Source organism: Calonectris borealis, chromosome Z (assembly GCF_964195595.1).
Source record: "Calonectris borealis chromosome Z, bCalBor7.hap1.2, whole genome shotgun sequence".
Lineage (NCBI taxonomy): Eukaryota > Metazoa > Chordata > Aves > Procellariiformes > Procellariidae > Calonectris > Calonectris borealis.
The window spans coordinates 42972989-43182733 of NC_134352.1; the positions used below are offsets into that span (position 1 = coordinate 42972989).

The window sequence follows — 209745 nt, forward strand, 5'->3', positions numbered from 1 at the left end:
ACAACAATGTATGAACTTCTAAAAAAGTCTCTCATATAGCTTGAAGCTGCAGCCTTCCTCTCACAGAAGAGATGTGGTGTGTTTCTTTTCTTTTTTTAGGACTCGTCTATAGCAGGATTATATGGAAGGCAATTTTAGTAGAGTATATGTGACATCGCAGTACCTACACCTGGTCAAAGAGATTGCCCACCTGGTTTGCTGATGGCTTAATCAGAAGAAGGTATACATGGGACGTTGCATCCTAAATGTAGGGAAAAAAGCAGCGAAAGCAGGAGGGGATTGCTAACAAGTACCATCACGTTTCCAGGTGATTATTTTTCCTCTGTCCCTGTGATGGTGCTAGGAGTTCAGTGTAGAGGTCTTTGTGTCTCTTTTGACACAAAAAGGGAACCGTGCATTTCACCCACTCAAGGTTAACCTGGCAGCTTGGACCTTGAACTGTCAGTGCCCAGGAACACATTTCCAACAACACGATTGCCAGCGACAATGAACCTGCAACATAGACCTGAGAAGAAACATTTGATTTAATCAAATGCTTGCTAGCACTCTGTATTTGTATAGATTCAAAGCTCTATATGAACATTTTGGAAATAATGGATTAAATAACAAATGAAGCCTACCTGGAGGTATCCCTGTTTCAAAGGTCTTGCAAAAAAGGGAGAGCTTAACCTGCTTTGTAGCTACTGGCATGGCAGTGCACAATAGGTTGTAACTAATGCAGATGACAAGTTAATGAAGCACAGGTGGCGTGACTCAATCTGTCACCCCCAGAAGCTACCCACTGGATGTCAGTACATACCTAATAGCCTTGTGGAGCTTTGTACTGTAGCATTCACAGGGTGTTAGTTAGTCACTGAAAATCACCAATAATAATTCCAGGAAATGTTTTACACTGTTCAGTGTACAACAGTTCCAGGAAACATAGTTTAGCCCTTATCATGCTCAGACCATATACAATCAAAGAAAAATATTCTAATGTAAGACAAATTCTCTCTGCCCCCAATCTAGAAAAGCACTGAAATATGTAAATGAGGCAAGGGTGATGGGGAACAGGAATATTTCTATTTTAATTGCCTGAGAAGCATTTGGAAAAAACAAGCACGCTTTTAGAAACAAACTCTTTTTCCAGTTCTACATACCACAGCAGCACTTGCAACCCATATAACTTTGTGAACATGTGAATAACTGACTATGTCAAAGAGGCAAGTCATATACAGCAAGTTACGGAGCCAAACAAGTGTTCTCCAAACCAGGTATCACCTCTTTCTCACAAAAGACGTGAGTAGAGAGAGACAAGCTGCCAAACAGACAAAATATGAATACCAATTCTTTTCTTCTGCAGACTGAAACAGTTTTTGCTATGCAGTGGTTAGACTGCTTCCCACTACGTAGTGCCATAAATCCATGGTTCCCAAATTTTGTGAGTGTGAATCACTAACAGACCTCCAGATTTCAACTAGAACACAGGTAGCTCTAAAGTCACTTAAGCATGTTGCTCAGCAGTGGCACATAGCTGGGAAGGTGGCTCTAAACCTCAGCCCCACCAGCAGTGGTAGAAGACAAATCTGTGTCTAGGGCATTGGTGCAGGGCAAGAGAAGGTCTCTGCCCGTGTGAGGTACGTGGCACGGGGAGAACAGAGCCCTGCCTGGCAGCCAGCGGCACAGGCGGACATGTCCTGGGGGCAGCTGGTGTGAGGCCCCGAGCTTGGGGTTTGTGGGCACAGTTCACCCATGTGGCACCATCCCGACTCTGCAAGCAGGCCCACAGAATAAGTAGGCCTGCTGCCATCCTAAGCTGTTACGTGATATCAAACATCAAGTGGCAGGTTACAAAATTTTCATGTTTGAGAGGCTGAATCAAATTCTCCTCCCGTTTACGTCAGTCTAAACTTGGGGGATCTTCACTAAAGCTGGAGTTACCATACACTTCTACCAGTGTAAATCGGACAAGAATTTGTTTCCTTGAATTTGATACTGCTTTCAAGCTGGTTTTAAAGTCTATCAGTTCACAGGAGCCAATGGAAGTACTTCAAGTAATACAATATTGTAAAACGATCAGTGCAACTGAACACATGCTTCTGTTTTGCCTTGTGGAGCTCTGAATCTGAAACCTGAGAATATTTGGAAAAACAGACTGGTGAAAACGAGTTTACTCTTTAGCTCAGAACTACTTTGTGATGGTTTTACAGAGGAAAAAAAAAATCAAAGCATTTTCTTGTTGCTATAGCATTCTGCAGCATAGGGATTTGCTATAGCAACCAGTGCACTGCCTCAAAAGTCATTGATCAGAATGCACAGGTTGCCATGGTTGCCATAGTGAAAACAGATATTTTCTTTTTGCTATATTGATTGGTGCCTTTGGTGTCAGGGGACTAGAAATGTTGGGGAGATGGGAGCACTCTACACGAGATTGTTGCATGTTCCCTGGTGGCAAGCATAGACGGCAGTTCAGGAGCACGTTTGTCTAGATGAAATGAGAAAATCTTGAGTTTTATGTGCAAAATCTTGCATGTTACCAGGATTAAATATATGTAAGAAATATCATACTTGGGTCTTGTTGCTTACTTGTTTTCCACATGCTAGGGAAGTGTTCCTACCTCAGCAGCAATTGCATTGCAACATTTGGAGTCCCCATGTTAGGGAGAATGGCCCAGTGCGTGGGATAATAAACCTGGATTTGTGTCCAGCTGTGAGTTCCCAGGCCGCGTGTGTGCTTGGGAAAGTTTCTCAGCTCTGTGATGTCTCTGTTCCCGACTTGTAAAATGAAGCAGTAGCCTGGGGGTGTTGTTAGCAGTTGCAGTACAGCAAAAATTGTTAGACAGCAGAAGCGGGAGAGCAGGGCTTTTGCAGTTGTGGGATTATACACCTGGGAGCTCCCTCCAGCCTGATTCTGTACTGGAAAGTAATGAGGTACTATGCATTACATGCCTAGTTTCTGTCAGAGGCTCTTACACGTGGATCGACACAGATATAATTCCACCAATCTGGCACTTTTCCGAAACTAAAAGCTCTGGTTCAAATAAAGGAATAAGACTGTGGATAGGTTCATACCAATGTTATTTCCCCTCTCTAAAGAAACACTATTGCACTGCTGTAGTATCTGAGCTCAAATAACAGCAGGGACACAAAAAAATCGGTGCCCATACCAAATGACTGCTGTTGCATTGCACCATTCCAGATACCTTGCATAGCTGCTTTATTATCTCTATGACCCCAAATATTCCAAGTATTCTTAACTGCTGACTGAACTTGTCCTACAAAACTCTCATTTGACTCTAATTGGCTATTTGGCCATATTACACCAATTATTACACAGGGAAAGACTCCAAAGTCTCTTATCTGTTTAGCTTGAACCATTTCTGTGTTACTCCCCCAAGAAGCCGCTGAAAAAAGCATTTATCTATTTTTAATTCACAAATGCCATGTAAAAGACATCCAGCTCCCACAGCTTTTTGAATAATCAGGCCTAGGCATTTCAAAAAAGGAATTTGTCTCCTTGCAGTTACACACTATTCTTGCGAACAGCTCAACTGAAGTCAACTGAGGTACTCTCTGTACAATACATTTGCCTTGCATAAGTGATTACGGTATCTGGCTTGACCTGAAACCACCTGGCAAAACTTGCAGAACTCCCTCAGAGCTATCGGTTCTCTCCTTGTGCTACCTTGACTGCCGTAATAAAACCATGGCAGAGCCCAGACTGAGACTTCAGGTCAGGCTTCATTTACCAGGTAACTGTTGTACTCCCAAGCCTTTTGCCTCCCTCCTTTCATCCTTTCTTCCGACCACCCCATGGCTTTACAGTAGCACTGTTCACATCTTGCTTTCTGTATCTGCTACTTTTACTTGTTACAAAACAATCACCATTGTTTTGATTTCACATATCACCACAGGGGTGCTGCAATTTCTCCTTTCTTGGATCACTAGGTGGCAGAACACAATCAGTAAAAGCTCTTCCCAAGAAAACACGTAAGGATACAAAGGTTCTAGCCTTTTTATTTGTATATATATGGCCTACTTGGGGTTTTTGTTGCTCAAAATTTCAGGTTAAATACTTTTATTAACTATCCCCCATTTTCAGGAAATATAAAAATATGATATGTTTGGCCAAGGTGGTTTGCTTTTAAGGGGTCACTGTGGGCACTTTGAATAGCTCCACTTTTCAGAGTGCCACACAGGCATCCCTGAAAATAATTTTTTCCTAAAATGCTGCCTGCTGATGCCCCCAGATTTCTTATTATCTTTGTAGATTTTGTTGAAGGGTGTTAATGCCTGCCTGTAATAACCTCAGTGGAACTAATAGAATGAATTATGGAATTAATAAAGGCCTTAATAAAGGCAAAAACTTGCAACAGATGGTGTGGGGAGGGTAGTTGTGCACCCTGCTACGATATCCCCAGTCCACTTAGCTGCAGGTAATACGGGGCTAAAGGTTTCTAAAACTCATGCGTGGCCCAGAAAAACACCAGTAACAGTACCAAAGTCCATTTCACTGTAACCTCCACCACCGGCCCAGCTCTCAGCACGTCCTCTGCCTTGGGGCTTGCTGAACACAATAAGGCTTTTCACATGCTGGTATAGTTTTCCTTAGTTGCCTTGTAGGGATAAGGGGGAGCAGGAGGAATCAGCTCACTGTGGTAAAGAGGGTTAAGAAAAAACATTACTAAGGATGAGATAGACCATGAGTAGCAGCCCTAGAAAACGGTACCCTTGGAAAGGAGAGGGAAATGATGTATTGTGGAGAAAGCAATGACAAGACATCCTTAAGAGATGTGACTCAAATAAATGGCTTGTTTCTGGAGTATCAATTGTTGCAGTGTCTGGCAAACTCTTTATTTACACGGAAGAGGGAAGCACAAAGAGCCTCCCTTGCCTTCCAGAGATACTAGAACCACTACTCAAGAGCTTAAATACTTACTGCTAAATATGGCAAAGTAATCCACTTCGCAGAACAGTAACCTGCTCACAGTGAGTTGCAAGAGCTTGTACAGAATTTAAAAGGCTCTTTAAAAGAGACTGGATGGGCATAGTCTTCTCAAAACCTAAATAAGGAACGTCTCTCCATTACTTTCCCTCCAATTGAGAAATGTCTCATCAAATAATATGAGACAGCAGAGCACTTGCTACCTACTTTATGCTGCTCTTCATCTCTCAGATCTGTGATTGTGTTAATGGGAACATTCGGGAAAGCCGTACAGAAAGGCAAGGGGATGTGAGTACCCATCCTTCAGAAACCTGAACTGGAACCGTCCACAGAACACTCTCGAGAAACCCAGAGGGCTCAAAGCCAGAGGCAGTGTGCTGTTGAGACAGGCTCAGATAAATTTGGCTTTCTTACATCAGCTTTCCTTCATCTTTCCTAATGTCATTCTGTAAAGGCTGTTGTGTATGCTTATCGCCAGAGTTAACTAAAGCCCTTGTGGGCGGTAGTAGGGTGGGTGGTGGCGTTGCTCTTACCATCGATGCCCAGCTTTGAAAACACTCTCTCTTCTGGAACATTGCTCATAAAAGCATTTTCACTTGGACATGAAAGGGAGCATATTCTCCAAAGATACTTTCAGCTAGTTCCAAAACGTACGTTTCTGTCCTGCAGACTTTAACCTGGCCGTTTCCAGGGAAGAATTTGCCAAACAATGGCCAAAAGGAAAAGATTAAAGTGTTGGTCTAATTCACCATAGTGTTTTCTCTATATTCTTTTTCTTTCCAGGGAAATGCAAGACTTTAAATAGTGATAACTTTCCATTCCATGAAGCTTGCTGCCTAAAGTTCCTTCAAAATATTAGTGCCAACTGGAGGGACTTTTTTCTCCATGTCTGAGTATATTGCAATAACTAGAAAAATATAATTCTTTATCTCATCATTGCTATTCTGATCTATAGAGACATTGTCCTTTGCAGTTCCTTGAGGATTCAATAGGATGCTAAAATTGTACAGAACTTGTTCCTGCATTAGAAGTCACCCTCACCCGCTTCTTAGTCTTTAAACAGTCCTTAAAATAGCAATGGGAAGGTGCTTTCAGCTGCATCTAGATTTATTTCTTCTCTGGGAAAAGGTCTTTGGTCTGTGCAAACATCTCCCAAAATCCTACAACACAGATATCAGGCAAAAATGGCTTCTGCCCTATATATATGTTCAGTTACATGAGCTTAGTTATGTGGCAAAAAATATTTTTCAATGTATTTGACTCCCGCTAAAACTATATGAGGTAGCGGCAGATAGTGAACTGGATTCTTTTTGTGCTTTACGCTTTCTCAGATACAGCTGTTATAGTTCTGTGCAAATCCAGTCAGGTAATTACTCATTAGCCATCAAAGAGAGAAGTAGCCTGATTCCCGAGAACTATTTGTCTTTGCAGTACTAGTAATCAAGAAAAAAATCTTATCTGACAAGCTTGAATCTACCACAGAGTCCAGTTGAACCAGACCTGATAGTTCTGGTCAAAGCAGAGGAGAATGGTAATTCTTCCCCTGGTTTATTTTGAGAGGGGACATTGAGGAAACCAGTTTTCAAAAGACAAAAAATCTTCCATTTGCAGATTATCTTCGCCAATATAGACATTTCGGAGAAACAAGGCTGAATCCTGAGGTCTTGGTACAAATGACCCAGGAACTATTCTGGTGGCGTTGTGAACTATTAGTGTTCTTTCTCTAAAAATTATCTCATTTAAGATTCTTGGAAGAGCCTCTTATGCTTATATGCTCCAGAACAAACTGCTGCTAGATGTCTTTTTCCTGATTGTGACAAAATAAGACTTTGTTGATGATGGCTGTCTTGTTTGATGGCACTGTTTCTAGCAAAACATATTCTAAAATACAGTAGGTATAATTCTGAGTGTATTACTTTCACAGGGACCATGAATAGGCACTAATCTCCATTTTAGTCTGCATTGTACAAACAAATAGACCAAGCATCAGAGAGCTTTTGATCCAATATTTATGGAATAAACAGAAATTGCCTAGAGATCAAGGCAATAACAGAGACAGGTGCATAGAAACTAATCGTAGTAGCACTACCATAGATAAATTAAAGGCAGTACAAATTAAGCAGCCATTAATGATGTAATACAGAGCACAATACAAGTATAACCAGGCCTCTTTTCCTAAGCAAGGGTATGAATGTGTTACACTTTTATTCTATTTGTACAGTGTAGTCCTCAACTGCTGATAAAACAGTACACTACAGTCAGATAATCTCTTCCTTTTACTGCCATGCCCCAGGTTTAGTGGTCCATGGCTAGGTCTGTGTTGGTTGGCTCCGTCGCTGGCCCTGGATAAGAGCCAAAGTTCTCATTTGTTATCATAGATGGCACCGTGGGGCTTTGTTTCCACCACAGATAAACAACCACCTCTCAGTGTGTCGGTACTTGAGTTTTATATACATGTATCTTCTGAAGAGACCCATTGCTGTAGTATCGGTGAGATTATTTGGGGGTAGTTTTTTGTTTTAATCAGTGTTAGCACCAGCCTCTTCATCACAAGTCTAGATAAACCAGGACTGAAAATGTATGTGTCTGGCACTGCTGCTGGTAACACCTGTGGAGCTGAAAAGGGGCAACAAAGACAGACTTTTCACAAAAGTGTTTGTAAAGGGAGGGGGTGGGAGGCAATAGCTTTGTTTGGGTTTTTTTGTTTGCTTAGCTTATAAATAGTCAGCACGATAATGTTCAAAAGTGAAAGAATATATCAGTTTTGCAATATCCTATTCAGCTTTCTGCACTACATTGGGTTTAAGGACTGGCCCATGAGGTCTAAGTGGCTCTGCTAGGTGCGTGATGGCTCTGTGCTACATCTCCACCATAAACCAATGTAGGTGATGCCATTAGAGCTCTTCTGACATCAGTGGCAGAACTTACAGAGCTGCCGTTGCTGGAGCACTCCTGCACACGGGCTCACTGGACTGAGCCTGTTATGATGAAGTGGTGTATTGGGTTTACATGGCGAGGTTTTGGTAGCAGGGTCTGCAGGGTTGGCGTCCCGCTAAAAGAGATGAGGGCTGCCCCCATATCAGACACAGCTGGTTCCAGCCAGCTCCAAAACGGACCCACCACAGGGCACAGCTGAGACCATCAGCAACGCTGGTGGTGCCTCTGTGGTAACGTATTTAAGAAAGGGTAAAAGACACCGTGCATCAGTTGTGAGAGAGAGGAGTGAGAAAAACATGAGAGAAACAGCCCTGCAGACAGCAAGACTGGTGGAGAAGGAGGGGAGGCTACTCCAGGCACCAGAACAGAGATCCCCTGCAGCTTGTGGAGAAGACCATGGTGGAGCTGGTTGTCCTCCTGCAGCCCATGGTTGTCAACACCGGAGCAGCTATACACCCTGCAGCCATGCTACAACAGGTGGACATGCCCTGAAGGAAGCTGCAGCCCGTGGAAAGCCCACGCAGGAGCAGGTTTCTGGCAGGATCTGCAGCCCGTGGGGGACCCACACTGGAGCAGTCTGTCCCTGAAGGGCTGTGCCCCCTGAAAAGGACCCATGCTGGAGCAGTTCTTGAAGGGTTGGAGAGCAATCTTAGAGCTGCAGCTGTAATCTTTTCTAGAGGCAAAGTCATCACAACATCAAACCCCAGACTGCTAAAGGAGCAGCATGGGCTAAAAAGGAAAATTTTTATACCTCTCTGTTACAGAAAATCCTCACTTGCCTCTGCCTGTCCTTTATAGAAGTGAAAAACTGCTTTACTGCTTAAATATAACTTGAGCATGGTTCCCTACCTTGTTAAAGTACAAAAGGTAGGTCTTGTCCTATAACCGTGCCTTACAATGACTGTACATGAAGTCCTCATATTATGTATATGGAAATATTTCCATAGGCTGTCAATGTGTAGCCTGTGGAAAAGGTTCAGACTATGAAATTGGTTTGGATGTCCCAGAAGGCTGGACATGAAAAAGAAAACAGTAAACAAATACATTCCAAGGGCTGTCTATTAAAAAAGAGTCACGAACACCATAAATGACACTAATGGAAATATTACTGGCCTATCACCTTATGCTAACCTTCTAATTAGAAATATAAAACAACCCTATTTAGCTATTATTTAACAAAAAATGAGCTACATGAACCAGTCTGAGTCTTCTAGTTAGTGTAATCACAATCTATGTTATTTTTCTCATTCTTCTCATACAAACTCTAAGAACATTTAAGGATAAAGTTCATTATTTTTCATTTCAGCTACTTCAGTTACAATGTGTTCTTGAGTAGCTAAAATCTGCCCAGGAAAGTCTGAAGAAGGAAAAGGACATCTGCAGAGGCAGGCTTTATTTCCATTCCTGTATGTATTTCTACAGGGCTCAGCAGTGTCAGCAGCAGGGCGGCTCTGTGGTTCCACCCTCACGAGGACTGGGTGCACTAACGATAGAAGTGACTGAGCCCAGAGCTGCCACGCTGCTGTGAATGTGTTGGATGAGCTGGGTTTTGGGGACAGCTTTTCAGGCATATTGGACTTTCAGACAGCTTTCATGTGCTCAACATCAAGCTCCTTGCATCCTGGCATATGTAGCCAAAAAGGCCAGAGAGGTCAGAATCCAGTGTCTTGTACATCTTAAGAATTTGCTTCTTTTCTGATGCTGAAATGGGATCTGAGCCCCTTCAAAACTGACTATGTACCAACTCTGTCCCCTGGGTAAGCTTCTTCAGAACCCTCCATAGTGCTTAGGCTTGTGAGCTGTGGCAGGCTCTGCAGTCAGTCACGGTCTTTTTCAAATATACCTTCCTCTCCAGCATTCGTCTGCTTAAAAATGCCTTAAAATTTACCACTACATTGGAATCCTATGATTCTTCCACAAAAGTATGTCAGGAAAGAAAATAATTTTAAAGAACAACAAACAAACCAGCAAGGATGGCATGGGGCATGTTGGATTGAATGAGGAACATTCCCTGGGGTGAAAGGTCCATGTGACTGTTTTCTGCCTCTCATCCATCAGTAATGGAGGATCTCCAAAAAATTACTGCCTACTCCTCCAAATTTCAGGTCTAGGCAAGGACAAAGCAGCAATTCACAGGATTTCTGAAGGGAATGTAGAGCTTCCCTATGTTATAGGATTTATTATTACGGAATACTCTCTAGAGACGACTGCTACAAGTGAAAAAAAATGGCGTGAAATCTCCACACTGAAGGATCCTAACCACTAACGCCTCATATGTATGCTTTTAAGCTGTCTCTAGTCATTTACTACAAAGATCTGAAAAATCCCCGCGATGCTGTTTGCGCTGTGACATCGTAAAGATCCATATGGCATTGGTGACATCCTGGCATATGTTGTGGCATATGTTGTGAAAACATACAAGCTGCAGTCCTCCCTTAAGGAGTAAGAGGATGGAGAGGCGTGGAAGAACGTGCATCTCCAGGCATGACGGATGCCTTCCCCTACTTGAGTGTTTACGTTTCTGGCAGGTGTTTCTGTGAGTCTGTGGCACGGCGTTAAGCAGGATGGAGTGAGGGCTTTGTCCACATGCGGAGCACCGAAAATTGAAAGCTGTCTTTGCAAAACAAGGCCCTAAACACCGCCCGCAAGCTGAGGACTGTCATACCCCAAAGAGGTTTTTCAGTACCATGTCCTCTGGGTGTACGCAGAAGTATCTGCAATTTCTCACCAGCCCAAAGGCAGAAGATGAAAACACTTAAGAAAGCCTAGAAAGTGGAACTGAAATACAAAATGCAAAACAGGGGGAAATTAAAACCTTTGAGTGCTTCTTGTACAATTTCTGTGCGACTACTGTTTTCTGAAACAGGCTTTTCAGAGCACACTTTGTTTTTCTGTATGGGCTGAGACCACAATTCTCTTTTTTGTTGGTGTTCTGTGGTTGGACTTCCTAAGATTAAGAAATGTATGTATGTGACACATCTGGCATATGTGTGGCATATAATGCCTATCTGGCATATAATATGTTCATTGTTGTTAATTGACAAATTCAATTTGTTTAAAGCTATGTTTTTTCATGTAGCAAAAGGAAGCAAAGTTTGCATTTTAAAATTAGCTTTCGGACAATGTTTTAACAATAGGCATGTCCAGAAAATGTATAATAATTTGCATCAATGTTGAAAATTTGACTGCTCCATCTCTCATTGTGAATCTCCCATAGACATATGTATTTAATTTTGTCTGATGTTTTCCCCAGCTCTAGGGTCGTCTGGTTTCCGAAACATCATTTTTTACTTGAAAAGCAGAGAGAGACGTGACTGGGAATGTTTTCCAGAGGTGGAATGCATTTTCCTCTGTCAACTTTTACTTCACAGGTTTTGGGGTTTTTTTTTTGTCTGCTACAACATCTCTTCACGCCGCTGGAGTTTACCTACTGTGATGAGGAACACCCTAGAAAAGCTTGAGGCTGGTTTGTATCCGTAGGCCAACCGCTCTGAGAGTGATCTCTGCGCTTCCTGTTATTTCATTGTCAGTTTTCCAAGCTCGGGTTTTCAAAGCATCAGAGAATTGACAAACACAACATTTGAGAGAAGATGACAGAACATTAAGTGCACTCACTTTTCATCAGGTAGGTTTCCTGCAGTTCCATTCTTGAACCCAAAGAGGCCTACCACTGGAAACACCCATCACTAGAAAACCTGAGCTTCAATGTGACAACTAAATAGCCATTCCGACTTTTGCCTAGACTTTCTCAGAGGCATGCTTGCTCTATTGTTACCTCATTGTCTCTGGCTGATTGAAATCTCATCTCCACCCTCTTCACTCTCCGAGAATGATGGGAAATTCATCTACTTTAGAAACTCCTGCCACCTTCTCAAACTTCCTCTTTTTTTACCTATTGCCTCCTCGCCCCTCTTCCCTGGTTGCAAGCTGCTGTTGTTCCACTCATGTCCGACTGACTCAGCTGTGTGTTGTTTCTACGGTTCCCTGCTTTTAAAATCGCTTTTCTGAGCCCCTCAGCTACACTGTCTGCTATTTTCTAGCCCCTTCTCACAAACCTGTTTGACAGTTCAGCCTTTCAGACGATTAAGCACATGTTAGGGCTGTCCAGCCACAGTCATCCCTTGGTTCCGGGTTTTCCTTAGCTCACCGCTGAATTTCTTCCTCCTCCTGTTTTTCTAGTCTTAAACCCAGAGCACCTTTGAATAGGGAGTACATGATTAAATGTCCGTGTAACTAATATCTGCTGATAACAGGGCACGCCAAGCATTAGGAAGTTTTCCAGGCTACTGCCCTGTCAGAGAGTCACAGCAATGTAGGGCCTGGTTCAAAGGCAAGCAGAGTCAGAGGAAGTCACACCGACTTTGGAGAGCTTTTGGGTTAGACGGTACCTGAGGTGCGATGTGTCATCGTAAGACAATGAAGTAATAGATCTGTATACGCAAAACTTTGATTAAGTTACCTGTCATTTTGTAACTCTGCAAGCACATAAACGGAAAAAGTGTAATGCATGTGGGTTCTCGAGGTGTCACTGTCAGGGAAAACAGGAAGGAACAGGTTTGCATGTAGCAGGTACGGTGTAGGCTTAGATGTTTGACACAGTCTTTCCAAAGACACTCTGAGGTTGGATTTAAAACCGCAGAAGTAAATATGCTTTTACACAGGACCAAGCAGCTAACATATTCTGTTAATTGATCTACATTTAAATTAATGAATAAAAACTTATTCATAAAGATCTGAAGAATGAAGCTTTCAGGGCTTAAGTAAGGAGCCCTCTCTCTCAGGGTTTTTAAATGTAACTTTTCAGGGGCTGATTATATTTTACTGAAAGAGAAAAATCATTACTGGGAGCTGTAGCAGAGCAAAAGCATACCGAGGAGTGGATGACATGGTAACCACAAGAGTGACTCTCAAGTGGCTCTCCACACCGTGAAATCCCGAGAGGTTGAATGTGTGTCACTACCCTCGCTGGCAGTGCGGTTCACGGATTGGTGGCTTTTGTCATGCTTTAAGAAGAAATACTTGTCCCTCTTCCCTCTAATGTGAGCTGTACATATAATTCCCTCAGGCCAATTCAGTCTTCTTATTGCAGTTTGCTTTTGCCATTTCTGCCTTCATTTTTAATTCTGTTTGCCGAGGAACCCGAGCGACCTGCTCTCATTGAGGCAAGGATCAGACAACTACCGTATGTAATATCTGTGGTGCTTTTGACTGTAGAAAAAACATGTCAATTGAATGTTCCTTCCAGAATTATCGGTAAAAAGAAAGTTACTAGTATTGATACAAATAGTTTCCTTCAGGCATCAGACCTCTCAAAGGCAGTAGCACATGTCGTGTCTGTTACGCGTTATCTGCTGGTACAGGTTGACCTCACTGCACTGGCCACATTCAGTAGGTATTTGCAAGGTTTTCTTCATAATCACAAGTAATATACAAGTCTTCTGCAAGCTCTGGGTTAAGTTGCCACCTATCAGACAGTCTCAAATATTTAGAAAGGTAGGAAGCAGCTATGGGTAATATTAAAAGAAAAAGAGTATAAAAAGCATGTGAAACATACAGATACTTGTCACTTGGACAGCTTAATTTTGCTGCTCTTCTGATACACCAATAATTGGGGGCGGGGGAGAAAAGAAAATGGCAACAAATGGGATGACTGCCGTTCAGCTTTATATCTTACCAAGAGAGAAACATATGGGAGGGTGTGGGGAGAAGGGAATCCCATATAAGCTGGAGCATAAGGAAAGGAGTAAAGTTAGAATCGGAGGATGGGGAAAGAAATACAAACAGAAGAGAGAAGTGGGGAGTCAAGAAAGAGAGAATAGTGAGGGGGAGAAACAAAAGGGGATAAAAGAAAGGAAGGGAGAGAAAATAAACGGGGAGTGGGAATGGAGAGAGAGGTGAGTGGAAGAAACAAAGTGGTTGGAGTGACAGAAAAGTTAAAGAATGAATAAGAGCGTTAAATTGATAGGGCCAGGATGATGAAGTGGAAATAAAAATCAGAGAAGAAACTATAAGGACATTAAATAATTCAAAACCCCAGGAAAACAAATGCAATTACACAAAAACAAATCCAATTACACAAATGGATATTTTCCTATGCATTAATCCTCTTGCTGTGGTTATATTTCCCTGTGAGGAAAAAAAATGACAAAAGGATAGCAGATGGTCCAGATTAAGAAAACCTTGGCCCAATCCTGGCCTACACAAAGTGGGAGGAAAATCTTCAATCTCTTGCTATGGACAACCCATTGATCCGGTTCTCAGTCCTTCTAAGAAGGCCAGAAGGAGCTGCTTGTGTCAGGGTATCAGGGGCATGGTGCATGGTTCTAAACGGGTAACTGGGAAATACAGTGAGAGGATTCAGTCTGGATGCCCTTCAGTCAGGGAAGAATTTGGTTCAGGTCAGTTAAAGCATTTCTTGGGCATACTTCAACAATCTATTAAAACTGCCACTACAACTATCTTGTATTTTGCACACTAGGGAAAAAGACTGGATTTTGTATTTTGAACAGGCTATTTTGATAATTTTGAAAATTTTCCAAACATTTTTCAAGCTCAGGAATTTGTTGAAAGGAATGCTTTCCTAGCAACATTTTTTTTCCTGAGAAATTAACATTTTATGGGAGAAAAAGGGTGCTTTGACTAATTCCTGGCCCTCTGTACTTAAGGAACAATATTTCCTTTAAAAAACCTAGTGTGATTTGCTGATATAGATTTAGAAGCCTATTATCACTGTTTAAAAGCTAAGGCATTGCAATCAAATCCTTTTTGTACTTCATGAGTAATGATCCTTGTTACTTACTTTGATTAATACAAGAAAGCCATAAATAAGTTTATTAATAATCAAATAATCTCCGTTAACAAAGTTTAAGTAATTGTCATTTTTAATAATGGGAAGCATAGATTTAAGCCCTTTGAGAATGCCTTTGCAGATAGATGAAAGGATGCTGGATATGTGCAGTCTCAAGCAGAATCATGCCAAATGTCTTGGCTTGTCACCATATTCAAAGGCCGTGCTGAATGTTGCGCAGAAAATGGACCTCCAAGTTTCTTTAAAGACTTTATAGAATTTATATGGGAAATCATCCAAGCCAGCTGTTTTTCTATTATTTAGTGAATTAATAGTCTTCTCAACTAATGCTTTTTCTAAGACATCCCTTTGTATATGTAGGCATGTGGGGCATTTGGAGGCTGTTAAGGAGTCCATTAATTTTTTTTATGTGCATCAGAGTAGTCATTTTCAAAGTATATATCATCACAGACCTGCCTACAGGCTTTATCTTTTTGTTTGCTTAAAGTTATTTCCCTTTATCTTGAATTTAAACGGAACTTATTTTATTATTGTTACCTCACTTTCTAAGTGTACATTCCAGATATTTTTCCTTGCCTATTCTCCATTTTCCAGTGCTGTTTCCTTAAATGCTAATGTTCAGCATACTCTGCATTGGGGCTGGAGATCATTTTTATCTGTAAAAGCTGTAAAATGGAAGATTCGTCCCTCCACCACAATAATGTGTCCTGAGGTTTGATTTTTCACAAATCACAATTTGAGATGGATCAATAATAGTTGGCTTTTCTGTAACAACTTGCATTTCAGGAACTAAAAGCACTTAAAAAAACATTACCAGAGCCTGAGAAGGCCCTGTAAAGTTTTAGTAGTTCTGTGGTGTGTTATTTCTCCCACTTGCTGGGCTACACAAACATGATACTTTGGAACAGAAAGTACCACTGACAGCTCCTCATACTTTGGCTGTGGTACTAGGACTGAAGCAGATGGTGCTGACGTGGTTGTCCATAGTCCATGCACAACACCCCAGAAGGGTACTGACCAGGTTCGTGGGTGGCACTTATGGGGAGACGGGATTGCCAGGATCAGATGCAGGAGCCAAGGGGTTTTGATCAGGGTTATTATACAACAGTAGCAGAGTAAGGGAAAGCAGTTGTACAAAAAAAGCCTGCCATTTGTTAGAACGATATTATTTCAGCAAAATCCTTTAATTAAACCTTCTTCATTACGTCTGTAGTATACCAACGCAATATCTATGTTGTTTTCTGGTGCCCAGCTCCTTTCGCTAATTTTCTTTACCTGGAACTTTAAGTTACTTGATACTTCTAATCAGCTACTTGAGACCTGAAGATTATTTGATATGTGTCATTGCAAAAGATTTCATTGGGAGCTTTCAAATGAGAGCTGATCCACTGATAAAAAAATGACATGGTTAAAAAAAAAAAAAAGGTGTGGGGAGAAAAAAGCACATTTTTTTCTGTTTTTTAACTCAACTCCTTGATTTGAAAACAGCTGCTGAAAATATGAGTAACTGGGCCCACAGACCCCAGAAACAAAAGTGCTTTTTTGAGAGGCTTGGGACATCCAGCTTAAGCCATTTATTTTTTCATGGTTGGATTTCTTTACCCTGGATAATTTCACAGATCTGGAATAGAAAGCAGTTGAAGAGCCCCTATGTAGGGCAAATGAAAGGAAAGAAATGGCCTCGAGAATGGCAGTGATTACATCTTGAAATAGCTCTACTGGTGACAGGTTAATTCATTTGTGTTGCTTTTGAACACTCATGTTTGCTGAGCTGAACTTGGTGATTAGGTTCAGGAAATCCACACTTTTGCACTCAAACGTTTTTGCTTCACCCTAACACAAACTACCCATTAACTTCTGTAACTGAGATTTCTTGGGCAGTAATTCCTGCAGCCCTTATGCTGAACTCATTTTTTCCTGGTGAGCTGACTTGCTTTTGGTACTCACGTGCTCCTGCAGCAGGGCTTCAGGATACCCCTCAGACAGATCAAAAAACACATCCCCAATTATTTCCCAAGGGTCCAGTGTTTATACACTCACTTATTTTCTGCTCTTACAACACTACTCTAAACAGCCTCCAGTACCAATACTGACATTGTTCACACTGCATTATGAGAACTGTAAGGCTGATAGCTTGTCCTTTGTGTATGTGTTCATTTGTCAAACAGGAGGAGCATTCTGGCTGAGGTGTAAATATTTTGAAGCAATCATGATGCAGGGGCAGCTCAATTTAATAAACTAGCAAACTGAGGTGGGACTGAGAAATATAGTGATTATTAAACACATAGCATTCCCCCCCAAACAAAGGGGAAGTTACCTCTTTAAAATACTCCACTGCCCAGGAAAATTCCTGCTTTTGATCAGTCTTTGTCCAGTGAAATCCATTTAATAACGAGCTGGGCAAGCCTCTCTTTGCATGTTGTGGCTGTCTATTCCAAATGGCCGACTGCCAGCAGTTTTGCTGAGAGTGGGAGCCATCTGATATTCCAGAAGAGAGGAAGAGAAAGGAAGCATCAGCAGGACTCAGGGGTCAGAGAACCGAATGGCATTCAGTATTTTCTATGCAGTTTGAGAGACAGCACAAGTTGTACAAAAACATGATTTGGTTGGTAACCAGCTTTTGTCCAATGGGCTCTTTTTAAGCTCTAAAAATGTAAAAGATGTGCTCATTATTTACAGCTTGTTAAATAAGAGCTTGAACAGCTCCAATATGAATCAAACGGTCCTTCAAGACAGGAGTGAAAGTGAAGGACCTTACAAATCTTTCTGATGAGGGACTATAACAGGCTGGAATACCTTGTGCTGTGTGTTAGCCCCATGTTTGCACTTTCTGCAGTACCAGACTTCAGCACAATGTGCTCACATTTATTGACCTAGATGTACTTTCCACGTTCACTTCTCTTTGCCTGAACAGTAACAAAACTTCCCATCAGACAGTACGTACCCGTACATACCTTTACAAGGGTTAAATTGAGCATTTACTACACAGTTGACATAAATCTTCTTGTTCACCAGCTAAAACTTCGCCCAGCCTCACTGTGGCTCCTAAGCTGTGCTAGCTTGCTATCTAGGCTAGATGCTAAACCCTGAGCCAGGTTTTGGGCTCAGCTTTATAAGTTGTCCACTTTGCAGTGAGGTTGCAGCCGGTGTCAGTCAGTTGTGGGTAAGTCTCCGGTGCCTCCCATTGCATGCCAAAGAAGAAACATGCTCTTTTATGAGTCAGCATGGAGGAATCGCAGAACCTTTGAGTTTATTAGGGCACCAGGACATGTCTGCCTCTACGTCTGATGTGTGGGTGAGAAACACCAGCTACCACCGTGCCAGCGAGGGCTCACTGCTCACATCTGGGTTAGGCTGACCTGCATGGTCAAACTGAAGTAGAAAAAAATCTGGCTTGACTCTGCAGTGAGGACACTCCACTTGACATTAAAGTCTAGAGTTCCCAAGTCTGCTCTCAGATTAGGACCTCCACACAGCTCTGTGTAACAGTAGTGAGCTCTCAACCCTTTCCATTGCCAGAGAAACCCCTGCAGAAGGAGTCAAGTACCTTGACTCCCCTGCAGTCATTACTTGAAAATTATTGTAATCAACATCATTAAAGTCTTTGAAAACAAAATGCCACTCTTGTACACTCATATTGCAAGTATTTATGAGCAAAACTTGACGATTTCTGTATAATTAACAGAAAAAAGCAGGATTTAAATACAATCACTCAAGGTGAGTAATGTCAGACAGTTTGAAGTTTATATTTCTCATAACTCATGCTGTTAGTAGTGCACTCAGCTCAGTAATAACAGAGAAATTTCATCCCTCTAATATCATGTATTAAGGTGTTTCACTGGATTGTTATCATGTGCATTAACCCCAGTAGACTGCTAAGTACCACACAGCCGATCGCTCACTTCCCCCCCTCACAGCCATTGGGATGGGGGAGGAGCAAAAGAAGAGTAAAGGCAAAAAAACTCGTAGGTCCAGATAAAAATTGTTCAATAAGTGAAGGAGAAGTGGAAGAAGAAAGAAAGAAAACGAAACGAAACAAGTGATGCAAAAGCAATGACTCACCACCTCCAGGCAGACTGATGCCCAGCCAGTTCCCGAGCAAAACATGGCTAACCTCCCTAAATACCCTCCTCTCTGTTTCATTGCTGAGCATGACATTATATGATGTGGAATAGTTAGTTCGATTCATCTGCCTGGTTGTGTCTTCTCCCAACCACTTGCCCAGCCCCAGCCTCCTCACTTGGGTGGCAGAGGGAGAAACAGAGGAGGCCTGGATGGTGTGCAAACACTGTTCAGCAATAATTAAAACATTGGTGTGTTATCAGCATTATTTTGGCACAAATCTAAAACACAGCACCATACAAGCTGCTATGAGAAAATTAACTCCATTCCAGCCAGACTGTTGATTTTGTCAATAATCTCCAGCATGTATTTCCTTGACTGGGTTTCCATAGCTGGAGCCACAGTTCATATTCAAAAGGCAAACGCCATCACCCTTTCCATGAGTAAGGGGAACGGATAGCAGTATAAACCTGCTTTGGTCCCTCCAGAAGTCATGGCACAAATCCTACTTCAGAAGCCACAAGACCGAGCCCTTGCACAGTAAAATCCGTACCATGCCCGCTTAGGGTTATTAACAGTACCACAGAGAGTGAGGGGTAGGAGTGCACCGAATGAACCCTCAGCTGGTCCTGCTCAGCTCAAAAAAATTAAACTGAAATGAGTTTTCTGCTGATAATGGTTCCTCCAGATTCAGAAAGCACCATGTCATTCCTTGGAGGAGGTAGACTCTGACTTACGGCAGGCTTTGCTGAATAGTCTCTAAATAAGTGCTAGGCTGTAAATACATCTCCTTTTTGTTTAAACAAGTGTCTTTTTTGAGATGACCCCAAGCTGCCAATGTCAGCACACTTTATCAATGTCATCTCCGCACCTGTTTTCCAAACAAGACAAAAACCAGAAAAGAACACAGTTGCTCAGTGGAGGCCCTGCACAGCCGTGCTGAAACGTGGTAATGCTTTCCCATGGGGACCAGGGGATAAGCATGGTAGCAAGGAAGGGCCATGGTGACATGACCTCATGAGGTGTTGTGGAAGGGCATTCAAGGATGGAAATTTTTGTGTCAAGGTACTAACCTGTATCCTCAAAGTACTTCTCACTGGTCAGACTGGTGATGCACAGGGGATATTAATTTAGCTTATACCCTGATGTGTGTGGCAGTTTCAGTTCACTTACTCTTTTGAGAGTGGGTATATAAAAATACTAGTAGTAAGTTTGTCTAATTTTGTTTTCTTTTATTATATTTTTATAGAAAATTGTGTTAATTTTTGTGGGAGGGGGATAATTTGGGGAGTTTTTTGAATGAAATCTGAAATTACAGATAAGGAGATGGCACTAACAATAAAACCTGTCCAGTCACTGAAGCAATACCATACAGGAGAATTCAAGCTCCAGAAACAGGTGCTGGGGTAACTACCACTAATAATAATAATAGTTACAGCTCAAGAACTTTTGACTACATACATCTTAAGCAATAGTTTGATTTATGTGCCTGTGTGAGTTAACAGGACATAAATCTGTAACAGGGTGGCATAATTTTCTATTCAAATTATTGCATTTGTGTACATATGTTGCGTTAAAAGAGGCAGAGGTCAACAAAGGGAAAAAAAGTATGGCCCAGTTTAAATATTGCTTTCAGATTCACTCAGATAATGCCTGGGCTTCGATTATTTTATCTGGCTGCCAGGTAGGTGCTTGTAGGCACTTTTGGATTCAGTTTCTCTTCTTAAATCGTGAACAAACACGTTAAAGGCAAAAGGGAGAGGATAATTTCAATGTTTCTGTTGATTTAAAAACATAACAGTGGATGACGGGGGAAAAAAGGGGAGTCTGATTTCTTGAGTACATCTAAACGAACACAAATCACTTAAGATCAGGCCATCAAATGCCATATAAAGTGCCCGCACTTTATACTTATGAACATCATTGGTTGTTAGTATGATACAAGGCATGTTTTCTATAAGGAAGTATTAGGGTAATAAGGGTGTTCAATTTTGCAAAACGAATTGCTAACATTAACCATGCCAAACATACAAGTGGTTTCAGGTGTTCGAAATTACAACGGGATTTGGGGCTTCAAAATGGCAGAGGGATTTAGCCACATAACTTCCATTAATTTCGAAGATAGTCGAAATGGCTAGGTGCTTTGGTTAACTTTGTAAAACTTTTTGTCTTTTTAAATAAAAGCCTAACACTAACTAGTATTTGATCTCGGCTTAGTTTTTCTTGCAGATGTTTTAAATCAGCAAGGAAAGACATTAGTGTCTAACCTTCTGTTCAATTATTTTGCTTCTCCCCAGTTGCCTTTTCCTATTTATGCTAAAATTAAGCATAATACTAATAATAGCTTTTTAAGCATTATTATGTTCCTAAGAACCAAAGCGAGGCCTGTTTGAGTTTACTTAGCAAGACCCTTTTTAGTTGGGAACACATGTACATGCTGTTTAATTGTGAAACACAGCTACTGAAAGAAAGATCCAGCAACCAAACAAGTAAGGGTCTGAAATGGTCTATAAACTCTGCTTAGTCCAAATTAGCAATGTGGGCAACAATAGTGTGTTGTGTTTTCATCTTCAATTGCATGTATTAACAGCTACACATGCAAAACAAATTCCCCTTTGTGGAGAATGAATTATGTAAATGTAATTTATAGCATTAATTTGGACTTGTAAACTTAATCCACTCAAACATAAAAAGGTTTTCGTGCATTGAATATTCCTGAGGTGGTTTAATATGCTTAAAATAAATATTGAGCAGCTGACAGAAAAACATGCCCTCCATATAATAAAAGCTGTTTAAAAACAATAATTTAAGTGCCTAATTAATATTTACTACCCAGGGATTAAGCTCCTAAGTAAATTTTCTTTCTAAAATATTAATTGTACAGTTTATGCAGGTGGCAGGTATTGATGGGAATACATTGCAAATGGGCAAGGCAAAGGCACATTATAAATGCTGCTATATTCAAAAATATTTGCCATGAAATAAGAGCAGCTGATACAACAGAGAGTTCGAGTTTCAGGTCTTCGGCATATGAAGGGCATTTTCCACCAGCTCCCAAATTTTCTGAAAGTAAAGGTAATATAATTTCCCAAAAAAACTTTTGTTTGAAAGAGTTTATGTTAGTAATATACCATCAAATGCCTGTTCACCGAAAGAGAAACACAGCGAGGCTCAGCCCCAAACACAATAGTGAGGTTGACACACTGTAGCTGTTGGGCTACCCTGTTTTTCTTCGACCATCACCTACTTCAGCTTTTGAGCTGATCCATACCTCAGAACTTGTTAAACTCTACCAGATGAAACTAGCTTGTCTTTCCTTTTGGTTCTAAAATTCAAAAAAGAGATTTGTCTGGGTGAAGTAAGGTAAATCTCCCCAATGAAAATTGTACCAATTTGTTTCCTTTGTTTTTTAGAGCAGAGAGAAGAAAGGAGAACATCTCTGTAAGTGTGAGTTCTCCATGATTTCTCTCTCTGAAGTGCATCTTTAAGTATCTATCTCAGGGTCTATAACATGCTCTTTTACAATCAGTTGTTTTGCCTTGCTTCAGCCAAATCCTCCTTATCCTTAGTAATGGATTAGTTTGCATTTAGACTACAAACAAAAACCTTGTGTTATTTTTCTGAGCACTATCTTTATTTAAAAACTGTGTTTTGCAACTTCATCTTCATGCAAAGCTAGTAACTGAATAATATTAAACCTTGCTCTGTATCCAGCCAACTAGAAGCAAGTCTGAGGAAATCAAACCTCCCACCAGACATATGAGATCCAGGCTTGATGGAATTAAACAAAGCTGCTGGTGGGAGGACTTTTGTAATCTGATGAGGGTTTTTTAAGATTGAAGGTGGTGGGTCTGCTCATAAAGGAAATTAATTTATATGAAACAAGGGATCTATCATGACCACTGAAAAAAGAAAAAAATAAAGAGCCAGAGTGTTGTAGAGGTAGAAGGTCTGTTAGGTGTTTGACCGCTGGCCATCAGTGTATACCGATGGCAAGGCTTGAAGAGGGTGAAGTGATGCTTTGGAAACCCCTTCTGACCTGAAGGAGGTCCCCAGGGACAGTGGTGTAGCAGCATCGGTTTGTCTGTATTTACTTGCATGTTTGGTGTTTCAAGCCAGGCTGTGTGAAAGGAGTGTGGCCTATGCTGCCAAAAAACAAGAGGGTTCCCACACTCTCAGAGTCTTGATTAGCAGCCTGCCAGTCAATCACTATTAAGTGGAGAAATCTGACGAAGGCAATGAGTGATTTTTATATAAATATCTAAGTAGTTACCTATATAGAATACATTCACACAAATGTGAATTAATTTAAATTTTATAATACACATTCAAATAAAGGCAGGTGCTTGTGATAAGTTCATCTGAAGATGCAATCATTCAGAGGCTCTTGATTTCTTTTATTTATAAAGAAAGACAAAAATTACCTGCAGATGATCATAGTACATTGGAGGCACATTCGTATCATTTGCATGCGCTGATGCCAGGAGGCACAAAGTTGCTGTTTCTCTATCATGTTTCTCTAGACATGTTTCACTTTTTTCTAGGCATTGAAGTTAAATAAGTAAATTGTAATGACAAACTGCTTTATTGCTGTTTAGCTCCTAATATATACAAATCCAATCCTGGAACTTCCGTAATCTGTGAAAAAGAAAGACAAGAAAAAGATTAGTTTTAACTCAAGGCAATTCCTCACGGTTCACTGAAATTATTTAATGCTTACTAAACTACTCTTCTGCTAAAATTAAAGCAGAACTTTATGATTTTCCAGATCATGTTAAGAGTTTGGACAAGAGCTATAACAGCTTTTGGAAGAGTCTTTGAATGCTGCAGCAGCTAATTAATTCAGAAATAATTTTGGAATAGGGATCTGCACTATGCTTCTGAATTTTTTTCTGAATCACTGTTAGCCATCTTTTAAGTGGGGTTTATACAACTTTGTTGTATAGCTCACTTAATATTTAGGAAAGCTTTAAGAATTCTAGCAGAGAGCATTTTCAAAGAATTCAAAGTCTTTATAAGTTTTATATCTCTAAATATTTTTTTTTTCAATTATTGCTATCTTATAGCAGTTGTACACTTCCTCTGTACAATCTGTAGCAGGACTGTAAAGTGGGAAAAATGAGGGAAATTAATTCTAGCAAAGTAGTTTTGTTTCGAGTATGCAGCACATCTTATTGCACTGATGCAAAAAGAAATGGTAATAATACAGTGGCAACCAAGTGTATTGAAGTACAACACAGCAAATATTGCCAGCTGGCTCTTGCAAGAGTTTCTAGAATATACATTTCCCCATGTCTTTCCCTGATGTGACCTCTAAGCCAATTTTTTACAAACAAGGGTATATGGTGTAGCTCAGCAACATTTGACAGCTCAGCCCCTTTCTTCTCCAAAGAGCCTATGAAGGCTTTTGGCTGGTAATCAAGAAGACTCTGATATCTCCTTGTGGCTCTTTCAATTAAACATGGGGATAACAGGGAGTGACCTTAAAGATGCCTGGATCCTATCCTTTTAAGATAATTAATAGATATGGAGAGATGCCATCCATGTGATTCTGCTATGAAAATGATCCAGGGTGACTTAACAACCACCACACACGGCATCACATGGAGAGAAAGCTGGGGCATTAGCTGTTCTCAATGACTGATATCTGAACCTGCTGGACCGTTTCTTTTGGTGTGAGACACAGGAGGACAGAGGTGGCAAGCAGGAATCATCATCATCAGGAGTCCCCGGTGACAGGAGAACAGGATGCAATGCTGGATACCAAAGAGCAAGAGCTCACCTCCTAGCAGCAACCTGTCATGGGAGAAGGGGCACCCAAGGATCGGCCTGAGGATGAAGACCAGCTCAGGCACAGGGACTAACTGGGAGACTTGTCAAGGCTGACTATGTCCCAGGGAGAGGGGCATGCTCACAGAAGGAGTGTATGAAGGGAGAAAGAAGGGGTTCTCATTACGTTTCCTTTAGCTATTATAAAACTTACAATTTTACTTGTGCAAGAAAGAAACAGATTCTTCACAGAATGTGACTCCTAAGAATTAAAAGGCGTAATCAAGAAAATTTTTGAGGCAACAGTTCTGCCACAGACCTCATATTTCTTGCCAAAAGCCTGGCAGGAAATCTAGTGTTTTCCCAGTGAACTATCCTAATCCACTCCTCTGTGGCATGAGTGACCTAGTAAATTTGCTGTGTCCAGCAGCGAGTGGCATAATGCCACTTTAATGTGTATGCTCCTGTGAAGTTGCTGAAAAATGAGGCCATGCAGTACCTTGCTTTGTGTAACTCACGTTTTTCCTCTCCTCCCTACTCTCCACAAGCATCCTTGAGTCTCTTTGGCTATAGAGAGCAGCTGTCCTTCTCCATCCCTACCCTCCAGGACATGCCTATGATGTCCCTGCAAATCACCCTATACATAGGGACTGTTGGGCCTGGCCATACAATGCAGCAGAGATACAGCTCATCCTCTAAAAAAAGAAAAGAAAAAATCCAAAACCTTCAGAAACCCAAAGCTGCAGCACTGTATTTCAGCATTGTATTGCAGCAAACAATTTTGACATTGACTATTCCTAACTATTTTTTTATAGAACAGATTGCTTTGGAAGGTGAATAATACAACCACTTCTTTCCTTAAGTAAGGCCTTTAAAGGCAGGATTTGTAATTTAATTACAACATTCTTACTTTATTACCACTAGTGTGTCTGTCAGAATGAAAAAGTCTACTATGTCTTTCACCTAATATGTAAATTGTTCCTGGAACATAATAGGAATTCCATTTTACTCTTACAAATTCAAGCACAAGATACCCAACTAGCTTAGTTTTCATTCCTTTTAGTTAACAAAAATATACATTACCTCTAAGAGAGATGGAAATTTGGAAGTCAACACAGCGGTCTTCCAGCATGAGCCATAATTAGAAATTAATTAGAGTTCTATCTGAAATAAAAAAGCCTCATGTTTATTGGTGACAATGTTCAGCAGCTTCATCTTTGTTAACTGCAACAGCAACAGAACCCTTTTTTTCTGCTTCAAGACGTGTCTTTGTGTTTCAGAGTGTCTAACAGTGTTGTGGTATAGCTTTGGCATAAAAAATTAAGAATGGTTCTGTCATATCAATAATCATTTACACATCAGGAAAGGCTTGATAACAGCAGGAAAGACAGGATCCACAATGCAGCTGAGTAATTTTATTATTATTCCCAGAACTTTGAAGTTATAATACTGAAATACAGGAACCACTAACTCTGGCCATTACCTAAACCTATTTCCAGATAAATTGTACAGAAAACTACCTACTAAAATAAGTATGCCTTAAAAATCTTCTTTAAAAAACAAGTAGAATTGAAGGCAAATCATCTAAATCTCCCTCCAGCCCCAAATTTAAACAGCTATTTTTAGGTTTGTTTAAACCTCCGAGTTCCTCGGGAGAAGATTTGCCCAGGGAAACAAAAAATGCACTGCTTTTCTGTATCATTATCAGAAGAGCTTTCATAGAATAAACTATTTTATTTATAGTAGATGTAGTGCTCTTGAAACATGCCAGACTGCTAGATTTCAGGGCCACAAAGCAGGCAGAAAAGGAGCATGTAACATGCACATCATGGAGCCAGTGCATCTCTGCAGAGGAGAGTTTATACTTGCGCTGCCAGCTCTTTTGGCTCTTGCATTGATCCTAACCAGGAGCCTGTTGCATGGGAGCCAGTGACCCACAGCACATCTAACCCGGGCCGGAGACTCACGCTCAGCGTGTCCCTCGGGCCGTGCCGTGCCGTGCCGTGCCATGCTGTGCCGTGCCACACGCCTCCCTCGGCCGCAGGACCGACGCAGCCCATGCATGGTGCCGAGGAGCCTGCAGGCAGCTTCTGCTCAGCACCGCAGTTACACATCCTGTGTGGCTTTGCACTTATCTAACAGTAAGGCAAGGAGTTCTCATGGGAACATCCTCTAGAAACAGAGTTGCTTTCTTGTAAGGAAATTATACATGACCTTGAATGACCAAAATGGACAGTTTCTCCCCACGGACAGGATCTGCTCTGCGCAGCATGCCATGGGAAAATCCACCAGGGCTCCATCCGATGCTGCACGAACATGGGGTGCCCAGCGTCTGAGGGGGTATAAGATGTTACTTGCTACCTATATGCCTTTTCTTATTCTGTCTTATTAAAGCAGTTATCTTATTAAGTCATTTGTTGTTGGGCCTTTTTTACTGAGATTCAGAAAGACCCCTGCACCAGCTCGCTCTCACCTCACCCCACCTCCCACCCCGGTGCAGAACAACTCTTAGCTTAGACAGCAACAGACAGCTTAGACAGGTGGTGGTTTGTTACTTCTAAAAGGGGTATTTGTTACTAGAAATTGAAATAAAACTGCCTCAGTCTTTCCCATTAGACAGGCACCCACAGCTTCAGCTCCAGGCAGTCTGGACCGAATTCAGCACACTGAGATGGAGGTGAACGGTTCTGCACCCCATCACCAAGTGCCTAATCTATCCACTTCTTCCACACATAAACATTTGTGAGTGTAACAAATTACCCAGATGTGTCGTATCCTCGCTCTATTGGATGCTAGCAAAAGGGGGAAAAAAATGGCCCTGACAGGAATGTTTGATTTTTCTGCAAGCAGTTGTATTTGGGGGCAGTCTTTGACTCAGTAAATCTGTACCCTTTCAAACGTATGCAGCAACAGATCTTCATGTTTAGTAGCATGTTTAAATGTTGAGTATTGTTGGTATTGAAGAGAGCCCAGCCTCAGTAAAAGGGACCTGGAAGGAATTCTGTCTTCTGCATTTTCATGGGCTCTCTTACTTCCCTAGCTTTCATTTAGATCATTTTTGCTTTGGAAGATGCCAGGGGAAGGGGGAAACCAGCTCAGCAGTCATTTCTAGTTCAGGTAGTTCAAATGATTAAGTATCGACTTTCCTTTTCTTAGCTGAGCTCTGTTGGTCTGAAATCCCTGAGTGACAACATTAACAATGCTCTTTTTTAGAGGCTTTGCATTTACATATGCAAGAAATAATGGCGAAATTCCTCCGAAAACGGTGGTGAGAAATGCTGTCCTGGCATAGCACCAGATGAGGTCTTATTTTGAAGCTACAAGCCAGAAAGCAGAGTTCAGAGCTATCATTGTCTTCAGATTCCTCTCCAGCTGGCACCATTTGGGCATGATGGGAGAAAGCAGTCCAAGACAAAACTGAATATGGGTGTGTTGGATTCTGTCTTCCAAGAAGAGGACATTTCCTGTAAGGTAAGTACTGCTATCTTTATATCAGGTCCTCGGGCCTACAGCAAACTAGTACACTAAAAGTACACTGGTGTTGCAGATGCAACTTCAAATATTGATGATCGAGTTGGGAAATCTGCTTTAGTTTGAAACTTGAGGGCACAGGTCAATAGCTGCCTTAGAGAATGTGATTTGCTAATTTTACAGGAACTAAAATCAGCCTATAGAATAGAATAGAATAGAATAGAATAGTTCAGTTGGAAGGGACCTACAACGATCATCTAGTCCAACTGTCTGACCACTTCAGGGCTGACCAAAAGTTAAAGCATGTTATGAAGGGCATTGTCCAAATGCCTCTTAAACACCAACAGGCTTGGGGCAGTGACCACCTCTCTAGGAAGCTTGCTCCAGTGTTTGACCACCCTCTCAATAAAGAAATGTGTCCTAATGTCCAGTCTAAACCTCCCCTGTCACAGCTTTGAACCATTCCCATGCATCCTATCACTGGATCCCAGGGAGAAGAGATCAGCACCTCCCTCTCCACTTCCCCTCCTCAGGAAGCTGAGGTCGCCCCTCAGCCTCCTTCTCTCCAAGCTAGACAAACCCAGAGTCCTCAGCTGCTCCTCACATTCCTTCCAGCCCTTCCACCAGCTTTGTGGCCCTCTTGTGGACACATTCAAGGATCTTCACATCTTTCTGAGCCCTCCATGCTCCCAGGAGCAGTGTAAATATTCCCACTATCATTGCCACCCTTAGGCAATGTCATGTCAACCCGTTGCTTACCTACTGCAATCCTGTTGGTAACCCCTTCTCCCATCAATTCTAGTTTAAAGCTCTCTTGATCAGCCCTGCCAGCTTATGCCCAAAGACGGGTTTTCCCCATTGGGACAGGTGGATCCTGTCAGGCCCCAGCATACCTTGTCTTTCGAGGGCTCTTCCATGGTTTAAAAATCCAGAAGCACCACTCCCAGAGCCAGATACTGATACCTAGCGCCTAGGTTTGTGCTAGCAAGGAATCCTATTTGGTACACAGGGAAAAGTGTCTGTAAGAAGTCATTTGCAGAACCGAGGCCCGAGACTATTAGATGCTTACAAAGAGGATCTGTCTCTCTCTTTGTTTAAAAAGTGCCTAACAAAGTAACTCCATGACTCTCTAAATGCTACTAAAATTCAAACATTAAATTATAATTACGTTATGGTAATTTCTAGTCGTGATCTAATCTGTCTGTGTTTCTTTTTTTTTTTTACATCTGCAGTCTTGATAGTTCTTAGCCTAACACTTTACACTTTGTAGAATTTAAAGATTGGGACATTAAACTTTTTAAGTTTGTGCAATATTTTGATCTGTGTAAAGTCACCATTTACCAGTAAAATACATCCACAAATAAATAAATAAATAAATAACTTTTCCTTCATGATGCAGCATCAAATAAAAGGACAAGAAATGGAAAGGTAGGTCAAGTCTTATGTCACTCTTAAGATAATTGATTTTAAATGCTAGCCAGGACAGAGCGACATTGAAAAATGAGAATCAAGGGAAAATAATATGCAGAGGTTTCAACTGAAACCAATATTTACTGATATAAGTCCATTTTTTGATATGGCTTTAAGTATCAATTTACATTTTAATATGCAGGCCTCAAGTACAAGCTGTTGCGTTCAATTGATAGTATTGCCTTTGGAAGTTATTCTCTGGAAGTTATTCTCTGACTATCTGAAGAACAACAACCTCTTTAAGAGGAGCCTACATTTTACATAAAAATTTACTCATTATTTAGCAGTTAAATAACATCAGACCTCACTAACCTCTGCGCTTCCATGAGCTTAGAAATACCACGGCAAAATCTGCTGTTGCATAAGGTTATTACTCATTCTGACCACCTGCGTTCAAGATCCTTTGCCAAATCTCTTTATGGTCAGTTTTCCCCCTGAAATGAGCAAGAGTTAGGAAGCATCACTTCTTCAAAAGATTTTCATTACAAAGGTGGGGAAAAGAGTGTTTGCCATGCCATGTCTTGATTTTCTTTGTTTAATAGCACTTAGTACTTGCAGCTCTCTTTCAGTTCACTGATACAATACCTGTGCGTACTTGGAACTTCTGTAACCCAGGCCATCTTTACTTAGTTTCTTTTAAAAAAAAAAAGGATTTAAGCACTTTCCAGACACCGAGGTTTGAAGTCATCGACCACACTGAGTAGATTATTTTAATAGAAGGATTGAAAACCCACCAGTTTAGAAACTTGCCGCACTTACTGTTAAAATGATCTAAACTGTTTCAAGTCATAATGGCAATACCTAGCCCAAATGATTTATTTGCAGTATTTCATCTTATTGCCAGACAAGAACATAGCTGTGTTTCCTTACACAGGTAGTTATAGCTCTAAAAACCTTTGAAAAAGAAAAAAATATGTATTTACTAATTTGTGACTAACTCCTGTATATATGACAGCAAGATAGATCCATTTTCAGTACTTGCATATCACCTTTATTAAACTGCTATTAAACTGCTATTTCCTGCTCCTACGATGAGGACAGAAAGATGATGACAGAGCTACAATCTACTATTCTGCTCAGCAAAAGAAATTTCAGTGCTACGAGTTCCTCTTTTCATTGAAGTCAATATTATTTTGTCATGAACTGGAGTGACAGCAGTATTTTGCCCTTAGCAAATAAAAATGCTGTTAAGCAAGGAAGAAATCTAATCATGGAAGAGAACCAAAGAGGCAACGCATAATGATCAAATCTTCAATTACAATCAGCTATACAATATAACAATATAGGGCTTTCCCTGCCCTTTCCAGTAAGCTACATTAATAAATAGCCTCCCTTAAACAAATACAGCTAAGATGTGCTCCAAGACTAACTGGATCTAGTTAATGAAAGAGAATGTAGTATAACATATGCATGAGGAGATGCTCTTTGCATCTTAACAGTGATTTGAAATTGTCTGGTTCACCTGGATGTGTGTATTTTTTAAATGTCATTGGCGAAAGAAAATTGATTAAATGTAACGCTATAGTAAACAGGAGGCTGCTGTGGATGGGTCTATAGTGTAACAACAGATGGCATGGGTTAAATCTATTTATTAGCAGTCACTTGGCAGGGAGACTGAAAAAGAGAAAGAAAAGAGACAAACAGATGCCAGGTGTAACATAGCACTTGATATAATAGTTCCACAGCTTAAAACTGAAATACATTTCATTTTCCTGTCTCTCTCTCACTCAAATTTCCCTTAGTCTTCCACCAGAAACTTAAAACATTTACTGCTTCCAATTAAGAATTTTTTGAAATCTGCACAACTCTAGGATATTCCAGGACAGCTGGTTTTCTACTGCTGAAAAACAGGAACTTTATTATTACTCCAGTGGAAAATCAAGGACCAGAAGTAATGCAAAGTCATCAAACAATGAAGGAGAGCTAGTTTGCCATGCAAAGGTGGGTAACTTAACTGCCTGTCAAGTGCCTTCACACCAAACTTCCTCCCCTCTTCCTTTATGGTACTGCTGCACGGTAGTTCTTTAAGAATTAGGATCCCTTTTTTCACAGACATTATTCTTGTTTTCTCTGTGAAGTTTCTGAAGGGATTAAAAATATTTTTAGTGTTTTAATTTTGTTTTTAGCCTCAAAAACATAGTGGAAAATAGAGTGGTGTGTGTGTGTTCAGAAGATAATTATCCTATTATTGTTCCCTTAGAGCTCATTAAAATGGCAATGCATTTTTTTTTAAGGGCAGAAGGCTGCTAACGCTGGTGCTAATAATATGGTGATCATCTCTCTGTTTTTTTTCCCCCTCTTCTTTCAAAGGTTTGGAGTTCATGGGAAAAAGGGTAGCTTGGTTACCATTAAATCAATCTCACCTCATATCCTTTCATAAGTGTGAAATTAATTCTGAGTGATACTGATGATAGCAACTGTACCCTGGCCTGGTCAAACCTAATTACTATTTCATGTGGTGTCGCACTCTATTATTGTTTCCAGGTAATGTGGCCTCCTTTTCGCTCAGCAGCCTTTACGCCTTGTTAATGAATAGTATGAGCTGAAAAAACCTACAAAGAGTCAAATGACCTCTTTTGCATTGTAAAAAGATAGGTGGATTGATACATACACTAGGATGTGTTATTATCCATTATTCAGTTTTACAATTAGTGAACACCTGGCATGGGGAAGGTGAGATGGCTGTTTGCTTCCCGTCAGTATTAATGTTGATTTCCAACAGGCACCAGAGACTACACCAATTTCACCCTTTTAGGGGAGATAAAAATGTGAAACAAAAATAATTTTACCTAATATTAAGAGGTATGGATTTAAATATTAACTTTAAAGGTTGTGGATTATGTGCCTTTTCTTAAAGTATCATTTATCTGAGGCTTCCTTATGGAGTTGATAAGACTAACAAGGATTGTGAAAGGTCAGTCTATTTCAAGTCTACAAAATAATGAGGAGATAGGTCAAGGAGGTGTAACACTGCAGTTGGGTATAGCCACACAAAGAACATTTTGTTTTGTCTAGCTGATATTATCCAGTAAAGCTGAATCAAGTTGATTTTCAAATATAATTTAAAAAAAACCTCTTCTGTAAATCACAGATATGAAAGCTTGATAATGTTTGTTTGACCTCTGTTGGCTGTTGATTGGTTCTGTGTCTTTGGTCTCCAGATTTAACATTTTCCATTTTAATGTGTAAGCTACAAACTTCAAAGAAACATACAGATACATCAGGCTTGCCAATCAACAGTATCTTGTAAAAAAGAAATGTTGAACAGAATTAAGAGGAATAGAATATTTGCTTAAAACAGCCTTTTGAGCCTCCAGAAATTCACAGCTAAGAATGCAAGTAAAACAAATGGCACAGGTGAAAATATTAATTTTAACTTTGACTAGTCTTCATGGAATAAAGGAAAATTTGTGCACAAAGGTGTGGATTATTTTTCTTTAAAGTGTGAAGGGGTGTGTTTTCCACAGCACTGAATGAATTTCTTGATGTTTTATACTAAAAGCAACGTGACCCTCAAATACCGAGTAGTATATTTATCAAGAGCGTTGATCTTTTGATCTATATATATGTCAAAGTAACCCAGAATGCTTTTCCAGAGGGAATGAGCAGAGGAGGAAGAAAAAAGAAAGGCTTATTAAAGACTTACAAGGAAGAAAAAAGAAAGACGTGTTAAGGAATATGTTATAAATATAAAAAAAAGACTCATTTATAGCGCCAGCGTCCACATAAAGTCCTAACTGTCCGATGCATTAGTAAACAAGTAATAGTCAACCACAAAACACTAAGGCACAAAATGTTTTGCATAATAATCATCTTTTAAAATGACAGTGTGAGAAGATAGGCTGGAGTCTTTCAGTGCAACCTGCAGACTTTTTCACACCTGAGGATATTTCGGCTGACTTCAATGGGCTGCTGAGATTTGTTGTTCTGAGTTTGTGGTTAAAGGGTGTTGGTCATTAGAGGTGGGACAGGGCAACAGAGGCATTGATGCTATTCCAGCTCATAAAATGTACTGACTAAAGCCCAGCAACACAGCACTGCATTTATACCACCATCTCATAGGAGAAAGCATGTTTGTGTTTTCCTTTCCTGTTCCTGCCCCTCACTCTACCCTGTCTATAGGATCTATAGGATGCACAGAGCCTGGCAGCTGGACACAACAATGCTGTAAGGAAGGGCAGAAATCAATGTCAGTGCCTCTGGCTGGCCACACTGCAGGAGCCCTTGACTCAACATAAGTTGGTGTTCCTTTTTCCACCAGGTAAAATGTTTTTTGGACCAGGCTTTGAAAAACTCGATGCTGTCTTTTGAAGAACAAGTAGCAATAGCTGCTGTCTTCAGACATACAGTTGTATTTGACACGTACAGATGATTTTGTCTGCTGTTTTAGTGCTAGGATAAAATAACTAATACAAATATGTGAAGTTTCATTAGCCATGAAAGTCACATCTCCCACTGACACGTCAGATGCATATATATTGTCATCTTTATGGCTTTGGTATCAATGCAAGTTCACGAGACAATAAGTTTTTAATAAACCCTTTTTATTAACATCTGTTCTACGGATCACCTGGAGCTAATATATGCTTAGCAATGCTTCAGTATTTAGATGGTACCAAAAGTCTTATAGACTGATGTTCCCTGACTAAAATTAGTTCTTTGGCAAGTACCGTCCCAGCTTTTCTTTGCAGATGCTTGTGTCAATGGAAGAACTGCATTGCTGCATCTCAAAGCAGCCTTAGAACTGGGGAAAATGCTGCCACTTTTACAGTGAAAGCATATCTCTAAAGGTGAAAAAAATTACAGGACACACAAATGAACAGAGTGAGAGGTTGTTCCTGTGGCCCAAGGAGACAAAACAAGATTAGTGAAGATTAATTATGTGAAATACCTCTTCAGGATACAGACAATAGAAATAAATGTAGTCTCCAGACACTTAAAAACTTTATATAGTAATAAATTTGCTATAAACTGAGATGCAAGGTTGCAGGCACTGTTCTCCTAACCCTAAACATGCTTGCTGGGTGCTCAGCCTCAAATTCATGTGACGAAAGGCACATCAAGACATTTGCTTTCGATTGGTCAATTAATAAGCTTAATGCTTTAGGTATGGCTAAGTGTACCAAATGCTGCCCTTGGATAAACAGGTGTGATTGTCCTGAAAGACCTTGTGAATGACAATCCTGTGCAAGTCAATAGAATTCCATTTACTGTGAGTTCTGATGATCCTAAAAGTGCCAGGAGGCAAACAGAAACACTTCTTTTCCAGCCTCTACAAAGTTAAATAATGCTGCCTTTAATTGCTTTTTAAACTGGTCAGATCTGTTTGTGGTCATCTGTCATGTGTACTACATTTGTGTCTGGGCATTTAGGTTAACACCCGGTATGCACCTGCTAGGACCATGCAAAAGCAAGATGGGAAGCTGCAACCTGAAAGATAAGTGCCTCTATTTGCTGAAGTACATTCCACTTTAAAATGACATTTGAAAGATGAAATTTTCTAAAATTGTGCCTTTTCAGCATCTACTTGAAACAACAACAAAAAAACCCCATAGTATAAGATGAACATTCCTAAATGAATGCAGGGCTTTCCAGAGTCCTTGAAAATATCTCACTAGAGCTGCTGTAAGGGTTTATGTAACATAGTACGTTGAAGTATGTTCCAAAATAAGTTTTCTGGTTTGGGGCAATAAAAAAAATAGTACTCCATTTTTTTAAAGCAGTTATAGAATTCACTTTGACATACTAGTCACTATTTAAAACTTGTTAACCTTATCTTGACTATTACTTCATTAATATGTTTATGCATTCCTTGCTTGCTAACCACCACGTCAATATTTTACAGAGAGCTTTTAATCTCTAGTGTCATCTAATTGGATAGAAGTCCTGTGTTAAGATAACATCACATTCCATAACTTAAAAAAAATTGTAGGGCTAATAAGGCTTTAGATGTTCTCTGGTTAATTATATTTGGCATTAATTCAAGAGCAGATGTCTCCTTCCCTATTAGTGCTGAATATAGGGAACGTCAAGGGATAGAGACTGAGAGAAAAACGTAGTAGCTTCTCTTCTCTTTGACTAGTGAAAAGCCGTCAGTGTTGGAGGCTAAACATCAGCATTTAAATCAGTGTAGGTACATGTAGAGTCAGCTGGGAGTTTACTGGCATGTACAGATTGCTTAAGCAGAGAAGAAAAGGACTAAAACATACTAGCATAGAATAGACTAGACTATTTCAGTTGGAAGGGACCTACTACGATTATCTAGTCCAACTGCCTAACAGGGCTGAATCTGCCAAGAGGAAGGGAACAGCAGGCTACCCAGCACTGTTTTTTAATAAAAGATGGGGAGAAGGGTCTGAGCCAGACTTGTGCCAGCAGGTAACCAGAAATCATATATGACTTGACTTCTGCAAAATAAAATTCTCAAAGTTTATTGAATGTTTTTATGTGGGAGATTCAGGCCAGGCAAATAGGAGTTTCATTCTTACTAGTTCTACTGATTAGAGTCTGGGCGATGGTAAGTTTAAGGGGCCCTAGGAAAACATGGCTCTTTGCAATAATGTTTACAAGTTGTCTGGCTATTCTTTTAAGGGGAGGGAGCCAACAGTGTAACTGGTGCCATATGGTCCCAAAGGTCTCCATCAGCAACTAGGGCAATTCGGTCACCAACTAGGGTGATTTCACAATGTTGTGAGAATACTGTGAAACCAAAGGATCAATCAGGAAAGTAGATTTTGAAGGTGCTGCTGGGGAAGCTGCACAAGAATAAAATACCCAGCAGAAAAGAGTGGCTTTCTGCTACCTACAAAAGCAAAGAGGAGACCAGCCTCTTCTGCCATGCTGCTAATCACCTATAGATGACTCTTCCACTTTATTGCATACTTTTTTTACAAGTGGCTTTTCAAAGCAGGTGTTCCCATTTACAGAATTCCTCCTCCTGAGAGGTCTTTACTTTTCCGCCCACGATTAACATTGCTAGCATTATTTTGCTAGGTTCTTTCATTCTCATTTTCTTTCGGTCCTTATATTGTGAGATTTTTCTTTTCTTCTGAGTCTCAATTCTTTTCACCTTTCCATTTGGGATTGAGAATTTCTTTATGATTTGTTGCCAACCCTGTCTTGCTTTTTTTCCATCTGAGGTGTGTCCTCTGGGTGTACCCTCTTCTAAGAGAAATCTTACACTCCCAACATTTTACACAAATATACTTCCTATTCCATTCTTTTTTTCCAATTCTCCTTCTAATGAGGCTTGAAAGATTGTCACTCTGTTTACTACCAGGCCTGCTGTGTAGTAAGCATTGCCTACTTCCACTGAAGCAAGTTAAGGATACTCCACTCGTTTAAGAAGGTACTTAGAACTCTAAATTATATGTGCTCTGTAAGACTGTATTAATCTGTACTCTAGCAACCAGACTAGATTCATAAAACCAGTATAACTACACAGTAGCACATCTGTTAGAGTCCAGGGCATTTAATAACAAAGTACAAGTTTAGTTGTACAAATGTTACAGTGCCACAAATAAGGCATGTTTAATTTTCAGTGATTTCTTTTTAATCTGATACTAACATGGACAGAAGAATAAAATGTTATAACTGTGTTAGAGAAAAGACTCAAAGCTTAGAGGAGGAAACTGAAAAGCAGAGTGTCATCAAATTAGTGACAAAATTGGCTACATAACAGAGGTCTTTCTGTTCCCAATCTCAAACCTTATGCACTTACTTAGGCTGTAAGACTGTGAAATAAAAAGTGTTTGTTGTCTATAATAGCATCCCTGGCTTGCCTACATTAGTTGGCAAAAAACAGAGATAAATGGAGCTTACCCACCTCTACTTCAAGCAAAAATATTTGTCAAATGTTACTTACAACTTAAAGATAAAGTTGTGTTTTTACCAGTAAGATAGTGACTTGGCATGTTTTGTGACACTCTTAGCAGTGGAAAATCCACATATACAGTTCGGAAAGGCCCTGAGATTTACAAACCATTGCCATGAGTCCCACTGGTACCTCTTTGTACTTACAAAATATTTTAGTCATGGTAAGAAATTTTAGCCACTGATATAGGAAGAGATTAGACTACATAGACCACCTGCTCTGGAAGATAACACAGATTCTTCATTCTATTAAGAAGGGTGGGTAGGGGTGTGTTAGGACAGGGTAGTTTGATGCGATTATCCTTAAAATGCATTTTGCTGAAACACTGTATAGGAAGCATAATTTCTTCTTCTACGTACTTCCCTTGCCTATCATTCAGTATGAAACAACTAAGAAATGTCTCATTAAAATGTTTGCTGTAATTTAAAGCTAGGTCAATTTGGAAAAGATTTGACTCTTTGTCTTGCATATAATGTTGTGATTCATCTGTTTGCAATTCCTTCTTGTTTGTTTCAGTGTTGCCATAGCAATTCTTGCCTTTCAAGTACCAAGTAAATTGTTGAAGAGTACATCTTTTCTTGATTATGTAAACAGCGTGCTCCTATAGAAGGAAATACTTTACTATTATGTGCACTAACATTTCATCTATTGTAGCTACAGTCCCCCTTTTCAATAGAAGTATATCCATTAAGGTCTTATTTTTAAATTCTTTTTTTATCGTGACTTCAAAAGACTGTCTCCTCACAATGACATTAAAAAGATTTGCTCTTCAAAAAGTGCACAGTAATCAAATTATAAATGTTAATATATTTCCTTTTTCATAACTGTGCTGGAGTATCCTTGTGCAAGCCAAGTACTTAACAACAAAAATCTGTGACACATATGCCAGAATTCCAGTCTAGTATCTCTCTGTAAATGGAATTACTTTCAGGCATCTGAGCAACCCACAAAACAAAAAGAAATGCATTAGAAGACTACAAAGCTCACAAATGGTTCAGCATTTTCCTGCATATAAAAGCAATGTCTTGTCAGAACTGCAAATAAATGTAAAGGGAAAAGGAGAATGGATATTGAACAGAGTGATGTCATTGGTTCTTTGGGAATGGGGGTTGGCAAGTTTTTGTTTTTCAAGATCATAGGATAATCTAGGTTGGAAGGGACCAAAGACTCTAGTCCAACCTCCTGCCCAAAGCGGGGTCGGCTTTGACATCATACAAGACTTCTCAGGGCTTTATCCAGGAAAACCTTCAAGGCTAGAGATAGTACAATCTCTTCTGGCCCCTGCTCCACTGCTTGGCTCTCCTTGTGTGGAAAATATTTCTCCTGATATCCAGTCCGAACCTCTCTTATTTCAACTTATGCTTGTTGAGTTTGTCCCTCAACTTCCTGCCATGGACCGCTGTGAAGAACCTGGCTCCATTTTCTCAGTGACCTACCCATATGTACTGGAGAGCTGCTGTTAGGTGCCCCCCAAGCCATTCCTCTTTCAGGCTGAACTAACATCAGTCCTGCAACCTCTCGTCACAGGGCCTGTGCTCCAGCCTCCAACTGCCTTGCTGGCCCTCTGCTGAACTCCCTCCAGTTTATCAACACCTTTTCTCTATAGGGGGCCTCAAACTCACTGCAGCATCTAGATATGGTCTAACAAATGCTGAGTAGTGAGGAATAATCACCCCCCTCAAACTCCTGGCCATGCCCCTGTTCACACAGCCCAGAAGGCTGCTGGCCCTTGCTGCTGCCCAGGCACAAGTCTTGCACCTGCTCAGCTCACTGCCCATGAGATGCCCCCAGGCCATCTACCCAGTGCTTCTCCCCAGCTGGTCCATTCCCAGCCTGTGCCATTGCCAGGGTCTATGTCATTTCCAGGGTCTTAGCCTTCCCAGCACTTCAGCGTTTGTCCCTGTTGAATTTCATCAAGTTCCTGTCAATAGGTTCCTGCAGCCTACCTGGGTCCCTCTGGATGGCCGCTCTTTCCTCAAGTGTATCAACTGGTTCCCCCCAATTTGGTGTCATACACCAAACGGACAAAAGTCATGACAGACAAAAGTGTCCATCATCCCCGCCCCCTCATCACTGATAAAGATGTTAAACAGGACAGGTCCCAGGACAGACCCCTGCTGTACCCCACTTGTTACCAGCCTCTGGGCAGAGTAAGATTCGTTAACTACTACCAATCATTCAACCATTTTTTATCCATCTGATTGTCCACTGCAATACCCTAACTTAGATACAGGAATATTGTGGGAGACAGTGTTAAGAGCCTTGTTAAAGGTAAGTGACATCCACTGTTCTTCCCCTGTCCACAAATCCAATCATTTCATTATCAAAGGCAGTCAGGTCAATCAGGCATGATATATCCTTCAAAAATCCATGCTGACTGTTCACGGCTTCCTTCTTCACCTTCATTTGCTCAGAAACTGGCTGTAAGAAGAATCTGTGAATTTTCATAGAATCATAGAATCACAGAATCATAGAATAATTTGGATTGGAAGGGACTTTGAAGGTCATCTAGTCCAACCCCCCTGCCATGGGCAAGGACATCTTCAACTAGATCAGGTTGCTCAGAGCCCCGTCCAACCTGACCTTGAATGTTTCCAGGGATGGGGCATCTACCAGCTCTCTGGGCAACCTGTGCCAGTGTTTCACCACCCTCATTGTAAAAAAATTCTTCCTTATTTCTAGTTGAAATCTACCCTCTTTTAGTTTAAAACCATTCCCCCTTGTCCTGTCACAACAGGCCCTGCTAAAAAGTCTGTCCCCATCTTTCTTATAAGTCCCTTTAAGTATTGAAAGGCTGTAATAAGCCTTCTCTTCTCCAGGCTGAATAACCCCAACTCTCTCAACCTTTCTTCATAGGAGAGGCATTCCATTGCCCTGATCATTTTCATGGCCCTCCTCTGGACCCACTCCAACAGGTCCATGTCTTTCTTGTGCTAAGAACCCCAGAGATGGATGCAGTACTCCAGGTGGGGTCTCACCAGACAGAGTAGAGGGGCAGAATCACCTCCCTCAATCTGCTGGCCACGTTTCTTTTGATGCAGCCCAGGATACGGTTGGCTTTCTGGGCTGTGAATGCACATTGCTGGCTCATGTCCAGCTTTTCATCCACCAGTACCCCCAAGTCCTTCTCGGCAGGGCTGCTCTCAATCCCTTCATCCCCCAACCTGTATTGATACCAAGGGTTGCCCCGACGCAGTTGCAGGACCTTGCACTTGGCCTTGTTGAACCTCATGAGGTTCAGGTGGACCCAATTCTCAAGCTTGTCCAGGTCCCTCTGGATGGCATCCCATCCCTCAGGCATGTCAACCGCACCACTCAGCTTGGTGTCGTCTGCAGGGATCAAACTGAGGGTAATCACCTTGTAGTTCCCTGGATTGACTTTTGGCCTTTTTTGAATATGGGCACATGTTTTGCAGCATTTATGTTTCTTCATTTGTCAGAAAGCTTTCCCAATCTCCGTGACCTTTTGAAGGTGACAGAGAGCAGCCTTTCAAGGAATTTGGACATCTCCCTCAGCAACCCTGGGTGCAGTCCATTGAGTGCCAGGGACTTGTGTGGGTCGATGTCTCGCAAGCAATTCCTTACTCAACCCTCATCCCCAGCTGGTAGCCCCTCTCCTCCTTGAGCCCTGTCACTTAGCACAGAGGTCTGGCAGACCTTGCTGGTGAGATAAGGAAGGCCACAAGTACTTCAGCCTTACCTGTGTACACTGTCACTTAATCACCCCCACCCCATCTGTCAGCAGCAGTCTCACATTTCCCTTGTTCAGTGTTTTGCTGACAATGTCATGGTAGAAGCTCTTCCTGGTGCCCTTGGCGTCCCTTCCAAGTCTCAACTCTAGCTGAGCTTTGGCTTTTCTGGTAACATCCCTCCTGCAAGGCAACATTTCTTAAATTCTTCCTTTGTAGCCTTGCCCTCCTCCCCTCTCCTGTATGCTGCCTTTCTGAAATGAGCTGTGCCATGAGCTCTGCACTCATTCAAGCTGATCTCCCGATACATTTTCTTGATATCCTGAGTTTAGGGGTGGTCTGCTCTTGTGTTTCTGAATAAGCCAAAATCTGTTCTCCTGAAGTCCAGGATCTGTGCTTTCCTGCTCTCCTCCCTCACTCCTCTTGGGATCTTGAAAACCACTATTTCATGGTCACTGTAGCTGTAGATGCCGTTGATTACCACATGCCCAACCAGTGCCTCCTTGTTAGTGAACAGCAGATCCAGCTGTGTGTCACCCCTGCTTGGCCCATCAGTACCTGTATCAGGAAGTTATCCCTGCCACTCTCAAGATATTTTGATTGCTTGTGTCTTGCCAAACTGTCCTTCCAGAAGATGTCAGGGAGGTTAAAGTCCCCCAGAAGAGCTGCAGTCTGTGACACAGAGACTTCTTTGATTTGTTTAAAGAAGGCTTCGCCCACTTCCTCACCTGGACTGGCTGGTCTGTAACTCACTCCCATTATGTTGTCAGCTTTACTGGTCTTTCCTCCGACCCTGGCCCCTAAGCTCTCCTCCACCCGCCATCTATCCCACACATCTGACTGCTCCTTCACACAGAGAGCATGCCCCTCCTCCCTTCCCTGTGTGTGCCCCCTGAAGGACTTTTGCCTGTCCGCCACAGCACTCCAGTTGTGTGAGCTGTCCCACCTCCTCTGAGCCATCCCAGTGATGTCCCAGCTGTGTGACTGCGCATGGTGCGCTAGTCCCTCCTACTTGTCTCTCAGGCTGCGTGCATGTGTACTTACATGCTTGAGATGCCTCTCCCTTTGCTACATTTTACCTTTGACGTTTCTCTTCTTCTTGATCCAACACCTCCTCACTTAACTGTGGGTCACCACCTCCTTTTTCCATCATTCCTAGTTTAAACCTCTCCTCAACAGTTTGGCCAGCCTGTTGACAAAGATACCCTTGCTCTGTTTTGCTGGGTGGATCCCATCTCTTCCTAGCAGTCCTCAACTCACAAATTGGGTCCTGTGGGGTTAAAAGCCAAATTCCTGTCCTGCTGTGCAATGACATGTTGATTTGTGTTGATCTGCAGAATCCATCAGCTCCCCTCCAAGCCCTTCCCCTGAACTAGCACAGCAGATGAGACCCAACCTGGGCTATCATGCCCTTGACCCTCACCTCCAGAGCCATACCATCACTCTTGATATGCCTTGGCCATATCACTGAAGCCCACAGGGCTGAGCAGCAGGGAGGAATAGTCCAAGGGCTGGGCAAGCCACAGATTCCCAAATCTGAGCTCCTCACAAGCAGCAAACCTCCCTAGATAGCAAGTCAGGTTAGCAGATGTGGGCTTCTGGAGTCACCCACTATTACTCACTGATTCCTCCCAGTGCTCCTACAGGATTTGGGCTCTGATGTTCCTCCAGACAGGGCTTTCTGCCCCTTGCCTACTACCAGGGCCCTATGCCTACTGTGCAGCTGCAGATCTGCAGGCGGAGCAGCAGCTGTCCTGTTGCCAGAAGTCACAAGCTTCCAGCATTCCTCTTCACGGGAGTCTCTACGCGCGCCAGAGTCAGCCATAGTCTCTGCCTGTCTCTCCTTATGGGCAGTTGGCCGTTCAGGCTCTGCTCTCTGCAGAGTCTCTGTGAAGATCTTGTCAGCACAACACCTCCAACCGCCCCAGCCCTGGGACTGCCTGCAGCCCCGGGCACAGGGACCTGCCTCCTCCCTTGGGAGCTCTGCCTGAGTCCAGGCCTCCGACATGTTATACCCTCTATAGCTCAAGTAAACTGTCAGAACATCAAAGCAGGGGACAGTCAGTTCCAAACCCCAAAATATTTCAGAAAAATTCAACTGCATCTCTGTGAGTGAAACGTGTTGAAGGTAAAGGCCATTCTGCATCTGGTCTTAGTATAATACTTAGTACTTAGTACTAGTCATAGTATTACAGACTTTTCCCATGAATGCAGTATCCAATATTTCCAGTACTATCTGCCACCAGGTGGCTTGGACAGAATAGCCTTTTCCTGCAAGGCACCATGCTGCCAACCATTGAGGTGTCTTCTCACAGCAGCTGTTCAGTCTGGCGTTACCTCTGGTACACACGGCCTGCACCTGCAACCTACATACCTAGCCCCACGTTGAGGATCGCACCATAAAGGAAGATCTTGATGCTGTATTAGGCCTTATTTATTCTAACAATTTGCATGGACAAATCACACGGTCACATTCTGACCATCATAGTTTTCCACTCCTGTTAGCTAAACCTCTAGTGTTTACAAGCGGTCCCAACACCCAGTCTGAAGCCCAACAGCCTGGTGCCTTGTTGTCCCCCCTCAGTTCACACCCCTCCCACAAGGCAGTGGCAGCTGTGATTAGTCAGTGAATTTCTGCTGGGCCCACATTGGTAAAGAAAAGCATAGCGAGACCTTGAAGGACTAATAAATTTAATCAGAATCTGAATTATTTGACCCAGACCTGCCAGAAACTTCTGCTGCCTGACCACCAGCTGAATTATTTATCTTCTCTTGGGTATAAGAGTAGCTCACAGGAAATTCCAGACCTTTTGTCAGAAAAGTCTGTTGACTGAATTACTTGGAGAATTAATTTCCTAAGGGTAGATTCACCAATGTGCTCCTCCTATTCTCCTCTGCATGAGAGAGAGAGAGGCTGGTAAATACGATCCTTTCTGACTCCTACTTTTTCAGGGACTCCTCGGAAGACGTAGATCTGAGAAGCTCTCCTACACTTCTGCCTGTGAGACCAGTGCGGGGGACTGGAAGAGCATGGCTGTGGTTCAGCTGCCAGCCCCTGTAAGCCTGAGCCTCCAGCCAAGTCCTGATTAGTTTTGGAGTTTGGGAAGCAGATAAAGAGTCACAGACACAGAACCACATCTGCAGTCATTTCTGAGTGGAAGCTACGTGGGACGTAGCTTGATTTCAGGCACAGTATATTGAATTGCATCAGAAAAAAGCTGATGATTTTCTTTACAATGTGATACTAACCTAGGGCTGTGGCCAGAGTCTCTAAGAAACAAAACATACCACCCTTCCCAGAGGCTGATAAGAGCTAGCTTATAATAAGCAGGTCCAATATAATATAGACCTGCAGTCTTCCACCCTGGTGCAAGTAATGCTAATGTCACCTTATTTTTTACATTCCAAATTCTGTTTCAGCTCCAGTCAACCCCTTATCTGCACTCATAAACACCAACATTTTCCAAATATTTCTGAAAAATCCCTTCCCACACTCTTAAGCAATATAGTATCCTATCTGGAGCTGCAGGTGCACTCATTAAAGGACAACAAACGATATTTCTCATCTGCTGTTTGAGACCTAAATTTTGGGGCTGTGGGATACAACAAGTGAGCACCATGAGAATTTTTTGGTAACACAATCGACTGCTCAGCCTACATCTCTTTTCCTGGCGTTCTGGAGACCACATACATTCTCTGACCACAGCCAATCTTTGGGAATCCTGTAGAGCACTAATGGCAACTTTTATCAGTATTAGATATGAGGTCTTCACAGATTAGAATCTGCTTTTTTTTCCCAAGCCAGCTTTCACTGGCTGTGAAGATAAGTTTGGAAGCATATAGAAATCCCTGCTGTTGTTCTGGGACACCTTCACCTAAAAAGACTAACTCACCATAAAGTCCTATTCTAATCAGAAATTTGCCCTACAAAACTTCCAGCACAAATGTTCTTTTTCATTGGGTCCAAGAGACTTCCTGTCTATATCTTTTAGCCTTAAAAATTCAACCTGGAAGTTATGAATTTGGATTTTTTCCTTTACTAGCATGCTGTTTGCCAAGCCAACCCTGCACCTGAAATGTGAATTTTGGTTGCCCATATCCATCTACGAGTCAGAATGGAACCTGTTCACTTGCTCACTGCTCACTTCTCCCATGTCAGAAGCAATAATCTACTGCAGGCACTGAAGTCCACACAAGCAATTTTCACACGTGCTGTACAGAACGATTGCACTAATTTACTTCTTAAACAATTACAGAAGACATTTACCTATTTTAATGGACTTTCAACTTTCAAATATCATTATTACATACCAATAGGAAAATTATGACATTCTGAATATGATTTATTGGCGGTGCCACTGCTTTCAGCAAAATTAAAAACTGATACGGAAGCCACAGTTGAATAACCTGAGATCATAACTTCTTTGAGAATGTGTGCAGGTACATCACATGTAGGATATAGTTTATCAACAAATATTTAAATCCATAAATCTGGTTGCAACATTTTCAAAACACATTTTTGTGAAAATATCCTGCTTGTCCAAGCTGAAACATATGAAAGACACTAATTAGCTCTACGGAGTTAGTGTTGGGAAGATTTTACAGCATCGCAGGTCAGACAGTTATTTCAGATGAGAGAGGATGAAATTGAAAATCTGAATATTTTATGCAGAAATTGATATTTCAATGCAATTTTACTTCTGAAAGTACTTCACAAGTTTTGGTTTTATTTCAGCGCAGAACAGAAACAAACTTAAAAAGCTTGACTGTTATAATGAAATTGAATTCTCATCTTTCACCAACTCTAATAACTTTATTATTTTCCAGAGGATTACAAAACTGGACTCAAAATATTCATTCAGACAACAGTAGTTTCATCAGAGGATCTCAAGTGTAATTAATTAAGCCTTGCAATATTCCAGCCATGAACATCATGCCTACATACTACAGAAAATACAGCACAGAGATTAAATAATTTCCTGCTGTCAAACTAGCAGCCTGCCGTGGAAATCGTATCTCCTGACTCCCTTTTACCTGAACACAATGATTCTGTCAAGTTGTGGGAACTAATGACTATCATTAAACCAATCCAAAATATTACTGTCCACAAAAGCAGAAGTCACACTGTAGGTCTCAGAGTAGACAAAAGCTAAAAAGAACCTGTATTTAGTAAGTGAGTTGCTATCTGTCAATAAGAAAAGTTCAAAATAATTTATTTTCTTTTTCAAAAAATGAGCTATTTCAGTATTATTGTCATCAAGAGATGCATCTTTATTTATTAAATAAGAGACCACTATTACATCTGAAATGTGGACTAATTATTCTAAAAGCATTAACCAATTTGTTAAGAACTCTTCAGTAATAATGTAGTCTCTTTGTTGCTACCACGGTAAGATTTACCTCACATAACCATAATCTGCTTGCTGATACAAATACCACCTCCTTTCAGTTAATTTCAGGAAAACATTTTAGAAGTGCTCTAGGCTGAAAGGGATGATAAATAATTTTTAGACTGAAAGTTGAAGTGGATTGATTAGGAGCAATTTTTTATGTTTTACACAATAAAAAGATGAACTACATGGTTCACGGAGCTAATTTGCAGAGCAACCTCTTCTCTCTAATTGCTGCTAGACTAATGTAGAAGCACACTCCTAGGAAGTAGAGAAATCCATTTACCCAATCATGTCATTTAAGTAGCGAACACAAGTAGTGGATTTTCCCATTACCTTTCATATTAGCCTTGCTACATTCCACCTGTGACCCTCATTTTAAGAGTGCAATGCTCTTTTATACAATTTTGTAACCATAATAAAGGTCCACTTCAAAATTTTTCTAAGTAGACTAAGGACATTTTAAAAAAACCATAATTAGGGACATAACCAATCTCACTAATTCCTGGTAATGTATTGTAAAACCAAATTATTTGCTAAAAGGTCTAATAAATTCCCATCTTCAGGAGTAGAAAAGAACATTTCCTCTATTTCCTCTGGCACAAGAATCTAGTGACTGTTCTCTTCTGACTGCTTACTCTGTGGTTGTCCCAGCTACTGCAAAATTTATTTTAAGAATTGTTTGGGTTTTTTGTAACAGGAAATGGACAGACTTCTATTTAAATCAAGATAGGATTTTTTTTTAGTAGTGTTCACATCAAAATGGGTAATATATTGTTGTTGGAGAGAAAAAAGTCATGTCCTTAGCCCCGCCCATTATAGCAAGTCGGAGTACACAGAATAATTAGCTTTATGTTCCAGGTGTCTCCTCTAAGGACCATTTCTATTAATTGCTGGAACTGCATTAAAAAGGATAACATAAGCAAAAACAACCCTGGGAGCAGAAGTTGGTTCTGTGCAATGCTTCTATGTTTCTTTATTGAAATGAGAACATGTTTTAAAAGTTATTTTCATAAATACCTAGAAAGAAAATGCAAACATATTTGAAGAAAGTATTCTTCATTATTTCAGAATAAAAGCAAACAACATCATTGACAGTGTCAGGTTATAGAGAAGTTTCTTGCTAGACTGAAATACTTTTATACAGTGTTTTCTGATCTTCAGATGAAATGTATTGAATAAGTGCGAGGTGTTGTGACACTGTTACTGCAAAATATTTTCTATGTTATAGCAAGACTAAATTAAAAGAATGATTCAGGAATAACTGCTCTGATTCTGCATTACACACACAGAGGCCCCCAAAATCTGAAAAACTGCTACAGCTTTTGCTGCAGGATACAAAAGATCTGTACAGAGAAAATAGAAGAACTGGAAATGCCAGCTTACTTTTTTTAATGAGAGCAGCGCTACTTGTAACACGTTAATACAGCTAACAACAATCTCATTGCTTAACGTTCTGCTTTAAAACATAATTAGAGGAACCTGCCACTTCCTGAAATCTGTATTAACAACATTAACTGCAGTAATTCAAAACAAATGTTAAATATCTGCTACTTGTCTAAATACTGATTTGAGTGTATTATTTAGATTCCACAACAGCAAGGCTAGCATGAATACATTTGTGTTGTAGTACTTACTGGTTTTCAGCAGTACCTGGGGTTTTAAAACAGGCCTCGCAATGACCTGGTTAGGGTGTTTGGGAAAAAGAAAGGAGTTAGTAAATATATTTTTTACAAAGACACATTTTAATGAGCATATTGCACATACTGATAAAGACAGGGCATAACGCTTTTAAAATAATTAGCATCTTGAAAAAGAGTCAGTAGTCACAGTCTGCCTGCTCTGTGCGCTGGTAATCCCACTACAGATATGGGATTTACTGAAGATTTAGATAAAATGAGCTAAGTAACTCAATCTTCAAAAGAATATGACTTCTCCAAACCATACACAGCTCATGACCTGTTCCGGGGAAACCAAGGAACAAGTGAAAAATGGGCTATGATGTCCTATTTGAACAGCAGACACTGAATTAGCGAAGGCTGTTACAGCCAACCTCTACAAGTTACGTGGAAGCATGGCTGCAGGTTCAGCTCCACCATGTAACAGCGAAGTGGGATCTGGACAAGGTGGGTATAGTTTGCTGCCTATGAATTCCTTCTAAAGGCCCTTCTCTTTTGCTCTTTCCTGAGACCCTTCCTAGCATAAGTTTGATATTGACTAGGGAAAGTTGTGTCCTAAAGTATTTACTGATTTTTTTTTCCAAACTGTTACACTGTTGTAGCAGTGTAAATTCATTGTCTTTGTTAGATTTAAAACTGATTTATATAAGTAAAACTGGGAAGGGAAGCAGGCAAGCATATTTACTTAGCATTAATGTAAAAATCTTAAGCAAGAACAAACTTTTTTGCTTTTAAGAGGCAAAAGGAATTCTGATAAGCAAGGTTCAGACTTGCATTGTGTGGATAATAAAAGCATTTTGCCTACTGATTTTTTAAAACAATTTACTAAATAAGTAACTTTTGCAAAATAAGATATATAGTGTTTTAAAATCAGATTGTGATTTTGAAAACTGGAAAACCTCCAGTTTTCTAGTACTGGAGGAAGTCATCAGCAGTTAGCTTCTTTGTAGATTCAGTTCTGGATATCACAAAAGATTCCCTTTCTGCTACAGTGACCTTATCTACTTTACCATTTCTTGCTAATATATTGTACAGGTTGCAATCCTAAAGTTAAGACAACCCAAATAAACCCAGTTTATATCAGAGATGCCTGCTATATGTGAAATGGTATGATTGCTGAGCGACAGGAGTTGAGACAGCAGAAGTCCCTACCATGAATAGGACTCCACTGGCAAAACTGCATTGACGATTCTAAGTGGTAGATGCAGAAAGTATACAGCTGTGGATAAGCAAAGGTGGCACATTTGTAGACCACAGTCCACTTTTGCTAGGATAAAGACAAACCTTTTAGGTAAGCTCACTTTTTCTAGGTGTAACTGCATCCACCCCTGGAACAGCTTTAGAATATCTCAAGTGTTGGTACTCTTCAACAGAAAAGCACTCTGTATTTTAATCCTAAAAAACTTTACAGCTGCTTATAATTTTACAGTTATAGGAGAATACATTTGAAGGGATCTATCTCTGTTCTGTAGCTCTAAACCACATAGCCATGTTCAAAGCTTTCCCAGCTGATCTGGTCTAACCTGTTCCTAAAGACCTCCTGGCCATGGAGCCCACCAACTCCCCAGGTTCATAGTAGATTTATTTGAGGTGTCTGCAGATAGTACCTTTAAGAATATTTTCCTCCTATCTAATCTGAATCTTTTCTGCAGTAATTTAAGCCTGTTACTTCTAGTGCTACTGCAGACACAGAGAACAGGTTAATTTATTTCGGTGTGTAAAAATCTTATGTAAAAATCTTATATGTATTTGAAGACTATCATGTTTCCCCATTCCTCCCTCCAATCTTATTTCAGGTAAACAACCTGATTTCTTTCAATCTGTCCTCACCATGCATGTTTTCTCTACCAATGATCATTCTTGCTACTTCTCTGGATTTTTCCTGTTTGGTTCATATCTTCCCTGAAGCGCAGTTCCTCAGTCGGCATGGGGTAAATCTGTGCAGGCTTAGCAGTGCTGACCAGAGAATTACTTCATGCATTGTACTGGTTTTGGCTGGGATGCAGTTAATTTTGTTCATAGCCCTTCATATGGTGCTATGTTTTGGATTTGTGACCAAACCAGTGTAGATAACACAGGATGTTTTAGTTATTGCAGAGCAGTTGCTGAGCAGCATCAAGGTCTTCTCTGTTTCACTCCACCCCACCAGTGTGCAGGCTGGGGGTGCGCAAGAGGTTGGGAGGGCGTACTGCTGGGAGAGCTGACCCTAGCTGACCAAAGAGATATCCCATGCCACGTGGTGTAGTGCTCAGCAATAAAATTTGGGGGGAAAAAAGGAGGAAGGGGGGATGTTTGGCGTTATGACATCTGTCTTCCCAAGTAACGCATGATGGAGCCCTGCTGTCCTGGAGATGGCTGAACACCTGCCTGCTGATGGGAAGTAGTGAATGAATCCCTTATTTTGCTTTGTTTGCACGCAGTTTTTGCTTTACCTACTAAGATGTTATCTCAACCACAGGTTTTCTCTTTCACTCTTCGATTCTCTCCCCCATCCCACTGGTGGGGAGGGAGCAAGCGGCTGCGTGGGGCTCAGCTGCCCACCAGGGTTAGCCTACCGCACGCGTCTTTCAGGTTTTAACCCTTTTCATATTTCCCTGTCCAACACCTGTTGTTTTCACAGTCACAAGAGGCTGAGGCTCACCCATTCTGTGGTCCACTACCCCATAACTCCCTTCCTGAAGAGCTGCTGCCTAACCAGTTACTGCCCATACATAATTTGAGCAGTCTGTTGCTCCTCCTCAAGTGTAATATCTTGTACTTGTTCTGACTGAATTTCATTGTTGGTTGTTTTTAAACTGTATATCCAATTTGCCAAGGTTCTTTTGAATCATATTTAAAACATTCAAGTGTCATCCTAGATTCCTGCTCCAGGCTAAACTCAGAGAAATTTTAGCAGAAATGGTTAAGTAATTTCTGAGAAGAGGATGACAGAAAAAACGTACTATTTTGGCAGTGATTTGAAGGATGTTTTAGAAATACTAGTGCATATGATCCCATCTCTCTTATCTCTGTGCCCATAGGCACTATATCCCCAACCTGACTGCCTGTCCCTTTCTGCCATACCATCAAGCTTCCTTTTTCCAGCTCTGCAAGTTTCCAGTATCCCAACTTTCAGCTTCTGCCCATCTACCATCATCTTACAGTTCATGCTGAGACCCTTTCCCATATATATTCAAGTTTCTTATTTTAGCTGTCCTGTCCTTTTATCTCTGCATGCCTTCACATATCCAAATTTCCTTTTTCTCCATCTATCTTGCCTCCCTCTTTATGTAGCTCCAGTTTTTGCTTCCTGTTCTTCTGTGCAGGTACTCAGAAACTCAGGACTGTCCTCTGCCCCTGGACAACCCCTTACAAAAACATTATCTCCTGCATCTTTCATGCTTTCGCTTTGTCTAGCGTTTGCCTTTTACTTACTTTCTGTCTTCTGAAACCTCAGTCCCCTCTGCTGCATTTGCCCCTTTCTCACAGACATTGAGGTCTGCAGGGCAGGAAGACCTCCTGGTAGCTGGTGTGCTAAGTGCCAGAGTGCTGCTGGCACCAGTGACTGCAATTATAGGGAAAGTCCTCATCAGTCATTTCAGTTTTGAGAGGCAGCACGCAACGTGCAGTACAGTTAAAACAGCCTCTAAAGGGACGAGTTGTGTGTGTAAAGTGGTTACCATCAGATACCCTACTTTTAATAGAGTCTACAAATATAAAGGGTATACTAGAATGAGATGACAGTGCTGCCTCCATTCCAGCTGTTATGTGTTTACCTGAAATCATATAAAAACTAGAACCCTTGATTTTGGAGGAAAGTGAGTGCGGAGGAAAGTTTGAGAATATGCATCCTCAGGCTCAAATATCAGGAAGAAGGAAAAAAGTCTTTCTATTTTTGAGACGTAAAATAAAAAAATAGTTATGCCAGTCTCATGCTTCTTGGAGCAGAAATCCCTACTCTACCCCCACTATTGTTTTCCCATTGTCGTCTTATTCATCACTCAAAAGCCTGAAACAAAGAGGGAACATAATGGAAAAGTGTCGCATTCTGATAATCTCCATCTTGTGAAATTAGCAGCCGTATTGTCTTCAGGATTGTAAACCAAAGAGCAGAAAACCAGTTTTTTCTGACCAAATAATTTATTTTACTTGATTTCCTAAATCTGAAAGGGCAGACTTTGGAGGCAGCAATAAGTTGCCTGGGGTACCCAGCCCACTGAGCTGGAAGACAGGGATGGGGAGCAGAACGAAGTGCCCCTAATCTAAGGGGAAATGGTTAGCGACCTGCTAAACCACTAGACACACACAAGTCTATGGGGCCGGATGGGATCCACCCAAGGGAACTGACGGAGGTGGTGGAAGTGTTCACCACGCCACTTTCAATCATTTATCAGCAGTCCTGGCTAACCCGGGAGGTCCCTGTTGACTGGAGGTTAGCAAATGTGACGCCCATCTACAAGAAGGGCCGGAAGGAGGATCTGGGGAACTACAGGCCGGTCAGCCTGACCTCGGTGCCGGGGAAGATTATGGAGCAGCTCATCTTGAGTGCCATCATGCAGCACATACAGGACGACCAAGGGATCAGGCCCAGTCAGCACAGGTTTATGGAAGGCGGGTCCTGCTTGACCAACCTGATCTCCTTCTACGACAAAGTGACCCACTTAGTGGATGAGGGAAAGGTTGTGGATTTTGTTTACCTGGACTTTAGTAAAGCCTTTGACATTGTTTCCCACAGCATTCTCCTGGAGAAACTGGCTGCTCATGGCTTGGATGGGTGCACTCTTTGCTGGGTAAAAAACTGGCTGGACGGCCGAGCCCAGAGAGTTGTGGTGAACGGAGTTAAATCCAGTTGGCGGCCGGTCACGAGCGGTGTTCCCCAGGGCTCAGTACTGGGGCCGGTCCTGTTCAATGTCTTTATCAATGATCTGGATGAGGGGATCGAGTGCTCCCTCAGTAAGTTTGCAGACGACACCAAGCTGGGCGGGAGTGTTGATCTGCTGGAGGGTAGGAAGGCTCTGCAGAGGGACCTGGACAGGCTGGATCCATGGGCCGAGGCCAACTGTATGAGGTTCAACAAGGCCAAGTGCCGGGTCCTGCACTTCGGCCACAACAACCCCAGGCAACGCTACAGGCTTGGGGAAGAGTGGCTGGAAAGCTGCCCGGAGGAAAAGGACCTGGGGGTGCTGGTTGACAGCTGGCTGAACATGAGCCGGCAGTGTGCCCAGGTGGCCAAGAAGGCCAACGGCATCCTGGCCTGTATCAGAAATAGTGTGGCCAGCAGGAGTAGGGAGGTGATCGTACCCCTGTACTCGGCACTGGTGAGGCCGCACCTCGAATCCTGTGTTCAGTTTTGGGCCCCTCACTACAAGAAGGACATGGAGGTGCTGGAGCGTGTCCAGAGAAGGGCAACGAAGCTGGTGAAGGGCCTGGAGCACAAGTCTTATGAGGAGCGGCTGAGGGAACTGGGGTTGTTTAGTCTGGAGAAGAGGAGGCTGAGGGGAGATCTTATCTCTCTCTACAACTACCTGAAAGGAGATTCTAGCAAAGTGGGTGTCAGTCTCTTCTCCCAAGTAACAAGTGATAGTATGAGAGGCAACAGCCTCAAGTTGTGCCAAGGGAGGTTTAGATCGGTTGTTAGGAAAAATTTCTTCACCAAAAGGGTTGTCAAGCATTGGAACAGGCTGCCCAGGGAAGTGGTTGGAATCCCTGGAGGTATTTAAAAGACATGCAGATGTGGCACTTATGGACATGGTCTAATGGTGGACTTGGCAGTGTTAGGTTAACAGTTGGACTTGATGATCTCAAGGGTCTTTTCCAACTTAAATGATTCTATGATTTTAAGTAAAACATTGTTTTGTACTATTATATACTTAAAAGGTCCAAGTGAGAGCAGGACCAACAATATTAGACAATTTAGTTAATAAATACATAATTAAAAAAAATAGTACCAATCCTAAAGAACTTACAGTTCAAGTAAACAAGATGTAAAGAATAGGAGAAAATAGTACGAGCAGTATACACAGCAGAAAAGTGAGAAACTGGAAGACAGAATTGAATTGTTGCTGAGGATTCTGTGTGATTGAGATACTTGTTCTTAGCAATATAGCTAGTTCTGTGTATTTATTTCTCTAAACTAATGAAGATTTTCCTTAGAATGGCTCTATCTACCCTCACTAAAGTTAACAGTTCTCAAAAAGATCTTTCAAAGGAATACTATAATTACCATTTCATGTAGCATTGCTATGAATCCCAAACAATTATTAATTCGTATTATGATGATTAATCTAATGTTACTTATAAATGTTCAGTTAGTGTCTTAAATTAGTTAGTTTTTATGCTTAGACAGATTAACTTGTGCGGAGGTTTTTGGTTGTTGTTGGTTTTTTGGGGGATTGTTTTTACGGTTTAAGAACTACTACTGATACGGGGATTATGGCATTAACTGTACTTCTATTAGTGACTGTGAGCATATCAGATTTTTTAAAACAGATTATCCTGAATAAGGCCTGTGTTGTAACAAAAAGGGATAGCAGTGACAGCAAACTAGGAATACATCTTATATTGACAAAATATTTGTTCTTTGAATGTAAGTTTTGCAGTCCCTGAATCAGAGGCGATATACAAGAATCATATTTTTAGCCAACATTTTATGTTCACCAAATCTTCTGCTGTAGGTGTAGTCCAATTATTGCATTTTCTTAATTTCCACCAGGGACTATTAAGTGCAAAGCCACAACCTCTGGCTGAGGTGGTCCACGAGGCCGAAGCTGCTGAAAGAATCAGGCAGCTAGCATTATACGCTTGCCATGCTACCCTTGGCACCCAGTACTAGACATTTTCAGGGACAAAATACTGAATTACATAGGTTGTTGATGTCAACCTTTACAGGCTTCCTGTACTTTTGTTTATAGAAAAAAGATTTATTAAAAATTTCATGTAGTTGTCCTAGTATTCCAACATAAGTTAATAATTAAATTCTTGTGTATGAGTTTATTTTGTTTATAAATAGTTTTCTACACACGGGAGGTGTGGAAAATCACATTTTGTGTTCACCATATCATTTATATATTTTTAGTAATGTATTCTGAGAACTCGTTAGGACACATGGGTGGAAAATTCTCATTTAAAGTAGAATAGTTGTTAAGCAACTTTAAAATTTAATTAGAATCCTTTGCTGCATTTCATTATAAGGTTATTTCATAATTACTCAGCAGGTCCTAGGTATTTACTAATGCAGAAGTGACAGTACATGATACTGCTGAATTATAACTGCACAGCTGGAGAAGATACTTAGAGAAATAAAGAACAGATAAATGCATCATTTAAAAAGCATCAGGGGAAAACTCAGCACTGAGCATCCTCCCCCCCCCCCTTCACAGTTGTAAATAATGCTACAGAATTCAGCATGGTTGTCTGTCTTCTAATGACTTAACGAGCCAACCAAATAGAACCAGTTGGTTCTTTACTTATGCAACTTAAAGGAATTGGGATATTAGTACCCAGAAGAAAGCTGTGCTCTTAACCAATGAAGAGATGAGCAAACTGCTACAATTGGCCCTGTACTCACTGCATTGAATTTAGTACAGTGAGTCAACAGGATGGGGTAGAACTGGGTTCAAAATATGCTGAGACACACTATTCTTTTTTTCTTGGGGAAAAAACCCTAAACCTACCATTCCTTTTGATTGAGTAATACCTGCATTGCACACTCCCCCAAATTCTGCCCTGAAAAATGAAGTTACCATCATTCAAGACTGTTTAAATACTACGGTAATATGTTACTACCTCTCAGAGAGATAAAGACATTATTATTTTGCAGACACTATTTGTGCACTCATTCACAGAAGTGCAGTTTATATTTTAACACTTCCGGACATAAGAAATTAAAGTTCAATGGAATACTTATGAAAAAATAATGATTTGCTGTGCCTTCCTTTCTTTTTTGACTAGGAAAATTCCAACAGGAAACACAGTGTAGATACTAAAGCCCCTGAAATTAGGCAATTTCTTCCAATTATTTTGCGTAGCTTCACTGGTATCTTTAATCAGTATAAACACGTATGTTTTTCATTTTAACTTCTGCACTTGAATTGGGCTTTCTGCAATCACTTACTCTTTTTCAACATCCCGGACAGCTTTGCATTTCCCTTTTTTCCCCCTCCTCCTTTGTTTATTATTCCTTATTGCTCCTAACAAAGCTATTGTTTGATTAATGGAAGAAAACAGAGGATACAGTAAGCTTTTTCTTATTGTGATATTCAGCACTCAACTTCTTAGCTTCCTTCCCTTCTGTTCTTTACTTGGCCTCTTCCTATATTTTCATCCTATTTTCCTCCTGCTGGTTCCAAAGGATGCCTGTTGCTATCCATCAGCAGAACTGCAGCTGTGGCTGGGGTTTCACACACATTAAACCAGCATATGCAGCACTCCGTGACCCTCCCCCTGCTTCTTTCCACCCCTGCACCATTTCCTCCTCTGTACCTCAGGGAATTGATTCAAGCTAAAATCCAACCCAGCAACAAAAGAGAATTTTTAACCCAACAGCTCTATGGTGATATTTTTGATAGTTTTTAACCAGCACAAAGAAGATTGTGTGCAAGCATGAAAACAGGGGCAGGAAAGGTATAATAACTTCCTTTAATGACCAAGCTGGTTCATACAGATCTAAAGCAAATGCAGAACTACCATATGAAATGATCAGGTCCTTAATTTTTTTCAGTCAGCCAAATTCCACCTAAATCTTAAAGGGCAATACGGATACTATTTTATTAACTGGGGTTATTACACAGCTTCTGCAAACTGGCACAAATTATACCAGTTTAAGCATCTTTATACCAATACCACAATGTCTAATGATTGTCAGTCGCTGTCAATTGTATCAGAAGTAATGTAGTTGGCCTGAATCTGTCCCCCATAAAAACCACACAAATTCACTTTCTGTGCCTGAAAGACACCAGACATCTGAATGGTTTGCAGGCTTCCTCCGTAGAAGAAACATGCAAGTTTTTGCTTCTAACAATATGCTGGATGAGACAGTACTGCCAAAGAAAACCACAGCAGCCTTAAGTTTTGACACACAAAGTTTGTAAGTACTATGGGAAATACTAAGGAGTATTTCTTGTAGATGAGTTCTGCTGTGAGAGGGTCCAATAAAAATTTTGCTATTGATTGCTCTGTGCACACCACTAGCGCAACATCAAATACACCATATGTGTAAAGAACATTGCTTCCTTGCCGAGAACAGCAACCTTAGTTTAAATATATTTTTCTACAGAAATCAAATTAAAACAAAACCACCAAATGATGCTTGGTTTTTTTAATGTTGTTTTATTTAATCTTTTGCTTTTTTCCATCTACTTAAGGAAACATCTTGCTAAAATACACTTCCTTTAAGATACCTGACTTTCTCATCAACCACCCCTTCCTTTTCCACTAACAAATTCTCCTCCTCTAACAATCTCTTACACTCCCAACATGAAGTCAGAAATGCAGACGCACAATTTCCCAATATCAGACCAACACAAAATCTTAGCTGACAAAATATGAGAACATGCCTCTGTCATGATATAAATTTGGTTTGCTTACTTCCATCACAGAACATCTTTCTTAAACTTTTAATTTCTTGATATAATACATTATGAACAAACTGAATGTATTTCTCAGGAAGATCTAAAGTGGTAAGTTACGATAAAGACATAATATTGGATTTTTAGATTCAAAACTATTAATTTCACAAAATAATGAGTCTTCATAAATAATGTTGAACTGCGCATTTAAATCAGTTTGTTAAGATTATCAAAACATTACTATTTTTTCTTGCCACACATTTTCATGTATCTGCAGCTGAGAAAAACTTTTTTAAAGAAAGCTTCCCTCTACAAATAAGTGGCAATAGAGGCTGTAATATTTAATTCCTACCTACAAGACGGGGTTTGTAAGAGCTCCATCAATATATAGCGTACTGTTGAAGCATATCACGTTCTGTGTCACAATAAATTACTATGATAAAAATATATTAAAAATGGATAAATACATAGCCATATTGCATTTTGTACATTTGCTTCTGTCTATGCAGACTGATTAATTCTACTTATGTATGGATAAATAGTACTTAGCTGTGAGTATTCACAATTCTTTCACTTTTTAATTTTTGCACATGTACCCAGGGCCTAATTTACTGGTTATTATAAAGGCTGCTACGAAGATATCGTTAGATCAAACTAATTCCCAGTTCTGTTTTTTGAATAGCTGAAATGGAAGAATGATCACTGAATGATCACTGATTACCTCACAGGAGAAAACCAGACTTTGGGGTTTTTTTTGTCTTATGATTAGTCACCTACCATCACCAATACTAGAGACAGTAGATACAGAATTTTGCTGGAGATAGAGGATTATTTCACACCATTCTCTTATTTTACATTAAAAAATACTATAATCTATGTTCTACAACACTAGTATTAGAAAATAAAAGGTCATAAATAAAAGCTAATGTAGTTATTAAAGACATCATGTAGCATCAACCTCATGTCCTTTCATGAATAACAACAGACCCCATAGGTAAGACATCTGCTTTTCTCCTATTTTGGCTTTGCCTGCACTATCAAATGTGATCACATTATAGTATTTAACAGCTGATGCCTGTCAGCTTTGTATCTGACCACTTCTGAAACAAAAAGTAAAACTTGTTTCAGTGTTCTTGCATACCTTAGCATATATTTTAAAGTGGTAAAACATTTATTTTATATACGCCCTTGCTGCACACATGCTTGGCAGCATAGTCTTGGCAGCTCAACAGTATTTTTCAACAGTATTTGCATTCGAGTAACCGATATGTAAGTAAAAGGTTCCAGGCAATATACATGTGTTTTCACAAAAATGTATCTATTGAATGATTATTTGAATGTTTTAAATTACAAGTAGATCCTTATTTACACTTTCTATTTAATGGCATTTTCTAGTTTGGAGAAACTGTATGAGGGCAATTACACTAATAGCTGGTTACCAGGGGGTAAATTACCTAAGCATGTGCTTAGGTAGCCAGCAGCGCTGGGGCTGCTAAGTCTGTTTTTCTTTACAATAAATGCCAGATTTGTGGTTTAATAGCAATAATGCTTGCCCATATTTTCTATATAGTACACATCTGTTAAATTATGATTGTATCGTAATTGTAAATATTAAAAGAAATTGTCCTAAGTGCACAAAAGTTAGTTGTGAGTATTAGCTTGTAATTATATTTATTTCCTAAATGCTGTCAGTGGAATAAAACATTTCCTCTTAATCATTGTAAATCACACTCTTTTCCATCACAGATTCTTTGAACATACGCGTATTTTCACCTTAGCATTTTAAGATTTTTTTTTTAATCCAAAAGAATGCTTTGTGAAGGTTGTGATTCTGCCAATACTTTAAAAGCGAGATCAGACCATCATCTGCTGCAGATAATGCTACCATTGCCTCATACTTGTCCTGTAATTATCAACATTATTAAAGAAAGCCCTTGACTCTTTATGCAGAAATAATAACCTGCTTTTTTTTCCCCCCTAGTAAAGGCTGTTCTCATCCAAGGACAAAATTCGTAACTACCAAGGGTGCAAACACAAAGAAGTTGCTTAACATGTCAGGGTGGTCTATACCAGACAAGTTCACTGTACAAGCTCTCTGTGCAGTCTGTGCAACGAGTTAAATGCTTCTAAAAAGGCTAAATCGCTGGGCAGGGAAATGCTCATTCAGCTAGTAAGAAGCATTAAGTACTGAATGTCTCCCAGCTCCCACATCCACCTACAGATAAGGTGCTCAACAGAGCTGAAAATTAGATGCTTTCAGCCACTTGGATTGAAATTCCTACCACTCTTTGAGCAGCCACAGAATTGAGGCAAATTTCTTTTTCTTTGCCGCAATGACCTTGTGAGAGCTCCCTCAGGAAATCGGGAAATACCCTTGTCCTGAAAGGCCTCTAGTTGTAAGTTCTTCTATGAATGTTTCTCTCAGTTCATCCAACTTCAGTTCACCTCTCTGGTTCATGCTGTATTACCGACACAGATGATATTTGGGAAGCCTGCATTTTACCCTTTTTCATATTAATGGAACTTTGTTGAAATCAATGACAGCTTTGTCCTTGAAAATAACATAAAAGTTACATTTTTTGGTATTCATCTGTCACAAAACAATAGGCTGTATATTGCCGTTGCTTTTTAAGTAGTATTGTCTAGTCAAACAAGTTATGTTCTTCCACCATCCATACTACCAATATAGTAAAAGGTATTAAACTATTTTAAAGCCAGCATTAACAGTGACTTGTATTACAATATGAAAGCTATGATTCAGTCCTTCTCCTAAAAAACTTAGAGCTTTCACAGGCAATACAGATACCAAAAGAAGCAGGTGATCCATGAGCGGATGACAGGAAAAGCTCTGCGGGACCTGCCACTAGTGAACAAGAAAGACCTAGAGATGGAAAGGTTGAGGGCACTCCTGGCTGCAGTGATCTTGACCTTACGTTGTTTTAAATGCTCAGAGAAGTGAGCGAGTTAAATAACACATCTCTGAGCTTCAGGATATCTGACTGCAGCTTATTTAGGGATCTATTTGGATCCAATGGGAGACTGCCCAGGTAGGCAGAAAGGCCCAGGGCAGTGGGTTGCTTTTCAGGATAACCTCTTTGAAGCACACAAACACTGGACAGTGACGAAAACCAAGCTGGTGCGGCGGGACGCCAGCACGGATGGGCAGGCAACGCCTGGCTGAGCCGAGATGGAAGTACTTCCGAAAAAGGAAGTACAAGGAGAGAATTTCAGGAAGAATATAGGGACACAGGTCAGGCATACAGGGATGAGAAGGGCAACAAACAGGGCTTCTCTAAGTGCGTCAGGAGCAGAAGGAAGACTGAGGAAAATGGGGCTCGCTGTTCAGTGAGAGAGGGTACCCTCTGACAAAGGACAGACTCAATGCGTTGGTCTTCACTGGTTAAGGTCTCCTTTCTGGCCTCCCATTTCCCCGAGCCTACTAACAGGATCTGCAGAAAGGTAGTAGAACCCATGTCAGGGGAGGGGACAGGGAGTGCAGCGATCCTGACCAGAAGACCATTACACATGGAGCGGTCAGTGACCCTCATCAGGCTGACCAGAGCAGAGGCAGCAAGGCCTTCAGGCTGCATGGGACCGCGCAAATCCCGTGGTCGCAGGACAAGCTCAGGCAGCGCGTGGTGCCAGGGGAGCCAGCGGGCAGCTCCCGCTGGGTACCAGAGATTATGCCACCTGCGTGGCCTTGCCTTTATCCAAAAGCGTTACCTGTAATAACTAGCATTTTAAACGGTACTCTACAGAGCCCGAGTGTCTGACTTACTGAGAGCTTATGTACCAGCACCTCCTGGTGAGAAGGGAGTACTTTCCCCTGCAGACACATACAACTCTCCATGGGACCAGACAGGGTGCTGCTGAGGGCGCTGGCTCATGCCACCACAAGGCCACTCTCCGTGATATTGCAAAGGTCATGGCAATCGGGAGGACCCTGGTAACTGGAAAAAGGCAAGTGTCACACCCATCTTCAGGGAGGAGGATCCAGGGAACTACCGGCTGGGCAGCCTGACCTCAGTCCGAGGGGTTAGAAGAGTTCCTCCGTGAATCCAGACCGAGGCACTTGAAGGAGAGGGCAATTGGGAACAGCCAGCATGGGTCTACCAATGGCAAGCCATGTCTGCCCAACCTGATTCCCTCTAGGAATGTTTCTGATTGCATCGTTAAGGGGCAAGCCAGGGAGAAGCTACCAGACATGGCAGGGAGGAGCAGGGGGAAGAAAAGGAAAGAAAGCAGTCAGTACTAGAGAACCAGTACTGTATGGGCTGGACACATGGACTGACAGAAACCTCCTTATGTTCCAAAAAGGCAAATGCAAAGTCCTTCATCTTAGCAGGAACAATCCCATGCAACAGTATGGGTTGGGGGCCAACTAGTTAGAAAGCTTTTCAGAGTAAGACCTGTGTGCCCTGATGGACAGGTTGAACGTAAGTCAGCAGTGTGACCTTGCAGTGGCGACGACCAGCCACGTACCAGGCTCTATCAGAGCAGCATGCAGGTCCAAGAAAGCAAACCGCCTTCTGCTTTCAGCACATGTGAGACTGCATGTGTCCTATTTAGAGTTCCTTAGCATAAGAAAGCCACTGACAGTGAAGCAGGTGACCAGCTGACGGCTGCCAAGGTGGTCAGGGAGCTGGAGCACGCGCCACTCCCTGGAGAGGACGAGAGAAAGGGGTTTGTTCAGCCTTAAGAGAAGGCTAAGAATCAGAAGCAGGACAAATTCTGGCAGCAACACACTGCCCTCTTAGAAAACCCAGTGTAAACAGGGAAAAAAATCCTTAAGGAAGATTAAAAAGTGACACACTGATACAGAAGTGTGCTACACACAAATTTAGATGAGAAGCTGATTTGTAGGAAACTTTAATTCAACTCTTCTGTTGAATTAAAGGGTTGCAATGTCAGGCTGCCCTTAGTCTCTCATTTGCTGTCATTACTGCTGGCATTCTGGACCATAATGCAGAGATTTGGATCCGAAATAAGATCCAAACTATTTACATTTTAAAGTCCTTTTTGCCCTTTCCTCCCAGTTAAATACATTTAAGTTTGCTTGCCACCAGATAACTTGGAAGTACTGTACTATAAATCACTCTTTCCTCCCTATAACAAAAAGCTTAGTTATTACTTTTTTATTCTAAACAGAAATACTTGACATTATTATAGCAACACATTAAGAAATAGGGCTTTATATTTACAACTGAATGTTATGTTTACTGTTGTATCTACTCATGTTCTATACTCAGTTGCTGTGAAAATTTTTCCTGCTGATACGACCTGAAATATATAATTCTTCTAGTGTGAAGTCACAGTACTGGAGCAGTACAGCACACCCGCTAAGAAATCCTTTAACATTCCTAACTGATACTTTAAAATTACATTATCTGTTGCTTCCTTAGGACACTGCCTTCATTCGACAAGAACGGAAGTTGCTGGGTTATAATAACATGCATTGTTGTGGCAAAACCAGTATCCAGTAGGATTAGGAGAGTCCTCAAACTGTTCTTGCCAGCCCAGTTTATTTGGAAACCTGCCACACTCTTCAGCTCAGCCACTGCCTTGTTCTACACTTTGAGAGTGAATACCTTTAAAGGAAGTAGGGCGCAGCAAAGTTTCTGAGAACTTTGTTTTCTACTACCTTGCTTTAGTGACAGAGCTTTTAAATGGGATATTCTGATGCAGGTACCTGGCACCGCCACAGCCAAAGCATTGTTTTCGTTTTCTTTAGTAACTGTAAGAAAGGCAGGAGGAGCAAACTTTCATCATTAATATAACAACATCCAAGTCATTGTGTGAGAACATTGTAGGTTTCGTACTTTAAAGCTTAGTTGGAACTTTCCATTGTGATCAGCAATAAAAAAATGCAACTTATTTTTCCCGTTAATATGAAAACATTCCTGAAGAACAGTTTCTGAAACTGCACACAGTCAGATATACTGCAGGTGCAGAAGTCTACTTAGCAGCTGAAAAAATGTTAGCAAGAAAAAGCAAGTTTGTAAAATAGCATGAAGAAGAGAGGACAGAAAGTGCAGGAACTGCTTTCTGCTAGAAGGCTACGTGAAGCTCGTGAGAGCAGCTGCCATGACAGTTGCCTTCAGCAGCTCATACAGGAATTGCGTTGCACTCTCCAGCAGGCGCGTGGCCATACCTCTGCTCCAGATCATTACCACGGTGGCCAGTTGGGGTTGCAGCCTGTTCTCTGAATTCAGCCTGTAAGAACTCTGATTACCTGAAGGACTGCGACATGCACCACTGCTTGGCACACTGAGGCAATATACACACACAATACACACACAGAGCACTAGCTAAGACAAGTAGTAAAGAAGTAGGTTCTGAGAGCCAGTAGAGTGGGTAAGGCATGAACCAATGACTGGTACACAGAGCCACGTATGCCACTTTCGGTTTGACATACTGCTCTTAACTAAGCATGCTTTCTCAAAATCTCTTTATTTCATTCCTTTTCTTGTCTGAAAAACTATGCAATACTTTTTATTAATTCTGAAAGCTTAAACACAGATCTGGAATCACGCCAGAAAATTGCACTGAAATATCTACAGAGCAGTCAAGCTCTAAACAGCTAGCAGTACCAAGATTTACCTTTTTGCTTGCACTGGAGAACAGGCACAGGAGTAACCTTCCAGGAAGAACATCCTGAAAATGAAGTCAAGGACAACAGGGCGAGGGGGAGAAGGAAAAGTCAGACAAACGACAGTGCCTTTAAGGTGTGAATGGGAAGAGGACGGAAGACGTATGAACTTTTTAGCAGAGATGACTAAACCTTAAACACAAATGCAAAAAAAGAAAGGCAGGTGTGACTTCATCAGCTGAAACAAAGACAACACTTAATTTGATTCGGCACATTGAATGACATTCCTCTTGCTTTGCATAAATAGAATAAAATCTGTGGATTATTCATTCAGCTTGAACTTTAAGGACTCCTATCGTTTTACATGGTAAGGCCAAAACTTCAAAGGAAGTTTCCATAACTCATCATAAAAGAAATGTTTCCGTAAAACTGCATTAAAGGTTTACAGTCAGCTGTATTACCTTTTACAGGGATTACATGAGATGAAGCTTGGTCAGTTTCCTATTAATAAGCATTTTTTTCTGAAACTGTAACTAAAAATCCAGCAATATAGGTTCCACACAGGCAAAAGCTTTTGCTGTTACAGTTCTAAATGATGCACAATTCCCAACAGCCTCAGAAAATAAACCCAAAGATAACTCACAGGGTTATGGTTTCCTCAGGTTCTCTTCAGAGTGGGGAGGGAAAGGGGAGGGGAGGAGGGAAACGGACACAGGAATTTATGCATTTCTAAACTGTATAAAAGAAAGCCTAAAAAAGCTCATGCCTTGAGCCTGAAAAAGCTCAAGATTCCCCCTCCTCCATCTTCCTCCATTTTTACCTTACTTAGCAAACTACCTCTAGTTTTCCTTAGGTCACTTGGACTCTCAAAGGACACTTCTCAATTGGGGACAGGGCAGTAGGGCAATACTGACAGTCTCTCACAGCAATTCCCAACGGTCTAACAGACATTGTTCAGAGAAAGAAAAGGCTCTGAAAAAAGATACTGATAGTCCAATTGAAAAATCCCTCTCCTGGCTACCAATTTTACATTCTTTGCAAACACTATCAACACTGCGCAGACTTCTCCTGTTGTTGGTCCTCTACCCCTGGCAGAAATCTAATTCTTCTGATTGCAAAAAAAAAAAAACAAACAAGAGAAGGGAAAAGGATGGGAAGAAGGAAAAGGAAGAACAAAAAAACCAATCAAACCATTTCTGATACTCTATACACTCATCAAGGTATATATTTTTCTTTTAAAGTGACTAAACAGCTTCCACCAAAGTTTAAATGAAAACTTTCAATATATTTATTTTTATACATTCTAAAAGCAGAAAAAAAAAAATTTCAATCAAAATTAAGACCAACATTAAATATACGTATACAACAGGTTTGTAGCACAAGTATTTGACTACACTGTGAAAAGGTTAGACAAGTAATCGTAAGAGTTAATGAATAAAGTTGCCTGTGGGTTCAAAACTATTAGCAATGATTAATATTAACATAACAAAAAATAGATTCCCCCTATGTTATGATCATTCTGTTCTGTTAATAAAAGACTTAAAAATATTTGGCTTTTTTTTTTTGTTTGATTTTTTAAAATATACAGCTTTTTATCTCATTTATGTATAGGGTTGGTTTTTTTTCCCCACACACCTGAATATTTAGAAGACAATCTGTCATTTCTCCACACTTCAGGTTCTTGAACACTGAATATATATTCGAGTTTTCAGGTTGGCATAGTCAGAAGTGACTGCATTTAAACAATAACTCTTTGTTTAAATTTACTCAACTGCTTTCCACCAAGAAAAGAGTGATAGTCTCCTATAGCTACCTTTTAACAATCAGGTAAGTAATCATCCTTGAAAAAGTATAATAACGAAATGGTTTGTTCATTGTTATCCATTTCCTAACAAATTCTGCTACTCCAGATCACCAGTCAAGGACACGGAGGATTTTGCAGAATGAAAATGATATACGAGTATTTTAAATCAAGTCAGAAATATTTGAAAGCTTATTTCAATACTATTACCATAAAAAACAAACTGCTAAGCTTCGCTCCAACAAGTCATCTCCTCCTCTCACTTTTCCATTATAGTTCCTGATAAGAGAAAAGACATACCACTTAACTTTAAAATTTAAATGTTTCCTAATATACAGTCTGCAAGTTTGCACATGTTATTTATTCAAACGTTTCTTCAATTGTTCTAGATGCCTTGCATCAGCATCCTGGAGAATTAATACAGTGGCTTTAGACTGAAGTGGATTAAACTCTATAGTCATCAAACAGCAGAGATCTATCAGTTGTTTTTGACATTTCTCTAAACCATCCTTAAGCTTGAGATGTAAAGATGGATCCTTTTTCAGCCTATTCATTTCAGGCACTGAAAAGCCAATCAAACTTGTTAGAATATCATCAGCAAAATCTACTTCAAGATAAGCTGAACCATCAGAAATTTTTGCCTTTAAACCCCAGGACCCATTGCTGCTTGTGAGGTTTCCAGTGAGAGTAACAAGAAAACACTTAACTTTCAAAATTGTAACAGTTTCTGGTTTTTTTGCAAGGAGAAGGGAAATATACGTGAAAGGTGGAGAATCCAAATCCAAATTTGCCTCTACTGCACTGCAAGGAAAGGTCTGTGAATCATGCTTCTGCTGATCTGCTTCTGGATCCATTTTTGAGAAAAATACAAGATCATCATTTAACAGCCTGCTGTCAGAAGTGTGCTGGGATTTACAACTGCTGTCATCTAGGTCTGTATCATTCTGCCTTTCCTCAGGAGGATTTCCCAAAGAAAAATCTGCAGAACTGCAGGTCTGATGTACGCTCTCGTGCTGTAGAAAGCTACCCATGTTATTCCCATCTCCATCAAATACTGGTCTTCCAAAAGTCTTTTGCTTGCTGGTAGCTTCTACAGGCTTATCTTTTTCATTCACATCATCTTTTTCACAAGTGCCATTTAAAGATGAATTGCAGGAGCTTCTAGACGTCTGTGGAAGTCTCTCGGTAATTAAACCTATGTTTCTGTTCGTGACCACTGGCGGCACTTCTTCCAGCTCTCTTTGCATCTCTTCTTCCAGAAGAAAGTCATCTTCTAAAGGAAAGTAATTTAAAATGCCATCAACATATTCTATGGGAGGTGAAACTTGTTCATCTGAATGAGGCAAAGGACTTCCAGATTCCCGTAGCAAAACATTTCCATTGTGTGCAGTCAGTGAACCTGAGGCTGTACTAAAATTGTTGCTTCTACTGCAGTATCCGCTTTCTAAAGATGTTTCGTTGTTTAAAGTAAATTCATTATTTTGATCAAGACTGGCTAAAAGCTCTTCATCCGAAGGGCCTAGAGTTTGTTCTAATTCATCCACAGGCCTTGAAACAATTTGGTCGCGACCAACTTGTCCAACAGAATTAGGGTTTTCAGTTTCTCCAATTAATCTAGCAAGGACTCTTTCCTGAGAATACTCCTCCAAAAGAGCATCCGCTTCACCCCCCAACAGTTTCACATTTTCTGGTTTAAGCAGAAGGACTCCAAGACGACATGCAATATTACCCTGTACAGTGATTTTTGTTCCAGGAGGAAGATTACTGTGGAGGACAGGGACTGGTTGATACTCCATGCCTTGAATTTGATGTATCCCATCAGTTAGTTGCAGCATCAGCATTCGAGTAGGCTTTGCTTCCCAAGGCTTCTGGAATGCCTGAGTACTGGCTGTTACTTCTTCATTTACAGTATTTTTCCCTCTTAGCTTCTGCAACTGGGAATATGCTGGCTGGCTAACATCAACCAGTGAATCAATCTGTATGGAGTAGAAGCCTGACAACTCGCCTTTGGGAGCATCTAAGATGCAGTCAGGCAAAATGGGATATTCTAAATCTCTTAGATCGGTAAGAAGCCATTGCTCAAATACCTGCCTGTTAATCTGAGCTTGACTTAGGTTACTACCACTATTTTCCTCCTGGATCCAACTAATACATGCTTCCAGCCATGTCAAAGGAACTTTAACATGCCACGTTGATGAAAGCCAAGTTTCCACTCTTGCTGCAATGTTAGATGTAGACATTTTCTTTTAAGTTAAGAGAGCGAGTTCCCTAGAACAAAACCCAAAAAGACATATTTACTTTTCTGACAACAGCTAAAGTTATGACAAGTCTCTCGCTCTTATTATATAGAGATTTGCTCTCAATTCAAAGCTCTGCTATTCTAAGTGGCAATTTAAATTAAAAACACTTTTACAGATACTAAAAATAAACATGTATTTCCAATATTTAAAGTTTCAATAAGCATAAAAAGTATATACAGTTTGCTCATCATGGAGTATCAGGAAAGTATGGAGACTGCTACAATCAAGCCTGCTTGTGACTTCTCCTTTTCTGTTGATTTAATTAGAAACATACAACTGAAATCCTTTTGTTATGGATGGAAAGCAAATGGATGAAAAAAACCCTGAAGTGGGTTGTTATATGTGTCCTCTAGTTTTTTTGGTTTTATTTCTGTGGATGCTGCTGTTAACAACCAGTTTACTTTAGAAATTGACCTGAGAAGTTATTTGCCCATTTCATCAGCTCGATTATAAACAGAAGAGACCCCATCTACAACAGAAGCAAGGTGGGATCTGTCAGCACTTGCATCATAGGGGTGACTTTTACACTGTAACTGGATGAAAGCTTTGAACCATTCCCACACATACTATCACTGGATCCCAGGGAGAAGAGATCAGCACCTCCCTCTCCACTTCCCCTCCTCAGGAGGGTGTAGAGAGCAATGAGGTCACCCCTCAGCCTCCTCTCCAAGCTAGACAACAGAAAGCTAGCTTGAAACATCATTGTTATCTAGACACCCAGTCCAGCGTTTGGCTGCAATAGCACCGAGTCTTGGCAGTCATCATCTCAGGAACATCAGTGGCTAATAAGCTCTAGCTTCTTGTTAGTTTAGGAAGTAGCTATGCACATGTAGAAGAGAATAGAACAGAACAGTTGGAAGGGACCTACAACGATCATCTAGTCCAAATGCCTGACCAATTCAGGGCTCACTAAAAGTTAAGGCATGTCCAATTGCCTCTTAAACACCAACAGGCTTGGGGCAGTGACCACCTCTCTAGGAAGCCTGTTCCAGTATCTGACCACCCTCTCGGTAAAGAAATGCTTCCTAATGCCCAGTCTAAACCTCCCTTGGCACAGCTTTGAACCATTCCCATGCGTCCTATCACTGCATCCCAGGGAGAAGAGATCAGCACCTCCCTCTCCACTTCCCCTACTCAGGAAGCTGTAGAGAGCAATGAGGTCACCCCTCAGCCTCCTTCTCTCCAAGCTAGACAAACCCAAAGTCCTCAGCCCCTCCTCACAGGACATGCCTTCCAGCCCTTCCACCAGCTTTGCTGCCCTCCTCTGGACGCATTCAAGGACCTTCACATGCTTCTGAAATTGTGGGGCCCAGAACTGCAGACAGTGCTCCAGGTGAGGCCGCACCAACGCTGAATACAGCGGGATAATCACCTCTCTTGACCGGCTGGCTATGCTGTGTTTGATGCACCCCAGGATGCGGTTTGCCCTCCTGGCTGCCAGGGCACGCTGCTGGCTCCTGTTGAGCCTGCTGCCCACCAGCACCCCCAGATCCCTTTCTGCAGGGCTGCTCTCCAGCTACTCCTCTCCCAATTTGTACTTGTGCCCAGCGTTACTCCATCCTAGGTGCAGAATCTGGCATTTATTCTTGTTAAATTTCATCCCATTAATCATTGCCCAATGGTCCAATCTATCTAGATGCCTCTGCAAAGCCTGTTGTCCCTCAAGAGAGTCAACAGCACCTCCAGTTCGGTATCATCAGCAAACTTGCTAATGGCGCATTCAACTCCTGCATCCAGATCCTTGATACATATATTGAAGAGATATTACGCTGCCCAGCTGGTTCTGGATCAGGTTTAATCCCTTAGAAAGGATGACCAAGGAGCTCAACCTCCCTACAGAGAGCAACAAAACCAAAAATTACTGTAAGAATAGTTAAGAAACACCAGGTTTGGGGTTTTTTTGCCGCTGTAACTTGCAGCGAAGAAAAACCACCGCGCCTCCAAGCTCTCCCCAAAGCTACACCACTCAGAAGACGCCGTGCAGTTACTTAACCAAAGTAGAGCGCCAGCCTGCCACTCGCGCGGCGCTGCCTCCGCGGGCCGGGGCCCTGACAAGCGCGGAGGGGAGGGGAGGCGGGGTGGAGTGGGGGGGGTCGCACCCCGCAGCCCCTCGGAGGGGCTGAGCCGCTTCCCCTCCCCCTCCCCCCAGCTGAGCCGCCCGCACTTACCGGGGCGAGCAGCCGGTGCGGTCGGGGAGGTCCCGGCTCCCACCACCGGGGGTCGGGGGGGAGAGGGCGCGGCCGTTCTCCTCGCGCAGCCCCCCAAAAACCCCGCGCGCCCCAGCAGCCAATAGGAGGCGCGCGTCACGCGCGCTTTTAAGCATCGCGAGAGCCCCGCCCCCCCGACGCCAGGCAGCGAGCGGAAGGCGGGGTTTTCGCAGACGCCATTTTCTCTTCCTGCGACGGAGGTCGGTCTCGCTCTCCTTTGCTGCCCCCCGCTGCCTGCACCGCTTCCATCGCGGCTCCCGCCGGGCAGGTAAGAAGACCAGCCGGCCGTGGCGCGGCGGTGCGGGGCGGATGGCGGGTGGCGGCTGGTGCTGCCCTCCTCCTCCCGGCGGCCGGGCCTGTCTCGCCCTGGCCCTCACGGAGGGCGGGGTGGAGCGGAGGGCCGCCTTCCACCCTGACGGGCAGCGGCCTTACCCAATGGGGCGGCGGCGGGCCCGCGCAGAGGGGAGGCGGCGGGGCCAATCGCCTGGTGGCGCTGGTGGATGTGTGCGTTGGCGGTGGGGGCTGCTCCCCTTTCTCTCCCGTACGTGGTGGGGCCGGCGGCGGGCGCAGGTACGCGCAGCCCCGCGGCGAGGTGCAGCTGGGGCCGGCGAGGAGGGGGCGCTGCGTGCGCGCAGGGGGAAGAGGGGATACACAGGCCAGGCCGGGCCTTGCTGGCGCCAGCGGAGCTGCCGCCGTGCCCCTCTCGGCGCCCTGGCGTGACACAGCGATGCGGGAGGCCCGCGCGTCCCCTGTCGCGGGGCCTCTGTTCCTGGGAGCCGCCGCGCTCGGGGCTGCCGTGGGCTCCCGCAGGGACGGTGGTGGAATGGGGTGAGCGCTGCGTGGAGAAGGCGGAGAGCGTGGTGTCCCCGCCTCAGCTGACGCTGGGGGTAGCCCCTCAGGCGGCCGGGGGCAGTCTGGGGGCCCCAGGGGCCCACCGCGCCCCGAGGGGATGGCGAGAAGGGTGGCCGCTGTCCCTGCGGGCGGCCCTGGGCCCTGTGGCCCAGTGGCCCAGCCAGCGTGGCTCCCGGCGGGGCGCGGTGGAGCCCGGCAGCGCTAGCGGGTGCTCTTCAAGGGCGGGGGAGCGGCCGCCGCCGCCTTCCTGCGGCCGCCCTTGGTAACTCTGTGCCCGGGGCGAGTTGTCGGGAATTATGGCGGGCGAAGGGGAGGGCGCTCTCGGCCGCGGCCTGTGTGGAGGCGGACGCGGCCGTGGGAGGCCGACTGGTGAGAGCCCAGCGTCGCGGCCCGCCGCTTTTGCGGGCGGTCGCGGCGGCGGCGGCGGAGCTCCCTTGCCGGCGAGACTGTCCCGCTCCCCCGGCTGCGCTGGGACTCAGGCCGCCGGGCGCTTCCTTTGTGTCTCCCTGGGTAGAGGGGGGGTAAATCTCCCTGCGACCGCGTGGTGGTGGTGGCTTTTCCGCTCCCGGCTCCGCCTAGCAGCGGGCAGGCGCCATTACAGCGGCCGCCATTTCTGCGGGTCCCCGCCGCCGGCGAGGTGAGGCCGGGGCTGCGGGAGTTATGTAACGCCGCCGCTCCCCCGCTGGGAACCAGCCGGGCTCGCCGCCGCCGCGGCGGGCGGGCAGGGGAGGCCGTGCCGGCGGCGCGGCGTACGCCAGGGCCGCAGAGAGAGAGAGCGAGCGAGAGGGGCGGGCGGGAAGAGCCGCTGCGCCCCGGAGGGAGCGGGGCTGAGGCGCGCCGGCGTTTCCCAGCTCTTGTCTTATGTTTGTGGTAGCTGGTGCCGCCTCCCGCCTTTCGTGGCCGCTTTATCCTTTCCGTGTGTATAAAAACATGGCATTAGTCAGTTTAATCCAGCGACCTCGATATACCTATCAGAGCGCGGTAACTGAGAGCACCTTAGGTACAAGCGGCTAGGGGAGGTTTGGCGAGGCGGGTAAATACACGCGACTAGGGGAGACTAAGCCCTGAACAGTATATTACAGTTCACTCCCCACAGCTCTAAAATTCTTGGGATGGTTGGAAGTAGAATAACCGGGGACCGAAAGGGCTATTTAACCCGTGTAAAAATCTGCCCGGCCCCTCCCTACTGTCCCCCGCGTAACAGAGTTTTGGCAATGTCTGGCTGAGATTTCACTACCATAAAATCTGTGTGTCCCCGTTAGCTCACTTTAAGTGCCTGGAAAGACTAGCGTGTGCTGGGAAGGCAGTGCCTGCTGTTAGCCTGTACAAGCAGGGCAACAATTACAAATTAACAGCTGGCTTAGAGTATGTTTAAAAAAGTTAAATGCACCTCATTTTTTTTTCCTTTGTGGATACCAGAATGAGTGGCTACTATTTGTTGAGGCAATGGAAATTAATAATTACAAGGGGAAGTATATGATTGTTTGGCTGTCTTATCTGTGGAAATGAATTTTTTAAGAGAACAATTTGCAAAATTATTTCTTTTGTCTAGATTTCTCTCCAATGTGACTTACTAGTATTCCAAGATCAACTTAACAAAAGCAGGTCACAAATAAGATACCTATTTCAGCAAATCATAGTGAAGTTCAGCTGCTTTTGAGGTTCTTGGTTTTGTGTGTGGAGAGGATTATATGTAACTACAGAGGGGGTATTTTTAAAAGATTTTTTCCAGTGTTGCTATGAGCTGTAATTTATCTTTTGTCATCTATTATACTTGAGTGGAAGGCATGCTAAAATGCCTGCTAGTACGTTGGTAGAGAATTTATAAAACTAATGCTGACAACTACCATAATAGGACTTTTTTTAGTTTAAATTGTTTAGAACTAAACAGCAGGAGCAGATTGTTACGTAGTGTCCTTTAAAAAGTAAATCCAAGGCGTGTATCATGTAAAATAGGAGCTGGATGCAAGTTCACTTTAAGTATCTGAAAATAATTTATAGTAAATGTGGTTACTTAAAACTAGCATTTGCCCAAAAACTATAATTCAGACAGTAATTGTTTATCTGTAAGTTTACAGACTTGTCTGTTATCTCCTCTTAGTGGTGTGTTTGGCCTGGGTATGCTTTCATTTTTGTAAAGAAAAACTTTGCAGCAAAAGCTCAGGTCGAACCTCTGGTTTTTGGCTGTAGTGAGAGTCGGAGCTGTAAGTGAGCAGAGTCACAACTGATATATGCTGTTTTCATAGGCTCTTGAAGCAATAGGCTGTTGGATTTTGGTCCCGCCCAGAATACTTGAGTTTTTCTCTGCAAGGATATATAATAGCGGTAAGTTCTAGAAGCAGGCATTTCTTTTTGCTTTTTCCCTTTAGCACGATGTACGGTTTGCCTTTTCACAAAATAGATGTACCAGCTTTTTTATTCTTCAACAGGCTTTGCCTGCCCACCTAAGAAAAAAAGGCAATGGAGACCGAACAACAGGAAGAGACCTTTACCAACACAGAGACAAATGGTAAATTTTTTAAAGGACTGTTTCTTTCTAGAAAGAACCTCTTTAAGTTTCAGTGTTTCTAAATATTTTGTAATGCTTTAACTGTATCAAATGTTTGTATCAGCAGTAGTTTTGCATTCTGCATTAAGTCTTTTAATTGGACTGTATCATTACACATGCTTTCGAAGCATAAATGCATAATCTTTGTGTTGCTGTGTTTTAGACATGGGATAAGTAGCTGAAAGTTATGACTAGGGATTTGAAAATATTTCATAGTTAAATATTCAGTACTTGTGTGGAGAGTGTGAATATGTAAGAATACTATCAAGCATATCCATTAATTGCATTTTGTTTATTGCAGTTTTTACATGCAATAAACTTATGTGAAATACCTCTAAAGAGCTTCATGAAAAACTTCTTGGGCATAATTAGGGAGGAAGTGAGGGCATTAGTGTCGTTGATTCATGGCAATTTTTTCCAAATAGTACCTGAAGTGCTACTTTACTATTATTCCACCAGTATTTCGGTGTTGGACAAACCACATTTCAGCTTTTTGCCTGAAAGATTGTTCACAATTGTAAATTATAAATAAATACTAAGTGGGTAATGCTGCACCGCTTTAAACAGCGTGTCATGAATTTCTTACTGGCTGTGTGCAACATTCTCATTTAAACCACGGTTCATAGATTTTAAATGGATTTTCAGTAGCTTATTGATATGTAAGCTGTTGAAGTAAAAACTGTTTCCTTGCTGTGGATGCTCAGAGTAGGCGTCAGTGATTAGTGTTGGGCTAATAGGAAAGAATGCGTTAAGAATGCAGAGCATAAATTTGGCATGTGTTCCATTTTATTACGACTTAGAAAGTTAAATAAATGTTTGTGTTTCTCCCCTATGGACCTCTCTACAGGCAAACGTCCTGCAGAAGATATGGAGGAAGAGCAGGCCTTCAAAAGATCTCGAAACACGGATGAGATGGTTGAATTACGCATCCTGCTTCAGAGCAAAGTATGCTTTTTCACTTTTACTGGTTTTGCTTGTAGCATTGCTCAAGACAGTGGTGACCAAGTGTATGTTGGGATATATGTTTAGAAAGAATATGTACTTTATTTAATATGAGATACCTTATTAGGAATAATTTTAAGTGTGCGTGAATGGTAGTAAAAGCGTGTTGCAATGAAATTATCTTCAGTGTTCTTTTAAAGGGTAAGTCCCTAAGGATCAATACAGTTATTTTTAAAGGATGTACTTGCTGGAAAAATAGAGTAATAGAAATTACAAGGTGTTTCTACATTTGAGTGGAAGGTTGTTAATTTGAGGGGAATGACTGTGTATTAGTCTTTGGAAAGGAAGCAGTTCAGAGAATGATCAGCTAGTGATTGTAAATTAAATATGAGAGGTAAGACAAGAACTTCCTTAGGATTTTAGTAATTCTCTCAAACAGATCTACCAAACTTATTCAAATATATCAACAGGAAGAAATGTGGGATTAATGCTTCAGGGATTGCAATGATTTTGTTGATAAGTGTACATAGTTACGGTAAAGTTGCTATGTATGAATTTCCTCTTGTGTTTCCAGTTGTTACAGATGATTTGTACTTTCTAAAGTATCTCGGTCTTTTGTATTGGCATGGGGGAATGTTACCTTAACTCTGCGTGGCATTTCTGTCCAATAGTCAAGTTATATGGGGTACTGCGAGATGTTTTGCGTGCTGTTAGCATAATGTATGACCTGTGTAATAAAAGCAATACTTTTGCATGTAATCCTTGAAATAACCTGGTAAAAATATAGTTTGGCAATTACTCTTCTTGACTATCTGCCAGTTTATTCCTGTTGATGTTAGAAACTTGAAGTTAGTGGCTGTTAACATTGGCTTTAACCTTTTTCAGAATATACGGCTCTGAGAAGTCAGTTAAGTTACAGAGATATAAACCAAAATTAGCACTTGAAATTATCAAGAAATGTTTGGAGTGCAAAAGTGGAATTTGCAAACATATTCCTTAAAAAAAAAATTAAGGAAAAAAGAAAACTTGATCAAATAAATTAGGGAAATCATTGACCTCCATTACATTCATACAGTGTATTTTTTTGAGAGCTATAGTCTATGAGATTGCTTTAACACAGGCAGAATTGCCTAGAAACTTCCATTTGGAATTGAAATACTAGTTGGAAAACTGAATATCCTTCTCTCTTCTAAGTTCAGTGGTAAGAGCTGTTGGTCATTTTTTCCATTAACAAACTATCAGTTTGTTTCAATTTCATTTGGACCTTTCAAAAGCAGTGCCCACCTGCTCCCACCCCCTGGGCCAAAAGGGTAATGCAAAAATAGATTTACCATTCTTAGTCTTGAGTTCAAAAACGTAGTCTGTGCTGTGTTGGCATAACATAACTTCTGAAAACTATTTTCCAGAATGCTGGAGCAGTGATTGGAAAAGGTGGCAAAAATATTAAGGCACTTCGTACAGACGTGAGTATATATGAGTTCGAACTAATTTAACACCAATTCTTTCAGAGCACTACATCGAAAGCTTGATTGCGTGCATTTCTAGAAATGGGAGCAATTCAACTCTAGACATCAATAGTCTAGTTAAAAGCCATTTGTAATGATTGTTAGAGTAGATAACTTAGTTCTTCAATTTCTGTTGTAATTAAAACCCAGCTTGACTCGTGGGAGGAGAGATTTATATTAAATCTCTTCGCTTTTGAATAGGATTCCACTAAATTACACACTTCAAGTGAGTTAACATCCTAATTAGAAATATTGACAAAGCTTGAAACCCTTAATTGTACCATTTCCCATATGTGTGAATCAATTATAGTACTACCGAAACCATTGCAGGTGGCTGGCTTAAACCAGTGATACAGGAATTCTTTGACTTCCTTTAAAAAAGCAAACAAACGAAATGGTCCATCTGTTCTCTTAACAGCTTGCACATGAAGCACAAAAGCGTTAATGTTAAGGTTGCTTGATTTAAATATGGTTATAAAACAGTACAGCAACATTCTATTCTGTTACTTTGAAGCATTTTTAAATGGTCTTGACTTACTTGCCTATTCACATTTTACAGTGGGTTGACTCTTGTGATTAGACACATGCTCAGCGTTAATGTTGTGTATTTATAAAACTTGGCAACGCTTCTTAAATTCCATTTGTTTACACTCCTGTACTTAACATCAGCTACAATTTCAGCAGTTTTTCCGATCAAGACTCTGTTCAACACAAGATTTGGCAATATATCACTACAAATCAGTTCCAACTAAGTTCATAAACTACGGCAACTAGAGTTGAGGTTTAAGTTGAAATGGTTAGGAATCATACATACGCTCACTAACTTTGGCAGCTAGTTGGTTTTTTTTTTTAGGGTGTTTTTTTGTGGTTTTTTTTTTTTTGGTTTTTTTTTGAAGTAAATCAATATGTCACCTAAGTCCAGATAATTTAGATTGGTCTGGAAAACTAACTTTCCCGATTTGCCCAAGATTCTAGTAGTATCAATCTCGACAGGTTTTGTGTCTACCCTCATGAGCCAGCCTGCTACTGAAACGTCATATGTTAAAAGTAAAAAGTAGTTTAGTCAGATCAAGTGACTCATTTTTAAGGTCCATACTGTTAAGCCACAGTCGGTGTAGCAATCCGTTATTGTGTTAGTCTTCAGAACAACTTAAGCTTGTTTCATTAATTGAGAGTAATGAGTATAGTTTGTATTAAATTAAAATTTATTGCTTTTCCCCCTTTTCCCTCTCCTTGTTTTTTTGGCCATATATCTCCGTTGCCCATGTACTGGATCGACTTGCCCCTGCGTTGCCCACCATGACGTTGGCCCATCCGCCCCTGAACGCCCATGTGAAAACCCTGGTTGGCTATGCCCAAAAATGTGCTCGTTGCCAAACGGGTACCATACTTGACAACTTCCGATTGAATACCCATGCCCAATGCCAACATCCACGAACGCCAATGACCAATGCAGTACAATGCCAGTGTTTCAGTCCCAGACAGCAGTGGCCCCGAGCGGTATGTCCCAACAGTTTATGCCTCACTGCCTGATTAGAAAGAGAGAAATGTATTTTATTACCTGCCTTTGATATAATTAAATAGTATCCCCTTATAGACGGTGTATTGTTTTTTTTCAAGTTTTCTGTCTTATTTTCCCCATTAAGTCTTTTTGTCACTGAACTTTTACGTGAGTTGCCCACCCAAACAATCCACTAATTTTATTTCAATGGAAGGAGCACAGCTTCAAGTGTTGCATATTTGCTGCATTGTAAATCAAATTGTTTCAAAGTAGTCTCTCGCTCTGTCTTTGTGGCCCACCTTGCTCCCCTCAACATTGCCTGTTCATAATTATTTCTGATGAAATGCTAACTCTGGTTCACTTTCCTTCACTTCTCATTTGTTTTGTCTTTTTTTTGTCTTGCATTTGTATTTGTTTTCTCGGAGAGCCCATTAGTAATCTGATTTCTAACTGGTCTCATAACCTTACTCCAGATACAATGTTCACCACTTGCATATCCCCACTTTTTCTCTGAGAAGGTGTGCCAGTTTTACCAATGTAATAGCGAGGGTATCCTAAATTAGTGGTGGCGGGGAACATGAATATTCACTTCTACTTTCAGTTCTGCATCAATTTCTTGCCCACTTAATCTGAGCCCTTCCAAAAGCCCATTCTGTCTTTCTTTCTCTCTCTCTGCAAGACCTACCTAATCTTAAATTTATCATGCATATATATTGGGCATAAACAAAGATGCATGTGTTGTAAATTGAGCAAAGAGGTTTACTTTAAATGGGGAATATTAATTGTAAGCTCTTCTGTGTAGTAAATCTTGCTAGAATTTTGTGTATGATAATGAAAAAAATTTACTACTTCTTCTTCTTTTCCACCTTCTCCATATTGTCTGGCATTATGGCCTCCAACAGCATCTTGAGTATAAGTGCAGATATAGAGACAATTGGAGAAATCTTGAAGAAGATTATCCCTACTTTAGAAGAGGTATGTCTCTTAACATTTGTTTCTTTTCAGAGATTAGCTTTTGAAACAAGATGGTTCTAGATTAATTGCCTCTTTTTAAATACTGGAAATTTGAAAATAAAAGACAAAAGCCTTTTAAAGAAGGGTTATGGCTCTCATACTACATGTTGGCATTTTTTTGGTAGAGGATAGAGTCAGTCACTATTTATTAAATTAATGTTTCGAACAGCCTCCCCCCTTTCAAAATACTTGCCTCCTGACTTGTTTCGTGCCCATTTTGAAATTATTGTATTGTAATTTGTATCATGCGTTGGCTTTGTAAGTAAGAGTGTTGCACTGTTTGATACCTTCTTAAATTTGGGTAGAAAGTGCAATACAATGCCATAAATAAGGAAAACTGATCTGACATCATTTTATGTTGAGGAGAGGTGCTTAAATAATTGTGATCCTATCAAAGGAAATACAGGATTACAATTCAGCCATAAATCAAGTCATAGCATTGTGTTTGGACAAAAAACTTAACAAAACCTCAAATATTTTAAATTTTTGTGTGACTAATATTTTGTTCTTTTCCTTGTATGCATCTTTCTTACAGTATCAACACTACAAGGGCAGCGACTTTGACTGCGAATTAAGACTTCTTATTCACCAAAGTTTGGCAGGAGGAATTATTGGTGTCAAGGGTGCTAAAATTAAAGAACTCAGAGAGGTACTTATTTCCTGGTCTTCTGAGATTTGGTTTTTGTTAAGTAAACAACTTAGTGTTTTGTGTTCATAAAGGGCAAATGTAAGTATCTTCTGTGCAGCAGTTCCTTCAGAACATACTGCATACATGATTTCGATGGTCTGAGATGGCTCTCTGAGTTGCAACTTTCTTGCAAACCCTCAGAAGTAAAGTTGTCATTGATGATAGAGCCTAGGACTTCTTATCAAGCTTTCACGCAGTATTTGTGGTAGAGTAATGTTTTTAAAAAAGGGTGGTTTTTTGGTTTTTTTTTTAAATTAAATGGCATTCATCACTCCTTCTAGAATGAACTGCTGCATAGACTAGATTTATTTGTGTGGTTGGACATGCAAAATGGTTTAGGGTGAGAATGCATCTCCACAAACTCTTACGATGATAATTCAATAGATACCTGAATATTAGTATAAAAGGGCTTTATTTTTATAATTGTTTTTTAATTCTACCTCCTAGAAGACCATTGTTTTCTTTCCATGAAGAAATGAGATTTTAAAAAGCTAATGGTCTCTGTGAACTCAAAACACCTCTGTTTTCTGTCCTTTCTTGTCATTGTGTCAGAGGCAATTTCAGGTCAGTTCAGGTATAGGCTGATACTTGTTTGCATGGGTTGAGAAAGGCAAGATAACTAGACATAATCCAAGCAACATCACTGTCTGGCATCCAAAAAGGAGAAAACTGAACTTTTTTCCTCTTCATACAAAACTATGTCAGCACAAATCTTAAAAAAATGTAATCTTAAAAACTAAATTTGTTGTGAGAACTCAGAAGCGAGCATGCACTTAAAATGGCTGGGAATTTAATTGTCTTTTGGATTGTTTCTTTTAAAACGTTTTAATGGGTTTATATAGACAATCTTGGATTTTTTTTTCTTCAACAGAACACTCAGACCACCATTAAGCTTTTCCAAGAGTGTTGTCCTCATTCTACTGACAGAGTGGTGCTTATTGGTGGAAAACCTGATAGAGTCGTTGAATGTATCAAGATTATCTTGGATCTTATCTCTGAGGTAATGTTTATTAAATTTATTTTAGTCTTTCATTGGCATTCATGAATGTTAGGGATCATTTGGATGAAAAACGGTATCTCTCAGTTTCTGTTTTGAATTCAGTACCTTCTGCTTTCGCAGTAACAGTGATTGACTGTTACCACCTTTTGAAACTATTTCTGTTCTCTAGAATTGGCGTACACCTTATGGGGGAGGAAAGCCAATTTTTGGTAGTAGTGGGCCATTATTCATGCTTTGCATATCATTAAGATGCAAAAATTGAAGAGGAAGGGAGAAAAAATGTATATTAATTCAATTAAATATGCCAGTTGTAATAGTCCTAATTGGCTTGGGGGGGATTCTTTTTTTGTTTGTTTGTTTTAGTCTCCGATTAAAGGACGGGCCCAGCCTTATGATCCCAATTTCTATGATGAAACATATGACTATGGTGGCTTCACAATGATGTTTGATGATAGAAGGGGACGTCCAGTAGGCTTTCCGATGCGTGGAAGAGGAGGTTTTGACAGAATGCCCCCTGGTCGTGGCGGCCGACCTATGCCTCCATCGAGAAGAGATTATGATGATATGAGCCCTCGCAGAGGACCTCCACCGCCTCCACCAGGTCGTGGTGGTAGAGGTGGCAGCAGAGCTCGTAATCTTCCTCTTCCTCCTCCACCACCTCCTCGTGGCGGGTGAGTTATTGCCTAAATGCATTATACAAAACTCATGTTGTGTACACATCTGCTGAACCATGTTCATCTCTCCAGTGTTTTTCTCATGCTTCCATGTGGGTAGTCATTATGCAGGACTGAGTGTGTATTAGACCAGAGTATTTTAAAAAGTACTGGAATTTAATTATTTGCTGCACTGTAGTAATCTACCAGAACTATAATCAGTAGTTCTGAAACCTTTATGTCATTCAGTACTTGGCTAGAGTAGTTTGAAATTGTATGTGAACATGAATGTGAAAATTTAAATTAGAATAGGTAAATTCTATATAAATAGATAAATAGACAGTTTATAACGCAATTCTCGTGCTCCTGTTTTTTTCATTTTAGAGATCTTATGTCCTATGATCGAAGGGGCAGACCGGGAGACCGTTACGATGGCATGGTACGAGTTTAAAATTTGCCTTGTTCTTGTAAGCACAGTTAGCATGCTCACTGTCTGAAGATCTGTTGCTGAACACATGCACTTAAGTGTGAGACAGCACGGTTCTGATGATACAACCGAAATGCTTTGTCTGTACAAATGGTCCCTCCTGTGGAGAAATGTTTGGTGTGTAAGCGGTATCTGAGACATGATCTATTTTCTTTCTTTCCTTCCTGCCATCAGAAATGATACAGAAAGTTTGACTGTTCTCAACCCTGTAGGTTTTCTTCCACTGCCCGTCTTTTAGATTTTCTAATCAGAATGACAGAAATAGGAATTGGGAGGCTTTTCAGGCAAAGAAAACACGTGAAAACAACGTTCTGCGAAATTCTTTGATTCATAGAAGCGTTCTTAACACTAATGTTGGAAAACACGAGTATAGATAGAGTAATACAAATTATAGTATCTATGAAGAACTCTAGTTGATCTCGAAGGTGATTGCTCTTTTGAATCAATTCTTGTCTATTTGCTGGTTTCTCTGTCTGCAAAAAATGCACTGTAATTGCAAATGTTTTGGAGCTAGGGCCACTGCTAAGTTGAATCCTAAACTAAATTAGGTACATTCAACTATATTAATGCTAATATTTGCTGAGAAGAAAAATCTCTCGTAGCATGTGGAAGCTTAAAAAAAGGTGTAAAAGTATTTTTCCACATTGTATTCTAAAATGCAACTTCCCAGCAGTCATCTGCTGTTGTACTAGATACCTCTTTCCTGGGAAGAGAAATCATATGTGTCTGGGAGGTAAATCTCTGTATCTTCTATTCTCCTCTGGATTTGTTTGGCACCTTCTTTAAGATTACAGGTGAGACAAGTTTTTTTTTTTTTTTCCTTCTAAATGAATGGAAGAGAAAGGAGTGGAGAAGAGCTATGAAATAGGCTACCTAAATAGGCTTTACACATTTCCTCCTTCTTGGGAGTAAGAGGTATTGGAAGTACGTATTGCAAGAATGTCACATGCTTACTAGAAATACTAAAAGGAAAGATTTGCACACAGTTACAAAAAAAAAGTGTTACCCATGCCACTCTACATGTTAAGAAACTGGAGGAATTGGGAAGATTCCTTATTTGTAGTTGCATGTTTTCAAAGCTCAGTTCTTGTGTTCTTATATTTGCAGCTTATAAAGCCAGTGCTAGAGCATATAAACTGAGCAGCCTGCCCTTCTTTGGCTATCTGGTTGAGCACAATCTTGCTGAGCTGGACTGTCGAGCACCAGTGTGTTCTATTTTTATTCCATTCCAGCTAGAATAGAAACTCCATTTTGACTTCTGTTTAGCCTGACTTTGTCAGGTTGATCTTTGCTTTCTTGACATGAGTTCCTACAAATAAGTGGACTCATCTCTGTTCATTTTTTCGTTCCAAAAAGCAATTGTGGTTTGTGGAATAAGTAATGCATGGGAAAGGCTACTCTCAGAGAGCAGAAGTGCTCTTTCACATAGATTCTATTTTACATAGATGCAATAAAAGGCAAGAATAGACGCTTCTCAGGTGAACATCTCGAAAATCATGGAAATGTTGAATGTACAGAAATAATCTCCCCCCCCCCCCAGTTCTCTTTTCCGCTAAAGGCAGAAAGATTGAGTTAGAATCATAGAATCATACAGGTTGGAAAAGACCTCTAAGATCATCGTGTCCAACCGTCAACCCAACACACCATGCCCACTACACCATGTCCCTAAGGGCCTCATCTACACGTCTTTTAAATACCTCCAGAGATGGTGACTCCACCACTTCCCTGGGCAGCCTGTTCCAAGGTCTGACCACTCTTTCAGTAAAGAAATTTCTCCTAATGTTCAATCTAAACCTCCCTTTGTGCAACTTGAGGCCATTTCCTCTCGTCCTATCGCTAGTTACTTGGGAGAAGAGACCAACACCCACCTCGCTACAACCTCCTTTCAGGTAGTTGTAGAGCACGATGAGGTCTCCCCTCAGCCTCCTTTTCTCCAGGCTAAACAACCCCAGTTCCCTCAGCCGCTCCTCATAAGGCTTGTGCTCCAGGCCCTTCACCAGCTTCGTTGCCCTCCTCTGGACACGCTCCAGCACCTCCATGTCCTTCTTGTAGTGAGGGGCCCAAAACTGAACACAGGATTCGAGGTGCGGCCTCACTAGTGCCGAGTACAGGGGCACGATCACCTCCCTGCTCCTGCTGGCCACACTATTTCTGATACAGGCCAGGATGCCGTTGGCCTTCTTGGCCACCTGGGCACACTGCCGGCTCATGTTCAGCCGGCTGTCAATCAGCACCCCCAGGTCCTTTTCCTCTGGGCAGCTTTCCAGCCACTCTTCCCCAAGCCTGTAGCGTTGCAGGAGTTTGTTGTGGCTGAAGTGCAGGACCCGGCACTTGGCCTTGTTGAACCTCATACAGTTGGCCTCAGCCCATGGATCCAGCCTGTCCAGGTCCCTCTGCAGAGCCTTCCTACCCTCCAGCAGATCAACACTCCCACCCAGCTTGGTGTCGTCTGCAAACTTACTGAGGGAGCACTCGATCCCCTCGTCCAGATCATGGATAAAGATATTGAACAGGACCGGCCCCAGTACTGAGCCCTGGGGAACACCGCTCGTGACCAGCCGCCAACTGGATTTAACTCCGTTGACCACAACTCTCTGGGCTCGGCCATCCAGCCAGTTTTTTACCCACCTGTCTAGGCCGTGAGCCGCCAGCTTCTCTAGGAGAAGCTGTGGGAGACAGTGTCAAAGGCCTTACTGAAGTCCAAGTAGACCACATCCACTGCCTTTCCCTCATCCACTAGGCGAGTTGTTCAGGACCTTTAAAACTGGATGCTGAACTGTGAATTTTCTGGAATTCCAGAGGTATGACAGTATTGACAGCCTTGTAAATGCTGAGATGAGAAACACCCATTTTGATTTTAAAAGATAGGTTAATTCCCCTTGCCCATGCAGAGTCACCCACTTAAGAAGATACTTGTCTGTTAGCCTGGCTTACAGTTGTAGTTTAATTACGCACTGCTGTTGAAAGAGTTCATTTGGTTTATAATCTCTGTTCTGAAGCTTCTTCCTGAAGGACAGACTTGTATTGTTTCTCTGTTAACAGAGCTATATATTTCAGTGTGTAACTACTCCAAATCAAATGTCTGTGGACCATAAGGGCTATCCTGACAGTTGAAAAAACCTGAATGTATTTCCAGTATTCCTTTTTTAACACCCTCATCCTCAGGGGTGTTTCAGATACATAAATGCACAGATACCAGTGGGAGGGGTGGAAAATAAAGTGGACAAGCACATAAAGTCATTTTATCCCCTCACCTCTTTTTCAATTAACTGATCAGGTACTAAAATTTTCAAAGTACTAAAAACTTTAAAATCTGAGTTAATAGAGACTTAAATCAGAATGTCTCCTGTTAAGTGGACTGTCTCTTCACTGATTTCCATGTCTTCAGACTTCTAAGGTGCTTTTGCTCCTTCAAATGCTTCCTGGTTCCTGATCTTTTTTTTAAACTTACACGTGTGTATACATACACGTATGTCTTGATGTATAAAACTTGAATAAAGGCACATACACTTAAAAAAAACCCAAAACATTCTTCATGTTTAAGAGATGTGACAATAACAAGCATGTAAAAAAACAGTAAAGGAAGAATGTATGGCAGCTCTTCTATTTATCCATGCAGGTGCTGGAAGAAAGTAACAAATTTTTCACTCTTAGGTCATTCTGTTAAAAAACAGAGAAAATTATGATAAAAGAATTTGACATCGGTTAGGACTGCATGCATTTTTTTTCGTTAGATGTAAAAGTTAAGCTTTTTGCTTCATCCAACCAGTGTGCCATCTGGTTTTTATTCTAGCACCAGTAGTCACTAGCACAAATAAATGAGTGTGTAGAGTACAATATTCTGTTACGTGTGTTAAGATACCCTGTTTGAGAAGCTGGTTTTAGAGTGCACAAATGAACATCAATTGCTAAAATTGTAGAATTCTGAAAGAAATAAATGCTATATATCACATGTTGTAGAAACATAATTAAATTTCTAATATAGTCAGCAGTAGATTGTTAGTCTAGTTATTGGCTATATGAGGTATATGGAAATGAATTGGTAGAACATGAGAAGCAGTGTCCTTCCTGTTTGACCTGCTGTTGGCATAGAGATAATCACTGACAGTTACTTGTTTCAATCTTACTAAACCTTCATTTTCTAATGCATGGCAGAAATAAAAGATTTTTCTAACGGACAGCAGGAGTAAAAGATTTTGATATATAGTGGCACTCGAAGGTGTTCTAAAAGACAAAAAGCAAGCTTGTTCAAGCTTTGCTCTGCCATTAGCTGTCTGACCCTCTTTGTTAGAGGAAAAATCTGTTTACACCACAGAAAGGAGGGGAAAGTGAGTGTGACCACTTACAGTTTCCTCAAAGTGAAATTAAAAAGGAGTGAGTGTTGAAAGTGGTCTAAATCACATACTTTTAAGTCTTTGTTGTAGTATAAATATTTCTCTGTACCAGTATGTATTGTATTTGCTTACCGAGTTACTTGTAAGTCTGCATGACATGGTCTTAATTTAGATTTCTTTCCTCTTTTCCTCCTATTGTGTTGTGTCTGGAAGATGATGCAGTGTCACGTGGATGCCTGTGACGACATGCAGCCACCAGAGTTGGTGAGTGTGCTCAACCTTTTTTTGAAAACTGCTTTATTGAACAGGTTAAGTGATAACGGGAATTTCTTGAGCGTAGTCAGTGGCAACTTGCACCTACTGAAAATCACAAAGCTGTCCTTCTGACTCAGAATTTATTGGCAGTTAGTTTTTACAGTGTGTCTTGTGCTCACAGGTAATGTTAATAGAAATGTGGAAGTATGCAGCAGCACAGCCAAAAGAGAGGAGCTTTTCTCTACCTCTTTTTGCCTCTTTTACATCCCATTTTCGTGTTGCAAATAGTAACTTTCTTCATAACAGATGCACTGTAGATGCATGTATTTAGGATATATATTTTGTATTAACTTCATAATTTTGTGTTTTCTCATATTTCAAACAGCAGATGTTAAAAGTAGCGTCTTATATTTGTGGATAAACTATTATACTTTACTTATCAATGTATTTGAAAATATACCATTTGATCAGATAGGTTTTGGGAAGGGAAGTTATGGGGTTCATCAGGTGTTCATGCTGTTTAGAAAATGGCGAAGTGCTGCCAAATATTAAACATCAGTTCTTAGCTTACATAAGCAATTACTTTTGCTGTGTTTAACTCATCTGCTGTCCTGTAGTCTGGGGAGGCAGAAATGATCACGGAAAGGATTGTTCTTTAAAACAGATTAGCCCAGAAAGGGATCCTATGGCAAGCATCAACAGGAATATGTCTGTGCGTATGTAATGTGCTCTGAAGCAGAGTCCTTCATTCTCTTGTATTTTGGACTCCACTAGAAGCTCTGTTATGTTATATTACAATCTGTATTGCTAAGTAACATGATTATAGGTTGTTTAGAGACAGAGGATAAGCTCAACTCTTTGGTCTTAAGTAGTTTCCGTTTTGATCTTCTAAAAAGGTAGCAGGTAAAGAGTATTTTGGGAAAAGTTGTTCTGTTACAACTTCTGTGAACAAGTAGTTGTGGTTGGTTGAACTTGGCTGGCTGCCAGGTGCCCACCCAACCACGCTCCCACTCCCCCTCCTCTGCACAATGAGGGGAGAAAGTAAGACGGAAAAGCTTGTGGCACAAGATAGGGAGATCACTTACTAATTACCATCATGGGCAAAACAGAGTTGACTATGGGAAGATTAATTTATTGCCACTTAAAAATAGAGTAGCATGGCGAAAAACAAAAAGGAAAACTAAAAACACCTTTCCCCCACCCTTTACTTCTTCCCACGCTCAACTTCACCCCTTCATTCCGTACTCTTCTACTTCCTCCGCCATGAGTGGTGCAGGGCGCGTGGGGAATGGCAGATTGCAGTCAGTTCATCACACTTTGTCTCTGTTCCTTCCTCCTCACACTGTTCCCCTGCTCCAGTGTGGGGTGCCTCCCATGGGATACAGTCGTTCACAAACTACTCAAATGTGGGTGTCTCCAATGGACTGCAGTTCTTAAAGAACTGCTCCAGTCTGGGTCCTCTTCATGGGGTACAATCCTTCAGGAACAGACTGCTCCAGTGTGAGTCCCCCACAGGCCACAGGTCCTGCCAGGCGCCTGCACCTGCACCTGCATGGGCTGTCCACAGGCTGCAGCTTCCTTCAGGGCATGTCTACCTGCTCCCAGCATATAATCCTCCATGGGCTGCAGTGTGGCTGTCCACTCCAGCATGGTTCTTTCCATGGGCTGTAGGAGAATCTCCATACCTGCACCTCTTCCCCTTCCTTCTTCACTGTTGTGTCTTACAGCGTTTTTCTTTCACTTTTTTCCCCTCCTCGCTCATCTCACAACCAGTGCACACTGGGGATTTTTTACCTTTTCTTAAATGTTATCACAGAGGGTAACATTTAACAGTGCAACCAGCTTTGCCAGTGGTCTCAGCTTTAGGCAGCAGTGGGTCCATTTTGGTGTTGGCTAGAACTGATTGGCTTTGTCTGGCGCAGGGGCAGCCCCTGGCCTCTTCTCACAGAGGCCAGCCCAGCAGTCTCCCAGAAGTTGAATTCTGGAGAACTGTGTGTATTTATTCTCAGCTTCTGTAGGAAAGTTTAAGAACGGGATCTTGTGCACTTAGAAGGCATTAGATGAAATGAAGCACTTGATGTCGAATCCTGGTTTACAAATCCTAAAAATAAAAAGAGGCTAGGAATGCTCGTTGCAGTGATTTCGGTTTTGGTATATGGTGGTTTTAGCAGAACAGAAGTGACTCATGTCATGATTGTCTGTTCTAAGATACAAAAGATTGTAGCATAGTCTGAATTGAGAGACAAGTTACAGAGCTATTCTTAAGAGCTTTGTTTTTTTCCTTGAAGACGTAGATGAAGTAGGAGGATTCACAGTCACTGGGTAAACTTTCTGTCCCAAAACCGGAGGCTTGAGTCTCTCCTGAGCTGTACTGGTAGCATTAATAAGGCTGTACTCTGATCTTTTCGTTTGAATGTTCCTTTAGTCCGAGGGTCAGGAGTAGGTCAGCATTAAGAGCTCTCTACCAGCAGCTGAATTAGTGAGACTGCTTGGTAAACTGGTATAGCTGGATCCTTTATGTCATTTTATGCCTTAGTCCTAGAGGTTTTGATGGGGCAGGATAAGAGGTTAATGAGATTTCCCCCACCTGCCCCTTTTGTTTCTGCTCTGCCCTCTTTGCATGCCTCTCAGCATGCCTTTGGTGGCACAACACTGCTGTATTTATAGTAAGGTTGGGTGTTGGGATTTTTGCATAAAATAGGCTCAAAATTAACAATATGATACTTAAAATGAAAATATGTTAATGAAGCGTGGCTATTCACTGTTTAAGTTTTTTTTCTCTTTCTCTTACAGTTTGAAGGTGGCTCTGGATATGGTAAGTTTTTATGTAGAACCTTTGCATGTACTTCATTATGTAGTTATTAAAGGGCTTGATGCATACGTTTAAATCAGACTATTCTTATGCAGGGGGGCGTGGTTCATATGGAGACCTTGGTGGACCCATCATCACAACACAAGTAACGATTCCCAAAGATGTAAGTAAAGTTTACTTGCTTTCAACTTACGTTTTCTCTTTAAAAAAAAAAAAAAAAAGTGGAAATAAAAAGTCGCAGCCTTTTCTCATACTGTATAAGTACATCAGAAGTATTTAGGGTGCTTGATAAACAATGTTTTTAAAACAAATGTTTCTAAATCACCAAAAGTCTATTCTTCGGATGTTTGTTTTGTGTCTTCACTTTACGGACACACTAAACAATTTTAGTAATTGTTAATATTCAGTAATAGAGGTGGTCTGTGTAACCTGTTTTTGCAAATGACCAACTGGTTCTCCAGTTTTATCCACCTGTGTTTATACAATGAATATTGCAGGGTATGTTTTGAGGCTGTAAAGAAGTAAGCTTCCATTGCAACTCTTAAAAGTAAACTTAGGGAAGCTACTGAAACACTGCTGTAATTTCGTAACTGTTTTTAGAAAGAAAGTTGTATCAGGAAATGAATGTTTGCTTTCTCCCCTAGTTGGCAGGATCTATTATTGGAAAGGGAGGCCAGAGAATCAAACAAATACGTCATGAGTCAGGAGCTTCGATCAAAATTGATGAACCATTAGAAGGCTCAGAAGATCGGATAATAACTATTACAGGAACACAGGACCAGATACAAAATGCACAGTATTTACTGCAGAACAGGCAAGTTAAAGTGTAATGTTGTCCCTACTGTCAATTTTAAACTGACTTGTACATTCTAAAGCTGCTCTTCTCTGTGATACAGTTTTTAGAAGGCAGGTTTTAAGTAACTATTTGAACCTAACCTAGTTCTGCCTTGATTCTCTTCCGTTCTCTATTCTAATTAAAATGAAGACACCCTCAAAACTAATCTGTCTGGAGGACGCCTTAACCAAGCCTTAACTCTCATTTCGCTGGTGAAAACTGCTGCAAAAAACTACTTGTAATAAATTACATAGAGCCTGTAGAAAATATAGAAGATTTCAGTGGATGTTGGTCTAGTTCTGTGTGGAAGACTAGTGATTTTGTTGTTTTTAGATAACTAAATTGACAACAAATCACAGTCTGCCATATGGCACAGATCATGCCTCTACAGGATAAGTTGAAATCTATTTGGTGCTGTTATGCAGCATTTCACACCTTGCTGACATTACTTTGTCTTTTCTGCCAAATACTAACAGCTTCAGATTTAATTTGCTTAGTTTTATTAACATGTTGGCTGTCATAGCAGATTTTAATGTTTTAACTTGAATGCTTGGCTTTAGATTACTAATACTTAAATGTGCCTAAAATATATTAATATACCTATAATTATTAGCCATTAATCTTTTAAAATTATTTACTTTTAAATGTATTAGGAATTTGTAATTTAATCTGCTCTAAGAATGTCATTGTGAATGTTGATGCAAGATGTATGGTCCATCATTCTAATACATGCTTTTTTCTTTTTCTTTTATAGTGTGAAGCAGTATGCAGATGTTGAAGGATTCTAATGCAAGATTATTTTTTCTTTTTTATAGTGTGAAGCAGTATTCTGGAAAGTTTTTCTAAGACTAGTGAAGAACTGAAGGAGTCCTGCACCCTTTTTTTTTTATCTGCTTCTGTTTAAAAAGCCAACATTCCTCTGCTTCATAGGTGTTCTGCATTTGAGGTGTAGTGGAATCTTTGCTGTCCACCAGATGTAATGTTTTAGTTCCTTAAAAATATGTGGGGGGGAAAGGGCGCACGAGACTAACATTGAAATTTTGAAGCAGCAGCAGAGAGAGTGAATTTTATTTTTGTTCATTGTTGGTGGTAAATTGTAATGTTTTTCTGTAACTGTTGTGAACACCCTGCTTTATGTACACTGTATTTTTTTTGAAGGGGGGAGAATACTGGTAGTCCACATGTCCCTGGCGTCCTTTGAGAGCAGTGTGCAGAATGTAATGCTCTTTTGTAAGAAACGTTTTATGATTTTTAAATAAATTTAGTGAACCTATTCTTGGTGGTCATTCTTCTTCAGATACATGTAAGGTAATATCTAAAATGGATACACCCTTCCCCCCCCCCCCCCCCCAAGAAAATGCATAAATGAAAGTTGCTGTTAAGCTTGCTCTTCTGCTTCTTTGATATAGATGGAGTTATGTGGGGTTTTTTGACAAATTAAAGAAACTGTGTGAAAACAATGACTCTGCTTTGCTGTTTGGGAAAAAATGCAAAAATATTCATGCAAATGTTGTGTAAAACTTGAAATTTTTGCAAGTGTTTGGCCCTCTTTGCAGTACATATATATATTGGTGACAGTATATAAATAAAATATTTTAAACCTTTGTGATGTCACTGAGTAAACAATGGTAAAGTACACCTGGTTATAGACAGCTTGCTTAATGCAGATAACACTGTTAGAAATGACAGTTGCTGTACCATTACTGAATGAATTATAGTGGTTTTCTGAGCTTTCATTTGTATGAGGTAGAAATTCTTATAAATCGGCAAATTGATGGTATCTAACTCTGTAACTTGTTTTTCATTGTATGCAAAACTTAAAACTTCTTTGGTTTCCCTGTTGTATGTTGAATTCCATAGGAATTATTTGTGAGAAATTAAAAAATATACAGCCTCTGGATATCTCATGTAATACCTTGGCATTTGTATTTATAGTTTACAGGTTTTAATTTCACTTCCTGAATAAAAACAAATTTAAAAATGCAAGTGTGTTGTACATATGGATAGGGCGGGTCCAGACTAAGTGTGGATTCTTTTACTGTTTTTTTTGGGGGGGTTCCCCCCCACCCTGGGTTCTGTAACATTTCACTTCGCTTTTTCTAATGGTGTGGGGGGCAATTCCTGTCCGAGTAAGCGGCTACTCTTTAAAATTCAATGGGGCAGGCACGGAGCCGGGAGGTCACGTGTCGGGCTGAGCTCCGGGGCAGAGCCGTGATCAGCCCTCGGAGCGGGGAAGCCGCCCCCCGCCGCTGTCTGCCTGCGGGAAGGAGCGGGGCGGCGGCCGGCTCCGGCTGGGCCCGCCCGCAGGTCCGGCACCGGCTGGGGGGGCCAGGACGAGCTCGAGGCAGACGGCCGCGAGCAAGGCGCAGGTTCGGGCACACCGCAAGCGAGCCCCCAACTCGGGTGCGGGTCGGGGGTTTTTTGTTTCTTAATGGGGAGGAGAGCTCCGCAAGTATCACCGTTTGCTTGCCTTTTTTTTTTTTCCTTCGCTTCAGTGATGCGGCGCTTTCGGAAACGGTCCTTGCCAGGAAGCCGGGCACGGCGCGGCAGGATTTTGGGGGATGTTCCTAGAATAACCGTCCGTGACCTCGGCTGCGCCACGGTTTTGGGTCAGTCTGGGGCTCGGGGTCAGCGCGCACCCTCCCCCGCCTCTCCGCTCTGCCCGCCGCGGCCCGCCTCCCCTGCTGCCCCCACAAGCCGCCCGACCCCGAGGGGGCGTGCGGGGGTGCGGGTGGCGCGTCCGACTTTACCGTACCCGCAGCTCAGGGCCGGCTCCGCCGTGCGGGCTGAACACCTGCGCCCCACGCGGGGCTCCTTTTTAAAGGCTGCTTCCCCGCGCGGCAGCGGCGAGGTGGGAGGCCGCGGCCTCCAGGCGGGGCTGGCGCTACGCGCTGCCGCACGGCCGGAAGCAGGCGCGGTGCGGGCCGCGGTGGCGGCGGCGCGGCCCAGGGCCACCTCTGGAGGAAGGTCCCGCGGGCCGCGAAGGCGAGAGGCCGCCGCGCCGCGCCCCGCCCCGCGCGCCTGCGCACTGCGCGGGGCGGCGGCGGCAGCGCGGGGCGGCGGCGGCAGCGCGGGGCCGCCGCGTCTCCGGCGGCGGTGAGTGGGGATGAGGGAGGGCTGCGCTGGAGCCGGGCCGGGGGGGCCTGTCGCCGAGCCGCTGCCCGTCGGCAATCCGCGGGCGGGGCAGGGCAGGGCGGGGCGGGGGCAGGGCGGAGGGGCTGGCCTTGAAAGCGTGCGTGTTTCCTGCCCCTAGAGAGGCGGCCGGGCATGGAGGTGTTCCCGTCCCCGCTGGAGTCCGCCCGGTTTATAGCCGGCAACAGCAAAGATGTCTCCGTGGACGAGGAGGGGGCGCGGCGGGTGGCGGAGAGTTTGTTTGACAAAGCCTCGGCGGCGGAGTTCGGGCTGGCGGGGTGGAAGAGCCTCCACGAGCTGAACCCCCGGGCGGCCAGCGAGGAGGCGGTGGGCTGGGTGTTCCTGGTGGACACCCTCAACTTCTCCTTCTGGTCCGAGCGGGAGGAGCGGAAGTACCTGGTGAAGTACAAGGGTCAGACGTACAGCGGCTACTGGTCCCTCTGCGCCGCCGTCAACAGGGCCCTTGACGAGGGTGAGTGGGCGCCGAGGGAGCGGGGCCGGGGCGGGCCGCTCACGGCGGTCTGCGGGCCCGCGGTCAGCGGCCGGGGCGGGCGGGCGCTGAGAAGCGATGGGCGTAGAGCAGAGGCGCTGCCCCGGAGGGGGGAGCCGTTTCTGCGGGCTGCTGCTTTGGTAAATCTGCGTGTGCCGGCCGCCGGCGGAGCTGGGGGCAGGCGGTGGTTGGCGGCGCCGCAACAGCGCCCTGCGCAGGTGGGTGCAACTTGCGGCTCTGACCGGGCTACCTCTTCTCCGTTAAAAAGACTTGGGGGAACGGCGGTAGTCAGCTGTTCGTGACTTGTTATTTCATGTCTGTTCTTAAGATAAATTGCGTATTTCTATGACACGTGAGTAAACGAGGCTTGCACTGAGACTCCTCTGGACTGATCTAGTACCAAAGCTGCTCCAGTAAGGCTGAAAACCCATGTGCCTCCAAAACCAGTATTTTAGCGCTCACTTCTGTTGCTGTCATCAGAAGAAAATCTATTTGTAGGTATAGATGGAAGTTTTAATTAACTTCCTACGTGTTTGTTTGTAAATTAAGGGAAGGTTTGCTTTGAGGTGCTTTTTGTAAATGCACAACGTGGTTAGGAGCTAAGGGAAAACAGGCCTATGCTGACTGTACTAACTGTATTTGCCAGTGTGCTATGTAAACACCACGCTCAAAAGACGAAGACTAAGCAGTTGGGAAAAATTAATGTGTAAAAAGTAAGAAAGGTTCCGTGGTTGCACGTTGGAAATTGTTATCTGTAGAAGGAAGCACTGTTGCAAACAGAAACTTAGTTTTAAGCAGCTATGTGAGTGCGATTATCGCTGAACACTCAGTTGATTTTAAGAGTTGATGGATGCTTTAGATCTTACCGCATAAACGCTCTCATCTGTAGCAGGCCACTGCATTAGGTCTTAGGATATGTTATGATAACCTAAACTTCTTATTTTCACTTTTCTGAAGGAATACCTATCACCAGTGCATCGTATTTTGCCACCATGACGCTTGACCAAGTTAGGCATGTGTTTCGCTCTGACACAGAAGTGCCCATACCTTTGATTGAAGAAAGACATCAGGTGCTGAATGAAAGCGGAACAGTTCTGTTAGAGAAGTTTGGAGGCTCTTTCCTCACCTGTGTTAAAATGAGTGAGAAAAGTGCTCAGAAACTACTTCGTCTAGTACTGGAAAATTTTCCTTCTTACAGAGATGAAGCTGTATTTGAGGTAAGGTAGTTCTAACATTGTATTTCTTATGAAAAGAATTTACTTCTTACTGATTGTAACTTTAAAAGATAGCTCTGAGGTTGTCTGTGTGAATTTTTCTGAGAGGGTAGTCAGTTCAGAATTGATCTAATATTTGTGAATTGTTGGGGTTTTTAATCCAAGAAGTGGAAGGTGAACAGAAATGTTTCTGTGGACTCGGTGTGTTCAAAAGTAAAGTTCAAGGGAAATAAGAAGGAAAATTACTGTTATTTTAATATTTTTGCCTCAAATCAGTGAAGATACTGGTCTGTATAATGAAAGGAAAATCAGACGTTGAAGCAGTTGATCTTAATTATGTAAATTGCTATGAGTCATATAGATAGGGAAGAAGGTTTTTTAAATAATACTCTTGGACCACAGTATAGTTTTTTGTTAAGCTGGGCTAAAAGTATTGAGATTCCATTTCTCTGTCAGTCTCAACCTCTGAAAAGAAAATCACAGAATTTACCAGCAGTAAAAGAATCTTGATTGTCTTAAGTCCTTAAGTAGTCAGGAATTTCTAGTGGCAAGAGTCGTCTTTTTCCCCAGAGGAGAGCCATTTTTTTTCATATGCTGTCTCTATTTTCATCACTTTGTTGTAATTTATTTTGATACACTCCAAGTTCCCAAATAGATCACGAACTCCTTTGTACTCCTTACAAATGCGTAATATTTGAGATAATTTCTGCTTGAAAAATCAGAATCTTTCCCCTCCCCCCCCCCCCTTTTTTTTTTCCTTGAATTGCCATCAACCCCCCTCTCCCCCTTCTCTCTCTCTTCTTTTACCTTGAGGATCTCCACAGCTAATGAAGGAAATGAAACTCTGGTAGAATTGTGAAAATCCACACTATAACTGTTGTTGGTTGATTCAACAGGCGTTACACAAATGACTACAGGCCAGAATTAACCCATTCATTTGGCAGGGTTGACAGTATACTGAACCTTTTTGGAGCAGTTTTCCTGAAAGAAACTGATGGGAAGTAAACAGAGACTACCTGCTATTTTCTCTGTCTCTGGTTTTGCCTGTACAGGCATGATCTTTATTTAGCATCAGTGACATATGTAGCTGCTCCTGTGGTCAGTTCCATCTGCAGTAGTAGTCAGCTGTTACATCATTATGTCCAAAAGACTTTATTCTAGTGACAGTGCAGCCTATACTAATAGTCGGTGCAGTCTTTTCAGGGTAACTCCCTGGAATGCCAGTCACTGGAGCTTTGAACCTATTGCATTTATTACTTAAATCTGCCCTTAAGTAGGTGGCATAATTTTATTTTCCTTTGTCTCCTGCTGTGAAGTAAGATATGTTTACATGAAAAATCAGAGGTTCTTTCTAACTAATCTTTGAAGCTACTCGTTTAATTTATTGGGATTTTTTTACATATAAAGTAATTTTTTGGTTGTTTTTATGATCAAAAAGGAAATATTTTCCAAGTAAAGTGATAAATAGAGTATTTTCTTATCTTTATAGTGACTGTACTCATTGACGTAATGTCTTTCATGAGATGATGCTGAGTGCTTTATAAAGCAAGCCTCCCTAAAAGCAGCAGCAGACTACAGAATGAAAAGATGTTCCAAAAATGATCCCAGACCGTAAGCACTGACATAGTAGTAATGCCTGTTGCATGAATATGGAAGCTGCTTTTCTGCTTTCACTAAGCAAGATGTGTATTTTGAAGGTGGGTGAAATAATGTAGACCAAGTTTACACCCTACTTGTTTAAAAAAAAAAAACAGTGTTAGCAGCGAATGCAAGGTGACATGGATCACAGTATCAACATCATTTCTATATCATTTCTATCACAGCAGGTAGAGCTCTTGCAAGTAAGACTTTGCCTTCAATAAAGAGTTAGGAGGGAACTGAAAAGATGGTTAGATATCCAACAGCAAACCAGTGTTTTTCAGTAACTCTCCATAATAGAAATATATATGATTATAAAATAAATTCTGAAGTAGAACCATACTATCACAGACTACTACAGCTCTCCTACGTTCTGACTTTCTGGGGGAACTTCTAAAATTAACACAATTCTTTGGCTATTTTTTTTTCCAAACACGTACACAATTTTTTTTTTCATAATTACACGTTACTGAATGTAATTGTAGAAGTTGCCAGTGTTCTTTTGCTTCTGAAAAGTGAATTGGAAACCAAACCCAAAATCCCCGAAACCTTTTTGTGCTTGGGTGGATAGTTCATATTAGATGCTGTGCTGAATTTGAATCTTGACAGAAGTTTAAATACTAGACTCTGTTATACTCGCATATCAGGGTTTTCATGTTCTGGCGTAGACACAGTGGAGTCCTTTCTGAGCTTTCAGTCATGGGCGTTGCATGTATTTATCTTTTATTTGCCATCATCTGAGACTGAGGTTGTAAAATTCTTGTGATCCTCCTATTCTTTGCTTTTTTTACTAGCTGTGCTATCACATTTTGCTCTTTGCCAACACCTTCTTTCTTTTAATATCAGTAGGTCACAGTTAGTTATGTCTCTTGACACTGGATCTTTGTAGTGGAGAGAAGACACAAGTGTCGCTATATGTGGTAGTTTTTCCTGGAAAGTGAGGGTGTTGCAGGGGGAAAAAAGTGTAGTTGTATTGCCATCTGGTAAAATGTTCCATTTTTGGACAAATGATGCTATCTTTGAGACATAGTATCATCCACCTAATGCTTTCCTTGCTTTCTGTTGAAAAGAATGGTGGGAAAATTAACTACAAATGCTTAATAGTCTCTTTCAAATTGAGAATTTTACATAAACTTCAGAAGCTCTGTGCAGCATAAAAATTAACAATAATTAAAACAATGAAATTATAAATTCATCTGCTCAGTGACAAGTCCCAGACAGTATTTTTCCTCTTTCTATGAGATGAAAAGTTCCATTTGAATGCTCCCTTCCTCTGCTCTTGCAAAATGGCGTGGTGCTGGAGATAATCAGTTCTTTACTATATTGGAAAAATCTCAGTGCTGTAAGAGAGCGATGTTCTTCGTTTCCATTAGCTTTGGGGCAGTAGGAGCTATGATGGGATTTGGTCTATTAATTATTTGCTTCCTGTTGCAATGTTTCAAGTGGTGTTTTATTATTTAACATACAAAATTCTGCATGTTCTCTAGAAGTATGTGCATCTATGTCAAGTATGGAATGAACCTAGGGAAAGGAGGAGTTTTCAGGATGTTTGCAGAAGTTGTTCTGTGAAATGTAGTTGGACACCTTGTTATCAGTGAAGAATAGCATTTAATGACAAAAAGTATGCTTTGCTCTCAGGAATAGTAGCATTTTGACAATAAAGTGAAATTAAATTAGCTTAAAAAATGCCATTTGTAAATTGTGGTGATATGAAGAGTGGCAGAATAAAATGGGAAATAACTTGAATCCCCACCTACTTGTATTTCAGATGAACCATTCCAGTTACATGTTGTTGTTTAGCACATGTTGCCAAAAGTCGAAAATCTCATCTAACTATAAAGGGAGGAAAAAAACATAACCCACCAATATCTTTTTTCTTAAAGATGCGGATTTACATTCACACATGTGCAGCATAGAGTGAAAACCTCAACAGCATACAGGTCGTAGGATATCTTTAGTTTTTCTCCTTGTGAGTAGTCACAAAAGCATGTAAATCTTTGCAGGATTAGCACCAGCAAAGAAGTTTATGACAAAAATAGAACCATGCATAGTATCTAAGAAAATCTCGTATTTGTGAATACTCCTTCTACCGGAATTAATTTTCCTCTCTCCTCCTTAACTAACAAGAGAACACAGGAGCATTCATTAAAGTTTTCACTAGAATTTTCTTTCCTTAACATTACGGATAAATTGATTAACAAAATGTTTTAATTGTCTAATCCAATACATGCCTTTTATGCTTCTCTCCTCGAAATGAAAGGTTGGATGAACTGTAGGGTTTCTGAAAGAATTAATGTTTGCTGGACTCCAACTACCGTGTTTGCCAAGTGGAAGTAAACCAACATGAATGTGTTCTGAGATCCAAGTGGAATCTAAACAATTTTTATTCCACTGCAGTGACTTGTACTATGTTTTTCTTTTATTTCAATTTATTTATGAGCATTCCATATGGTACTTGTTTATGGTTTGATATTGTTTAGATTTTAAGGTGTTTAAGAGTGTCGCACTTTTATTCTGTTTTAGTTAACGAATATGTTTGCTTAACCAAATGGTAGTTTACGGTTCATAGAACCATGTAACTCTTACCTGTCTCTCTCTGTACATGTCATTAGCTGCATTTATTGATGTTTCAGGCACTTACATAATTCGTAAATTTCTTTCGTTAGAAAAAAAAGGTGTCTTTCTACAAACGGGCACAAATACTTGTGGCTGATACATGGAGTGTATTAGAAGGCAAAGGAGATGGCTCTTTTGATGACATTTCTAGTCTGACTATATTTGCTGACTACAGAATTCCTCAAGTTCTTGTTCACTTAAAAGCAATGAAGTATTCTGAAGAACTAATGAAGAAACTACGTGAAGGTTTGTTCCTCCCTTACTAATATCAAGTAATCTTACCTCTTGATGTTGTAGACTAAAGCTACTTTTAAAATGTAATGTTTTGTCCATGTAAAGGTTATGTGGTTGGTTGGTTGGTTGTTTTTCCTCCAGGGAACAAGTTCTTGTGTAGTGATGAGGTAACAGGAAGGAACTTACTCTCTAACAGTGATCTTGAATGAGATCTTAAGCTTACGTTTTTATAAAGATCTCACTGTTCCTTGGATTAAACATTGATAAGGGAAGGATTAAGGAGACTCTAAGCCAGTTGATTGCCGAGTTTCTAAAGGGCTGCTTTTGCCACTTTTCAGCATGAGTATAGTTGTGATTTTTGAGGTTTTGATAAAAGAAGCAACAATTCCTTTATTAGTTCAAACATGATGTAAAAGCATGAGGGTTCCTCTTTACTGTACTGAAGCGCTACTGGCAAGCAAGGTAATATTGTAAGCATCCGTTAAAAAAAAAAGATTGCTTTGAATGAAGTTAATTGTGTAAGACTAGAGTCTCATTTTTAAGCATGATTCCATCTTCCAGTAGTTATTAACTATGAACTTCAGTGAATAAAAACACAAACCAATCCCTTTTCCACTATAAAATGACTGTAGTTAGAGGTAGGACTGCTATTATGCAATTTTAATATCACCCAGCAAGATAAACAGATGAGTGCAATCATCCATGGATCTTAATAGAACGGCTGAAAATATATATATATGCCTATATCTATATATTAAATAGATCATGTAGACAATTTATGTTTTCCATGAATCCTAATAAGGACATTCCCATCCAAGTCATTCAAACAAATGGGTCCCTTTATATTTTTATATATATGGTTTTTTGGGTTGTGTTGTTTTTTTTTTTTTTAATTTTTAAATATTAGAGTTACCCTGGCAGAAAATATACCATCTCAAAATTATGTTTGACTATCCTTTTTGTCTCCACAAGCAAAGAAATAGTCATGTAGTGTGCAGTATAACCCAAACACCTTTTCTTAAACCACTCTCTCAGAATGTTGTTTTAATTGAACGGGAGATAAACTTACAAGTGCATATGGTAAAATTAAAGCAATCCTTAGAAAATGTATAGTGACATTGTTAGCAGTTGTAGTGTAAGTCATGAGAACTGCAGTCCTAGAATAGAATAAATGTTGTGGGGAAAAAAACAGCAATTTCAGGCCTGGGGCTTCTGTCTCTTGAACATAATTGGGTTGCTGTCTCTTGTCTCCCGCAGGAACAATTTTCCAGTCTGGAGATAAGGAGGAGGTGGAGATCCGTGGCTGTTCTATTTGGTGTTGTGCGTTGATTTGTAAGCACCTGCTGGAGCTCTATGAGAAGAAGGGTCAGGACATGCGTGGAAAGATCAATGCGGTTTTACTCGATTATCATCTCTGGGACTATGCCAGGGATCACAGGGAAGAGATGAAAGATATTCCGTTTCACCGTGTACGGTGTATATATTACTAAGTCTCCAGTCTGATAGCTATTGTATCGATGCATTATCTTTTGAATTGCAAGTATTCTTGTCATACACTAATTTGCAACTGGCTAAATCAAATGCTCATTTTCGGATGATGTATTAACAACTCTTTTTTTTTTTCTCTGAATCTTTCATTGGCCGTGACTGGAATTAATAGTGTAAACTTTGCTGGACAATCCATGTTAATTCAGGGCTTATTCCTCCTGCTTTGAGTTCTGCATCTGCGTATGTACACGTATCTGCACACGCACGTATGTATACACATACACGCGTATGCCTGCAGACCTGTCTGTCTGTGCCGTGCCCGAGGCGCCCTGTCACGCCTGCCTGCAGCGAGCTTGGCGAGAGAAGAGCTATTGCCTTCGTTAAATAAACGGTCCAGTGACATAAAGCGCGTGGGGCATAGCTCCCTTTTCATTGGAGGGGGCAGAGCGTGAGCAAACGCCGGCGTCAGCCCCCGGCGGGCGCGGGGGGGAATTCGTCCCTGGGGCGGGGGGGGCGGCACGGGCGGAGATCCGCCCCCTGTCGTAGAGCCCCGCCCCTTCGCCGCCGTCCTCCCGCCGCCGGGGGGCGCTGTGGGCGGCGGGGGGTGAGGCGGCGCCGCTCTGCCGCGGGGGCCGCCGCCGGACGTTGGCGCCGTTGCCTAGCGAGGCGCCGTAAACAACGGGGAGAGACCGGGCGCCGCCGCCCCAGCTGGGTCCGTCGCGGCCTGGCGCCCTACCGGCCGCGCCCCTCCGCCCGGGCCCGGCGGCAGCGGCCGGCGGTGCGGGACGGCGGGCCGCGCCGGAGCCGTAGCGGGGCTCCGCGGCCCAGCCGGCCCGGGCGCCTGGATTCCGCGGCCCCGGGCGGCTCCCGAGACTCAGGCGTGATCCCGTCCCCGGCTCCTCTCAGGTTTGGAGTAAAAGGTGCTCTTCGAGACACTGCAAACGTGGAAGATGTACTGGCCCGCTCTCGAAATACCCCTGCCAGCCATAAGCTTTCCAGCCTATTTGCTCCTGCTTTCTGGCAGCCGAGGGCACGCGGTGCATCGGCAGCGGAGCGTTTCTGTGGCTTTGGCATAGGCTTGTGTCATGCTCCCAGGTTCTGTCATGTAACAGAGAATAGGATTTCGCTCTCTTTCCCTCCAACTCCCGCGTGGGTTTAATTTTTTTTTTTTTAAGTATAATTTTAAAAGGGAGGGGGGAATGCCAGCACTTTAAAGCAGTACTTGCTAGGGGATAAAAATAATGTACCTGGATAAATAAAAACGGAAATCGATCAGAATGTGTTTTGAATCTGTAGGTAGCAAGTTCATATAGTTGTTTTTGATCGCCATGTCCTTTATGATAGGAGTCTGATTTCAGTCTCATGCTTTGTTTACTTGTTTTACTTCTGCTCAGTTAATAAAATGGGGCTTTTCTTTTTTCAACTTCAGATAGTTTCTCAATTCTGGATGCCCGAGTTCTCAAACTAAATGGAATAAAATGAAATGCAAAACCTCTTCTCTTTGCAACCACAAGACAACTGTTTAAAGCTGTTTGTTTTCAACAAACTTGAATTTTGGGGGCTTAGCTGATATGTTCTGCCAGTTTGGTAATACAGCTTTCTTAAAGACAATGTGTGGGAGTTTAGCAAGCAGGAAGTTCAGCAAACTTTCCCTTGCACTGCAAAGGTTCTTAGCATTAGCGAAAAATAAGAGATATGTTTGGGATCCAGCAGCATTTGATACCTGTGAGGATTTTTGAATGTTCATGAAAGACCACTGTAAAGAAAGGGTATTCCTTGATATTTACAGTTGTGCTACTGTACAGTTCTTATGTTGTGAGAATGAATACAGTATAAGGAGCAGTATAAGGAACCATGGTTGCTAAAATACATAATTAATAAAAAATAATTACGTATGTGCTTGAACATGCAGATTAAAATCTGAGGAATGCCTTATGTGTAGGAATTAGATACATTTAAAATCACATCTCCTTTGTAGGCAACACAACTGCTTTCTCTGTGCTTGTCGAGTTACAAGGCTTGGCACTTCTGAAGTGGAAGAGGGTTTTAAAGCACGTGTGTGTGTATACATATAACTTCTGGAGAAAAAGGGTTTGTTTGACTGATTTATGTTGCCTATGCAGCATGAATGCAGGAATAGGAAAATGAGAGGATTCATTGTAAGCATATGCTTTATCAACAGTGTTTATTAACAAACTCTTACGATATTGTTGCTTCATATGGCTGTATTATGTTCAAATAGAAAATCAGGCAACTTTCAAACTTAAGTCTGCTAGTTTGGAAATTAATAGAGGTAAAATTAATTTATGAATTGATTTAACAGTTATTAATACAGCTGCTTTTATATCAGGTACTTTTCAAGAGTGCAGTGGTGCTTCTTTATTCTTTAGGAAGTATCAACTTTCTACTTCAGCAGGAAATGAATTGTTATTTATTATGTAACATGGAAAACTTTTTTTTTTGGTTGCAGACAACTGCGAATGAAGTGCAAACAGGAGTGGTAACAGACTTCTTGTTGACTGTGTGAATACTGAGGGGGGAGCACTGAGATGGAGTCTGGCATGGAGGAGATACCGGTTAAAGTTGCAGTTCGAATCAGACCTTTGCTTTCCAAAGAAGTACTTCATAACCACCAAGTGTGCGTGAGATTAGTGCCAAATACACAACAAATTATCATTGGGAAAGACCGTGTCTTCACTTTTGATTTTGTATTTGGCAAAAACTCAACCCAAGAAGAAGTTTATACTGTTTGCATTAAGCCTCTTCTAGTGTCTTTGACTGAGGGATACAATGCTACAGTGTTTGCATATGGACAGACAGGTTCTGGGAAGACTTACACCATCGGAGGTGGCCACATTGGTAGGTTGAGTAAGTTTGGTGGTGAGTAAGTTTTAAAGTGGTGAACAATGTATTTGTGCAAGTTAAATATTTAATACATAGCAGATGATGCTGCATAATTTTTAAGGGCTAATGAAAAAAGGTATAGTAAAAAAAAATGCTTCCAAAGTTTATGTGATAATTAAACTGTTCTAAAACCAAATTGTCCATAAATTAAGCTATACCAAAAATATCTAAGAAAAAAACAACTTATAAAGTGCTCTTTCTCATTCACCATTTTAACATGCAACTTAAACTAGAATTTCTTCCTGAAATGCAGTGTTTTGGAGATTCTTGCTACATTTATCTGACCTTGAAAATGTCTGTGTTAGGCAATTAATTGTTTGCTTGCTCACTCTTTGCTTTTTTTCTGAGAGGCATTTCTATGACATCATAGTCTTCCATATGGACATGAATAGATTATTCTAAATCTCTTGGGAGGTATTGAAATCTTCCTTTTATTTAGAATCATAGAATCACAGAATCATTTAGGTTGGAAAAGACCCTTGAGATCGTCAAGTCCAACCGTAAACCTAACATTGCCAAGTCCACCACTAGACCATGTGCCTAAGCACCACATCTACACGTCTTTTAAATACCTCCAGGGATGGTGACTCAACCACTTCCCTGGGCAGCCTGTTCCAATGGTCGACAACCTTTTTGGTGAAGAAATTTTTCCCAATATCCAATCTAAACCTCCCCTGGTGCAACTTGAAGCCATTTCCTCTTGTCCTATTGCTTGTTACTTGGGAGAAGAGACTGACACCCACCTTGCTACAACCTCCAAGTTGTAGAGCGTGATGAGGTCTCCCTTGAACCTCCTTTTCTCCAGGCTAAACAACCCCAGTTCCCTCAGCAGCTCCTCATAAGACTTGTGCTCCAGGCCCTTCACCAGCTTCGTTGCTCTTCTCTGGACACGCTCCAGCACCTCAGTGTCCTTCTTGTAGTGAGGGGCCCAGAACTGAACACAGGATTCAAAGTGCGGCCTCACCAGTGCCGAGTACAGGGGCACGATCACCTCCCTGCTCCTGCTGGCCACACTATTTCTGATACAGGCCAGGATGCCATTGGCCTTCTTGGCCACCTGGGCACACTGCCGGCTCATGTTCAGCCGGCTGTCAATCAGCACCCCCAGGTCCTTTTCCTCTGGGCAGCTTTCCAGCCACTCTTCCCCAAGCCTGTAGCGTTGCCTGGGGTTGTTGTGGCCGAAGTGCAGGACCCGGCACTTGGCCTTGTTGAACCTCATACAGTTGGCCTCATCATTCTGCTTACTGTTATAACTTCACTTGTCTTTCCTCTAGTAGTAGTTATTTAATGTTTTTGTAAGTACATTGCCAGCCAAATTCTTTAGATAGCGGATATCACAATCTAAGGCTGTTCATAGCTCAGCAATTTTGGTTTTATACATATATTTACTAAATTCAATGTGAGCGACCCGTTATTTTTTTGGTAAAAAAGATTCTTGGTATCCTCTCATAGACAAACAGTTTGTTTCCATATTCTTGAATAAAGAACACAAATTAATTATGGAAGCATTGTCCTATGCTGAATATTAAAAAAAAAACAAAACAGAGTTTGTCATTAGTGTTCCATATCTACTTTGAAAAAATAGGAGATTACTGTACGTGTTGGTCATAAATCTTGTCTCACCAAGTTACTAATGGTCTTTGCTGTATTTAAGTGGAATTTATAGTTTCTCAAACCTTTGCGATGTCGTTGCCAACCATAATGAGTAGGAATAAACAAGAAATCTATACTCTGAAGAGTATACTCTGAATATTCTATGTAAAACTGTTACACTTACTTGTACTTAATTTGACAATTTAAATTTAATTCACAGTCTTGTATAATTTTATTTGTCTAATCCCTGCGACCTAGCTTTATTTTAATCTATACTCTGAAGAGTATAGATTTAAAGTAGACTCCACATTTTTCATAACTTTGGTGATTATAACATTATGTAATTTAGAACTTAACTTTGAATCCTATTAATGGATGCAAACAAATACTCTGAAGCCCAGAAAAACAAATATTTACAAAAATCCTTGGGAACACTGAGCTCTTCAGATTCCTTAGTATATTGAGTAGCAGATCTCACAGACTTCTCTCAATCTTCAGTCTTTGTAATTTATGCAGCAGAATGACTGCAAGATTCTGTGACATCTTTGCTTATATTTTAGCGTCAGTTGCAGAGGATGAGAAGGGCATAATCCCACGGGCTATTCAGGAATTATTTCAGCATATTTCTGAAAACCGTAACATTGATTTCCATGTGAAAGTATCTTATATAGAGGTTTACAAGGAAGAACTTCGAGATTTGTTGGAGTTGGAGACCTCTGTGAAAGAATTACATATCCGAGAAGATGAAAAGGGAAATACAGGTAAGATTTCAGCTCTAAAATTTGGTGTGTTTGGTTTCAGTTGTGTGCCCAAGTTACTCTTGCCTTCTCTTGAAAGGGCTTATTCATTACTAATACTAGAAAAAAGTTACGTTTTCAGAATATAAACTCAGTTTAGCTGATTTGAAGTTGTTTTGGGTTTAGATGCCTGTGAATGATGTAGATGTTTCATCAGAAATGGCAACAAATGATAAAGTAGAAGTACAGTTATTGCTTCTGCAAATTGTGTCTAGAAACACAATAGTATGTGATTATTCACTTGAATAAGTATTTCAAGATTAAACCTTTGCTTCTCCCTTCAAAATTATAATTGTTAAGCCACTTATACTGTAAATAACTGTCCCCTTTCACTATGAAATGGGTGGAAGAGAACATTTCATTAGGACTAGCATCTGATATTTCTTGGAGGCTTTGAAATCAACGCTTATCCTATAGTTCTTCTGTCCACTACATGAAAATGCTAGAAGAATCCACTGCAGAGATATTTTACTCTGAAACTGTATAATCAGGTGGTGTTTTTTTTTTTTTATTATTCTTTGTGTTCTAATTGTTGTGTTTGCTCTAATATTAATATACTGTTGCATTGAGCTGGCATGATCTGTAGCTGGAAGAAGGCACTAATTTAGCACAAATCTTGCAGACAATATCATTGCTTCATAAGGACTGCGCAGTATATTTTAGACTATTTCCCTTCTTCAGTACAGTTTGAGTCAGCATCAGTTGATTGTGCTGGGATGTTTTCCATTCTTCATTAAAACAGAGGACAAAAAATATGCTTGGTAGGAGTACTTGGTAGAAGGACACTTCCACAGTATTAGATTACTAATACATACCTGTCCAAAAGGCCCAACTATCTGAGCTATATAGAATAGAAATTCTGTTCTTACCATAAACTAGGAATCACTTCTACTACAAAATTTTTTATTTTTAGTCTTTTTTTTTTTTTTAAACTGGCAAAATATCCTTTGAGCTGACTTTGCTCATACTTTTTCTAGATAGCACTAGATTGCAAATTACATATGGCAATGTGCAAATGAGTAAAGCTGTGTTCAGGATACTGTTTCAAATGCTATGACACAATACACCCATATATAAATATCTGCAGGTTTCAAATGTGTTGTACCTCATGCTTTTCACATATCGATGTTTCGTTTTTCTATAGCTATATGCTATGACCTCATCATAATGCAGGCTTGTATATTTCTCTAATTTGTGTTGATAGTTTGACTATTCCTAATTGCTGTAAACTTTTGCTGAAGAATTTAGAATTAATTGAATTATTCTTACTTTCTTTGGTTTGGTGTTTGAAGTGATTGTCGGTGCTAAGGAATTCCAAGTAGAATGTGCAGATGAAGTGATAAGCCTGTTGGAAAGTGGCAATGCAGCTCGTCACACAGGCACGACACAAATGAATGAGCACTCTAGTCGATCTCATGCCATTTTTACCATCAGTATTTGTCAGAAACAATCTGCAGAGTCTCAGAAAAATACTGATGCTGCACAGGATTCATCTTGGAAATCAGTCCAGATGATTGCTTCAAAGTTTCATTTTGTGGATTTGGCAGGATCAGAGAGGGTGACAAAGACTGGAAATACTGGTGAACGCTTCAAAGAGTCAATTCAGATCAATAGTGGTCTATTGGCCTTGGGAAATGTCATCAGTGCCCTCGGAGACCCAAAAAGGAAAAGTGTACATATTCCATACAGGGATGCTAAAATCACTCGTATTCTGAAAGACTCCCTTGGAGGAAATGCCAAGACTGTCATGATAACGTGTATAAGTCCATCCTCATCAGACTTTGATGAATCTTTAAATTCCCTCAAATATGCCAACAGAGCCAAAAACATTAGAAATAAACCAGTCGTAAATTACAACCCCGATCAAGACCGGATTGATGAAATGGAACTTGAAATCAAATTGCTTCGAGAAGCTTTGCAGAACCAGCAAGTCAGTAATCAGTGTTCACATGACTTAAATCAAGAAAGAACTCGTATCAGTTCACTTGAAGAGCAGATCACCCGGCTTCAGGTTCAATGTTTCAGTTATAGAAATTGTGTAGATGAAGCCTTCCCATTTCTGGTTGATTTGAATGATGATGTTAGCTTAAAAAGAAGTCAGCGGGACAGATTGCAGAGCTGGATCACTATGGTACAAGAAGTAAGGAAGGAAGCTCTCACCATGCAGGAAACTGACACAGGGATGGGGACCAGCCAAGAGCCACATCACATTACAATTCTTCAGCTAAAGAGGGAACTAAAGAAATGCCAGGTATTTAATTATAAGTTGATTATTTAAATAACTATGTGAAAGAGCAGTCTGCTAAAACTTGAATTCAGTTTCAAAAGATGTAAAACTGTTACACTTACTTGTACTTAATTTGACAATTTAAATTTAATTCACAGTCTTGTATAATTTTATTTGTCTAATCCCTGCGACCTAGCTTTATTTTAATGAATGATTGAATAGACAATCATCTTAATCATGATAGAGATAGGTAAAGTAATGTTATATTTTGGCTAATCAGTTTCAAGATGATTTGATGAGGCTGAGCTGTTTTATCTGTTAGGTTTTTGGTTTTAGCTATGCTAGTGTGCTAGGTCTGGCTGGGATGGAGTTAATTGTCTTTATAGCAGCTTGTAGGGTGCTTGTGGTTTAGATTTGTGACCTATACAATGCTGATAACACACCAAAGTTTTTAGGTCTTGCTGAAGAGTGTTTGCACAGCATCAGGCCTTCTCTGTTTCTGCCTCTGCCCCCCAGTGAATAGATTGGGGGGGTTGGGGACACACACATGCAACCAGGCAGATAACCCAAAGTAACCAAAGAGATATTTCATGCCATATAACATCATGTTCAGCAATTAAAAGGGAGAGGAGGAGGTTTAGGGAGGTTGGCCATATTTTGCCTGGGAACTGGGCTGGGCATCAGTCAGCCTTGGGAGGTGGTGAGTGATTGCCTTTGCATCATTTGTTTTGTTTTATTTTCTTTCTCTCTTCTTCCACTTCACCTTCACTTACTGAACGATTTCTATCTTGACCCTTTTCTTGCTTTTATTCTTCCTTTGCTCTTCCCCTGTCCCACTGGGGTTGGGGACGGGGAAGTGAGCGAGCAGCTGTATGTGCTTAGCTGCCTACTGGGGTTAACCCACAACAGTCCTTTCTGGCGCCCAACATGTGGCTCAAGCCCTTCAAGGTAATAACAGACCTGGTTAGAATGTGCTAGATTAAACTTCTAGCTGTTATACCTGTTCAGCTAAGTTGTTATTTGAGTGGCTGTTGCAGATCATGATGCTGGCATATTTAATTTGGGTGCTGACTTATGTGTTTCCTTGAATATTCTGGTGCTTGATTCCTTTTTTGCTGTACAACAGACTCCCAGAATTATTAATGACTGTTTTCATATTTCGCTGTTTAGTGTGTTGTTTTTCACTTTGTTTCCCTTTGCTTGGGAGAGCTATGATAAAACCACTGGCCTTCAGCCTAATCTGGTATTTGGGTCCTACATCGCTGGTGTCCCAGTACTCCAAGAACCATCTCATGGACAAAACCAGCAACTATACCTTTCCCCTTTTCTCCTCTTGAGAGACATTTTGTGGAGACAGGAAAGAATGGCACCTATCCCTTCCTCTCCTCCAGGATAGGTTTTTATATCCTTGATATAATGGCTTCTAAGTTCCTTCAATATCCTCATGTAATCAGACTGTTCATACTGGTGTGTGTTGTGATCTTGATTTTGATTATTGTTCATAAGGTTGATCAACTAATTGGGGGTGCCACACAGGAGCATGCTCTAAGGCGATTGATCCCTGGGGTGGCAGGGTATATGGGAGGAGTTGGGCAGGTGTGTAGGGCCGTTATGGCCTCCGATAGCTTGGGATTTCACATCTGAGCAGGCTTGTAAACCCATCAAAGTAATACACCATTTGAAGGAGGGGAGGTGAAACACAGTGTCTTCTAAAACTGTCTTGGGACCTGGCCTATGCGTATCAAGCCACTGTCCAGTGCCCTCAGAGGTCCAAGAGGATCTCCCAATCTAAGGGCCCACTAACGGGCACTGAGAAGGTCTCTTACTCTGAGGCCACACAAACAGACACTAAACCAGAGACCGAACCCTCAACTGTAATGGTTGCTTCTGTAGTCAAGAAGAAACAGTGGAAGCAGAGGTCAGTTAGTAAGAGAAGAAGCAGCTCCTCCTGAGAGGGGGAGAGAGGAAAAATCAGAAGACGCAGCCTATTCTGCAGCAGGATGGAGAGGGAAGAGATAGAAATCGTAAGAGGAGAAAACTACCCAGTCCCTATCCATGACCAAACTGCAAGATAGGCGGAAAGATTTAGTCCGTCAGCCAGATGAGCGAATTGCTACCTGGTTGCTCCAGTGCTGGGATAGTGGGGCTAGCAGTCTGGAACTAGAAGGTAAAGAAGCACAGCAGCTGGGATTCATTGATAGGGATTGTGGAATTGACAGAGGGATCAGAAGAGGGGCAGCCACCCGCAGCCTCCAGAGGTGGCTCTTAATGAGCGTGAAGACAAGGTACCCTCTTAAGGAAGATACTGCAACCCAGTGAGGCAAGTGGACTATCACAAAGGAAGGTATCCAGTGTCTTGAGGGAATTAGCGGTGGTGGAGGTGGTCTATAGTGACATGGACAATAATCCGGCCCCCAAAGATCTGAATGACATACAATGCACACGGTCTGTGTGGCAGAAGTCTGTACAGAGCGCACCGACATCATGCGCCAGCAACCTAGCAATGATGGATTGGGCTGACAAGGCACCAACTTTGTATAGACTGGTCTGCCAACCCTGGCAGTTCGAAGAGAATCTCTATTCCCCCTCCCTGCTATCGACCTGCATTTCAGCTCCACAAGGTGCGGCAACTCGAAGAGAATGTGGATAATCTCTCTCCCTCCTTGCCCCTGTAGGCCAGCATCTCAGCTACCGCAGGTCGGCCTTTCTCTGCTCAAAGGAAAGGGAACCATGGGCACATGCCATGTGCCACCCTGTGGTTCTGTCTGCATGACTGTGGGGAGGATATGAGGAAGTGAGATGGTGCACCTACCTTGGTCCTGGAAGTCTGTGTACATGAATTGTGGGAAAAAGCAGTGGTAAAAAAGGGTCTTTTCAGGAAGATTACTGCTCCACTTGCTGTCGAGCGATCCCTAAGATGCTGGAGATGGGCTGAGGACCCCTCTCCTCTTTCTGGTACTGATTCACTGGACTTATGTCCATGTGGGTTTGAACGCCACTCCTTCTAACATGGAAGGACTGTGCTGGTCTGTAGTAGGATCACACCTGTGAATAGTCCTTGTAGTATAGCCTGGGCAACAGAGAGATACATGGGCTCCTTTCATGGTGTAAAGACTTCTGGTTTGCAATTACAGGAGTCACGTAATGAATGCTCGTATTGGGAATAGGGGACCCTCTCTCCAGCCAAGTGGAGGAAAGGGACAGTTGGATTTATTTTGGTTTTGGTGGACACCAGTGCACAGTGTACCCTAATGCCATCACGATACAAGGAGGCAGAACACATCTGAATTTCTGCAGTGACGAGGGGATCCCAGTTGTGGTCTGTGTTAGAAGCTGAGGTGAATGTAACAGGAAACAAATGGCAGAAGCATCCTATTGTCACCAGTCCAGAGGTCCCATATGTCCTTGCCATTGACTCTCTCAAAAGAGGGTACTTCAGGGATCCAAAGTGATACCATTGGGCCTTTGATGTAGCCGCTGCAGGTTCAGAGAAGATTAAACAGCTGTCTACCTTACCTGGCTTCTTGGATGATCCTTCTGTTGTGGGGTTGCTGTGGGTTGAAGAACAGTAAGTGCCAATTACTACCATGATGGTGCACTAGCATCAATATCGTCCCAACTGAGACTCCCTCGTTCCCATCCAGGAGCTGATTCATTGACTCAAGAGCCAACGAGTGATCAGCAAGACTCACTTGCCCTTTAATAGTCCCATATGGCCAGTGCGAAAATCTGATAGAGGGTGGAGGTTTACAGTGGACTATCATGGCCTGAATGAAGTCACACCACCATTAAGTGGTGCCGTACCAGGCATGCTAGAACTCTAGTGTGAACTGGAGTCAAAGGCAGGCAAGCGATATGCCATAACTGATATTGCCAATGCATTTTTCTCAATCCTTTTTTCAGCAGGGTGCAGGCCACAGTTAGCTTTGATGTGGAAGGGTGTCCAGTCTGGAATCGACTGCCATGGAGGGGTGGAAGCACAGCCCTACCATTTGGCATGGACTGTTCCAGACTGCACTGGAACAGGGCAAAGCCCCAGAAAGCTTGCAGTGCATTGACGACATCACTGTGTGGGGCCACACAGCTGAGGAAGTGTTTGAGAAAGGGAAAAGAAAATCCAGTTTCTTCTGAAAGCTGGTTTTGCCATAAAACAAAACAAGGTCAAAGGACCTTTACGAGAAATCTAGTTTTTGGGAATAAAATGGCAAGATGGGCGTCATCACATCCTAGCAGATGTGATCAATAAGATAATAGCCATGTCCCCAGTAGTAACAAAAAGGAAACCCAGGCATTCTAGGCATTGTGGGATTCTGGAGAGTGCAGGTTACAGTCAACTTGTAAGTCCTCTCTATTGAGTGACCTGAAAGAAGAACTATTTCAGCTGGGTCCCCAGGCAGCAACAGGCATTTGAACAGATCAGTCAGGAAATTGTTCATGCGATAGCCCTTGGGCCAGTCCAGATAGGACCAGAAGTGAGAAATGTGCTTTACGCTGCCGCCAGGGAGCATGGCCTCAGCTGGAGCCTGTGGCAGAAAGCACCTGGTGAGATCCAAAGTCAACCTCTAGGGTTTTGGAGCTCTGGGTGTAGAGATCTGAGACCCACTACACCCCAACTGAAAAGGAGATACTAGCAGCATTTGAAGGGGTTCAAGACACTTCAGAAGTGGTTCATACTGAAGCTCAGCTTCCCTTGGCATCGCGATTGTCTGTACTGCATTGAATGTTCAAAGGAAACATTCCCTCTACCCATCATGCAACCAACACTATGTGGAGTAAGTGGGTAGCGCTGATCACACCATGGGCCTGAATGGGGAACCCCAACTGCTCTGGAATCCTGGAAGAGATCATGGACTGGCCAGAAAGCTGAGACTTCGCAGCATTGCCCGAGGAAGTGACTCATGCTGAAGAGTATACTGTATAACTGTATTATAGGAGTATAACTGTATTGTAACTCTATAATAAGTTACCAGAAAATGAGAAACAATGTGCTCCGTGGGATCCTGCCAGGATGGGTCCTGTCATATTGTGGGAAACCATTGGAGGTGGAAAACTGCTGTGTGGAGTCCCACATGAAAAGTTGCAGAAACTGCTGAAGGGAGAGGTGAATCGAGGCAATGTGCAGAAGTGAAAGGCATCCAGCTGGCCCTAGATATTGTGAACAAGAAAAGTGGACAGTACGGTACCCATGCCACCAACCGAAACACTGTACGGTACCCATACTACCACTCGAAACACTGTCCTGGGCCTTGAAAAGCAAGTTCTGTGGTGACATGGCATCCCAGGAAGAACTGAGTCACACAATGGGACTAATTTCTGAAACAATCTCATAAGCACCTGACCAAGAAATATGGCAATGATCAGATGTATCACATTCCGTATCATGCACCAGCCTCTGGAAAGATTGAACAATATAATAGACTGTTAAAGACTATACTGAAAGCAATGGGCACTGGGTCATGTCAGCAGTGGGATGCAAATTTAGCAGAAGCTTCTTGGCTAATTAATAGCAGAAGATTAGTTTACCAACCTGGACCTGCCCAAACAAAAATCCTGTGTATTGTAGAAAGAGATAAGGTCCCTGTAGAGTATGTAGAGAACTTGCTGGGAAAGACAGCGTGGGTTGTTCCTCTCTCGGGAAAAGGCAAACCTGTTTGTGGGACTGCCTTTGCTCAAGGACCCAGGTATATATGGTGGGTAATGCGGGAGGATGGGGCAATCTGATGTGTACCTCAAGAGATTTAACCTTGGGGGAGAGTAACGCGTGATTTGAGTTGTATATTTTGGGAAGTACTGCAGCAGGAATCACCTAAACCAACAGAGAACAAGCCTCGCAAAAAGCCAGGAAGTGCAGCAGTGACCCAGCCTGAGCTGGTTTGATGTCCAGTAACTCAACACAACATGCCTCTCTCCTGTCTTGAGTGACCACTGTAACAGACAGAACCCAAGTCATGGACATTTTAGGAACATTTTACAGATATTTTACAGGAATGGCCCAGAGACTAAGGGAATGATATCTGTGTATAAATCAAAGGAGGAGAAGGGGGGGATGGTTACTGAAGTTGTACTAGATAGTGTGGGACTTAAGCATGACATAAATGGTATGGAATATGGAGTGGAGATTGTACTGGGTCTGGCTGGGATGCAGTTAATTTTCTTCATAGCAGCTCATCGTAGGGTGCTGTTTTGTAGATCTGTGACCAATACAATGCTGATAACACACCAGTGTTTTACGTCTTGCTGAACACTGTTTGCACAGTGTCAAGGCTGTCTCTGTTTCTCCCTCTGCCATCCCAGTGAATAGATTAGGGGGTGCACCCAGGGCCGGGGGGGGCACAACAAGGCAGATGACCCAAAACAACCAAAGAGATATTTCATGTCATATGACATGCTCAGCAGTAAAAAGGGAGAGGAGGAGGGCTTACGTACGTTATGGCGTAGTGGGTTAGCCATAGCTAACAGCCAAACTGCCACCTAGCCATTCATTCACCCCTCCATCAATACGACTCAGGGAGAGAAAATAGGAAAAACAGGAATGAGAAGTCTTGTGGGTTAAGATAAAGACAGAGAGATTACTTACCAATTAAAAACCAGTCTTGAATTGGGGAAAAATGATTTAATTTATTGCCAATTAAAAAGAATATTAATTACTTATTTGGGTAGCGGGGAATAAAAAGACAAACATTAAACCAACACCGTTCCTCCCCCAGTTTTCCAGGCTTATCTTCACTCCTTCACTCCATACTCCTGTCCCTCACTGCCGAGTGGTGCAGGGACATAGAGGAGTGGTTTATGGTCAGTACATAGCCGTTTCTCTCTGCTGCTCTTTCCTCCTCGCACCTTTCCTCTGATTTAGCATGGACTCTGCATGGGCAACAGTTCTTTCAGGAATATCCATCTGCTCCATCACAGGTCCTCCCTAGGCTGCAACGTGGGTATCTGCTCCACCATGGAGCACCTCCTCCTTCCCCTCCTCCTGGTGTTCCCTCTGCTCTTTCTCACTCTTTTGGTTCCCTCCTTTTCTGCCTGTTTGGCATTTTGTGCCCTTTCTTAAATATACTGTCACAGAGGCACCACCATCTTGGCTGAGGGGCTCAGCTGTTCCCTGCGTTGGGTCCACTGGGGTTGCCTGGAGCTGTCTGTGTTCAGCATGGGGCAACCCTGGTCTCTTCTCACACACGCCACCCCTGCAGTCACCCCCACTAAACCCTTGACACCTACACCCAATACAACTGAGCAAATATATTCTGATTTTAGTTCTGTATGTTTAATACAATATGGACAATATGCCACTTAGTTTTCTGTCACTTCATACTGCCCCAGCCTGTCACCATGCTAACATCTGTGCAAGCTTCCTTCTTTTTTTCTGTAGTTGGCTCAACTCTGCATAATGATACAGCACCAGTGGGGGACAGGATATACTTGTCAACTACATTTAGTAGAAACATTTGCATTCGTACATAGACTTTGGAAGAAGTTCTTCTCTAAAGAGATATCAGGTTCTTGAGTGCATTCTTAAAAGCTATTAAGAGTTGTCTTTTGTTGGAAGAAAGATGTAGGTAGGCTAATTGTACAGAAGTATCCAGTTTTAAAACAGTAAGACGTGATGTTTCCATACTTCATGTTTGGCTTCTACATGCTTTCTGGAAGAGTAAAAACATTTGGAAGTCTCCTTCAATCAGTATTGGATTATTTATTCACAAGAACTTTTGAAGAAGAATTCTTATGGTTTCTTTAATCTTTAGGCTGTTATCTGAGTTGCAGAATGAGGACAGCTGTCCTTATTTTTTCATTTGAGAAGTATATCAATCTTATGGTTGATGCTGAGATCTTGTGGCTACATCTCACAGCACCCTAAAGAGAATAACTGGATTTAGATATCTACTTCAATAACGTAGCTTTGGTTATGGGTGCATTATTTCCTTTGGAAGAAAGAAACTTGTCAGAAGAAAATCAATAGATGAAACAGAAGTGAAGAAATAACTGGTAGAAACCACAGATAACCACTTAGACAATTTGCCGCACATACCTCAAAACTTTGCAGTTCTGATCAAATCTTTTAACAACAAATGAGGTTTTGTTTGGTTTTTTTTTTTCCTTTTCCAACTGTAAGAATAATAATGTTCCCTTTTCCCCAGCTGAACTTTTCTTTTATTATCTAGCAGGCTCTAGTTATGGATGAAGAAATATTTAGCCAGAAGGATCACGAACTGCAGATACTGCAGAATCAGATAAAGACATTACTACAGGAAAATGAAGAACAACTGGAATCTTTAAAGGAGGCTCAAGAAACACATAGATTACAGGTATTTTTCCTCTGGTACACATTACATATATACATTGAACCATCCTTGCATTGTACGAATGCATTCATTATTTCAAGCCAGGTCCCTCAGGATTTTTTTGGACATAACTACCTGTCAATCTTATGGGCATTTTGTTTGAATTAGAGCTGTATCACTTAATGAGTTGAGTTAGTGTGATTCCTGAAGTTTGTATATCAGCCTATCTGTGCCACAGCCTTCCTGTATAACATGAGGTGAATCATTTACCCTCTCCATGTTTCCTAAAGCATAACACACACCCCTCTCCCCTATTATTGCTAAGTAGTTTCAGGACAATTAATGAATTAGGATTTGAAAGGCCTTTAAAGATTGTTTAGAATCTGAAAAAGATTATAAAGATCCTATAGAATACTTTAATTGAAGGGTTGTATAGAAACATATTTTGTTGTAGCTTTATTAAGAATTAGAGTATTGTTCCCTTTTGACTTTTTAAGACAGAATTTCATCATAATATTCTGAGCATTCACTATTAGAGAAAACTGAGTGACATAGTGGAAACACTGCTTACCTCCTTCCTTCTCTAGATCTTGTGCTTGCTAATGAAATTATGATGGGTAGTAAGTATACAACATTTCAAGATCTAGGAGGCCATAAATAGAATAGTTAATATTCTCCTGGTGTTGCATGTCACGTGGATGATAGATAAATTATTTTAAAAGAGAAAAGCATAAGCATGGCTAGCTAGTACTCTTCTCCTTATTCTACTTTTTCTCCTTTTTCCTCTTCTTTGCTGATGGCTTGGGGAGAGTCAAAGAATGAAAGGTAAGTATACTAGTCATCATCTTTTTCTTCCCTCTGTCACTTACTTTCTTTTCTGTCACCTCTGGCTAGATTGTTTTTTTTTTTTTTAACCTGTACAGCATAGTGTCAACTTACTACACGGAGGAAAGGCTTATATAAATTCTGGGGGATACAAGGTAGAGGTAATGAACAGAAGCAGTAGGTAGAAGATCATGATTGCTTCAGTATCAGAGACAGGAGAGAAGTTTGGTAGCTCTCAGGCACCATTTTGGTACTTAATCCACTAAACTGCCACTTTTATTTAAAAACATATAAAATAGGTAGAATGATGAAAAGCAAACGCTTCTGTCAAATATTTTAAGTTGTATTCACAGGAATATTTAATTTAGTGATACATGATAGAATAAGAACTTTAAAAGTAGCATGTACTAGATAGATATTAAATGTTTATACACATATGTATTATGTTACAGATGTTGCACTGTGGGTTGTATGTACAAGGGTATCAGGGACAAAGAGTCTTAAAAGGGTTAAATAATAGCTTCAAGGTGTATCAGTTGGCCTTTACTGCTTCCAAAATCATAACAAATATGGTATTCTTATATATATTCCATTTCCTATGACACAGGAATATTATGTATTGTATTCCAACAAAATGTCAATTTGCAAGGCATTGTCTATGTGGAAGGAACTTGCAGTCTAAGAAAACAAGATATAAAGAATGAATAAAAAATGTATTATTCGAAGTAGGAGAATGCAAAATATCTTTCATTGAATACTTTCGGTTGACTATCACTAGTTATTCTTCAACTTTCCTGTTGTTACTAGGCCAGATTTTAAAGGTACTTTGAAAAGAATTGAAAGGAATAGATGGAGTTGAAAATGGATATAATTTTGGCCTTATGGATGAATCAGTTTAGGTAAGATAAGTGGTTTTGAACAATGTACAGAGACTGCTGTAGGAGGAACAGATAAGTAAGTTCTCCAAACTAGCATTACGAGCAAAGCTGAGGCTGGGTAGAAGAAAAAGAAGTAGCCTGTACAAGTGATCCTGGGATCATGTACATGTTTATGTTATATTAATACAAATAATCTTTAAAGTGGAACTGCTCAGAGAGGAAGAAGAAGCCTGTATACATGTTTAATTAGACTCAGAACATGTGTTTAATTTGAACATTTTTGTTGAATTCCCATTTTATTTCTCTATAAACACACATATAAAGCAAGCACAGGCTAAGTATGTCATCTACTTCTCACTAGATGCCTAGATAAGCTAATGTAAGTTACCTTACAGGATAGGTCTTTCTGGACAAAAATGTGTCTAAAACTTATTGGAGTTGGGGTGTGTGTGTTAGATTAATGACATGTCATAGAATTTTCAGTTTGTTGCAGAATTTGCCTGTGCATTGCAGAAGAATTTAGGGTCACTGAGTGATTTCTAAGATTCATGACCTTTGTAAGGAATTTAGAAATGGTGAATATCATACAGAGCTCATAATCAGCAACAGTTTTGCTTTGTTTTTTTTTCCCCATGAGAATGAGAAAATGGTGGAACAGCAAATGCTTATTGATCAGCTAAAAGAAAAATTAGAGAAGTTTACAGATGTGAAAACTTTGGACTTCTCAAGTGCTTGTGGAGATGGGCCAGCTGTTGTGGCATCTGCAAGGAGGCCTTACAGTGTCCCACTCACAAAGAGTCTGCTACACTCCCTTCACCCACCTTCAGGGACAGAGACTCGAAAGGTAAGGTCTACCCAAATGTTACATTTTTTTTCCTTTACTTTGTAATGGTTATAGTTCAATAATTAGACTTGACATGACAAATTATGGTGGCTTTCTCAGATGCTGTTTAGCTTCCCGTTGAAGACTCTGAAAAATTCCTCTTTAATGTCTTGAAACATATGCTATGCCACAATTGTCCGAAATGTTCAGGCTTAAAATTATCACTTTCAAGTGCTAAAGCAGTAGTCTTTTCTGGTGTTTTCCTGGGATTTTTGAGGGTTCAAATATGAAGCATTATCAAAAATGAATGATTTTTCTTACCGATATATTGAATACATAATGAGTTGCTAACAGTGCCTTCTTTCACATTTGGAACAAGTGCTCTAAGCTCTTGCAAAACCTTTTGTTACAAAGGTATTCAGAGTTATTATAGAAAACCGCTGTAATTTTGCTTACAAGCTCAGGTGATGACAGACTTTTAAATTGGAATATTTTTTAAATATCAATAAAGAATTGCTAAATTGCTGCAAATGTTTTTAAACATAATTTTTTGTGTGTGTTTTTTGACAGGTGTATACCAGCCCCCCTGCCTTCTCCCTGGCCCGAGTAATGGCAGAATTCCGTGCTCGCAGCCAAATGATACTGAGCAACATAGAAGATCAGGATAAAGTCCTTCACTGCCACCTCTTTGATCAGAGCGATGAAGAGGAAGAAAATACAGGCAGCAAAAAGAAAACCTCATTTAAGTAATTTTTTTGTTATTCTTTAATTTTTGTTACAGACAAATGTGTAGCAAAGGTAGTATTACTGCCTAATCTTGCCATACTATGAGACCATTTGTGATGTTACTTATGGTAAACTTATGGGACCAACTGGGCATATTACAAAATAAGTTTAATAAACATAGGTTTTTGATTTAATAAAGCTTGTATAATCCTTGTTTTGGGGCCAGAATCTACCATAAAGATCCAGGGGGGTGGGGAGTAAATGGGAAGGAAGATACAAGTGCTTATGTGAGTTTGGGATTCTTCTCTGTTAAGATGCAGTACATGTACTTTGCATGAAGCTTAAAGAAAAAAAATCCCTGTGTGTTTGGAATGTAGCATGTTTTTCATTCTTCCTTAGGCATTCCATAAACCGAACATGGACACGAAAACAGGCTTCTCTGTGCTTTCTTCCTGATCTAAGTGACATGAAGTGTCACGTAGACAAGTCTGGTTTATCCAACAAATCTCCACTACAGACTGACACAACCACAGGTAAAATGGAAGTCATGAGAGCAAATCTTATTACAGTATCAGAATATGCAAGAATATCTTTAGCACATGTGATTATTTTTCCCAGCAAAATATGTGTATTTGATACAAATATGTTGTTGGTTATAGTTCAACATAGGCTTTAGAGATTCTCTTCTTCCCCTTTCTGAAGCTGATGTCAGTGACCATAATGTTTCAGTAATTCTTACTAGCCAGAAAGCACTTCACACATCAAAAAGCTGCTTAGATATAAATCTTTAGTAGTGCTTCAGTGAAAGAAAATAGATGCTATTATCTTCTCAGAGATGCACTAAAATGGTTCCAGGAATATTTTTGCTCCCACTTAGGGTCTTGAAATGCTAGTGCATGCCATCCTTTCTTTTCCCATTTAGACACACGGCAGGGAAAAGACTTTTTGCACTATTCTCTCCTTTTGATTCTTTTACTTCATATGGAAAAACTCCACATGTACAATGTTGCAGAGCACTATCTTTTGGGTACATTTTGGGTGTATTCCAGACTTTTTGTCTCCATATTGCTTTGCTTTCTTTTAAGGTGAAGAGATTGACAGCCTCCAGAAAAGTCATGTTTTTAACATGCAGAAGTTAAAGAATTCAGAGTTGAGACTCACTGAGGCCGAGCAAAAAATGAGAGAACTTGCGCTTAATATCAAAATGAAAGAGGAACTTATTAAGGAATTAGTAAAAACAGGTAACTGGCTACTGTAGGGAAAATTAGAATGAAGCAGTTCAGAAACAAAAGAAAAGGCACAAAGCTTCTGAAGTCCTGCATATCTTAGTTTTTATGTAATTATCTTATACAAGAATACTTTTAATAACTTAAAGATTTATAACATTTATTAATTACTTGCTGTGATTGCACTGAAGGCCGTAAATTTTGATTACAGCCTATTCTGCTATGATATGCAGCTGTATTTGTTAAATATTTTTTGTGCTTTGCTGATTATTGCTTTTATCCACCAATAGTGTAATTTTTCATGTATGCTCAGTGCTACTGATCTCTTCGTGGACATGTATTTGTCACATGGTGTCTGGGATAGGAGAGAAGATACATCACTGTGCTGGGAATGTAAGCATTCCCAGCACTGCAGTAGAGAAGCAGGAGTCAGAAGTGGATGAGGGAAAAGGTCAGTGTCCCTGTTAGCCTACATCCTTTACACATCTGTCCTGGTATATATATGCCTGCCAGAAACTGGCCTTATGATGACAGTTAGGAGCTCTTTGCTCAACCCCTTCAACCGCACTCTTCTCCTGTGCATACCTTCTCTTGAGGTTGTCTTTTGGCACTGAGAAAGATTCTGTGCCCCCAAAAACAGTATTTTCGGAAAGATTGCCCAAACAGGGCAAGTCAGAGAGTAGAAACAGAATCCAAAGTTGTTTACTGATTATTAAGCTGAAAGTTGAGTAATAAATAAATGGTACATTCTTCTGGAAAAAGCAGAATTTATGGAACACAGGAGAGCCATTTTGGCAAAAACTACAGTAGGCAGAAGAATTTCACTTTATTTGGCACTCAGATGGCACTTTATTTGGTGACATTAGGTGACTTATGAAGAATTCAGATTTAAGACTCCTTCCTTTTATCTCTGTTTCAGAGTTAGAAAGGAACTGTATGTTTCTTTAGGGTTAGAAAATGTCTCAGAAATTATTGGTTTAGCCAGAAGGAAGCAAGTAATGATTCAACTACAGAATTAAGTATTACATTTCAACTGATTATCCTGCTGTTTTTAAACTCCTTGGATATTGTGTCTTTAAGGTAAGGATGCTCAGTCTGTAAGCAGGCAATATTCTTTGAAGATAACTAAACTGGAGCAAGAATCTGAGCAGGCCAAAATGGAACTGGCTGAAACACAAAAGCGGCTTCAGGAGCTGGAGAGTAAGGAGCTGAGAGACGTTCCTGAGAAAGGCAAGTTACAAAAAGAGTTCCGGAAGAAGATGGATGCAGCTAAGTTGAAAGTGCAGGTATTTCTGATCTGACCATTAAGATTTGCAAATCTCTGTTTCACTATTACCTTCGAACCTTAACACTCTGCTTGTGAAACTCTCACCAGTTTTACACATTTGAAGGTGGTTGGATTGAAGTAGCTAATGAGAAACTTAATACTATTATATTCAGAATGCTATTTAACATACATGTGGTTAGATACATCCAGTATCTACATACAGATAAGAAACCAAGAAAGAAGTGGGTGATATGAGATGCTCATACACCATTGTATGTAGTACCATAAAAGAACCTACACAAGGAGACTATTCCAAGTTTATTACCTGCCTTAAATAAAATCGATGTTTTATGAAAATGCTATATAAATTCCAGCTCTAAGCAAATCACTGTGATAGTTTGCAAGACCAGGCCTAATACAGTCATATTTGTTTGGCACTGACCTTCTACTTTTAAGTTCTGCTATACCTAAGTTTAAATTCTGTGTAGGGCCAGCTTAGGTGCTCTGTGCCTCTCGGTCCTAGAATGGTGGGTCAGACAAGCACCGTACAGAAGGAGGGAGCTGGCTTATTGAGTTGAGCTCAGAACCAGCATTCTGGCACCATTATGTCTCTGCACATTTTCCAGAGTTGTGATTTCTGTCAGATTTTTCTACTTTCATTGTATTGCCAGGCATGAACTGTATCTTTACCTTTTCACGTTGCTTGAGATTAATTCTGCTTGTGCCAACTTTACCAGATAGCTCAGAAGCCAAAGAAATAACAAGTGATTGTTTGGGCAGAAGTTAGTAAGTCTTGCTGACTCTAAGAATTCAGTGAAATAAAGAATGAAGCTGCGTCATATTTTAGTTTTAAGTTTTCCTGCTATTAAGCTGAAATTTGCCATGAACATTCAGGCCTTACAGAAGAAGCAGCAAGACACTAAGAATCTGGCTTCATTATCTAACCAAAGTGAGAGACAAGCAACAGAACTTGAGCAGAATGTGGCTCAGATGAAGCATCAGCAGACCCAGCTACAGAAGAGACTGTGTGAGGAGAGCGAAAAAAAGAAGCAACTAGAAGCAGAGATTCAGCGGGACCAGCAACAAATTAAAGTAGGATTCTTCCTATTTCTTTATGACAAAGAATGAGATGAGCCAATTTTGCCTCTGCTTCCTCAAAACCAATAAACTATACTGCCAGGCTTTCCGTAGTTTTAAATAATGACTTCCTTGACAAATGCACTGAAAAAATAGTCTATAAACATTTTCACAGAAATCTTCAGTTTGCCTTTCTCTTCAGCTTTTTTTTTGTTTGTTTTATTACGTGATGTCTAGCCCCAAATTGCAATTTTGCATGTAAGTTTAGGGTCAGTATTTCAGATTATATATTTGTGTGGACTCTGACATTAAATGCATTTTAAAAACAGACTGACTGAGGCAGGAAGCACGGGGTTTTTTGTTTGTTTATAGGAACTTCAACTGAAGATGGAGCAACAACAGAAGATCCTTAAACTTAAGGATAAAGAGATTGCTGCATTTAAAAAGAAGAAAAATAGCTCAGTGGGAACATCACAGAAGCTACAGGTAGCTCATCCATTCTGAATCTGTGTAGGACCTGAAAATAAAATTTCTTTCTTCATCCGTAGTCATATAAAGTGTTTGGGAGAGTATTCCATCATAGTTTTGTCTTCTTTTTTGCTGTAACAAAAATTGGGAGTGTAGTCTAGCAGCTCTTGTACTCTTTTTGAATGAAGGAAAGGAGAGGTTCTAATGTCTTTTCTTTCTATGATTTGTCAAAAATGCTGATTCAGAAACCTGAGGATTGAGGGTGATCCTGATGAGCTCTGTTATAAACGTTCCATGGTTTGTTTGGTTTTTTGTTTTCCCCTCTGGTATAAATGACAGAGGTCTATGGTTTTGGTTGTTCCTAGCAGGGTTAGAAAAGTACGTGTCCTATGCAGCAGTGCCACCTGCATTATTTCAGATGTGGACATTGGAACATGAGAGTTTCATGACTTACCAAAGTCTTTAAAGGTGAAAAGAAATTTTAAAAGTTAAATAAAGGCAACTTTTTAGCCTTACCAGAACTATATCCACTCATAAACTGTGGCTTCAGAATAAATTTATAATGGACTGTGCTAGCAGGATCAGAGCTCTCATTTACTGTCTTTCTTTCTGTCAACATCATAATTTCTTGTCACTTAATGTTTTTCCACAAATAGCTGGTCTTGGGCAACTATGATGCAATGAGGATGGGCTAGCTGAATTCTGAAGAATTGGTTGGTTGATAACTTCCAAATATAGTTGCTGTGATTATATAGAAGACATCCATTTATATAACTGTTCTTAGAAAAAGAATACATTTCATTAAAGGCATCTGATACAAATTTGTTTATACAAGATGTAGCAATGTAACATTGCTGAGCCTCTTTTTAAGTCAGTTCAATTTCTGTATTATTCCGAGTCAAGATTCTGTTGCAGAATTAATGTTAGCATTAGAAATGTCAATTTCTTCTACAGTTTTATCAGTTATTCTGAAAAAGGAAAAATATAATCATAAAATTCTGATCCAAAAAGTCCTGGTTAATGCTCTCTGGATCTCTGTTTAAACTTTAGAAATTAGAAGAGCAAAAGAAATGGCTGGATGAAGAAATGGAAAGAATTCTCCAACAGCACCAACAGTTAGCAGAACTAGAAGAAGATTTAAAGAAAAGAGAAGCCATTATAGCCAAAAAAGAAGCACTATTGCAAGAGAAAAGCCACCTGGAAATCAAGAAACTGAGATCTAGCCAGGTGATTTAAGAAAAAACACAAAACTCACCACAGTTACAGTGCTGACTGAAAGACTGGGGTGGGGGAAGGCAGACGGGTAGCAGAAGCCTAAGCCACGTGACCTGTGTCTCTACTACTGCCATGAAGTTATTGTGTGGCTTGAGCTAATCAACATTTAAATTGTGAATAACACAGAATAATATTTTTTATTCACTTTTTCTCCCCAAAATTCCAACAACAAAACCAAACAAAAAAATCTGAACTGTGGAGTTCTGTTATTGCAGAGCATTAAATAATACGATATCTAAAAATGACTCAGTCCTTTTGCAAACTAGAGAACATGACAGCGAAACATTTTGCATTATTTATTTTTCAGTAGCAAAAGTGAATAGAAATTGAAGTATCATTGTCATTTATAATGACTGGCCCCTTTAATTTTTAGTATGTAGAAAACTGCACATCGAGTGTTTTTATTTTCTTTCATCTTTTGGGTAAATAGTAAATTTTATAGTAGCTGTCTACTCAAAATAAATGGGGTCCCATTGCAAGAAGCAGGCAAGTCTTTCACTGCAGAATGTGATGCTCATCTACATTTTTCTTAGTGGGAGGAGTATCTCAGTTTTATATCTGTGGTTACTGTGTTTTTTTTAGGCTTTAAACAAAGATAGTATGAAACTTTCTACTCGCCTAAGTATGCTGGATCAGGAACTGTGTGATAAAGGTATGCAGCTTCAGGGCAGCACCACTGAAGATAAGACAGACATTTTGGAAAAAATTCGGGTTCTCGAGACGGAAAAGGATCAACTGCTCAGAAGAAGAAATAGCGTGGATGAGAAACTGAAAGATGGTAAAGTGTTGTCAACGGAAGTAAGTAAGCACCTCTGAGATAAATATAGGTTATAGATAGTGTTGTATAATAAAGCGTTCCGATCAGAACCTGATTCATTTATTAATCCAACAGAAAACCAGCACAACCAAAAAAAACGAGTAGAAGTCAAACTGTGGGGAGGATGAGGGAAGGATAAAAAGGGAAACATGACTCGTATTTTTGTGATGAACCATTTGATTGACCTCTGTTTCATGGAAGGGGTACTATGGCAGAAAAAGACAAATGTTCTAGATTTGTACTCTACCTTTTATTTTTCCCATTCCATTCTCTGTACTACTACTAGTTTTTCTTGCCCTTAAGTTTAGTTTAACTCCTGAGAATGAGGTTAAAGAATGTCTTATGTATAGAAAGATTAATTCTACACTTTTTTTTTAAAGATCTCACTCATGTTTTTTCTCTGTAGGAAGAACATGTCCTTTTCCAGCTGGAAGAAGGAATTGAAGCCCTGGAGGCTGCTATTGATTACAAGAATGAAAGTATTCAGAATCGCCAGCACTTGCTTAGGTCATCTTCTCAGATTCTTTCACAGAGCGAGAATAATGTAATAGGAAAACTAGTTTCCCTGTCTGCTGCAGAGCTCAGAGCTATCCTCTTCAAATATTTCAACAAGGTTTGTTTTGGTTAATGAATAATATTTTATCCTATTTTCTGTTACATTATTCTAGACAATGAAATGAAATGGTGTCCAGAAATAAAAATAAATTTAACAAGCTTTTGGTGAAAATCTCTTCAGGTTACATACATCTGTTATTAATTCAGACATTTTTAATTTTTACATTAACCTAAATAGGATACTTGTGTGTGAACTTTGTATATCTTGTTTTGGGGTCATTAGCTTAAAAGGTGCTGCATATCTGGAAATTTTCTTGCTCCTTTCCAGTGCTTTGTGTGGCTAACTTTTGGAGCAGCAACATATTTAAATAGTGGTGGTGTACTGAAATTCTTCCCAACTGCAGGCTTCATAAAGCTCAGGCTAGTATTTCTTTTTTTTTCCTAGATCCAGTGTACACTGGATTTTTGCATACACTGCCTGCAGTGTGTACAGCCAAATACTGAAGAATCATACTGACAACTGGAAACACAAAAATTAAATGCATTAGGACATGGTGTGTCTTTGTGACCTTGGGTGAACCTTGGGTGATTTGGTGAAGAAGTGGTCTATGGGATGCAAGTTGGAAGTTTTCCAGAATCAGGAAAACACTGTTGCTTCAGCTTAAATTGTGCACAGGATTATTAAAAAAATCCGCTAGTCCATGTGATCAAAATAGACAGAGCTCATTTCTGAAGTGTGAACTTGTCACAGTGGGCAAGACTGTTTGCGATATAGGCTTATGGCTTATAGAGACCATTGCTTTTGTATGCTTTAATCTGTTAAGCAGAAGGGTAAAAGCTTTTATGAAAATGGTTTGATAAATCAAAAAAGTTTATTTCTTTCTTAGATTGTTGGCCTACGTGAGTCTGGACGTAAATTGGAACTGCAGATTGAAGAACAGGAAATGAAGGTCATAGACCAAAAAAACGTAATACGTGAATTAGAATCTGCACTTGAACATGTCAAGTTGCAATGTGACAGACAGCTGACCCTACAACACAAAGAACATGAGAAAAAAATACAGTTAATACTGCATCATTTCAAAGGTATTTGCTTCTCGGGAAGGATTGTACAGCAAGTATTATCTTCAGTCACTACTGAGAAATCCTATATTCCAACTGAAAAAAGAAGAATAAGGTTCAGAGATATATTTCCGCTGTCACTAATTCTGATGTTGTGTAGGATGCTGAGGAACAGACACATGGTGTCTGTATGAACAGAAAATTGAATATTTTTTTAAAGCAGTATCAGAATTGTATTTTCATACAGAATTTGCTGATACTGGAAAGCCGAAAGATACTGGTCCTGCTGATCTTGATCTTCTAAATACTTCTATTAAAACTGACAAGCAGGTTTGGCATGGCTTTTTTGTTCCTGTGTCATACTAGTTAAAATGTACACACTGCAAGCAAAGTGTCAGCAAGATACAAGACATATTCTGTCTAGTTGGGCATCTTGATTTTTGGCACAGAGATATCTGGTTCTTAAACTAGTTTTACTTTTCCTAGAACAAGATGGTGAAGGTATTGCAGAAACCTTGAAAGGGTATGAAATAAAAGTCCAGCAACTGGAAAAAGACTTATTTTTCTATAAGAAAACCAGCAGAGAGCTGAAGAAGAAATTGAAGGGCCTCTTTGGAGAATCATCCCATCAATTATTGGTATCCACTAAATGTAAGTATATTATCTTAAAATATTTATGCAATAGTCAATAGACCATTTGAAGGGTGGTGAACACAAAGAAGTATATCAGATAGACATCAAAATCGTATTTTTACTGAATTCCAGGAATGTATTACATCTCTCCCCAAGTTTCAAAGGAGAGACAACATTGGTTTGTAGCTGTAGCAGTGGTATACCAGTGGTTTAAATTCTTGTTCTGTTTTCTCAGGATTCTAACATAATTTCAGCATCCACAACCTCAAAACTGTTGTGGTTAAGAAAAAGGAATTTTACTATCTGAAAAGGCCTGAATGAAGTTGTAACTATCAGCTTTGTCATATGCCATGCTTTTAGATAGGCTGCTCCCAGCACTTGATTTCATAAAAGTTACTTACTTTTATGATTGTGAGTGAAGAATTCCATACTTTCAGTTACTGACTTACTTTAGTTACTTACCTACTAAGGCTAAAAGAGAGGATTTATACATTTGTAGGGGAAAAAAAAGCGCTTTTTAATGCGATTCTGTGCTTTGACACAAAAAAAAAACAAAAAACCAAAAAACAAACCAACAATCAACTGCTACTGTAAGTTTTTAATTGTTTCATGTCCTACTTGCCAGAATCCAAACCTACAATATAGCTAGGATTGGAGGAGTGGAGGAGAAAAGAAGGTTCCATTTCTGTCACTATTTTGCTTGTCTCACCTCTCGATGCCACCACCGTTACCTCACACGCACAATACAGCCTTCTTGGCCCTGTGTTTCTTCTTAAGGCTCAGCCCGACTGGTTCTTCCTCCCAACGGATGCTTCTGTTTCTTTCCACTCAGGCAGTGCCGTGCCTTCCTAACACATAGATACTGACCACCCACCTGCTGCTCCCACAGTGAATTAAGGCTCAGCCCTTGCCCTCTAGGCAGGATAATGAGCCAACACACTCATTACTATAAAGTACACTGTCAAACTGTGAACGTGAATATTCTAGGGGTTGGATAAATGAGCATGGGAAAAACTATGCTGTGTCTACTACACAAATAAGCATGTAGTTCAGGACATGTAGCCATGTGGGGAAACATCCATCCTAGCCAAATTGTAGCAAGGAGAAGAAGGGAGAAGATTCCTGTGAATTTCCAACTTTTTCAAATACATATGTTTGTAAGTTTTATAAGAAATACTCTGTATTTAGTTATTTTTCTTCTAAATACATTTTGAGGCATGCTGCAATGCAATGTAATAAAAACACCTTATGATTTGTTGCTGAGCTTTAAAAATATTAAAAGCCCTGCGTGTACATTACAGTCAAATTTGCAGAATGTGTTTTGTGTGTTGTCCTAGTGTAATTGCTGAGTGGTTTTGAATATATGAATAACTTCATATTTGACTGTCATGGTTCAGTTGTTTTAAGACTGCCTGCTACAATACACTACAAGTTATGTGAGGCTTGTATTACCAGCACCTAGTCAGAGGAAAGTAACAGCTAATACCTCTGATGTTTTTGTAGATGACAGACTTTTTTAACAGAACGGACAAAATGTGAGGTGCTGATAATTTTTTACCACGTTCACACTACAAGTTACTGATGTGTGATATTGATAAAACCTTACTGACTAACTAAGATTTCTTGATGGCAGGCACTCAGAAGAGTTGTAACTTTTAGCTATTTATCTCCTGATAAATTTCACTTTAGATAACAGTGCCGGTGACAAGGCATCCAGTCAAGATGAAGCAGAAGTTGCTTCTGAAGAATTCAAGTCGACACTTAACTCTGAAACCAATAGTCGACCAGGGAAAATAAAAGAAACAGACAGAACAAGTACTTTAAGAGCACAGCAGAATTCATACAAGCTTGGAGAAGATGTTTCAGAATTTGGGTGCAATAAAGAATGTTTTTCAAGCCTTAGTGATGACAAAACAGGAAGAGATGAAGCTCAGCCTTCAAAATCTCATCCTCAGCTACCTTCTGTCATCCAGAGAAGAGAAACCGTAACACAGTTTCAAGGAGTAACTCCAGTAAAACTATCTCGCCGAGAGCTACGTCATATTCCTCCCTCTGAATTATCTTTGAGACGCTCAAGCCTTGGAGTTGGTGTCAGTTTTATTGCTCCAGATTCCATTGAAATGGACAAAAAGTCTAGTGTCACTAAGATATAGTTACTCTTCATTGCGTTTTTAATAACTGTTGCTACTGAAGCAACTGTACTAGATTTCTTTGTTCATGGTCTTGTTAAGTATCAACCATGGATAAATGAGTAAGCGTTTTTAGTTCTTACTGCTCACTATCAAGTCGTTAGGTGTTACGCTCACACAGTTTCAGTGAATCTGAGATGGATTTTACTTAACACAGTATCTAAGAACTTTCATTCGAAGGCCTTTTAACGTTGAATAAATAATTTATTTTGGTTTTTTTGCAGTAACTTCAAAAAATATAAACCTTTTTCAAAAATTGCACTGTGGAGTGCACTGCACTTGCGTAATTTAGGTTTCCTAGAACAATGTTGTCCTTCATTTTCTTGGGTCAGAAACAATAACGAACTATTTAATTTATTTGGATATATAAGTAGAAAATTTAGTTGCCAGACTGTCACCTAGTATTGATAATGACTGGCTTCTGTACATTTTTTATCTAAAAACATTTTATATGAGCCATGTTTGAGATCAAAATCAGTACCTAAAGATAAATTTGTTCCTGAAAAGGAACATAAAAATACTTACTTTTCTTATTTTCTTCTTTATGGCTTATTTACAAATTAAGAGAATTCCTTATTTAACTTTCTGGTTTTGTTTGTTGGGCTTTTAAAGAATTGCACTTGGCAACTCAAAGTGTGATATTTATTTCTGTACTACTAAAATGGAAAAAAAAAGAGGACCAAATTCAGCATCCTCTAGGTAAGCCAGATAGACCAATGTATTATTTTATTTGTACTAATTAGTCATGTCCTTTCACAGACAATTTATTCTGGATTCCATATCTGCTTCAGAGCAAGGACTACGCATATCCTTCGGTTTACTGCTATACTGTTGTTGGTAATGTATTCAGGAAGAAAAGCCAATCTTTTTTGTAAGAGGACAGTGGTCACCGAGAAGCATACGCTTAACAGCTGCACAAACTTGAAGGCAGAGACCAGAATATCTGCATTTAAATGAGATCAACACTTCTAACCGTAACTCTCTCCTACATAAAAGTGGCAGTACTGAAAGTAAAGTTAGTTTTATTTTAGTGGTGGACTTCAGGCAGTCATGTTTGAAAATGTTGTCTTAGATGATTAGATGTATTTAGGAAAGGAATTTTTGCTTTCTGCCACTGTTTAGGCAGTGTATAGCATGTGTGGCTATAGGTATAACCGAACTGCATTCTCCACGCTGCAAGCACAGTTCAAATCTGTGTAGATTATGAAGATGCTCTTACAGCATGATAAAGGGACCTATTGTCTTGTGGCACATTTTAAAATTTTCTGAGTAGACTGCAACATATTTCATTCTAATCAGATAGATAAACCACTTAACATGTCAAATTATTGTATCTTTCACAATTATACCTAATTATTACCTATTGTTCAGCTGAATTGTGAAATAAGGATTGGGGTCTTTCTTGATTGTTTTTTGATTGCGCTTGATTGTTTTTACAGTCGTGGAAGTACTGAGTCTTAACTAATGTCAAGTTTAATATTAGTGTATATATCATTCATTTAATGTTTCTAGTCAAAAAGTAATAAACAGAAACAAGTAAAACCAGTTTCAATGAGTACTTATTTACTACATCTCCCTATTAAGTGAAGGAATTGCTGAAGGCATTTCTTCTCAAGATAATACCGTGCATTATCATACACCTCACATTACCCTATAAATAAATATTAATTCCTCTTCTTTTGAAGTTTCCACAAATGAAAAACCTGTTCTTTATGGATGCAAAATAAGCAAGGGAAAGTGCAGGAAAGTACAACTCAGTCACTAGTAGATGTCAGCTGGTGCTCTGGAGGTTTCTGTAGCTTTGACGCTGCAGATTAAGTAGTTGTTCCAACATTAGATTCTGTATGCCACACATACCCATTTCAAGACATAACTACAATGTCACCTAATGCTAAGGTAGGTAAATACATCAGGTACATCTGTGATCTTTGAAGAAGTGGAAGAATTGTTGGCCATGAGAGGGACCTAACATAAGCAAAGCAATGAGAGGCCAGTAAGGGCAGTCACATAGGGAAAAGTAAGCAGCGATTTATGTTCTCATTTGTGTAACTCTAATAGAGCTAACAAATAAAATGGTTCTACCTCTTTCAGACAATAGGTAGCTCCTCTTATTTCTGCTAATTAAAAACAAGACTTCATCTGATAGGCTTTTATTATCACTCTTTGTTTTACTTCATTGATGTTATTCACTGGCATTTACGGCCTTCATGGACATTTAGCTGATGTGCAATAACAATATAGGGTAAAAACAATATGGAGCTAATTTGCAGTGACCCACCATGCCACTAACAGCTGTTTCTCCTACTGTTAAAGCCATATGTATAAAGCCATGTGTATAAAAAAAGCCATGTGTATAATCTGTTCTGTTGTCTAGCTAGTAACTGAATATAAGCAAACTTTACTTCTGATCCCAATTCTCTATTATGATTATCTGAACACTGCGACGGCTGGATTTCTGTAATAGACTCTTGCCCTTTCCATTACTGACTCTTTGCTTACTACTGCACATGAACGCAAGTAGTTTGCCGAAGTTCTCTGATTTGTGTAAATACTGCACCCCCTGTGAGAAGCAAATCTGGCTTTTTAGTAAGTTAAATATATACCAAAACACAGTTCAGTTCTTAGTAACTTGAAGGTGAGATTTAACAGGTATTGAAACTCCAGCTATGTGCGTGGGCTGAAGGAGCTTTTATCCTGGCAAAGCAGTTTTCAATCGGACTGATTTGAAGGTTCCAGCTTAAATGTACTTTTATTGTACGGCCAATAAACAGTATCTCAGTTCCGATTTTCAGGATCAGTGTGCTGATTAAGCAGGTTATGTAGAGCTTCCAATGAATCTGAGGGTATTTTGTAAGAAAAACTATTTGCAGGGCATCACTTCAACAAATGCACGTTTTATGCATTTCTAGCATTATGTAATTTTTACCAAACAGTGAACACTAAACGCAATACAGCAAACTTCGTAATACTGCAAGCGGTAACCTCATTAACCTGGGTTATTTATGCCATGATCTACAATCACACAAGGCATGGACAGTGCACCAGCTGAGAGAGACAACGCAAATGAACGAAGGACAAGGGGGGGGTTGTTCAACTGACGGGACGCCACGGTTACGAAGCACAGCGGCGTAACTGGCCGCCGGCTAAAGACCTCCGGCAGAGCAGAGCGCCAACAGCTCGGCTCTTCTGGGGTCCTCCCGAGCGCCAGCGGCCGTTAGCGCTCGCCCACGGCGGTACTTCAAAGGAGCTGGAAAAACACGCGGCGTCTCACCGCGGGTGGCTCAGGTCGGACGTTCTGCGGGCTGGGGGGATCAACGGGGAGCCGAGGCTCGCACCCGGTTGCCCCGTCACCAGCCTGCCGCCCGTGTCCCGCACGCCCCAGCTCCGCGGCCCGCCTCGCCCCCTCCCTGCTTTGCCAGCCCCCCGCCGCGGCCGGCCGGGCAGCACAGCTCTGCCCCTGGGGCCGCCAGGGTGTCGCGTAGCCCCGCGAGCTGTACGGCGCGTCCCAGCTCGCCTCCACCTCCGGCACGGCGCCGGGCCCGGCGGCGCCCCCGCAGTGCATGCCGGGCAGCGCCGGCCCAGCGACCGCCCTGGGGGTTGAGGGGAGGCGGCCTACCCGCGGCCGCCCCGCGTTCCGTGCCCCGTAGTTGTTTTGATCCCGACCGGAGCCCGTACCGGCCGGCGGCGGCTCGGCTGCAGTCATAACGCCGCTGTGACGCAGCGCTGGGAGGGCAGCGCGCGCCCCGCTGCCCGGCGCCCAGCCAACCAGCAGGCGAGGCACATCAACAAACCGGCGGGCTGGCGACGCGCGCTACGGCTACGGCTACGGCTACGGCTGCGGCTGCAGCGCCCGCCCCGCCCCGCCCCGCCCCACCGGCCCGTTATAACCGCCCGCTCCGGGGCAGTAGCGCTTGCCGCTCCGCTCGCCTCGCCTCTCCCTGCTGCCGCTACTGGAGTGAGTGTCCCGCGGCGGGCGACCGCCCGCCCGCCTCTCCGCTGCTGCCCCCCGCTCGCACCTGCCGCCCCTTCCCCGGCGGTCGAGGCTGCCCGCGGCGGGAAGCGGGCGGTCGCGGCCTGTGGCGGCGGGGAAGGAGGGCGTCCTCCGGGGGCCGTGCCTCCTAGCGGCTCCTTCCGAGCGGGCCTCGCCGGGCCCCGGCTCGGGGGCGTCGGGGCGGCAGGTGCGGGCACCTCGGGTCGGGTGGCGCGGGGTTCCCCGCGGCCGGTGGGGCCACAGCTCTGGGGCGGCCGTAACCGCCCTGGGAGCCCCGAGCGGCGGGGAGCCTGGCTCCGGGCTCGCTGGGCCGTCGCAGCCCGACGCCGTTCGCTCCTGCCTGCGGTGACGGCGTCGGGCTGCGCCTCCCCGTCTGCAACGCCGGCGGGCTGCCGCGCGGCTGGAAACGGGGGGCGCGGGCGGGGGGGTCCGTGTCGGCCTGGCTCGGGAGCGCGGGCGGCTCTCCCAAAAGGGGCCTTCTCCACTTGCTCGTTCTCTCCCGCGGCACGAAAAGGGCTCGCCGCTTGCGGGTGCGTGTTGTGGAGACAGGTGCCTTAACTGGAAAAATTCAGCTACAGCAAAAACGCTGATCGTAATTAGAAGCCAAAGCGTCATTGGGGCCTTTACGGATCACTGGTTAAATTTGCTAATACGTATTGGTATCTAAGAACGCTAGTCTTTTTTGTTGCATTAGTCACGTACGGTAAATTGACCGTGAAGTTTCAAAATTTGTTAGATAATCTAAATTCCTAACTTTAAAGCTTAACTAATTTCTTTTAACTCTTTTTTTTTTTTTCGATGGGGTGAGAATCGCGGGAAGAAAAGCGAGGGAGTTTATGCTGTTAGTCAGCATCCTATGCTCAAACTAAAGTCGGACTTACCTGTCAGTTTTCATCTTAATCCTGAATTTAAAAAATGTTTTAAAAACCGTTCTTCCTCAAAAACATTAATTTTTCGAAAGCACGGCAGTAAATTCACCACATTCTGCTTCCAAACTGTGCAAGTCCCTTTACCTGCCACGGGTTTATTGCTGCCGTGTATGGCAGTGCTGCAACTCTCAAGTAGATTTCTAAACCAGGTTTTTGGGGTGGTTTTTTTTTTGGCTGTAAAGTTACTTGTTAAACTCATTGACAAGCTGATTACTTGACTTAAGTAATTTTAAGGATTTAGAGCAGTTTAATCCAACTTTATAGCTTTTGATCAGATGGCATAAACCAAAATGTAAATGGAGAAAGCTTGTCCAACAGGGAGGACCTCCTGTACAAAACTTCCTGTAAATGCAGTGATAAGGAAGAGTAGATTGAGCTTGCTGTGGTAAATGTATAAACAGCCAAAAATCAATATGTAATATGCAGAAGGTGCGAAGGTTGATCAGTGCCAGTAGGGAATGGATGTGTTCCTTCATTTACAAATGTATACTGTGTATTTTAGTGTTATTTCAGTTTTACAGGCAAGTACTGAAGTCAGTCAATACTTCGGGTGTTGCTAAGAGCCTATATTGATTGTAGATTGTCATAAGTATGTATTTTAGTATGTGGGAAGAAGCTTTAGCATGACAATACCCTATTTTCAAAGTTTTGTAAAATCTGCATGTTTATTAGCGATTTACTTGATGGTGAAAGTGGTTAAATAGGAAATGGGTTATATTTTTGGGCTCTTCAGCATGTTTTCCTTGAAACAGTAAAGCCCCACATCTAAAGCTATGTGGTTATTTCACAGATGCTTAAAGGTGTATTGCTAGCATCAGACCAGAGGCTCCTAAACTGTGATGTACTGCTCACTGCTTCAAGGTGCTTGAACGCTTGCCAGTTAAATGGTAACTCATGCACATGTGCAAAGCTGCACACGGGCCAGGAAGCTGCTGATGCTCAAACAAAATAAGTTTGTGGATGCGTGTTAAACTCTTCTTAGTATACGTATTGGACAGTAGAATTTTTAAAATTTAAGTATTTCAAAAGCTATTTCACCCGCAACGTGCGGGTAAGTATAAGTAACTGATACAAAAGGGATTTCAAGTTATGGTAACACCAGGTGAGCATGTTGCTTTTATTACTGCAATTCGGCACTGGTGAGGCCGCACTTCGAATACTGTGTTCAGTTTTGGGCCCCTCACTACAAGAAGGACATGGAGGTGCTGGAGCGTGTCCAGAGAAGGGCAACGAAGCTGGTGAAGGGCCTGGAGCACAAGTCTTATGAGGAGCGGCTGAGGGAACTGGGGTTGTTTAGCCTGGAGAAGAGGAGGCTGAGGGGAGACCTCATCACACTCTATAACTACCTGAAAGGAGGTTGTAGCGAGGTGGGTGTTGGTCTCTTCTGCCAAGTAACCAGCTATAGGACGAGAGGAAATGTCCTCAAGTTGCGCCAAGGGAGGTTTAGATTGGACATTAGGAGAAATTTCTTTACTGAAAGAGTGGTCAGGCCTTGGAACAGGCTGCCCAGGGAAGTTGTTGAGTCATCATCCCTGGAGGTATTTAAAAGACGTGTAGATGAGGCCCTTAGGGACATGGTGTAGTGGGCATGGTGTGTTGGGTTGACGGTTGGACATGATGATCGTAGAGGTCTTTTCCAACCTGTATGATTCTATGATTCTAATCTTTGTTACATCATGTCTAAAACGATAATGAAGCTCTTCAGGGCACCCACCAATCTCATGTTTCTGAAGTAATACTTAGTAGACTTCAGGGAACTGAAGTTAACAAGATACCTTTTCTCTTTGGTCATGTAACGATTTAAGTTTCTAAATATGTCTCCGTGTTTACCAAGAACTTAAGGTAGAGTAAGCACTTTGTGCTTACAAATCACTGTCAGACATGCTAAAGTAATATGTTAAATGTATGGGACCAACTTGGTATAATCTATTGATTTAGTATCAAATTCCAAAATAATCTGTTCATGTAGGCTGACATGATTTATAGAAGAGGATGACCTAGGAATGAGTAGAGCACCAAAAAAATTACTGCTTGCTAGCCATAACAAATGCTTTCATGTTGCTTTGAAATTAATGGTGTATCATGCTTATCTTATGGTGTTGGTACATGAATCTGAATTATACGTCATTTTGGTGGTAGGAACTCTTTACAGACTTTATAATTTGAAACATTGCAGGGACAGTTGAACAAATAGTCTGCTAGTGATTTGCAAAACAGAAAGTTTGAAACTGGGTCATTTATTGGTGCCACCTGTGTATCGATGCCATAGTGGTATTGCAACTTCGAAATCCATTATCAGTGATCTTTTCATTAACATGAAAATGGAGGGTTAGTTACTTTCTTGGTACATTACAGAAAGTCTTCTCAGAAGTGTATGAGTAACGCTAATGCATGACACATGTGGGAGCAACTCCAAGTACTGATGTTTGTTTGTTGGGCTTTTTTTAAACTTGCGGCCTCACTTGAGGTATTAATGAGCTGTGTAGATGCCACAAGCATGCTTTGCTTCCTGTTACTCCTCTTGGAGATTCTCGCTGTACTCCGTACCGCAAGGAAAGGAATTGTCTTATATTTGGATAGATAGGCTTTGGCCAACTGACCGTTATGAACACATAACATTTCTCAGACTGTCAAACTCTTTCTTGAAAGGACTGTAAGGGTTAAAATGATTTTTCAGATCCTAGTTTGATCTGTGGAATTAAAAAACACTGTGGTATTTGAACGCTTTTTTTTGTGTGATCAAACAGCCTCTTTGAGCACAGCCTCAAGCTCAAGAACATCAATGCTTTAATTTGCTAAGACTGTTCATGTCTATAATAATAAAGAACAACACAAATTATAATTCTCTGTTAAAGGGGAAAAAAAACATTGTAAAAGGCGTGGCAAGCATTGTGCTTAGCTGAAAGCTTTTGAGATCAGCCCATTGGTTTCCTATGGGGGGGAGTCAAATATTGGAACTGAAATATTAGGTACTCGGTAAAATTTGGCTGTCAGAATTGTAGGTGTGGTATTAAAATGTGAGGCATGGCTTGGTGGTAGGCCTTGGTGAATCACTGGATCCATCTTTAAGTGTTGCAGAAATGGAATGATTAGATACTGCTGTAATATGAATAGCTGTATTGAAATGTCCTACTAACTGAGTTAGGAATGTTAACAGCTCTTCTAGACTTAAGTGAAAAATAATCTATAATCTCATGTATTTGCAGTTTCCTCTACAAGCTCATTACTGTCCATTTTTTCTGTTCTGTGGAAACAAATGTAGTTCACAAATAAACTTCCATAAATTAATTTCATGTTGTCACTGAAGTATTTCAGTGAATTATAACAGCAGAATTTGTGGGTAGTACGTTTAATATGCTTGTCAGCTGGGCACTTCATTGTATGCCAACTACAGCAAAGGTATACCTGTTGTATTTTTGTTGTATTTGTTGAAAAGGGAGAAAAGAGTTTGCAGCCTTATTTCATAGCGATGTAGAGTTTCAGCTGCTATGGCTAACTAAGTCCAACCTCTTTTCGTCTTTCTTGATCTGTTTTCTAGAGTGATTAATAACTGTATCTTGATGATGTTTTCTCTTAAATTGTGTTTCCAAAGGATCTAGCTGCTATCACTGCAGCTTGAAAATATGAAATGTTTTCAAATTGTATGGGCAAAAAAAGTGTTTGGCACCATTAGCAGCTGACAACTTAATAAAGACTGTGTTGTGCTGTTTATTTATATGAAAACCAAAATATATTGCAGTAAGTAGACAGAGACTAGAAGTGCCAAGCTTTTGACTGACAAGAAACATCCTGTAGTGCGCTCTTTTTTTTTTTGAAGCCAAATACAGTAGAGAGTTTACAAATGTCCACTGTTAAGACTGTTGTAGTCCAGTGTAGTGCCAAGAGCACTATCCAGTATTCTAAGTTCGTGTTATAGCATGACTGAGCACTTATATTTGGTCCTATTTTTCTGTGAAGATGTATCTTTAATCTTTTCTCCGAGTTTCAGGTTTCAACTTACTGCATGTTCAAGTAGTAATAGCACAACATCTCTCAGCTGTAACTGAGCTCCTAAGCAGGATAACTAGAGTTATTGAGTATTAAAATGCATTTAAAAACACACATACACAAAACCAGGAAAATCTAAACCTACCCTGTTATTTAATCATTTAAAGAGAGTTACAAGTACTGATTACTTACGGTGTTTTAGATGTGACTTAGGTGGGTTTTTTAGATCTGCGGTTGTGGTCTGATCAGAGTGTGTGAACATCAGCATCGGGTAAATTCACAATTTGATGTCAAGTTTGTTTTATTCTTAGGATACAACCAGCTTCATACGATCAGCTTTGTTTTCCTTTTTTGAAAGGAATAGAGTAGGGTAACTTTTGTATGAGAAGAATGCTGTTCACTGTAACCTTTGTCTTCGGTAAATTTTGAATAAGAACAGTACTAGCTTACTTGCTCATTCTCTTTCACCTCTGAGAAATGAAATGTGATACTCCTTTTTAATAATTCTTTTGGGTAATGGTCACAATGATGACCATTTACCATAGCATTGGTAACATAGCGTTGTTTTCTGTTGATATGTCTGAGCATCTTTAGAGCACCTGTAGAGGTTTATCCTTGGGAAATTCTGGAATTTAGCGGTAAAAACAATCTCTTGAAACTTCTGTAGATTCTCATGTTCTTCTGTAATAATAGTTAACAAGCAACATATTTGTAGACCATCTAAACACATATTCAACTACTTATGTTTATAGTTGTCAAACTGTAAGGATTCATTTCAAACAGTGCTTTCAAAAAGTATGTAGTATTTCACTACACCTCCCTGTCATAGTACGTCAACATAGCTAGATGTCTGTTTTCTATGAAATTTATAATCACTGATGGAATAACATCACTTTCAATCTTCTCTTAATTCACTAAACTGTGCATGGAAAATTTGCAACTAGCCATATATTCCTATGCCAAAAATTCAGCTTTTACACTAGATAAATGATTTGTGCTTTGGAATTGTGTCATGGGGATATACACATTGTTTATAGCTACAGGGGGCAACGGAAGGCTTAGGCGTGTTTCCCAGTTCTGCCTCCCCCCAACACATCCTCTGTGTTGTGCTGTAAGAATAGGCGGCCCTAATATTTGAAACAGCACCAGCCACAATGCTGGGCTCACCTTCCTGTGGAGAAAACTGCTTGTTGAATCTCCAGTGGCTTGGGAACAAAATGATACCACTTGTAAAATAAGAAATAAGGCTGCTTAGCCAAAACTGGAGCCTGTGCAATATGCATAATATATACTTGCTTGCTTTCTCAAATCGTATGTTTGTCAGGCTCCAAGGATGGCACCTGAAACAGTTTTGGAGCGCTACACTATTCCCCTATCTTTTTTTTTTTTTCTCCTTTTTCCCCTCCAGATCATGAAGGCCAATTTCTTTTAGAGTCTTCTACTTGTTTTTTCCATCAAATATAATCCCTCAGGAACAAATGTATTAACCTAAAATAACTGTTGTTTTATAGATTATTCTTTCTTTTTGTAATTCTTGTTCAAATACTTAAGGTAATACAACTTAGTAAAAATATAAGGAGATAATATTGAGTTTTGGGGGTTTTTATACTAGTCCTGCAGCTAACAGATACAAATTATTGATTGTTTGGTCAAACACTGTTTTCATTCTTATTTCTGTGCTACTTTCTTAGGAAACCTAATAATTAAAAAGAAGCCAGCTCAGTAGAATTTCAGATGTGGCAATGGCATCTTCAGCAATCAGTTCAGTTCCTACCACTGCGTCTCGTTTTGCTTTACTACAAGTCGAAAGCGATACTGATTCGGAGCCTGGAAGAGGAAGAAGTGGCCGAGGTGCCAGCAAATCTCAGGCTTTGGGGGCAAGGTCATCTACAAATGAGAAGAAAAGAAAGAAAAGGAGAAAAAAGAAGGAACAGCAGCAGAGTGAGGCCAATGAGGTAAAGGGATTATATTTTCAGTAGTGGGTAAGGTTGTTATCTGATAAATAATTTTTGGGGCCCCTGACAAGTCATTGTTTTGTTTTTTATGAAACAAATGCTACTTAGTCACAGAGACTGCTTTTTTTTTCCTTTGCTTTATTGAGAATTCTTTATATAAAAGTAGGATACTCCCTACTATACAAGTTGAAAATTTTTATTGAGAATAAATTGCTAGGCTTTACTTTTTTGATAGCACCACTTGAATAATTAATTTATGATGAAGAGAATGACCTTTCTAAAAAGTGATTGCTAGGAAACAGCTTGTTTTCAGAAGTTTGCAGGTAGTCAGTTCTAGTTGCCTGCTTGGACAGCCAGCATGCTAAAATTCAAAGGTGCTTTCAAGGTTTTTTCTTTTTAGGAGATAATTAGACCTGCCTACTCTGTCTGAAGAGCTTTAAAATCTGGTTTCCTAAGTTGTAATTTTCAGGTTTATCCGTTACTCCAGCCCCTTAATGTATTAAATCCAGAGCGCTTTTTTTTTTCCTGTGAATTGGGAGGTGGAGTGAAGAACAGTGGTGGTTTTCTGACACTGGGATTCTTAAACCTCAGATGAAATGGAAATTAAGAAGTGAGACTAAAAGAATTGTTCCGAGATTCTGGGAACTGGAATTCGAGATTGCTGTGCCTGACAGCTGATGTGAGATAATCATTCTGCCTGAAACTTCTCTTACCAAATCTAGTATGTAAAACAAACAAAACCCCCAAACCCATGTTTTTTTCTTTTGGTATCTATTAAGCCTTAAAACAGTAGTTGCAGTAATGCTAAGTAAAGTGATTTTTTTTTTCAGCTTTTATGCTGTTCTTTTTATATTGAAGACTAAGTTTTCAATAAGCATACCCTGATGTTTCTTTATGCCTGCCTTACCACCATCAGAACTTTTAATGCCATCAAAATAATTGTGTCTATGCATATGCATTGCATATATCTACAGAAACTCATTTGCACGGAAATGATACTTATTCCTGGGGTGGCAGAGGGGCAAGTAAGGGCTGACTCACTTTCTTCCCCCCAGCATGTACCATGTCTATGGCTATACTCCCTGGAAATTATAAATCAGAATGGTCTGCACTGTAATCTGAAGAAGGAAGCAGGGGTTGTAGTGCTGGTGCAGGCAGTAAGAAAGACAGTAGCAAAGCAAAAGGCAGTATGGCAAAGGACTGTTTGGAGGGAAGGGAAAACTATTCTGGAGTATCTTCATTATTGCCTGATTTTAAGTAACTTTAAGCTAAGGTGAGCTGCCATTTTAAGAAGAAGTCATGACACTTGATAAACACACATTAAGGAGAACATTGTTATTGTACTTTGTTTCTCTTTTTCATCTTTCATCTGATAATAGCTGCTTTCTCCCTTCCAGGAGCCTTTATGTTAAGGAAATCCCTGTCTCTAAATTGATAGTAGATTGTATTGGTGCCTTTATTTTCACTCCATGTAAGGACCAGAGTGTCAGTTAATGTTTAAGCTTGAGCAATGAATGTGTTGGAGCTGCCAAATTTGCAGGTTACTTGTTCTCTGTCAAATTTTTATAATTATGTAAGGTATTTTTAAGATGGTACTGTTGTATCCGTATGGTGCAGCAATTAAAAGTAATTCTTATTGCAGGTTCTTAAAATGTGACCAACTTTAAGGTTGGCAAACTGTAAGGACTGTCTACGTTGTTCTTTTTCTACCTGAACCTCTAGTTCCTCTGCTTGCTGATGCCAAATTTGTGTATACCACCTTTTCTTTGGCAATGTATTTAATTTGGGTCAGGTGTGAGGACACCATAATACCTGATCCAGCATGAAATCTGTCAGATGGTTATCTCTTCAGATTTGTTGAAAATATTTGCAGCTGGCAAAATATATTTACTTTTTCATTTTTTAATATTATGTGGCTGTGGTGTTTCTGATCCACAGTACTCCATAACTTTACATTATGGTCTGTACAATAAACGATTACACAAAAATGTATTCCAAACTACATAGTAAGGTAAAGCACATGCGTGTCTATTTGCACATGTGTCTGAATGCCTTTGTTAGTCCATTAAGTCCATTTCTGTGTACTTGTCAACATTTTGAGTGTTAAAAATAACTGTTTTTCAGCTCAGAAACCTTGCTTTTAAAAAGATTCCTCAGAAATCCTCACATAGAGGCTGTCTGTCTCAGCGTGAACAAAAACTGCACACTGCAATGCAGAAGGACTCTCGGGAAGAAAATTGGCAGGAGTGGAAACAAAGAGATGAGCAGGTACAGCTTACTGTATTCAGCTGTCTTTGGCTTTCCTGAAATATGTTACTCCATGAAGTTAAATCTCATGGATAGAGAGAGATGGCTGGAGAGGAAGCAACAAAATACTGCCACATAGAAGGAAAGGTTTCAGTGGAAATTCAGGCCACATCTTCTGTCAAACACAGTTTAAAGCCAGCACATGCTGCTGTTTGCACACCTCGTAGTTGGACTCTGAATACTGGAGTATGGTGAGAGGAATTTATATCATTTGGACAACAAGTAGAAGTACTACCATGGAAGGATGGTGAAATGCTTGTGGTGGGAGCAAAGCTGGGGATGTTTTGGTGGAGCAATATATGGGTATACAGTACGGATTCATAGTAAACCAGACTTGGTAAGTTCTGTTAGGCATGAAATAGCTAGTTCCTTTCTAAGTAACAAAGAACACTTGAACTCTGAGAGCTGACTGTCCTTTAGCGCACTAGCGTAGTCCTATCGGTGTAAGAACCTCTGGTTTTTAATGTTAGAACATCTTTTTGGTAATAATATTATTAGTAGGATTCATTAACATTTGAAGAATACGATAGAGAGAAAGCAAAGACTGACTGTGCCTATATGAAGGCCAATATAATGTTTTCACTGTGTTTCTTCTTGCCAAAGCTATCACAAACAGAAATTGCACACCAAAATGCTCTTAATCTGAAACAGTAAAATAATCTTGAACAAATACAATAGGTTTCTGTCCTTGTGAGGTCAGTTAGGAAAAGTACTTACCGTTAGAATTAGCCTTTTTGGTTCTTGACTTGAATTCAACATTTAAAATACTCCTTTCTGATACTGTATGATACTGATTCTTGTATGGTGTTTTCTGAATTGTTTGCAGTACTTCAACTATTTTATGCCAAAATAGCATAGATGGACATAGAAAGAATTTGTTTTAGTGCATTTTTTCAGATGGTGCTTAAAGAAATGTTTTGGTACACTTTTTTCTAGATTCCTGTTAAATAATTTTCTCCTATGCACTTATTCACTGTGGATGATAGTTTGGGCTGTCTTGTTATGCTTGAGGATGCCCTTCAGAGTATTTAACTTCGAACAACTTTTTCAAGGCAAATTGCTAATATGTGACACCAACTGGAGTTAAAAAGTGTTTCATGAAGCTGTTGAACTTCTATGCTGGCATCTACAAGGAAGTTACTTTCTTTTACAGAGAAATCTTCAACTTATGTCTCACCAAAAAAGTTGGGATTGAACTGCTTCTTGTTCTAATTAAGATATGATACAGAAAGCCATATTGACGAAAGACTGACATCTGGATACTGTCCTTGATTATTTTGTATGTTGTTAATGCTTTGGTATAAGTGCTTCCTTAAACAGACTATAGCCAAGTTCTTAACTTTGCAGGCTTCTGGATAGTTGTCCTAGCAGTGGAGTAATGACCTAATAATCCTTTTGAAAATTTCCAGAGCTAATTAACTTCAAAATTACTTTTTAAGGTACAGATTTGCTTTGTTCAGTACTCACAGGTTTTTTTATTCTGTGTGGTATGAAGCAATTATTTCAGGTAAAGAATTTTATAGTCTAATTATTGGGTGGTGAAACGGTCAGACAAACTAAACTCAGTTATAAACAATCAATTCTTATTAATTGTGACCTTACTGACATATAGGCTGTGACATTACCTTGGGATTCTTTTATTTTAAAAATAACTTTAGAGCAATTACCAAAATTGTAACATACGATAGCTATAGTTCTAAAAACATCTCTGTCCCATTTTTATGAGAAAAAGGAATAGCCAAATGCTGTTACAGTTCTTGAGATTGAAGAATAGACTGCTTTGCAGCACAGCTACATTTTGAATAGCTTTCTGTGGTCACAGTGGACTGAGAGTAAAGAATGGAGGTACAATTGGACTGTGAGTATTTTTCCAACAAATCCTGTGTTAACTTTTCTTTTGCTGCACCAAACATATAAAATTAAATGGTTGACACTGGCATGATCACTGCTAAATTGCAGTGTTGATATTTTGTGAACATGCAATAGTTATACCAATAACTTGAAACAAAGTTTGACTTTGACACTATAGGTTTTGAGTCAACGATAGAGATCACAGTGAACTTTTTTGGTTCATAAATGGTTTAAAGCATTGGGTTTTAAACCTCAAAGTGCCAAAAAGTTGCCCAAACTGCTTTAAACTTACTTTTAATTTTACCGAGAAACTCTTAAAAATGTGAATATTGGGATCTGATGGGTGGAAAAAGAAATTGCTACTTGTGATTCCTGTCTTAGAACAACAACCAAAATGTTTTCCATAGCTCAAAGTGTGTAACATGGAGGGCACGTCTCATTAGGGTATTCTTAATAAAATATGCATAATCAAGAAGATTCCTTTCAAAACTGTTATTTTGGTGTTTGTAGATGCCGCCCATGTATTACAGCACTGACAGGCACTGAATTAGCTTTTTTTTCTTATATGAGGGGAAAAAAGCACACGAGTGAAAATGGTGAGGAATTTAATTATGGAGTTTGCATATTTAGGCTCTTAAGGAGAATTACTGAAAGCCTGTGAGTCCCCACTGATCTCTGCAGTAGCCTACTAACAGGGCAGTGGACTGTGACCCTGAAATAAAAATTAGGAAGTAAAGAAAGAACACAAAGAACCATGAGCCTTCAATATCCACAGCTATGCTTTATTTTTTCTATTTAATATTATCACCAACAGTTTAAGTAATAACTTGTTCTATTGTCTGTAATCTTGTTGCCCAAATTGTCATAACAGTTCCATTTCAGGATATGCATTCAATGCTACTTTTTCGAAGTAATGAGTTACAGCATGTCGTGGTTTAACCCCAGCCAGCAAATAAACCCCACGCAGCCGCTCATTCACCCACCCCCTCTGGTAGGATGGGGGAGAGAATCGGGAGGGCACAAATAGGAAAACTCGCGGGTTGAGATAAAAACAGTTTAATAATTGAAATAAAATGAAGTAGAACAGTAATAATAACAATGAGAATAACAACAGTAACAGAATATGCAAAACAGGCAATGCACAATGCAACTGCTCACCAACCACTGACTGCGTGTCACAAATGGTGGGCGAGCCCCCACACCATGCCCGGTTTTTATACTGAGCATGATGTCACATGGTATAGAATACCCCATTGGCCAGCTGGGTCAGCCACCCTGGCTATGCTCTCCGGCCCCCTTCCCCCCCCCCAGCTTCCTCTGCACGTGGCAGGGCATGGGAGACCGAAAAGAAAAAAAAAGTCCCCAGGGCAAGCACCACCCAGTAACAACCAAAGCATCAGTGGGCCATCGATGCCTCTCTCATACCAAACCCAGAACACAGCACACCCCCCCAAGCTACAGGGAAGAAAGTTAACTCTGTCCCAGCCCAAACCAGGACAGTATCCACCCCTTATTCTGTACCATCTACATCATGCCCAGGTCTCATATTTTCCAATACATTCCAATTAATCCTCACACCTTTTCCTCCCTTTTGATATATACACACACAGAGGTATCATTCCCTCAGTCTATGGGCCACCCCTCTAAAATGTCTGTTGAGTTCATTTAGTCCATGACTTCGGGTTCCATCTGTCGTAACAGTCTTTCAGGGCAGGAGAGATGGTGTGGTGTTGGACTGTTGCATGCTGAGGCCAGTTCTGGTCCCATTACCACTGTGCTCATCCGGTTCTATCATCGTTGCACTTTGCTTGGTTTCATCGGAGTTCATTCTTCATTAATCTGGGTGATTCTTACTGCAATACCTTTGATACAACATATAATAACCACAGAATTGATGACATACAGTATTATATAGTAACTAACATCACACAATCCAGTTCATTGGCTATTTTCACCCAAAATCAAATCCCCTTGAGGTACACACCAGACTTCCCCATCCTTTCGCATCACCCACTAAGTGCACCCAGGTCCTTGAACAAAAGCAATCCCACGGATGGGTTTTACCTTGCCAGGGGCAGGAGTAACCCAGACTGTCTTCCCCAGCATATTTCTTATGTGCACGACAGGGACTTTATCTCCATCTACAGTACGTAAGGGTTTTGATTGGGCAGGGCCAGCTCAATTGAAAGATCTCCTGGTGTTGACTAACCAGGTGGCTTTTGCTAAATATGTGTCCCAATGCTTGAATGTCCCACCACCCATTGCCCTCAGTGTTGTCTTTAGCAGTCCATTGTATTGTTCAATTTTTCCGGAGGCTGGTGCGTGGTAGGGGATGTGATAGACCCACTCAATGCCATGCTCTCTGGCCCAGGTGTCTATGAGGGCGTTTCGGAAGTGAGTCCCGTTGTCTGACTCAATTCTTTCTGGGGTGCCATGTCGCCATAGGACTTGCTTTTCAAGGCCCAGGATGGTGTTCCGGGCAGTGGCATGGGGCACAGGGTATGTTTCCAGCCATCCGGTGGTTGCTTCCACCATGGTGAGCACATAGCGCTTACCGCGTCAGGTTTGTGGGAGTGTGATATAATCAATCTGCCAGGCCTCCCCATATTTATATTTCAACCATCATCCTCCATACCAAAGAGGCTTTACTCGCTTGGCTTGCTTGATTGCAGCGCATGTTTCACATTCATGGATAACCTGTGCAATAGTGTCCATGGTCAAGTCCACCCCTCGATCACGAGCCCATCTATATGTTGCATCTCTTCCTTGATGGCCTGAAGTGTTAGGGGCCCACTGAGCTATAAGCAATTCACCTTTATGTTGCCAGTCCAGATCCACCTGAGCTACTTCGATCTTAGCAGCCTGGTCCACCTGCTGGTTGTTTTGGTGTTCTTCACTGGCCCGACTCTTGGGTACGTGAGCATCTACGTGACGTACTTTTACAGTCAGGTTCTCTACTCGGGCAGCAATATCTTGCCACAATGCGGCAGCCCAGATGGGTTTACCTCTGCGCTGCCAGTTGTTCTGCTTCCACTGCTGCAACCACCCCCACAGGGCATTTGCCACCATCCATGAGTCAGTATAGAGATAAAGTACTGGCCATTTTTCTCATTCAGCAATATCCAAAGACAGCTGGATGGCTTTCACCTCTGCAAACTGGCTCGACTCACCTTCTCCTTCAGCAGTTTCTGCAACTTGTCGTATAGGACTCCATACAGCAGCCTTCCATCTCCGATGTTTTCCCACAAGGCGACAGGACCCATCAGTGAACAGGGCATATTGCTTCTCGTTTTCTGGTAGTTTGTTATACAGTGGGGCCTCTTCAGCACGCGTCACCTCCTCCTCTGGGGATATTCCAAAATCTTTGCCTTCTGGCCAGTTCGTGATCACCTCCAAGATTCCTGGGCGACTGGGGTTTCCTGTTCAGGCCCATTGTGTGATCAGTGCGACCCACTTACTCCACGTACCATCAGTTGCATGATGTGTAGAGGGGATGCTCCCTTGGAACATCCAGCCCAGCACCGGCAGTCGGGGTGCCAGGAGGAGCTGTGCTTCAGTGCCAACCACTTCCGAAGCAGCTTGAACCCCTTCATATGCTGCCAATATCTCCTTCTCAGTTGGAGTGTAGCGAGCCTCGGATCCTCTGTATCCCCGACTCCAGAACCCCAGGGGTCAACCTCGAGTCTCCCCTGGTGCTTTCTGCCAGAGGCAGCTTGCTCCTAATGGCTGAGACGCTGGCCCGTGCAGGTGGGGAGCAGGACATATCCTCTTGAGTTGCTGGACCTCCTGAGACAGTTTCTCCACAGCAGAGACACAGGCCCATAGGGAGGAAGAGAGACTTTCTTCGTATTGCCAGAGTTGGCCAGCCAATTCATCCACCTTTTGCTCCCCTCCATTTTTCCAGGTCATTATTGCCAATGAGTTTGTGTGTGATGCTGCTGCACTCCGTACAAACTTCCGCCACATGGGTTGGGTGCACTTGACTTCATTTGGATCTTTGGTTAACTGCTCATTGTTCAGGTCATCGTAAATCACTTCTAGCACGGCTAATTCCCTCAGGTATTACTTTTATTGGGCGATGTTGCATGGTACACATACGTGTATGCAGGGATTACCCTACCCAAGCCACGTGTCTTAGCTATTTAGCAGTGAGGTCTTGCTCCTCTCAGCCTATTGAATCCTGAATTCTGAGAGAGAATGAAGCCTCAGGTGGAGGGTGTTAAAGTCTTTGTCAGCTGTGGCTCATGTATTGGCTTATTATATCATTACCTTCACTTTAGGAATATAAACTTGATAGGGTCTATGTACAGCTTTTTAAGAACAAGTTGTTATATTAAAGGCAGATACAGAGAAAAAAGGTAAGGGAAAAGAGAGAAGCCATGCTTATGTTGGTGTGGTATGCATTAAAGAAAGAATCAGTTAAACTGTCTTGAAGCCCACAATAGCACCACTCTTAAAATTAGCAAGAGATGGTAGTTAAAACTTGCGGGAGGTCCCTGTAGTAGGAAGAAGAGGTAAGGTATTCTTTTGAGATGAAGATGAGAAGTATTCGAAGCTTATGAAAAGTCCGTTTTGGTTTTTTTTTCTGTTACGGGAAAGACGGGACCAGCTGCAAAGTGGGTTCAGCAGACTTGAGAATGCAGAATTCCCAAACAAAATGGCATTACTCCACATCTATGACAATTTTTTTGAAAGGTTTGTTTGACAGAATACCTTGTTTAGTCAAAGTTGCATCAAATGTTGATTAGTGCTTTGAACTCTTCTGCTGTCCCTGTGTTGTTTTTTCATAAAGACATGCTGACTGTATCGTAAGATTTAATAAAAGCATCTCTTCTTTGAGTTGGAGAAACTGATTGGCAGGAAGGTTCAAACTGCAACTGGCACATGCTTATCTGAGAGGAGAGACATGAGTTTGAATTCTTCAGATTCAGAAGGCATGAAATCCTAGCCTCTTAGTTCTGTAGTTTCCCTTGTCCAGTAATCCAATATTGATAATGAAGAGGTAAATTTTAAATTGCGTACTGCAATGGAGGGTGATACTCAGCACTGGGTGAGAAACAGTGTCTCCCTGCTTCCTCAGAGGTCAGCTCCACAAAGAGCATCTCCCAGTTCATGAAGAGCTCCTCTTTTCTTATTTACCCTCCAAATTACCATATTGCCTGGCACTTTCCTTTTAAAGGATTGTCAACATTTGTCTTAACTATGGAGCTATTACGTAAACATCATGGTCTTTCTTCAGCAAAGCTTTTAAGAGAGTCACTGTAATAGCTTTGTGCATGGATCTCAATTTCTGACGACTATGAGGTGTACTCTAGAGCTTGCCTATTGGATGTGCACTCCCAGTACCTAAGCAAAGGAGCATGTGGTTTCTAGATTTTTGGATAGGTTTAAGTGGTAGTGAGCCTATAGCTATCTATTCTGAGACAGTCAGGCTACGGATAGAAGCAGGATGGAAGGTGCTTGGGGAAACTATGGGGGAGATGACTGGCTTTGAGAATATTCAAGTCTAAAGCTCTTAAGTCAGCTGCGGCTTAGAAGTAGCGACCTTTGTATAGCCAGCTTCACACTCACTGAATTGAATGACTGCTACGTAAGTAAATTACGATAGGGTTATTGTTGTACTAGAGATTACATAATGCAGTTTTTGTGCAGTTTTTAATAGTTATAACAAACATTGGGGTGGTACTGATTCTTGTAATTATTTAGGAGCGTGTGTGCTAAATTAGCACTTTCAGACACACAAAGGTAAAAATCCTAAGTTCATTTTTCATGTGAGTTTACCTTATTTTTGTGTGTTAATTGTTCTCTTTTCGGTAGTCTGATTTTTTTTTAATCCCCATTCTCTCCTTTTTATTATGTTCATGTTGAGTTTTTCAGCGTAGCGGACTACAAGGCCTAATTTTTCATAGATAACTATCATTGTCAGATTGGATTCAACCATTGTGGGCAAAAACAGTTCATTGATTTTTGGGGAATTTCAGTCAATTAAATTTATTGTCAGTTATCAAACCTCTAATTACTGATTCTGATACTGAAAGAAGACAAACACTTAAGGAATAAAACACCCCTTGCCACTGCAAAATCCCTCCTTCCCCCTCTTGTTCTCCAGTCCCCTTGCTGCAGGCCACAGCAGCCGGGCAGCGCCGGAGACGGGGGTCCGTTTGCGGGGGCCCCTCCACCAGTAGCGGTCCGGGGAAGGTCGTCCCTGCCGGTTGCCACTCGGGCGGCTGCCCTGCTCCTGCCGGTGTGTGCAGCCCTTCGGGGTTCCGAGGTGCCTCCAGCCTGGCTGCCGCAGTGGGTCCATGGCTCTTCCCCACCTCCCCCGCTACAAAAGCCTTGCCAGTGAGGCCCAGTGCAATCAGTTGATGCTAAGCTTCAACCACAAACCAAATGCAAAGCTAGGAATGACTGCACCCCAAAGTCTACATGAAATCTTGTAGAAATTTATGCTGAGAGCACTATTTTACCGTGTTTCAAATAAGCGCTCAAAAAGGGCTGGTTTACTGTGGCAAAAACTAGAAGCCAATCTTTGGTTTTCTCTTATGCAAGACTGATCATATGCATTGCTGAACAAGCAGTTAGGAAAAATGTGTGTGCTTTTACACCATATAATAAATCACTATTAGGCACATGTAAAGCATATGGGAAGTTGTAAGGTTTTTTCCCGAACATGGTTCCAATAGACAAAAAAGCTAGCGTACGTCACGCAGCCCAGTTTGGGCAAAGTAGGTTAAGACCACTTAAGTAATTTATTCATTTTAACAGCTGTTGTAGTCTATTCTGGAATGAATGAAAAGGACCTCAATTTGAAATTCAAAGAACAAGATAATGATGGTTGAAGTAATTATTTTTACTAATTAATATTTCAGTTAAGGGCATGAAAAGGAGAGAGCTATGATGAAGAATAAGGCTTCCATTTGGCAGCATGTCACACAGGGGATTGTAGTGATTCCTTAAGACAGTAGATCTCAAAGGAACAGAGTTTTGCATTCAGAACAACTTAATCTTGGTTAACTTTGCTATAAACAGTAACATAGGTTATTAGCTGTTTATACATTTAGATGATCCACTGTCTACCTCGACTATAGCATCTATATCCTCTAGGCAAATCTCTTATTTTGGCTCCATTGAACTGTTGCTGGTAGCAGTCTTCTCAATTCAATCCTTCAACCTTCTGTGCAGCAGGATCTGGACTTTCCTGCACTTTCCTATTTTCCTGTAACGCAAGAAAAAAGACATATCCCATCTTTCATTTCTGTTGTGTTGTTCCTAGTTCTTTTTCTTAATAGCTCACACCTAGAAAGCTTCAAATTTTCTTTCCATCTCCCAAGAAGACTCACATACTTACTTTTCTCAGAAATGAAAGAGGAAACATCTTGAAATAATTCAGTTTTTCTTAGTTCTCCTCTCTTTTTGAGAAAAAAATAAAGTGTGCTTAACCTAATCTTTTCTGTGCAATGGATGAGCACTTAGACTTTCTGGTGGTCTAAAATGACCAATTTCATCCTTTAACATCTTCTGGTTTTCATGTTTCAGACTAAAAATAAAAATTATTTTAAGGAAATCTCATGTAAACAAATCATCAAGATGGTAACTGTATTCCATAAAGATGTTCACAACTTATTGTATGCTTACATCCATCACAAAGTTTCCTGAAGCAAGGTATTTTATTACTTATGGTACAGAAGAGTATATTAGCTGTTAATAATGCCATATGTCATATCAGTGAAACTTAGCTTTTTGGCAACTGGAGTGATATGTGTATTGAAACTGAAATTTTAGTGTGGTCTTAGTGGGTTTGTCTGCCTTTTTTTTTTTTTAATAACGTAGTCACGTGAAATATGTTAATTTTGTTTCTTCAGCTGACATCTGAAATGTTTGAAGCTGATCTTGAAAAAGCATTGCTGCTAAGCAAACTGGAATACGAAGAGCACAAAAAGGTATTTGCAGGATTCATCCTAATGTAAAAGCTGTACTACTTCGAGGCTTGAATTTTAAAAACAAAGCAAAAAACCTCCTAAAAGTACCATTTTTTTCATGTAAATTGTTTGCTTACACTGTTCAGATGCTTAAGAGTTCAGAAATACTGGGTTTGAAAGAAATCCTATATAATAGTTTTGGGTGGTTTTTTTTTTTAAAATTGGCCTGTAAAGGTGGAAAATTACTTCTACTTTTCCAATTTTCTGGCATATAAATGTGCTGAAATTTTTTTAGGAGTACCGTGAGAGATCTTGACCTTCCTCAGAAAAAATCCAACACACTTGAAGAGTAAGAGAATCAAAGCACTGACTTCTCCTTACGCCTTAAAGTGTTAGTTATGGTTGAATCATTTGCTTTTTTGCTAACATCTTTTCTCTGAGTGTAAATATTTTAGTTCTAATAAGCTGTATACATTTTTGTAGCTGGTCACGATGCTGTTTTCTGAGTGGTTCTTATGGAACACTTGTAGAATTGTTCTGAAAAAGTATGCTTAGATGAAATTTTTATTTCTAACAGGAAGTTGCTGCTTATTTGCAATAAATCAGGAGCCAATTAAATGTTATGAAAATATGTAAATTTAAACATAGTTATGCATCATAAAGAAATAAAAATTGCACGTGCAATAAAAATTGCAATACAATATTTCAGCTTTTGGTGGGGGGGAGTGCCATAGTTCTTGAAAACCAAGGATAAACTTTTAACTTCAATACTAAAAGTCCTTTTTTAAAAAGTGAAGACAACCTTCAGGCATAGTGGCATAGCATCGTTTGTAGACTTTTTGAGAATTGCATCTGAATAATTTAAAATATATACTATATATTCAAAATATACAGCACGTGAGTATGCTGAACAAATCTTGTTTCTATGGAAAGAAAAGCACTCCATCTTTGCTTTCTACGTAACAATTTTTTTCCTAAGATTATTTAACCTTTTTTTAATCTTAATTGAAATATTTAATTAATTAGTATTTAAGATTATTTTTAACAACTGGGACATAGATAATGTTAATGTTAATGTAGATGTGTGGGGAGGCGGGATGCCAGTTCAAATGGTTATCATGTACCAGGCTGTCTGATTTGAATAGGAGTAAGGTCAATTGGTAGAGCATTGTTGCACACTAATAGCTCTCTGACTTCTACTGAATGAGTAAGCATATTTTGAGAATAAAAAGAGGGTACAGTAGACCTCTGTTTTTTAAAGGAAGTGCTAACCTGTATTGTGTAGCACTCTGCCTTCCTGCGTTTGACCACCGTATATTCTCAGTTTATGAGTTTCTGGATAAAATTTGATGTAGGTGATTGAGGAAGTATTAGGCTGATAGTTCATTTGCTGTTTAGTGAAGAGCAATGCTCTACTTCAGAGAACAGAATCGATGCTTAATTGCTGGTATGTCTCGCATTCTTTAAACCAATCTGAAGCCTGCAAATTACTGCTCTGGCTAAAATCTCCTTTAGTACATTATCACTATTTTTTTTTCCTTTATAAAGCTTCAGGAAAAAATATTTGGGTATTGAAGAAAAATTACACCAGTGGGACTTTATTCTTCTAGGAATATGAAAACGTTGAAAATACTTCACCTCAGTCAAAGTCTGTGAATAAGAAAGAGAAAAAGAACCAGCAAGGAAAAGACAAACCTCTCACTGTGTCTCTGAAAGACTTTCAGTCAGACAGTAATATAGGTATGCCTTATCATACCATATGAGCTGTTCTACTTGGAATTTTCATAGTAGGTGTGCTAACAGCAAAATGGCCTTCTGTCTCTGTTCATTAGTACTGTGTTTAAACAAACACTAAATGAGTTGCAGTTAGTGTGTCCTACCGAGTCTAAAGCTAAGTGTTCATTATATAATAATGGGCTAGTTAGATTAGCAGGAAAAAAAGAAGAGGTTAAGGAAAACATAATTTCATGTAGTATCCCTGGGGTGGGTGGTGGACTCAAACACTCTTAACATGACTTTTCTTTAAAATCTCAGTGGGTTTTTTTGCTTTACTAAGTTTACACTCCTCAGGCAAGTGAGTTTCTCTGTTTCCTGGGTAATAGCAAGTCATTTTTTGCCTTTCTTCATGATACTGGCTTTTATTAAGATGAGTAAATACTGAAATAACTTACATATACTCATTATATGCATTATTTATATGTTTAAAATTCCTTCATCTGTGTCTATAGAGCAGAGTTTCTGAATTTTAGTGAAGAAATCAAGGTAGATGCTCGAAAAGGAAGAAAGTAATTTGTTTTCTAAGGCTTTTCTTTTAAGGATGTTTTTATCTAAATCGACAATATTTATTAAACGCATCATTTCCAAACGAATAGAGGAAAAAGATTGAAAGCACAGCAATCTGGAAGGCATGGAAGGCATTCAGGTATACAGTGAGATACATGCTATAAAAACCTAAATAGACTTAAAAAGAAACAAACCAACAAATTCCTTAAGTGTCTATACCAAAGACATTGCCTTCCACTTTAACTGAAGCAAACAAATACGGGATGCTGCTTTTGATTAAATAGTCTGAAAGATCTGGGAGAAGACGCAAATACAAGGATTGATGTAATACATAGTTTATAATCTTGGCTTCTAATGCTTCAGTAATGACTTTTTTTATTGTGACTTTGAGAGGAGAGTTAATGTTGAAGAACTCCAACAGATGGGGTTTTTCCCCCACTTTTCAAAATGTCGTTTCAGTAGCCAGCTAAACAAGATTTGAGTAACTTATTGATGTCATTTTTTTCTATTCTTTTCAGATAACCTTGCTAAAAAACATGAGGTAAGTTTTATTCAAACTAGTTTAATAGAAAAAAAACCTCATATGTTTAGAAGTAAACTATTTTGGCACTTTCTGTAGCAACAGTCATTTATACATTCTTAAACTGACTGATTTCCATTTGGAAAATTTTTACAGATGCAGATTTAATAGAGACGTATGTCTGCGGTTCTTGTACCTTGAGAACTTAGTATTGGCTTTCTTAGAACTATCTCTTGCTTCTTTAGTTTTCAGATAGTCTTTGATGCAACCTGCAGATTTAAAAGCATGTTAAAAAATACAAATTGTAGTACAAAAAAGAGAAGCAAATTAGATAAAGTACTGTCATGTACTATGTTGTCGTGCAGTCCACAAATATTAAAACTCTTAGAGGGAAGAACAGTTAACAATGAAATAAAACATAGATTAGTGTAGTCATAGTGCAAAATTATTAAATTCCAACTTCTTGCTTTTGTCTAATATCATCATCGGCTAAATGTTACCTGTTAATTTCTAGGCTCTTCAATGGGTATCATTCTGTAGGTCGAAGTCACAGTATTCTCAGGATGTACAACATAAAAAAAAATCTAGATGTAATGCTTTTCCATGACTTAAGCTATTTTTTAAACATGTTGATTTCTACCTCAATATTAACTTACATGTAAAGGAAGATACGTTATAGTACTTATTTTTGACAGGAACTGAACTCTTCCCAGCCTTCGTTGCATGATGGAGGATTTTTCAACAGGCTGGAGGATGACGTTCACAGAATACTTGAAAGAGAGAAAAGGAGAGTCCAGCTCACTGATTACAGTGAAGCAGATAACTGCACATCTCATGAACACAACCAGGCATGTAAAACAGCAGTTGTTCTGAAGTGAAGAAGTTGGCCTGATGAAGTTTACTCAATGATCAGAAGGGAGTAGAAGAAAGCACAAATCAAAAGCATGATAATCTTAAAGAATTAAAAAACTCACAACACTGTAATATTTTTATCTATCTGAAGAGGTATTTAAATGACTTAATTTTTTTAAACATGGAACACTTGCGACTGAAATAATTTTTGCTCCACAGAAAATGCCAATATTTATTACTGCGTTTCTTATCCTTTTGGTATCTATGCACATATATTTCTTTAGTTTTGATCAAAAATTCTCTTCTCAACAAACAAGTAAGTTGCCTTTCCCAAGAATCGAATTCACATGACTAAATTACTAAGAAGTGATGTTTTCTTGCTTATAGGAGAGTGTTTTGAAAGATGGAAAAACAGAATGTCTAAAGCTGGAGCTTGAAAAGAAAGATGCAGAAATTGAGCAACTGAAAAATACAGTAACTCAGTGGGAGGTATGTAGCTAATAATACCTTCAAATAGTAGACAAAATTTAACATTATTATACATTTGAAACAAAGTATTTATTAAAATATGACCAATCTGCAGAGATGCTTTAGACTGGCTACAGATTATGTATTTACAGAGCAAATTATTCCTTCAGTACCACATGAAGTGGTCTTTCTTGGTAACTAAGTAAGAATCTAAAAATAATCAAAAGACTCAAGACAAAGCATCCAGAAATAAACATCCTATCTGGTATATCAGTCACTACTTGTTTTCTAGTACTGCTATTTTTATGGTCAAAAAAATAAAGATGCAGTCTAAGGCTAGGCAAGATCTTGAGCAATCTGATCTGTCTTGGAAGTTAGCTCTGTTTTGAGCAGGAAGTTGGACTTTTTGGGTCTTTTCCAACTATTTGTTTTTTAAATGCTACTCAGCTTTTCTTGCATTTAAGAACTACATACTGTTGGGATTTTTTGTACATTCAGTCCAGTATTTGAAGCGGTTAAAGAAATCAATGAGTATTTTGTCAGGTTTAAGAGAAGTTCCTTTAAAGATAACAAGAATGGAGTCCTGTATTTTATTATATCTTTTCTTGTTACATACAAGTCAAATTGGAAATGAGATTCATCATATGCTAAAACACACCAGGAAAAAAAGATTTGCTCATCAATAATGATGTAGTATTGCTACATACCAGAGTAGCTAGGGAAAATGTCTCTGTCTCCCTGTTTTCAGTCCATGTTAGCATTGTCTGATAGTATCTAGAACAAAAAGGGCAAAATTTCTATGAGGAACTGGTATTGTAACAAAATACAGTAAAGGGGCAAGGAATTATTTTAGGTGATTTTATTACTATTTTTATTCATTGCTTAAGGTAGACTGAGCAGTTGACAGGTTGGGAGTTTTCTGATGCTTCCAAGAAGTACTTCTACTTGTAGTAATAAAGACATGAACTTTGTTAACAGCTGTTTTCACTGTGTACTAAACTTGGAATCCCCAGATGACATCTTAAAGTATAAAACCATTCGTATTTACCACTATCAGCACTTGATCACATTTGACGGAATAAACACTATGCATAAGGATACTGGTGAGGTGATGGATGGTGATGCAGGTGTTTAATTTTATGAACTTGTCCAGACCTTAATACAGTTTTAGGTGGCCATGAAAGGTCTGGCTTAAATGTAAGTTAATTATCTTCAAGGACTGGTGTGATACTTGAAGTGGAAGATAGTAGCTTCTTTAATACAAAAAAAGTATGTCTGAAATTAAACTTTTTACAAGAACCTACAACAGCAAACTGCATGAAGAGACTTCTGATAGCAAAAACAAGTTTACAGCTAAGATACATGGCTAGAACTGACATTGGTGGCCAATTAAGGAAAAGAAGTGACTGACTTATGAAGAAAGTGTGGTGATACCACACTTTAGATTGTGTGTGTCTATCACACGCTAGATTGGAAAAAACAGCAAAAATAGATTCTTGAGTAGTAAAATGTAAAAAGTTGAAAAGGAAAGAAACTGTAACGTAATAACAATAACTGCTGAATAAAATAGTCTGTAGAGCAGTGGGGGTCTTGTCCTACTTGCCAAGTAATATGGCAAACTGTTTATACTATCTTGGTATCTAGAAAGTGCATTGTAATTTTTGTAACTTTTCAGGGGAGAAACCACAAAGCCCTTGATGCAACAGGCCTAGATACTTCAGGCAGACCTGAATGGTGGTTCCTGCACTATCAAGGCACTGACATAACTTTCTTATTTTAACTTGCTCTAAGCCCTGTGCTTGCCTTTTTTTCTTGACTCTCAGTTATCAATCCACTTCTGCTGTCATGCATTCCTTACTTTGGCTGCGGTTTAATTAAGACATAGATTATCTTAAAGGTCTTTTCCAAGTTAAATGATTCTGTGATTCTATGATTAGATTCTCTGCAGAAGTCATCATTCTAAACATCTAAACTCTAAGCTTAGTCATGCTTATTTTACAGAAAACTTTTTTTAGTAGGGTATACATGTAATAATTCAATCTCTTTAATACAGGCAAAGTATAAAAAAGTAAGAAATGCACAGCTTCTGAAGATGATGCGAGAAGGTGAAAGTAAGTAAGAGTTTTATCAGGTAACTTAAAAGTTCTTCTTAAAACCTGGAAGGAACTTTCAAAGCAGCTTTTTAAAAATAACTTGGCTCAGTGACAGCTATAAAGAACTAAGAAGCTATTAATTTGCAGTGACTCCAGTGAAGTACAGAATCTGGGGGACCACACAGTACTGCATTTCATATACTGAAATAATCAGTTGCATGTTGAGATCATTCTTTGAAATATAAACTGTTCAGTTACGTTTTAGGTACAATGATTCTTCGAGTTAAACTTTCTTTTGCTAGTGACAGCTATCTGTTCTGGACTGATCTTATTGTAATATCTGTTCAGACACACGTAAGGAAACCGTTCAGTTCTTGCAGCTTTGCAAGCTGTGCTTTGAACTGTTGGAAACATCATGCTACACCTAAGCGAGTCTTTTGTCACACAATGAATAGGGATAGCTAAACCACAGGACTATATATGCAACTGTGTGATAATTTCCTTCTGTTACAACACTATTCAGAGTTTTTATGATTGAGTTTGTTGTCAAAGTTTGGGGAAAAAAAAATATATACACTTATATATATATAAATACCCTGGTATCTTTATACTTGTTATGCAGTTATGCTTTAATATTCCTAATCTTGCCTGATGAAGTTGTTTGAGTCAATGATGCTAGCCACACTAACTTTGTTACAAAATTGCCTTTGCTTTTCAGTTTCTTAATTTAGCTCTTGAATATAGTTTTTTCTCTGGGCTAAATTTTCAGCTAAAAAAGAGCTCAATTTTTCTCTGTAAAGTATGTTTACAAAAACTATGTCTAAGCTAGTTCAAATGTTCATAATGTGATTGATCATTGCAAATTTTAACTTGGAACTTTATTACTTCAGGTCAGTGTCTGAGCCAAGATGAAATATTTTCATCTTGAGAGGAAAGAGGTGAAGTTCTGAAGGTTTTTTTCTTGTTTGTGGAATAGTAACATACTATAAAATGAGCAATTTTATGTTTTTCTACGGACTGAGTATTCTGTATTTTGAGAATAAGAAGGTTATGGCAGAATTGAATCTTGAAAAAACTTAATTTCTTCATATTAAGAATTTTAAGATATCCACAGATATTTCACAGACGCTAGCTAAATAGTTTAAACATCTCCATATTTGAGTAAATAGAAGTTTCCATAGCTATGACTGAGCTCGTATGTGAAATTTACGATCCCAAAATCTTGATCCATTGTCAATATTCAGTTTCCTGATGGACTTTGGATATCTCTAAAATCCATGCTGCTTACAGGGTTAAGTGTGCAGTAAGTAGTGCAAGGTTGGGGTTTAATCTCCAGGACTTTTCAAGCTGCTACTAATGAGTGGTCACTGGTTTTGATTTACAACTTTTACTGTTCTTTTAGTGAAGACAGCATTATTTAGAGATAACAAAATAGTGAAATAAAGCGATGTCACAGTGCTATTGCAGATGAAGACCTGTAAATCTAGAAGGATCCTCATGCTGTTATCTTTCTCTCTCTGTAGTGAAAGACAAAGCAGAAATACCCCTACAGGTTGATGAATCTCAAATTATCAAAAATGAATTGACCGAAGAGGTATGCAAACATTTCTAAATGTAAAATTTCATGGGTATTTCAAAGGTGCTATTTATTTAAGGCAGTGATAGAGGCGGGGGAGGGAGGAAGTTGAAAGAAAAACTTGTTGGAAGCAAAAAATGTTACATTTCATCCTTAGCCCTGCACTATGTGTGTCGGAGGATGTATATTATGTAAATCTCCAGTATGACTCAGAACTGTTCCTGGAAAGACAGCAGACCTCAGCACGCCTGAAATGATTTTGCTCTGAACAGCACCTTATATCATTCTCTAGTAACCCAAGCTAGGAAGCTCAGAAAGGTGCTTCAGAAGATGCTTCTTTCCTGTGTGTGTGTTTGGTGCTTTTTTTATTTCTAGCCTCAAGTTTATCAACATAAGTGAGCTACAAATTACTTAAGACATGTCAGTTGGCAAGTCACTGTAGCAGAGAGCATGCAAGACTTTTACACTTAGTTTTTCGGCCGCAATGACTATTAGTTCTAAGCCCTTGACTTGTCCAAATGCCTTACATATAACACAGTACTATTTTTTGAGGGTGATGTAATGAGCTTGTCTGTCTTGCATAATACTGTATCAGTTAAGTGTTTTATGGAATTAACTAATGCAGAGTCCAAAAGTCAGAAGCGTTTCTAACTTTATAGCTCTCTATATCATTACACAGGTAAACCAGTAAATGTTGCTTGGGAAATAGAAGTCATTAAAGAATACTTTACTTGTACTTTCAGTTCACGCACAATGATAGTGGTAGTCACTCTTGAACTCAGCATGTATTACCTGTTTGTCCAACGCAATAGTAATGGAGAACAACATTGACTTGATAAACTCACAGACGTTAAGGGTATTTTATAAATTCATATCCTGTATGTTTTAGGTAACTGTACTTCATGCTGCATTAGAGCGAGAAAGATCCAAAGTGAAACTACTGCAAGCAGAATTAACAAAATATCAGGTAGTTATTTTCTGCGTTTGTAAGCTTACCTGTTCTTGATGTAGCTGACACTATCGTGAGGTAACATGCTCTGAACTGACCTATTAGCTGTAATTTTTCCAGCTAAAAAAAAATTAGCTGTTCATATTGTAGGAAAAAAAAACGGCAGCAAAACTAAAGCATAGTTTTGCCAAGTCGAAGTCTACTACCTGTTTTGTACTTTAAAACTTCTTGAGGTATGCTGGTCAATAAACATACTTCAAGCACCAAGTTGGTTTCATTTTCTAAGTCTTAACTGTGTGTAACTGGGCTAACTGTAGACTTCATGGCTTTTTTTGCCACATTCTTTCTTTGGTTCTGTATCTTAGTTCTGTCTAGCCAAATCTTTGTAGGAGATTCACAGCAAGTTGTGTCGAAATATGAGTGATAAGATCAGTGTCTTGCTGACTGCACATATGCTGTTTTGTTCAACTTGGCTGCTAATACAACTCATGTTAGTGAATTTCAGTTAATTTTTGCATAAATAGTATGCTGATTAACATTCTGACTTTTTTTTAAAGAGTGACAGTATGTGTGAGTAAGGATTTGAACTTATGCATGACTTGACACATTTTGGGGGTGTCTTTGGTTTTGGTGGGTTTGGTTTTGTTTGTTTGTTTGTTTTGACTGTGACCTTTTGCATAGGTTACAAGGAGAGCCTGTAGTATATAATGGGAACTTCTAAGGTAGCCGTCTAGTCTTTGGCAAGCTATCCTATTTCAAGTTGCAACATACTGTTTGTGTTGGAATACTATAATTTTGTGAAAACTGGCTCATTAAACCATAATTACTCTTTCTGAAGCAACAAATCTTTTCTGATTACATCAAATTCTTTGGCTAGCATTACATGGGTTTCTGGACGTAATCTCTTGTCTTTTTCTGTTGTCTTTTTCCCCTTGTCACTTTACTGCAAGTGAGCAAGTTCCTTCTTAAAATTGTCTTGCAGCAGTTGACAAATATATATGCTTGTTCAGTCCCTTACAGGCAAGCTGAGTGCTCCTACCAGTAACTGAAGCTAAAGTAAATCTCTTGTCAAATTCAGTCATTCACATCACTGTTCCAACTTACAACTTAAGTCTTTCTGTTTGCCTTCCCCTCCCATCCATGCCTTTGCTAATGTTAAGTATTTTTCTCTGTAAATAGAAGTTTTTGAATAAGATAAATTTATCTTGTGGTTAATTGAAATAAACAGGATTAAAAGAATAACAGTAAAAATTTACAAAAAATGGTTTTCTGTTACATGCTTAGTAATTACTGCAAAATCAAGTATTCTGTTGCTCTTTTCCCCCCGCCCTTTCCAGTCTAAGATGCTTTTATCTTTTCACATCTTGCTGTATTTCTTGCTTAATTAATCACAAACATTTTTTGTTTGGCTGGTTAGGTTTTTATTTTTTATTTAATTGGGGGTTTTTTTGTGTGTTTTGTTTTAGAAAAAACTGTCTTACCTGCCTTGCAGGGATTGTTGTTTCTGGTTTTATTATTCTTTCCTGTAATCTTGAAGACTGACCAGGACAACCCTTCTTATATTATACTTTTTGTGGCATCGTCTTTGATAACATGAGGCCCACTTTTTTATGGAATACTGCTTTGAAACATAAGGATGCCTTTCAAAAAAACAAAAGTAACCAAAATCTGTGGATTAAAAACAACGAAACAAACAAAAAACAACAAAAAAAGCAATAAACCAGTGTGGTTTTATCCCTAGATGTTAACATCTTTGTTATGCATCCTATAAGTGCCTTGACTGTTCTAATTTATATAACAGTATTTTGTGTTCAGACAAGTTTTTGTCCCATAATAATTATATAATTTAACAAAAGTATGCAACTTAACTCCTGAGTGTTTTTCTTGTTAATTTATACTACTTTAATATACAAAATAACTGCAGCTATGAAGTGCCATGTTTAGTATATTAACTAAACACTTGTTTTAATTCTTTTTTACAGAGTGGGAAAAAAGGGAGAAGGTGCTCAGAATCTGACCAGTGCAAGTGATCTCGTCTGCCACTAGATTCAAAGCAAAAAAACATCAAATCTTTCTTCAGGGTTTTGCAGAAATTTATATATTTGTTGTACAACTGCTCAACTATGCAGTTTTTGAAGTGAAATTAACAATTACTAGTTTGTTTAACAGTCTGAATAATTGATTTGTTGCACTTTCTGCTACAGAAAAAATAGTATTCCAGCAGAGCTGAAACCAACTGTAATGCCATTAGTTTTTCATTATCCAATAAAATTTACTCTTCCATTTCTGTGTTTGAATTCTTGCTTTCACATAATTTCTCAGTTAAGAAGACTCTATTTAATGACTATCAAGATCCCAATGCATTAGTATGCAAATGGTCAAAGTTTCACCAGGTCAAAACTGAAAATGGGACAGCTCATGCAAAAGCATCTTGCTGTTGCTGAATCCAGATCTGTTAAAAAAACAAAAGTCAACGGTTATTATTTCCTCTCCCTGTATAGGAGGTTCAACAAGGCCAAGTGCAAGGTCCTGCAACTGCGTTGGGGCAACCCCCAGTATCAATACAGGCTGAGGGATGAGGGGATTGAGAGCAGCCCTGCCGAGAAGGACTTGGGGGTTCTGGTGGATGAAAAGCTGGACATGAGCCAGCAATGTGCGCTCACAGCCCAGAAGGCCAACCGTGTCCTGGGGCTGCACCAAAAGAAGCGTGGCCAGCGGGTTGAGGGAGGTGATTCTGCCCCTCTACTCTGCTCTGGTGAGACCCCACCTGGAGTACTGCATCCAGCTCTGGGGTTCTTAGCACAAGAAAGACATGGACCTGTTGGAGTGGGTCCAGAGGAGGGCAACAAAAATGATCAGAGGGCTAGACCTCTCCTATGAAGAAAGGCTGAGAGAGTTGGGGTGATTCAGCCTGGAGAAGAGAAGGCTCCGGGGAGACCTTATTGCGGCCCTTCAGTACTTAAAAGGGGCTTATAAGAAAGATGGGAACAGACTTTTTAGCAGGGCCTATAGTGACAGGACAAGGGGGAATGGTTTTAAACTGAAAGTAGGTAGATTTACATTGGACATAAGTAAGAAATTTTTTATGAAGAGTGTGGTGTGGCACAGGAACAGGTTGCCCAGAGAGGTGGTAGATGCCCCATCCCTGGAAACATTCAAGGTGAGGTTGGACAGGGCTCTGAGCAACCTGATCTAGTTGAAGATGTCCCTGCCCATGGCAGGGGGTGGACTTAGATGATCTTTGAAAGGTTCCTTCTGACCCAAACCATTTTGTGATTTTATGATCTGTATCCTTTTCATAGCTACATGGGTTTCAGCTGCAAAATGTAGAAGCTGACATGTGCAACTACCATGTAAAAAGAGCTTTCCTACCTGTTAGCTTTGAAAAGTGCCCTGTGTCACTCTTCAGAGCTTGTCTAGTAATAAACAATTCCTCTTGCACTAAGAAACAAAGTTCAAACATTTTTTTTGTCCCACGTTAACTGTTAGTGAATGCAATATGACTATAAAAATGCAGAATTGTTTGTGCAGCACTGAATTGCAGTACTAAATCCTGAGATCTTACTTATTTTGGGATAGTTGTTGAAGTGGAACATTACAGAAGTACGAGTAGGAGCTGCCTGACTAGAAGCAGATTAGAAAATGTCTGTCAGTTACCTGGGAAATCAGCAGAGAACACAGAAGCTGGAGGGAAAGAGCCAGAGAAGAGACTAAGAAGGAGACAAAGCAAAATACCTGTAGATCTAAAAATAGAAGACTTCTGAGTCTTTTTTTGAACACACTGTAGCACTAAGCAATCTCCAAAGCAAAGTATGTGTGAAGACAGCACTTAATCGGGAGGCAGGAGAGGAAAACAGGACAAAAGTCCTTCTCAATAAAGGTACTATAACTCTGTAAAGCTTTTATAGTTAGCAGTGACTTCTGAAAACTATACCATGAAAATGCTAACAGTGGAATAAGACTTTTCTAAGAAATTGGACATTGTAACTAATAGTCCATAATTATTCAAATTTCATAATAATACTGGAAGTCTTATTGTAACTTCACGATTTGTTTGTCCTACCTTTTCTTTGTTGGGTTTTTTTGGGGGGTTGGTTTTTTGTTGTTGTTGTTGTTGTTTTGTTTTTTTTGTTTTTTCTGGCCAGCTCTTCGAAAATAATTTCCAAATACCACATCCTCAGGACAGGAGCAATACCATTTTTTCAGAACCGTGAACCCTGTGACCACACATAACTGCAGCATCTTATCCTAACAGATAAACACTACTGGGTGGAATAAAGTAATCTGTCTTGTAAATAGTCTGATTCAAACTAAAACCCCTTTATTTGGGGAGGTGGTATGTTTTTCATTATCTGATCCCCCACGGGAAATATTTACCAGAACAAGACCAAGACATTTTTCTAATCAAATCAGTGGTGCCTGTACGTTTAAGATGTGACTTCTTTTCCAACTTGTTTGTATTTGTAACATATTCCTATTCAAAATTAGGAATTAGGAAATTCAGAATATGTATCTTTTCCCAAAATCTAATCAGTCTGTTTCAAGGTGTCATTAAATTGATAAATTATATTCAGAGAGAATAATTCAAAGTTCTATGGCTTCTGCTGTCTAGAAGCCAAAATCCAAAAGATTGACTACCTGCTATCCTATAAATTTGTCTTCCTCTAGTGTTAATTTGCCCATCTGTCCCTATTTGACATAGGGTTTTTTGTTTTGTTTTGTTTTGTTTTGTTTCTTTCAGGACTGTCAGTAAAAGCTTCCCTACCCCAAAACACTGTAGAACTAACCTCTGTTGTTTCTTGTGCTATTGAGTTTGACATAAATGAAAATCAGTTTGTATAATGCTTGCTGATTAACAACAGAAGGAATTCTATTAAAATGAAACAGAAGTTGTATTCTAAAAGTGTGTCTTCATGTGTCCTCATAAAAAGCTCATTCTGTTTTTAAGTGCTAAAGAAATAGACACACATTTCTAATTTGGGCAATGGTGAATACAGTTCTCATTGTTCAACACAACTCTTTTCCCTGTTCACCACTTGGTGTATTAGCTGGTTCAGTATAAATTACATAGAAATTCTTCCATCAGCTGATTTGTTCTCCACTATGTCGCTCTTACTCATACATTTTTGTATGACTCTTGGAAAAAAAAATTCTATTTTCTCATATGTAGTTCCTTTTACATTTGTAATAACTGAACGTTCATAAAAACAAAGTGGTTTTTATAGCTGTTGCAGCCTGTTTCAGGAGGGATACTCCGAGTATGCTTTCTTCTGAAAATTCAGCAATTGTCTTACTATTACTTTCCCACAAGAAGTCATTTTAGACTGTGAGTGCATATAACTTGGCAATAGCCAGTTTCATCATTCTTCTGATTTCCTGTACAAATCTTCAACAGTATTCTGTACCTGTCCTAGTTGCTTTGAAATAAGCTGTGAACTGTATATGTAGCAACACAATAAACCCTTTTTTTTAAAAAAAAGATTCATTAAAAAAAAAAAATCATCAATCTCATAACCAAAGGTGAGATGAGAAAGCCACAACAAACAGGAGGAAGAGAACTGAACATTAGAAAGAGTTTTGACTGCATAGGTTTTGTACTACCTTTAAAGCAGGCGGTTAAAGCAATACTACAGATAGAAGTTTCCCATGCTGAAATTAGGAATACTAAAGAATTTTTGGGGAAAAAATCTGAAATGAGGGGAACTGGGGTGTCTTTGCCCAAAGAAATGAAAAGCTCCACACAGCAGAGGTTAGGGGGACCAAGAGACTGTTGGAAACACTAAAGCACAGGGTACATGCAGAATGGAGCTGGAGAAAAAAATTGCTGGGATAGATATGACTAAATACAACTACGCAACTTTAAACATGATTTTTGTGACTCAAACCGACAAAAATAAGTAGGGATAGGGCTTAGGTAGTAGAGTTCAATTGGAAAAGACCTGTTAACTGATCAGGATAATAAAACCAATGACTTTTTTTTCGAGACTTCTGAGTGTGTGATTCTAGCTAAGAACAGTCACAGTTCAGGAGCTCAGGGCTCTATTCCTGTCCAATGCTACTTTTATGAAAGTCTTTGGTGTCTTCTGAAGAGCAAAGCAAACCCCATTGAAAGTGAGACAACGGCATTTCATTTATTAGAATTACTGAAGAGCTGACAAGGATGTTGCCCTCTGGTTTAGATCTAACAAGGTATCATGCTTGTGGTTTGCTATACTAAAGGCAGAGTATCCACACAGTGAACCCCATATCCACAGCAGAAGATAATTGCTGTCTATCGAGTTACACTGTAGCGTGCAGCTTTTTTAATTTAACCCCTTTAACTGTGTCTAAAACAAGAGTCCTAACCTTTGTTCTGGCAAATCAGGAATGGGAAACAGTATCTTTTTAAGGTCATATGAAAGTAGAAGTCTATAGCCTTCCCTCACACATTAAGAATAAATCACAGGTGTTTGTGTTATGTTTTGGTTTTAATATTCACAAATATAAGGAATGTTATGTGTAGTTTATAGCAAAACTTCGGAGATCTTGCATGTAAGTTTTAGTGTCATTAGACCACGTGAGACCTTGACTAAGTTCAAAATTGCATCACTAACTTCAGGTAAAACATTAAACTGAGTTTAGACAAACTGGTTCAAAATCTTTTACCGATATTCTTAGTTTGGTTCAACTTGACCTGAACCAGTATTTTCATTTTGATGCAAAATACTCTCTGGTCACTGCACATTCATTTTCAGTTTGTTTGTTTGCTTCAAGCCAATTTAGATGACTTTGCATTGGTTTAAATCAACTACCTATGGAAAAAATACCACATTGAAGATGCCTAGTCAGAGTTGGGACTTAAGCTGAATTCCTGCAGTAAACACTGTAACCATGGGTGAGGAAAACGGCGTGGCATAAAAATTAAGCTACTCTATCTAATAAACATTCTGAATTATATTCTTTAGGATCTGAAATTGAGGAAGAAATGTTGCACAGATGGTTATAGAAAGGGGAAATAAAAGCACAGGTGGAAGGAAGTGAGAAAGAAAAGAAAAAGAAAGAGGAAAGAAAGAAGTGTTTAACAACCCATCAGCCTAAGGTTAAGAACTCAAAATTCTTTGCTGTATCATTTTAATTTTCCATGCATTGTGTATAAACTGTTTTCTCAATTACCTGACTGCGAACACATGTTGTCCTGTTTTAGGGTGTTTTCCATCTGGACGCTGCGAGTACTGGCAAACGAGCTCCCATATCCCTGTTATGTGTACCAAAATTAAGATAAAGAAACAACAATTCTTTGCTAAAATTTCCTCTTTGCTTAATTAATAACTTTTGATAGCTTCCGAATTATTTTCTATAAATTTTTAGTATCCTTGTTCCTTATAACAAATATACATCAGTATATAAATACACACCAGTAAATAACACTAATGATTATTTCTCTAACTTGTACATCTCTGCTAACCATAACCAGGTAGCAGTTGTGCTACTCCAGTACAAACTCTATTCAAGTAACGATACAGTCAGCATGAGCTATATCTATAAACTAAGAACAGTCTGGGATGGGGAGCATCTCCTTGCACTTTGACTGATTTCTGCTTGAAATCAATGCTTGATTGCATTATGTTCCTCACTCTGCCAGTCAATAGGACAATACAGCACTGGCATGTGTCGAAGTGCTCCGCTGCAGCAGAATTCCAACGCCTTGTAGGGTCATGACTAGTGTGGAAAAGGAACAAGCGTGAGCGAGAGAAGGCTTAGTGGTTAAATGTACCTGAAATTATTTCAACCTGCAACAAACCCAAGCTCTAGGACAGGCAAAACCTGGAATCGCCTTCAGCCAGTCTTTGGTATTCCTATTTCAAAACCTCTTAGCAGGTTTTAAATTCCTTTAGTAAAAATTTTGGCAGGTTGGAGCCTACCATGTTGTTACTACACTCGATTTAGTATCGGCTGAATCAATTGACACAGAGCTCCTGAGAGATTATCCCAACAGCAGACCAAGGCAGCAAATCATCTGGTGAGTCAGGCTGCTGTGGGAAACGCCAATTCTGACTTAAAGATAAGGAAGTAACGGCACCTGACTCTAGAATGCGAAGCCCCACATACATTTTACAGCAAAACCGGAACAGGCGTCTTGAATTTCCTACCTGAGAGGCAGGAAAATCACTTATATTTTGGGAGAACGCCTAATTTGGTGACGCTAGGTTTAATCAGCCATTGATTTTTTCCCCTCCAAGTTTGAGAAAAACCAGTGCCCCAGCATTCCCATCTGCGCATGCGTGGGCTCGCGCCACCGCCTCGCTCCTCCAGCGCGCATGCGCCGCCCCGCGGGCGGCGCATGCGCGCTGGAGGAGCGAGGCGGTGGCGCGAGCCCACGCCCGGGCAGGCAGCGCCCCTTTCTAGTAACTTCCCCGATGCGGGACGTCATCAGTGTGCGCCGCGGCCGAGCCGGGCTGTTTCCGCCCGCCGCTGCGGGAGCGGGTGTCGCGGACGCTGCGCGGCGCGGAGGGTCCGCCTGGAGCCGCGCTCCCGCAGCCGGCCAGGCCTTTCCCCCCTCCGCCGCCATGTCGGAGAGCGCGGAGGGTCCCGCGGGGGGTCGCAGCCCCCCGGACTCCCCCAGCCGAGGCTCCGCCGCCGAGCCGCGGATCATCAAAGTCACGGTGAAGACACCCAAAGAGAAGGAGGAGTTCGCCGTGTCCGAAACCAGCAGCATCCGGCAGGTGAGGGGGTTGGCGGGCCGGCGGACGGGGGGACGCGGGCAGCGGGGGCCTGGCGGGAGTAGCCAGGCCAGGGATAGGGCCCGAGAGAAGAGCCCAGGCCCGCCGTTCCCGCCTCCAGCGTTGCAGGGCGAGGGCCCTTCGCGGTGACAAAGCAGCTCCTGCTCGCCCGGGCTGCTCTGGGCGCTGTTGGGCGAGTACCAGGGCCGATCCCGGCCCAGGAGAGGACTGCTGCCATCTGAGGCTAGCCGGGGTAGTGAAGAAACCTCCCGCTTCATCTCCTCCTCCCCAGCTTCACTCCTCCCTGTTGCAGTGTTGAGAGCCGGCCCGGGAGGTGGATGTAGCTCGTTTTCTAACTGTGAGTTGTCCTGTCGAGCTGACGCAGTGTGCAAGTAGGAGGCTGGCTGGCTAGCTAGCATGACTATAGAAAACCTGTGCAGTCACCTGCGTCGCAGCGCTGTATTGCCAGTGGTTATCTTGATCTAAAACTGTCTTTAAAAACAGTAGGTTATGCAAAGATTCATTTTAGGGAAGTCAAGTCTTTAGACTGTCTTTGTAAAATTTGCAGTACAAATAACGTGCATCTTGTGCTGTGCTTAGCATGGTGCTACAGTTGGATAACTCTGAATTATTAGGGTCTTTTTTGCGTTCTTGTGAAAATCTGTGCCCCATGGTGCCTTTGGCTCAACAGAAGCAGTGACACCTGCTGAATCGTCAACACTATTTCCTGCAACTTTTCTGTTTTTCTTGGAGGTTTTCCATATAAGTATTGACTTCATTTATTTAGATTAGAAAGCTACAAATCATAGAAAAGGTGTAATCAAAGTGTAAGGTAGAGGCTCTATAAAGCCAGAGTCTTCCTGCTTGTGAAAGATGTAGACTTTGCTATGCTAAAATACTCTAGAAGGTGAAGTTCCCAGACGGAGATACAGAGCTTACTTAATTTTCCATAGAATTTCTCTGAAATTCTCACCAAAATGTTTCTGAATGAGGTAACTCAGTTCAACTTCACGTTTTTTTGGTATGGTTGGTAACTCACTAAAAAAAGGTTAGGTGTGTGAGCGTGCCACTGGTGTCTTGAAATCATTCCTTATGGATGAACTGAAAGACAGTGTGTGGTTGTCAGAGGAAAGATACAAAAGATGAATTAAAGGCTCCCAAATGTAAAATGTGGTGCCAGCACCTTGGCTAGAATATCAGACTCTTGCTCCACCCAGTTGCTGTGAAGAGACAAAATGCTGATATTTCTTTAAAGTTTTTACCTTGGGTCTGTTTTAGATTCAGGGTTTTTTATGTCAGCGTTTGGCTTGTAAGTATCCCAGACATAAGTTTCATTGTGGTCTTCCCTCCAGCTGCCAGAGGGGTGAGACTACTCTCTTGTCTTCACTGGTCTTTTTGCAGCTGCAGTATTGTGTGCTATCAGCTACTCTCTCTGCAAGCTTAATCTAGGCATTTCTACCAAAGGTAAAATGACTGTGTTTGCTTTTTAATGTTGTCCACTGCTTTCCCAGCAATTTCAGTCTGAAAGGGGTGCTTTTCACTTCTCTGCTCTCCATAGATTTGTGAGCAGCGTCAATGCAGTTTTTGTAAAAGTCATTGCAGGTTTTGGGGTTTTTGTTTTGTTTTGTTTTTCAAAAGAGAGGTTCATACGCTGGATCTAACCTGAGGATCGCATTTGTCCTGAAAAGCAGTCTGCAGTTAGTTTGGGTACTTCAGGGATTATTAACAGATTTACTTAAGATGTGAGTTTTGTAATCTATTTGACTTTAACAAGATTGTACAAATGTGAATTCCAGTGGGGCTGCCAGGTTTTCAAATAAGGAGTTACCTTAAAAAACTGAAATAGTTATACAGCCTAGCAAGAACATGAATTTTTACTGAAAGCAGCCACACAAGTTTAGTTAATTAATAGAACACACTGCTTAAAATGTGTTTGTTGTCCACAGATATCTTAAACTCTGAATGTTGTCTCTCTTGAAGCTGCTGTTAACAAATTAGATCTGCAGTTATATCTTGATTCCTGTGAAGTAAGATTGCCCCTGTGGGTCAACCATTTGCTTGGAGTCCAGACAACATCATAGGTAGCACTAAAAAATGCACTGTCCCTGTAGTGTGACTAGTATTGGCTGTTTCTCTTAAACTGTAAAAATGAGCTGTTGTTAATAATAAGCATCAACAGTAGAAGTGATGCTTCTATAGCCAGCCTTGAAAATAGGTTGATCTCAAATACAAAACAGGTTGAGCATCTGTTCAAATGCATCTGGGATCAGCAAGTGATTTGTTCTGTTGGCATAGGTGGGTCGGCAACACCTGCCATATTTGCAGGTTGAAAAAAGACCAAACAACCCTAAACTCATACAGCAAAATAAAACCCATTCAGTTGTATATTTCTGTAGCTAATATTATGACTTAGTGAGTTGACTTGTTGTTTATTTGTTTGCAGTCATTTCAGAATACTGCCAGAACAAAAATCTAGATTTTTAGGTAAATATTTTGGGTCATCAGGGCCAAATTTAGGGCTACACAAAGCATATTTTATGTTGCTTTGTTAATATAAATCAGGTTTGCAACTGTCCTAAGTTAAGGAAGATTTTTCCCTATGTTGGAAGACTTCAGCAACATAGGATTTGTTATTGCTGATCCTGTGTTGTGCAGCTAGAACAGCGAGCATGCAAGTTGGAATGGAAAATAACCTTCAAGTACAAAGCCACTCTGGGAGGTCAGTTGATTGAAAGTGCCACTCATCTGTCTTTTTTTCTGTGGAACATATGTGATTGTGCTGAGCACAGTTTGGCTCAGTATGAGGACAAGGACCAAATACTTGCTTTCTTGACTGGGTTATGATACTGATCTTGCTCTGTGCAAAGACTTCGTCAATACATGGTGGGTAAAGATGAATACCTATAAGCCTGCTAACTTTGGCTGACCCTGATGGTGCTGACACTTTAGCTCAGTAAAACGGTCTCTTGTGTTTTCTTCTTTCGCCCCCATCCCCCCCACCTTTGGTTTATATTCTGAGTTCATGGCAATACGATCTTTGCAATCCCTTGCTTAGCAAGAGTTGATTTAACAATGTGTTTTGGTAAGGCCTGTATACAAAGAGAAAGTGCGCTCCCGTTATGAGCGACTCGTCTTAATGTCTTAGTGAATGACTTGAATTGTTTGAGTGATGACATGTTGGAACCAGTTACATTGAAAAACAGTTTTACTTTCATCATTTAGACTGTTCGCACCATAATGGAATTTCAGAAGAGTTAAAGCTTTATGAGACTTCATGGTGTGCTTCTTGTAATGCCCAGTGTTGACATTTGCAGTGTTCAAGAGTTGTAACTGGTTCAGAGTTACTGTCCACCAGTGTGTGTGCAGGCTGCAAGATACCAAGTCGTGCTTTCTGTGAACTCTGAAACCGAATAACATGCCTTGCTGTATCTTTTTAACTGTTAGGCCAACAAAGAGTAGATATAGCAAATCTGCACTAATAATTTCAGAAGCTTGCAGTTCTTGCAGAGGATGATGGTCAATGCTGTCATTATTTGAAAATTTCAGAGTAATGTCTGTCTGGAACAGTTAGTGAAATTGAGTTTAGTTCCACAGAAAACAGATTCTGTTCTTTTGCGTTTTTTTTCCCCATTTTTATTTAACTTCAATCTTTTTTACGGAATTTCTCTTCAGTGTGGAATATAGTTTTCAGTAATAGCATATTTAACAGCTTGTAGTATGTTTTTTAAACTAAGTGAACACATAAATATTGTGCTTTCTCTACTACACTAAATTACAGATAAAAAGCCTGATCTACTGAATTATATGTGTAAATATATATATTGTGTTAAGACTCTGCTTTTTGTCAAGTGGAGATCTCATAAAGCTGTATTCTCGGATTACAACTTGAGTACAGTTCATGGTTGAAACTTTAAATCCATAAATCCAGGGTTTCGAATTTGTGCCTGGTTCTCACAATCCCAAATTGGTAAATTCTGCTTATAAAGATCATACAGATGTAAATATTAAGGGGAACACTGGGTGATTTGGTAGTGGCGCATCTTTCCTGACTTGCATATGCTTTTAATATTTTATGTAATGTTTTACTTCATAAGAAGAGTTTAATTTAAATTCTTTTAACATAATCCAATTCTGCCTCAGCGTTTTTCTGTAGTCCAGAGATTACTGAATGGTACAACCAAAAGAGGTTGAAACTATATAATGGAGTCCAGTTTGTTCTTCTCTTCCAGGGTTATGATTTAGCTTTCTATTGGCACCCAAGGCAATTGAGTACATGAATTGTTTAGCCTTAGGTTTTCCATTATCTGGTGTCTCAGTGTATTGAAACACATCTGTTTAACTCTTTATGGAGTCCGCCTTGCAATATACTCTGATTATTCGTGTTTCTTAAGCTTTTTTTTTTTCTCATTTTAGAAACTTGATTAAAATTGTTTTAGAGCAATTTTGGTATGGCTATTTGGTAGAATAAAAACCTTTAGAGGAAGGTATATTGATTTTCCTGACAGTTAGCTTAGTTAGATGTAACTCAGAAGTATCAGTTATCTAACCATGGTACTTAGCAAGTGTTTTCTGCAGATACAGTAAAATAAGAATACCTATTTAAATAATACTATGAAGTGTCTTGTGTGCAGATACTTTTCTGCAGAGTAACAGGTTCATTTTGATATTTCAGGTTTTTTATCCTTTTTAAATTTTATCCATGTCAAGTAGGGCCTGCCTTCCTCCTGTGATTTCCTGTGGGTTTGTTTTGCCCACGGGTCATGGATGTCACAGAATTTTTAAAGATCGTCCTGCATACTGTTCAAAATTGCCAATAGCAGAGAAAACCCTATTGAATGAACAGCTGTGGTAGAGGTGTCATGGTAAGATATTCTATATATTTATTTTAGAGCCCAGTCAACATCTTAATCTAGTGACTATAAACCTTGGCTGCGTAAGGAAGGTCACTGTCTGGGAGTAGGGTTAGGTCAAAATCTCAAGAATTGGGAATACCTGGTGACATGGAGAAAAATGCTTTTGTTTAGACTGCTTGTTGTTGATGGGGTTAATTGTTCCCTACCATTGACAGACTAAAAATAAATGTTAGCCATTATGTCTGTAGTCCACTCATGATAATATTCTGTATCCCCTTGAATTTAAAACTTGCTAAAGTCAAACTATTTAAAGGTGCTTACCTAGAAGGTCAGATGAGAAAGGAATTCTTCTGTCAGCAGTAACTCACATCGCAGTGTTTCCTCAGGAAAAAATGGATGTTGCCCAAGCTCCTTCTAGTTAACTTGAAGGATAAAGCATCTTGTGCTATCCCATGAAAAAGAAAGTATAGCATAGATTCTCAAGAGGGAGCTCTGCTTCAAGAATCCCATTTTACACCCTTTTGTGCCCTTTTCCAATCTCAGTGGCTTGCTAGAGAACAGACTAGTTCTGTTGCAGGAACACCACTTCCCACTGGTAGATCGCAAAGTGTTTTTATGAAGAAGGGAAGTATTGCTAACCATTTCTCCTAAGTCAAAGCATAGAGGAGTGGAGTGGCTTGCTGAAGGATGCCTGGAAGGGATAGAACTGGCTAGAACACGAGCCCTGAGCCCTTTCCACTAGGTTGCACTGCTGCAGTTTTCCTTTATGGGCTACTAGCCTTGTAAGCTCATCAAGAATCTGAATTTTTTTCCTGAGATGAGTTTTTTGTGAGTTTGGTTTGGTTGCAGAGATTGGAGGAAATAATTTGATTGTGAAACTAGCACGGTTCATTGGCAAGGGCACAGGAAGGTAGTAACTCCATTTAGTTGTGAAAGACAGAATACGCTTATATAGAAGCCTAATTTTGGGTGCACTTTTTAGCTACGCTTTATGTGCTGCAAACCATGGGCTGTGGGCTAAAAGTGCTTTCCTGCTTGAAAACACAAATTCTTGTCCCCCTTCCTGTATAGTGGTCAGGAATTGTGCAATGAAACCGTTATTTTCACTGACTCACTTTAATTCATAGTCATAAGATTACCAGGTATGATTCATCAGGAAAGAAGACCACAGCTATCAGCAGTTTTATTGCCATGAGTGTGTTTGGTTCCTTACTTCTTGGGTCAAGAAGACCTGTAGCCTTTAAATTCTATTGTATAAAAGAAAGCTGGAGCTCATCAAAGTTAGCCTCTGTTGAAATGCTGGGCATGGGTGTAAGAAAGACTAGAGTCCAGCTAATACGCTTAACTGTGTATGATGCTACTAGGAATGGCAGTTGAAAGTTTAAATGATCACAGTTGTGTTTTGAAACAGCGATGCTGAACGAGGTAGTGTGATTTGAAAATCTTTCATAGTAGAACTCTTTGAGGAACTGCTGGGAACGTAAACTGCAGTTCAGCCCTCTAGATACAAACCTTTGCTTCCATGTCATCCACTACCACGTTCAAAACACAGTTTGGTGTGGGAAGAGTCAGCAACTTTGCTTTTTTATTGTCATCTAGATAAAGTTGTAGCTTAGTATTTTCAAAGCAGTTGCAGTTTTTAGGGCCTGTTTTCTGTTTCTTTTCAGTGGGAATTGGATGTTAATTCCCTGAAGCCTCTTTCAGACTGTTACTGTAATTTAATTTTTAAATATGTCTTATTAAGATAATGTTGAGAGGATTTGGGAAAATATTTTTCATTTATTTGTTTTCTTCTTTTTATTCCTTTTTCACAGCACTTTGTCATGTGAATGGATAATAATGTTATTACACTTGCTGTTCTTGATGTCATAGAGTGTGTCAGCAAAAGCTCTTGAATGATTATATGGTGGTAACATATCAAAGGACGTTTGCATGTTAGGATTTTTCTTTGCCTGGAATAACTTTTTACCAGGCCCTTCCTAGACCAACTTGTCAGATGTTAATAGGTTAATGTTTAAAGTATGGATCTGCTCTGCAAAGTGACTGCAAAACAGTCTCTGTTTTAGTCAGCTGTTCTACTTCATGTGTATTCAGACATTTGCTTTGTTCAGTGACGAAGTGTAACTAGCTCAGGTGCAAGTATGCATTTGTTCAGCGTGGACATCAACACCGTAGTGTCCACCCATACTTTGCAAAACCCTTCAGAGGCAATCAAGTAGAGCAGGTGTAATAGAAGTCCTAACTTGCTTTGTGGAGCCTTTTTTTGTGTTAACGTGGAACAAAAATGCTGAGTTTTGTTAGCGGAGTATTGGGCTGAGTTTTTTAAAGTTGTGTGAAGATAAGGATATTTGGCATGGAAATTGAGAGTGTAAACAAGAAGTGCTGGTGTGCTGCTAAAAAAATCTGAATGTTCTCAATGTGAAAAATTACACTGTTCCCGTCCTTTAAAAACAAAAAAAATTTGATAGAAACAAGTTAACTTGAGGTAAGATGGTAATGTGGGCAAGGCGCTTCAACAAGAGTAGCTTTAGATTTGCACTAATTCATGTCAAATCTACAAGTTGCCATGCTTTGATGAGGCTGTGACCTTGAATTAATTCACTCTGGTTAAGAATACTTTCTCCTTTTCTCCTTAGGGAAACCAGGCCTCTGTCTGGATGTTAGTCTTGTGTTTAAGTCTGATTCCCATTGTGCTTCTCTCCACTGATTTGTCTAATAATCACGTCTAAAATTGACATAATTTTACATTATGTTTATTGTATTCAGTTACTAGAGGAGTACGATGAACTAGTTTCCGTGAATATGCTAGGTGTTAGGTATGGTGAAACGTTCTTTGTTTTTACAACTTCAGGTCCTTTTCTATGCTCAGATATAGCTGAACACCTTTGTGATACCACAATGCCTAGTATTACTACAATGAAGTAAAACTTGTATTTTAGAACAGTAAAGCAAATCGGCTGAAACCGTTGCTTGGAGTGTTACATGTTAATAAGAAGGAAGAGTTAGTAGGAGAATTGGACAGAAATGCTCATCACTTCCAGCCAGTGACACTTTGAACTCCTCCTGCTTTTGGTTTTCCCAGATGACAAAGTATTTTAACTGTAATTCACTGAGAATCTCAGTTAGTTCAGTTGTACAAACTGAAGATTTAAACAATACCAAAGTTTATTTTCTTAAAATTGCCTAAATATGTATTCATTCCCATCATCATAATCTCATTTCCTTTATTCCCTTTGCTGTTGACTGCATATGTTTAATTTGAGGCTCTGAGGTGATACATACTAGATAGATGTTTATGGTTCTGTTTAGGGAAGAGAAAATTGAGATAGTTATCTTCACTGTTTATGCTGTGTTTCATTACCGTAGCACTGTAGCACCTGATCCTCCAAATTATTTGTTGCCAGTAAGAGCAGTGGGGAGTCCTATAAAAACTACACAGATAAGGTCTGTGGGAGTAAGAATGCAATTGCCAGTAATTTCTCTTGTCCTTTCGCTGTCTGAAGTTAAAGAAACTTCTGGATTTTCCCCTTTCCTGTGGGAGAATGGTCTTGCAGTTCAGTTACCATTAACAGTGGGAGACTGAGAATACTGAAGATAGGTGTTTGCCCCCAGAGGATGGTAGAGAGTTTCCTCTTCCACCCTCCTTGGCTTTATTTCACAGTGCAAACAATAGTAACTTGTGCCAATCTTCAACCTAAGGCTAGTCATCTTCCGGTATTGGCAGAGATCAGGTGATGCTGAAGACTGACTTATTCATCTTTTGATTTTTAAATTTTATTTTCCCCCCCTAGAAGCAACACATTAGATGCTGACAATTAAAAAAGAAACAAACCCACACATATTGAAAATGTTTTTGGGATTCTGTTTTACAAATGTATAGATGATTCTCTTCCCCCTGCCTCAGCAAAAAAATAACGTGTGCAGACCTAATCTGTTATTGGTGGTATCTTTGCCTGTTAACACCGATCAGCAGGCTCATTTGCAAAATATCTTGCATGGTAACCTACATTTTATGTGGTAGTCTTCTGTGAATGAAGTGTCAAACAGAGGGCTTGGTCCTGTTTATACCTTGTCATTTCAGAAGTCCCAAGGTTGTGCTGAACGCAAGTGAAGCTGATGAAGAGACTTGACTCTTGTTTTGCATCTTGGTTAGGCTTTTTATGTAAATACGCCTCAGTTAACCAAAATTAGCTCAGTATTCTTGACAGTTTTATTATGGTGGCTGGGAAGAGATTTATTGTGCATTTGGATCATGCACGTATGTTGCTGTAGAGGTTGTTTTGGGGGGTCCTGGTACATTGGCTGTTGCATTCATGTCTTACTGTGGTGGTGTTTTTGCAGATAATCTAAATAGCATTACATGCAAGTAGGGAAAAGGAAGTGTATAGCCTTTTATGCCTATATTCTAGTAATATTAGATACTGTTTGGTTATGTTCTATAAATGGTGTTTTGTTTCTTGACCTTATGGGTAAATAGCAGCTTCTAGAAATGTGTGTGACAGGGCTTGATTTAAGATAAAGTAATTTGAAGAAGGACATCAAAGTATTAGAATGTGTCCAGAGGAGGGTGACCAAGATGGTGAAAGACCTCGAGGGCAAGAATTACAAGAAGCAGCTGTGGTCACTTGGCTTGTTCAGCTTGGAGAAGAGAAGGTTGAGGGGTCACCTCATCGCAGTCTACAACTTCCTCAAGGAGGGCAGCAGAAGGTGGTGTGCTGATCTCCTCTCTGGTGACCAGTGATAGGACATGAGGAAATGGAATGAAGCTGCGTCAGGGGAAGTTTAGACTTATCGCTCGTAATTGGTTTAGTTTTGGGTGGTCCCGTGAGGAGCAGGGAGTCGGGCTCGATGATCTGTATGGGTCCCTTCCAACTCGAGATATTCTGTAGTTTTATGAATATTGTTTATACATCACCTTTCTGATGAGAATTAAGTTGTGGATCTCACTGTCACAACATATTGTGGAAAATACAATAATAAATGAGTTTGAGTAAATGATGTTACTCTCTGGTTTGACACAGTACGGTAGTCCTTTATTCTTATGCATTAGCTTTTACCAAATTGTGAGTATTTCTGCTGTTTTTATATTACTTTGGAATGCGTATTAAGAATAATTAACCAGAAGAATGCAGAATAGGAAGTAACTGCCTGAACAGTTGCTCTGCAGGAAAGGGTCTAGAGTTTATAGCTGTTAAGTAAGTCAGCACTGTTACACAAGTATTTTCCCACATGGATTTCTCACTTTTTCTTATAAATAGGAATATAGCTTGCAGGATATGGGGTTTATCCTGTTGTTCCGCTAAGTAAGATAAGAACTAGTGCTGAATATTTTGGCCAGTTTTGAGCCCCACACTTACAAAATGATGTAATTGGATTTGAAAATCCAAAGAGCGATGGGAATGATTGGATTAGAAAGCAACCCTCAAGGAAAGATTAGCCTTACTGCAACCCTTTATTCTAAGGAGAACAACAATCTGTTTGCATTGTGCACTATGGGCAGGACAATGAAGAAATAGGATAGTGAAACACTGGAATAGGTTTATCGGAAAAAAGTAGCTGAGGACCTCAGAGAACAGACTAGATAAGCATGTCAGGAATAATTCAGGTAAGTAACCCACTTTGGGAAGGAATGGTGTTTGAGTGACTTTCTGGAATACTTGCAAGTCTAGATATTGCCAGTATAAAGGCTGACGTAAAAGTTGATTCCCCAAGAACTGGAACTAACTCTGTTAGTTAAAAGTCTACTCACACAAAGGGCAACCTCTTCCCCAAACACAGAGAGTTTTTACCTCTGTTGTCTCTCAGACTCTTTTTTTTTTAACCTGTTTTTTTCCTCTTCCTATACTATAAATCCTTTCAATTAGAGACTCACCTTCAAAGCATAATACAGTGGGATTTTACTTTTTTTAGTCCTGCGTATTATAAAATGTAATTACAATAACTATTATTAGTAACAATTAATTATTTTCCTATATGGAGTGAGAATTCCCTAGGATGTTTGGGATGTTTTTTAAAGCAGTATGGTCAACTTAATTTTAAAATGTTAAATAGGGTGAACTTCTGAAGGACTTCCTAACTGCCTGGCATGGTTTTAAACATACTTAGCCTGCTGACTAGTCTTGTTGAATAAATTTGTCTGGCTTTCTTATAATCAAGTCATTCCTTAGTATTTTTCTTGGATATCATCCTTTTTAAGTTTTGTGAATTTTTTGCTTTCAGTGAGAGCATTTTTCTAGAGAATATTAAAACTCTCTCAGAACTCGTCAAAGCATAACATGGTTATTATTGGCTAGGAAGGCAAGAAGGTATAGAGTGTGCTTCCATGTTCAGTTCTTTTAGTGAGGGTATGATTTCCTGCTAAGCTGAAGAATGTGGCTATTCACCATGCCCTGGGCTGCAAACGCATTTCATGTAGCTATATCATATGTTGAATGAGAAAGCAGAGCCACCTGAGGGGTGACTTTTGCCTCTGTGCAAAGGAATGCTAGTTTTGACACATGGAAGGCAGCAAAAATATGTCTAAGAAGAGAGGATACGTCTCTGTTCAATGCCAGCAAAAGTGTAGACAGATTTATCGTACTTGTGACATTGCGTCCTAAGTCTTTCAGCAATGGATGGCTTCAGTTGCGCGTACATGTGTGTGTATATATATATATTTTTTAATGTATACTTACTAGTATATAATTACATACATAATTTGCAGTGTGTTTCTCTATGTGTATATATACTAGTATATATTTATTGTCATGAACACATGCCTGATTGAAGCCACAGTAGTCTTTAAGTGGAATCAGATTTTTGTTATTGCTAGTTTTATAACTAGTGATCTAGATGTGAAACTCTTCTGATTTTTATTGTACGAAAAAGAAATAACTATTTCCCATCTTCCTGTGGACAAAAAAAGTTGAGAAAACTTAATAAAGTATTTCTAGATTTGCAAAACAGAATGTGCAATGCAAGTGGGGTAATACATTAAATGTGAACAAAATAGCTTGTCCTTAAACCATTAAAAAAATTATAGTTCAGTATTCAATTACATAAATGTATAATATTAACTTTTTTGTTTAGTTCAAGGAAGAAATCTCTAAGCGTTTCAAGTCCCACACTGATCAGCTTGTGTTGATATTTGCTGGAAAAATTTTAAAAGATCAAGATACTTTGACTCAACATGGAATTCACGATGGACTCACTGTTCACTTGGTTATCAAAACACAAAACAGGTAACATTACTGATGAGTGATCTTCTATTTACCTCTAAGAAGTAAAAATACTCTGAATTCTTAACAGCTTTCTGTTGGGCAAACCTAGATTTGACTAAATTACTTTAATCAGCACCTTAGTCACAATTGGTGCAGGGTAACTGTTGAAATTACAGTGCTCTTTTCTTTGGTTTATCTTGTATTTTAGTTGTATTCATGTTTCTAAATGCAAGTCTCTTGCTTTTTTGTAATTTAACTTTTTGTTTTTAGTGCTGAGTGTTGGCTGTATTTTGACTCCATAGTTCTTAGATATCAGCTTTTACCATTCATAAAGATACGTTGTGCAGCTTTTCTTTTCACGTGTGAAAACTTGCAGTGAATCCCTACTCACTGTTTTGGTAAAACAAGGAAAGAAAATTTTTATGAGAGAAATGCTTTAGTGCAACTAATTTATCTGGCTGAACAGAAAGACTTGGATTTTAAGATTTTTGTTTGTTTGTTTTGGTGAGGCAACTTTAAAGTGATGATGAGAAAGTTGCATCAGTTGAGCTATGTCACCTGCACGTTACTTCCTGTGAAGTGCCCAGAAAGAAAAGGCTCAACTAAAAAGTTCTTTCAGCAAGTAGGGTAATATATCCCTCAATTGAATCTAGCTTGCTTATTATTATCATTAACATATTCGTTGTTCTAGACTGAAAGTGTTCTTGCTCCCGCTCTACTTGCATCTTTCTTGTTTGTGATAAGGATGTCCTTCTGCGGGAAAATGCTGGATGATGAAGAAAGGAGCATGGAACTTAGGAGAGAAAACAAATACGCTTTTCCTTTCCAGGCCTCATCAAGTCATCATCAAGTCACAAAGGCCTATTAGTAGCATTAGCATTAAATGTAGGCATCTAAATTGATGTCTTCAATTCCATGCTCACATCCCGGCGGGACTATCTTCTCTGTCCTCTCTGGAGTTGCGTCCCTATCAAAACACTTTTGTTTGCACTGGCAGAGGTCTCCCTTCCCTGCCTTATGCCTCCCCAGCCTGAAATTTAGGCCTGATAGCCATCCCAATCTTGTATGCAGTATTAGCTTATACTGCAATTTTGTGCTTCGTGCACCTAAACTAGTATTCTCTGTTGTCATGACTTCTGCTTTTTTCTGCCTGCAGTCTTTAGTGTGGCAGAGAGGCTTCATGAGTAGTGATAGCAGGATGCTTTTGACTTGCACAATCTCCAGAAGGTTCATAGGTTGGACCTACAATAACTATACGTACTGAAATACCAGTGCCCGTATTGTATTTTCTTACTTGTACTTTCTTACACTTTGCCTCTGGGCAAATCTAGTGTACTGTCGAATCCTCAAATCTTTGTGTGAGGTCTGAATTCATAGTTTCTACAAGTTATTTTATGCTGTAGTTCTGCAAATACAGGCATTTATGTGATTGATTGTTGAACCAGACTGGAGAACTGATTTGGGTTTCAAACTAGCCTCTTTTCTTTTGAATAGAGGCCAGGTTAGCTTTACACAAGCTCAGTTCCTTGATCTCTTTTACTGCCTTGCAGCACCTGTGTTTATGCCTCTGCAGTAGAAAGGTGTGGTGAGTATATGACTTGGGCAGCCTTTAGTGCCTGTGCTAAATTATGCTGCCTTTAACTTTGTGTAACTACATTTTTACCCTTTTCTTGAAGTCTTAAAGGTTATTGAGATTCTGATACTTGTCTTCTAATGAAATAAGCTGTTAACTGAATTTCACATTCGGGAAGGCATCCTATTAAAGTTGTGGCATGAAATAAATCAGACATTAAATCTTGCTAGGCTTTATTTTTTTAAGCCCCGGGCATGTAATCAGTAGTATATGAGTATAGTGGAATAAAGCAAGGATACTTAAAGCAAGGTAAGGACAGAGGAAACAAACCATTGGCGGGCATCCCGGGGATAGGGTGAGAAGGTGGTAATGGCTGCAGTGGTGCCTGTCCATTTTCTTAATGTTTCAAACTACTGTTCTGAAAAACTGATGACATTACAGATGTCTGAGAAAGATTTGTTACAGGAAACCATTTAGAGATAATAGTGTGATTTTTGAGGAGGAGTCAAAATGTAAATTAAGATTCTCAAGTATGATACTATTCCTGTATTTAAGGCATTATTTAAATTAACTTGTTAAACTTGCAACTTTTAAACTTGCTTTTTTAGATCACAAGACCACCCAGCTCAACAAGCAAACACCACTGGGAGTACTGCTACCACATCAACATCAAGCAGTAGTACCTCAACACCAGCTTCAACAAATAGTAACCCTTTTGGCTTGGGTAAGAATATTTGTTAGGTAGCGTGGTGGATTCAGGTAATTGTCCCTGAAGCTTTATTCTAATGTAGACAGAACTTTAAAAAAAACCCTAACAAACACACCACCCAGAAAACTCATTATAAATATCTATGGTATTGCGTGTAGAAGGTTTTTGATCAGTAAATTATCAGAGGAAAGTTGTTTCCTTAATTTTATATGCAGAACTTCAGACTTGTGCTGTTTCACCTTCAGTAGTAAGGTGCCACTGATGTTATATTCTGGCACTATGGGTAATGAAATTCCTTCAAGTGTCCTGATGCTCCTTAAAAGTGCATCTGAATTGCTGTGAGGAGAGTATTGATGAAGTTGGACCTGCAACATGAAGCCAAGATCTGGAACAGAAGTAACAAAATTGCTGCTAAACTTCCAATTCAGTATTTTTCACGTTCCAAGTCTGATAGCATTATCAGTCTTCTCTTTCATGAATAAAGAGGCTGCAGTCTATAGATTTAAAAATACTATCTATTTCCATAATCACAGTGGGGTTTTGGTTCATTCTTTTTCATCTCATTTGCTTTCAGGGGGTGGGGAAGAGGTAGAATTGGAAAAGCTAACCATAGTAAGCAATTGCTTTCTGAGGTGTACACAGTTCTTCAGACTGACTAATACCTTCTGAAATTTTTTGTTTGGACTCAGCAAAGGAGGGGAATTCAAAGCATAATAGTTCTTGGTGCATTAATAAGAAGAGCAGCTCTACTTTTAATTAGAATAGGGAATATGAGTCATATTGGGAGATCTCTCTTGGTTATAGTCTAACCAAGTCTAACCAAGAGGAGACAGATAAATGATTATTATAAATGCATTGGAAAGTGTTGGGGTGGCAGGAAGGGGGAACCTAAGGCCCCAAAACTCAGACATTCCTTGTATCTTAGCTGTGGAAAATGAGAAGAAAAGCTGTTAGAATTGTAACCAGTTATAGTTCAGATGCAGTTTGTTGGATTTTTAGTTTTGTGTCTTGTTATTTAAAAAAGCAAACTCTTAGTGGTAACTCCTTAACAGCCTTGCAAAGATGGACTCTCTGTTTGTTTTCATTATTTTGAAGTGTGGGATATGTTCAAGCATTTTGTATTTAGAAAGAACCTGGATGTGTTTAGAAGTATACTAGAAGCTGAAAGTTCAATTATATTTTTTTCATCCTCTTAAAGGTGGCCTTGGAGGTTTGGCAGGTCTGAGTAGCCTGGGCTTAAATACATCAAACTTTTCAGAGTTGCAAAGTCAGATGCAACGGCAACTTATGTCCAACCCAGAAATGATGGTTCAGATAATGGAAAATCCATTTGTTCAGAGCATGCTTTCAAATCCTGACCTGATGAGGCAGTTAATTATGGCTAACCCTCAAATGCAGCAACTGATACAGAGAAATCCAGAAATCAGTCACATGCTGAATAATCCAGATATAATGAGACAGGTATGTAGAAGGATCTCTGTAAGTTCATGAGCTTTAATTATACTGTAACTGTGAATAACAGAGCAGGAATTGGACATGCTTAGTTGAGTGCTTAAACGTTCTTGAAATATTTAGGCTTCTTAGAAAAATCCATGAAAGGTTGCAGTAGGCAACTGATGTTTGTATTTCTAGTTGTTAATGTCTGACATAGACTGATAATTCAGAAAATCTGCAGCATAGTTTTGAAAGACATTGAAGACTGTGTAATCATGTCTTCTGAGATTAGAGTTGGATGTCCCTGTGTGCACTTGAAACCTTCTGTTGTTTAGCGAACAATGGGTTTACCAAAAGTAGTAATTCTCCAAAATACTGCACATTTTCATTTTATAACTGGGTACTTCTGAGTGCTTTTAAAATTAGATGGTACGTAAGATGTGCTGTGTAGCAGAAGGTATCAAAAACCAAATGCATACTTTTGAAAATGTAGGTATTTATTTTAAAGTTCGTATTATAGGCTACCTGCTGTAACGATGTTAGAAATTATAGGAGTGTATTGTGTTGAAAAGGTGAAGAAAACAATAGTTCATTCAAGGTTTTTCTTCTGTTTAGCCAGTGCTTCCTGACCCACTATTAGTATAGTGATGGTTGTGGTAGAATGGTGGCTAAATACCTAATTTGGTTGACTCCCACTAAGCTGAAATCTTGATTTGGCTCTAGTCATAATTTCAGACTGTGTTAGACAGTGGTAACTGAGATATTGCCAAATGCTGATGTTTTCACTTTAGAATGGATTTCTTATTAATACAGATTAAACGTTCCACTTCCCTAGACACTAGAACTTGCTAGAAACCCTGCAATGATGCAGGAAATGATGCGAAACCAAGACCGAGCCTTGAGCAACCTGGAAAGTATACCAGGTGGATACAATGCCTTGCGACGTATGTACACAGATATTCAGGAGCCAATGTTGAATGCAGCACAGGAACAGGTGAGAAAAGATTGCAAATGCCACTGAAAGTAAATATTTTTTAAAAATAAAAGCATGTAAGTAATGTAAATTTCCAAGTGTGTACTTGACAAAACATTTCTTGAAGTTGAAGTCACTATGTGGCCTCTTACTCTTGAGAGGAAAGATCTTTAAAAATTCTGTACTTTTCTAAGCTTGAAGAAATACAGATATCGCTTTGTGTGTTTGAGAAGCTATTTTAAAGTTAATGAATTTCTGTATTACTTAAATTTGAATTCCTTTAATTCTTTGTCTTAAAATTCTGAGGTCCAGGAAAATTTTTTAAGGGTGTGTTTAGTAACTTGGTACCTAAGATGGGAAGAAAAAAAGGCTTTTAAGGTGGAAACCAGTACGCAAGATATAATCTTACTGTGATCAAAATACCAGTGTAGTAGCAACACTGCTTTCAAAAAGAAGTGTGATTTAATTTTTTGGAGGTGCTAGTATCTCTCAATGTTGGCGTCTTTTCAGAGTATTTACAATGAATAGTAATTCATTGTATAACTGATGAAGAGCCATCAACATTTATCTTCATGTGTAATTTTGGAAAGGTAACTTGCTATTTATAGCAGACTTAAAAACACTTGGCTTTAGTAGATGATACGCTTGCTTTCTTTCCTCTGTAGTTTGGAGGTAACCCATTTGCTTCTTTAGTAAGCAATGCATCAACAGGAGGCGACAGTCAGCCATCTCGTACAGAAAATAGAGATCCTCTACCAAATCCCTGGGCTCCTCAGTCCAGCTCGCAGACTTCCACGACAAGTACCAACACCGGTGGTGAGAGCGGTGGCAGTAGTAGTGCTGGAAATAGCACCTCTGGCAGTACGGGACAGAGTTCAACTGTACCAAATTTGGGACCTGGACTAGGAGGTGTGTTTGTTATTGCAATTGCATATATCTGCACATACTTGGGAGTTTGCTAAAATGATTTTTTCATTAGAGAGTTTTTGATTCAATGTTTTTATTGCTATTTACTTTCGTAGAACATTTGAGTACTGTCAAAGTCCTCTGTAGAAAAACAAACATGAAAAGTAAACTGAGAGTGATAATAGTACTTGTGTATTGCCTTAAAATAATAAAGGTAGGGAATATCTAGATGAATGACAGTACTTTTCCTGTTTGGAGGCAAATGTGAAAACAGCTAATAAGGTAGATACTTAGTGGGACTGCTTGTTGGATACAGCCTCTGTCTTAACTTCTAGGGTAGATGTGTAAGCAGAACCACATTGAGGTGTACTTCAGGGACTAAAACTCTTAGAAGCCAAGTGGTTATATCCTGGTTTTAGGTAGTCTAATTCGTCTGATGATAGTCAGGATGTTTACTAAAGTGGCCTTTTACTTTTTTAAGCTGGTATGTTCAACACACCAGGAATGCAGAGCTTATTACAGCAGATAACAGAAAACCCACAACTTATGCAGAATATGTTGTCTGCACCCTATATGAGAAGCATGATGCAGTCATTAAGCCAGAATCCTGATCTTGCAGTACAGGTAAATGCATTTGGTGTGGTAATGTATTGTGTGCACTGATGTAAAAAAAAGAAAAGAGAAGAGTTGAATCTATGACACAGTTAAATTTTCACTTGTGGCAACATCTCAACAATTGTCTGTATAGAATGGCCTGGTTTTTAATGTTAATGCCTAACTCACTGAAATTATTACCTACCTACATTTAACAATTTGTTGCAGTGAGCTTCTTCAATTTGTAGTTGGACATCATGCTACGCATGCTTCTAAACTAACTTTTAAGTTTGTTTATGTTTTATACAGCATTGAACTTGTGACCCAGCGTAAGAACCAGTTAGACAAAACAAATGCTTTGGGTGTAAATTAAGGTAGATCTACCAGTAAATAAATACCCCCACTAGCTTGGGAGGAGAGAGTGAAGGGAGGGGAGTTGGTGCCATATCTAGGCGTTATTCTGGTTTTACCTTTTTTTTTGTGACCTGTGCTCACTGTAAAAGTGCAGATGCTGTTTTATGAATGGTATCATAGAAGTGCTTTCAAATTTTACTTAAAGCAGTAATATCCAAAGTCAAATCCTGAACTGAGATTAAAAAAGAAGTTATATATTCTGTATTAAATACTTACCTGGAAAATATCCCTGACTTCAGGTGATGTTTATAGGGAAACCATCACTTAGATCAGTAGTGGAGGCTGAGCAGAAAAGGATTTTCTTGTAATATAAATGAGGTTGTCTTGGCAAGTTCTGGCAATTCATTCACTTAAAAGATAAAAGAACCAACCAACCAATACCAAAAAACAAGAAGAAGAAGAACAAAAAAACCAAACAACCAAACAAACAAAAAAAAACCCCCCACAAGACCAAAAGTACCCTGCAATGTGTTCAGGCTGGTGGTTCATAACAAGTTTTGGCCAAAGGAGGAGAAGATGATTATTGTTCTGTGAGGTTATTTTCATAGACTATTACTGTGTAAGTAGTTGTCTTAAAATACCCTGTGGTTTTTACTGCATGATCTTTGAAGTTAAATATTTTTGTCCCATAGATGATGTTGAATAATCCTTTGTTTGCTGGAAATCCTCAACTTCAGGAACAAATGAGACAACAACTTCCTACTTTCCTTCAGCAAGTAAGATGAGATAGTAACTGTTAATAAATGTCTGCAAGTGAATGAGCAATATTTTCAGTAAACTGGTGTCTTTCTTTGATTTGGCTAAAAGCTAGATTCTGTAATATATTCTGATGAGCTTTAGACACCAACTTAGATTGTCCCTTGATAATAAATTCTTGCTTAATGTCTTCATCCCTTTCATAAGTGAAACCTGACTTTTAGTGGATATTTTTGTCTGTGGCTAGCACCACCACTTAGATTTGCTCTTGCTTCTTTGCTTAGAAGGAATAATTTTTCTTACTGCGCACCAGAGAACACCTGTTTCCGACATGATTGTTTCACAAATTAAAAAGATTGGTACTTTTCCCACTACTAGAATAAAGTTTCACTATGCTTTTCTTGTACCTCTTCAAACCTGCCTTAAGTATTTGGGTAAAGAGATCTTACAGAGATCTTGAAAGACCCAAGTCATTAGCTAATTCAAAAGAAGTGGGTTCTGAAGTTTTTTGCCTGTAAAGGTTGCCCTACCACCATCTGCCCCTCTTAACAACATTGTGCTTGCAGCCCAGGAATATGCTTGATATTAGCTGTCACAGCGTGTAGTAGTACTGTGTTCCCTAAACAGGAGCAACTAAGATTTTTTTTTTTTAGGAATTGAAAACTTAACCCAGTGCGTGAGTTCCATCATTAGGTAGTCCTTGCAAACCAGATTAAATGTGCGTTGCCAAGATCTGATTGCACACAGGTAGTTTTATGAGTAAAATAATTAACACATACATGAATTACAGTAGCAAGTTCAGTGTTCAGAAGAAACTGTTCAAATTGTTTCAACCACGTGAATGATTGTAGTGTTTCATAATGCCACTGCTTTGTGATAATTCAGTAGTATCTGAAGATAAGTATGTTTTGAAATCTGTGAATAAATGGTAATTAATGAAGGCACAGTAGGAATCATTTCTGTTTCCTTTAGGTATCTCCTTCTGTCAATATCACATTGGGGTTTATCTGCACAGCTAGTTTTCTGTTGTATTCACTGTGTGAGGTCAGATGATCAGCAGCATTAGCAGGTGAAGTAAAGCGGAGAAGTATCTGGGTATTCTCAGAATGTTGACAGTATTGCAGCTCATACTTCCTTGCTTATCTACTGGCATTTATATTATGGGATCAGGTGACAGAAACCATGGAATGTTCCTCTCCATAATGGAAGGCATCTTTTGCAATAAAGGGCTATTGCCCAGCAGAACTAGGAAAACTTATCTGTGAGCTGCTCCATCTGGAGCTTTTATACAACTCTCAGCAAGAATTGCTGCTGCTTAACAGCTGGAATTAATAACAGTAATAGAGACAAGATCTGGGTTACCTAAGTGTTCTGAGAATTGTTGGGCCACCATTTCTGTGAAACAACTCCAAATATCAGACAGTAGGTTGTGATTTAAATATTTTCTTAAAGTAATTGCACAGCTTTCTTTGGAGAACCCAAAATGTTTTCTTCTTTAAAATTTGGGTGAACATTGCCAGCTATATATTTAGTTATTCTCTGACTTTAAGCTTTCAGGAAGATGAATATCCAAGAGATGAATGGTGAATATTAACGACTTGCTGTGCTTAAGTCTCATTACGCACCCATATTCCAGACCAGAGTTCTTCATGTCCTATTCTGCAATTGTGCTTGGCACCAGAGGAAGTTTGACCTTAATCTATGCATTTCTATATGAATCAAAAACATTTTCACAGCAGAAGGAATTTGGACTAGTTGCCAAGTGAAGGCTGCTAAGATTAATAAGCCTGTCTGCTATTTGAAGTAGGTCTGGCTACCAAGACTCTGTCACTTATAAGTGAAACTCATTACTTTTCACTTACCTATGGCACCTTTAAGCAGAGGTGAGCATAAGCCATTAATTTTGATTTTGTATCTAAAACAGTCAGGTTTATGGACATGTAATTTCAGAAATGAAAATTATTTGCCTTTTAAATGATCTGTGGATGTGAAAGCCAGTTTTTAATGGAAGTCACACTAGAGTGAGAGCCCTTGAATATTATAGATTTGCTTGCTAGTATGTTTTGCAGTGTATTTCTTTGCACTTCTCTAGGCTGTGAGGGCACTACAGATATGAAGACATGCACAAATATTCATGCCTAAACTGCTGTGGTTTGAATTTAGCTAGCAAAAAGAAATATTGTACAACTTTTTCTTAGATACCTATTGGTCAAGTTTCATTGTGTTCCGTTCCGCATTGTTGCTTACCAGTACTATGATATAGGAGACTAATTCTAGAATGATGTTGGACTAATACAGTCTTATGGCTTTGAAAGATGATGAAGTCTGGTAGAAGAGCTAATGAAAAATACTTGTTCTTGTGTACTTCTCAGTTGAAAGGCTTTGTCCATATCTAGAGAGTTCATGATCACCTCCTATGAAAGTTTTCTCAAAAAAGAAAAAGTACCTGAAGGATTTTATGTAAATATTCAAATATAAAGTTGAAAAACAAGTTCTGAAATGATGTCAGACTCTATAAAACATCTGGTGATAAAGATTAACTTTGAACATCTGCACATGATTAAGAGTTTCTCTTCTTTTCTTAGATGCAGAATCCTGACACGTTATCAGCTATGTCAAACCCTAGAGCAATGCAGGCTTTGCTACAGATTCAGCAGGGCTTGCAGACACTAGCAACGGAAGCACCGGGGCTTATACCAGGGTAAGAATTGGTCTTAAAAACTTGGACAAGAACTTTTCTTTTATGTTATGTTGTTCATTCTTTCTATATGTAGAGATTTACCCAGTTTTTATTAGAGAGTCCTCCTCCTGCCTTTTTTAGTTTAACTAAACTTGTTTTAGAATTTGTCACATTTTTGCCTGCCGTGCACTTCTAAACAGTGGTGACTCTGGTCTTTGTCTTAGTACTTTACTTAAATTGTCATCCCCTCTTTGACAGGACTTTTACTCAGTAATTAAATAAATTAGAAGAGAGAAGCTAGTATTTATTATTCAAGTGGTGTATTTCTTTTTCTGTCATTTATGCAGATTTAATCCTGGTTTAGGTGGATTGGGAAGCACTGGGACTCCTACAGGGTCCACTGTACCTAGTTCTGTTCCCAGTGAAAATACAAGTCCAGCATCAGGAACTGCTGAACCTGGTCACCAGCAGTTTGTCCAGCAGATGTTGCAGGCACTTGCTGGTGCAAATGCTCAGGTAAAATACTTCGCTATATTCTAAATTTTTTTTTAATTCTTACTTTATTTTTTCATTATAAACCACTAGAAAGGAGGCTGATAGTTGAGGGGAGAGGTCCCTGGATGCTTCTGGTCAAAGGAGAGCAGAGGAGGCTTAAAAATGGTGTTGCAGCAGTGTAATGTTGCAGCAAGTAAATGCTGGAAGAACATCAAATTTGAGTAAAACTGTCCTCTGAACAGTTGATTTTTTTACACTCATCTTCATACCCTTGAATTTCTGAAATGCTTGGGAAGATTGAGGCAGATTGAGGTGATAAGATTCACTGGCAAGTGACGTGTGGGCTCAGGCAAGAGAAAAGCTGAAGCATATTGAACACCATTACCTCTGTGGTTTTTGTCTGTATTGCTGGCTGTTTCTCTCTAGCTGTGACTAAGCCTCTGTCCCACACTTTGGAATAGCCACACTCTGGTTATTTGAATACAGCCTGAATTTGTTGTGTGGCTTCACTGACATCCTGCAGGTCCAGACTGCAGTGCATTTTGTTAACATACTGAATGGGATTAAGGGTTTCCAGAGAGCTCCAGAAGTCAAGCAAAGGTAGCAGCTTTGCCAGTAGTTGTAGGGTCGTGAGCAAGACCGGCTTTAAAGGAGACATGCTGTTAACTCTCAAGAGTGCTGTGTAAAACGGCACCCTCACGCGGTGGTGCGTACCCAGTGTAATGGCAGACTGCTGGTCTGCCTGCTTTTTCCTCCTCTGTTGCTGACCTGATAGACTTTTTTCTGTTGTTATCTAACCATGAGAAAGTGTTGGTGGGCGTCACTGTAGGAAACTATATTCTCATAGATTTTCACTTATTATGCTGTCAAATCTTACACTACTGAGTCAACATTCTGTTTAGTTTGCTTCCCCCCAAGTTTGCTTGGGGGAAGCAGGTGGGGGGCAGTTCTTAAATTTCAGGTTACGTCTTTACATTGTATTGGTTTGGAACCATATGCAGACTTTAAATCACTGGCAGTGATTTCTTGATGTATGAAATTGTTGAGGACAAAAGGAAAATTAGCAGTAGCTGCACAAGTTTTGTGTTGGTATCTACATTGACTCGTTGATTTCAAAAAGTGACTTCTCAGTATTACTGCAGCATACTATTTTCCTGTAACTGTTCTGATTCAAAAATGCCTCTGAACTGAAGATCGTACCACTGAAATCATGCAGAATTTTGCCATGAGTTTGTGTGAGCATGATCATCCCATACAGCACAGCTGTCCATTTGCTTTAGACTGAAGCTTTCTAACAATTAGAATTATGGTAATTTTAGTCAACAAATACTTGGAGCATTAAAAAAGAGGTGATTTTTATGTCAAGAAAAAAAAAACGCTGTGACGTTCACCGTTGCCCACAGTGACATCATCATAATCCTTGCTGTTCCACATTACTAGGTTGAACTGTGTTTCATTTAAAAAAAAAACCGATATGTATATCTTTAAGAAGCTGTTCATGGGACATAAATTTACCCAATTTAATTTTAATCCTTGTTTATCAAACAAGCAGCTTTTCCTGCAATTCAAGAATGTCATGTAAGTGTAGATACTCTTAAAATTTGAAGCTGCTCTGACTTGTTAAAAAAATAATTCAATTGTGAATTGAATTTATGTCATAGTATAGTTTTAGGATCTTTGAAAAAGATGTAGTCAGAAATTAGTAAAGCCATGGAGTGGTGCAGAACCAACTACGTTTAAATCCTGTACTTTGCTAAATGTGTGTTACGGTTTTATAGCTTGAAATTTTGTTCTCAGCAGTTACAAAATCCAGAAGTTAGATTTCAGCAACAACTGGAGCAGCTGAGTGCAATGGGCTTTCTGAACCGTGAAGCAAACTTACAAGCGCTAATAGCAACAGGAGGAGACATCAATGCAGCTATTGAAAGGCTGCTTGGCTCTCAGCCTTCATAGCAGTGTTTCTTTAACTTGAAAAAATGTAATTTATTTTTGATAACAGCTCTTAAATCTTTAAAATATTTGCTTTATTTCATTCTGACTCTTGGGATTGTCTTGTTATAACTAAAATCGGTCTGATGCATTTTAAGGTGGAGTGCAGTAGTTTTCTTCAAACAGTGGGAATCAATGCATTTTCACTCTGTTGCATGCATCACACTTCTTTTGTTCTGCATTATTTGTGATTTTTTTTGAAACAATATCAGCTTTCACAGTTGGGTGAACAGGTTTTGTCTGACCTACAACTGTCAAATTTATTTACTACTTAAACATTAGCCTTCAGTAGTAATTTATGTAGAATACAAATTAAAAAGGAAACAAATTAATTGAAGCTACAATTTGTGGGTACCAATTCTGCTTATTGTGATTTTGGCATGTATTTTTTTTGCTAGCAAAATGCTGTAAGATTTATACCACTTGAGTAATCTACAATTTTTTTGCTTTAATTTGTATAAAGTATAAACACAATATATACAATGGAGACAGCTCATTTCTAGAAATTTACACATTGCAATAGAATGAGATTACAAGTAACGCAAAAAAGCCAGGGGGAAAAAAAGTCGTAAGACATGTTTTTGGTGTAGAATTTTCCAGCATCTTTGGTAACCATCTCAGCAAAAATGCTTAAGCAAGTTCAGTTAAAATTTACTAGAATTACTGTTCTGGTTATCTCTTTACATCTAACTGTACAGAAACTTGTAACATTGTCTCAATATTCACAAAGATTAACTGTAAATTACCTTTATCATTGTGCAAATTAAAAGGGCGCTGCCTTTTGCTCTGGAACTGCTTCTAAGGCTTTTTGGCTTGTTCCATTGAGATTCTAACATGTATTCTGATTTGTAATTGGAAACATTACTTTCATTCATGGTCATGTGGTATTCTAATTACTTTTAACCACCATGTAAAAAATACTGTATATCTTTTGAGTTTTTATTGGTAGTTAATTCTCTTGTGCACAGGTAATAAATGAATTAAAAAATCTTTAAGCATCTTGTCTCAGTGTGTTTGCAGTTGATGATTATCTAGAATTCAAGATGACTGACCTGCTTAAGAATTGACATTTGAGTTTAAGTTCTGGAAATATTCACCAGCTCTGGGCTAAGATTAGTAAACAATTCTTGGAGTGTGAGGTGGAGGGAAGAGAGTAAGAGGCATACGATGTTGAAGACTACTAGCTTAGATAAAGTGGGGGTAGCAGAATAAAAGGTGCTAGTGTGTGTGCTACTGAATAGCATCTGCTTTTTATTGGTCTTCTGCGTCAGTGTAGTTGTGAACATACTCACTGAATTCCTGTATTGCTTTTAAACAGACTTTTTCTTTTTCATGGTACAAGTATAAATTCAGTCTGCTCTAAAAATCGTTGCTTGCAAATGGTGTAAAATTACCCATTTTAACTCAAAGTTGTTAATCAGTTTGAGGAAGCAAAATTATAATGCAACATAAAGGAAGAAGTTGAGCACCCTTCAGCATATAGTGAAGTTTTAAAAACTTTTGGCAGAGCCATGTATGCAGTTCTGTTGGCAGTAACTGCATTGTATTCTTATCACAGAAGAGAAGTTTCACTCACTTCTAGTAATCTTGTCTCTTACTTTGCCAGTAAGTAAATTAATCAAATACTGCTGATGCATGGTACTGGGAAAAGTTCGAGAAAATCTCTTGGTTGGCCTTTGGATCAAAGGCTCATAGATGCAGCAGCATGCAGCGTTACATAAACAGAAGTATATTAAAATAGAATCTATTGGTAAGATGAATTTAATATAACCAAAACCTTTTACAATACCTACAGTTTGGGTACAAAATTATTATTTCCTAGCCAGTGATCAGGCCCATCGTCACACCTTCACAGTGACTTCTGTTGGGTGGGTAGCTTTCATTGCACTGAGTACAAGGCTGTGCTAGGGAAGTGATAGGTAGCAAGTAGTTTCTGTAGAATAATCACTACCTTTTTACAGTTGTTTTCACAATGAGTATTTATTAGGATCTTCAAAGTAACTAATTTGACGTGACTTTACAGTGTGCCTTACTGGGACCTTGCTTTAAAAAAGTAAGACCGCTCATCATTCACAGGGCAGGTCCTTCTAAGAATACAACCCGTAACATCCAAAAAGGCTACTGTCAAATGAAAGGGCGAGGGTGAGGTGGCGAAGGGAATAATTTTTACCAAGCTTTACCAAGACACTAAAACAATGAACCTAACAAACATGAACACCTATCTTGAGACAACATTCGGTTCACTTACGTAAGTGTTTCAGTTGCACATTACGAACTAAGAGACACTATATTTGAAGTGAAATTTTATTGCAATTCAACAAGAGATGAAGTTTGACCTAAATTTTACAATGAGCCCTTGAGGTAAGATTCCTTCTTGAAGTACAATCGGTATTTATTAGTAGCTATTGTCAACCAGTAACAACAGTTACTAACTTTCTTGTAAGTAGTGGTAGAACACTCAGCCCTGTTTTACATCGGAGGAATTTTAGTTTTATCAGAAAACACAGTAAGTAGAATAAGGTTTATAGGTAGGGTAGAATTTTTATTACATCTTTTAACAATAAAAGAAAGAGCACGCGCTTGTTGGTTTAATAGCATATTACAATGTCGCTGTTTGTGCCCCCTGCCCCCATACTTGTTGCCCCTTTTCCTGTCCCTCTTTAAAATTCTTTCTTCAGAAGTGTCATCTACCTATTCTTTCAGAACCAATCTTATAGTTAACTCTGAGCACTTTGATAACTTGTATTTGAAAACTGCTGCTGGCATCTTGGACCAGAAGAAGGGCATGTGTGCCTGAAGCTTGTCTCTTTATTGTCCTACTTTCTTCTTTTCCCCTACATTGGACGAAATGATCTGATACGATTGTCTACAAAACTGCCTTGCCTGATCATCAAACCACTGCTAGAGAAAGTAACTGCTGCAAAAAGAAAAAAGCTGAAAGTCCTGGTAGTGTGAACTGACAGATGCCATTTAGAAGATTTAAAATGCATACATTCAAATCAGACGCTGTTTCAGTACTATTGGGAACGTGACAGCAAGATGGCTAGTTTTGTAAATGTGGTCTGTCTAATTCTCTTCTTGGTTTAGTGCCTGCATAATAAAGTAACCACCTCAGTTTAGAGGTGAGTTGGCAGGTAGCTGGGTCTGTTCCTTTGTATAGACAACCTGTGCAGTTTAAGACAATTCTACCCTTCCTGTGTTTAAGGTATGAATGGATACTGCGATTGGGATCTAACATTTCATTTTTATTTCCTCATTATAGCATTGCAAAATGCTTATGCTGTAGTAGGTACAGTATTTACACAGCATGTTACAAACTGCTTAGCACACATTCTTGAGGAGGTGTAGTGCATGTACCTTCCATAGATAACTTGTGCTCCTGACAGAGACAGGAAAAGTGATTTATAACTCCAGATGTTTCCCCCTTAGTTTTTGCTGCCTTTGCTAAATGTATTTCAAAATATGGACAGAAAGCTTGCATCCAAATAACCTAAGCTAAACATAAGTAACCTGTGCAACTAACCTGAATACAACATCCCTAACGCAGTGTTAAGTTCATTTTAAAAAAAAAAAAAAAAGTAAATGAAATGCAGGATTGTCTTTGGGCAGGTAAATGAAACATCACAGGGATTGTTCTGCGATCTTTTCCTTCCACTATACACATGCACAGCATCATTAAAATTGGAGAGCAGTTGCATGTGGTTAGCATTTGGATGACTGACATCTTAATCTTTTAATTTGTGATGCATAGGATATAAGGGAACAGAAGTAATGCTTTGTTGTCTTTCAGAATAGCAGGTAACAGACTGCTTAAGCTGACAATTCTGTACAACCTTCTATCTGGAACTGTCAAATTGTGGAGCTGGCGTCCACAGATAGCCCTGCGAAATGCAAGTTCAGTGTTCTTTTTAAGCAATTTGTGCATTCCTGCAGCCGCATGTGAACAGGCTGGCAGAAACCAAGCAGGCTTTCCCTGTAGAGGGGAAAAAGCCAGTTGCTCCTGCAAGCTCCTGTGGATTTACCATTGTAAAGTTCAGAGATGTGACACTGTGGCAAAAGTTTAAGAAATGGTAAGATTAATGGCATGTTAATTTAAATGGTTGCTTTGTTATCCTTTCGGCATCATTTGAACTGTGGAAATACTTTGTTTTGCTTTAAGTAAAAGCAAAAGGCAAATATATTGAAAGGTTAAGGAAAAGAAATATTCCTGTCATTGGAACAAAGAGTGAGACATACCTGGGCTTAATTTGAAGAAGCATGAACTGCCTGTAAGTAAGAACATACTATTTTGTTTTGACTTCTAAAACATAGACTTCCCTAAGAGAGAATGGCTTTTAAGTGTTGAGTAGAATTTTCTGTTAGTGCCAGCCACTCTGTAAGCATATTATAAATGCCAACAAGCAGATCTGAAAATTGGAGTCTAGCCTTTTCAGCACTCACACTTGAAAATGTTGCCCAGTGTTTTTTTTTATTTTAAGTTCTGATCATCTGTGACAGGATGCAGCTGCTTTCCCATCACTCTGCAGTGACCTGATCCAGTTTTATTGTGTCTGAGAAAAGAGAGCATAGATCTGAACCTAATACTGGACATATTAGAAAAGCTCTTTTTTTGTGTAATGGTATATTGGGAAAATATGAAGACTTCATTAAAAGCCGAGGGGTACCACAAGAGGGTGCAATTTCTTTGATTTTCATAGCTACTAAACCAACTTTTACAGTTCTGACGAGTCACTTGGTCTGAAGAGGTGCCTAGTGTCTGAAATTTGAGGGTGTTAAAAATCAGCCAGACATGCCTGTCTCTTGCTCTTAGCTTTGCCTCTGAGTCTTCAGCTTGCACCTTGGTTCTCAAAATAATACAGGCTCTGAATTGAGAGCTAAAACTGGTTAACTGCCTGGTATTCTCCCTCCAGGTCAAGAACAAACAGGAAAAGACCGCTTTTGGGTGGGTGTTTTAATGCGTACAATCCCAAATCTGTATCTAAAAATGCCCGCTTTCAGTCAGATAATGCCCATTTATTGCACTGATCTAAGCACAGTGGTTTGTCTAGTAAACCACAAAGCCCTTACTACTCATACAAAATGAGAACCAAGACAAACGTTTTTCAACTAGCTATCCAGGTAAAAATTACACCAAAGATGCTTTGAAACATGAGTTTTGCTTCTAAAGGAGTTCATTCATCATCCTAGAAGTAAAAAAATTGCATGACACACTAAAAATAATTCATGTGCAGTGGCACATGGGGATGACTCCGTTCAGACGTGACTCGAATCTTTCTTACAGAAACTATCTGCAGTTTTCATTAAGTTAAGCTAAAAAGGCACCTCTTGTGTAACAAGGCATAAAGAACTTTTTAAAAAACACTTTGGCAATAAAAGATTTTTAACCTTAAATCCTGTGAGTTAGGTAACAAATTGGATATTTGGAATTTTCTGATCACAAAAAAAGATGTGAAGAATGTGTATTAGAAATAGTTTGATAAAGCAGTTGGATGAACACCTATCCATAAGCATACATTGGACTGGACATTGGCTGAGGTGGAAGACTTCCCACAGACACGGGAAGTGAAGGAGAAGGTCCAACTGTGAAAAAGTAAGTTATATTGTCTAAAAGAAGGAAACATTTATCAATCTTGTATTCAGTATCTCAGATCACTGGTTGACTCAATCTCCACTGCACTTCAGTGGGTACGCTTTGTACATGAAAGACGTGAGTCCAGAGCCAATATGATGCCACTTTATTTCTAAAGCTTTCCATACAATTATATTTTGTATGTTGTCTCACCGCCCCTACCTTTTTTCTCACATTTTTCAGCTTGATGTTGAATGCATACAGTAAGAGTTCACGAAAGCTCTCGGAAGTCACCAATGCCCTGGTGAGGTTAGCAGGGATACAAACACAGAAGCTACAACTTCCTGAAAATCTGGCAGTGAGACAGTGGTAGTGTCAGGCACGGAACTTCATCACGCATGTTCCTGCCTCTTACACTTCTAGAAAAATAAATATATTGTTTCTAACAAAGCTGTAAATTATTTCATCACTTAATAGCAGATGTGTCCATCTCCATGTTTGACAGAGTAAAAATCAAAATGAAAAAATTAAATTATTGTGTGTGACCCTTGGCAAGGTTTTCAAAAGCAGGCTCTTCGTAAAATGGGGGTTTTAACTTTGTATGGTGAAGGGTTTAAAAAGTTTGTAAAAATTTCATCTTACGTCTTTTACAGAGCCACGATAAAAATACCAACAGTAGTAAACCAGCTCTTAACATTGCAATCAATTTAAATATTGGGAAAAATAAGTTGTTTTTATTTAATAATCAATGTAATTAAAATGCTGTTTCATACCCTTGATATCCTTACAGGAATTTCTGTATGTGTAATTCAGAAACTTACTCCAGAAAAGCCTCACCCTGAAAAATGGCACGCTCAATCTCCAGCACTATTTCAGGGAGAGATTTTTCTAGACTGACAGTAATAAAGCGTTCTGGCACGCTAGGAGGTTCCAGAGTATCAAACTGAGACTTGAGAAGTTCAGGTGGCATAAAATGTCCTCTCCTCTTCGCCAGGCGGCCAGCAATGATGTCTATAGGCCCATCCAAATGAACAAAGAGGATCTTCAGTGCCGCTGTTTCTCCTGGTTGCTCTGGCTGGTTGCTTTCAATTGCAGATGCCCCACTAACTAATACACGCCTATACATCTTCTTCAGTGCAGAACAGGCCAGAATTGCATTTTCTCTAGATGAGTCTTCTCTATCAAAAAGAAGAAAAAAAAATACATCCACACATGGTATAACAAAATGGCTCACTGGTTCTGCTGAACAAGGGAGGCAAGCCCCGGATCCTTGCAGAGGACGGCCTTGGGAGTAGTGGCATTTTTTCATCATTTTGACAGGATTTTGAAATAATTTCCAATGCAGGTAAAGATGTGATTTGAAAGTGAGGTCAGGCTAGCCAGCCTCCTGGTAAAATCTCAGTCCTGGGGACCTTCTTTATTAGCCACTGTTCCTTCCTAAGTTAAATTCAATTCTAAGCACAAGGAAGTGTCATGACCATTTCCTTAATGGCCGAGAACAGCAGCAACTGAATATCCACGCAAACTCCCATTCCCTTATCTATAAAATGAGTATACTAAACTGTCTAGAGAGTAAGTGACTGCTGAACAGTACACAGCTCTGTTCTTAAATACATATGCAGGTATACTTCCAACACCTGTTTTCACTGTCTCAGATTTAACTGTAATGTTAAATTTTGTTTCCTGTAACCATACTCATTGGCAGCACTGCATATATGCCCACTCCAAGTTAAACAAGGGATTGGATGCAGGTAAATTAATGCCTTGCACATGTATTTTTTAATGGTAAGGTTTTTTAAAATAAAGCAAGCATTAAACTGTGGGTGTGTCTGTTCCACCGAAAAGCAAATCCAGAGTTAGTTGTCTCTATGAAGACTGTCTGAAATGTCTGCCTAAGAAAATACATTCTGTAATCAAATTAAAATTAGGTATAAACCTATTTAAAAATCATGCTGTGTTCATCAGATTTTGGTTCACAGGAAAACAAGAACTTGTAATACCTACTATTATCACCCAGGTGAGCTAACACCAGCCTCAGCTACTTAGAAGTACCAGTAATTAAACATTGGCATTAGGCTCTTTTAAAGTATACTTGATTTTGCAAAGTTTCTGGAGCTGGGCAGTGGCCTTGGGCTAGCATGTAACATGTTTAGCCTGGAGAAGAGGAGGCTGAGGGGAGACCTCATCGAGGTCTACAACTACCTGAAAGGAGGTTGTAGCGAGGTGGGTTTTGGTCTCTTCTCCCAAGTAACCAGCGATAGGACGAGAGGAAATGGCCTCAAGTTGCACCAGGGGAGGTTTAGATTGGACAGTAGGAGAAATTTCTTTACTGAAAGAGTGGTCAGGCCTTGGAACAGGCTGCCCAGGGAAGTGGTTGAGTCACCATCCCTGGAAGTATTTAAAAGACGTGTAGATGAGGCCCTTAGGGACATGGTTTAGTGGGCATGGTGGTGTTGGGTTGATGGTTGGACTTGATGATCTTAGAGGTCTTTTCCAACCTTAATGATTCTATGATTCTATAAAGCAATGAATCCAGCATAACAATCCAGATAGATGAATTTCTCAGTGAATTAACCCATGCTCCAGTGAGGTACGCTCACCAGATGTGCCCAAGCAAGTAACAGCCATTGTGTAAAGCCAGGCTAAACAGTCCCTGCTCTCCCAGCGTTTCCTCATTTGGGAGATGCTCCGGTCCCTTCATCATCTACGTGGCCCTTTGTTGGACACTCTCCAGTATGTCTATGTCTCTCTTGTAACGGGGAGCCCAGAACTGGACACAGTACTCCAGGTGCGGCTTCACCAGTGCCGAGGAGAGGGGAAGGATTGCATCCCTTGACCTGCTGGCCAGACTTTGTCTAATGCAGCCCAGGATATCGCTGGCCTGCCTTGCCAGAAGAGCACATTGCTGGCTCACGTTCAACTTGGGTATCCACCAAGGCCCCCCCCAGGTCCTTTACTGCAAAGCCGCTTCCCAGCTGGATGACCCCAGCGTCTGTACTGGCGACTGGGGTTGTTCCTCCCCAGAGGCAGGACTTCGCACTTCTCAAACTGCATGAGGTTCCTGTCGGCCCATTTCTACAGCCTGTCAAGGTCCCTCTGGATCAGCCACTCCTCCCGGTTTGGTGGGATCTGCAGGCTTGCTGAGGGAACACTCTGCCCCATCGTCCGGATCATTAATGAAGATGTTAAACATGACGAGACCCAGTATTGACCCCCAGGATACACAGCTAGTTACTGGCTTCCAGCTAGGCTTCGCGCCACTGATCACCACCCTCTGCGCCTGGCTGTTCAGCCAGTTTTCAATCCGCCTCCCTGCCTGCTCATCCAGCCCATACTTTCCATCAGCTGCTCTACGAAGATCCTATGGCAGATGGTGTCAAGCAAACCTGACACCGTTATCTCACTCAAACTAACGGTATTTCACAAAATTTTATCCTACTGTCATTATTGGTGTATTTTGTGGTTATATCCTTTTCAAGTAGCTAATGTCAGGTTTATTACTGAACTGGACCCTTGAAATTATTTTCACATAGACAGTAGAAAAACAAGTATCATTGGTAACAATTTTCAAAACACTATTGTTCAGGTATTATCTCGCCCTCGGCAATTATTATGACAGCTTAGATTAGTGAAAAAACCTGCAGAATGTTTTTACACTACTACATACATTTCTGCTTTGGAATGCAACGGGGGAAATACTTTTGGTACTTTTTCTGTCTTTAGCCCAAAATCCTTAAAGCTATATGTTCTCTTACCTCCTTAGTATATCATGCAATGCACAAAGCCAGGGAATCCTGTCCTAGAAAGAAAACAAGTCAGTTCAAAATTGTGCATGAAACTGATTTGAAACAATTGCTTCTAACATCTAGAGCATTTGACTAGCGATGAAAATTAGCATTAAACTGTACAGCAAGTTCAGTTTTGATTCTCTTTCTTCCTAATGTAGATTTGCTACCACTGCCTGAAGGCTAACAAGAAGTACTAGGCATATTACTAATAAGATGTTTTTAGTGGAATTGTAGTTTTTACACTACAGATACCTACAAGTATCTGATGGAAGTAATATGTATTTACATGTTGCATGCACCTTGTACACCTTTGAAGGACAGTCAACTTCTCTCTTGTTTCCATTATACAATTCAAATGTACAGCCTGAATTGTTTTTTTTCTTTTTTTTTAATATCTTGGCATACACACACAATGCTTTGGATCAAAGTTGAGGTTTTCAGGAACAGACAGGTCTAAATTTAGTTATCTGCAATAACCTAATTATGTAATTTTTATGTCAGTAGCAATCACAAATAAATGTAATCATAGCCACAATTTTGCAACGCCTTTGCTCAGCAGTTAGGCAAACACAATATGAGGGATTGATCACCTTCTCATTATAATCTTATTTTAAATTTTAAGCTCCCACAAACTTTTGTCATACCTATTGAGCACTAAATAATTGCTCCCATTTAATCTTTCAATGCTGTTCCTGCTGGGTGACCACAACAAATGATAATGTGGACAAATAAATGCAACATTTTTTTGCTATTGTCATCACAGAGTAACTTCCCGCTGGCATTCAGGAACGCCCTCACCATTTTGCATCTCTGGTGTTTCAGAAGAGATGCTTCCCTCTTGCTGGGCACCATACACCAGTGGTTTAGTCATTCAGTTGTGCAATGCTACTTTAGACAACATACTGGCTTATATGAAGTTCCAACCACCAGCGAAAGATTGAAGTTTTTAACAAGAATCTAGAATATTTTTTTTCAGTCTATAAAGAGTGCTTTGAAGAACTCCCTAGTTCAGCTTTATGTTTCTAGAGATTTCCCAGAAGTTCAAGAGATGTCATCTTGTAACTTTTCTAATTTTCTCAAGTCTCTGAATTCGTAAGTATTGTAAAACTAAACTTGCTCATTTTTATGTGTTTAGGCTGAAGAACAGGCTGAAGGGAAGGAAGCACACTTTAAGTAGGAGCGTAGAAAACAGAAGATTATGGAGTAATCACTGCAGTAACTGAAAGTGATGAAATGTACTTCAGGAGAAACCTTTGTCTTCATGTATTTAACTCAAAGCAGCAGCATGTGATCTCAAGCTGCAATTCTGTATATTGATATACAGGGAGAGATTTCTGACAAATCCTGAATCGGCACCAAACCCCTTGTGAGCTACCAAGCAGACTTTGATAAACTATTTTTTTATGCAGGATCCTTTGTAACACAAAAAGCCTCCCCCTCTTACCACCTGCAGACCTATACATTCAGCCTATGCTTACAGTCAGCCTCGTCTACACAAAGCACAGTCTACTCTCACACGATGTGCCAGGGGTTACAAAGATAAACGTGTCGACGACTGTTCTTTCAGGGTTTATACAAGATACCTCATCGTTTAGTGGTATCCCTTCTGCCATCTTCTTTTTATTCTCTGGAGAATGATAATCGTCTGCATCGTAGAATTTCCACCCCAGCTAAGGAAAAAAAAAGTAAAATGACGGATCATTCAGCCAAACCAGGTGAGCTAACAATAAGGATCCCAGAATTTACAAAGCCGACACCTAAGAAATTACAGGCCCCTTACAGCACAGCATGAATCACCATTTATGTCACGGCCACTAGCAAAAATTTCGGCGTCAGCAAGAGCCGAGCCGCAGCAAGAGCCGAGGCACCGCGGCGCTACCTGACCGACGGCCCCGCGCGGGTGCCGGCCCCCGCCCCGCGCCGTGGGGACGGGCAGGCCGCGCTGCCGGGCACGGCCGGCTGCGGGACCCGCCGCCCGCCCGCCCGCCCGCCCGCCGCAGCTCGCCGGGCGCAGGGGGGGGAGAGCTGCCGCTGAGCGGCGCCGGCCGGGGCGGCCCGCCGCCCTGCCACACAGCCGTACCTTCGCCGCCAGCCGCGACCCGACCGTGGTCCTGCGGGGAAGCACAAAGAGCGGGTTACACCCCCCCGCCCGCCGAGGCCCCCGCACGGGCGGACTCCCGCGACCTCCGGCAACGCCGAGCCGGAGCCCCCGGCCCCGGGCACCCGCCGGAGCCCCAGGCGCTGCTCCGCCCCGCCGCCCGCCCGGCACCTACTTCCCCGAGCCGCTCACGCCCATCACCACCGCCAGCACCATGGCGCGCCCGGCCGCCCCGCTCTGCCCGCTCCGCTCCGCAACTCCGCCTCCTCCCCCGCCGCCCCAGCCCGGCCCCCTGCGCGGAGCGGCGCGGCGGGACGGCACCCCGCGGCCGCCCCGGCCCGCCCTCGGCCGCGGGAGGCGTGTGCGGGCCCGCCCGCGGGCCCGGGGCGGCGGGGAGGGCCGGCCCCGGGGCGGCCGTGGCGGGGTCCCAGCGGGAGGCGGCGGAGGCGCCTCCTCCTGCCCCCGCGCCGCAGCCCCGCCTGGGATCGCGGCGGCCTCCCCTCGCTCCCCTCCTCCCGCACCCCGGCACACGGGCGCCGCGTCCCCCGCCCTCTTTCCCCGCAGCTGCTCCTTGCGCTGAAGGTACCCGGTGTCCCCCGGGCCCTGTCCGCCGGTAGCCTTTCCCTCCGGCCGGCGTTTCTTTCCTGCGGATCCCCGGCACTGCGTTCACCGCTCGCAGCCTCGGTAACGCACGCCAATTGATAGAAATGATGAATAACAAGCGCGCGTCAAAGCGTGCATGAATGCCTGTGGGTCCCCGTTTTACCTTTTGCTCATACAGGTCTGTCTTTAAAATTTACTTAACCCATGCCGTGGCGAACTCTGGTTTAGTATTTTTTTAAGGATTAATCAAGTCGTACGTTTAAATTGCGGAAATGCTGCTAGGCACCGAGCATTCTGGCTGTTGGCACGTAGGTACGTCTGACCTAGCACCCTTTTTGCTCTTCAAGGCTGAACGCGGCGGTGCTGCCGAGCCGCGCTGGTGGGGTTTCGCCGCGCCGGGGAGCGGCGCCCGTGGGAGCGGCTCCTCCCTGCCTGCCTACGGGGGGCACGGGGTGCGCCCGGCTTCTGCTTTCGCGTCGGGCAAGAAAAAGACTGCTGCTGTTCGTAGGCGTTTGTTTTGAAAGGCAACCAAGAAAACCCGTGGCGTTCGCGTTGAGTGTTTTGTTTGTTTTCAGCCTCCTCTCTTAAAATTCGTCTTTGCAGGATCACATCGTATCCGAGGTGGAGAAATTGCTGCCTACAGCTAACGCTGCAAAGAGGACTGCTGCACGGTGGTAGCTGGGAATTACAGAAATCCCTGCACAAAAGTACAAAAGACTCGGGTGACAGTGTCTTCAGGGAAAGGTTGCGGTCTAAATAGAGAATATGGATGACAAGAAAGTGCAAGTGGAGCAATGTGGGTTTTTTTTTTCTTTTTTCCTTTTTGCGAGTGTTGCAGTAGGTCTGTGTCTCGGATGGAGGTGTGGAGGGAACAATACCTCTTGAGAGAGACGAGGTAGAGGGAGGCAGGGGAATAGGCACACCTGATGCGTGTGGGATGTCCCAGACCTGCAGCTCACGCTGTGCGTGCACAGCAAGTTACGTACTGTAGACACTGCGTTTGTTGCTCTTGCACAGACCACATATGCCATACATGAGTGGCAAAGCTGCTTTGCCCATGCACAGTGGGCATGGCAGGGATTTATGGGCTTTGGCAGATTGGTCTGAATTGGCACTTCAACTAAACAACCAAATGTCTGGAAATTCCAGTCCGAGGTCTATATATTCTACTTACGCACAATTTGCAGGCAGAAAAGGAGGTAATGGTCAATTGAGCTCAGATGGCTCGTAATCCTACCAGAGGGAAGAGCTAGCAGGTACCTAGAGTAGATGGCATGACGCTAGGGCGTTGGGAAGGGAAGAAGTATCCATGAAGAAATGGCAACGCTGGCTGGACACCAAGGATGATTATATCATATTGAATGTTTCACTCGAGCTGTGGGAGTCAGCTGCTAATGCCTTAGAGGCCGCAGTTATCAATGTGTGGTAGTGCGTAGTAAGTATATTCTTTAGGTTACAGGTACTGAGTTGTTCCAGAATAGGTGGTAGTCCTAATTCTAAATATACTGACGTAATGTTTCTCATACAGTCGTGATTATTTGACATAATATGATAGATTTATTCATGTTTAAAAAACCCTGGGTTTTAAAAATGGTGTTTTTATAATATCGTCTCAAATATGCTGTCATATGGATTTTGAAATGGTGTACCTTGCTTGCTTATCCATGGCTCCATGCTTCTGTGTGAGAAATTTTGGTTTGAAATAATAAAAGAGGTCTTAAATGAACATATTATTAACGATACTGATCCATCCGGGTAGTTTTAACTCTTTCCTTCTACAATTCACCATCAGGTTTCTCTGCTAGCATAGGGATAGATAGAAGAGTGTTCTTCTTTTTCTTTAATCAAAAAAAAAAAACCTTTAATGGGCACTACATAACAAAAGACATTGAAATTTGAAAATTTGATTTTATGGGAAAATGTCTCCAGGTTTTCATTATATAGGTTGGATTTCCTCTTTGTTTTTTCCTGTAAGGAAAGTCTATCTAGGTGATTGCAAAATGAATAAGTTCATTACACTGGACAAAAAAAAAACCCAACCCCAAACCCAAAACTTTATTTAGATAAGAGATCTGATAGTGGTGGTAATTCTTAATTAAATAAATTAAATTTGTTTCTTCTTTACCAGTATTTTAAGTTAATACATCCTTTGAAGGAATAAACTTATTAAATGTGTATCAGTTAAGTAGATTATATCACTCATTTCTCAAATAGAAGTCCTTCTCCAAAATGAAGAAGATTGAGTCAATCCTAGTTTCCGAAGCTAAAAAGGGTAGCGTGACCTTATATGAATCAAACCTTGGAAGAAATTCTCAGTACATTAAGTCACCCAGTCTGCATGAAATTTTATTTCCTTTGCAGGTCACTTCAAATAACGTTATGAATGATGGATGCGTTGCATTTTTTTTACTGTTACCTGG

The 209745-nt window shown here is 40.5% G+C and overlaps 7 protein-coding genes and 1 long non-coding RNA gene across 42 annotated transcripts; 6 read left to right on the forward strand and 2 right to left on the reverse strand.

The window, feature by feature from the left end:
* Positions 1-65404: 65404 nt before the first annotated feature.
* Positions 65405-70664, reverse strand: RMI1 (RecQ mediated genome instability 1). Its single transcript, XM_075137666.1, has 2 exons — positions 70476-70664; positions 65405-68275 (listed from the first exon to the last, which is right to left on the reverse strand). The coding sequence occupies exon 2, from the start codon at positions 68245-68247 to the stop codon at positions 66364-66366; it is 1884 nt and encodes a 627-aa protein (XP_074993767.1). The 5' UTR covers positions 68248-68275; positions 70476-70664; the 3' UTR covers positions 65405-66363.
* Positions 70665-70672: 8 nt separating this feature from the next.
* HNRNPK (heterogeneous nuclear ribonucleoprotein K) lies at positions 70673-91213 on the forward strand. Of its 15 annotated transcripts, none has more exons than XM_075137675.1 (16): positions 70673-70782; positions 73613-73691; positions 73796-73875; positions 74762-74859; positions 76263-76319; positions 77818-77861; positions 78765-78837; positions 79412-79525; positions 80436-80564; positions 80928-81235; positions 81602-81656; positions 86252-86302; positions 89087-89108; positions 89186-89268; positions 89750-89919; positions 90695-91213. In XM_075137675.1, exons 3-16 carry the CDS (start codon positions 73827-73829, stop codon positions 90726-90728), a joined length of 1287 nt encoding a protein of 428 aa, XP_074993776.1. In that variant the 5' UTR covers positions 70673-70782; positions 73613-73691; positions 73796-73826; the 3' UTR covers positions 90729-91213. The 15 variants fall into 15 exon arrangements, with proteins under 15 accessions (XP_074993776.1, XP_074993781.1, XP_074993769.1 ...); XM_075137680.1 differs by having other exon boundaries at positions 90756-91213; XM_075137668.1 differs by having other exon boundaries at positions 73796-73874; positions 74749-74859.
* Positions 91214-92981: 1768 nt separating this feature from the next.
* On the forward strand, positions 92982-101159 carry QNG1 (Q-nucleotide N-glycosylase 1). Of its 4 annotated transcripts, none has more exons than XM_075137699.1 (5): positions 92982-93036; positions 93194-93544; positions 94520-94779; positions 99081-99276; positions 100522-101159. In XM_075137699.1, the coding sequence occupies exons 2-5, from the start codon at positions 93208-93210 to the stop codon at positions 100752-100754; spliced, it is 1026 nt and encodes a 341-aa protein (XP_074993800.1). In that variant the 5' UTR covers positions 92982-93036; positions 93194-93207; the 3' UTR covers positions 100755-101159. The 4 variants fall into 4 exon arrangements, with proteins under 4 accessions (XP_074993800.1, XP_074993803.1, XP_074993802.1 ...); XM_075137702.1 differs by lacking the exon at positions 92982-93036 and adding an exon at positions 93891-94056 and having other exon boundaries at positions 93312-93544; XM_075137701.1 differs by lacking the exons at positions 92982-93036; positions 93194-93544 and adding an exon at positions 93552-94060.
* A 346-nt stretch (positions 101160-101505) lies between these two features.
* Positions 101506-131485, forward strand: KIF27 (kinesin family member 27). Of its 7 annotated transcripts, none has more exons than XM_075137686.1 (19): positions 101506-101672; positions 103223-103611; positions 105810-106010; positions 107339-108297; positions 116436-116576; positions 118893-119099; positions 119649-119824; positions 120204-120337; positions 120890-121045; positions 122111-122316; positions 123192-123389; positions 123747-123860; positions 124893-125069; positions 125700-125915; positions 126341-126547; positions 127377-127575; positions 128038-128202; positions 129874-130274; positions 131133-131485. In XM_075137686.1, the coding sequence occupies exons 2-19, from the start codon at positions 103302-103304 to the stop codon at positions 131328-131330; spliced, it is 4365 nt and encodes a 1454-aa protein (XP_074993787.1). In that variant the 5' UTR covers positions 101506-101672; positions 103223-103301; the 3' UTR covers positions 131331-131485. The 7 variants fall into 7 exon arrangements, 6 of the variants coding, with proteins under 6 accessions (XP_074993787.1, XP_074993790.1, XP_074993789.1 ...); XM_075137689.1 differs by having other exon boundaries at positions 107594-108297; positions 116433-116576; XR_012671024.1 differs by having other exon boundaries at positions 101507-101672; positions 116433-116576; positions 129874-130435; positions 131133-131194.
* Positions 131486-134064: 2579 nt separating this feature from the next.
* On the forward strand, positions 134065-164336 carry GKAP1 (G kinase anchoring protein 1). Of its 8 annotated transcripts, none has more exons than XM_075137695.1 (12): positions 134065-134328; positions 140972-141235; positions 143360-143503; positions 153256-153333; positions 154923-155052; positions 156114-156136; positions 156811-156963; positions 157355-157456; positions 159489-159546; positions 161052-161122; positions 161994-162074; positions 164038-164336. In XM_075137695.1, exons 2-12 carry the CDS (start codon positions 141023-141025, stop codon positions 164068-164070), a joined length of 1086 nt encoding a protein of 361 aa, XP_074993796.1. In that variant the 5' UTR covers positions 134065-134328; positions 140972-141022; the 3' UTR covers positions 164071-164336. The 8 variants fall into 8 exon arrangements, with proteins under 8 accessions (XP_074993796.1, XP_074993791.1, XP_074993797.1 ...); XM_075137690.1 differs by having other exon boundaries at positions 161994-162071; positions 164036-164336; XM_075137691.1 differs by lacking the exon at positions 134065-134328 and adding an exon at positions 134343-134551 and having other exon boundaries at positions 161994-162071; positions 164036-164336.
* A 6143-nt stretch (positions 164337-170479) lies between these two features.
* On the forward strand, positions 170480-197561 carry UBQLN1 (ubiquilin 1). 4 transcript variants are annotated; one of them, XM_075137703.1, is made up of 11 exons: positions 170480-170755; positions 182674-182825; positions 184986-185101; positions 186285-186547; positions 187356-187514; positions 188159-188402; positions 188881-189023; positions 190040-190123; positions 192689-192804; positions 193131-193299; positions 195076-196257. In XM_075137703.1, the coding sequence occupies exons 1-11, from the start codon at positions 170600-170602 to the stop codon at positions 195229-195231; spliced, it is 1758 nt and encodes a 585-aa protein (XP_074993804.1). In that variant the 5' UTR covers positions 170480-170599; the 3' UTR covers positions 195232-196257. The 4 variants fall into 4 exon arrangements, with proteins under 4 accessions (XP_074993804.1, XP_074993808.1, XP_074993807.1 ...); XM_075137707.1 differs by lacking the exon at positions 195076-196257 and adding an exon at positions 197529-197561 and having other exon boundaries at positions 170485-170755; XM_075137706.1 differs by having other exon boundaries at positions 170485-170755; positions 195057-196257.
* Positions 197562-200985: 3424 nt separating this feature from the next.
* IDNK (IDNK gluconokinase) lies at positions 200986-207001 on the reverse strand. The gene is made up of 5 exons (XM_075137708.1): positions 206898-207001; positions 206705-206735; positions 206208-206294; positions 204592-204635; positions 200986-202014 (listed from the first exon to the last, which is right to left on the reverse strand). Exons 1-5 carry the CDS (start codon positions 206936-206938, stop codon positions 201654-201656), a joined length of 564 nt encoding a protein of 187 aa, XP_074993809.1. The 5' UTR covers positions 206939-207001; the 3' UTR covers positions 200986-201653.
* Positions 203172-209067, forward strand: LOC142075788 (uncharacterized). Of its 2 annotated transcripts, none has more exons than XR_012671025.1 (3): positions 203172-204251; positions 205388-206339; positions 207929-209067. It is a non-coding gene; the product is annotated as an uncharacterized LOC142075788 (long non-coding RNA). The 2 variants fall into 2 exon arrangements; XR_012671026.1 differs by having other exon boundaries at positions 203173-204251; positions 205767-206339.
* The last annotated feature ends 678 nt before the right edge of the window (positions 209068-209745 follow it).

Bases quoted from the DNA above. Each gene is read 5' to 3' on its own strand.
- RMI1 (XM_075137666.1), bottom strand. From the start codon at position 68,247: ATGTCTACATCTAACATTGCAGCAAGAGTGGAAACTTGGCTTTCATCA.
- HNRNPK (XM_075137668.1), top strand. From the start codon at position 73,827: ATGGAGACCGAACAACAGGAAGAGACCTTTACCAACACAGAGACAAAT. The intron at 77,862-78,764 runs GTATGTCCCAAC...GGCCTCCAACAG, and splicing joins GACAGCAGTGGCCCCGAGCG to CATCTTGAGTATAAGTGCAG. The intron at 86,303-89,086 runs GTGAGTGTGCTC...TTTCTCTTACAG, and splicing joins ACATGCAGCCACCAGAGTTG to TTTGAAGGTGGCTCTGGATA.
- QNG1 (XM_075137699.1), top strand. From the start codon at position 93,208: ATGGAGGTGTTCCCGTCCCCGCTGGAGTCCGCCCGGTTTATAGCCGGC. The intron at 94,780-99,080 runs GTAAGGTAGTTC...TTCTTTCGTTAG, and splicing joins GAGATGAAGCTGTATTTGAG to AAAAAAAAGGTGTCTTTCTA. The intron at 99,277-100,521 runs GTTTGTTCCTCC...TGTCTCCCGCAG, and splicing joins AATGAAGAAACTACGTGAAG to GAACAATTTTCCAGTCTGGA.
- KIF27 (XM_075137684.1), top strand. From the start codon at position 103,302: ATGGAGTCTGGCATGGAGGAGATACCGGTTAAAGTTGCAGTTCGAATC. The intron at 125,070-125,699 runs GTGATTTAAGAA...TGTTTTTTTTAG, and splicing joins AGAAACTGAGATCTAGCCAG to GCTTTAAACAAAGATAGTAT. The intron at 125,916-126,340 runs GTAAGTAAGCAC...TTTTCTCTGTAG, and splicing joins GTAAAGTGTTGTCAACGGAA to GAAGAACATGTCCTTTTCCA.
- GKAP1 (XM_075137690.1), top strand. From the start codon at position 141,023: ATGGCATCTTCAGCAATCAGTTCAGTTCCTACCACTGCGTCTCGTTTT. The intron at 155,053-156,113 runs GTATGCCTTATC...TATTCTTTTCAG, and splicing joins TCAGTCAGACAGTAATATAG to ATAACCTTGCTAAAAAACAT. The intron at 161,123-161,993 runs GTATGCAAACAT...TGTATGTTTTAG, and splicing joins AAAATGAATTGACCGAAGAG to GTAACTGTACTTCATGCTGC.
- UBQLN1 (XM_075137703.1), top strand. From the start codon at position 170,600: ATGTCGGAGAGCGCGGAGGGTCCCGCGGGGGGTCGCAGCCCCCCGGAC. The intron at 185,102-186,284 runs GTAAGAATATTT...ATCCTCTTAAAG, and splicing joins TAGTAACCCTTTTGGCTTGG to GTGGCCTTGGAGGTTTGGCA. The intron at 192,805-193,130 runs GTAAGAATTGGT...TCATTTATGCAG, and splicing joins GCACCGGGGCTTATACCAGG to ATTTAATCCTGGTTTAGGTG.
- IDNK (XM_075137708.1), bottom strand. From the start codon at position 206,938: ATGGTGCTGGCGGTGGTGATGGGCGTGAGCGGCTCGGGGAA. The intron at 204,636-206,207 runs GTATCTTGTATA...TTTTCTTTCTAG, and splicing joins GGATACCACTAAACGATGAG to GACAGGATTCCCTGGCTTTG. The intron at 202,015-204,591 runs GTAAGAGAACAT...TCTTTTTGATAG, and splicing joins TTGCATGATATACTAAGGAG to AGAAGACTCATCTAGAGAAA.